The sequence below is a fragment of the Microcebus murinus genome, chromosome 12, assembly GCF_040939455.1.
Source record: "Microcebus murinus isolate Inina chromosome 12, M.murinus_Inina_mat1.0, whole genome shotgun sequence".
NCBI lineage: Eukaryota > Metazoa > Chordata > Mammalia > Primates > Cheirogaleidae > Microcebus > Microcebus murinus.
Window position 1 is genome coordinate 61,285,760 of NC_134115.1, and position 288,358 is coordinate 61,574,117.

A 288,358-nucleotide genomic window follows, 5' to 3' on the forward strand; every position below is an offset into this window, starting at 1 on the left:
CTGGAGTGGCTTCTTATTGCCCATGGAGTCCAGACCTAAGACCCAGGCCTTCAAAAATCCCCCTAGCCAATCACGTTATCCACCCCTCCCTGCCTCACTGGACCTTTGTCTGGTCACTGAATCCCATACATGTTCATCTAGGACTACTAACATTCTAAAGCAAGCCTTGCTCCTAAACCTCGCTTATCTACTCTCTCAGCTTGCAGCTCATTCTCCCCACCATCACCATTTTTGCTGGTCAGTATCCTACCTGACCTCCCAGGCTGACCCTGAAGCCTTCCCTGGTGCCCCTTTCTACTTCACCGTACTTTGATTATGCCTCTCTTGGTGCTCATACCTTAGTTGTGCTTTGTAGTATATAACTAGTTGTCTGTGCACCAATCACCCCAGCTAAATTGTGGGCCCCTTGAGGGAGGTATAGGTCTCAGTCATCTCTTTATCCAGTGATGTACTGGTAAGTGTTTGACAGCTGGTTCTGTTGGGTGGGGAGGTGAGCCTTGATTTGTAGTATTTGACAATTCCCATGTCATCAAAAGTCTCACCAATGTTGATTTCCAGCTGCATATGTGACATCACTGAATTTGGAGTTGGGAAAAAATGCACCTAAGCAGCTCTTGAAACCCATATGACGGACTCTAGCACACCACTGTCCATAGCATCCACAACAGGAAACAGGCACAATGACATCTTGCACATGTCAGGCACTCATTGTGTGCTTTCTAATTGGTGAGTAGAGGGTTGGCACATGGATCAGTTGCAGGCTTTACCAGTCATCCAGAGATGAGGTGGGGAGACCCTGGACTAAAAGTGGAGCAATAGCAATGAAGAAAAAACTTTTCGAAGTTTTTCATTAAAATCATTAGGACATACAGCTTAAATACATAAGATAGGGAAAAGAGTGAAGCCAATCTTAAGATTTGAGAGCCTAGGATGGTGAACCTTACTCAGTGTGAGTGGGAAGCTTAAAAATTTGATCTTGAATAATTTGAGCTAACAGGTAGACTTCTATGTGTAGATATGCATAAACTATCGGAAATACGGAGTGGAGTTCAAGAGAGAAAACAAGGGTGGAGATAAAAATTGTTGAATCATTTCCTTGTTTTTATTTGAGAAAATCTAGGAAAAGTAAGAATAGAAAGAGGATGGTAAAAAACCAGATGTTTTAAGTTTTTCATTTTAAACATATCAAAATTATCTCTCTAGCTTTTTAAAACTCATATTTAATATTTACAACTAAAGTGATTCAAAGTTCAGGAATACTGAATGCCAGTGATTGATCACTTAGGATGAAGTAAAAATATCCCAACATGTAAGTGCTTAACTGAAATAAAGTAGCATAAATGTTTTTTATAATGGTTTATTTCCCTAAAAGAAAAAAAAGCAAAAATCCTCAAATTGTCTACAAGTAAGGGAGAGGTGGTTTCTATTTCACTGACTTTAGAAATGTTTCTATTACTTTTTAAAATAAAACAATGTATTGTGTTTGTTGATGTAACAGAAAAATTAATAATAGTGTTGGGACAGCGTGACAAACAAATGAAACATGACCCCAACTTTGTACCATATTCCAAAGTCTCTTCCAGGTGGATTGAAAACCTACACATGAAAGGCTAAGGTAGGAAGGTAACATAGGAAGATACCTTTATGACTCAGGAACAGGAAAGAGTTCTTAAATAGGACACAGAAAGTGCCACCAATAAAGGAAAAGATTAATAGACAGTGAAAACTTAAAACACCTGTTCATCAAAAGACATTAATAAGGTAAAAAGGCAAAGCACAAAATAATATAGTTGAGGAATGCACACACACAGACTATTGAATATATTCAATAAACAGAAGACTCTCCAGAAGACAAATGGACAATAAATTTGAACAATCACTCCAGAAAAGAAGATATCCAACTGGCCAATCAACATGAAAAGGAGCTCAACCCATGAGCACATAAGGAATTTGGGAGTTCAAACCTCAATGAGATAAAAAAAATTACATACCACAAGGGTTCCAATGTTTCAATTTTTGTTAAATCCAAGTGTCATTGAAAATGTGAAACTGCTATGTAAAATGGTACTATGACCCAGCACTTCCCATAGCGGTGTGTGCACTTGGACCGGAGGATTCTGGCATAGAATGTTTGCAGCAGCATGTTTATGATAGCTGAAACAATCTAAACGTCCATTTAGTAAAATTGATTTTTTAAAGACTGTGGTATAGTCATAGAATGGAAAACTCTATAGCAATGAGAGAGAACTAGGGCTGCATGAAACACCACAGATTAATCTCAAAACACAGAATTGAGAAAATGAAGACAAACTACAGAGGGTTGAAGAAAGTAAGGATGTGATTACCATAAAGGACAAGAAAGTGAACATCTTTGGGAGGGAGTTGTGACCCAGGAGGGGCAGGTGGGTTTCTGGGCAGCTGTCAGTGTTTCCTGACTGAGTGGTGGTGGCACAGGTATTCACACTATAAAAAGTTGTGAAGCTGCATGTTTATGTTGTATGTACATATGACATACAATGTACGTTGTATGTTCTTATAGGTTGGATTCACAACAAAAATGTTTTAAAATAATTTGAAATATTAAACCATTGCTTATTTTGAAATATATGGCACATACCCCTTGAAAAGCGCATTCTCTTACAGTTGTGAGGGTTTTATAGCAATACATTTTCTTGAAAAACAAGATTTTTTAAATGAGTGTTTCTCATTAGTAATCTATACACCAGGAATAAAGAATTGATTTTATTAGAGTTTACCCCACCAAAAACCTCCCCATGATAATCTAAAATGAGACATTTCCCTATGTCGATATAAATTCCTTTAAACCATTTGGGTTTAAGTGGTTGGTTCTGGGAAAACACAGCCTTTTAAGAAGGTGAAACTTTTTGTTGTTATTTTAAGTCGTTATATTAGACACTCTACTCTCTTTTAGTGAGAATGCCTTTGACTCTGTTGGAACAACGTGTTGACAAAACGATTGTTATTAAAGCTGCAGACCTAGCCGGCTGTGGGAGGCTGAGACAGATCTTTGCTTCAGTGGAAGGAGGTAAAGGTGCAGGAGCTGCTCAGCTGGCTTCGTTTCACCACTTTTGAGTACTTCTGATTCTCAGAGGCTTAAATTCTAGACCCCTCAGGAATGCAAGCCTGCCCACCTTCCCCAGATAACTCTACCGTCGCATACACTCTCCCTGGAACCAGTGGGAAAACCGAGACCCGGACGGAGGGCGCCCCGCGCTCACTTGGCTGCGGAGCCAGACTCCCCGTGCTCCCCTCCGCAGGTGTCGCTCCCGGCCCGGGTCGGTGCGCTGCGCCCCGGCGCCCCCGAGCGGAGGGGGAGGGAGGGAGGGGAAGGCGGGGGCGGGGCGGGGCGCGGTGACAGCACGAAGCCGGGCCCGCCCCTGGCTCCCACCCCCGGAGCCCACAGCGCCCGCCCGCCCGCGGCCGTCCGGGAGCTTGTCCAGCCCCGCGCTTCGCTCGTCCGCCCTCCGCCGCCCGAGCACCGCGGCCGCCGCCCGCGCTCGCCCCGCCGCCCGCGCCCGCGCCGCCCCGCCGCTCTGCGTGCCGGTAAGCCCCCCATCCCGCCTGGGGTCCCCCTCGCGCTCGCGGGGCTCCCTGCCCCCGCGCCGGGGCCTCAGCCATATCTGGGCAAAATATTCAGCTGTCGCCGCCGCCGCCAACAGGGACTGAGCGTGGCTCCCTCTATAAATAGCTGCCGCCTCGGGTTGCCTCCGGGGCTGGGGAGCCCGGGTCTCGGGGTCCAGAGCCCGGCGCTCTCATCCCCGCCGCCCCGCGCGCGCGGTCCTAGCCCGGGCGCCCTCTGCTCTGGACCTTCGCGCCAGGTCTGTAAACGCTCGAAGGAGCCGGGCTCTGGAGGGGACGCGCCGAGGGCCGGGGTCCTGGCAGAGCGGGCGCCCCCGCCGGACTCGGGCGCCGCCCGGCTCCACGCCCGCGGGGCGCTCCGCTGGGTGCAGGTGCCCGCGCGGGCCGGGCCGGGGCGCAGCCTCTGCTCCGCCTGTAAGAGTCTGGGGGTGGGAGTGGGGGCGGAAGGGCTCCGGTGGATGTGGAGCAGCGTTCGCGCTTCGCTGGGTTGGGGCAGGAAAAGTTTCCCAAACTGCAGGCGACAAGGTTTAAAGCGCCACGACACGCGTTATGCGGCCAGATAGAGCTACAAGGAGCCTGGAGGCAGGAGTCCCCTGGTTGTCGCCAGGTCAGGGGATGGCCTTGGCAAGCTCCCTCCCTTCTCTGGACCTCAGGTTCCCTGTTGGAAGGCGGGAGGTCTGGTTCCCGCGATGGAGGTAGGAGCTCGAGCCATGAGAGCAGCGGGGCGCGCCCCCCACCTGTTCACAGGCTCGAGGCCAGGGACGCCTGGGGCACAGGCGCGCACATCCAGAGGGGCCGCGGAAATCGGAGACTGGCTGCCCCTGGACTCGAGACGTTTCTCAGGACCCACTAGGGACCTCGGAGTAGCCTGGGCCGTGCACCCCCAGGAAGTGCACCCGTGGAGTGCTTATGGGCACTTCTCTGCTGCGTAGACGGCATTGCCTTGGCAAAGCAGCATGTGACCCAGACAGCTTTAAAACCAATGAAATGTGCAGGGCTGGGGGTTCCAGTCCAGGCGCTCCTAGGCCACAGTTTCCCCGCCCACACTTTGGCTCGACGTCCCCTCCAAGCCGCTCAGCGCTGCCCCCACCGCACACCTCACCCACAGCTACTAAAACGACCCTGTATGCGGCGCTCGCCCTTCGCCCTCTGAGACTCTTGGAGATGACCTGGCTTAAGCTCTTCCGTGTCCAAATCGTAGAACCAGACCCTGAACCCAGGTTCTGAGCCCTCAGCGGGACCCCGAAGGGCCCGTCTTTCATCCCAGAGGTGACTGCCATTTTGTCCTCCATGAAGGGCTGTGGAGCCCCCTGCTCAAGGTCACACACTGCTGGACAAGCCGGGAGGTCTGCACTCTCCGCCAGCCTTTCCCTTCTCTTCTCCGACCCTTCCCCGCTGCTCAGGCAGGTCTTGGAGCTCTGGGCACCCCGTCTGTGCCCCCGTCTTCGTCTTTCCGTCTGCCGCTGCCCAGGACTTTCCCGTGCCCGGACAACAGCGCCCTCATCCTGAAGTTCCATTTTTGTTTCTACTTTACTTTTTATTATTATGTTCTCTCTAATAAAGCCATCTCAAAGCCTTACAGATAAAAGAAGGAGAAATGGAGCCAAATGGTAAAAGTTCCTATCAACTTGAGCCACACAGAGAGTGAAAACAAAACACTGTCACTCTGGTGTATTATCTTTAACGAACTAGTCTTACAGATCAACGTTTTAGAAAGTCATTGGCCCTTGAGCTCCTCCCAGCCTAAGTGGAAAACCAGTGTACTCTAAAAATAGCATCCTCCCCACCTTATCAGGGTCTCACACCTTCTCCCTCCTCCCGGGTAGGGCTGTAGCTCCGCAAGAACAGAAAACACAGAGGTAGTGGCAGCTCTGAGCAGTGGGAGGTGGACTGGCCTGGAGGTTAGGACACCTGTCTCCAGCCCCAGCTCTGCCACCACTCAGGGTGACCTTGAGCAATGAGGGGCTGGACAAGAGGGTCTCTAGTGGACCTGGAATCAAGATGGCTTGGAGTTTCTCTTGGAGGACTTTCTAGCAAGACCCACCCTGTGGAAAGGAATTGGGGAAGGAGTGGGAGGAAGTGGCTTCCCAAGAGCCAAGGGAGGAGAGAGGTGGGCAGCTCTCCCAAGTTGCTGCTGAGAGACAGAGACAGGTGAGGACTAGGAAGGGACCATTAAAATTGGCATGGGCCATGGGTGACTTTGCAGAGGGTTCAAAAATGGGATATGCCAGTGATCTGGCCTGGCTGTGCCCCAGTTTCCTCCCTCGATGGAGTTTCCTCCCTTACTATTGATGGAGACAATAGTACCCATTTCATATGGGCTGCCATGGGAACAGGTGAGACGATGGAAGGAACGTCGTACCCCCACAGCCCCCACCACCCTGCCAAGAGCCTGTACCTTGCAGTAATATTATTAGTGTTAGTGAGGGACAGAGGTAGGAGCTCATGGGAGCTGAACAAGAGGAGAGAGAGCCTACAACTCCTTCTAAAGCTTGGATGAGAAAGGAAGGGAGAGAGAGGGTAGTAGGAGCTGGGGACAGGACAGGTGCTCCTGGGATAGTGTGATAAGAGGAGAAGGAGGGGGTGGGGGAAGGGTTAAAAGAGAATCTAAGGATGTGCCCATGGCTAGCCCTGAGGGCTTAAAATAATGACCTGCTGAACATCAAAGTCTCGCCTGAAACCACACTGAGCAAAAGAAAGCCAATGAAGTGGGTCCTGGCTCAGACCCTGTGTCACCTGCAGACTTCAGTATTTGCAAAAAAGGATGGTGACTGGCCATGAAGGGTGTTTTGACCCTGCCCATGGGCCTTGTGACCTTGGCTTGCTTATTTCTGAAATGACGTCATCTATCGATGACTCCTGCTGAGCCCAGTCATAATGGCCTTTTCCAGTCAATGTTTTGATTTTTCAGTCTTACTAATGGACCAGCCAGGCTGCCAACATTTCTAAAGAGGCCAGTTCACTTTTTGCTTAAAGCCAGAACACTAGAGGGATCGATTGTTGGGCTGCTAGGAGCCATTATCAGTTTAAAACCATAAGCCTGTTTCTATGGAAAAACATGAATCAGAATAGCACAATTCTGGGGCCATTTCCTCTCTCTTATTTTGTTTTGTAAAATCATCTTTTGGTTAATTATGCTAGGACCAGACTGTCTTTGCTCTTAATGATAATGAGAGAATGAGCTCATTGGAGTCAACCTAGGACGCAGTCTGGAAGGTTTTCTTTTGTATTAGAAGGTGCTGGGTCCTTGTCTGATCTGGAAAACTAAACAAACTCAAGCATTTCTTTTGTTTCTCCTGTTACCTTCTTTTGGTTTTCTCTTGGGGAAAAAACAGATTTGTGAAAAGGCTGGACATTACCATGTGAGAGGAGGGAAGAGGGAGGGAGGGGAGACAAGCCCTACCCTGTGTCCCTGTTTCAGTCATCATCTTGGGGCCCCCAACCCAGCCCCCACTCACTCTGGGCTTCAAGGGTGCAGACCCCAGGGTGGTTCCTAAAGCTGATTCTGGTAGGTGATGAGCTGTGGCCACCAAGGCATTTGCTCTCCGTGCCCAATGGAACCATGGGAAGCAGAACTGCCTCCTGGCCTCCCGCAACTTCCTTCATGGACTCATTGCTTCTGCCCATCCCTTAAATGTGCCACTCTTAACCCTAATCTCTTTCCACTCTATGCCCTCTCACAACCTCATTCACTCCCATGGCTCTAATCACCCCCAGTTCCCAAATTCCTGTGTCCAGCGGGGCCACTCTCCTCAGCTGTAGGCATCCGTGACTGCCACCTCCCTTCTCTTCGCCACCCCATTCATTTGTTCACAGAGTCCTGTCAATGCCGCCTCCCTTAATTTTTTTTACATCCACTACCCCCACTGAGGACTTGGCTATCTCTCTCCCAAGCTATTGTCAGAGCCTCTTAAAAGTCTCTCTGTCTCAAGTCATTTCTTCTTCCATGCTGCTGTTAAAAGGTCTTCTAGAGAGCAGCTGTCATGGTGTCAATTCTCTTCCTTTAGGGATTCTATTTCCTATAAGATAAAGAAAGAATTCCTTAGTTTCTAAGATCTGGCCCCAAGCTACGTCTCCACAATTATCTCTAGGCACTCCTCCAAATTCTCCTTGCCTTCTGTCACAGAGCAAGTGTGCCGGGCCTCCATGCTTCCATGCGGTTGCCCCTGCCATTCCTTCTGCCTTTCTCAGCCCAGCAAACTTGTCATCCTCTTTTAAAGCAAAGCTCCTCGTTGCCTTACCTGTGTTCCCATGGCCCCCTGCACTGACCTCAGAGCACCAGCCACAGTGTGTTCTAAATGGAATCGTTGGCTCATGTGTCTTTATATCTGGCTAGACTAAAAGCTCCTTGAATGTGGGGTTTCGGCTTCCCCAGTGTCCAGCTCACAGCTCTGTGCTTGACATAGTGCAGGTATTTACGTTTTAATAAATGGCCGACCACTGAATGAGTGAATGAATGAGCAAAAGAATAAGCAAATGAAAGCCCTGTGATAACCATGACAGTCACGCAGCACCAACTAGCATTTGCAACATGTGTCCCCACCCTGCCAGACCATCAGCTCCGTGAGGGCAGACACTGCCCCTGACATGCTACCCACCCGCTCCCCAGCCACATTCAGCCCCGTCGCAAGGAGTAGCTAGGGAATGAATCCATGATCTCATTTGAAACTCACACTTACGTTGTGAGGGAGGATCGGCAGGTATTGTTACCTCCTTTTTGTAATAGGACAGTGAACCCCAGTAGGAATTGTTCCAGATCATCCAACCGGGGTGTGTATTCCAGACAACTGAAGTGCTCTCCAGGGTTTGATAAACTTGAGAAACGGAAGTCCTTGTGTTCTACATCAGTGCTTCTCTAACATTAATGTGCGTGTGAATCACTTGGACTCTTTTTAAAAATGCGGATTCTGGTTCAGTAGGTATGGGATGGGGCTTGAGACTCTGAATTTTTAATAAGCTCCTTGTTTTTAATAAGCACAAATGGGTTTATTAGGTAATAAGCTTAATAATTCCTAATAATCTCTAATAAACATCTAATAAGGTGGTGTTGATTCTGTACCTGCAAACCACCACATTTGGAACATCAAGGTGAGTGCTAGTTATCACAAAGTTTCCTCCTGGCCATTGCAGTAACATAGTGGTTTTTTTTTTTTTTCAAATCTACAAATGAATTCATTTGAGCCCTGGCTCAAAATCAAGGGGTCCTTCTGGTCAGCACACTGCTTACAAGTTTGATATCTATGAGCACAGGATGGGTGTCTGGCCAGTACTGGGGTGGAAACCTGAGACAGCTGAGGCCCCCAGACATCAAAACTACTCAAAAGTGTAACTTTGGAGGTAAGGGAGAGGGAGACATGAAGACAGACTTCCTCCAGGCAAACCCAGGAAGATTTAAAAGTTCAGACGCAGCATGGCATGCATTTGCTTATGGGTTTTATATAGTATTATATAATTTATATAGTTTATTATTATTATTAATATTATTATATATAAATAAATATGTATATTTATTTCTATATAAATATATATTTCTACATAAATATATATTATTATATAATTTATATAGGTTTTTATATAGTTTTATATAATTCCACTTACACCATTAAAAAGCTTTGAGATGGCTTAAAATAAACCTACGCAGGCAACTAAACTGGTAAAAACAACATTTCAAAAAGACATGGCAGAAATCTTGAAGATTGAGAATCATGAAACTCTTGGAGAATCTGATTAGAGCTATGGACCATTGCTCCAGAAAAATGAATGCATCCATATATGCAACAGTTTGTATATCATTTCACTGGGTATGTGGATCCCCCCTAAAGCCCATTCAAAAGCCAGGTTAAGAACACTCAACACAGGGAATAAAGACAGAAAATTATGCCAGTGTCCTGGCTGAAGATGGTAACTGTATTTGGATGCTCAAATTGGCTCTGAGATGAATCCTGGCAGCCTCAGGGAAAAGGGAGACAAGATGAATGGGAGGACTCATCATGTCTGGTAATAAAAGGAAGAACACCAGTCTTTCAGGAGGGAGAAATATTTTCTTGGCCCTAATTCTCAGTATATTGTCAGGATAGGATGCTAGATGAAACGGAGTTTAGCGTAGTGATTAAGAACGTGGACTCTAAATCAGTCTGCACAATCCCAGGGAGCCCAAGAGCAACCAAGGGCAGGCTCAAGGGAAGGCCCCGCCAAATCCTTTTGGGAGGCCTTGAATGGCAACTGATAGATCATAATCTATTTTGCTGATTCACAAAACAAAAGAAAAAAACAAACATGGACTCTGTCTGGAGACCACCTTACTGTGTTCAAATCTAAGGTCTGCCAGTTGCTGGCTCTGTAATCTAAGGTGACTTTTATCCTTCTGTGCCTAATTTCCCCATCTATAAAGTGGGGTTGTTGCGGGGATTGAATTAGTTATTATATGTAAAATGGCTAGGACAGTGCCTGGGACAGTGCTAGCTTTATGTAAATGTGAGCTATTGTGCTAGAGAAGAAAGCACGGAGTAGTGATGATGAGTACAGCCTGCCTAGATTCCGATCCTGGCTCCACCACTGTTCAATGGTCTGGGACCTTGGTCAATGTACTGGGTTAAATAGTGGCCCCTGCAAAAGTCATGTCTACCTGGAACTTCAGAATGTGCCCTTATTTGGAAATAGGGTTTTTACAGATGTAATTAGTTAAGTTAAAAGGAGGTCACACTGGATTAGGGTGGGTCCTAAATCCAACGACTGGTGTCCTTCTAAGAAGAAGAGTGGACGCACACAGGAAAGAAGGCCACTTGTGATGGAATCAGAGATGGAAGCAACACAGCCATAAACCAAGGGCTGTCGGGGAGTTGCTAACAGTGGCCAGATGTAGGAGAGAACCGTGGAGCGGAGCCTGCAGAGGGAACCAACCATGCCGACACCTTGATTTCGGATTTCTGGTCGTCTGAACAAATTTCTATTGTTTTAGGCCATCCAGTTTGTTGTTTGTTATGGAAGCCCTACACAACTAAAATAGATTACTTCCCTTCTCTGCACTTCAGTTATTTCATCTGTGAAATGGGGATAATGAAAGTACTCACTTCACAGAGTTATTTATTAATATATTGCATGAAATAATCCATGTTAGCACTGTGCCTCACAGGCAGCGAGTACGAAGCAGTGCTTGCTGTCATAAGGCACAGTGACATTCTGGGCAACAGTAGCCTCACGGATGGTGTTAACAGTGTGGCATTGTGTATCTATACCCTAATTTAGTTACCCGGTGCCCTGTTGATGAACTTTTATGTGGTTTCCAGTGTTTTTATTTATTTATTTATTTTGCTGAAACAGATTATAACCAAATAATTTACACATATGTGTTTGTACAATTCTATGGGTAAACTAACAGTAAATTCCTAGAAGTGGAATTGCTGAGTCAAAGGGTGTGTGCATTTTGATAGATACGGCTTAACTTGCCCTGAAGGAGGGTTTACCAAGGTAACTTCTGTTCCGAGTGAGGATCCTGGTCTCCCTGCATCTTGTGAACACCGGGAATTCTTAGACTTTTTAACCTTTGTCAATCTGATTAGAGGAAAACTGATATCTCATTTCCCAATTTGCTTTTCTATAAATGAGTGAGTTTCATTATCTATTAATATGTTGATAAGCCATTAGTATTTCTTTTTATGTGGATTTATTGCCTATTCCTTTCCTATTCCCACACTTTACTGGGCTGTTCTTTTTCTTTTTCATTGTCTATGAAACAACTTAACCTTTTGTTCAATGTGCAGCAAATATATTTTTGCCCAATTTGCCGTTTATCTTTTGGTATTGTTCATCCTAATTTTCATATTGGTTTTCTAGGAAAGATAAAAATGTGCTTCATAAAGGTCTGCCCTACGTTAACACCTGCTATGAGGCAAGGTGATAAAGTTCATGTTTGTAAAGTGGAGAATGGGAAAAGGAGTGAGCTCTGCAAGCTTTTCTACAATTAACTTTTATTCTGCCAGCGTTTTTGACTTAGGGCTTTGAAAGCCAATAATAATGCTAGGCATTCATTCACTCATTCATTCAACACACAAATTAATATATTCAGCACCTGAGAGGTACAGGACTTTGTGTAGGACCATGGGAGACAGAGATGCTGGCTCTCAAGTAGATTTCAGACTTGTGGGCATGGGGAATGCCCTAAGACGATGCCACAGAACTCTGGTGGCCTTGCCTGTTTGTATTATGATGTCTGGCGTCCTAGAACCCTCTTCATTTGCTGTGGAGGACGACAAAATGAAAGGGGCAGAGCCTGGGGAGAGCTCAGGGTAGCCTGAACTAGGAAAGTGGCAGAGAAGTGGGGGGAAGGAGCTGCAGAGTGGAGTGTAGCATGGTGTGAGGGCAGGTGGGTAGCCCAGCTGGTACAGGAAGATGATTTCAGAGTCTTTTCCTGAACCCTATTGCTTACGATGCTCTGTGCAGTGACTCAGACACTGTAATGACCCCAAGAGATGCAAAATGCAAACATGCACACACATTCACACACACATGGGCCTTTCTAATTTAAACCACTTGACAAATTTAACTGACGTTCAGACCTCCGAGGCTCAGTGTGTTCTGGGATGGGCTTGTAGCAACTGCAGAAAGTGACGGAGTCAAACGCTATGTTTAGTGTCCATGTTTTTATAGAAGGTGCTTTCCCATATGACTAAGAGAATGAAATCAGCCAGGGAAAATAAAGGCAAACGAGCCAGAAAATAAGACTTCTAATGATAGCTGCTCTCAAAGTCCCCATCCTCCTCCATTCAGTGGCTCCAAACACGTCTTTCATGATAGAACTAGGCCTCAAAGGGCCTTAAATCTCATCTCCTCCACTCCCAAACTGCCACCAATAATTGAGACATCAAATCTCTCTGGAAAATATCATCTAGGGCTCTGACTTCTCTGCTCTGACTTCGCTTCTCTGCAGCGACGGTGCTCACTATTCCTGGCTTAGTCCAGTGCATCGTTGGGCAGTTTTTATCCTTAGAAAGTTCCTTGCACTGATCAGAAATCTGCATCCTGGTAATCTTGGTAAATCTATGTCTTCTGCCTTCTGGGAGCCACAGACCTCTCCTGTTTCCTCTTCCCCGGGTCATTCCATTAGAGGTTTGCAGATTGTGATCCTGTTCCTCCGGGTCCTTCAACTGTTCCTCGTATTACACCCTGTTCGCCTTCTCTGGACTCATTCAGCACCGCTCAGAATGGATTAAAATCACTATGACATGAAGAAAGTGACCACGAGAGAAAGGAGAAACTTTATATTTTGCTACCTATAATGGCACTTTTTTCCTGCCATTTGAACGAAGGTCCCCACTGTTTCATGCTGCACTGGGCCCAGCACACTAGGTAGCCGGTCCTGCCTGGGAGACTCTTTCAGCAAGGCAGGGGGAGAGGCTGAGGCCGTCTCTTGCAGGGGCTCCTTAGCGGTGGCAGACAGTGCGGGCCCTAGACCCTGGTGGCTGGGAGAGCTTGGTCTTCTCAGTTCAGCACTCTCCCGCTCCCTGTTTCTCCTCCTCTCCTCTCTTCTATCTGGAGCCCATCACAGGTGACAACATGCGCCCAGGAACATGAAACTGCAGGAATAAAAGTGGTTATTTTTTTATATGCTGCCAAGGTCTCTGCACATCAGAGAAGTGGTTATTGGCATAATTATTGCATCACATTTTATGACCTGGATCTCAATCCTAAAAATTGAGGACATTAAGGCCCCCCGAAAGTTCCATCGACTAACGCTTCTACACCCCACCCCACCCCTGCCCCGCCCAGTCGAGTGCTGGTTGACTTTCTTCCCCCAGCTCCCAGCACTCTGCGTCCCTGACTGACAGCCCCATTCCACCTGCAGTGACCACGCCTTCCCTCTGAGCCAGGCCAGGGCTGGGTGCTGAGGTGTGGAGATGTTGGTGTGATCGTGGCCCTCACCCTGCCCAGCCTAGGGGTACAGAGAGGTGTGGGGGCCCCCCTCTCCCCCGCCAGGCAGGGGCAGCACTGCCTCTGTAGGGTGCCCACAGAGGCTGTGGGAGGAGAGGCACCATGTCCTAGTAAGGAGGGCTGGGGACTGGGTGTGGGGACGGTGCCTTGAGGACATGCTCTCTCTCTGGCATGATGGGAAGTGGTGGGAGTCATTTTCAGCTCAGGAGCAGCATGAAGACTGCTTTTCACAAAGATCCTCTGGAGCTGAGTTGAATGAGGACAGGAAGGTGGGAGAACTGAGGCAGGGGACAGGTGGGAGACTGCTCTAATAACACAGATCACAAAAGGCAGCGCCAAGAGAAGGGAGAGGAGAGACAGATGCGAAGATGTTAAAGAGGTTCCAGGCACAAAGAGGCAACACCGCGTGACTCCACTCCTTTGAGGCAGCTAGAGGAGGCAAATTCACAGGGACAGAAAGCAATGGTGGCTGCCAGGGCTGAGGGAGGGGAACGGGAGCTAGTGTGCAGGGGGTGCAGAGTTTCGGTTGGGGCAGGCAGAAGAATTCTGGAGATGGATGGGGTGGTGGTTGCACAACAAGAGAATGTACTTAATGCCATAGAGCTGTGCACCTGACAGTGGTTAAAATGGTAAATTTTAGATTATGTGTATTTTACCACAATTAGGAAAGTAACTATAGCAATGAAAAGAGAGGCTTGTCGGCAGGGAGGGTGTCTGGGCTGGGGCGTGGGGCTGGGGCGTGGAGGGGAGGTGCACTCAGGCAGGATGTGGGGCCCGAGGGGCTCCAGTCGGAGGTGCCCAGCAGGGAGCCGGGCCTCAGGGAGGGGCCCAGGCTGGACACAGACAATCTGAGGGTCATCAGCTTATCATGGTAACAGAACCCTCGTGGGAAGAGATGACAGCCAGCCAGGGAGGGTGTGAGAGGTGAGGAGGGAGAAGAGCAGGGGAATAGGTGAGCCGAGAATAGAGAATAACATGTCATCAGGGAGCCTAAGGAGGAGTCAGAAAAGGAAGAGGGAGACCGAGAGAGCTGGAGCTGTCATTCCTGCTTGGCTGCAAGGGGGGGGACTCTTTCAAGGCCCCTCAGTACAGTGAGGGGGTGTGGGGAGAGAGGTGGGCTTTGTAAGGGTCATGGGAAGATAGGGGTCTGTGGGGAGCCAACCTGAGCCATGGTGACCCTGGCCTGAGGGAACGGGGCCCTGGGCACCTGTGGGGACTCGGAGTTCTCCGTCTCTCAGGTTGCACGGGCTCTCCCTCTCAGAGGACTCTCGCTCTCTAACCACCTCTCGTCCCTCCCTCGTGGCCTCGGTTTCCACAGGCTTGTCATGGCACCCCGGCTTCCCTTCACCCCAGCTGCCCTGGCACCTCTATACTGTTACAGGTTGGATTGTGTCCCCCGAAAAGCTGCACCTGTGAAAGTGACCTGTGGGCACGATAAGGTTATTAGGGAAGCCCCAGTCCAGGATGACTGGCGTCCTTATCCTAAGGGGAAATCTGGACACAGACACGTACAGAGGGCACAGGGAGAAGGTATCTGCAAGCCAAGGAACACCTGTGGCCACCAGAAATAGAACCGGGCTGGGAACGTAACACCCCCTGAGCCCTCAGAAGGGCTGCCAACTGCCAACTCCTTGATATCTGACTTCTAGCCTCCAAAATAGAGCGCCAACATGTTTCTGTTGTTTGAGCCACTCAGTTCATGTTGCTTTGTTAGGGCCCCACAGAACACTAACACAAATGCCAAGAAATGAAGGAGCCCATTTGCCCAGCTCCTCTTTGTTGTTGTTTTGTGTCATTTGTCCTATGCCACCGCAGGACATTGTCACTGACCAGCCGGTCAATTGGCTGCCCTGGAGCCAGGCACCCACTCTGTCCAATCAGCTGAGCGTGGACCGGGTAACATGACACAAAGCATGGCTGCCTGCCAGGTGCCCCTTGAAAGAGGAAGAGGGTGGCAGGCAGCTCTCTCAGGAGGGACAGGGGACATTGCAGATGCTCTTGTGTCCCTGAAGCCCAGGGAAGAGAGAGGTTCCGGAGAGTGAGTAAATGGCATTGTCCTGGGATGCAGGCTTTAGTGATGAGGGACCGTGGCGTAAAATCCCTTTAGCCAAAGTATCTTCCAAAAGAGAGGGACAAATATACACGGAGTTGGAGTAGGAAGGATCAACTTTGTTTGTAAATCAAACCTTCTTTGCCCATCCTCAAGAAGTTCACTGTGGCTGAAATAAGAAGATGGTATAACTGGAAAATATTCATTCGGACTCGTGACTCAGCTCTTTGGGAGCTCAGGGGGGTGCAGTCCATAAATCAAGATGATGCCACTCACGCGCCTCCTCGCCAGCGCTCCCACCCGGCGGGCAACGCTGGAGGTGCCGTCAGCAGAAGAGCCTGGACCTGCTGCCTATGAAAGATTTAAGAGAGCCTTTCATGGTCCAGAGCTGCCCTTCTCGGAGCTTCCATGTCCGAAGCTTTCCTGACGGATGGCCTCGGTCCTTGACCCTCTGATTTTTACCGTCCAACCTGCCAGGTTTTACTTCCCAGCACAGCTTGTAAATTCTGTTTTTCATATTTAGCGGAAGCTTAAGGCTTCTGCCGTGGAGTAGCAGGGTGGCTAGATGTGCCGTAAGTGTAAAATAGACACCAGCTTTGGAAGATTTGTGTGTGTGAGGGTGTTTTAAATTTATCAACCTGCCCTTTGGTTTGTCTCACCAACTCTTACTTAGGGTAGTAACAGAGGAGCCGTTCCATCCCAGGTGGGCCACGTTGGGAACCCGGTGGCTTCATCACCCCTTCCTGCCTGTCCCTCCCCTCTAGGGTCCCCAGCTGTCCCAGACCTGGCCCAATCTTTCCATGGAAACGATAGGGAAACAGAGCAGCCAAGAAGAGAAGGGGCTCGCCCGGGGTTCCAAGAACCCCAGACTAGAACGGAGGTGTGCAAATCCTCTGTCCCCAAATGGCACCTCTGGGCTCAGCACAGGGCTAGGCCCTGGGGACATGAAGACAAGTGGGACATCAGTCCTCTCCCGAGGGCTGTTACAATCTGGTGACAGTGTGTGGAGGAGGTGTAGCAGGGGGGAAGGCTCCAGCAGCAGCAGCCTCACAGTGATGGCTCACGTCTGGTGAATCCCGTTCACTGCACACCAGCCCCTGGTGGCACCCTCATCTGCTTGTTGTCACTTAATCCCCACAATACCCTGTCGGGGTGAGTTCTGTTAGCCCTTCACTATACGGACCAAGAAACCTAGTCCAATGAGTTTCACTTTTTCATTCGAGCAGCAGAATCCTTTCTTCAAGGGAAATCTTACATGGAACCCCAAATAAACACACCAGGTAAAATCAGGGGTGAGCCCCTCACTTGGCCTTAACCCCCTGCAGGGCCCTAGAGGCACTTTCTCAGAGCCAGAGACTTCCTCTTGGCACAATTTAGAAACCACTCTGGCCGTCCAATTTAGTCATTTTGCACATGAGCAAACAGAGCCCCAGAGGAGGGAAGGAACTTAGCGAGGGTCACCCAGGCAGTCGCCGTCACCATTAGCACTCCAACCGAAGTCCTGTTGAGTCTCAGGCCTGCGTTTCGTCCCTGACACCTCTTTTATTAGGAGATGGAGGCATTTTATGAACAGTTATAAAATGCAGTCTCTTCCGAGCCGTATTTCGAGGCCACGCTGCAGTAGCTCTGTGGCCGCCCTGGTCTCACCTCCCTCCCACCACCTCTCTCCCACCTCCCGTTCCCCACCTCCCTGGCCACAGGAGGAGAATCCTGCTTAACGCTCCGGCCCTGTGAGCCAAGTGGATGAGTGTGGCTGAAGCCGACAGCTTCATAGTTTACCTTAGAGCTCTCGGTTCCTCTCAGCTTATTTAATGTAATGCCTCACCACTCAGTAATATTCACGGGACACTTGACGTTAGAAAGGGCTTCTGAAATCCTATGATACGGGATTTTTGAATTCAACAGCACCTTGGGATGCATGAGTGGTACATTAAATTTCCTGCGTGCAATAAGAGGAAATTTAACTATTGCACCTTGGGGTGGCATCTCTGGAGGAGGCCTGAGGACCCACCCTTAGTTGCCACCTCTGTCTCTCCCCTGGCTCTTTCCCCAAGCTGGCTTTGATCGTGGGTTCCTTCCTCCCCGGCTCCCTCATCTTGGCTCATCCATTCTCTGGGGTCTGCCCATGACTCTATTTCTAAGGGTTTTACCACAGACCATCTAGAAAGTGAGTCAGCTGGGAAAGATAACAGGCATGGGAGCTCCCACAGTTCAAGACCTGCCTGACTTTCCCCAGAAGTGTGTCCCAGCTAGTCCTGTCCCTGTGCCCCTTCCTGCTGGGAGGTTCTGAGTGGCTCCCTTATGTGGCCCAGAGGTGAGTCTAAGACTGTGTTTTCCAAACTTTGTTTCATGGGATTCCAATTCTGGGAGAATCAAAAGGATTGGGAAATTATGCTCGCAGCCCATTCCTCTTGGAGATGCCATTGCATAGTAGCATACCAATTATTTGGGAAGTCCTACTGTCCAGAGTCCTACAGAACTTCGTATAACTCAAAACTTGTTTGAGCACCAAAACCTTTTGTTCTGCAGCCCAAGAGATCCTAGTTTGGAGACAGTTCTGGACATCCCTGTGCATTGGTTCTGGAAGCTTCTGCACCCTTTGTTAGGGTCTCAGAGTAGAGATCATAGCTCCTCTCCCTGTCCTGCCTTCACTTAGGAAAAGCCAAATTAGGTTGTTCTCAGAGGACCTTCAGGAAGGTTTTTTTCATCTATACCAGAGCATTGTCAGCTGGTTGTACTTTCTTTGGAAGTAAAATAGAAATGGATCAAGGAGGGGGCCCATTTATGGTCTGAACATTGCATTCTTGGGGTCTGGTCAAAGGAAGACGTCAGGCCAAGCCGAACCATTCTTAGAGAAAAGCATGGTATTGGGGTTTCTGTATTTGGGAAGCAAGTCCCTCTTATCAAGCCAGCTGTCATATCCTTGGATTCTCCTACAAATATGCCCACACATGCACAGACTTACTCTGACAAAGTGTGCTCTCTGTTTGCTGAAATGGAGACTCTTCCTGTTAGCTTAGGGAACGTGGTTTTAGTTTATTTTTGATGACTTTAATTCTTTTTAGCTAACAACTAACCCAAGCTTTTTGATTGATTGGTTGGTTGTCCTTTCCTAGTTTTCATTTTTCTCTACTCTGGAAAATTCCATCAGTCATTTCACAGAAGAGTCACAGGTTTTGTTTATTTGTTTGTCTTTTTGGCATGGGGGTTTAAAAATATAAACTGCTTTGTAGAGGGTGATACTGATTATATAAGTTTGCCAGAGCTGCTGTAACAAAGTACCACAGACTGAGTGGCTTAGACAATGGACACTTATTGCCTGACCATTCTGGAGGCCAGAAGTCTGACACCAAAGTGTCAGCAGGGCTAGTTTCTTTTGAAGGCTGTGAAGAAGAATCCATTCAAGGTTTCTCCCCTAGGTTCTGCTGGCAATCTGTGGCATTCCTTGGCTTGTAGAAACATCACCCCATCTCTGCCTTCATCATCACATGGTGGTATTCTGGTGTGTGTGCCTGTGTCCAAATTTCTCCTTTTTTTTTTTTTTTTTTGAGACAGAGTCTTGCTTTGTTGCCCAGACTAGAGTGAGTGCCGTGGCATCAGCCTAGCTCACAGCAACCTCAAATTCCTGGGCTTAAGCAATCCTGCTGCCTAAGCCTCTCGAGTAGCTGGGACTATAGGCATGTGCCACCATGCCCAGCTAATTTTTTCTATATATATTAGTTGCCCAATTAATTTCTTTGTATTTATAGTAGAGACGGGGTCTCACTCTTGCCCGGGCTGGTTTCGAACTCCTGACCTTGAGCAATCCTCCCGCCTAGGCCTCCCAGAGTGATAGGATTACAGGCCTGAACCACTGTGCCCGGCCTAAATTTCTCCTTTTTATAAGGACACCAGTCATATTGGATTAGGTGCCCATACTACTCCAGTGTGATCTCACCTAAACTTAACTAATGACATCTGCAATGACCCAATTTCCAGTAAGGTGACATTCTTACCTGTAACGTGGTACTAGGTGACCGAGGGGCACTGGGGGTTAGAACTTCAACATATGGATTTCAAGGGACACAGCTCAATCCATCACACTGATTCCACATGCAGTACTACATTCTACTGTGCAGAATTTAAGGAAGTCCTGAGCTGCTGCCTTGCCTGCCAGCCCGATGGCTTCAGAAAGGAAGGCTGGTGGCTCAGCTCAGGAAGATTAAAGGACAGGAGGGGACAGGCACATACACAGAGATAATAGCAGCGTCTGCAGAGAGCTAACATTTCCCAGGAGAAGAGCCCAGGGCTGCCTGATCGACCACCAAAGGCAGGTAGAGAACTGGAATGGGTTCCTTTCAGGGAGAAACTTCCTGCTGTATGCCTGGTCCCAGGCTGGGCCCTGGGAGAGGGGGATGGAGGGAACCCAGACCCTGCCCATGAGGAAGCCCTGTGCGAGACAGACGCACGGGCTGCAGAGAGAAGTGTGGCCCCGTGCGATGGGCCATGGTGAACTTTGCCAAGTGAGGGGACGCCAAGACTTCGCTGGCCTGTGGTGTTACCAGGCAGCTTTAGCTGAGCTGGAGGACAGAAGGATCAAGGCCCCCTTGTCCCTCCCAGCGTAGGCAAGAGGCAGTAGGGTATAGTGGAGAGCATCCTAGGCCATTGATAAAATGGTTTTAATTAGAAGTCCTAACTTACAGTGTGTGTCTTGAGGCTCAGATGAGTCAACAGGTCTGAAAATGTCATGGCTATGGGAAGTAGCAGAGACAGGATCCAAACACAGGCATTAGGCGTCCTCTGTGAGATGGGCAATGAACGGTAGCCTTCTCGAGCAAGAGCAGCAGCCTGGGAATCAGCAGACGTGGACGTTGCTCTCCCTGGTCCCTCTGGATCTCCCAGGCAAACCACTTCTTCCCTCCAATCCAGCTTTCTTGCAAGTAAAACGGGGGGACTAGGCAGTCTCCTTCTGCCATGACATTGGTGATTCTATGAAAAATGTGCCGTGACGCAACGGCCAGAGCAATGCAGGCTGGGACGGCCAACAGACCTGAGCTCAAATGTGGATTCGCCACTTCCCAGTGGCGTGATTTGGGTAAGTCGCCTAACCTCTCTAAGCTCAGTGTCCTCATTTGTAAAATGTGTATAAGAGTAAATACTTACCTCATAGGTTAAACTAGAAAATGCTCGGCCAGTGTTTAACACACAGCTTGGTGTAGGGTAGTAAGAGTTAGCTGTTACTAGAGGCTTCCTTTTGTGATCATTGAATGAGATGGAACAGGTGAGGGCCTGTATGCAGTAGGTGCTCAATTAACCATTGTATACCCTCCCTCTTTTAAAATCAGCTTTGACAGCATTTATGTCATTCATGATTCCCACTGGGGTGTGGGGTGAAGGGTGGAGGGTTATGTAGAAAAGTATTTGAACTACTTGAAGAATAAAATTGTTTTGAGGCACTCATAAGCCATTTACAATCACCCATTTACTTGTAATTAATGTCCATGCCAATTACAACCAATTACCACTCATTAAATCACATGCCCTCAGGACTTTTACCTTGCTCGTTATGTTAGCGAATTAGTCAAACTCAGTGCAGTGTTCCACTGTAGTAATTAGTATCCTGGCGGTTCACAAAACATGCCCCGGCCACCATGTGAATGAAGAGCATCTGTTTGCTTTGGGACAGCAAATCAGAGCAGGTTTTTCTAAGATTTTCTCTTTCTGGTCAGTTATAGATCAGCACAGAAACTCAGGAGACAAAGACAAGTTCTTCCACAATGTCATACAGACGAGAACTAGAGAAATACCGTGACCTGGATGAAGATGAAATCCTTGGAGCCCTAACAGAAGAAGAGCTCAGGACCCTGGAAAACGAGCTGGATGAGCTGGACCCTGATGTGAGTAGGTGCTAAAGGGGACCACATCACTACAGGTGCCAGGAGTGTAATGTTACCACCTGGGGAGGGACAGGCATATACTTCCTAAAGCTACCACTTCCTTTTTTTCCTTCTGTGAGAATGACATTAGAATAACTTTGACTTTGCAGGGTTTTAAAAAGTGCATTATGTCAGGGTTCTCCAGAGAAAGAGAACCAACAGGATATGTATTTACACATATACATATATGAAAATAGATTTATGAGAAATTAGCTCACATGGTTATGGAGGCTGGCAAGTCCCAAGATCTGCGGTCGGCAAGCTGGAGACCTAGAGAGCCAATGATACAGTTCCAGCCCAAATGCAGGCAGGCCGAAGACCCAGTAAGAGCCAATGCAAGTGTTCAACTCCAAAGGCAGGAAAAATAATGTCCCAGCTGAAGGCAGTCAGGCAGGAGGAAATTCCCTCCTACTTGTGGGAGGGTCAGCTTTTTTGTTCTATTCAGGCCTTCAACTGATTGGATGGGGCCCACCCACATTGGGGAGCATAATCTGCTTCCTCTGTCTACTGATTCGAATGTTAACCTCATGCAGACACACTCTCACAGTCACACCCAGAGTAACGTTTGACCAAATGTCTGGGCACCTCATGGCCAAGCCAAGTTGACCCACAGAATTAACCATCCCAAGTCCACCCCGTGTCAACTTGGCATGCATGCACATCACTTTAAACCATACTGAACCTCTGAATAAAAACAATAAGATGGTCATAATTCTGCCTAACAGAATGCAACTCTCCTGTGTACAACAGAAAATACACTATCCCCTTCCCCAGAAGGTGTAAAGTCCTTGAGTGAGGTTTACTCTTCTCCCCTTATGTCCTATAATTTAAATGCAATGATGTAAAATTAACCACATTTAAACACTATGATGTAAAGTCAATGCATCTATGTTGCATGATAAGGGAACAAGAGGGGAAAGAACCCAAAGGTATTTGCTATACACATATACTAACATGTTCATAAAATAAGGAGAAAATATTCACAACAATTACAGTCCTCATTTCTGTAACTGGTCTAGGGGCTGTAGCCAATGTTTCTAGCTACCTTCTCCCATCACCCATCCTGTATCCCCTCTGCCTTCGGCAAGCACTTCAACTCGCTGTGGTTCTTTAGCTGGTGAGTGACCCTAACCTTCATTTCTGTCTGGATCTTTGAATGTGGCCTTTTGACTGAATCCAAATTTTACAGAACAAGCCTTTTAATCAAGGGATTTGTTCTGTAAAGTTTGGATTCAGTCAAGGGGCGCACTTGGGGTCTGGAGGGCCACATGTGGCCTTGAGGCCGCAGGTTCCCCACCCCTGGCTGGGCCATTAGTAGTCCTGCCTGGATTGGGTTGTAGATTTCCACTGACCTTAATCACTGGGCATGGTAATACTAAAGAACGCCCTAAGGGATCTCCTGTGTTCCAGACACAAGCTTCCTTACCTCCCGTGTGCAGTAGCTATCCAATTTCCCCTCGGTAGTCCGGGCCAGTGACCCCAGGCAGCACAGTAACTCCCTTCTCTGCCTGTGGATTCAGAGGCAAGAGGAGCCCAAAGTAGTCGGGTGGCAGTTTTGGAGTTTTGTTTGTTTTTTAGAGATAGAGTCTTGCTGTGTCTCCCAGCCTGAAGTGCAGTAGTGTGATCATAGCTCACTGCAACCTCTGGCTCCTGGGCTCAAGAGATCCTCCTGCCTCAGCCTCCCAAGTAGTTGGGACTACAGGCATGTGCCACCATGTCCTGCTAATTTTTTAACTTTTATTTTTGTGGAAATGGGGTTCTTGTTATGTTGCCCAGGCTGGTCTCAAACTCCTGGCCTCAAGTGGTCCTCCTGCCTCAGCCTCAGTGCTGGGATTACAGGTGTGAGCCACTGCAGCTGGCCTGAGTGTTGTTTACCTGATGGATCACTGATAAACCAGGGTTGAGCAATGACTGGTTAAAAAAGAAAAAGGTGTGAAACATTCAATTTTTAATTAAAAATACATAAAATGGAAAATTCACTGAATTCATTAACATTCATTATACCTGGGCATTGGCCTGGGTGCCTGGGATATGATTATGGGATGAAGAGACCCATTTAGTAGGCCACCTAGCAATCGCTCTCTTGGCCCTTGCTCACAGCTCCGGCGTGGCGTGCTAAGCCACATGCACAACACATGCCTCTTGATGCTGTGTACCCTGCCTGCAGAGGCAAATTCTGAGTACGAAACAAACTTCTTAAATGTGCCAACTGTGAAATGCAATGATAAAACTCCAAACAAGTGAGGGGAATCTTCTAGTCCTTTATTTCTCAGCGAATTCATTCCATGACAGATGCTCTCCACTGTCCTGAAGCGGTTGGCTTGATAGAACGGGGAAATTGCCTTTTGAAGACAGTGATGGCACCAGCTAGGATGGGAGCAGGGCTGGGCAAATGTTCTAGAAGGCTGCATATGCTCTGAATCGGCAGGCACTCTGTGGAGCGATTTCTCCCACAGCCAGGATTCATAGTTCCAGGAATCAAGGTTGGAAATGGGAGTGGCACCACTTACCATTACTCCTAGTGACCCACTAGCAAAATTCTTGCTTCCTCTTCCTACGACCTCACGCTCTGCTGGCCTAGAAGTCTTAGTTTCAAAGGGAGGACTGTTTCCAACCCAGCCCTGTCTCTTTCACTCCATGTGGCCTTAGGCTAGTGGCTATCCTTATGCCTCAGCGTTCGCATCCGTGAAATGACGGAGTTGGTTGGTCCTTTTCAGGGCTAAGCTTCCATGACTTATAACCTGGTCTTATCTCCAGTTTGACTAAGTGGCTTCTTTCTAGATAACCCAGATTCCTGAGTCCCAGGCCCCCTAGAATGACAAATCCCTCTGCAGCGTCTCTGCGTCGTCCTGGTGTTCACCGCTTTCCCTGCCGGGTCACCAGAAGGTGGTCTCCTAAGGCGGCTGCTCAAGCTGAGTAGAAGTGGGCTTGGTGGGGACAGCCTTGGGTCCTTCCTCCCTCCCTCGAGTCACCTCTGCCCATTGGCTTGGGTTTCAGTAAAAACAGACGCTGTAGGCCAAGAACAATCAAGCTGTAAAATATTCTGTTCTAATTCTATCCTCGATCACTGTCGCCTAGAATTACAGGGACAAACAGCTTTTTTAAAGGGAGAACAAAAGGGAGATGTGGCCACTTCTGGTTCACTCAGTGAGTGCGACCCAGTTACTTGCCGGCACCAGGCCTGTGCTGGGCACCCCAGGCGGCCTGGCGGGGACTGTGCCCTGGGGCTCAGGCTGACTCGATGTGCTCATAATAAACTGCATCCTGCGTGGGAGCGGACTGGGAGCTCGGACGGAGGATTAATGCCTGCTGGTGAGAGGCTTCACGGAGCAGGTGATATTGGAACTGGGCCCTGGGTTTGTCTAATTCCAGGCCGAGTGAAGGCCACGGGCAAAGGCTCCTGTGGGGAGGTAACTGGGGATGGGGAGCCTCAGTGTGGTTTCTGTGGAGGGTCAGATGTGAGCAGAAAGGGGTTGGGGCTAGATAATGGGGGGAGCAAAGCAGACCGTAGAGCCTGGACTTTTCTCAGTAGGCCCGGGGAGTCCTTGAGGGTCAGTGACTCAGTGGGCGTGGCGGTTTCGGGAGCTGAGGCTGGCACACATGGACCTGGGGGTGCCGGGGACACCAGTGAGAGGTGGGAGGGTGCCGCAGGGGAATCTCTGCCATTCCCAGGGAGGAGCAGCGTGGACCCCGAGGGCCCCACAGGCCTGCTGTCTCTGGCATCCCCTGAGCTGCTGGAGGGGGACGAGGGGAGATGGGGCTGTGGCTGCGAGTAGAGCAGGCGACTGCAAGGTCAGAGCCCGATATCAGGCCTGGGCATGGGGGGCAGAGGGAGGACCCCCCACAGAATGGAGGTGCAGCCCTGAGGACTGCACTGAGGCCCCAGCTGCGAGCTCCCTTTCACCCCACCCCACGTATCAGAGTGTCTGGCCTCAGCAGCAACCCCAGGACCTCTTTGCCTCTGGCACAGCCAGCTCTCCTGCCCAGGTGACTGACAGGACAGAGTCCCCTCCCTGTGCCACTGGAGAGATGGGGCACCTGAGGCTCAGCTTGCTGCCCAACTCACCTGGGGTCACACGACCAGGGCGTGGGGACTTGGATTTCAAACGGGCTCCCAAGTGTGGGCACCTCCCGCTCTGGCAGGAAAAGAGTAACTGAGCATATGGATTTGGGAGTGGGCCCGCGCCATCTGAAACCTGTGGTGCTCATACTACTGTGGTTTCACAGGTGACATTTTTCAAAGACTCCTTTCTCTCTCAGTTCAGGGAAAAGAAAAGCGAAACCAGAGAGCGGGTGGGAGATAACGGAGGCCAGTGGGTTTGGGTCCCAGTCACACAATTGGCCCCTTTGCTGAGATCATCTCTGTTACCTGATTTGCAAGACAGTGTGTGAGTTTTGAAAAGGCCTAGCGGGCCTCCCTTCTTTCAGAGTGCACAAACATTCCAGCTCAAGTCTCGCCATCCCTTGGCCCAGGCTCTGAAATCCTAGCTCAGGGCGAGGCCAAAGGTATGCAGCCCATGAGAAGCTCCTGGCCTGCCACAGGTGACCAGCCCCCCAACCCGTCAGCTTACAGAGCCTGAGCTGAGCCCAGAGAGGGGAAGGAACTTGCACTAGGTCACACATTCACACAGAACCAGATCAGAACCCAGATCCCGTGGTGCCTGGGCCACCATCCTCTCCGTTACATCCATATTCCTCCTGTTTTTATTTTTAACGAGTGCTCATCTGACCTATGGGCAGGTGCTGTTCTGCATGTCCTAAGCACTTTGAAAATATTAACTCATTTAACCATCATCATGATTCTATGAGGCAGGCAGTGTTATCATCCCCATTTTATAGATGAGGAAACTGAGAGGTAAAGTAACTTGTCCAAAGCCCCACAACTAGGCAGTTAGAGGCTAGAGCCATGGTATGGATCTAGCATCCATGTCTTACCCATGTTTCTCTAAGGCTTCATGGGAGGCTTCAGGAAGGTAGTTTGGGCTGCAGATGTGCTCTGGTTTTGTGGTTTGAGAGGCTGCTGTATGCAAAGTCATCCGTCTTTCTTCCTGGAAAGAGCCTGATATGCAGGACTAGCCTCTAGTCCTAACTCTGCTATGGATTTAGGTACATGATTTTCCCTCTTTGATTCTCAGTTTCCCCATCTGTAAAATGGACGCAGTTGGCCTAGATGGCCTCGGACCCCCTCTCCAGCTGTAACCACATATGATTTCTCCAGTCACTCCTGCCTGTCTTAGTACCTGAATAGGGCAAATACTTCAAGGGGTGACGTTTGGGGTTATGCAATTTATAAGCCCCAGTGTCATGTGACAGAATAGAGTACGAGGAGTTGGAAAGCAGCTCTGTTTGCAGGAGAGGATTCCAAACTTGTGCATATTTAAAAAAAAAAGAAAGAAAGAAAAAGAAAAAGTCCCCGAAACTTTCTATCTCCACTCTGGAAAAACTCGAGCTTATCATGAGATTGTTGCACTTGGACTCCCTCAGGAAAGGAATGCTTCATGTGCTAAAAGTATCCGCTGTTGACTGATTCCCCAGAGGATCTGCCCTTTCTCGTCTCTCCGGAGTTAAGTGGATGCTGCTCTGAAGCTGAGCCAACTCCTCAGTTCAGATTGCCTTTGTACCAGGCAGCGGGGGCAATGCAGAGAACTTGGAGGATGATAAGTCACTGGGACTCGCGCAGGGAACAGTGTACAGTTCTCATATGATCAGTAGATACCCAGTGTTTACTGGATGTGCCAAGGGTAAGGCCTTCCGTGGATTATTATCTCATTTAGTCCTTGGAGAAGGTTCAGTCATTAGCCCCATTTTAAAGACCGGGAAACTGAGTCTTGGAGAGATGAAGTTAGCTGCTCAGGATGCAGCCTGAGTGGTGCTGGGATTCCAACCTAGACAGTCCTGGCCCTGTAACCTGTGCTATTAACCACCACCCCCTTGGAGCACCTGTGGGACCAGCCCAGAAGGGAACTTGGAGAACAGATTGGAGAACTACCAGCAACATTGTTTTTTTCAATTTGATTTCTTTTGAAGTTGTTATGTTCTCTTCACCATAAATATTACTCTTAAAAAAAAAAAGAAATTGCGAATCCACCAACACAACGAATTTAACTATAAATACTGCTTGTTAATGAGGCTTTGGGGAAAAGGCAGAATATTTTTAAAACTGTCTCAGTTAAAGGATCAAAATATTTGCAGGAGAGAAGAAAGTAGAGATCATTTCAACCTTATAAAGAAATTGGGACCTAAGAGTTGATTTTTAAGTCAGCTGTTAGGAATCTGGGACACAATATAACCACAGAAACAATAATAAAAAACAAAAGATCTCCTGCAAAGCCTTAAATAATAATCAAAATAATAAACTATCGTTTTCTATTGAGGTGTTCTTACATGCCAGGTGCTACGCTAAGCATTTTATGAGCATCATCTCATGAAATCTCCACAAGGATCCTATGAGATTGATCCTCAGAAGTTGGGAATAATACCATCCTATAGATAAACAAATGCATGGCCAGAATCACACTGCTATTGAATGATAGATGAATTCAAACAGACCCTGCCTTCCTTGGCCTATAATGTGTCAAGAGTTCTGAGAAGAAAGGGCCATGAGTTGCAGGAAGAGATGATGGAAGACCTATAACTGTAGAATCCCAGAGCTCCAAGGACACTTAGCAACCATCTAACACCACCTCACCTGCCCACCTCTGGCATCTACATACACCGTGCAGGTAGAGAAACCTTAATTTATGGGGTCTATCCTGGACGTGAGTCATTCACTTGGTGCTCTATGTATTTCATGGAACACTCATACCAATCCTATGGGGTAAGTGTTACTATTACCATTTTAGTGATGAAATATCAAAATAACAACAAAACCCTGAAGTCGAAAGAGGGGAAAGGACTTGTTCAAGGCCTCACAGTAAAGTCAGCGGCACAGCCAGGACGAGAACCTGGGACTTCTGTCACTCCCTGTGGCTTCCCATCATCCTCCACCCAGTTGTAAGGCCCTCCCTACCTGTACCCCAGGTCGCATCCTGTAAGGTGGAGGGCACTCCCGGCCATCCAGGAAGCAGCCAAGTTTGGTCCACAGGGACGCGGTTCTCCTTTGTAACACAAACCAGCAGAATCGCAAGCCCTGGACAGAAGTAAACAGTTGAAATGGAAAGAAATAAATCTCCCCTCTAAAAATAGGCACACATCCTTAGAAACACTGCCGGTTGTGCGCAGGGAGCCTGGTGGGGTAAGGGTGAGTCAGGCCAGGCGTTGGTGTGTCCCCACCCTCCCTCTGCCTTCTGGCCCCGTGACCACCTCCCCCACGCCACACCACCTCCCCTGGCTGGGGGACCTCTTGAGCCTCGAGCCGTTCACTTCCTCCCCTTTTTTAAGCCTTGACCTCCCACCCCTCCCTTGGCAAGCCTTCTTTATCCTTCTATCTGCAAACCCCCAGCACGGCACCTGCCCCACATTGAGGACACTGAGCACTTTCCTTTTGATTTCAACATTTTCAATAGGAAGCATTTTAAACATGTAAGAGAATACAGAATATACCTTTGTTTCTATCATACAAATTCAACACATGTTACAGTTTTGCTTTATTTAGTTCAGATCATCCTTAAAAAGAGATCACTATAGATAAAGTTTAAACTCTGCCTGTCTTCCCCACCTCCCACCCCCAGTTTGTTCCCCATCTCTCCCACTCTGCTGAACACTTTCTACCGAGAGGCAGAGAACCAAGGATCCATAATATCACATAAGTAATATAAAGGAAGGAAGGAAGTGGTCCTGTTTTCTTGACCATGTGATCATAGTGGTTCATCCTTTACTTTTCCACTCATGAAAGAGATGTGTATATAAGAAAACTTTCACTTGCCATTTAAACTTTCAGGTAGAAAAGCAATAGCAGGCCGGGCGTGGTGGCTCACGCCTGTAATCCTAGCACTTTGGGAGGCCGAGGCGGGCGGATTGCTCAAGGTCAGGAGTTCGAAACCAGCCTGAGCGAGACCCCGCCTCTACCAAAAATAGAAAGAAATTAATTGACCAACTAAAAATATATATACAAAAAATTAGCCGGGCATGGTGGCGCATGCCTGTAGTCCCAGCTACACAGGAGGCTGAGGCAGTAGGATTGCTGAGCCCTGGAGATTGAGGTTGCTGTGAGCCAGGCTGATACCACGGCATTCACTCTAGCCTGGGCAACAAAGTGAGACTCTGTCTCAAAAAAAAAAAGAAAAGAAAAGCAACAGCAGAACCAATGATACGTAGTAACTGATGGTGGCCACTGTGTCAGAGACAATAGGGAGTGGTGGAGACTGTGGTAAATGGGAGTTTGTCTAAAGAGCATGTGCTTTTCAGCTCCACCAATTGTTGCCAGTGTGAGAATACAGGCCCAGTATTGCCAGGTCACCTAATTTTTCAAGAGGTGCTAGAAATATGGGTTTTTATGGAAATTCTGACAGCTCATTCAAGTGCATAGACCAAACAAATGCAACCAAGTTTCTGCATTTAATTGGACTACAGTCCTCCCAGTTTGCAACTCTGGTTCTACTTCACATGGCAGATGTTTGTTTTGCTTAAAAATATATACATGCATAGAAAACTAAGTACATGTATATATGTAAATATCATCAGATAAAAAGTACCTAGCCCAGTTAGTGACACATAGTAAATAAATGTTGAATCTGAATGTATGATTTGTCTGCTAGAATCTAAGCCTTCTAAGACCTGGAGCCACATTGTACCACCATAGGTAACAGTGCAGCCAGGGATGGCTGTGCAAGTTGTGCCCTGTGTAACTCCAGGAGTCACTGTTCATGTAGACTAGAGAGTTAATAATGCCCTTGGATTAGTGCAGTGCACAACTTGCACAACCAGATGCAGCTGCTCTGACAGAGTACCACTATAATGCAGCGTGTGTTCAGTTGAATAGAAATGAACAATTATGCTCTGTGGTGGTAAAACTGATTGGCAGTAAACTGCTTTCATAAGGGTGTTCAAACCTTTATTGTGAGGTTCAAAATGAAAGAGCTTTTTAAAAAAAATTTTTTTAGAGACAGGGTCTAGCTTTGTTGCCCAGCCTGGAGTGCCATGGCACAATCATAGCTCACAGCAGCCTCAAACTCCTGGGCTCAAGCAATCGTCCTGCCTCAGCCTTCTGAGTAGCTAGGACTACAGGCATGCACCACCACACCTGGCTAATTTTTAACATTTCTTTTTTGTAGAGACAGAGTCATTATATTACTCATGTTGGTCTTGAACTCTAAGCAATCCTCCTGCCTCAGCCTCCCAAAGTGCTAGGATCATAGGTGTGAGCCACCACGCCTGATCCAAAAGGGCTTTTGATCCTCATTTTACAGATGGGGGATCCAAAGCCAGAAAGCACCAGTGTATTGTTTGTGGTCCCACAGCCCTGGGAGGAGAACCCAGGGTGTCAGGTAGGGTGCAACTTGGCTTAAGTAATAGAGACTCAAAATAACATGATTTGTGCAGTGGTTTATTCATCCCTCAAGTAAAAGTCCACAGGTGAATAGTCTAGGGCTGGTGTGGAGCTCAGTGTCCCGAACTTCCCAGAGTCCCAGACTGTCCAGCTCGCTCTTCTGCCATTCCTGGAGTGCAGCCTCGTCCCCATGGGATGTGGGAGCCATAATAGCCGAGTTCCAGGCATCGGAAGAGAGAAAAAGGTCAGGGGGTGGGGAATAAAAGAAAAGGAGGAAAGCAGTGATTCAAGTGCTTTTTAAGGAAAGTTACTGGAAATTGCCACCAGACATTTCTCATATTATTGATCAGAGTTTAATTACATAGCTCAACCTAGTGCAAGAGATCATGGGAAATGTAGTCTTTAGTCTGAGTGGCCAAGTGCTTGGTTAAAGAGTAGGAGTGCTTTTATTACTAAAGAAGGGGAGGCCTGACATTAGGGACAATTTGGAGTCTGTGACTGTGCATTTTCCAGTTTGATGGACTCATGTTCTGCTCTGCCGAAAGCCCTCAGGTGGAGTGAAAGGTGTTGGCAGGAATTTAGCCAAATCCAGGCCCCTAAAGAAGACACTCCAAAGGTCTCACTCTCTAGCTTGGCATTTTCCAAAACACCCATCAGATGCCCTGGTCCCATCGTGGGCATCCCCTACCCTGGCACCCTTTATAATGTGTCCCACTCCCCCAAACACACTTGGGGGCAGCAGCTGGGTGGCCCAGAAAACAGCTTGGGGCAGCAGGTGTGATGGGGGGCTGTGAGGTGTCCAAGTAATACCGTCCTTTTCCCAGCTGGAGCATCGGTGTGTAGGACTGTGGACAATTCAGACCAGTGCTGGGTGCTAGGGTTCAGAGAAGATTGAGATCTACCCCAGCGGGCCCTTGAGAGGCACCCAGTCTTCCTAGGGAGAGAGGTACAGCATAGATGTGCTCCTAGACAGAGTAGGATGAGCATTATATAAGAACTGGCGAGATGCCTGTGCGAACTTGGAAGAATTGCCAGGCCGTGCAGGGAGCACTGGAAAGGCTGGACAGGGTGACCGAGGGGAGGGCTTTGAAGGATGAGTGCAGGGGAGCCGCAGCCAGGGGATTCCAGGCGGAGGGCACAGCCTGGGCATGGCAGCGGGAGAGTGCAGGGCGCAGCTGTGGAATGTGGAGCAGCCTGGAGTGGCTGGAATAGGGACCACTTGAAAAGGGAGCAGTAGGGAGTATGTTGGGATCAAATCATGAAGCCTCTCTGTGCCTGGCTGAAGAATTTGGTCGTGATTCTATAGGTCAGTGAGGCAGCCGAGCATCTGTATGTTGAGGTACATCTGTATGTTGGGGTGACATGGTCAGGTGCACGTGCTGGTGGGTCTGTCTAGCTGCTGGGGGGGAAGGCAGTGGAGGTCAGGAGGCTGGAGGCAGGGAGACCAGCCAGGAGGGCTGCTCTGCTGGGCCTGGCCAGAGGCACAAGCACTTGAACAAGGGTGGTGCCCACAGAACAAAGACATTTAAGAACACCGTGGCCTCAGACTCCTTGCCCTGGCAAGCCACGCTCCCGCATCTGCAGGGCTCCGCCTGTGCTGCGCTTTCTCCCACCCTGCAACACCCTCCCCTTCCTCTTCACCTGGATGTCTCCTCTCTGCTCTGCTGGGACTCAGCTCAGGACCACCTCCTCCAGGAAGCTCAGGGCTGAGTAAGGTGACCACACTGGGACATTGTCTCCTCTGGCTGTGAGCCCCCCTGGGGCAGGGATCACACAGCTGTCGTCTCAGGATGGCCAGTGCCCTGTGCAGCAGGAACATGGATCGTTTTCCCTGTGCATGAGGCAGGAAAGGAGGATTAGGAGACAGCGGGAAAGGAAGTGTCCCCACTTTGTGCCGTGAACACCAGAGAGAGAGAGAGTGTGTGTGTGTGTCTGTGCTGTTGTGACCAATAGGTCTCACACAAACAATTCCCAGGCTTGGGCCACAGGGGTGACTTTGGAGGTCAGCACCGATGCCCCACAAAGTTGACTGGTGGCGGTGGCCGCTGCTGCGTTTCGCCAGCCCTGCGGCAAGGTTGGGGTGGCCATGCCAAAGGCCTCGCTCTTTCCAGAGAGAACGCGAAGAGGGGAAGAGGCCCAGAGTGTGTGTCAGGGTCAGGGGATATGTCTCGAGAGAGAGGGGCACGCAGAAGTCTGGACCCTGCTTGTCCCCTTAGGACGTGCCATCGAGCTCTCAGGCTCAGGTGTGTGAGAAGAATGCCCCACTGAGTGATTTCTAGTAGGATCTGGAAGCTGCTGGCCAGTAATGCCGGGGCAGGGCTCTGTCTATCTGGATGGGGCCTAAGGGACTAGCGGCCTCATTTTACATAAAGAGAACCAGACCTGGCAGATAACTGGAAGATGAAAGTCCTCAAGGCCAGTTTAAAAGATAGTTTTTTCCAGTCAGATGCTTTATAAAAGGCAATTGGGGGGGGGCAGCTGGCCTATAGAATGTCTCGCCTGATATGGTGGGATGGAGAGTGGCGGGGCAGGTATCTAGGGCATGCTTAGGTCAAACTGTTTGAAGTAGGAGGAAGGGAGGCAGTCAGCGGGAATTTTGAGAACTTAAGCTGCCTTGGTTTCTGTGACCTGGTGACAGTAACTCCATGCCTCTGGGCCTCAGTTTCTCCATGTGTAAACTGAGACTAGCTTGATAAGGAGGGGAGCTCTAGCTTCCCAACACCTGGAGAGGACACCTGGCTCTCACATGGGCCCCATGGGGCTCCCGGGATCTATTCCTAGAGGAAGGCAGCGGGTGGCATGGAAAGTTTTCTACGGGATGGAAGTCAAGAGTCCTGGGCTGTGTCCAGCGTGTAACCCAGGCGAGGCCCCGCCCCTCCCTGGCCCTTGGCTTCTCCCAATTTCTAATAAAGAGTTTTACCAACTGGTCCGTCGTCTTCTAAGCAGTTATGTGTGGTTCAGTCACAGAATTGGAACCCAGGACTCCAGGAGCCCAGACCAACAGGGGCATGTTTTACATTCCCTCGTTCTTACACGTAGCTGATTTATTTGGGAAAAGTAATAAAATCTCTTGTTTTTTTGTCACTATGAAGGACTGGGTTAAGGAACGTTTTATGTATGGTTAGCTACCAGTCTGAAGACAGTCATACAAATCGTTGCCATGCTAATATAGAAAATGCTAATTATATACAGGGTTATTCATATGTAAACTCAGCCTTCCTGGCCATGTGGCTAACAAGCTGTGTGACTTTGGACAAGCGACTTCAGTTTTCTATGCCTCAGTTTCCCCATCTGAAAAATGAAAAAATTGGCCCGGGGTGTCTCTTAGGGCTTTGCAGCTCTGAGCTGCTAAAAGTCTATATATTCCTTTTAATACATTGTGTGTGTGTGTGTGAGTGTGAGTGTGTGAATATGTGTTGCCTGTGTGTGCACATGCGAGCAAGCCCACAAGGTTCTAGCCAGAATGGCTTCTCACGTAGTCCTCACTATCTATAGCAATGATAATTGTGAGGATACTTGATATTCAGCATGACCGGCACCTGTTTGCAGGGTGTTAGCGCTCCTAACAGCACAGTTATGGATCTGTCAAAAGTTTCCATTGTCCTTGGGACAACTGGACTCAAGAGTGTGGGTGTGAAAATTAGACTAAGATGTTAACCTGTCAAGCTGTACATTTGAGTTTTAATTTTACAACATTTAAAAGGAAGTCACCATTTAGAAAACCAGGAGTAAGAAGCTCCTTCTCATTTTTCCCCTACAATTATTTCCAAGAACAAATTAAACTTTGCACTTTTAAAATTTAAAAAACTCTAAAAACCCATGTATATTCCTCTTTCTTCCTCTAACTCAGTGCCTGCTATGAGCGGATACTCATTACCTATTTGTGCAATAAATGTTGATATTTTAAAATCAAGAGATTTCACATAAAAATGAGCAGATCTAGTAACACCGTCCATATTCCTACATGTCAGCAATTTGCTGGGCCTGGGTGGTGTGGGCATGAATGCTCCCTCCTCACCATCCCAGGCAGCTGGCAGCTATAATTTTAGGCTAAGATCAGAGAACACCTAGAAATTCCTCCTCCTTAAAACCCACACTAAATTTCCTGTCAGGTTATGATAAGGAGATCACCCAGCCATTAGTCACTGCCCTTCTAACAGGAGTAAATTTCCAACTCTAAGAAAGTACATGAAGACTTACTTGCTCAGAGTCCTATGTACAAAGCTCTTTCCCAAAGCAAATTCACCCCTACCCAACCTATCTTTGGGATAAGGATAAGTGCATGTGAATTCTGATTCCCCATGGCAGAATTGGTGACTTTTCTGATAGAATCAGGCTTGTTTTGTTTTTTTTTTTAAACCAATTATGAGGAAAGCGTTTGCCCAGTAAATATACCCTCGGCACGTTTTCAGATTAAGAGAGTGAGATTTAAATTCCTTAAGGGATAAATGATTCCCGTTTCCCACGGGCACCATGAAAGTATACCTTTACAGGTAATGTCCAGGCTGTTGTGGATTATTCTTTGCTATTCAGGAAAGGAGACCTCCCTTTAGGATCTTGATTACCACGTGTTTAGTGAATAACCACGTGAAATTGAGTCTTTTCTCTAATTTTACTCCAGCTCCCCCATTTACCTCCCATCTCTCCGGTTACTACAAGTTAAAGAGCTTTTTTGTGGGGTCATAGCCCCACCTCTTAGCACACTGCGTGGAGACACAATACTTGTTTGGTGGATGTTTGTTGAATGAATACAAAATAAAGGAGTGAGAGATGCATTTCTACACATACGGATCACCAGATACTCTCCTGGTCAGAGCCAACAACAGAATGGTTGTGGGGACTCTTTTCCTCACCTATTAGATAGGCTGAGTCGGACAGTCCTGACAGCCATGGAGAGCCAAGGCAAGATTTTCATTCTCATACCCACTTAACTCCTCCCACCTCTAATTTACATAATAAAGCACATCGCATTGTAAAACAGGGCTCCATTTTAGATTTGGCCAGCTCTCACCTGGCCAATCTCAGCATCTTTGTTGGCCACTGGCACATGAGGAGGCTTCTGTCCTCAGCATCTCATGGCCATTTAGTTTAGTTAGTGAATTAACCATGTTTATAATTCTCCCCTAGATAACATGTGCCATTTAAAAAATACAGCTTTTTTGGGATATAATTTGAAATATAAATACAGCTTTTTTGAGATATAATTTGAGATATAAAAAACAGCTTTTGGGATATATAATTCATATACCATACAGTTCATCCATTTAAACTGTACAATTCAATGGGTTGTGTTTTTTTTGCATATTCACAGAGTTGTACAACTGTCACTATAATTTTAGAACATTTTCATCACCTCGAAAAGAAACCTTCTACCCATCAGTTGTCACTTCCCATTTTCCCCCAATCTTCCCATCTGTATTAGTCTGTTCAGGCTGCCATAACAAACAACAGAAACTTCTTTTCTTATAGTTCTGAGGCTGGGAAGTCCCAGATCAGGGCCCAGCAGGATCAGTTTCTGGTGGAGCCTCTCTTCCTGGTCACCTTCTCTCTGTGTCCTCTCATGGCGGCTGGTTGGGGCAGTGGGGGTGTGCAGCAAGCTGTCTGGTGTCTCTGCTTGTGAGGACACTAATGCTATCAGATCAGGGCTCCACCTTTATGACCTCATTTAAACTTAATTACCCCCTCAAGGTCCTAGTTCCAAATACAGTCACATTGGGGATTAGGGCTTCAACCTATGAATTTGAAGGGACATGGTTCAGTCCACAGCATCAGCCCTAGGCAACCACTAATCTACTTTCCATCTCTATTGATTTGACTCTTCTGGACATGTCATGTCAGTAGAATGGCCTTTTGTATCTGGCTTCTTTCACTTGGCATAATGTTTTCTAGGCTCATTTGTGTTGTAGTACTTCATTCCTTTTCAGGGCTGGATAATATTCAGTTGTACGGATATATCATATTTTGTTTATCCATTCACCAGTTGATGAACATTAGACTCATTTGTACTTTTGGCTATTATGAATTATGCTGTTATGAGCATTCATATACAAGTTTTTTTGGTAAACATACATTTTTAATTCTTTTCCACCTACGAGTGTAATTTCTGGGTCATATGGGAACTCTATGTTTAACTTTTTGAGAAACTGCCAGACTGTTTTCCAAAAGGGCTGAACTACTTCTACGAGCAGTGCACGAGAGTTCCAGTTTCTCCACATTCTCACCAACACTTGTTATTATCTGTGTTTTTGATTATTGCCATCCTAATGGCCATGAAATGGAATCTCATTCTCGCTTTGATTTGCATTTCCCAGATGGCTAATGATGTTGAGTATTGTTTCATGTGCTTATTGGCCATGTGTATGTCTTCTTTGGAAAAATGTCTATTCAGATCATTTACCTATTTTTAAATTGAGTTATTGTCTTATTGAGTTGTAAGAGATCTTTACTTATGCTGGATACAAGGCTCTTATTAGATGTATGATTCATAAATATTTTCTCCCAATCTGCAGGTTGTCTTTTCACTTGTATCCTTTGCAGAACAAATGTTTTTAACTTTGATGAAGTCCAGTTTATTTTTTCTTTTTTTGCTTATTGTTTTGATATCCTATCTAAGAAACCATTACCTAATCCAGAGTCACAAAGATTTATGCCCATGTTTTTTTCCAAGGGTTTTATAGTTTAGCTCTTACATTTAGGTTTTTGATTCATTTTGAGTTGATTTTTATACACAGTGTGAGATCACATGCTGTTTTTAAAAGCAAGATAAAGTGATAAATAATCAGGAGTTTAAAAACTATGGAACAGCCTTTGGTTTTAAATGAAAAATGTGATATTTTGCTAAACATAACATTTAATGGAAAGAAAACAAACTTTAACTCCTAACGAGGCTGAAATTTTCAATATTTACTTAAAAATGTGATAAGGTAAGAATTATTAGAAAAGGCTTTTGACATTTTTGTTTTTAAAAAATCAGCTGCTTTAAATAAAGATTTTTTAAAAGTTATTGCTGAGTTTATTACTTTCAGGAAGCTCTATTTTTAATGTACATGTCAGAGCTAGTTTTTAATTTATCTGAAGTGGTTTGTAATTATTGGTAATGCTGATAATAAAATCTATATTGTTTGGATCAGTAAAAAAATTACTATAGACTCAACCTTTGATGAAATGCAATTTGGACTCTAAAATATACTTCCTGGCACTCCCCATATTGTTGGCATGATGGTGTCTGCCCTCCTTTCAACCCACCTCTTTCTAAACACTGATTATTTGCTGTGAGCTGAATGGTGAGAGGATTTCAGCACGACTCTCCAGGTCTCTGTTTAGAGATCTGAAAGGCAGCAGGAATAAGTTAACTTTGGCATGGGAAAGAACTTTCCAGTAGTCGGGCTATCTAGAAGGCTATGAAAATTAGAGAAAGACACTTCTCTGCACACACCTTTTTCTTGGTTAGGAGAAAATTAAAAATAACTGTCTATTTGACAATAATGTATATTAGATAAGCTAATGGTGGAAGGTTTATGGGGAAATATGAACATTCTATGTTTTAAAAATACATTATTATAGGAGAAAGATGAATAAAGTAAAACAAAGGTTTCAGCAGATTTGTCTGACTCTGGAGGCTTTGGAGCACAGTGAAATATTGTGAGTTCTTGGACTGGACATATTTTAGTCAATATGCTGGCTGCGGGATCCTGGGGCTGGCAACACCGTCTGGCACAGTCAGTAGAGGCCAGTTGGTGCACAGTGTCCGGTACATGAATACACACTGGGCCACATTATGCTTACCAGTCTCTTGGAATATTAAAATTTTATAACTGAACCACAAAGTCTCATACTCTATATTGATAATTCACAATTATCAATGACATGCAATTTTCCTATGTTTTTAGAGTTCTTTTTAACAGATTTTTCAATAAAGATTTAAATAAATGATTCCATATTTTCATGTTATATAAGTAATATTTTTGAAATACATTAAAAACATCTTTGTTCCCTTATTATAATCATATGGCCTTTAGTTGAAGGTAGTAGTTCTCAATCAGGGCGATTTTGCCCTTCAGAGGAAATTTGGCAGTGTCTGGAGACATTTTTGGTTGTCACAAGTTGGGGGACTGTGCTACTGGCATCTGTGACACAGAGACCAGAGAGGCTCTGCAGTGCACAGGACAGCCTCACTACAAGGCAGTGTCCAGCCCAAAACGTCGACTGTGTTGAGGTTGAGAAGCGTTGCTTTAACTAAATGATCGGCCTCTATCAGAGAGATTCGAAAACAGATGTGAGTTTGCAAACGCTTTTCCCCTCAGTTGCAATCTGTTTCATTCCTCCCATCATGATACTGAGCCTCTCTCAGGCCAGAATGTGCCCAGTAACTTACTGCCATCAAAATCTTTTATGGTGATAAAAATCTATAGGCTTTCCCGTGGGGATTGGAGATCCATGGGAAAGCATGAGCACTTGCTCTCAGTGCTTAATTCATTTTATGTGTTTGTGTTTTAGTTTTTTGAATTTTAAGATATGTTTGTATAATACATTCCTTGTTAAATATATATGTATATATTTGGGCAAGCAATTTCCTATTAAAATGTATTTTATCTGATTATAGAACAACAACAATAATAAAGTAATAAAAAAAAACAACACAATTTTTAAAAAGATAATAAGGAATCAGTTTTGAGTGTTCACTAGGTCAGCATTGTGCAAAGCACTCTTCCTGCATTATCTAGTTTAATTTTCTCAACAACTCTATGAGACAGCTACTATCATTATTCACATTTTACAGCCATAGGAACTAAGGCACAATGAGATTAGGGGACTTGCCCAAGATCGTATAGTTAGATCATCATTATTCCAAGTCAGGCTTAAAGCTGATGTGCGGTCAACTGCGAGGTGCAGGCATGTCACAAAGAATTTAGTTCACTCATTATGAATACTCACACACTGACATTCGCAGGGCAGTGAGGTGTTCTCTCACTCGCTAGTGCCACAGTAAGTGCCCTGCCATGGGAGACAGGAAGTGGGCAAACACGGGGAGCATTCCAGTGGCTCACCTGGGAGCACCACCTGTCCTGCCTGTCGTGGTGGACAGTATCTGAGAACTGCAGCTTAAGGAAAACCAGGATGTGGGCAGCATCACTTCAGTGCCTGATACTCACCCTAAATGAGCCAAGGCTTGATTTTCTACATGCTGGTTGTTCTGTCATAAAATGTGCCAGTTCTCAATGTCTTTCCAGACCGTGGCCTAAATGCATTTGCATGTACACCACCGTCACCACCGCCTGCCGAGGCCCTTATCTGTCCTGGCACTCTGCTGGGTGGGCCGGGCTCACCTACAGCCTTCCCAGAGGCAGGGAGGGGCACACCCTGATCCTCGATCTTGCAGCCACTGCTCTTATCAAAACAGCACTGTGGTATTAACCAGTAGTACAACATCTTCTATAAAAATACACATTTGTTAAACAGTAGTATTTCCTCCCAAGCTTTATCCTTCTATGTGCTAGGTGTCTAGCTATCTTCATAAGCCTGATAACCATTCCCTCACAGAGGGGGCTTTCAGAAAAGGATTTGGAGTGTGAGTGACCAAAGAGATGCATTTTGACAGTGAAAAGATTTGAGGTGGAATGGTTCCTTAATTTAGACAGTTCATGGGATGCATCAAGAGGTTGGGTGAGGTTCTGCCCACACCTGTCCCCAGTATCCTCCACTGGCTCTCAGAAAGAACGGAGGCAGGGAGCACAAAATGATTAGAAATGAAGTTTGCTCTTCTCCCCAAATCTGAAGAACAACCCTAGTTTTTGTTCTAGATCTGTCCCTAAAACTCCTTGGGCAAGTCTTTTCTTGCTCTGGGCCTCAGTTTCCCCTTGAATGGTGGTGTATGCACCAGGTGATCTCTAAGCATTCTTGCAGCTATGAACTTCTTTGACTCCCTAAGGTACTGGAGGCTGAGTTAACATGAAAGTCCATTAGGGTGATTCAAATCCACCCTAATTAGGAATCTGCGGTAGTAGTAAGCCCACACCTAGAAGCCTGCCCATGTTTGAAGAAGAGAATGCAACAGTTGGTTGATACTATCTTTCTTGAGAGACCCATCTCCAGGGGCGACGTTCAAAATATTTAACAACCAGCGTGTCATGAGCACAGACCCGGCAGGAGGCTAGAAGGCAGCTAGAAGGCAGCGAGTAGAGCTGGTGGGATGTGGGGCTTGAGAGCGTGCCTCGCCCACCTCGCACTTCCGCGGAGCCCCGCCCACCTCACAGTGCAGCTGAGCCCCGCCCACCCAGAAGCTCCGCGGAGCCCCGCCCACCCCTCTGCTCTGATGGCCTTTCTCCAGCTTGTATCTGGGTTCCCCCTCTTCCTGCCTGTTCTGCATCCAGGACCCTAACTCAAACTCCTTTTGCCTTCTTCTTTCTCCAACCTCTTGATACCCAACTGCTGTAAGTATCTTCGTGCATCCAAACACCAGCTTAATCATTCATCACTCAACAGGTGCTCTTTGAGCGCCCTCTGTGCTCAGTGATGAGTCAGCTGCCCTGACCCCTCTCCCTTGCCTTCGAAAAAGTTGGAGGCAGGGACAGGCTGGAGAGACCTGAATCCCAGCCTCTCTGCTCCTTATCTGAGGTGGGACCTTGGGCCTGTCCCTGTCCCTCCTGGGGTTTCAGATCCCTTACGTGTAACACGAGGGGCTAGGATGGATTCCGTGAGCCCTGAGTTCCCTGCTGTTCAATGATGAGTTACTGGGGCAATGCAAGTCTTCAGCAGCTGACCACTCTCTTTCTCTCTCTCTTTCTCTCTTGCTCCCCCACAATCTCCACTGTAGAATGCACTGCTGCCTGCAGGCCTGAGGCAGAAGGATCAGACCACCAAGGCGCCCACAGGCCCCTTTAAAAGAGAGGAGCTCTTGGATCACTTGGAAAAGCAAGCAAAGGAGTTTAAGGACCGAGAAGATCTGGTCCCCTACACAGGGGAGAAACGAGGTACTGAACAATGTTGCTGTAATGACTATGTCACTCCCCATGCATCATTGAGTGCCAACTGTATGCCAGGCCGTGTGTTGGGTCAATTGTGACTGGGCCTCCTTGTCCTCATCCCCACCTGGCCAAAAAACAAACCCAACTCCAAAAGCATTGGTGCATGATGTAGATTTAGTGAAATTTTTGAGTAGACTGAGAAAAGAGTCAGATCCACCCAGACTAGCAAAACTGTTCCCTAAATCCCCTTTAACTGGGGTGTTCTGATTATTTTTCATACAAATCTAGATACTTTTGAGAGTAAAAGAGAGAACTATTGATAATGATGTCAGACATGAGGCCTAAACAAGGACTGACCTGGGCAAACCAGGAACAAGAGATACCCTCTCTCTCTGCCCCAACTGTCTCTGCTCTTTCTCCCAAGTTCACCTCTCTGGCAGCTGCAGCATCCCTTCCTTCTGTTCCTCCCAGACTCTGCTCTGGTCAAAGGCAAGCCATCCAGAAGGCCCTGGAGAACAGAGAGGCCCTCCCCGATCATTCCCCCTTTCTGAGCTCCCATTCCCCTCGTTTTATCCCAGCCTCACCTTTGCTCGTCACCCTGCTGCCCCACAGGCCTCCTTCTGTTCCTCAAACTGTCCAAGCCCCTTTCCACCTCAGGACCTTTGCACATATTCCCCATGCCTGGAATACTTGTCCTGCTTCCCAGCTCCATGCTATGTTCATGGCCAGCTCTTCCTGCCCTGTAAGAGGTACAATGGGTAGAAACAGCCTGCAGCTAGATCTGCATCAGTTGCAATCCTGACACTACCCCTTACTGTGTGTGTGTAAGTAAATGTTTTAACCTGCTGTGCCCCCCTTTCCTCCTTCATAAAATGGGAATGGTGAAAGTGATATTACCAGCCTCATGAGGTTGTTATGAGGATTAAGTGAGTTAAGATATCTATAAACCACTTAGAGCAGCATCTGGCATGCAGGGAGTGCTATGCAAGTGTTAGGTATTATTATCCTTTAGGTCTCAACCGTACTGTCTTCTGTTTCAGGGAAGCTGTCCCTGCCTACTCAGTTTAGGACATGCAGTCCTCCTTCAGCCCCCCCCCCCTTGGTTATTTTCCATCTCAGGAGCCTGTGTGTGCCCTTTATAGCAATTCACATTTTATCAGTACCTCTTATTTATCATTAGTCTTTTTCGCCAGCCTTTTAGCCCTCTGAGGGCAATGACTTAGGCTGTTTTTGCTCCTGTGGTTCCCATAGCACCCGGCCAGCACAAGGCCTGGAGTATAGTAGGGTTGAGTAGGGAGCTGTTGAATAAATGAATGAATGAGTTAAAATTAAACAAATGTTTAATGAACCTTGTGTGCAACTTCCTTAGAATATAAGCTCCATGAGTGCAAGGACCATGTTCATCCTTATATCCCCAGCACCTAATAAATCCCTAATATATAGAAGGCCTCTAATAAATATTTACTGAATGAAGGCATTCATTCTAATTAATTCTTTGCATAATTAATTATTTCTTTTCAGCCTCTTCCATTCTCCCCCTGCCCAAGAATGTAAGCAGGATTAGCCAAGGGTCCCTGCCTATGGCTGGCATCTGTGTATCCGTGTTGCACTAGCACAATGCCATGCACAGAGTAGCTGCTTAATAAATAATAAAATGAGAAAGCACATAGAAGTAGACATTGTGGGGAGGACTTAGAGTCAGTCCAAATCCTGAAATTGGAGCTCCGTCCAGATTTCACTGAAATCTGGAAGGTCAGGGAGGCCCAAGGGGCATCAGGATTATAGAACGTCAGGATTGTGTGATCTGAGGCATCCTGGAGTGGGTGTTAGAAGAATGGGTGGGGATGAGGATGAGGGGTGGGGTGTGCAGCAGATCTGGGTGAACAGTCATTGCTAGCATCCACTTCCTCAGGTACCCACACCTGTCTCGGGGGAGGACCTGGAGGATGGTATGGAGAGGATGGGGACAGGAGTCTGGGCAGTGCACAGACCAATCCTGCTGTCCTTCTGCAGAAGGCTGGTCTGGCAGAGCCAGGAAAAGCTCTCCAGCCTCCTAGAGCCTGACAGCTTCCATGAAAAGCCAGGCTGACCCAAGGGGAGTAGCTAGGATTCATTCTGTTTCCATATAGCAGCAAGCCTAAAAGGTTCATCATTATCAAGAATTTAAATGATGGTCATTAGAGTTCTTATGGATAGACTAAGTAGGCGTCTCAGAGATAGTGGGGCACGAGACCCACCAGTTATTACTGGCAGGCTCAGGGCCGTTTAGCCCAGCCCCGACTGAGCACTTCCCCTACCCCGGGCCTAGAGCCGGCCTGGGCTGGGGAAACAGCCCCACACACAAGACCTGGCCAGGCGTGGGAAGAGCCATAAACCAGTGCAAAGTCCTGAGGAATTTAGGATGGGAGGCGTTCTCATTCAAGTGGGAGGAGATCAGAATAAGGCTCTGCAGGATATTTTCATTAGAATTACATCTGGCTGCATGTGCTAGGGGCAGGGGGAGTTAAAATAACAGAGACTTAATCAAGAAGGTTCATATTCTTAAGCATTCTGGGGCTGGAAGGCATATTCCTCTGTGTCAGGGATCAAGACCCTTTCCAGCTTTTCATTCTGCCATCCCTGCCACATGTCTTTGTCTTCATGGTTTGCATAGCTGCTGAAGCTCCAGTCATCACATTCACATTCCAACTAGCAAGATGTAGGGAAGAAATCCAGGTCCCTCTTACAGTGTCTTAGAGTCACCAATTCGCTAGAGATACCTGTTACAGATGTAAAATAACCATGAGTCTTAAATATTTATTGAATGTTCATCTTGGTTATCACATCAGTCCTTTTCATATTTGAGTTCCTTTTTAGGCATTTTCTTTTCTTTTCTCTTCTCTTCTCTTCTCTTCTCTTCTCTTCTCTTCTCTTCTTTCTTTCTTTCTTTCTTTCTTTCTTTCTTTCTTTCTTTCTTTCTTTCTTTCTTTCTTTCTTTCTTTCTTTCTTTCTTTCTTTCTTTTTTTTTTTTTTTTTTTTTTTTTGACAGAGTCTCGCTTTGTTGCCCAGGCTAGAGTGAGTGCCGTGGCGTCAGCCTGGCTCACAGCAACCTCAAACTCCTGGGCTCAAGCGATCCTTCTGTCTCAGCCTCCCAAGTAGCTGGGACTACAGGCATGAGCCACCATGCCCGGCTAATTTTTTCTATATATATTAGTTGGCCAATTAGTTTCTTTCTATTTATAGTAGAGATGGGGTCTCGCTCTTGCTCAGGCTGGTTTCGAACTCCCGACCTCGAGCAATCCGCCCGCCTCGGCCTCCCAGAGAGCTAGGATTGCAGGCGTGAGCCACCGCGCCCGGCCTTTTTTTTCTTATTAGCAGTTTATTTTTTAGGAATTTTTTTCCTTGTGTGTTTCCCCTTTTCTGGACCCCTGGAATCTGATATGAAAATGGAAGTTATGGTACATTTTTCCCCAGATGATTTATTGTGTGCCTTGCTGGTCAAATAATAAAACAAAGTAATTGCCTCCATTGAAAATAAGCCCTGATCCCATGTTAGTGAAGACCTATCTGGACATTTCTCAGTGCACTTCCTGCTCCCTCCCCACCTCCATCCTACGACCCTAGTCCAAGCCACCCATTTCACTAGTTGGACTGTGATTGTGATGACTGCATGATTGTACCAGTGTCCTAGCCAGGACCCTCCTTCTACCCTCGACCCTCCAGGCTATTCTCCATCCACAGCTAAAGTGAGCAGGGCTTTTTTTTTTTTTTTTTTTTTTCTTTTTTAAGGTAAAAGGCACATAACATAAAATTAACCATTTTAAGGTGAATGATCCCCACAGTATTGTGCAACCACCACCCTTTTCCAGATCCAAGGGTAGAGACCCTGTAAACACCCTACTTTGTTGCTGGGACTCTGAAAAGCTGCACCTGAGGAGTAAGGGGGACCTGGGAGTAACAGCTCTTGCACAGACTGTAGCTTGGCTTTGAGTCGCCTTGATGGTCTAAAAAAATCTCAAAACCTGAACTTGAATTAAGGTGCTTCCAGGTAGCTAGAGTGTGAGATAAGGGTCCAACTTCATCCTTTTACATGTGGATATCTAGTTGTCCTGGCACCACTTGTTAAAGAGACAATTCTTTCCTCATTGAATGGACTTGACATCCTTATTGAAAATCAGTTTGCCTTAGATGTTTGGGTTTGTTTCTGGACTCTAAATTCCATTCCATTGTCTGTATGTCTATCCTCATACCAGTACTACATCGCTTAGCTTTTTAGTAAGCTTTTTTGTTTGTTTGTTTGTTTCTTTTTTTTTATTTCAGCATATTATAGGGTTTAGTAAGTTTTGAAATCAGTGAGTCCTCAAAGTTTATTCTTTTTCAAGTTTGGGTACTTGTGGTCTCTCGCAATTCCACATGAATTTGAGGATTGGCTTTCCATTTCTACGAAAAAGGCCACTGGAATTTTTATAGGGATTACATTGAATCTATAGATTGTTTTGGGTAGCACTGCCATCTTCATAATATTAAGTCTTCCAATCCATGAACTCAGGATGTTTTCCCATTTATCTAGGTCTTCTTTAATTTCTTTCAGTGATGTTTTGTAGTCTTCAGTGTCTTATACCTCCTTGGTTAAATTCATTCCCAAATATTTTACTATTTTACTATATTGTAAATTAAATTGTTTTCTCAATTTCCTTTTCAGATTGTTCATTGCTGGTGTACAAAAATGCTACTTATATTTGTATGTTGATTTTGTACCCTGCCATGTTCCTGAATTTGTTTATTAGTTCTAATGGGTTTTTTTTGGGGGGGAGGGGTGGAAATTTAGTGTTTTTTACATATGAGATCGTATCATCTGTGAATAGAAATAATTTCACTTCTTCCTTTCTAGTTTGGATTTCACTTATTTCTTTTTCTTGTCTGTTTAGTTTGACTAGAACTTCCGGCACAATATTGAATAGCAGTAGTAAATATGGGCACCCTTCTCTTGTTCCTGATTGTGGGGGCTCATTTCCTCACTTCTGCGGGGTCCCAGGTCATAGCCATCATCTCGATGAGGCCTTCCCCGACCACCCTTCCCAAAAGAGCAGTGCCCACCTCACTCACCCCCAGCCTGGCATCTCCTAGGCCCTTGTCCTGTCCCATCTCCCTCCATAATGCTTAAGACTGTCTGATTCCTTTATGTGTCTAGTATCCGTCTCCTTTCACTGAATTGGCAGCTCTTCCAGGTTCTTATCGCTGCTATTCCCCAGCCCCTAGAAGGGTGCCTAGTGCATAGGAAGCACTCAATAAGTTTCTGTTACACAAACAAACACATAAATGCATAATTTCTCATAGATGGAATTCAATTGTTCATGCAACTTTGTAAACTTGCTTTTTCACACAACATTTGTCTTAGGCACTCTCCTCCTTTGTGAGTAGCGATCTCCATCGTCCTTTCCAGTAACTGCTGGGATTCCATCAGAGGGAGGCCCCGTAATCTCTTCCCCAGTCCCTGCTGTGGGCACAGCAGTGACAGCCTTGTGCATGCCTCTTTACTCTTTCATTCTGTGATGTCCGATGCTTTAAAAACATAATGTCCCATGAGGCAAGGATGCATTTTTGTTCCCTTTTCATTTTTTAATAATCTGAGTGTATTTTATTTAGAAATGTTTATAAATTTTTCTCTCATATCAAAATCCTTGGTTAGGATATCCCAGGCTCTGTCATCCTATTATATTTTTCTTTGGTATTTTTTCCCCCTAGTTACAGATTGTTTAATTGTGACCAGTGCTTTCAAAAGAGAGTATTTTGACCAAGTAATAAAGTCATTCTTTTCAAGCGTGAGGGGTGTGGTGGCGGGTATCCCTGATCCCGGTTCTTTGGGGAAGTTGGTCCCCAGAGGGAGAAGACTTAAGGCACTGTCAGCAAGGAGGGATCCACGGGGCTCTGTGATGGTCCACCCAGGACCACGGCAGCCACCACCGCCCCCATAACAGGCACCCCATGTGTTTGCAGGAAAGGTCTGGGTCCCCAAGCAGAAGCCAATGGATCCAGTACTGGAAAGTGTGACGCTGGAGCCAGAGCTGGAGGAGGCCTTGGCAAACGCTTCGGACGCAGAGCTCTGTGACATCGCAGGTAAGGAGCATTCCAGAAGCTTCCCCATGTCCTCCAGAAGGGTTTCACCCACATATGCAGGGAGCTTTGTAGGGTTCATTTCAACATGTACACCCTCCTTGTTTCTGCTGAGAACTGGAGGAGACCAAGAGTGTTAAAATAAAAATCCTTTGTCACAATCCAAAATGAGGCTGGGTGCAGTGGCTCATGCCTGTAATCCTAGCATTTTGGGAGGCCGAGATGGGAGGATCACTTGAGGCCAGGAGTTCGAGACCAACCTCAGCAAGAGCGAGATCCCATCCCTACAAAAAGTAGAAAAATTAGCCAGGCGTGGTGGTGCATGCCTTTAGTCCCAGCTTCTTGGGAGGCTGAGGCAGGAGGATCACTTGAACCCAGTAGTCTGAGGTTGCAGTGAGATATGATGATGCCACTGTACTATAGCCCAGATGACAGAGTGAGACCCTGTTTCAAAAAAAAAAAAAAGAAGAAGAAGAAAAACAAAACAAAACAAGCACCCAAACCCATCATACAACAGAGCCATCTGTTGTTGCTATGGGACCCCATCCCAGAGGGACGTGGATGTAGCCCAGGGAGGGCCAGCGTGGGCCTTTCCCAGCCATTTGCATTGAATCCTACCCAAGACACCTGGGAGGAGAGAACAGAGGGAAACAGAAGTCCTGGGCATCTCTGGTTTGGGAGACTCACAAAGTGCTCAGAGCAAAGTCACCTGACTTTACAACTTTGTGCTTTTGCCTGTGGTCAGCTCAGAGAGCTGGCTATGGGAGGATCTTCCCGTATATCTCATAGTTGCCCCATACCCTCCATCTTCACCTGAAAACTCAAGGAGGTGGCCTGATATTCAGCGGCCTTTGCCCCCTCCCTTCTATCCCTGCCCCTTGAGGGTCAGGCGCTGGCCTCATCTGACACCCCATGCTCCCCGTCGCACTGTGCTCCCTGGCTCGGTGAGGGGGTGGTTTTCATTCTGCAGATTTGGGGGCTACTGATCATCACCCAGGTGATGGCAAGAGGTGGGTGGATGGGGACAGAACCAAGGCATGTGGGCAGGGCAGAGGAAAGAAGGGGCTGTGGGAGGTGGGTAGAGGAAGGAGCAAGGAGGGCCGGCCCCAGGGACTGGTGGGTGCTGGTGCTGTTGGTGATACAAGGGGAAGTTGTCGGGGGGCGGATGGGGGGACACCCAGCTCAGTTTAGGGACTGTGGCGTTTGACGTGGCTGTGGGGTATCCAGGTGGGGATTGCTGTACAGGAAGGTCTGGGGTGCTACAAGGGGTCTCCATTTGGCTAGAGATTTGAGCATCATTAGTGCTGTCAAGCTCCAGACAGAGCACACGGTGCACTGGGGCCGGGGGCTCTGGGAGGGCAAGTGCCAGGCCCAGGAGGAGCCTTTGGGTGTTGACTGGTGGAGATGGGGCAGAGCTGGCATGGAGACCAGTTAGCCACACATGGGCTGGGAAGCAAAGGCTGAATCAAGATGGGCAGACCAGATATGAGAGCCACAGAGACAGAGTGAGGGCTCAGGTCTGGCCAGAAGACTCACAGGTGCGTGAGGCCAGAGGCCAGGTGGGGCTGCCAGCACCTGGGACTTGGCCAGCCGCAGCTGTCTTCTGCCTCATCACATCCAACGGGTTCCTTTGGGTGCGATTCCTGATGGCATCCATGGGCATGAAGTGCTGGGAGGTGGCGTCTATCCGCAGTGGGGCCATGGGGGCAGAGGCAGTGAAAGACTCAACTAAGTGCAAGGGTGACCTGGTGGAAGCCAGGTTGCAAGGACCCGAGGAGTGAATGGGGAGAGCCAGTGTGTGACCCTGAGTCCAGACAGCCCCCTCTTCAGGAGACAGAATTTGAGGAAGGACAAAGGGTGTCAGGGCTGCAGAGAAGGCTTTTCATTCGCCCTGTATAGTGCAGAAGTAGCGAGCACGTCAACCTGACAGGGACAGAAGGCTTCACTCAGGAACCCGGTTTGCTAGGTTGGGGATTTGTTTTGTCAGAAGCCACACAGGTCATGTCAGATCCTATGCCGTGTCCATGTGTTTTAACCGAACCACCCCTGATGGGGGAATGACTTCTGGCCCGTCCGTGCAGCAGGGACGCGCTGATGCCTTTGTCCCGCATCTCCATATTGGCCGACCCTGGAGCTGTTTTTATCCTGGACTTTCTCCTCCGATCGCCCTCCATGACATCACTGCCCTCATGAGGCAGCTCAGAGGGGTTATCAAATGTCTCTGCTGTCACAACCAAGGGCTCCTGCCGGATCCTGAGCCAAAACTGAACTGCAGCAGTGCGGGAAGTTTCTGTGTGGCTTTCTCGAAACTGGTTCTCTTTATTTTTGTTGGCACGGCTATTTGTTATCCGCCCGTGACTCCATACCCTTTGCATGTCCGGGAAGGACAGGGGAGCTGTAAGTCTGCACTGGTGTTAACTGGCTAACCTTGGACGGCCGTCGTTTTATACTTGGCATTGGAAAGGGGCAGTGTCTCTGAGGAAGGAGGGACTGAACATTTGTTGACCACCAGCCATGCTCCAGGTGCTGTGTGAGTTGCTCTCAATGCTTGGTGCATTTATTGACCACAACAATACTAGGAAGTAAATTCTATTGTTGTCCCCATTTTATAGGTGGGGAAAGTGGGCAAGGTGAGGTTAAATGCCTTGCCCAAGGGGCTCAAACCAGGCACCCTCATTCTAGGGCCCATTCGTAGCATCACCACCCAGGGTGACCTCTCCTCACCTCACCTCTCCTCTGGCTCTTCTCCAGGCAGGGGGGACACAGAGAACAGAGAAGGTGGGCGAGAGAGGATGAGCTGCCAACACAAGAAGTCAGCTGGGGATGGGGTGGCGCCACATTAGGAAAGCCTCTGGGTGTCCCACCAAGGAGATAATACCTGGGACTAAGGGCATCAGGGAGAGGCAGACAAAGGCAGGGGTTCGGGCTGAGAGGAGGAGGTGTTCTGGAGCGGTGGGCGTAGAGACCAGCCTCGGTGAGGCCGAGGGCCGAGGCAGAGCCGTGAGACTGAATCTGAGATGTGGCTTCGAGATGGGACCAGCTGCTCTTCCCAGTGCTGGCTCGGAGGCCGGGGCTGAGATGACGCCAGGCTTTCTGGCCCGAGGCACCAGGAAACAGGCTGGGCGGCTGAAGGGGTGTGCTCTGCCTTGAGCCGGTTTCAGAGACGCTGCATGAAACTTGATGTTGGAGGCGCTGGGTGGAGCTGGCCCACCAGAGAGCTGGGAGTGCGGGGTTGGAGCCTTTCTTAAGCAGGGGCTGGCTGGGGCCAGGAGTGTGGGAGAGTCATTAGAGGGAGAAGAGCAGGGAGAGGACCTGGGGTCTCCAGGTCACTTGTAGTCCGATGGCCTGACTCCCAGGCAGAACATTTCCCTCCTCTAGGCCTTAGCTTGTTCGCTCGGCAAAGAGTCAGGCTGTCTATCCAGTGCCTTCTGCCTGCCATGTGCCAGGCTCTGGACTAGGCCCTGGTGGAAGAATCATAAGAAACAGCCTGATTCCTGCCCTCACAGAGCCAACGTTAAATAAGCTCTAGGCAAATAGGAAGTGACAGATGAGACGAGTGTCATAACGGTAAAAGGACAGTGTGTGGGAGCGGCAGTGGGTTTAGGTGATAGGGCCAGGGGCGATGAGGGCAGAGATATGGAGGCTGAGCCTGCGGGGAAGAGTAGGCTAGACTAGAGAAAGGAGGGGGAGAAGGGGCCAGGGCACGGGACGGCAGGAGCGGAGCCTTGGAGCTGGGGAGGCCGGGCCCTCAGCAGGTGCGGTGTGGCAGGTTCTGTATCTAGTGAAGGTAAGAGCCTGCAGGAGGGGGACAGCGAGCCTGCCACACTGACTCAGATGTGACAAGGTAAGGTGCATCACTCATGCACTCACCCGTTCACTCACTGAACCAGTGCACATTACTGAACTCCTGCTGTACACTAGGGTGAACCAGAGCCAGTCCTTGCCTTGGGGGGCCCAGGAGATGATGAGAAGGACAAACAAGAAACATGTAGGTTTCATCATTAGAAGCGCCCCACTGGGTGATGAGCAGGGTGCACAGGACCCTGACAGTGCCAAGGCATGCGGCCTTGGGCTGTAGCTCGGAGTCAGCTGCAAGCGCTTGGGATTGTCAATTCCTCCCATGCCCACTCAGGGAGGTGGCCCTGACTGCCATTTAGGGACCCTCCAGGTGGGGCAGGCCTCAGGAAGGGAGTAGGCTAGGAGACTCACCCTTCAGATGGGGCACCAAGGGCAGGTGGCCACCCCTGGCTCCTGTGGCTATCAGAGTCTTAACCTGACCAGCCCCTGGCCTCTGCCTACTTCCCTGTGCCCAGACACCTGGCCTCTTGCTATTCTACCAGTGTCACGGTGTGGCTTATCCAGGAGCGGTTCACCTGAACCCGAGTCCTGGGCTGGAGCCAGTTTCTCCCACCTGTCCCTAGGATGCAGGAAAACACCGTCCAGCGTCTGCCCAGAGCCAGCCCGAGCAGTTGGCAGCTGGAGAAGCCGAGACGTGTGCTTTTATCTCTTTGCGTCCTGAGTGGAATTACCAAATGAGTGAGCCCTGCCAAGACAGAGAGAGGAAAGAGAACTCAATGTTCTTTTTCAGAGTTCAAAAATAGCCCTTTTTGAGTTTTAAGGAAGATCTAGACTTAAAAAAAAAAAAAAATCAAGTTCCCCAGCGCTAAATCCAGCCTTGCCAATATCTACAAAGAATGAAGCAGCAGGCAATGTTGATGAGCTGTTTTCTCCCTTTACTCTCTCCTGGTGACTGTGAGCAAACCCAAGCGAGGGAGAAAGTCATGACTGTGTGCCATGGGCTGGCCGGAGGGAACACTAGCTCCAGAACCACCAGGAATTCTGCACCTCAGTGGAAATTTAGCTTGGCCCCTACTCTCCTTGTTCCTTCCTTCCTGCCTGCCTGCCTGCCAGGCGCCTGCAATTTCCTCTGAGCTACAAAATTTTATTTCTTCTTAGGCCTGCTATTAACATATATTACCTTTAGAATATATGATATCTGCCCTTAGAATTGCAATGTCAAGGGGGTAGTGTAAACCTCAAACAGGATCAAAACCTGAGAAATCGTGATGTGGCTGTAAAGTCCCACGGGAAGGTAAGAGATCAGCATTCAAACATTTCATTTTACAGGTGAGAAAACTGAGGCCCCCCAAAGGAGAAGTGACCTGTGCAGGTGACCTGTGCAGGCACTGGTCTCGTCTCACTCCCTCACTGGGCAGAGGAGGCTGGTGCCCAGAGACGGGAGGGGGCCTGCCCAAGGTCACACTGACATCAGGGGCATAGTCAGGGCTGGAACTTTGCTGTCCTGACTCTTCATTAAGAGGTCGCATGTTGTCTCTCTAACTAGAAACCACATTTAACGAAATGGCTTGGGAATTTAAAAAAATTATCACCAAATATTTACCAAATACGTTACCAAGAATATAAGTACGGAGCCCTAGACTGAAACCCAGGTCTCCTTCCTCTGGCAGTTCCTTGTAACTTCCCTGCCCCTGCCCCCCTTTCTAGAGCACCACAGGAAGCTGGCATCCAGGCACCAAATGCACCTTCCATTTTCCACCTCTATACTCTCTAAGCAAGACCAGCCGGCCATATGAGGTTACATCTTTCACGGGAGTCCCTACAGCCTTTACAAACCCGAAACCCCGGCACATCCTAGAAGCACCCCGGCTGCCGCGTGGGAGCTGCGGAGCCTGCTCCAGATGGGGCCGCGTGGTGATCTGATTCACCTGCTGCTGACTCAGGCTCAGCTCCCGCCGCACACACGGACACAGCCTAAATTAAATCCCCGAGAGCTCAAAAGAGTGCAGATGCCTCTCTCCCTACCGGTTCTCCTTAGTGATGAACAGGCAAGTCTAATTTTAGCAGAGACTTTCAGAATGTGAGAAACAGAAGGGACTTTGAGATCATCTCATCTTGTGGTTTTCAGTTTCCACTGAGCACCAAAATCACCCAAGGAGATTAAGAAAAATATCCCCGGAGATTGAGATTAGTTGGTCCAGGGTGGAGCTAGGCATTGACACTGTCTTTAAGCTCTCTGGGTGACCTGTATGTGCAGCCATGATGACAAGCACTGGTCTCGTCTCACTCCTTCACTGGGCAGAGGAGGCTGGTGCCCAGAGACGGGAGGGGACCTGCCCAAGGTCACACTGACATCAGGGGCATAGTCAGGGCTGGAACTTTGCTGTCCTGACTCTTCATTAAGGGCTCTCATGTTGTCTCTCTAACTAGAAACCGCATCTAATGAAAGGGCTTGGGGATTTTAAAAAATCATCACCAAATTTTTACCAAATACCTACTATATTCTGGGAGAGAGGTGGAACAGAGAGAGAGAATAGTCTTCCCTGACTTCCAGAAGCCTACAGTCCAGTAGGGGAGCACAGGTATCCAGACATCTCTAACACCAGGTAGACTCTGTGGTATAAGAAGACCACTCTGTGGTCACCAGGTGCTGTGGGAGAACTGGAGAGGGACAGGGAGGAATCCAAGAAGACTCCCTGGAGGAGGAAGGGTTACTCCAAGTCTTGAAGGGTGGGGTGGTAGAGTTGTTAGATAAAATACAGGATGTCCAGTTGAATTTGAATCTCAGATAAATAATGAATAACTTTTTAATATATGTCCCCAATATTATTAATATATACTTACACTAAAAAACTAAGATTCGTGGCTCATCAGAAATCCCTGTGGAGGTGGCTATAGAGAATCACCTGCAAAAGGGACAGCACTGGCAGGAGCAGGGGCATCTACCGAGCAGGGATCGTGTGTGTAGCTAGAACATAGAGAATGTGTGTGTGTGGGGTGGGGGGACAAGGCTGTTGAGGCAGGGCCAGCCCAGGGAGGGCCTGTGAAGCCAGGCTCCAGGGCGTGGACTTGGCCGTACAAGCCACTGTCCTCCCATCTGTCCACCCACACACAGTTGGGTCAGGTCAGAACGTCTCATTCTTGCTCCCCAGGCCGTACCTAGGAAAAGACACTTGAACTCAAAACTCAACCCAAAAAGACCCTATGGCATCCGACCTTGCCTAGGTGAATACGATCTACTGCAGAGGGTCGGCAGCTTCAGGGGGTAGTGTCAGGCAATGGTACTCAACCTTGGCTGCCCATTGAAACCACCTGGGGAGCTTCAAAAATGCAGATGCCTGGGCCCCACCCCCAGAGATTTTGAGTTAATTGCTCTGGGGCAGGCCTAAGCACCAGGAATTTCAAAAAATGTGCAACCAAATTGAGAGTCACCATAGAAAGCATCTTCCCTGGCCCCGAGCACGCGCTCAGTGAGGGGGGTGGCGCTGTCCTTCTCCTTATTGCCACCACGTGTCCAGCTTCATCTTAGTCTTTCTGTTCACCGCCCTCCTCCCTCACTGTCCTGCCACTCCCTGAGCTCAGGGCTTTCCCACCACCATCCCCTCTGCCTGGAATGTTCTGTCTCCCTTCTTTTAAGTTGGCCAACACTTGTTGATCCTTCTCATCCCAAGTCCCTCTTTTATGTTCTCCCGAAAGACACTGAACTTTTCCTTTACAACACCGATCGTGCTGTGCTCGTCGTACTTTAGTTGTGTGGGTACGTGCCTAGCGCCTCTCTCCCCAGCACCACCAGTCACACGAGCAGGGTCTCTCTCGTTCTCCACTGGCACCCCCAGAGCTGGGCGCTTGATGACTGTGGAATAAATGAATGGGTGAAAGAATGGCTGAGCACGGGAGAGATGTGGTCAGATCGGCACTTCCAGAAGGCTCTTTCTGGCTGCTGTGTGCTGAACATTGGAAGGTGGAGGGTAGGCAGAGGCCAAGGCCAGGGCACTGGTGATTACACAGCTGTGATAATACAGCCAAGAAACGACCCGGCCTCAACCAGGACAGAGGTGCTGGAATGGGGGAGGGACCATCTGAGAGACACTGGGGCCGTCACACAGACATGGGGGCGAGGGTGCCGCGTGACTGAGGTTTCACCCTGAGGGACACGCAGGCCGCCAAGGTGGAGCCAAAGAAAGAGGCCATTGCTTGGAAAGAGTCATTCTGCTTTGGCCAAGTTGGGTGGGACATGCCGGTGGGACATCGGGAGAGACCTAGGAATCTGAGGCCAGGGCCTGGAGGAGTCTGGGCTGGGGATGGAGGTTTGAGAATCACATAGAGATGAGAGTAAAAATCCAATGAAAAAGGTAGTTTTCCTGCAAGTGTTTCTTGCCATTTATGCGAGCCAGAGTTCCAGGTGTGGAACATCAGTCCCCAGGGGGTCTTCTGCCTGGGAGAGGCGAGTCACGGGCCCTTCCCCTGTCCCTGCAGCGATCCTGGGCATGCACACGCTCATGAGCAACCAGCAGTACTACCAGGCCCTGGGCAGCAGCTCCATCGTGAACAAGGAGGGCCTCAACAGTGAGTACTCGCCCCGCTGCCCGGCTCGGCCCCCGGCCCTGGCCCCCGCCCTGACCCCACACCCCGGCCCCGACCCCAGACAAGAGAGCTGCCCTGGGCTTCTTGCTTCCCCTGTTCACCCGTGCTCGCTAGCTCTTTGCAGAAGTTTTAAAGTTTATTAGCTGAATCTGTCTGTCTTTTCCTTTGAGTCTCCTGGGATTTGTATCTAGCTTACAAAGGCCTTCTCCATCCCAGTATCATAAAGATATTCTATATTTTCTTCTAAACGTTTTAGGGGTTTACTTCTTATGTTTAGCCTCTTAATCCACCTGGAGTTCCTGTTTGTGTGTGCTGTGGGATGAGCTCAAACCATCATTTTTTTAATGGATAGCCAATTGTCCCAATATCATTCTTTGCAAAATTTACCCTTTCACCACTGGTTTGGGCCTCCCCCTTTATCATAAATGCCCACGCCTCCACATGGTTCTGTTTCTAGGTGCCTCTTCTGTTCCACAAGGCCCTTTGTCCTTTCCTGTGCCAATGTTGCATTGTCTTAATGACTCCACCTCGTTGTTCCAAGCTGGCATTTTGGCCCCAAAGAGCAGTGAAGGTGCCCATAGAATAATTACCGCCCCCGCTGGAAGACTGATGTGTTTCCCTCCCAGCCAGGCTTCGTCTTAGCCACACAAGAGCCCACTGATCAGGGTAATGAGCACGGTAGAGTGACTAGCCCTGCTTCACAGATGAGACTGTACCCCAGGTTCAGAGAGCTTCGGTCATTTACCCAGTTCTTGCAGGACGTCAGAGGCGGAGTGCGAACACAGCCCCAGCCTGCTGGCTCCCTTGCAGGCTTCTTCCCACGTGGGGCCCCCGCCCCAGCCCCTGTCCCTGAGCTCTGCCCGTGCTTCCCTTCAGAGTGTCTTTGTGCTGTTGAGAGAAAGTGATCCCCTGGTTTCCGTGAGCCACCTCCCTGTTGTCGGTCACTCTAGGCGTGATTAAACCCACACAATACAAGCCTGTGCCCGACGAGGAACCGAACTCAACAGACGTAGAGGAAACGCTGGAGCAGATAAAGAACAACGACCCGAAACTTGAAGAGGTTAACCTCAATAACATCCGGGTAAGGCCCTTTATTTCACTTCTCCTCTGTGATGGGGGAGGGGCCGTGTCCCACGTCACCCAGGTGCAAACGGGCCGGGCCTGGCTGTGCAGAGTGCACAGGGTCCTGTTTGGGCTTGGGTGTTTCCGAATCAGGAGTAGGGGCAAACGCTTTGCACATAGTTTAGAGGGGTGGACAGAGTAAACCAGTGCACCCCATGGTCCTGGGTTCTTTCTGAGGACATCAGGCCCAGATACTCACCGGGGGCCAACCCAGCTTCAACCTGGACACCTGCCGTGTTATTCGAACACTGAGAGATTCTCTGAGATAAAACCGTGAGTCAGAGACACACTGCCGTACGGGATCTCAGGGCTGTAGCCGTCCAGGGCCCACCTGGCTCGGGGGTAACCCAAGCCCTGGGTGGCTCCTACCCCTGGACTATCGCTGCCAGGATATCACGTTCGTGCTCAACAGCATTTTACAGCCAGGGAAGGGAGCTGCTGGGCCAAGTGTCCAAAGACCAAGCACTCTGCCCAAGTCTCTGTGGATGTTTCCCTGTGTGACCACCAGGGCAAAGGAGGGACATGGGGACAGGCAGCCCCACCCAGGACAGGCCGCGCCACGGGAGGGGTTCAGAAGCGGGCACAGCCCGGAGGTCCTCAGATTAGCTCTGGAAGGCAGGGGCCAGACAACTAGCTCCTGCTCCACTCTCTGTCCTTCTCCGCTTTCTTGTAAGTGGCTGCCAGCCCCATGGCACCATCAGATGGGAAACCTGTGTCCTAGTGTTCTCTCCACCTGCCCCCCGTGCTCTGCTCCCATGGGAGCTAACGTGACCCTGAAATGAGAGGCTGGTACAAACACAGCCACACCCTCAGGTGCCTTGGTTGTCGGCCGTGTGCCCCGTGGGAGACCTGGCGCAATTCAGAATCAAGACTTGGGCAGTGAATACCACCTCAGAGCTGCGTGAGGGTGTGGAACCCGCTCTGAGGCCTCAGCCCCCTCTGTGCCTCAGTTTCCCCTTTGTACCAAGAGGCAGTTGGGCCAGGTCAGTGGTTTTCACCTGAGAATATTGAAAAATATACATCAATGCCCAGGTCCTCCCCCAGAGCGTCTGATTCTTTTGGTCTAGGACAGACCTGAGCATCACGACTTTGTAAAAGTCCCTGGGAAACTCTGACGTGTCACAGCAGAGACCCTCTGGGGCAGACTTCTCTCAGGGAGCACCTAGTACAGCACCCGCACACTTTGCTTTCTAGGAACAGGCCCAGAGAGGGAACGTGGCTTCCCCAGAGTCACGCAGCAAGTGTGCCGGTCGCTGGGGTGCAGGCCAAGCTCCAGCCGCCCCCACACCCCAGTCCTGAGCACTTGGTACAATGCTCCTCCTGTCCCTACACCTTGAGTTTTGCCTCTTCCCTGTCCTCCCTGTGCACAGAGAGAGAGTTGCAGATCTTATATGAAGCTTTCCAGGTGGATTTTCCCCATTTGTTTACCATAAAGTTCTCTCCAAATCTCAGCCATCTGGGACAAAGCTGGAACCCTTTGCCCATTTGGCTTTTTGGCCAGAAATTTGCTTGGGGTCAGTGAGGAACCGGGCTGCGACGTGAGAGAGTTGCTGCCCCGTCTGCCTGCGTGGGCCCGGCCTGCTGGGCCGCTGGTCACTCCGCTGCCTTTCTCTCTGCAGAACATCCCCATACCCACCCTCAAGGCCTATGCGGAAGCCCTGAAGGAGAACACGTACGTGAAGAAGTTCAGCATCGTGGGGACCCGGAGCAACGACCCCGTGGCCTATGTATGTGCTTTCCTGCCCCGCCACATGGAGGGTAACGCAGGAGGGTTGATGCGGGTGGCCTCAGGACGGGTCGCACCCACGTGAGAGCCCGGTGTGGTGCAGAGGAAGGTGCCAGACAAGGGCAGGGGGTGGAGCGGCCATCGCCAGCCCCACCTGCACCTCAGCCCAGCCAGTCTCACACCACGCTGGTCTCAGACAGGCAGGCTCCCCACCCTGCCTGGGCCGCACTTGGGGTTCAGAGAGGCCAGGCAACTCACTTTGTCCAAAGTCACACAGCAAGCGAGGGGTGGACCCGTGAGTCCAATGTGGTCACGTGACCACTCCACACATCCATTTGGACAAAGGTCCGCCCCTCCCTGTGCCTCAGTTTCTCCATCTCTAAAATCAGCATCTTCATCAGTGGGTCCCAGTGACCAACTTTATTTGTTTTTTCTCATGTCTCAAAAGATATTGCCAATCAAATAAGTTGTACTTACAATAAAGTAACCATCAATGGTTTTTTAGAAAAGCATTCAGTACATATTGATGGAGAGTCCGTGCCCAGCACTGAATTAGGCTCTGGGAGTACAACTGTCACCCAACAGTCTCAGCTCCCACTGGTCCACCTGGCCAAGCAGACGACCGAAGGGTAGCAATACATGTGATTACTGCAATACAATAGCAGGTAAAGAGTACAGGAATTAGACTTCCAGAGCTAGCAATTAACTAGTTAGTAGCAATCAGTTCTTTTCTGATTTTTAAAATCGGATAGGGCAATATTCTTCAATATATTTGCAATAATAGAAATAGCTCACAGTCTCCCATTGCTGCCAGTGGGGAACCGCTGGATCAATGACCTCTGACCTCAGAAGGGCTCCAGTGGATCCTGAGTTTGCCCACTGCATCACAGCTGGCAAAGCCACACACCCTGTACACTGACTGCTATGTCATGGATCAGAAACTGAGCACCAGTCCACTAATGTGTTTGGGGCATGGGCTCCGTGCCAGACCAGCAGCTGATGTCAGCCCGTGCCTACCAGTATGCCCTTGTCAACTACCAAAATGCTCTTGGGCCAGTTGGCAAATTCAGCTGCCAGAGCTCTGCAACTGCCCCATTGCCTGCCCTAGCTCTTCGCCTGGGCCCTCGTTTCTCCACTGTGATCCAGCACACAAGGGGTTAACACCTGGCTTGACAGGGCCTCCAGGACCTGCTCAGCCACCAGCATGTCCAGCTGGATCAGCATGGCGAATTGCCTACTGGTTGTTATTTAGATTATTTTTGATGATTAGGCCAGGCTAGACCTTTCCTGGGAGCAGGGGTTGCTGTGGAGGGCACAGAGCGGACACTGACTGGGGACTGGACCCCTCCCCTCTGGCAGGCAGCCTACTCAGAGAGACCGACATGGTCACAGAGGAAGCCAACACGCCACCCCAGGGGCACACTGAAGTGGGGGCTGGAGAAGCGGGTGAAGATCTCAACACAGAGGGCTTTCTGGGAGCCGAGCTTCTCCAAGGGTGTCAGCAAGGCAGGTGCCATGGGGCAGGCATTCCTGGCTCAGAGTGTCATTTCAGACAGCAGGGCCCACCAATCAGTATGTCCTGGGCCTATCAGCTGCCGGTGTCTTCTTTCCTCCATGACACATCGTTTCCACCAGCTGCTAATTACCTCATTTCCTTCAGAGTCTCTGATTGTCATCGACACTCCCTGGCCGAGGGCCTCTGAAACGTGCTGGGGGCCACCTAAGCTCCTCTCCTCCAGTGTGCCCTGGTCACTTGCCCAGTGGGGTGGCTTCCCAGGCTTCCCTGTTCTGCTCTCTGGTGCTCAGATGAACAAAACGATGTCTCCATGGAATTTTAAGAGGGCAACAGAAGAGACACGTGGGGCATATATAGGAGGGGTTGAGACTCCAATGGCCACTCAGGGAATACTGCCTGAGGACCTACTATGTCCTGGGCATTGTGTGGGCCCTGTGGGTGACATGGGATGAGCAGGGTGCATTTCAGCCCACCGCGAGTATACAGTCTAGTGGCAGACACCAGAATGAAAACGACGCGGAACAGAGGAACACAAGGCCCCTGAGCGAGGTATGGATAGATTCGATGTGGGTTCAAGAGAGCAGGCCACAGGGAGCTGAGGATGTCAGCAAAAGCCCTTGGAGAAAGGGGCATTGAGAATGGCCTTGAAGGATGAGCAAGGTTTGGATGAGGAAAGGGCATTCCAGGTGGCAGGGGTGGAATGGGCAGAGGCAAAGTGGAGGGAGTCACTGAGTATGCACAGGGAGCTGAGAGTGGCCCCTGAAAGGGAGCAGCGGGTATGGACACTGGACAGGCCATAGAAGCTTGAGATGCAGGCTAAGCAGTGCCGAAGTCTCCAGTAGGGGTTTGGGAGCCATGGCAGGTTGGAGGGGAGGGGGACACAGTCAGAGTTGGGCTTGGTGAAGGAAGGGGTGGAGATCGTCTTTCTATTCCCCCTGGTGTCTTAGGATCCACCCAAGAGGGCCTCCAGCCTTGCTCAGGGTGACTCATGGCTACCCCTGCTTTTCTCCCATGGTTTAAGGCCCTTGCTGAGATGCTCAAGGTGAACAAGACTTTGAAGACACTGAACGTGGAATCCAACTTCATTTCTGGGGCTGGCATCCTGCGCCTGGTGGAAGCCCTCCCATACAACACTTCCCTGGTGGAACTGAAAATTGATAACCAGGTGAGATGGCCAGGGGTCTCTTTGGGCCCTTGCTAAGTGCAGCTCGCCTGTCCACATGTTCCAGCAGGCTGCCAGGCAAAGCAGGTGATGATGCTGCTTATGGAAGCTCAGAGCCCAGGCTTGAGGGACCTTGCAGGTTGTCTAATCCATACCCTCCACCATGCTCCCCTTCCTTCTTACACTGTGTGCTCTCCCAGTTCTGCTTGTATCCCCCTTGTGATGGGGGGCTCACTCCCTACCTACATCATCCCTTCCATTCTTAGGCAGTGAGAATATCCTTCCTTCTATCCAGTAGAAATCAGCTCCCTATCAGTCCCGCTTGTTGGGCTTAGTTCTATTCTCTGCTGCCCCCAGGACATCTGGTGCACACATCTCAGAAACCGCTGGACTCTTCCTCCCTAAGCTAAATATCCCCGCTTTCTCCTATCACCCCCCATTCAGTGGGGCTTTTGAGTCTTCTCACCATTCGGGTTACTCTTTAGGCAAATTCGAGTTTGTATCTTTAGGGAATTATTGTTTCTCTGTGACTTCTGTGATTCGATCATTTATCTGCATGGCAACTCTTTCAGTTCCGACTTTCTAAGAGGATGCTAATAACAACATCTTGTGTGTTACACGTGTTGAGGGTCTACTGTGGGCCAGACTCTGTGCCACACACCCGACACCCATCATCTCTGATCTTCACAACAACCCTGCAAGATGTGCTATCATGAGTCTCAGTTTGTAGAAAACAGCTCAGACAGGCTAACGACAAGCAACTTTTTCAGGGTTACAGAGTCAGCACTTAGGAAGCAGGATTTGAATCCAGGTCTCCCGACACCAAAACTCACATTTGTTCCACTGCAGCACGTTGCTTTTGATACTAAAAAGTTTTCTTCTTTATGGATGGGGGAACCCAGTTCTTCTATTCCCCCTACATGAAAATTTTTGCTGAATGGTTGTATAAATGTGTACATAGGAAAAAGATAGGAAGGAAATATTATAAAATTGTAAACAGTGGTTATACTTGAGTGAGATTATTGGTACTTATAAATGTTTTTATTGTAAAATGGGGAAAGCATACAGAAAAATGTGTAAAACTTAAATAAATGTATAGCTTAACAAATCATAACAGGCACGTTATCCTATCCAGGTCAAAAACTAAAATATTACCAGCCTCCAAAAGACTTTGTCCCTCTGAGTCACAAGCACTCACTCTCATGCCTCCATGCCCTTCCCTCCTCCTGCAGTTGTCATCCCCAGTCCCTACCCACTCCTCTGCTTTCTGGGTTCAGGTGAAACTTCTCCTTTCTCCAGTGGTGTTCTAGAGCTAGCTTGAACCAGCTTGCAGAGCTAATTGTGCACATCTCTTCCCGACTCCATTGATGGCACATTGTTACCTTGAAATTGCCCATGGTAGGTGGGAGTATTTACACTATGGAAATTGGCAAACCCCAAATCAGGGCTTTTTTGTTTGTTTGTTTTTTGAGAGCCAGGGTACCACTGCCTTCCCCCATCAGCCTGCTGTAGGTCCTCCAAGCCTCCACCCAGAAGAGTTAGGTTATCCTTCCTCTGGGTCCCCCTAGTACCGCAGCTTCCCTGGGAGCTTCCCAGAAGCTGGTACTTTGTCTGAGTCATCTCCATATCCCAGTGCCCAGCTCAGGACCTGGCCCTGCAGGGATGCTGGGTAAGCAAGGTTGCCCTGGATGGTTGTGCATATTGTTCACTGCACAATGAGGTGGCAGAGAGCAAAATTTATCCCACAGTCCTCTCTCCAACCTGTGTGCATCAGTATGGGGCTTTGTTCACCCAGAGAGGACCCTTTTTTCTAATTCATGTAAAGTAGTCACATGAGCTAGCAGCAGCCCTGTCGTGTGCATTTGCTGTGTGGGACTCCTTGCATCTCCAGCAGCCAGTGGCCTTGCTGCTGCACTAGTCATTCCCAGCCCCTCCCCACCCCTGTGCTTTCTGCCCCCTCCCTGGGCCATTGCTGACTCTGCTCCACTGGAGGCAGGAGGGGCAGAGCACAAAGGCATGCAACAGGCTTGGCAGCAGCCCTGGGCCAGGCTCTGGGATCGGCTACTCATGTGACTCCAGGCCTGGTCAGGCAGGGAGTCAGGGTCTACCCAGAGTCAGCTGAAACCTGACTCCCAGGGCAGCATGGTAGCCAAAGAGGACCAAGAGCGCCAGCCTCAGGTCACTGTGGTGGCAGGTGCCAGGGAGCTGCCCCCTTCCCTCTCTCTCATTGCCATCCCCCAGAGCCCAAGACAGAGCCAGTGCTAACCAGTGCCCACACCCCGACTGAGTGCTCTGGTGCAGGAACATCCACTTCCCTGAGCCTCAGTTTTCCCTTTGTAAATTGGGGATAATAAGAATCTCTACTTCTAAGGAGATAATGTAAACTCTGAGTTGGTGGCCTTTAGAATTACTCTGACGGTGATCCAGGGAGTTCACACGTTATTCTAAAGGTTAATTCACTGAGCAGGTGCCATGAGCCAGGAACCACACTGGGTGCTCTGTATCCATTATCTCATTTAATGCTCACAAAGACTCTGTAAGTGGGTATTACAACCTGCCCCCATGTTATAGGTGGGGAAACTGAGTGCGAGGCAGCTTATGAAACCTACCCAAGGTCACACAGGAGGTAAGGGAGGGCTTCTTGGGGGAGGTGGAATTTGAGATAAACCTGTAGGGTAGAAAGTATCTCAGAAGGTGAAATGGAGGCTGGGGCACCCCAGGTGCAGAGAACCACACCAACAAAGAGAAGTAGGGAAAGCTGTGGTCCCTGCCCAAATGTGTGAGCCTTGTGGCTCCCCCAGAGGAAGGCCAGAAAGGGAGCTGGGGGTCGCAGAGCTGTGAATGGGTAGGTTTAGGGAAAGGGGGCTGTGGCCGCGCTCCGGGAGGATGGTTCTGGCTGGACAGGAGAGGACTAGGGGTGAGGAGAGGGCATCCGGGCCTGGGGCAGGAGGCCCGGAGGGGCAGAGCACAAAGGCATGCAGCAGGCTTAGCCCTGGGCCAGGGGCTGTGGCCAACAGGATGAGGGGCCTGTGGGGACAGCGCCTGCCTAACTGGGGACGAGCCTGGTGGGGAAAGGGCTGGAGGCAGGTCTCCAGGAGGAGGCGCCGCTGACCCGGGCTCAGGGGAAAGCCACCCTCGCCTCTCACCACGCGGCCCAGGAGGCCTGGGCAGAGCAAGCTGCTTCCCCTCAGGTGTCCAGCCCCAAGGGGAGTGTGACACAGAGGAGGTGTGAGTGGCATTTGATTTACTCCTCATTCTTGGTTAGTCACAGAGATCCTTGGCGGCCAAAGCTTTTTCCTCAATCCTTGTACTTGTAACCTGTCTGTGAGCCTCGGCCCTCCTTTCTCCTTATAAGGCTAAAGAGAGGGACTTGGGGAGTTCTACTAGGGTGACGCGGAGCTGCTCAGGCGGGCTCGAGACACAACTTGGGAACCAGGGCTCTTTGTTTGCTCAACCAGTCTCCTTATCTCCAAGCAATGTTCTGTTGCCCCCGAAGGTGCAGACCGCAGTGAGGGCGGGAAGTGGCAGAGGGCCCTGACCTGGAGCTGAAGGGCGCAGAGGAAATGTCCAGCCCAGCCCTGCTTTTACAGGTGGGGAAACTGAGGATCAGAGAAAGGACAGGATCTGCCCAAGGTCACGGGTTAGGTTAGTGGCAGAGTGGGGCTGGAACAGAGGTATCCCGGCTACATTTAAGGATGGGCAGGAGAGACCCTGTCAGCCCCGAGGGAGCCTGTAGGCCCGACCGGACCACCACGTCCAAATGGGAATTCTACTCCCCTCTGATTCACCTCCTAACCGCTGACAGAGCTGCCTGCAGACCCTTCCCAGGGCTCTCAGGACACAGAGGAACAGAACAGACAAGACGCAAACACATGACCCCCTCAAATGAAGATATGCACAATGTCTGGGGGCTGCTGGCCAGACTCCCCCAGTTTCATTCCAATATTTGACAGTGAAGATGTGTCTGGCTTTTTTCACTCAACATTGTCTGTGAGCGTATCAGTTATCTATAGCTGTATAACAAATTGTCCCCAAACTTAGCAACTTAAACAGGCTCCATGTCCTGGCATAAAACAGCAATAAGCATGTATTAGCTCTCTGTTTCCAAGGGCCAGAGCGAGTGGCCAAGGCAGAGGAACTGCTTCCAAGCTGGCCTCACATGGTGTTGGAAGGAGGCCTCAGCATCTTGCTGTGTGGCCTCATCCAATGGACAAAGTGAGCTTCTTGAGGTTCATGGTACCTCGGGCCAGAATGAGGGTCTCAGAGCCACCAGCTCCAGGTCACAGCTCAGGTCACAACACTTAAGGCGTTGGTTGCTTGTTTTGTCCTTGCACCTCTGTGGTAAAGCTGTGAGGTCACACACTGCCAAAAGACATGCCCACCAGCGTTTGCATCCTTTTGGCAGGGTGGTCACAGTTTTGATTCAAATGAGTCTATCTTTCCACCCAGCAAATACACATCTCCATAGCAGCCTACAGGATGCTCCCTCTCTCCCCTGCCAAGTCCTCTGCCTATCTATGCTAGGGCATCTCATGAAGCTGTCAAAAGGATTGAGGTTGTTCTCTATGCACCCACTTAGAAAGATCTCCGTAAAATATTAAATAAAAAAGGCAAGTTGCAAAACAATAAGTATAGTATGAATCCATTTAAAGGAAAAAAAATGTCACAAAACAAAACAAACCCCTGTACATTTCTGTCCTATATTTCGAGGATAGAAACAGCCCCCATTGGCCATGGTGATTCCTTCTATAGAAAGGGGGTGGGATTATGAATAAAGGGGTGAAGGGAGAGGCTTTATTTGACTCAATCTGTTTAGTATCATTTGAATGTATAATAATGAGGTTATATTTATTCACAAGTGATTTATTTAATTCTCAAGCAAATCTGTGGGGGTGGGGGAAAAAGAGTTCTTCCCCAACCACCCTCTCCCTGGCTCTGCTGCCCAGAGACTGCTGTTGCCAGTTCTGTCATCATCGGTCCCTTGATATCTGCCCTGGGGGCTTCTGTCACAGTTGCCCTCCTGATCTGTTTAGGCCGTCCAAGCAAGCTGTTATTCATAGGCTCTCAGAAGACCTTAAAAGTCATGGAGCCTAAGCTTTTCCCATTCATGGTGATATAGGGAGACCCTTAGGAGAGGTGGTCTGCACTCTATGTACATACCTCCAGGGACAGGCAGTTCACTACCTTCCCAGTTCTGTCTGATGGCCAGATCACAGCCATGCGCGCTGAGCCAAACACCGTCTGCCTGTAGTTCTCTCTTGTCAGTCCTCCTTCTGCCTTCTGAGCTTTCTCAGAGGCACTCAAGTGAGGTGGCAACTCACACAGGCTCCAGAGAAAACTGCCTGTGTTCAAATCTTGGTTCTGCAACTGACCAGTTCTGTGCTTCATTTTCCTTGCCTGGAAAATAAAAATTATGATAATAGTGCATGTTGCATAGGTTGATAGTGGGGAAAAGATGAGTGAGCTTTTGTAAAATGCTTATGATATTGCTTGGCACACAGTAATCACTAACTAATAAGTAACCTGAAAAACAAGAAAGAGACTGATTTTTAGTGCTAACTCCCAGCCACTGCCTCTTCTCTTGTCTGTGATGTGAATGAGACCTTGTAGTCTCAGAGTCCCTGGAGTTGGAGAAGGAAGCAAGGACGAAGCTTGCTTGAGGTTTAAGATGCGTGCACGTTTTCTATTTTACTGCTTAATGGAAAAATAATGGTTGGCTGCAAAATGAGCACTCCAGGAAGACTGGCTGTGGTTATCTCATGGAATCCTGCACACTCTCACACACACCCAGACACGTCCACGGGCATCCCATGGGTATGGGACACTGCTTTGAGAACTGGGGCCTGGAGGAGCCTCTGCAGTCCTTCCAGCCCCAGGTCAAGGCAAGCCTGGGCTCTGTCATGAGGAAGCTGAGGGAGCACAGTCCAGCTTCCTTCTATACGTGGACTCAGTTTACTCATCTTGCAGATGGAGATGCTGGTTCCTGCCTGCTCACCTCCCAGGGCTGTAGGCGGGTTGAATGGAAACAGTTCGTGACAAGGGGCTTTGTACTCTGGACTGAGCCTCGAGAAGTGTCAGCCTCACAGAGGCAGCTCTCAAAGTCCCCAGTAGCCCCCTCACTCAGGGGAGAGCAGCGCCCTGAGACTAGCCCATCCTGAGCTCTAGCAGGGCTTCTCCGGCAAGTGACCTCAAGGGGAGGCCAGGCTTCCTGCTAACTGGGGCGGTGGAGGGAGCTGCCAGTTCCTTCTTGGGGCCTCAGATGGTGGCCGCACGGTCTGCCAGGCCAGGCTGGCCAGCGCCCAGGGCCGTGCTGAGTCCTCCAAGGACAGGCCTGAGCTCTTCTCAGCATTCTCGGGAGTCTTGCTAGATGGGCTAGTGGAATTTCACCAGCGTCCCTCTGCCTGCCGCGGTTGGCTTTCCTGGCCCCGTCTGAACCCAGATGAGCTCTGGTGAACTCAAAATACCTGGGAGGAGTTATCAGTGCTGAGTCTCAACTGCGGTTCACACTTGTCTGTTTGGGTGCTGGGCTGATGTATGCACCATGCCCCCCATGTTGCTGTGCACCAAGTGTGTTCCTGTTTCCTCCATTCAATTCAATTCCACAAACCTTGACCAAGAGACGCTGTGTACCACGTGCTATCCAGGAGCGCAGAGTCTAGAGCAGCACTGTCCAACAGAACTTTCTGGGCTGACGAAAATGTTCTCTATCCCGACCAATATGATAGCCACTAGCCAGTGGCTATTGAGCACTTGAAATGTAGTTAATGAAACTGAGGAACTGAACTTTAAATTTTATTTTATTTTAATGATTTAGATTTAAAGAGCCACATGGGGCTAGTATCTACTGTACTAGACAACACAGGTCTGGTTGGAAGGACAGATATGGAGGCAGGTGACCCAAGTGAGGCACAGGCACTGAGCCAGGTGTGGAGAGGGACAGCCAGTGTGCCACTTGAGTGTGGGATGAGGAGAGATCATGTCCTGGGATTGGCATCAGGAAAGGCCTTGTGGTAATTTGCAATGGGTTTAAAGCACTAGGGCTACAGACAGGTGAACGTTAGAGGTGAGCACATTCCGCACGGAGGGAGGAGAGCACAGAGCTTTCAGGAGTAGCTCTCTGCCTGCGCCAGGTGCATGGGCCAGACCAGAGGCAACAGGCTGAGTAAGGAATGAGAGAGAAAGGGGAGCAAGGACTCCACTGTGCAGGGCCTTGACTGCCAGGGACTGCCAGGCCGAGGTGGGTGTTCACCCTGCTGGGTTATCGAGGGAATGAACTGAGATCATGCAAGCTGGGCATGAGGCTGGGCTGGAGCACAGTGAGCTCTCAGTAAACAGCACCAGTGACTGGCCGTGGGAGCCATTGGCGCTGGTCGTGTGTTTCCGTTTGCTTTCTACATCTGTGTTTCTAATTAAACTTTTTTGTTTTGAGACAAGTGTAGATTAGTATGCAGTTGTAAGAAATAATACAAAGAGATCCTTTATACTCTTTACCCAGTTTCCCTCAATGGGAACTGTAGTTTTGTGTCACAGCCAGGACAGTAACATTGGTACAGTCAAGATACAGACGTTTCCATGGTCACAAGGATCCCTCACGCTGTCCTTTTATAACCACACTCACCTGTCTCCCCCACCTCCTTTACCCCAGGCAACCTCTAACCTGTTTCCCATTTTAATATTTTTGTCATTTCAAAATGTTATGTGAATGAAATAATATTCTATATAACCATTTTGGACTTATTTTTTTCACTCAACATAATTCTCCAGAGATTCATCCATGTTGTTGCAAGTAGCAACAGTTTTCTCCTTTTAACTGTTGAGTAGTATTCCACGGCATGGGTGACCACTCACTCAGCTGTAAGGACATCTCGGTCGTTTCTGGGTTTGTCTATTACAAACGAAGCTGCTATAAACATTCATGTATAGGTTTTATGTAAACACGCATTTTTATTTCTCTGGGATAAATACCTAGGAGTCTAATCGCTGTGTCCTATGATAGTTGCATGTTTAGATTTTTAAGAAGCTGACCAACTATTGTCCTAGTGACTGTGCCATTTTCCATCCTCGCTAGTAGTGAGTGATGAACCAGCTTCTCCACATGCTCACCAGCATTTGGTGGCATCTCTGTGTTTTATTGTAGCGATTTTGGTAGGTGTGTGGGGATACCACATTGTGACTTTGGTTTGCATTTCTGTGATGGGTAATGATGTTGACCATCTTGTCATGTGATTGTGTGCAATGTGTACATCCTCTTCAGAGAAATGTCTGTTCGTATCTTTTTCCCATTTTCTAATGGGTTATCTGTTTGTTACTATTGAGTTTCTTTGACATATAGTTTATATACCACACAATTCATCCTTTTAAAGGATACTATTTAGTGTTTTTAAATATATTCACAAGGTTCTGTAACCATCACCACTATCTAATTCTAGAACATTCTTATCACTCAAAAAAAGAAACTCCATACCCATTAGTTCTCATGCCACATTTTCCCCTATCCCATCCCCTGGTGACCACGAACCTCTTTTCTATCTTTGTGGATTTTCCTGATCCGAATGGTTTATATGACTGGAATCCTACAATATATGGCCTATGTGTCTGGCCTCTATCATTTAGCATAATGTTTTCAACGGTCATGCATGTTGTAGCACATATCAGAACTTCATTCCTTTTATGGCTGAGTAACACTCTACTGTATGGATCTACCACATTTTGTTTATCCACTCATCAGTGAAAGGACATTTGGGTTGTTTCCACTTTTGGCTATTGTGAATAATGCTGTTATGGGCATTCATGTACAAGTTTTTGTGTGGACATATGTTTTCATTTCTTTTCCTCCTAGGAGTGAAATTGCTGGGTCGTATAGTACCTCTGTGTCTACCTTTTCCAAACTGTTTTCCAGAGCAGTTGCACCATTTTATTAACATAGTCCCACCAGCAATGTTATTGCCAACACTTGTTATTGTCTGTCTTTTTGATTATAGCCATCTCAGTGTGGGAAGTGGAATCTCATTATGGTTTTGGTTTGCATTTCCTCGATTATTAATGGTAATGAGCACCTTTTCTTGTACTTATTAGCCATTTGTGTATCTTGTTTAGAGAAATTTCTACCAATTCAAATCCTTTGCCCATTTTTAAATTGTTATTTGTGTTTTCATTGTTGAGCTCTAATAGTTCCTTATATATTCATATTTAAATCATATATCTACCAGATATTTTTACAAATATCAATACAAAATATTTTTCCCATTCTTTGTGTTGTCTTTTCACTTTCTTGATAGTGCCCTTTGAAGCACAAAAGTTTTAAATTTTGATGAAGTCCAATTTATCTCTTTTTTCTTTTCTTATTTGTATTTTAGGTATCATATCTAAAAAGACATTGCCAAGGTCATGAAAATTTATACCTAGGTTTTCTTCTAAGAGTTTCATAGTTTTAGCTCTTACATTAGGTCTTCGATCTATTTTCAGTTAATTTTTATATATGGTGTGAGGTAAGGATTTAAATTTATTCTTTTGCATGTGAATATCCAGTTATCTTTTCACCATTTCATGAAAAGACCATTCTTTCCCCCACTAAATTGTCTTGGTGCTCTTTTTGAAAAGCAATTATTTATATATAGATGTGTAGGTTTATTTCTAGACTCTTAATTCTATTCCATTCATCTATATGCCTACTTTCTGCCAGTACCACAAAGTCTTAATTACTGTAGCTTTGTAGTAATTTTGAAATCAGGAAGTATGAGTCCTCTAATTTTGTTCCTCTTTTTAAAGATTGTTTCGGCTATTCTGGGTCCCTTGCATTTTCATGTCCATTTTAGGACCAGCTTCTCTATTTCTGCTGGAAAAAAGGCAACTGGAATTCTGATAAGTAGTACACTGATTCTGTAGATCAATTTGGCAGTATTGCCATATTAACAATATTAAGCCTTCTGATCCATGACTATGGGATGTTTTTATGTTTATTTAGGTCCTCTTTAATGTCTTTCAATGCTGTTTTGTAGTTTTCAGTATACAAGTCTTTTCTTCTTTTGTTACATTTATTCCTAAGTATTTTATTATTTTTGACATTATTGTAAATTGAATTATTTCTTAACTAATAATTTGAATTTTCAAATTGCTTATCACTAGTGTATAGAATATACTAATTTTTATATTAATATATTAACCTTATATCCCACAATCTTGCTGAACTCAATTTGTGTGTGTGTATGTGTGTGTGTGCATTCCTTAGGATTTTCTAGATATGACATCATATCACCTGCAAATAAAGATAGTTTTAGTTCCTTCTTTCTAGTCCGAATGCTTTTTATTTCTTTTTCTTGCTTAATTGTCTGGGCTAGCACCTGGGTATAATGTTGATAAAAGCAAACATTTGTGTTTTGTTGCTAATCTTGGGGGAAATTTTTCAGTCTTTAACCACTTCACATAATGTTAGTGTTCTATGTCTTTTAAAACCTATTTAGATTTTGTTTATGTTTTATTATTTTATTATACATGGTAATAAAAAATTCAAACAATATGATATGATACAAGAAGAAAACAAAAACTCACCCAAATTCCACTACCATCAACATACTTCAAAGTTTCTTTATGCATTACATATATATATATATATATATAACTTTACATAAAGATGACCTATTTTGTGACCAGGGCTTTTTTTCCCCTCCACTCAATATTATTTCATGGTCATCTTTCCATGTCTGTGACCACAGATTCACGCCATCATTTTATAGCTGCCCATGTTCTATTTTAAGGGTGAACTATCATTTATTTGAGCAACTCCCTCTTGATGAATGCTTGTTTCCCTTTCCCTCCCACTGTTATAAACAAGACTGTGATGAACGTCCTTGTCATCTTCTTCCCAACACTGTGTATTGCCAGGTCTTTCTGTTTCTGGGCTTAGTTTTCTTTTTTTCATCTTTGCCAGATGATCACTATAGGTTGTGGGACAGGGAACTAATCCAATCACAATGGGGCTTTAGAAAGCCACCTCTGGCATTCATTCCCAACTTATTATGTGGTGTTGGGCGAATCCTGTTCCTTCTCTGGGCCTCAATGTCTTCAAGTGAAGAGATTCATCTAAATTACTAATTATCAAACTTGGCACATATTGAAGTCATCTGGGGAGTTATAAAAAACACAGATGCTAGAGTCCTACCTCAGGAGATTCTAATTTAATTAGTGTAGGGTATAGCCCAGGGAACAGGATTTTAAAAATCTCCTTGAGGCTAGATGATTTGAAGGTCCTTCTTTCAAATATTCTTCTGTAGTGGATCTCTTACCTGGATACCCTCTCAGAGAGGCGGGAAGATGGAGCAGTGGAACAGTCTAGTCTTGGCATCCAGCAGACCTGGGTTTCAATCTCAGCTCATTGGCTCCTGGCTGCGTGCCCCTTCAACTCTTATAGATTCCATTTCCCTGCTCTTGGAGAGAGGCTAAAGTCCCCTTCCACCACTCTACATCTCTGCATGTAGAGGTGGTGTAGATACTGCATACATGGGAAGAGTGGTGACTATTGTTTTTTTTTTTTTTTTTCTTGACTAAAGAGCCAGCCCCTGGGCAACAAAGTGGAAATGGAGATCGTGAGCATGTTGGAAAAAAACACAACGCTTCTCAAATTTGGCTACCACTTTACCCAGCAGGGGCCCCGGCTCCGGGCATCCAACGCAATGATGAACAACAACGACCTTGGTGAGTGGAAAAGTGCCTCCTGCCCTGCCCACCTGCCTGTCATTCCCTCCCCCTGTGCTGGGATGTCAGGGAAAATTCCACTGATACTCTCTCCGAGTCGTCTTCCCAAGCCTAACTCTTGATTTTCACGTGGATCACATGTTCCTTGTTTTCTGTGGGTGTGCCTTGTCTCCTCCCTGGACGCTGAGCTCCCTAACTTCGGGAGCGAAGAGTCCTCTCCTTGAGCACAGCTCAGTTCTGTGTGCCAGAGCACACACAGCAGTGTGTTAGCGGAAGGAAGTGGAATTTGGGAAGGCACAAGGCTCCCTGTGGGTCTTTTCCTCTTCTGATACCCTTCTCTGAACTCTTAGGGTCCTCTCCAGATCATGCAGTCTGATTCTAGCCCCAAATCCCAAAGCCACCTACCAACACTACTACCAAAACCCCAAGCCTAGGAGACGTCACATTGATTTTAAGGTAAAAGTTAAGAATGTCAACTTCATAGTAAAGTAAAAGCAGGTTGTATGAAATTAATCTCAGTTGAAGGCATAGTTTGATTTTTTTCTAAAAAGAAAAATAAGTGTCAGTCTTTCTTGATGGTGACCATACATCAAATAGGTATACAAGCCAGCCAAATGAAGTTAGATCAGTCATTAACTTACCACCAGGTGCCAATTGTTCACAAGCTCCGTGTAGCTATTAATTATGTGTATTCCTGCTGGCTGTTAAAAAAGAGCTTGATACAGTGTACAATAAAGCAAGTATGACTGACAAGAGAGAAAAACAAGACAAGCAGTAGGTTTACATTGCTAACATGAATGATGATTATATTTAGCCCTGAGTTTCCTAGAACCAAGGCAGGGGGAAGACAAGCCAAGTTATATTATTCTTATCACAGAGGAGAAGGAAGCATAATGAGTTACAAAAAGAAAAGCTTCTTTCTGGGATTAAATTATGCAATAAATGTGTGTTTCAAAGGAAAATGTCTTCATTGACTTTTTCATCAGATTCAAACCTGCTCTACACAAAGGCTCTTTCTTAGTTTCCAGCCCTCAATAAAATGCACAGAGCCTAATACTGAAGCTCAGTGTTCAGGAATGTCACTTCCTGGTGATGCATCTGAGCCTAGGTTCATACATGGAAGGCCTCAAAGAATGGAGATGTAGGAGTGTTTGCACAAGGCAGGTGCACAGACCCTGTATGATAGATAACAGGTAGATAACCACAGAGCTACACACACTCACACTCACACTCATACTCTTTAGGTTGAATTACTCAATTCCACAAACATTTACAAAAGTCCTATAAAGCACTGCGTGTTGAAGATACAGGTTCCTGCTCTTAAAGATATCACAGCCCAGAGGCTATTTATTCACTACTCACTCCAGATGCCACTTTTTTCAAAAGCCTCAGGTCTAGAAAAGCCCATTAAAAAAAATGCATCTAGCCAGGTGTGGTGGCTCATACCTGTAACCCCAACACTTTGGGAGGCCTAGGCAGAAGGATTATTTGAGGCCAGGAGTTCACGATCAGCCTGGGCAACATAGCAAGAGCCCATCTCTACAAAAAAATTTTTTGAAAAATTAGCTGAGCCTGGTGGCAGGTGACTGTAGTCCTGGCTACTCAGGAGGCTGAGGCAAGAGAATTACTTTGCTCGAACCCAGGAGTTTGAAGCTGCAGTGAGCTATGATAATGCCACTGTGCCCCAGCTTGGGTGACAGAGTGAGACCCTGTCTCAAAAAAAAAACCCAAAAAAACTGTGCACGGTGACTTGGTTTATTGGAAGTGTCCTTATTTGAAGTAAAATAAGAACAAGCATTAAGAATCATAACTATCATTATCATATCACAGAGGTGATAGCTAGACTGAGCTGTTGAAGAAAGCCAGCAGCCGCCAACTCTGTTGGCCTGGCTGTGATCTGGCTGCAGAACCAGCACTTAAAAGCCTTGAGTTTTGTTCTGATATGCAATAATCTCACTTTTTTTCCTCCCAGCTTAGATTGAGCTTCTTATGTGCCCTTCGGGCCTTTCTATGGGCTAACCCAGCTTTTGTCTTCTGATGGCATGATGGTCTAGTGGTCTTTTTCCAGTTCCAAATGACCAGAGATCAGGGTGGGGGGCGGCTGGAATACCAGAATCATCTAGGGCTTGGATGAAATGGCCTTTGAGAACTCTCCCAGTCCTGAGAGTCTGGGATTCCAAAATTCAGGCCTGAATGTCATCACCCAGGACTCTCAGAGGCCACGGCAGGAGTCTAGATTGCTAGAGCCCATTCCTTCAGTTCCTTATGGAGAAACTGAAGCCCTGAGGGTGGAGGGGGGTCTAGACAATGGCTCAGTCAGGTCACACCAGTTGTTAGTACAGCAAACATTTTCTGAGCAACTTTTGTGTGCCCAGGACTGTGCTAGGTGATATAAGAGGTAGCAGAAAGTCTAGTTCTCTGACTCAAGAAGCTTTCAATCTTTTAGGGGCAAAAAAAGACTCAAAGACATGCCTAAAAATTTGAAAATGCCTATAAACTCTATCCAAACAGAGTGAGGAAGGGATTGATGAGGACAGAAGCCAGTTAGGCAAAGCACCCCGGTTGGGGATGGGTTTTAGCCATTCTTGGAAGGAAGAGCAGGTTGTGGAGGAGGCCGAGAAGCCTTCCTACAGGAGCTCTAGGAAGGGGCAGGAAGGGTGCTGGGGTACAAGGGCAAGGCAATAGGACAGGGCAGGAGAGGCAGCAAGATCTAACGGGATTGGAGGAACTGTTGCAGGGAGTTAGACTTAGAAGGAAAAATCATTCACAGAGAGAGGGAAGGGCGTTCCAAGCAGAGGGAACAGCATGAGCAAAGAGGACGGTCAGCAATATTCACAAGGAACGGGGCTGGCCAGGTTTTGGGAGGCTGGACCCAGGGCCTTTAAATGCCAAGCTGGGGGGTGTGGCAATGGAAGCAGATGGGAGCTGGGAACTGTGGCAGTTTTCTGGACAGGGATACCAGGTGGAAAACATGGGCCTCTGGTTTACCTCGTAGGAGAACTGTGTGCAGCTGCTCCCCAAGGGTTTCTCACAGAGGGAATTAGAACAGAATTGTGTCAGTAACCACAGGTGCATTCAGAGTGCTAGCTGGTGATAATGGGATTTAAAATCAAATTTGTGCCCATCTCCTAATTTTCATAAGAGAGACGTTTCTGATTCTGGTGCGTTGGCTTCCTCCAGACTCTCTTTCCAATAGTGATTTTCATGCTGCTTGCAATGCTGCTGTGAAGCGGACGGGCTTCCATGTTTTCCAGCTGCATGTTTGTGTCATAAAAGCCTCCTGCCGCTCCTCCTAGGGACTGAGGTGGTTAGCAGCAGCAGGGAGCACGGATGGAGAAGGGAACAGGGAACGGGCCTCTGTGCTGGCTCTGGGCCCCGTGGCTGGGGCCTCCTCTGCAGTGCTTGGGCTTTGCCTGCCCAGAGGTGGGTGGGGTCCTCCTTGGGGCACATTCAGTCCCCAAGGCCACTGAGCCAGCCTTTGCCTCTGCAGACAGGCGGCCTGCCTGGGGCCCATACCGACTGGTGGTGCGTCTTTTGTCCTCCCACGCTGTGCACTGAGCTCTTAGCAGAGGCTGCATGAGTGCAAGGCGCCAGGGTGGGGGGTGGCAGGGAGGAGCCAGCCACGGATCCCTATCTGCCATTTCCCGCAGCAATACCTCCGATGACTCCTACTGCCACACTATTTATAGCTAAGAGCTGGGCCAAGCATGGCTCTCAGGTCCTCTAAATCTGCCGCTGAAGCTCTCTCCACTTAACAAAGCCTGAGTTGTAGCCTCCGAGTTAAGACGGTTGTGTGGGGGGAGGTGGGGGCGGAGGGGGAGTAACATGATTAAATGCGGCAAACATCCCTTCCTGGGAAGTCGCTCTTTTACAGTATTCTCAGGGAAGACCTTTCTAACAAGCACCCCAGACACGGCACACCCCAGAGCAATTTCTTTTAAAATTTTATTGTAAGTTGACAATTTATAATTGTATATATTTATGGGGTGCAGAGTGATGTTATGGTTTATGAATACAATGTGGAATAATTAAATGGAGCTAATTAACATATTACCTCAAATACCATTTTTTGTGGAGAGGACATTTGACTTTTCATCTCATAGCAGTTTTTTTTTAAATTTACTTATTTAAAACTTTATCTCGTATCAGTTTTGAAAGGTACAATACACTATTGTTAAGTATATTCACCGTGTTGTGCAGTAGATCTCCCAAAATGCCTTATTCCTCTTGTCCAAATGAGATTTCGAGTCCTTTGACCATCATCTCCCTGTCCTCTACCCCTCAGCCTCTGTGATAGCCATTCTGCTCCCTGCTCTAGAGTTTAATTGCTTTAGATTTCACATATGATTTGTCTTTCTGTGCCTGGCTTATTTCACTTAGCATAATTTTCTCCAATTCTATTTATGTTATTGCAAGTGACTGGATTTCTTTTGTTTTTAAGGCTGGATGGTATTCCCTTGTGTATATATACCCAGTTTCTTTATCTGTCGACGGACATTTCGGTTGAGTCCTTGACTATTGGGAAGAAGGCTGCAATGAATGTGGAAGTGAAACACCTTCATGACAGACTGATTTCAAATCTTTTGGGCAAATACCCAGAAGTGGGAATGCTGGACCCCAAATCAGTTTTATCATATCCCCCTAAAATCATGACAGGAAAGGGCCCTCCTTTCCTTAGCCAGAAATCTGGGCCTGTCCTAATGTTGCCCCCACCCCAGCCGGCTGGTCACCTCTTCACTAGTCCCAGTGCCTATCTCATGTCACACCCTCATCACATTCACCTGGCCTCCCGCACTCTTCCCAAGTCTCGTCCCAAAGCTTGCCTTGGTCCTCCTCTGCTTGGACCCACTGCTCTCAGGGAGACCCTTGAAGTGGCTCCCAGGTCCCTTAATGATGGTAGCTGATTCTTACATGGCCCTTGTGTGTCAGGGGCTGTTCCAAACCCTTCCCATCTTACGAATTCATGTAATCCTTCCCACAACCAGGTGAGACAGGTGCTATTGCCATCACATTTTACAGTAAGGAAACAAGTCTGAAGAAGTAGGTAATTACCTCGTCAGTGGGCAGAACTGGGATTTGAACCACAGCCTGTGCTCTCTACTTCATCAAGAGATGGTCCTACCAGGAGGTCGTCTCTTGACACTCCTCACAAGCCATCCATCCTCTTGCCATGTTAGTACCATTCCAGGTAGCTCGAGGGCCCCCAGTAACCCAGGGAAAAGCTTACATTTTGAGAGCTGTTACTCCTAACGTCCCCTCTACCTTCTCATCCTTTCGTTAGGTAAGATTCCACTGACCTCTTGCCTGCCCATCCCGGGTAGGGGCTCAGGCACAGGTTTAACTGTGGCCCCCACACTGTGCAGCCTGTGTGCCTCTGAGAACTTCCCCACAAACTCCCAGCCACAACTTGAGTGACACACCTCCCTGTGTGTCTGCTTTATATGCTCGGTGTCATGCACAAGCTGATTCTTGTTGCAGCTCATATGCATCGATCCGGTGGCCGCAGGTCTATCATCTCAGCTCAGGAACCTGAAGACATCTAAGTATAGACACTTTTTTCCCTCGGCAATAGCTTCCTGTCTCTGCCACACTAGCAGGCCCCTTGACTGCCACCTACTGGCTCTACAGACTTCTTTGCCCTTTCTCTATGGCTGATCTAGCTTTCTACTTGGTTTTCATCAGCAGACACTAATGCATTTCAAAACACTGTCCTTAGTTAAAACACAGGGACCATCCTCCCGTCCCTCCTCTTCTTCAGTTGTCCTCTAAGCCTGCAAGCTCCCTAGTGCTTTCCTCTTTATGGCATTTCATTCTATGTCATGTGAACAGTGTCTAAGCATAAATTGTCTTGCCCCTGGGAAAACAGCAAGGTTAAACATAAGGGGACACAGATACTGTAGGGTAATCTTCAGGGTGGAAACTACTGTTTACACAAGCAGGAGGCAGGCCAGGTGCTCCCGGAGCTAGGGAAAATGCTTCCACTAGGTTAAGACCCTACTCTCATTAAGATCAACTGAACTTTTAACTCTTATCTGAACCACAGGAAAGATCTTCAACTCTGGGTCTACTGTAGGCAAAGGAAGAACAGTGGAGTTGGGTAAAGTAGGACTGTGTGGTCAACCATTTAGAAGGAATTTATGGATGAAGCTACACTACCAGACCCTCACCAGTGAACACCGACTAACAGGAGGGCTGTTAAGCAATTCACATATAACTGTCCTTTCAAAACGACAGACTGCAGACTCTGCTAACAAAAAAGTTAGCAAGAGGCTTCAGGATGCTTTCTCAGAGCAACAGTGGTAGCTCCTGGTCTACAGGGACAAATGGCTTATGTCTTATCTCCATTCCTTTGCAGTGAGGAAAAGGAGGCTCGCAGACCTGACTGGGCCCATCATTCCCAAGTGCCGGAGTGGCGTCTAAGTGTGGAGGTGAAGACCATGCCTTTGAACTGGACATGTTCTACCGACAACCTGTGCTCTGCAGTGGAAACCAGAAGGCAAAATGCCGGCACAAAACCCTTTTGTGGTTCAGTTCTTTATGCACTAAGGTTTTAGGTTAACTAGTGGTTGTAGTTGACAATTTTATAAAATATGGTTAATGTGAAGTTTTTCTTTAGTCACAGAAGTTCAGTCTGGTTATTATTTAAAAATTTTAAAGCCCTCAAACTGGCAGATCTTACTGAAGATGATGTAGTAGCAATGACTTAACCCCAGGAGCCCAGTTTCCATGGCCTTGCTGTGTAGTGTTTCAGGTCCATTTAAAATGTGTGACACATAAACAAAGAGCACACTCTTCCACATGACTTAGAAGTATTATAAAATACTTTATTACAGATTTGATCTTAGCTATTTAGCAAACAGAACAAATTATCATTCTTTATTAACCCTCCTTTAAAATTTTAAAAAATTCAAAATTAAAGTTGCCAAACTTATTATTACTAGATCAAGAACACAATTTTACCCTCAAGAATGACAGACAGACTGAAGCCACAGAGCTCTGCCAGGAATCAAAGAACATGTCCTTTTGCCGGATATGAGGAAATGACAGAAAAGGCCAATGGTGAAATTTCAAGTTTCAGAAACCATCCTTTCCTTACCAATCCCAGGCAACAAATATGTCCCTGAGTGTTCTTTAGGAACATGTATTTATTTACAATTTAACACTGGAGTCAGAATGTTTTTCCTTATTGAATGCCAGCCTTACAATGGATGTGAAAACCTATGGCCAAATACTTGAAAACCCCTTTCCACGGTGCACAGTGGGCACACGGCACATGTGAGGTCAACAGCAAGAGACAGATTCCAGTCCATCGTCACTATGGAACTTAGGATGATCAAGCATGCAGACTTCAGCCACCTGTCTCGTCACTTATTAGATAAATCACCATTGATCTTATGCCTGTAAATTAAGCGTCTGCAGGACAATGGTGAAGAAGATCCAGGTATTAAAGAATTAGGAACTCCTGGCCAAAGCGCCCCAAGATGATTATTCTGAAAGTATAATTTTGATATTTCTGCTGGATCCCTTTCTAACAACATATGCATCTCTTGGGATCCAGCAAAAAAGCCACATTGCCCTTGTGCCTTTTAATATACCACAGTGCCAGTTAAACCAGTATTTCTGTCTGTTGCTTTGAGGAGTTGTTTTCAATAGTGGTTCAGCAAATCTTGTGATAAAGGACAAGGCCGCAGAGCTGCAGAGCACTGGGCAGAGAGGCTTCTGATGGAAAAGGAAAAGTCCTGCACACTGAACTGCGATGACGTGGGCAGTACAGGGGAACGAGGGGTGGAGCCAGGGCCTCACCACTGTGGGAGAGTATCTACTGAGGCTGCAAATGGGCCCAGGAGTGGCACTGCTGCAGGGACGACCATCCCCCCTCGGCTTCTCATTGAAACACAACTGCAGCTGCATTCTGCATCACTGGAAACTGCAATGTAATATTAAATCTGTTGGTCTATGTATGGCAGTGGTATGTGTTTCTTGGGACCTGTGTGACAGGGACATGTGCCTGGCACACTGGCCAGAAGGCTGGGCAGCCACCACCACAGTACTGAGTGACCTGACTGAAAACGTGTCTTGTATCCCAGGTGCTGGTCTAAAAACTGCTGTTCAAATGTCAGCGTCATTGAGCTTATCTGAATCCGACAAAGAGAATGCTTAAAAGCTAAGAGAGTGAGTGCTGGGGGAGCAGGGGGATTAGGGGAAATCTCTCACAGAAACCAGATCAACAAAAAATGAAGAGGGGCCACATCTTTAAGGCCATCCCCAACAGATAAGCTGTTGATCCAGAGCAGGGGTTGGCAAACTTTCCTGTAAAGGGCCAGACAGTAACTACTTCAGATTTTGCAGGCCACAAGGTCTCTGTTACAACTACTCAATTCTGCCATAGATCCTATGTAAAGGAATGGGTATGGCTGTTCCAATAACTGTACAGCTGACCCTGGAACAACAAAGGTTTGAACTGTGTGGGTCCACTTAGATGCTGATTTTTTTTAAACCAAATATGGATTGAAAATACAGTATTCACAGGATGCGAAACTTGCGTATATGGATGGCTAACTTTTTGCACACACAAGTTCTGCAGGGCCTACTGTGGGACTTGAGGGTGCACGGATTTTGGTGTATTTGGGTGTCCTAGAACCATCCCCCATGTATAACAAGGGATGACTCAATCTATAAAGGCAGGAGATGGGCCAAATGCCACAGCTGGCAGAGCCCTTCAGGCTAGGCAGATGACCTAAGTGACCTGACTTTCAAATTCTCTCCAGGGCCACAGCTTTCCCATGTTTGCCATCAGGAAAGACAGGTTTGCTGACAAGGACTACTTACAGTCCTGCTGCATGGCAGAGAAAGAGTATGTCCTGATCACCAGGCTCAAGGCTCTCTTCCTCGGTATCTCTGTGGTCCCATATAGCTTATCATTTTTCTGTGCTCTAGCATCTTCTTAATCAGAATGTTGCAGGTAAGTGGTCAACATTCAACTCCCTGTCTCTTCCCCCTGTGAAGTGCAGATGGCCAATACAGTGACCAGTATGTCACAGTGGCATGGGCCAGCACAAAAGTTCTGAATTTCTCTGTTTCTGCAGCCTTGACATTCGTCTACATGTAGTTACTCCAAACCTACTTTTACCAAAGGCTCGGGGAACGTTGAATGTGCTGCTCACACAAGCCACGGCCCATCCTCACCCACAGCAGGCCCTGGCTCTGGGCTCCCAGGGAGGTACAGCTGCTGTGAGAGCTCCCTTGGTATGCGCGGCCGCCGGGCTGTACATTCACATTCCTCTTTAAAGCTGTCCTGAGTAGAGCCTGAAGCCTTCCTGCTCCCTTTGTCTTGACATGTGACACAACAGGCTGTGAATCCTTGTCCTTGACAGGCAGGGCAGGTCAAAACGAGCTGGCGGCACTGGGGAGTTGAGCAGAGTTTATACTGGTCCCACTGGGATCCACAGTATGAACATTCTGCGGAAGAAAGAAAGCTCTTGTTATAAACACATACACACACACACAGGCATTTCTCCAGTGCCTAAATATAACTCTTAGCTGACCAGAATCTAATATATCCTGTTGGGCCTGGGGAAAGTTTCTAAATAGTAAGCTTCCTGTAGTTGAACAGAAACCTTGCCCACCCCTTTTCCCCAAGCACCAGTTTATTTTGGGGGTGGGTGGGGCTGCTTTGGGGAATTATCTATCTGATTCCAGTATCCACTGACCCATTTTTCTTTTTCCCATCTAGAAAACAGGTAGTAATATTTCTCTTTCATTAGCTATTCTGAAGCTTGCCACCACCCCCACTCCCACCCCCTTGTTAAATGGTCTTTTCCCCTTAGATCACTCCCTTTTTCAGCGGGGACAACACAGACAGATAATGCCACATGTACACTGAACTTCTGCAGTCCACACCCTTCTCCTCCATGCCTGAGTCTCTCCTGCTGTTGCTAGGACATGAGATCACCTAATTCCTAAAACTCACACTATCATCTTTCTCTACCTATTTTTCCCTGCTCACTTCCTGTTACCATTGCTCACATCCTTCTTCCTCAAGCCTCCTTACTTTGCTTACCTAAGCTACCTCTGGCTCTCCTCTCTCCTCTTCACACTCACAGGCAGGTACCCGTCAAGTCCTGCCAATATTTCCTTGGTAAAATCTCTCAAATCCACGTTATCTGCTTATTTAAAATGTGTACTCCATCTAGCTCCAAAACAGAACTACTTATTGAAGTAGTTTTCAATAAGAGACAAATACAAGACCACTGAAAAGAATAAAAAGATCAAGAAGAAAGGGGAGGCCAGGTGTGGTGGCTCATGCCTGTAATCCCAGACTTTGGGAGGCCAAGGCAGGAGGATTTCTTAAGGCCAGGAATTCAAGACCAGCCTGGGCAATATGGCAAGACCCTGTTTCTATAAACAAATTTTTTTTAATTTTAATTTTTATTTCAAAATATTAAGGGGGTACAAAAGTTTTTGTTACATGGATACACTCCATAATGCTGAAGTCACGGCTTTCAGTGTGCTCACCACGAGGACAGTGTAAGTTTTTATCCCTTACTCCCCTTGCACCCTCCCCCTTTCTTAGTTTCCAATGTCCTTCACATCTTTTTGTGTCCAGGCGCACCAACTGTTTAGCTCCCACTTATCAGTGAGAAAATGTGGTAACTGTGTTTCCATTCCTGATATATTTCACTTAGGATAATAGTCTCCAGTTTCATCCAAGTTGTAGTGAATGACATTATTTCATTCTTTCTTTCCTTCTTAGGCTAAGTAGTACTCCATAGTACGTATACACCACATTTTCACAAAAAAATTTTCAAAAATTAGCTGGTCATGGTGGCAATGCCTGTAGTCCTAGCTATCCGGGAGGCTGAGGCAGGAGGATTGCTTGAACCCAGGAGTTCAGGGCTGCAGTGAGCTATGATCGTGCCACTGAACTCTAGCCTGAGTGACAGAGCAAGATCATGTCTCAAAAAACAAACAAACAAACAAAAACAAAAAAGGAAAGAGGACAGTCAAACTCAAATCTTGCCCATTATCTGAGAAGTAATTCTACCTCAGTCCTTGATTACAGGAGTTCTAGAAAACTGCAGCAGCCACCAAGGTTGTCTGCCTATGACCTATTCCATTCCAAAATGTGGCATCCAGGGGCAGAAGCCATCTTTCTGAAGGATTATTTGGAGCTTTCCTTTATCTTCATCTGGTATCACACTCAGTGTGGGCTCAACACTACTGTCACACCACAGGCTTCCCATGGCCACCCTGCCTCCAGCTCTGGCCCTAGGTTCAGCTTTACCTTGTAGTGCCCCATCCACCATTCAAACGTGAATGCCCCATGTGACCACAGACCAGCTAAACTAGGAATTTTTACTCTTATTTTGTGCCAGGGATATTACTTAGCAGTCTGGTGAAGACTATGGACCCTGTCTTAGAAAAATATTTTCAAATAAAATAAAATATACAGGATTACAAAAGAAACCAATCATATAGAAATATAAAATACAAAAATATTTTTCAAAATCTGTGATATATAACATATGTGCTACTTATTAACATATTAAATAACTATGGTGGGCCTAATAATTATTTTCATTTTAAAGCAGTGATGAGTATAAATGCTATTTTGAGATATCTGCTGCAACTGTAACATGATATGAAAATATTAGGGATTCTATTGAAGACAAAGTCACAGATACATCTAATAACTGGTTTGTTGCCAACATTCATAATTGAAGGAACTGCTACATTTTAGTGGGGAGTTATAGAAAGCAAAGATAACATTATTTTCCCATCCAAATTCACAGAACCCCTGGATTCCATACACTGATTCCAGGTTAACACCCCCCAATTCAGCCTATTAGCCCTCCCCCCCCCCCCCATTTTAAAGAACTTATCCAGCTAGCAAATGGTGAAGCCAGCATCCCAACACAGGCCTCCTGACTCCTGGTCTAAAGACTAAAGACTCCTGGGTCTGCTCTACTGCTGCATCTCCAACTGTTGGGAAAATGGTGGTACAACACACTTCTCCCTGTTCATTCTACAGGTTATTAGTACTGGCCTGCCTTCCCTGTATACAGTTTTTCAAGACCAGTTAACTAATAATGTGACTGACTTCAGCTGGGCTTGGACCTGTGCTGACCTACCTGACACCACATCACTGTTGTAGGCCAGGGCGTAACGCTCATCAAAAACAAACAACTTCCCTTTGTAAAAGCCATCAGGAAATTCTTCCAGATACTTGTGGATGCCACCCTTGAGCTGGAACACTTCCTTGCACACTCCCTAGGTGTGGAAAAACAATAGGAAATCTGAAAAGCCACGCAGAGACCTGTTAAGAGGCTCCACAGAGGAGCGGCACCTGGCAAGGAGTACCCAAATGGACTCCCTGTCTGCAGTCAGTCAGGGGCTCCTACCCCCCCCCCCCCGCAGGGCACTGAGCAACTGCTGACCAACTGGTCAGACCTTGTCTCCTAGGGAGATGAGTGATGACAGCAGTCAGGGCCTCTACCCTCTAGATCCTGGGAAGCCCAACTATTTTGGGGCTAAATATAGGAAGACACCTGTTGTGATATGTAATGTTACTGAATTTGCTCTTCTCAGGATCAAGCAAAAGGATTAGAAAAAGGGAGACGTTAACTAATCTTTCCCTTTTATACTCGATGAGTCTCTAAGGCTGTTAAGTGTTTTTTACATATTGAGATTAAAGAACCTCCCATTTTGTACTTACAAATGCTATGCTGGAGCCATAAAAGGGGAAAATAAATCCTTTGGCTGGCTGGGGTAGGGGCACTAATGGGGGAGAGAATACAATGCTCCACACAGGCTGTTGGTGGCGCCTTCGTCACCTCCATGCCCGCAGTGCCCCAACAGTGGTGGCTCACCTTGGCTTTGAGGTAGGCTGAACCCCGCTCACAACGGATGCCCCCAGTGCAATACATCAGCACCCTCTTCTCTCTGAAAAGTTCTAGATTTTTGTCAACGTAGCTGGGGAAGTAACTGAATTTCCTGATGTCTGGGGCTAAGCAGCCCTGGAATCGTCCCTACAATATAGGAGCAGTGGAGAGAAAAATGATCACAAAAACATACCTGGTAGAAACAAAGGTCCAGGTTTTGAGTCAAACAACCCCCACCTTCACAAAGAAGCACAGAAGCACTTGCTAGTCACTGTTCTCATCCCTTTCAACTACATGTCTGATCTGTCAACTTCAAGATCTGGAACTTAAAACCAAGGCTGGTGGGCTGGGAGTTACCTTCCCAGAGTCCTCTGGGGAACTGGAGAGGCTGCCCAAAGCTAAATTCTATGAGATCCTTGACACATGTCAAGGGCAGGTTCATAGGAGTCAAAAAGTACATAATGTGGCAAGATAGCTTTCATTCATATTTTCTTAGAATTTCTCACCAGATCTGGAGTTCAAGGGCTTGGGTTTTCTCTGAAGCTGCTAGTACTGGCTGGGCACACACAGCATCCTCTGGGGAAACAGACCATGCTGCAGGAAGTGGGAGATCTACCAATTCACCCAACTCCATTCTGGCTCTTACTTACTATTTTGCTTTCATAGAAGTTTCTGCAATCCAGAAGGATAGTATCTCTTTGTTCTTGATTTGCCTGCGATAAAAACTTTTCTACTTCTTTATGAAATTCACCTGGGGATAAATGAATTCCTAAAACCAAACCAAAACATTATGTTAAAACAAAAATAAAAACCCCAAAACTTTACCACAACTGACCTAGCCTGACTTACATGTTGTTCCACCCAAACCTCTTCTCTTCACAATTACAATTGTCTGAGAATAACCTTACATACTGATTATGATGAAATAATTTGGTAATTCCAGGTATCCTATTATCTCCGTCCCCTTAAGATGAGGAGTATAGAGACCTGACAGTTTAGAAATACTTACTCAAAGAATTTTGCATCCTCATACTCGGCCAAACCCCAGTGATACAAACCAGATAATTAGGATCTAAGTTGCCATGTGGGTTTGCTAGTCATTGTATGGTCACTAGCAGGTCAGGAAACAGCCACTGATCAAATGTCACTATACATGGAGGAGCTCAGCATGTATGTGCTTGGCTACAGGCTTTGTAAACTGTCTTATACTGAGGCTGAGCCCAAGTTCAAGGCTAAGAACCCTAGCGTGGGCAGGTGTAAGCATACAGTTGTGGAATAAAGTTGGAATGTATTTTTTAAAAATGTAAAAGGGTAAGAAGAATGTATCTAAGTATATGTGTGTAAGTGAAACAGAAAAGGGCTAGAGAGGTGGACAACAGGAATAACATATGAAAAAGAAAGGTGAGGGAGAGAAAAGAACAGAAGAGATAGAAGATGAAAGAGTGAAGCATTAACACACAAGAGGACTAAAAGGAAAGAACCTCAGCCTAGTGGGGCCCTTTGCCCCATGACTCTCCAGGATATGCCTCTACCTTTGGGAGTTCAGACTTCTCAGTAGATTGTGAGGAACTTTTGGTGAAATTGTATTGTGGTGTAACCACACCTCACACAGGTGGGGGCCCTGGTGACTCATTCACACACCACTCATGATAGAGCTTTACAGCACCAAAGAGCCACAATCTCCTCAGGGATGGCCCCAACAGCCACCTGAAACTGCCCCACGTCAAAGAGAGACATGACCCCAGAGATCAGCCTAGGAATTTGGTTTTCTACCTGCCTAACCTAGGGATATGGGGAGCATATAAATAACAAGGCCACATTCTATATAAGGTATTATCATCTATGAATACCAAAGCAGTGGGGTGAAAGGGAGGATAAAAAATGCGATGAGAAGCATGGAATCTGCTAAGACTTCTGCTTGCAGGGAGCCATAGGGAAACAAACCTGCTCCACTGCTGCTATTACTACTTTTGTTCTACTGACCCTGAGAAGGCCTGTTTGGACAGTGACCTGCTGGATGTGTTTTTTTTTTTTTTTTTTGAGACAGAGTCTCGCTTTGTTGTCCAGGCTAGAGTGAGTGCCGTGGCGTCAGCCTAGCTCACAGCAACCTCAAACTCCTGGGCTCGAGCGATCCTTCTGCCTCAGCCTCCCGAGTAGCTGGGACTACAGGCATGCGCCACCATGCCCGGCTAATTTTTTATATATATATCAGTTGGCCAATTAATTTCTTTCTATTTATAGTAGAGACGGGGTCTCGCTCTTGCTCAGGCTGGTTTTGAACTCCTGACCTTGAGCAATCCGCCCGCCTCGGCCTCCCAAGAGCTAGGATTACAGGCGTGAGCCACCTCGCCCGGCCTGGATGTGTTTTAAAAGGTCTCTTTAAACAACTCAGTTCAAATGAAAGCACAATAGCACTCACTGCCTGGAGCTTACTCTCCCTTAAACTCCTGAGCAATGTCCCATGGTGCCCAGGAAGAGCTGTTTATAGTCACATTGCCTGCACTAAGAGGGGCTCACTAAGCAGACACAGCTCTTTTTGGCCCTCATCTCCCCATACATGAGTCTCTTTTCCCAGATGCTGATTACTCCCATCTCCCTCTGGCTTAACTCTTAACCTTCTTCTACATATTTACATTTTAAAAAATGAACACCACATAGTCAACTAGAGCTTTGTGCTTCCTGATGAAAGAAGACAATACTAGCTATGAAGTAGTCTTGGGGGTAAAAAAAGGGAAAGAAAGAACAAAAGAAATCAAAACTGAATCTGATAGAGTCTGTAGTCCTGAGCTGTCTAATATGGTAGCCAATAGCCATTGCAGCCAACAAGCACTTGAAATGTGGTTTGGGATGTGCTATAAATAAGAAGGGTAACATACATACTGGACTTCAAGGACTTAGTATGAAAAAAAAGGTAAACTATCTCACTAATAATTTTTTATACTGCTCGCATGTTGAAATATTTTGGACACACCACATTAAGTAAAGCATATTATTTAAATTAATTCCAATTATTTCTTTTTACTTTTTAAAACTGGCTATTAGAAAATATAAAATTATATTCTATGGTTCATATTATATATTTCTATTAGACAGCCTTACTCTATCAATTTTATAGGAAATAAAGAGGACAGAGAAATACAGCATGGGGATATAATTAGTATTATCCAGATTATGGGAAATTCCACAGGCCAAATGTCCCAGTTCCTTCAAAAAATAAACTGTAAGAGGGGAAAAAAAAAGATGGAGGCAAATCTATAGAATAAAAGACACTTAAAGAGACATTGATGAATCACAATAAATGGACCTTACTTGAATCCTAACAGGAACAAAAGTTAAAAAATTATGAGACAGCTGGGAATTGATTGACAAGACTAGGTATGTGATACTATATTAATATTAAGGAATTACTGTTAAAATGTTTTAGATGTGATAATAGTTTTACAGCTTTTTTTAAAAAAAAATCTGCATCTTTTAGAAATATTTACTAACGTATTTATGAATGAGATGACCTGACATTGGGATTTCCTTCAAAATAATCCAAGACGGGAGAAGGGGATGGGCATAGAGGAAAGTTAGCCATGAATTAGTTAACTTATGAAGCTATGCAATAAGTACATGGAAGTTGTCTGTACTATTTTCCCTATTTTTTTAATGTTTACCAATTTTCAGAGTAAAAAGTAAAAACAAAACAATCCTGCCAAAAAAACACAAATGTCTTTCAACCTTTTACCATGGACAAGAGTGGGAGAGAACATTCTAGAGCACAGTGTAAACTGCTTTGGTACCGAAAGCCACTTGCTTCCTGTAGCAAAGGCCCATGTGTTCTATTCTGCTGATGATGAGCTATTTACAAGTACTAATTACACTCTCCCCAAATTATTGTCTTTGGAAAGACAAAACAACTTCTTGCCAATCACCAAGAAAAATAAAACAGGCCACTTTAAGGGGGTGAGAATTCAATTACCACAGCACCACAGAGCAGCAGTCCCCAACCTTTTTGGCACCAGTTTCATGGAAGACAATTTTTCCAAGGGTTAGGGACCATAGCCATACAGAACCAAGTTAAGCACAGGATGCACCCAAGTGTTAGCCACCCCACATCTATTTAAAAGAGCGGATTCATGAGGAGTCTTGCTGATCACAGTGCCTAACTTTCTTATTTGTCTCTCTATTAGGCTTTGTCCCTATGAAGAAAAGCATAATCTTCTTCTAAAAGCAAGCATACCAGGCTTCTTGTAGGAGATCTTACTGGGGCTGATCCCCATGGGCACGATTTCTTCAAATACACCAACACGCAATTCTGGAAAACAGTGAGCTCCTCCTTTGCTGGTCTAGCCAATGAGAAACAAAACACAATACAGTCTTCCTTTCCCATCTCCAGGTATAAGATAAGTGCCACATAAAAGAATGAGATTCTGTTTTGTAATAATGACAACTGAAGTCTTAAGGAACCTCAAATTAGGGAGAAAAAAATTAGGAAACCTTAATGGGAAAAAGAGGGCCCAAGCCATACAGGATAATTCAACATTAATAAATATTTATTGTGTACCTACCATGTGCAGGAGTGTTAAGTTTAAGTGATGTTTCTTTGGCTCTAAGTATTTAATTAGTTAAACTGAACACACTGAGCAATTCTAACATGTGATCACACCCAGCTTTTGTTTCAGAGAATGACCTTTCTTTTCCTATCATCACCACTATGAACACTAGCAAGGTGTTTCCCATCACCTTATCACTTCCTAAGATAAAGCATGAAGTCAATCAAACAAAGCAGCTCAGCTGTGAGAGCAACGGCTTTATTCCCTCATATGGTGTGAAGTACTAATCCTATAATTATAGGTTTACTAAAAACACAGTGATCTGCTGGAACAGCCAGGTGGTCTCTCAAGTGAGTAAACAAATCCAGGTTTTGAGTCCTAAATTGTAATACCCTTATTTTATAGGAAGGGAGACTGAGGTCTAATGAGGGCACCAACTTGTCTGAAATTGCATGGTGACTCAAGGGAAAAACGGGGACAAGCATGCTTCCTCCACCGCACTGCCTCGTAACCTAAAGGGTAAAGGGTATGTTTCTGGCACTGCTTATTTCTCTATGTTGACCTCTTCAATAACCTGCATTGTGGCAGATGGCTCTAAATCCATTTTATTTTCATTTTCTTTTACCTTAAAATCATCCTTACACAGATAATCCTTAAACAGTGGGCAAGAAAGCATGACTTCCATGTAGAGTCTGCTAGCCAGTTTGCTTCCACCAACTGTTCCGTTGATTCCTTCTGTAGCAACTCGAACCTGAGACAGATACAAGATGGTAAGAAAAAGGGACTACAGCCTGTTCTTAGCTTAGTTATCTTTCCAGAGCAGAACAACAGGCTCACGCAAGTCAACAAGTTTAAAAGGAAAAGCAGAGGCACTGCTGTGGACACCAAAGTATTACTAGACAAAGATACCTACATTTTTCTAAAATGGCACAGCCTACAGTTCAGTCTATGGCAGGTATGATAAAGCAGCACACACGTCTACATAACTCTCTTTGGATAGGCTAGTGGATTCTTTCCTAATTTATTGTAATTTCAGAACCCAAATAGAAGACAAGCATACCTACTCCCTACATAACTAGGGCACAGCAATCTCTAAACTTATGCATTACACTTTCAATCCCTAGGACTCTCTAACAGATATCCTTCAAAGAAGCTACTTGGTGATGAAGGCCTTGTATCTAAGAAATTGAGAAAAGCAATAGTTAGCATTTATTCAGCAATTCTAAGAGATAGAAGCTTTACATTATAATCCTGAAAGTTAGATATCATAATCCCCATTTTATAGAAAAGGAAACAGAAGCTAAGAGAAACCAAGTAACTTGCCACGTTGGTAGATCTAGGATTCAAAACTAGATCTTAGTGGCTCCAACTCTTGTAATTTTTCTTTTCCAAAGTCTCCAATGTGTCCTCTCAAATTTCTTGAGGCAATAAGGACTATATAGTAATAGGGATAGAAGCTTATTTCCACAATTCTAGAATGTTCAGGCTCTCCTCTTTCCCTATCTAAGCACCAATATTCTGCCAAATCTTCTACCGGCATAAAACTGTCTCAGTAACTGGCCATGTATCCTTGAATCCTAGGAATCTGGACTGAAGATCAGGCACGTGCTGCCACCTTGTGGGGGGAATCCCTCACTGCTAGTTCAGCACTTGGGCTAGGCCAAGAATAAAAATCTGCCTCTAAACCAAGAAAAAGAGATTGATTTCATATTTTACATATTCAGGTTTGCTGTAAGAGTTCTATCTTTCAAGATTGGAAGTTCTATGTCTAGAAATGGTGATAATAAAAATGTTGATAAATGTATACATTCCATAAATATTTACTTATTTTTTTTTCACTATGTACCAGGAATTGTGCTAAGAATTAAGGATATAGTGGTTGAAAAAATATATAGTTTTTCCCCTCTTGGAGCTTACGGGCTAAGGGAGGTCACAGATATTAAAAGTTACTAATGGACATGTTCTATGAAAAATAGCTAAAAGATGCCATGAAAGTGCACTGGGAAAAATAAATTTAGACTGAAGGTCAGGAAAGGTCTCTTTGAGGAAGTGTCATGAAAATTGAGAACTGAAGCTTGAGTAAAAATTAGATCGGAGAAACAGAGTGGGTGTAGGAGAGTTTCTTGAAGAGAGTTTACTTGTAAAAAGGCCTAAAGACAGAAAAAAACTTGTTGGGTTCCAAGAAACTAAAAGACCACATTGCTGGAGAGTCATGAGTAAAGAACAGCATTAGACAAGAGGAAAAGGCAGGGGGGGCCAACTCACACAGGAACCCAGTGCATGTTAGGGATTTGGGGTTTATGCCACATGAAAGATTTTAAGGAGAGTGATATGATTTCATTACCCTTTAACCATTCTGGCTGCTGTGTGGAGAAGGGATTAAATGGCAGGCAGGGATGATAGACTGGAGAGTAGTTTGGAAGCTGCTGCATGGACAAGACAAGAGAGGATGTGGCTAGGTCCACAGTGGTGGAAGAGGAAGAGAGAAGTGAAAAGAGTCAAGAGATATTTTAGAGGTAGAAATAGCAGGACTTGGTGATGAACTGAACAAGGTAAATGAAATCAGTATCTGTCAGAAAACATGAATATGGAAGGTATCATCAACTGATCAACTTATTAGTTTAGGAAATTAAAACCTGGGACATATATGGGAAAGATCAGTCATAAGATGGTACAGTGTCATAACCAGGGGGATCTCAGAGGGAACCTAGTTCACTTCCTTTTGATTTAGATTTTGAAAATTATATAAAATTCATACACATATGCATGTGTGTATACATGTAATCATAGACATTCTAAAACTATCCATAACCCTATCATGCACAGATAATCTTTACTAACATTTTGGTATGTACTACCTTCCATCTTCACATATGCACTTCTGGTTTTGTCATGAACACACATTCATTCCTTTATTCAACATTCTTCAAATATTTACTGAGTGTCTACTATATGCTAACCTCTGTTCTAGCACTGAGAATATATCAGTTAATTAAGACAAAGTTTCTGTTCTCATGAAACTTACATTCTGTCAGGAAGGTAGACTATAAAGAAATAAATGAAGATTATATTTTCAGGGTAGTAATAAATTTGAAAAGCAAAAAGAGATAGTTAGACAGTAAATAGATAATCTACTTCAGATTAGAGTTCTAAGGAGACAACATTTGAGCAGAGATCTAAAGTGGGGCATGAGCCATTTGAAGGTGTAGGGAAGAGCATTCTAGAGGGAGAGGAAAAAGCAAATGACAATATCCTAAGATGGTAAAAGACCCTGGCACATTCTAGGAAAATTATGAAGTAACTTGAGATCACGCCTATATGTACAGCTCTATAAAATGTTTTTCCATTTAATATATCACAAACATTTCCCTACACCAGGAATCAGCAAATTATCCCTGCTTTTGCACATAGTTTTATCTGAACACAGCCATACCTATACTTTTACATTATTGTCTGTGATTGCTTTCATGCCACAACATTGAGTAGTTTTTTTTGTTCAAAGCCAAAATATTTACTAACTGGCTCTTGAAGAAAAAGTTTGCTGATCCCTGGTCTATGCGTTAAATATTCTTATAAAACACCATGTTAATAGCTGTTTAATATTCTACTTAAATGCCCAGCAGGATTTCCCTAACTTCTAAGAACCCAACAGTGAACCTTTTAACAATGAGCACAGCCTCTGCAATGCAAGGTTGGCAGGCAAGACGAGCCCAGTGAAGGAGGGGGCGTGGGAGAAGATGTTACCTTGCCTGTGAGGTGCAGGTGCTGACACAGAGCTGTCTGCCAGGCACACATCCACTGGGGATCCTCCAGGTCACAATAGCAGTAATACAGTAGCACCTCCCCTTCATCACTGCCCTGGCCACTACAAAGTCGGATGGAAAGAATATTTGATCATTTCTGAAGGACAGCATTGCAAAAAAAAACCCAAGACCAACCAAACAAAAAAAGCATCTGAGTCACTGACGTAACAAAGCCACAATTCCAAGCATACCCAGGTAGTATCAGAGGGAAGGCTAAAATGGAGACATTTGACTGCCTTTTCTCCTACTATTGTCCTAAAATGAGAACTCCTTTTTATATTTTCTGCATAGAAGACAGTGTCTGTGCTGACCTTACTTTACAAAAATGAGTTTACTTTGATCTCATTTAATACACCTAAAAGACAGGTATTAATAACTCTATTTTAAAAAACAGCTGGAAATTGGAATGCATTCTGGCTTACCCTCTATCACAAGATAGTAACCTGTTTTGAATCTCTCATAATACAAAAAAGTTTCACTTCCATTTTCTCATAAAAGCCTCTTACTTCCGATGCAGTTTATTATTATTCCCATTTTGCAACTGAGTAAACTGTGGCTGACTCCTCCCAGGTGAGACAGCTACAAAGTGATAGTCAGGACTTGAATGTCAGTCTTCTGACAGTAGAATCTACCATTTTTCTACTGCACTGTGCTTATACTAATTAGTTGTGGGACCTAGGTAGATTTTTATAATTTCTGAGCCTTGGTTTCTTTATCTGTAAAATCAGAGAACTGAAATAATGGCTTTTCCCAAAATATGCACTGAAGCTATTCTATGAAATCACTCTGAGAAACTCTGCAGACAGTATCTCCCACTTTGAGATTCACAGCAAAAGCCCCTGAGTTTACTGAAGGCTCTGAGCGGTCCTATAATAAACATTTTAAGCTAGTGCCTCCCAAATTTGTCTTAGTGTCCTTTTTCAATACCTTCTTAGCATCCTCTAGAACAAGTGTTCCACAGAACATTTTCTAGGAAATGCTACAGTAGATGGTAATTACAGTCCTATCTAGCTCTGGAATCTATGACTCTCTCATCAATAGCCTCATCATATTTCAGGGCCTAAACTCCACCATGAAACCTTGTCTATCCTAGATCCTATTTTCCTTTCTCTGAACTTCAGTAACAAAATCAGTACCATACAACTGATAATTATATAGCCTGGCCTTATATTATCTGCTGTTTCAAGTGTCCGTTTGTTTCTCTAACTAGAAAGCACATTCTCTGATGTGTGGGGCCACACTGAAATGAAAGGGCCACATTTATATAACACTTTATAGTTCACAAGTGCTCATACCATCACCATCCTATATAATTCATATTGCAGTACTGGGAGGTAGGCAGGGCAGGCATTATTATTCTAATTTTAGAGGTGAGGAAATGAAGGGACAGAAAGTTTTAGTGATTAGCTCAAGTCTGACTCCTAGTTCAATTCTCTTTCTCTTCTTTCTGATAAGCAAGGGGAATTCGACACTGAGTACTAATGAAAATGTATCAATTTGGACTACAGCTGACCCTCAAACAACATGGGTTTGAATTGTGTGAGTCACCTTATGTATGAATTTCTTTCTCCTCTGCCACCCTGAGACAACTCCTCCCTTCCTCCTCCTCCTCCTCTGCCTACTCAATGTGAAGATGAAAGGATGAAGACCTTTATGATGATCCATTTCCATTTAATGAATAATAAATATATTCTCATGATTTTCTTACAACATTTTTCTCCAGCTTACTTTTTTGTAAGAATACAGTATATAATACTAATATACGTTAATCTACTATTTATGTTATCAATAAGGCTTCTAGTCAACAATAGGCTATTAGTAAGTAGTTAAGTTTTGGGGGAATCAAAAGTTACACATGAGTTTTCAACTGCTCAGGGGATCAGCACCCCAACCCCTACACTGTTCAAGGGTCAACTGTATTTCTATTCACCAAATAGAAAAGAGTATAAAACAGTTTGAAAGACTCCACTTTAAAAAAAAAGGTTAAAGTTTAGACGCTTTAAAAGGTTAAGCTACATTTAACTGCTTTCTGAAAAACTAAAAAATTAATGATGTATATTCCCCAATAAATCCTAATAAATGATGCATTTGTCTAAGTACATATATCTGAAATCATCTGACAAGGGCCTTTTTTTCCCCATAGTTTTTACCTACCCTATTCATTTAAAAATGTAAATGTAAATTATCACGGTGTAATTTACAAGTGAAGCATTCAGATCTTAGGTTATACAGTTTGATCATTTTTTTTTTTTTGAGACACATTCTCACACTGTTGCCCTGGCTAGAGTGCCATGGCGTTAGCCTAGCTCACAGCAACCTCAAACTCTTGGGCTCAAGCAATCCTTCTGCCTTAGCCTTCCGAGTAGCTGGGATTACAGGCATGCCACCATGCCCGGCTAATTTTTTTCTATATATTTGTAGTTGGCCAATAAATTCCTTTCTATTTTTAGTAGAGACGGGGTCTCACTCTTGCTAAGGCTGGTTTTGAACTCCTGACCTTGAGCGATCCACCAGCCTTGGCCTTCCAGAGTGCTAGGATTACAGGTGTGAACCACCATGCCTGGACTCAGTTTGATCATTTTTGACACGTCAAAATTATTTGTATCATCCACACCCCGACATTTTCAGAACCTTGAAAAGTCACCTTTTGTGTATTCCCAGTAAAAACCCACTGCCAGAAGCAACCTATCACAAGTTCATTGGTCCCTCAAGTACATAAAATCAAAAAACATGTACTCCTTTTTCTGGCTATTTTCACTCAGGATGAGGTTTCTGCAATTCACCCAAACATATTCCTGCATATCAGCACTCCATATCTGTTTATTGTTGTGTAATATTCTTATGTGGTTATTCAGTTTCTTCATTTTCCCATTGATAGTCATGTGTAGTTGTTACCAGGTTCTTGTTACTATGAATAAAACTGCTATGAAGATTCTTGTACAAGGCTTTTTATGGACATATGTTTTCATTTCTGTTGGTTTTATACTCAGGAGGGGGTTACAGGGAGGATATTTAATTTTAAAAAGAAATTGCCAAACACTTTTCCGAAGTGGTTGTGTCACTTTACATTCCCAGCAGCAATGACTGGTTGTTGTTCCACATTCTCATCCACATTTGGTGGAGTTGGTCTTTCTCATTTTAGCAAGGAGGTTGCAGAATCTCATTGTGGTTGGAAAAATATTAAAATCAAACCAAAATGCAGAATGAAAATCCTACCTTATCAGCTCATCAGGGCTAAAGCAGCTTATATCGGGGAGCCAAGCAGACATTTCATGGCTATGCATAAGGCACTCTTTCCCGGGGTTCTTTTGGTCTACAGACATAAGACTCTTTGAGGTGCTCAATGCTGCACCCAGCTGCTTTAAAATAGAAGCAGTCTGTTCATAAATTTCATCAGCATGTTGTGTTGCCACATGTCTATGGATGCTGGTCTGGTCTGTGAATGATTGCTGACAGCATTTCCACCATTTTTCTTTACATTCAAAATTCCTTTTTGCTGGAACTTCTTTGGTTTTGACGAAAAGGGCAAAGGCCTGCAATTACATTTCACATGTTAACACTGTTAAATAACCTTAGGTTTAAAGCTAATGGAGGTCTCAGTGAAATCTCTTATATTCTCTTTCCACAGGGATTTCCAATTTTACATCCTATTATTGTATAGAAAAACTGCCTGAGAAGTAACAGTTCTCTTATTAGTAAGCTTTAGAAGAGATTAGAGAATCTAAATCTGCGCATTATGGAGGTTAAATAATCCTTAATACCACAATTTTATTCTCAGGATATAAGACTCTAAGTCATACTGGAATATATTTTTATATAAATATTACAGTTTGGCCTTGTATTGCTTTCAGCAGCCCACACACTAAAACTGGAATAATATGGTATGGCACATCCCAGCCTTCCACTGCTGGCCCCTCTCCCAACTTCTCCTATCTTCCCCATCCACACATGGCTGACACATGGCCAAACCTGGACGCCTTGCTGTTACTATCACACCTTCCTGGCTTTGCTCATGCTATCCCCAGTAGGCAAGTATATGCTACTCTAGCCTCTTCTCCAGGATTGCTTTTAAACTTTCAGAGTCCATCTGGAGGCTACCTCAATATGAAACATCCTATAGTCCTCCTACTAAATGCTATTTCTTCATCTTTTGAATCTCTGTAAAACTTTCTATTTTTATTTTTCCACTTAAAGAGGGTCTAAAGTTGTAAATACTGGTTCTGCCATTTACTATTTGCATCTTTGAGAAAAGACACAAATCTTTTGAGGAAGTTACTCAACCTTTAGGTGCTGAGTCATTATCTGGAAAATATAAGCCATAAAGGATTATGTAAATGTTAATCAACATAATTAGAACTTTTTTTTGAGATGGTCTCATTCTGTCGTCCAGGCCAGAGTGCAGTGGTGGTGTCATAGCTCATTGCAACCTCAAGCTCCTGGGCTCAAGCAATCCTCCCACCTCAGCCTCCTGAGTAGCTAAGATTACAGGCATACACCACCACACCTAGCTAATTTTCTTATTCTTTGTAGAGACAAGGTCTCGCTCTTGCCCAGAATGGTCTTGAACTCCTGGGCTCAAGTGACCCTCCCGCCTCAGCCTCCCCAGAGTACTAGGATTTATAGGCGTGAGCCACCACACCTGGCCCAATTAGAATTATTTATGTCCTTGCCTGGTACAGAATGTAGACAAACTGCTAAAAGGAGGTGATTTCAGTCAATGGCTTCTGAAAAAAAGATAAGTGGCACAGAAGAGTAGTAGCAATACCTCCTCCACTATAGCCCAATCCCAGCTGTATTCAGTAAGCTTACAGCATTCTGGGATGCTTCATCCCTTCACCAAACCATAGAAGGCCAGTCAACTGGGCCAGATCAGAAATCTTACCTAAGTCAGCAGGGTTCAGTAGTAGTCTCAAGTTTATCAGCCTCTCTAGATGACAGCTACCCTACTGCCTATCTGTTCTTATGAATAGGTTTCCTGGGTTCCTTGGATTTCTCCCACAATCTTAGGTGTGGAAGAAAATCTAACTCATGGATCTACCCTTCCTCAAGTACTATTCCAGGGCCACACCTCACCTGTGATTCTTCTTTGCATAGAGCTGATTAACATCACTGGTTGAAGTCCCTGAGTAGACCTTATCCTGAGCTGGAGGGCAACATTGATAAGCTACTTCTAAATGTACCTACATTAACTATATGTACATGAACATGAAACATCAATAGCAATTTTACCTTTTTCTTTGCAAATGAGTATTTCTTCTTTGTACTGCCATTTAACTCTGCTTTGAGACAGCTGCTGGGATTAATAAGACTTGTATTTTTTAAATCCAGGTCAGAAAATCTTAAAACACAGGCCTCCAGGTCATCTCCTTGGTCTGGTGAAGTAGAAGAAGGCATCTGGTTTGGTCACAGGAGTAGGGCAGAGATTCCTTTCCGTTAAGTACCTCCTAGAATATAAGCAAGGGAGAAACAGCAATGCCACTCTTTGATTACTTCTTGAAGTAAACATGAAGCTAATCAATCATGCATATCAGCATGGGCCCAGCAGCCCAAGCTAGCCATTCATTCACTTGCTCATGGAATAGTATTTTATTTATCTTACAACTACTTTTAAGTCTAACACTGCTCTACATGCTGGGGATACAGCAGTGAATGAAAAAGTTTGTTTTCTTAGAGTTTATATTTCTGTGGGGTGAAGTGAACAAATACATAAAATGATCTTAAAAAAAAGGTCAGATGGTGAAAATATTATGAAGATGAATAAGCAGGTTAAGGAGCGCAGAGTGATAGAGGGGCCCTTTCAACACAGAGGGTAGGAAATGCCTTTGCTGGGCATGGTGGCTCACACCTGTAATCTCAGCTACTCAGGAGGCTGGGGCAGAAAGATAGCTTGAGCCCAGGAATTTGAGGTTATAGTGAGCTATGGTTGGGCCACTGCACTCCAGCCTGGGCAACAGAGTGAGACCTTGTCAAAAGGAAGGAAAGAAAGGAAGAAAACAAAGAAAAACTTTCCTGAGGCTGCGGCATTTGAGCAGAAACCTGAATTAGGGGGCAAGCCATGCAGACATTCAAGGTAAATGATACCAGAAAAGCACTTCATACAACCAAAATCAACCAAGCTGTGTGCTAGTAACTTCAATTATGAATACTTTGTTCTTTTTATCCCCTAAGTTCTGAGTTTTGCAAATTTCCTTCTTTAGAAGAAATAGCTGGGGAGAGACCTCCATTGTAATGAGCCAGAAGAAATACTGAAATTGCTACTGTGGCCAAATCTTGTCAAAAATGACACACTACAACCAACATACTACATTAGTTCTTTTGTAAAGACAATGTTACAGGTGACAAGGCAACATGAAGCACTGAGAAAAGCACCGCCTTTGCTTTGTGGCATAGCAAATATGTATACCTAGGAAAGCTATTTAACTTCAAGTTCTAATTCCCTACTTTGGAAATTGGGGATGATAGTGTCTACCTTGAAGGTCAACTGTAGTGAGGACTGGAAAGAAATATATAAAGTATCTGGCACATAACAGGGTTCAGTGACTGATATTTCAATTTAATTTAATGCTGTATTTTAAAATTTAACATTAAAATTTGATTTCTCTAAAAGTTATCTGTGGTAAGTGGTATTTTCCAAAAATGGCTGTAGCAGTATTTCCAGTCTGTTTCTCCAGAAATATAAGCAGGCTTGTAACACTCCCATCATCTATCCTACTCTGGCCACACTGACTGTGCCTAGTTCCACAAACAAGTCATGCTCTCTCCTGCCCTAGGGTGTCCACACATGCCTTTCTCATCACTCCAAAATGATCTCCCCTCACTCTAAATCTTTCAGTCTCATCTTAGTTTATTTATATATTCTGAACTATTATTTCTGGTGCCTCTGCTATATGCATGGCACAGAGAACAGCACTGTGGATGAGCTCTGAAGGTAACAGTTTAAGTCCCTGCTCTCTTTGAGCTTATATTCTAGTAAGGAGATACACTAAGTAAACAAATAAAAAAACAAACAAACAAAAATTCCAGATAGTGACAAGAGCCACTGCTTCTCAGTTTCCTTTAGCTGGATCTTCTTTATCATTCCAGCCTCTAAATGTTGAACCACTCTATCCATACTCATACTCTAGGTGACCTCATCTATTCATAAGACTTAATAATTGGGGAAGGGGAGGTAATATAGGTGAAACCAGATTGACCATGAGTTGATAATTACTGAAGCTGGTGATGAGTACATGGAGGTTCAATCTATGATTTTCCCTACTCCTGTAAATATTTGACACCTCCATGAAAAAAGGAAAATTTATGTTTAGGATGCTATACACTAATAAATACTAAATTTCTATCTCCAGCCTGGGTATCTCTTTTGAACTACAAATTGACACAACCTAACTGACCGAACAATCTATCTATATGGCTGGCTAGCTGCAATTTCAGTTTCAAACAACTGTTCAAAACAAAACTCTGCTCTTCCCCAGTCTTATGTCAATAAAAGGCAATTTTATTCTTCCTGTTACTGAGATAAAAAAAAAAAAAACAACTCTGGGATGAGTCTCTCTCTTTTTTTCTCACTCTGTCACCCAGGCTGCAGTGCACAATTATAACTCACTGCAACCTTGTAACTACCCAGCCTCCTGCATAGCTAGAACTATAGGCATGCACCGCCTGGCCAATTTTATTATTATTATTATTTTTTTTTTTTTGTAGAAAGGAGATCTCCTTATGTTGCCCAGGCAAGTCTAGAACTGCTGGCCTTCCAAAGTGCTAGGATTACAGGCATGAGCTACTGCACCCAGCTGGGATTATTCTTGATGCCTGATTTTCTCATATTAACATCTAATTGCTCAGAAAATTCTATCACTTTTGCTTTTGGAATACAATCAGATCAGACCACTTTGCAACACCTTCACTACCACCCCAGTTCAAGTTACTATCATTTTTTGCCTGAATTATTGCAATAGCCTAACTACCTTCCTTCTTTAAAACAGGTAACTATTAAAAAATAAGTCAGATCTTCCTCCAAGGACTTCTCAACTTACTCAAATAATGTCCAAAGTCCTTATAAAGTCCCTTCCCCCATCCCTCTGATCTCATCTTCTACTACTCTCCCTTTGCTCACCATGGCTGATTGCATTACTTATGCCCATTCCTGAATGGGCCATTACAATACCACTCCAAGAGAGCAGAAATTTTCCTTTGTTACCTCTGCATCCTCAACATGTAGCACACTGCCTGGCACAGAGGAGGTGCTAAATGTTAATGAATACAATACTCTCAATGAAATAAAACAGCAATTGGGTAGCCAGGGAAGTCCTCACTAAAGACCTGACTGACGTTTGAGCTAAGACCTAAATGACCAGAAGGCAGCCATTCAGATTCAGGAATAGATTTCCTTCAGATTACAGGCAATAGTGAGTATAAATTCTTAAAATAGGAACACGCTTCACTTACTGGAGTAGTAAGAGGAAAATGAGAGTGGCCGCAGCACAGCGATGAGCGCGTAGAACCCCACAGGCCATGGTATGGAATTTTCAATGGAAAATCACTTAAGAGTTTTAAGCAGAGGAGTAACACAGACTGATTCTGGATTTGTTTTGAAAGCAGAGCCGGCAGGGTTTACAAATAAATTGTTAAGTAGAAAGCGAAGGAAAACGACCTAAGAATGACTCTTCCCTAAATGTTTGGATTAAACAACCGATGGATGGGTAAGACTGGGACTGAAATGGATAAGACTGAAGGTTAGGCCCGGAGAGTGAAATTTCAGATGACCATGGGCAGGGCAGTTAGATTAAACCAGTGTGGTGCTCATCAAGGATGTTAGGGCAGGGAACGTTCATACACCTACATGTATACAGTCTCCCACAGCCACTGCAAACAGATTGCTAAAGCATTTGTTCCTACTTAAACAAACAACTCAGGGAAATGAGAGGTAAGCCGACGTCCAGCGGGTAAGCCCGGAGCATCAGGCTCGAGCTGGACCAGTCTTTCGGTCCCAGGGGGCGGCACCACGGCGCCGCCTCCCGCCCAGGCCCGACCCCGCGTGCCGGGCCGGCCCAACCTCTCCACGCAGCCTTCCCGAGGCGGCAAAAGCCAGAAAGTGGGAGTAAGATGAGCACGTACCCGCCAGTCCTGATCCTTTCCTAGGTCTTTCTTCCCTGAGCTGTCTCCGCCTAGCAATTGTCACTCCTCTCAGCCCTCCGGCCTACAACCCCGCCGCGTGTTTGCGTGGGAAGAACTCTCGCGACGTCACCGCGCTCCGGAAGTCTCCGAGGCCGTAAGCGCAGGGGCCGCCGGGAAAGCCCTCTGGTCCCAAGGGCGGGCCTAAGAGGGGGCGGGGACTGGAGCGGCCTCCTGCACCTCCCGCATTCGGGCGTACGCCTCTCGCGGCTGGCGGGCCGTGGCTGGCTGAAGCGGCGGTACTTTCTGCGTGGCCCCGGAAGAACATAGAGCGGAAGGCGGGAGAAGGAAGCTGCCGGCAGGGTAGGCGGCCCGAGGGGGCGGTTGCATGCGGATCGGACGTCCATAGCCCAGTGAGCTTCCACACGCCGGCTCTCTAGGACCCGAGCCCACCGCACCGCCTGTCTTTGCGCTAAGGGACGCCGTCTGCGCTAGTGCGCCTGCGCACCGGCCGGCCAGTGCGCCTCGCCGCTGTCCTCGCGCAGGCCGCCTGCCCGGCGGTTCCCGCCCGGCCTCTCCGCTCGGCAGTGCATCGGCGGGCAGCATGTCCCGGCGACGACACAGCGATGAGAACGATGGTGAGTGACCTAGATCCGGCCGCGGAGGCCGTCCCGGGTGGGAGCTGAGGTTTGGTTTATTTGGGTCTTCAGCTCTCCTGGGAACAGACGGGAAGCCCTCTCCCCGGGAGCTTCGGGGAACCGCGGAGGGAAGGTGGGTGGTACAGTGTGGGTGTGGCCGGGCGACTTCTGGAAAGCGACTGCTCCACCCACCCCCCACCACCTACCGCTCCCCAGTTCCTTCAGTCGTGGACCCATCGTGGGGAAAGGAGGCCTGGTGAAATCCCATGGATAGACCCCAGGTCTCTAAGGACCCTTCAGAATTTGGTTTTCAGCACCGCCGAGGAGGGAAGTACACCTGTGTCTGTGCTGACTCTTAGGGTCGGTGACAGGACCTACTGGTCCATGTATCTCGTTTTAACATTCAAAGCTGCACCTGAGAAGGGCTCTCGGAAGACTTTGCTGTAAGAAAAGGAACAAAGCCATGACTGAGAGATCCGATGAATTGCAGTCTGAACTCTCTCTGCTGATCATCCGCTGTTTTTCCTTCTTTCAAGCTACAGGGAAAGAATTCTGCCTCTTATACACACTCAAGGAGGTCGCTAATAAACAGACACATGTTGTTTCTTTAGATTTTGAACTGGCTGTGAGTATTTTCCTAGCGCAAGGAAGAGTGCTAGAAAGCTAACTGGAGAGCACTGAGAGATTTAGACCGGGATCTCCTATCTCCATTTGAATAGTTGTGCTCATGGTGATCATGGTATTTCCATCACAAAACTAAGAATGATTTTGCTAGTTTAAACGAGAAAAAGATGCTTATATTACACGAAAGCATTACAATCAGTCAAGAACATATATCCACACACGAAAAAGTGAAACAGTAATTCTGTTAATATTAGTGTATTTTTCCTTGATGAGAGTGTGTAATAGTGGTTACAATCCAAGACTTTGGAACCAGAGGGTTTAAGTTCAAAACCAAACCCTACTATTTGTTTTGTGATCTTGCTCAGGTTATACAACCCTCTTAAACCTTAATCTGTAATATAGAAGTAATGATATTTACCTATTCTGGTTTTCGTGAGAGTTAAATGAGATAAGACATGTAACCAGTGGCTCATGATGTTTTATTTTATCATCCATTAATGCTTAAAAGGTGATACACATTGTCAGATACCAACAATGTAAGAAATAACAAAACAAAAGTTGTAATTGAGTAAGCTTTCTCTACTAACATTTTTCTCTCCTTGAATGTTGGGGCAGTTAGGAATGGGAGCAGAATCCCAAGTATTTAGTTCTAGCAGTGGAACACCAGATTTCTGCTAGGGCATGGCTTGAGAGGAGAGTCTAGTACAGCCTTTTCATCTGGCACCTAAGGAGGAGTTTAAAGACTGAGTATAATTACCACGGAGACATAGCTTTCAGTGCCCAGACACCAATAAGAGCAAGTTCAGGGCTTGCTTAGCTACATAGGTGTGACTACATCGCATGCTTTGACTTTTAACACAGGAGGCTTCTTGTATAACCCCTGTATAGTGTATGGAAAATACAATTTTTGTATGCTTTGTAATTGACTAATCAAAAACTATGCTTGGAGTCATCACTTGGGGTTTTAGAGAATATGAGTCTTTTTGTTCTTCCCATTTTCTTTGCTCTTCGTATGTTTTCTTTCTTCCTTCTAGGCATCCCTTAAAGGGAAGAGAACACCAGAAGTGGAATGCAAATATCTAGAAAAATAACTTTTGTTTGGTTATTGAGAGGTTAGGCTTAGCTTTCTTAGATTTGGCTTCTTTTTAATACCTGCTGGCAGCTAAATCACTGTCCATTTGAGTCTTGCTGCAGGAACCTCAGTAAATAAGACAGAAGTAAAATATGGCATTCGTTAAGCAAAATTTTTTATGGTGGATAATTTAGTAAGAGAGAAGCAGATCTAATTGCTCTTCAGTAATACACTAGGCCTGGAACTTTGGTAAATTTCCACACTTTGGGTAATGATCAGATCTGAATCAGATATTTTTGATGCTTTGTATTTAGCTAAGCATCTACTACTTTTTTAAAAGGAAGAGATATTTGAAGTTTAAATGTTAGAGAAAGCTACTTTAAAGTAGGCTAGGAATTATTACAGTAAAAAAATAAATACATCAATCTGAGCATTTCTGGATTATTGTGAGCTCCTGTCAGTCACTAACCATATGCTTTCCATATGCTCGAGCTCCTGTCAGTCACTAACCATATGCTTTCCATATGCTCGACTAGATATCATTTGTTCAATAAATATATAACAATGCCAACCTGCATCCCAACTACTTGCAGTACAGTAGTAGACAGTGTAAAGATGGAGTCTCCCTTCTAGAATGGAGAGGGGGAAAACAAGCAAGTAACCAATAGTGTATCATGGTGACAAGTGCTATGGAGAAACATAATGTTGGATAAAGGGGTAGAGAATAATGTGAAGGAGAAGTTACTATTTTATGTAGTTGGTCAAGGAAAAGCTCAGTAAGAATGGCATCTGTTCAAAGGCCTGCAGGAGATAAGGTAGCAAGCCATGTGGCTGTATAGGGAAAAGCAGTGGTCCAAACAAAGGGAACTATGAGTACAAAGGCCTGAAGGCTGGAGCATTCCTATCATGTTCACAGAACAGCAAGGAAGACCAGTGTTACTGGAATAGAACGGACTATTCAGGGAGATGGGGTAGGAGACTAAACCAATGAGGTTCATGTACTAGTCAACTTATAGACAAGGAAAGGGAAATCATAAATGAAAAGTAATATGTATGAATACTAGTCCAGTGCTTACTCTAATTCATTGCTTGAAATCTCTTTAAAAATGTCTCTGAAGCTTTCTTGCTTTCTTTCACTCTTTCTTTCTTTTGAGATAGGGTCTCTGTTGCCAGGGGTAGAGTACAGTGGCCTAATAGTTCACTGCCTCAGCCTCCCACGTAGCTGGGCCTGCAGGCACGCACCACCATGCCTAGCTAATTTTTCTATTTTTTGTAGAAATAAGGTCTTGCCATGTTGCTCAAGCTGGTCTTGAACTCCTGGCCTCAAGCATTCCTCTGGCCTCTGCCTCCCAAAGGGCTAGGATTACAACAGGCATGAGCCATCATACCCAGCTCTCTGAAACTTCTTAGTTACTATAGGATATGCATATAGTAGGTGTTCAAAGAAAGGATTTAGATTGTTCAAAATCTTAACCAAGAAAACCATAGTAGCTCCATTTAAGCTACTTAGAGTTAAGTCCTTCTCTTTTAGACTGCGACTGATCTTACACTTAAGTAGAGAAAAAAATAAACAGAAGTGAAGGGGGTTGTTATTCTGAAAGAGTATAGTTTGTTTCAGAGGTGATGGTTACCTGTTTCAAATCTGTAGGATCAAGTTACATTACTTTTCCTCTTTGACTTTGTTGGGATTTGTTACTTTACTTTTTTCTTTTTATGGGGTTGTTTTTTGTTTTCTATGTTGCTGGTCTAAAATTTCTTACAGTACATCTAGTTCTAATAAGGATATAAGTTGTACAGTTTACCCATATAAATTTAAGATCTTCTTGCAGGGAAAATTTTATTTTGTATGTTAAGACCCTTTCAGATAGGTTTTAATAAAGACTTGCATCTCTCTTCTGTACTAGCCAACCTGTCAGAGTCGTGTGGCAGTATATAACTTTAATTTACATAGTGGCAATATAAAAGTTACGTAGTTACATTTTAATACAAAATCTCTTCTCACTTTGGGAACTACCATAAGTATGTTTTCTTCAGCGCATGAAAATATTCAGCTAATTCCCCACATTTTATTCTTAATTAAGGTATTTATCCACTTCCTTATGCTCTGACCCAGGTTCTTGTCTGAATTCTATACCTTGCTAGTGTCCTTGAGTTCATATTGTATCTGTAGTTTTCCCCTCCCCTTCATATTCTCTCAAATATCAGGTGAGAGTAGGGCATCTCTTCCTTAATACTTTCTTCCTCCTCCCATTTACCAAACAAACCTTGTCCTTCGGTGTAGCTGTAATGAAGTGAGAGTTTGCAGTTCAGAGATGTGAATGACTTATGTATGTGTATTTTCTAGTTTTTCCTCAGAAATCATATCTTCTCTCCTGCAGCATTGTTTCTCCCTTAAAGCTTACAGGAGGCCTGGGAGGGTGGCTTTAGAGACTGGGGTATGATTCCAAAGTGGAATGAGCCAGCTGGATGGTTAAGTTATGAAGGCTACAGAGGTGGGATAAAGGGTTGGCAAAGTAGATGGGCCAGAAAGAAAGGTACTGTGTGGTTAAAGTTTTTAAAATAACAAAAATACAACTTTCACTGAGCTAGTTTTTCAATGTTTGCCTTCTCCCAACCTCGCCAAAATCTGGTTCTTAGGAACACTATGAGTATGTTCTGCTTTCTAAAATAGGTTTTCTTAACATCAGCGCTATTGACATTTTGGACCAGATTATTCTTTGTGTTGTTGGGAGATGTCCTATGCAATGTGGGATATTTAGCAGCATCCCTGGCCTCTACCCACTAGATGCTGGTTGCACTCCCCCAGTCATGTCAACAAAAAATGTCTCCAGAGATTGCCAGATGGCCACTGGGGGCAAAATCTGTACCCAGTTGCAAACCACTGCTCTAGAAGGCTATTTTAATGTCCTGGCTGACAGCTTATATAAACATTATATCAAATGTGCGTTGTTTCTTCAAGAAATGACTCCTGGAAATAAAAGACCTTTGTGAGAAAGTTGGCTCTTCTCGTGGTGGAACCTTAATAGATCCCGTGACTTGGGTTTGTTGTATATTTAAGAATTAAGGTCACTGATCTCTGTGTGCCACATATGTCTACAACTTTACACAGGCAATATCCGCAGGAGTACACCTCAGCTGTCAAAGTTACACTTTTTGTGGCATTATCCCTTCAAAATTATATTCAATGATGATTTAGCCAGATTATGGTATTTAAGGGATTGGGAAGTGAAAGAACCAAGTGCTTTACCCAGTAACTTTTTATAATACCTCCTTCTTGTCCTATCTGGATAATAACAAATTGGTTTTATTCAACTTAAGTTCATGTGGTATCTGAAGATCATTTCAGTCATTGGAGAGCCTTAACAACCCAAGCTTAGAAAAGCCAGGTGCTGTGTTTTATGAGAATCACCATACATTTCAAGCCAAATATTCCAGAGGCAAGTAAGTGATTGTGAACAATGTAAAGGTAGTCCCATTCCTTGTTTTTCTGGAGTTGTCTAAAAGAAGAAAAAAGAAAAAAAATAGTTCAATTCTGTGGCTGTTCAGGTCTGAAGGTTGAAATCATATATAACTTGCTAGTCTGTAACCCTATATCCAGCTGCAGATTTTCATTATTAATATAGATTCCCCAAATAATTGTAGACTCTTTCTCCCTTGCCCATATGCTGTCCTAATAATCCAATTGATGGAAGTGGAAAGTTGAATGGTATTAGACTAGCCAAAATTGTTTAGCAATAGCATCAGGTTCCATACTTAACACTATTAAGTTTTAAAACCTTATGTTATTTCACAAAAGGATTTAAGTTGGATGTGTTAAAGTTTTAAACAAAATGGTAAGAGACCATCAACAGCAAGGGTCTGAACAATAGTCTGGTGTTTGAGGTTAATTCATAGCACAGCTTCATTCAACTTGAATTCTTTAGCAATCAAAAGGACAGACAGTTCAGGAACATCAAAACGCAAAAAAAAAACACGCAAAAACAAAAAAAAAGGACAGACAGATGATTGGTCATGATTTTAGAATGGTAGATCTCTTTAGTATATTAAGATTTTTTGAATGAGACAGCTTTTGAATGTATCAGTAATTATTCAGTTTATAAGAGCCATTTCAAGCAAGGAATCATAAAACTTGTAGTGCTTTCTTCTTGAATTTTTGGCCTCAGGCGATCTTCCCACCTCCACCTTGCCCCAGTAGCTGGGCTTGCAGGCACAAGCAATCGTACCTGCCTAAAGGTACTTTTATCTATCAATTATTTGATATAGTGCTCAACACTTTTCTTTGAATATGTTTATGCTGACTATAGTTCCTATTGTTTGGAATATAGTTCCTATACTCTGTCACAGTGTGGTCTGCAGAACTGAAATTGTTGAAGAGTTGAGTTAAGACCTTAGAAACTTGTAAAGCAAGTGAGAAATCCTAATGTTTTATGTTTCCTCTTCCTATCTTTTGAAGTTTTCCTTTTCATACCTAATACAACTTTTTTTCCCTCTAATTAAGTCTTTCTAAAGCATTTGACTTGGTTTTGCATCCTTATTTCATCATTTACATAATAATTAAGTTACTTTAGTATATTAATGACTAGTACTGGCACTAACAGGTTTAGGAACAAGCAACTGAGAATCAGTAAACAACTCAAGTTAAAAGAATGGGAGTAGCACTACATGAGTATTGTACTAACTGCTAACATATTTAGCATGTTTTTGGCAGCATCCCAGTCTGTCTACAGAAATGAACATGGCTGCTGTATTGGGAAGCTCCATGGGAAGTATTCACACAAAATTTAATATAAATAATACCACCTGGAGTTATTTTATTAATATATAGTAGGGAATGGAGACTGTTGGTTAATTGAGCTTAGTCTGAACAAGTGAAGAAAGCTCCTACTCTGTGAAAAGGTAGGGCCTGGTAGAAAATAGATTATAGCCTAAAAAGGTTAAATAAACTTTGTGATATCAGATTTACAACGTAATGTTAATTTTTTTGTGTTGCTGAAATAGGTGGACAGCCTCACAAAAGGAGAAAGACCTCTGATGCAAATGAAACTGAAGACCATTTGGAATCTTTAATATGCAAAGTAGGAGAAAAGGTATGCAGTGCATTAGGCACAGATTGTGATGGTTTAGGGTTGTGGTTGACTGGGTTTTGAGTAATTTCTGCAGCGGAAAACTTGATGATCTAAGTTTTAGGCAAAGCTTGTGTTACCAGGCATTTGTATCCCAAAGTAAATGCACATTGAAACCCCTGGGAGGCAGATAATTGACATTTTTTAGTAATTAGTAATTTTCATAGATGAGCCTTAGAAGGGACCTAGGGAATAGTCCTCTCAATTTGTAAATGAATTAAAGCAGATCTGGATACTGGAGGTAATTTGCCCAGAGTCAGACATTGAATTAGTTAAGAGAGATGGAATAGAACCCATGGTGTCCTCCCATTTCTGATATTGTGGAATCTTTGACTGCTTACTTTTTTTTTTTTTTTTTTCAGACAGAGTCTCACTTTGTTGCCCAGGCTAGAGTGAGTGCCGTGGCGTCAGCCTAGCTCACAGCAACCTCAAACTCCTGGGCTTGAGTGATCCTTCTGCCTCAGCCTCCCGAGTAGCTGGGACTACAGGCATGCGCCACCATGCCAGGCTAATTTTTTTATATATATATTAGTTGGCCAATTAATTTCTTTCTATTTATAGTAGAGACGGGGTCTCGCTCTTGCTCAGGCTGGTTTCGAACTCCTGACCTTGAGCAATCCGCCCGCCTCAGCCTCCCAGAGTGCTAGGATTACAGGCGTGAGCCACCGCGCCCGGCTTGACTGCTTACTTTTTGAATTCCATTCATTGTCTTTTCATGGATTTCTAAAGAACAGTAGCTGTCTGAATTGATTTGTATTAAACCTGTCATAGCTCCTTATACATATGTAAGGCTTCAACTTCTTTATGATTGTCTAGACAATTTTATTTCATTTAGTTCACTAATTGCCGAGTACTTGACAGATATTTAATTTGATGTCCTACAGAGTGCCTGCTCTTTGGAGAGCAACCTAGAAGGCTTGGCTGGTGTTTTAGAAGCCGATCTTCCTAACTACAAGAGCAAGATCTTAAGGCTTCTTTGTACAGTGTATGTATGCAAAAGATTTATGAATCCAGGTGATAATGTATTATCTACTCTTAAATGCTTTGGGAAATGTTCCATATGTCATTGCCTTTCCTTCTATTGAGGAGTCTGTACAAATGAAATGAGCTTTGGCCCTTTGGTGAACTCTTTTTCTTGGGGATAAATAGGACTAAAATTGAGCATTTTCCTTATATTGTTTGTTAGAACCTTAGAATCATTTGAGTTGACCTTTTAAATGAGGAAGTAGACACTTTTTCATTCAGAGATTTGTTTCTTTAAAGCATGTACATTAAAATGTATAAAATAGAGTTTAACTTATATTTTTAAAGTGGTAGTGAGTACCAAACAAATTTGAAAACTGAGAACTCAAGTAATAGCTCTTCTTGGAAGACTGAAATACGTTCAAAACTGTTTGATAGGCATACTTTTGCAGTTAAGTGAGCTAGAACAGGGAACAGCATTTAATTTGTGAGGGAATTAAAGTGTGAAAGTGTCTCATAAAATCATGAAACAACCTTTCCTAGTGGTGGAAATAGCAATCTAGACTTTGTTGTTTCTCACATAGACATGGATCACTCTGAATTGTTTGCTTTGCAAATTTATGGATAAACAGGGGTCTTTGTAATTTACATGAAATTAAATCTATGAAGTATTTTTAAATTATGAAGATGACTTTTAAGTTATTTTAGTTATTTTAAAATAATTTTTTGATGCTTGCAGCTCATTTTTGAAATTTAACAATGTGCACACAAACTGAAACTATCAGTAGATATAATTGGAACCTCTCGTAGTTAAAGTGCAGTTAGTTTGCTGTATAATTTTTTAAAGGAATCCAAATAATATTTTGGAAGACAGATCCTTAGACTAAGAAACTACCAAGAAAAATAGTTTTGCTATAGTTATGATATCCGTAAGATACGTTTTGTTTTGAAACCATTTATTATAAGACAGTGGAGTGGCATTTATACTTAAGCTTTGCTAAAAACCATGTTTGTTTGTTTAAGGCTGCACTAGTATTGCTTGACAGTGTTCTCTTCTAATTTTTGGTTTTAAGAGGGCTTCAGGGAACATGGTTACTATCAACACAAGTATTTTTTTGAAGACCTAAATTATCCTTAATGTTCTGCTAGGTACCTTAGGAAAACATTAAAAGAAAAGAGACTCCCTTCCCTACTTACCATGAATTCTTATTTGCTTTTCTTTTTGAGCTAATTTCTAAAGGCTGCCTTAATTAGGAAGCAACATTTTTTTTTTTTTTTTTTTTTTTGAGACTGAGTCTCGCTCTGTTGCCTGGGCTAGAGTGCAATGACATCAGCTTAACTCACAGCAACTTCAAACTCCTGGGATAAAACAATCCTGCCTCACCCTCCCAAGTAGCTGGGACTACAGACATGCACCACCATGCCTGGCTAATTTTTTTCTTTATATTTTTAGTTGTCCAGCTAACTTCTTTTTCTTTTTAGTAGAGACGGGGTCTCGCTCTTGCTCAGGCTGGTCTTGAATTCCTGAGCTCAAACCATCCTCCTGCCTTGGCCTCCCAGAGTGCTAGGATTACAGGCATGAGCCACCGTGCCCAGCTGAACATTTTCTTTTTCTAAAGGTTTCTTACTGTAATCTTACCTATTTTTCAAGTAACTTTAATGAAATCAACATCCTTGGAATAAGCAACTGTGATGTAAACAAAGCTTAACTATATCAGAGTACCATGTTAAAAATTGAATAACTGGTAGGGACTGAGTTGAAACTGGTTTTAATTCTGCATCTTTTCTAAGCAACTAGAATAGTATTTCTCAAAGTAGAATTCTGATTCCATGACATTTGGTTAGCTAAGTTTAGAAACTCTGAATGTGTCTCCCAGCCACCACCCCTTAATGATTCTACATTAAAGAAGCTTGTTTCACCTAGCATTTCTGAAATGTTTTACCATGGAAACCATTTTCTGTGGAACTGCTATTTAGTTCCACTAAACAAACTTGAAGAAAAACTGGTCTAGCATAAGTTATATTTATTTCAGTTTAGATAATTTCACAATTAAACTTTCTTAAAAAGATTTAAAAAAAGAAACTTTCTTAACTCTTGGATTCACTAACTAGAATTAAAATGAAAAATTATATCATGATGGAGACTCAGACTTTTGGGGGGAGGGGGGGAAATGGGCATTTATTGAAACCTTAAAATCTGTATCCCCATAATATGCCAAAATAAAAAAAAATTAAAAAAAAAAATTAAAAATTATGGGGGCCACTGTCCACAGCTCTTCTTAATGACAGTGCCTTTTCTGAAGTAGTTTTAAAGACATAGCTAAAAGTAATCTGTTCCAAAGTTAATGGAATGATAAACATTTTACATAAAATTCAGCAACTTAACATAATGCCATTGTTTTGGGATTTTCTTGTACTGGGTTCTCAAATCAGTGCACGTCTGTTACCTGAGAAGTTGACAATTTATACAACATTAGTTGGACTACTGAATGCCAGGAATTATAACTTCGGCGGAGAATTTGTAGAAGCTATGATTCGTCAACTTAAAGAATCATTGAAAGCAAACAATTATAATGAAGCTGTATATTTGGTAAGTTTTTTGTTTGTTTGTTTAGAGTGCTTTTTGTGATATGACTTAACTTTGGGATGGAGGAAAGAGATGAGCTGTAACCAAATAATTTAAAGACTCTTTCCTGAAGCATTCTCATTCATTTTTATAGCTTCATAACCCACCTTTATTTTGATGATGCTGCCAAATCTATAACTGTATCTTCAACTTCAGCCTTTCTTTCCCCTGAGCGCCAGACATAGCCCTAAGGTATCTTACCTGGAAGTTCCTAAATTAATACATTATTCATACCTCCTTCCCTTCTGTGCTCTCCTCAGGGGCCACTGTATACTGGATTACCCATTTAGAAACCTGAACATTAATTTTTATCTTTCCTTTGTCCCCTTGTATCACAAGCATCCCCAAGCCCTATCATTCTACCTCCTAAATTTTTCTCAAATCTGTCCCTCTGTCTCCAGGGCCTCTAGCATAGTTCATGCCTTCTTTCTCATGTCTTTAATAGCTTCTTAACTGATCTTTTTGCAGCTAGATTCTCTGTCTTTTACTTCATGATCTACAGTGGCACCAAAGTAGTCTTTCTATAACTAGACTCTGTTCATGTTCATTACTGCTTAAAAACCTTAGTTCCTTCTCTTTGTCTCTGGTAGGTGATCTTAAAAGTCTGATATGCAAGATGATTCCTTGGTTTGCAGGAAGTGAATATTGAAACTCTATCTTAAATGGAAATGAAATGAAGCCTTACTAATACTTAATACTTGGATTGATAGTGTGATCCAATATATTTCATAAATAAATATACATGTGTTGGAGATATGTGATCAGATTCTTTTTTACTGTGTACACAAAAATGTTTGGACACCCATCAGGCTATAGGATTACTTTGCACTCGCTTGCTTTTTTTCTCTTACTGCTACTGATGCTAACCATGTCAAGTCACACTCAACATCTGAGTGCAAAGGGTTAAAGTTCAGACTCTCATCTGACCCTTTATGGTTGCCCATCTGTTTCTCTATCCTTGCCTTCCATACACCCTCCAGCTGTATCAAAATTCCTTGCAGATCCCTAACTACATTTTGTTTTCAAACCTTTCTGCCTAGAATGCCCTCCTTGCTCGTGACTTGTGGATTACTTTGCTCATTCTTTATGACCTAGCCCTATTGTTACCTCCTTTATGATACTTTCCCCTATACCCTTTGTCACTGATCCTAGAGAACATTTTATTTACCTTTTAGTATAGGAGTCATCTCTTTATGTTGAGATTATGCTTGTCACACTAGACTATGAGTCCCCTGTGGCAGTGACTTTAATAATGCTTAGCAGTGACACCAAATAATTATCTGTTCCATAATTTCCATTTCTATAGGTCAGTGAAAATTATTCATAGCCAAATAGAAAAGGAGATTATAGGTTCAAGGAGCTAGAATATTTTAGGGTCTGGGTTCTTAATATAGTATAACATGGAAACCTATAAACTCACAGATTCCTGTAACACAGTCTGTCACAACTCCTCAACTCTGCCGTTCTAGCACAAAAGCAGCCATAGAAAATATGTAACTCAATGAGCATGGCTGTTCAATAAAAGTTTACTTAAGGACACCAAAATTTGAATTCCGTATAATTTGGATGTTCATAAAATGTTCTTTTGATTTTTTTTTTTTTGGCAGGCATTTAAAATCTAAAAATTGTTCTTAGTTCACAGGCTATACAAAAAACAGAAAGTGGGATAGTTTTTCAGACCCGTAGTTTAGACCGTACAAGATTATTTATTTTGTAGTTATTATAAAGAACATGATTTAAAAGCAGAAATTGTTTGCCCTACAGGTCCGTTTTTTATCTGATCTTGTGAATTGTCATGTGATCGCTGCCCCATCAATGGTAGCTATGTTTGAAAATTTTGTAAATGTAACTCAGGAAGAAGATGTGCCTCAGGTAAGAGAACCCCTTATGCTGAATCTTCCCATATAGAACCAGGGATTTTTTATTGGCAACCCTTTACCAATAAACAAAAGATAATAACAGGTAATCATACTATAACTTCTTAACATCTAAAAGTTAACTGGCATACTGGTGAGTTCTCATGACATATGCATGTTAATTCAAATGATTCTGTCTAGTAAGACTAGAATTAATATATCTGGAAATGCTCTGAATGAGCCAGATGTCTTTTTAAAACCCTATAGCTTCCATAGGATTTCATTCAAGAATAAAATATGAAAAATTAACTGGCACATATTTTAAACTTACCTTTTTAAAAATCCTTTAGGTGCGACGGGATTGGTATGTGTATGCATTTCTGTCATCTTTGCCCTGGGTTGGAAAGGAGTTGTACGAAAAGAAAGATGCAGAGATGGACCGCATCTTTGCCAACACTGAAAGCTATCTTAAGTAAGGGCATAGCTCATAGTACTCTTTGTTGTTTAGATAAAGAATATCTTACTGATATAATGTGTTATACATTTTATCTGTTAGTGATACTATGTGAGTTTCTCAAAAATAAGCTGTAGAGTTCCTGAAGGTATTCTCTGGGTACTCTCATTCTCCTATTGTTGTAACTTACTGAAACTTTTATGTGTGCTTACTTTGCCCATGCAAGGGAGTTGGTAACATAGCTTCTTTTAAAACACCCTCGTGCAATAGAATATTTTCTCAAGTATTTGTATGATTAAGAATTACCTGTGGTGCTTAAAGTGCTCAGATCCCAATCCCTAGACCTAGTGAATCACACTATTTGAGAGGGAGAGCTGGACATCTATATTATGAATATATTCCACAGGTGAACTGCTGCCCTAGTACATACAGTATATTTACTTCATGTAAGTTAATCCTACCACGCTCTTGAAACAATGGTCCTTAACCTTTTACCTAGCTTATACATCTTACATACTGTGATACATTTCAATTAAAATAGTCCTGTATCTTCCCATTATCCATGCCCCAAGCCAGTGTAAAAGCTTGGTTTATCTTGTTAGATAGTTAATACTAATAATAGACCTCATTAGTAAACTTAACGCTTGATTATCCAGCGACACGGTAATGATTATGTGTCCCTTAAGTTTTTGCAGATTGGTTTTTCTGTAAGTTTCATTTTTTATTAAATAAGTACTTCTTTGGATAACTGTTAATATCTGCTTAGTTTATAAATAAAGCTAGAAGAAGTCTAATAATCTTATACATGTGTATATATACATATCCCTCCTCTTTTTATGCAAATGATAGTCCAGGGTACCCACTGTTCTTCACTTGCTTTTTTTCTTACTGTGACTTGAATTTATTACATAAAAGTATATAGCTGTGCCTCATTCTTTTTAACACTTATATGGTATTCCACTGTTTTAATGTTCCATGATTTCTTTAACTGGTCCCCTGTTGGTGGACATTCAGGTTATTTCTAGTCTCCTGCTATTATAAATGTTTCAGTGATTATCTTTGTTTATATGTCTTTGTGTATGTGTGCAATTATATTTATGGGGAATGTGAATTCTTAGAAATGGCATTTCTGGGTTGAAGGTTCTGAACGATTTTAATTTTGATAGATTTAGTCAAATTGCCTTCCAAAAAGATTATACCAATTAACCTCTGTGCCAACAATGTTTGAGACTGAATCTTTAGCTACACCTTGACGATGCAGAGTACATTATCAAAACAGTTGATATCTGCCAATCCAATAGGTAAAAATTCTTTCATTGCTCTAATTTGCATTTTATTCATTATGAAAGTGACTGAGCATGCTTTTATGTTTTTAAAAGCCTAAATGTAGACTTTCATTTTTATCTTTAGAAGACGCCAAAAGACTCATGTGCCCATGTTACAGGTATGGACTGCTGATAAACCACATCCACAAGAAGAGGTAAATTGCTTTCATTCTCTTGTGATACATACAGTCAGCTCTTAAGCAGATTCTTATCTCTGTAACATATGCAAACCATTCCATTTGTACACCGTAGCTACATTTCCACATTTCATGTCAGAGATCCAACTCCTCATAGCCCTAGACTTACATTGTATTTTCAGTAAATGTTTGAATGTAATTGAAACATTCCCTTGTTCTGTAGGATACCAGCTATCAGAGTTGACATATTTTTTATTTACATGTCCAGTTTGCAAAATATAAAAGGAAACAGCTCCAAGCAGATAGATTTTATAAAATAAGTAATTAAAATAAACTGTGGATAGATAGGAGGAATAAGTTCTGGTGTTCTGTACCACACCGTAAGATGACTATAGTTAACAAAAATATATTGTTTCAGCCAGGCGCAATGGCTCAGTCTATAATCCCAGCACTTTGGGAGGCTGAAGTGAGAGGATCGCTTGAGGCCAGTAGTTCAAGACCTATCTGGACAACATAGCAAGACCTCATCTTTAAAAAAAAAATACATATATATGTAGTTTCAAATAACTAAAACAAGGATATTGAATGTTCCCAACACAAAGAAATGATAAATGTGTGAGATGTTAGATTGAAACATCACTATGTACCCCACAAATATGTATAATTACTATTTGTCAATTAAAAAAAGACATAATTAAATAAATAAAAACAAAAATAATTTAGCACCCTTCTTTTGTACCATTTTTAATTGCACGTGAGCTTACTTTTGTATCCCATATTTTAGAAGGTAATGAATTTTTATTTTGTCTAGTCAAAATGTTATTATATTAATTCTTAAAAATTAATCTGTCTTTAGTATTTAGATTGCCTGTGGGCCCAGATTCAGAAATTGAAAAAGGATCGCTGGCAGGAACGGCACATCCTAAGACCTTATCTTGCCTTTGACAGCATCCTGTGTGAAGCACTACAGCACAATCTGCCTCCTTTTACACCACCTCCTCACACTGAAGATTCAGTATACCCGATGCCAAGGGTCATCTTCAGAATGTTTGATTACACAGATGATCCCGAGGTATGTGACCAACTAAAAGTTCCTAGATACAGCCTGTGTTGCGTCATACTTGTGGTTTAATCTTGCTTGAATTATGCCTGTGATACATTTTAATTTTTTATCTAAGAAGGCCAATGTCAATGAAGTTAACTTTTTAATTCAGTGAATGATATCACCTCATTATGCAATAAATTATATTTGGTGTGTGTAAACAGATGAGAGAGACATGCACAATGTGCGGGTTAAGGGTGTAGGTTTGAGAAACCAATTGGTTTGTGTTTTAATCCTGGCTTAGCCAAATACTAACTGTGATTTGGGGTGAGTTATTTACTTCTCCAAGCCTTAGTTTCCTAAAGGAATAATAATAGTATGTATCTTGTAATCTTATTATGAAGATTAAATTATAATACCTGTGAACTGCATAGAACATGATGAATGCCCAATAATTTTAGCTGTTGTTTTTAATAAGGTTATTTTTCAAGAAAAATATCTAGTTTTAGAGATTGTCCATCTCTCTCTAGACAACACAGCTTAAGTTACTCATATTGTCTTATTATTTAAAAGCAAATATTAGGCCGGGCGCAGTGGCTCACGCCTGTAATCCTAGCACTCTGGGAGGCCGAGGCGGGCAGATTGCTCGAGGTCGGGAGTTCGAAACCAGCCTGAGCGAGACCCCGTCTCTACTAAAAATAGAAAGAAATTAATTGACCAACTAAAAGTATATATACAAAAAATTAGCCGGGCATGGTGGTGCATGCCTATAGTCCCAGCTACTTGGGAGGCTGAGGCAGGAGGATCGCTTGAGCCCAGGAGTTTGAGGTTGCTGTGAGCTAGGCTGACACCACAGCACTCACTCTAGCCAGGGCAACAAAAGTGAGACTCTGTCTCAAAAAAAATAAATAAATAAATAAAAGCAAATATTAAAAAATACTTTACATTAAACTCTAAAGATTAGTATAAGCTGACTTTATCATTTTTAAATATATGTGCTTTTTATTAATGAAGTCAAGTTACTAGCAGCCTTTATACTTTAACAATTAAGAAAATGTATAATTTTTATATTATTAGGCACAAAATTTATATTATAAATATGCATTCATTATTTTATATCTCTGCACTTATATGATTATCTTACATCCAGGCAGCATGCACAGTGATTACTAGATTGTTTCTGAGTAGAAACTTCCCTGGCTAAAGTACAATACCTTTTGCTTAGTATATCCCAGTCAACACAGAGCAGGGTTTATCATCCTCCTAGCACACAAGTGACATTTTGGGGTGGATAATTTCTCATTGCAGGGGTCTGTCCTATGTATTGTGAGATGCTTAGCATGGCTTCTACCCTCTAGATTCCAGTAGTGCTCCCCCTGCCTCAGTTGTGATAACCAAAAATGTCTCCAGAGATTGCCAAATGTCCCCTTTGGGACAAAATTGCTCCTAGTTAAGAACTCCTGGCATAAGAACCAATATTACCACCTGAAGTCAAATTTGAGTTTCTTTCTCCTATCTTTTCTGTCCTATGGTAAAGTATTTATGACCAGTAGGAATGTAGTATGGTTTAGCCATATACTAACTGTGTTATCTATTTCAGGATAAAAAGTTATAATCAGTTACATATGCAAAATTATCAACTTGCTGCCCACTTTGCTATATTTCATATATAATAAAATGCTTTTAGTCAACATTATATAATGGTCTACAGAGATATATCTAACTGAAAATCTGGTTTACATTTAAGACTGGTAAAGTCTTTGTGATTAAGTATTCATTTATACAAGGGAAGCTAGAATAAGACCTCAAAATTTGTTTCTTTGGTACTATTTATATTTAATTGGTGTTGCCTCTGTGATGTGCCTATCCATCCTTTGCCAGAAAGTATAAATATATAAGATACTTATTACCCTCAAAATGAAGAGGATTTGGTTTTTTTCTTTGTTCTGGCCTTTACAAAAAATGTTTTTAAAAAATGTAGAAATTATAAAAAAGATTAAAGTAAAATCATCCCAAAGGCATTATGGGTCTAATGTATGCTCTTTGAAAATATTTGCTATGAATTAGTTAAGAAAAAATTAATATCATACAGATAATATTTCGTAACCTTTTTTTAATGTTTATGGACATCTTTCAGTGCATACATGAATTTTTAGATCTATATGGTATTTGAATAGAATTTTCTCTCCATGTTTATTAATGGAAGTAATTCATTCTTCTGGTTTAAAAAGTAAGTCATATAAGGCTTGTAACATACAAAAATTAATTAGTTTGTTTCATATAAGAACTGATATATACAGTGGGCAGAAGAAACACGACTGCTGACACTCTGATTTTATTGTAGGTAAGTGAACACAACAATGAAATTTGCTAAAATACAGAACTTTTTTAACACTTTCGAACTTTTATCCCCTAACTTCTGCCACCTAATAATAGTGCCTGGAACATAAAAGTCTCTGAAATACTTATGAAAGAAATCTATTTTCTAGGTCTGTATGTATTTATATTTGGTTTTCTTTCCAGGGTCCTGTTATGCCAGGAAGTCATTCAGTGGAAAGATTTGTAATAGAAGAGAATCTTCACTGCATCATTAAATCCCACTGGAAGGAAAGGAAGACTTGGTAAGATTCTTTTTATGGTCCTTTTAGAGGAGAGAAAAAGCGATTTTGGTGAGTCAGTAAGACCAAAATATATGTTCAGAGTGTAAGAAAATCTTTCTATCCTCCTGTTCCCCTGTCTTACTAAAACCAATTTCTAGAAGTACTTGCTTTACTTTCTTGAGGCTCTTTACCCTCAAATAGTACTTTTCTGGATACTTTATAGTAATGTGCATATAATGCTGGGGTTTTATGTGCTGGGGTGGATATTTGGTTTTAATGCTGGGGTGGATATTCGGCATATGCTCTGGAGAACTTGAATGGCAAGCTATTTTGGTTTGGATATATGGGAATAAACGAATATTAATGGTTTTGCTCCATTATCTAAGAATTTAGATACCTAAGCTTTGGAAGAGTTTAATAAAATTTTCTTAAACCTTGGAAGGTTTAGGCTTATATTTTAAGGTGGAAAGAAATACAGTAGTATTTTGCGAGTGCCCCCCCCCCTTATTAAAACTTGTAAGTTAGTAGGTCTGAATATGCTTATTTAGTAGTATTATTTAGGTACCTTTTGATCTTTCAAGAAATCTTGGATACATTAGAGATTTTGCTTGTGGTAGACAAAATAATTTATGCTGTCATTAAGTGAAATAACTGAATTCTAGAACATTTCAGAAAAGATTTTTCTTGTATCTGAACATACTGCTTTTGAAACTGCTTGTTTTATTTTTCATATGTTTGCATACTTATTAAACTTAAATCACACTTTTTACAGTGCTGCACAGCTAGTGAGCTATCCAGGGAAGAACAAGATCCCCCTGAACTACCACATAGTTGAGGTATGCATTCCATGTGGAGCTTGTGTCTAAATTTCAGAATCTTTCTGTTGACTTTAAGGTATAATCTACTCTTAACTTATTTTTTTTTCTTGCTACTTGTCAGGGACTGAAAATTAACACAGGTGCGAGGAAATTGCTGTCAGTTTTGATGCTCTGTTAGCCATGTTAGTAAAGAGAAGAAAGGAATTTTGAGTTCCTTATAAATTATTGATTAAGGTTATTAAGTATGAAATGTCCAATTTCCTTAAGGACTAAGTTTGACAGTTGATATCTCTGACATTTCACTTTGACGCTTCCTATTTTATGTTTATTGTGAAGGTCCATCCTCAGTCTTTCAAGTGCACATTTTGGACTGTGATTATCTTTCAGATTTTTTTAGAGCAATTTTTGTGAAACCATGGATAAGTCAAAACTTTGTGTTATCTTCAAATATGAGTTGTGTTGTGGAACCAATGCAGCACAGACAGCTCAAAATATCAACAAAGTGCTTGGGAAGGATGTAACTGATGAACACATAGTATGTCCATAATTTGAGAAGTTCCATTCTGGTGATTTTAATCTTGATAATGAGCCACATGGGTGACCTGAGACCAAAGTGGATAATGATGAGCTGAAAGCTGTGGAAGCGAATCCATCTCAACCTACATGTGAATTAGCAAGGTTTGACATTATTATCCCAACAATATTGGACCGTTTGAAATAAATCAGGAAGGCAAAGAAGTTGGACATACGGGTTCTGCATGAATTAAATGAACGTCAAAAGAGAAATCATCTCGAAGCTTGCCTTTCTTTGCTGTCATGACATAGGATGAACTATTTCTACACCATATTGTTATGTGTGATGAAAAATGGATTCTTTTTGACAATTACAAGCATTTGGTACAATGGTTGGATAAAAATGAAGTGCTGAAACACAGTCTAAAATCGAATATTCATCCAAAAAAGCTAGTGGTGTCTGTTTGGTGGTCCAGCGCTAATATTATCCACTACAGCTTCATGAAACCTGGCAAATTGATTACAGCGGATGTCTACTATAAAACAATTAGATGAAATGATGAGGGTGCTTGTGATTAAACCCAGAGACTGATGATAGAGACAGGTCAATCTTTCTGCTCCACTACATGTCTCACAATGCTGCTCAAACTAAAGGCTAGACTTGGAAACTCTGTGTCATCCACTGTATTCACCAGACCTTGTACCAACTACCACTTTTTCCAGGCTTTGGACCACTTCTTGCAAGAAAAAATATTGAATTCTTAGCAAGCTGTGGAGAAATGTCTTTTGTGATTTCATTGCCACTCTCTCTCCAGGCTTCTTTGCTGCTGGCATAAACAAGCTACTGTTAAGATGGCAAAACTGTGTCAGTAGTTTAAAGAGCATATACTTTGATTAATTGTACTGATTCTAACTTTTGATTTGAAATTGGATATTTCATATATAATGAAATATGTATGCATTCATTCTTAGATAGTTATCATGAATAATGTACCTCTAGCTCTGTCAGTACATTGTCCACTTATTAAACATATAAGTGGCTTACGTACTTTAAAAAATATTGTATTACTTTAGGCAGATAACATATCTTTGGCTGTGTTTATCTGACCTCTTACTAGTAGCATACACCTGACTAGTATTATATTTCCTGTCACATGAGGTTGAGATGAATATTTATTCTTAGAGATCAAAAAAGCCAAGCAGGGTAGAAGTAGAAAGAATAGAAATGCTTTTGACCCCATATTAACTCATACAAAAGGATAATGTTAAGTACAGTTCAATACCTTGTAGAGATTTATGTCCCCAAAAAAGTATTTGCACTTTATTATTCCTTTATGTTACAGTATTCATAAAAGAGAGAGCATACTTATGATGTATTATTTAAGATTCACATTTTATTCATATTACACTTCTCTGCTTTTTCAAAATACTTTTTTAGAGTATTGTACATGTCTTATCTTTACAAAACTTGAGAGTGTGCTTAATGCTGTGAACTTGGCTCATTGCCATGTCAGTTGACATGCAAAATATAACTCATATTTTTAAATCTAAACAATGTGTAGAAATTCATCAGATTGAAATATAGGAGTGTGAGAGATTAGGGAAAGAGTAAAGACCAGGGCTTTAGATTTCTAGCCAGGTGGTCCACCACTCATACAGAGAGGGTGGAAAGCAGAAGTTTTTTAACAAGAAGCATGGCAAAGAAGTCTTAGACTGTCCAAAAGAGCTAGGCATCTATTTCGCGTAGCAGTGTATTTCCCATCCTCAGAATCTATTACTTATAGGGATGAAACTGTAACAGATTTGTTGAGCCCCTCAGAAAGCTATACCTTTCTAAATCAGCTTTGATACTTCCAAAGTTGGAATTTAATTGCACAGTTCTCTGAGAGGAGTTTGGGTCAAATAAGCATTGATCTTGTATACTTTCATTTGAATGACTTATAGAAAGAAGAAATTTTCATTATGATATTCAATTTTAGATCTCTGTGTTTGAAAGAACATAACTTTAAAGATTAAAAAGTAATTCTTTTTTCATTATGAATGTCATGGAGTTATAGTTTAGGTTTAGAATGTTAAGGTCTTTCTGATGGTAGATAGAAGTACAAGATAACAGTTGATTGAGTCTGACTCATGATTCTCTTGTAGGTGATCTTTGCAGAGCTATTTCAACTTCCAGCACCCCCTCACATTGATGTGATGTATGCAACACTTCTCATTGAACTCTGCAAACTTCAGCCTGGGTCTCTACCCCAAGTTGTATCCTTTTTTTCTTTTGTTTTTAAATATACTCTTTTTGGCCTTGCTTTAAAAGATTATTAAATATTTGTGTTTATGGGCTTAAATTCTGTAAGTTAAAAATATAGCTTTTTAAATGTGTGTATGTCACATGTGTACTTCTATGTATAAATATATATGTATCTAAAAATAAATAGATATATACTTTACTATTTGGGTCAAGAAGTTCAAGAAAATACTATAAAAGAAGAAAGGTTGGCATTTTCAATTTTTAAGGAAAGAAACAAAATTTTAATTCTCCTGAACTAACATACAGTCTCTCTTTCTTAGATCCCTAGGAGATTAGATGTTCATTTGACTGGAGGACAAGGACAAATAATCCTTAGCCTAATGCCCTACCACTAATAAAAAAATAAATGACTCTCCATTCCAAGATTGAAAATAGTACTAATAACTTAATGAGCTAAATTTTCTCAGCTTCAGTTTTATTCCACTAAGGTTTAAGTTTTAGGGACAGTAGGTCTGATTTGCTTTTGTTTCGATGGTGAAGTATAATATTTGAATAAGAGTGAGGGACTGAAATGCACATTATAAAATTAACACATAACACCCCCCCCATATGAAATAGAATATACCGTCATACCATAAAATTTCCCCTTGAGTCTAAGGATTGCTAGATTCTTTGACACCTGAACAAGTTTGGGAGGTCTTGCGTTAATTTAACATGTTTTTACGAATTAAAGATGCTATGTTTCCTTAATGCCTATGATTTAAATTAAAGTATAGTGAAAGGATATTCTCATCAATTTTGGGTTTTTAATTAATTTGCTTTAGGTTTTTTAAAAAATGAAATTTTGTGGCCAGCCACAGTGGCTCATCCCTGTAACCTGTAATCCTAGCACTGTGGGAGGCTGAGGCAGAGGCAGGGAATAGAGTATTTATCTTGACTTCATGGGTGTATAACAGGTTAAATTTATTGTACGTCATTGAACTTAAAAGTTGTTTTTGAAAACTCAAAAATAGATCAGTTATATAAAAATATACTCAACATTATTAGTCATTATAAAGACTTACCAGAAATGTTTTGATTTTTTTCTGTTACAATTTGTTTTGGGTGAGAGTGGAGAATTGTTTTCCTTATCCTCAAATTCACAGCTTGCCCAGGCAACTGAAATGTTATACATGCGTTTGGACACAATGAATACTACATGCGTAGACAGGTATAGTAATTGCCTTATTTCTGTACTGTCAGTAGCTTCTGCTCCTTGTACTTTATAAAGGAACTTGACCAAGATATTTGCCGTTTTTAGAATCTCCATGTTGAGTTTTCTTCCTTGCCTCCCCAAAATATACTTTGTATATTAACAAGACTTGTACTTGTTGTAGTGTAATGTTACATTTTTGATGCCCATGCTGCAGTTTAAATTTCATTCATCGTTTATGTGTTTGGTACTTGGTACAGTTTTACTTTTTCCCTCTAATTGCATATGTACGCTTTAAAAATACATTTTATGCTAAACCCTATGTAGAAGGGGAATCTAATCTGTACATTATATATAAATGTTAACAATATATATTTTTTGTTTATAATAAATAATGTATATTTTTTGTTTATAGGTAGTATCTGCTTCTAAACTCTCTAGCTTTTACATAGAAGTTTTTTCAAACCGACAGCTTCAAGACTCTTAGTTTATATAAAAGATCATATTATAGAATTTTCACAGCTGTGGTAATTGCATGGTCACTATTTTCTTTTGGGTGACGTCTGTGTGGTCGCCTTTATTAGCTGGTATTCTTTCTTATCTCTGTCAGTTTTCCAAATCAAATAAGGACAGGTATTGAACAATTATGCAGTTTCTATGATCTTTCATGTCCATTGTTCAAATTCCATATTTGAAAATTATCATTAAGGGCTATCCTGTGTCATTGGCCTTTTTACCTTGAGTAATTTTAGTGATTGAAGTTATAGATACATGAAGGACATGCTTTACGAGAGTATTTTCTCTGATTTTTTTTTCCCATTCTAGTTAATAAAATAGCAGTCATGTTAGGCATCTCCATTTTGCCATTCATTCAGCAATATTTATTGGACTCTTATGCCATTCATTCAGCAGTATTTATTGGACTCTTTGCCATTCATTCAGCAATATTTATTGGACTCCACAGCATTATATATAATAATAAGATGTTCCCTATCTAATTAGAGATCAGGAATATTTTTAGGGGAAAAGGGGGCTTCAATGACATGATCTGTGTGTAGTGAAAAGGGCATGGTGTGATAAGAGACTATACTACTTTGTAATCTTTTTTTTCCCTCAGTTTCACTATCAGTTACTGGTAATATATAACCTCAGAAGTTGTGAGAATTAAATTATATGAAAATATAAGGTACCTGCACAAAACAGGTGCTAGAATCATATATCTTAATCACCTAAAAAAGATAAAAGATAGCACTATTGGAAGTGACATAGGGGACTATTAAAAAATGAGTTATAAGATTTGCAAAGTAAAGAATTAGTGGCAGGAGAACATACAGCTGCAGGTAGAGGAATGTGCTTTTCATTAACTCTGTAAAATAGGGTTTTATCTGTTTTGGAGGATTTTATAAATTTCTGTTCTAAATTACAACCATTCTTCCTATTTCTGTCCCCACCTTCCCTTTTCTATATAGGTTTATTAATTGGTTTTCTCATCATCTAAGTAACTTCCAGTTCCGTTGGAGCTGGGAAGATTGGTAAGTGATGATGTGTTTTATCCTTCCTTTTCCTAGTCAAAAAACTGTTATTGTTTAAAACTGTAACATAAAAACAACCTTTACTGTCTGAATTATTTCCTTTCTTTGATGTTTATTTACTATGCATAAATGAAATAGCAGGTAGAAGGAAACTATTTGTAGTTAAGTACAAATAGTTATAAGTGCACTTATAAATTAACAAAACCTGTAAGTTGTAATTGTGTATAAGAACTTATAAAACCATGTTTCCCTCATTAGGTCAGATTGTCTTAGTCAAGATCCTGAAAGTCCCAAACCAAAGTTTGTAAGAGAAGTTCTAGAAAAATGTATGAGGTAAGTTTTTTGTGTGTTCTCCTTATTTTAAGGTCTCCTAATTTCTGTGGGGGGATTTTTTTTCTCATCTATGCATCTGTGATGTTTGTTCAGAATACCATTTTTGAAATCCAAGTACTTGCCCATCTTAAATCTCACTTTTTAATCAAGATTGAAGCTGAAAAAAGTAGGCAACCATGCCATTTAGAATCTATGTGAATTAAGCCAGTAAGTTCGGTTAAAAATGTTATTGTGTGAAATGATTTCAGATTTATAGAAAAGTTGTCAAAATAGTACAGAGAACTCTGTCTCCTGTTCACCTGGATCCCCCCCCCCCCCCAGTTGTTAACATTTGATCATGTTTGCTCTCATGCTCACTGCTTTTTTCCCTCTTCAGATACCCATTATATTGGTCTTCAAATAAACTGTAGACATGACAGCCCCTCCTCTTTCAACATCCACTACCTATTTCCCCAAAACAAAGCCACTCTCCTACATAGCCAGCATAGAACCCTCCAAATCAGGAGATCAGCTCTGGTACAATACTACCATGCAATCCACATGCTGCTGAAATTTTGCTAGCCATCCCAAGAACATCACTTTTTTCCTTTCTGGTCCAGAATCCTACCAGGAACATGTATAGCATTGAGTTGTCATTCTCTTCAGATTCCTTCAGTCTTGAACACTTACTCTTTCTGTCTTTTGTGTCTTTGTGAGTTTTAAACAGTTTAGACGTTTATTGGATTGCTCTGATATTTCCTCATGAGCAGACTCAGGTCTTGCATTATTGGTGCTCTCAGTGTGTCCTGTCTAAAGGCACATGAATCCTACCTCTTGATGTTACTCTTGATCATGTCAGTGTCTGCCGGGTTTCTCCCCCTTAACCCTACCATTTTTCCCTTGTAATTTATTAGTGTTTTATGGGAGATATTCTTAGGTTACACTCTTATGCTATTCTTTATCAAACCTCTACTCTCCACTGAAAACTCAAAACTTAGCCATGACTAAGGTGATTGCCAAATGATGGTTTTCTTTTTCCATTATTTTTTCTACATTTATTAGCTGGCATTCTACTGTAAGAAAGAGCTGTTTTTCTGTTTATTTATTTCTTTATTTATATATTGGTAGGGACTAATGAATTTGTTTCATTCAATGGATTATAATCTGTGACTGTCATTATTTTTTGTCCAAATTGTCCCTGATTTGTCCACAGGAATCCCCAGTAAGGCCTGTGTCTTTTTTTATAAATGTCCTCTACCATTCATTGAGCATTTTCTTATTTTCTGGCACAAGATGTTCTATGCTCATCTTATGTTTCCTTGCCCCTCTGCTGGTATCATCTGTTTATTCAAAGAGCCTTAGTGTCTAGTAGTGGAGTGTAATATTTAGGAACCAAGATCTGGGTACTTGATGTGCTTGTTGCCATTGGGATGTCATTGCTTTTAGTCCCTCTTGGTGGACAAACGTACATATATCTATAGTTTTTTATATCTACTTGTGTGTATGCATGTACCTATTCCTCCAATTGCAATCCAACATCTCGTTTCCTCCCTTCTTCTCTGCCATGATTTGTAAATACTTTCTCAGGCAGTAAAAACTTGGCTTTCGTTATCCTCAGTATTTATTTATTTGGTACAATATAACCATCTTCCAACCATACAGACTGTAACCTCCACCACACCCCACCCCACCATTGCCACACATTCTTGACTACCAGGCTTGTGGGCCCACTAGTCTACATCTGAGTGCACACCAGTAAGTTTTGAAGTAGGCCTGAGATTTGGGATACTGGCTTAGGCAATAGCCTAAAGGACTTTTTTTTTCCCTTTCATTTCTTGGTTGTTAGCTGAGTTCAGGGTGTTGGACATTGTGACTTTTCAGGTAAGTTGGGTGTTACCAAAGAATGGAACTGATGAAAGACATTTTCTGAGGCTGTTATTTGTATTGTAGGTTGTCTTACCATCAGCGTATATTAGATATTGTTCCTCCTACCTTCTCAGCTCTATGTCCTGCAAACCCAACCTGCATTTACAAGTATGGAGATGAAAGTAGCAGTAAGTAATAAAATAAAATAAATCCCTTTGTCTAAAAGTACCAATGCAAGTATATCTGAAGTCACTTATTTAAGGTGGAGAAATTGAACTTTTCCTTTTCTTGGGGTTTATATTTTCTCTATTTGAAAGGTGGTCTATCACTAGCCACTATTGTTTTATTTGCCTTGTCATCATTTTGAGGATTTTCTTATGTTCTAGTTAGTTATAACTGGCTTACAATTTTTTCTCTTTTGATACTGTTTATGGTGTTATGCCCATGGTATTATTTTAAATACAGTGCTAAGTATAGCAAGATGAATTTATAGCCAGAACTTACTAAACTGAAAATGTGTCGTTGTCCTGATGATGGAGATTACTTGAATTAATTACCATCTTATAACAGTTCGGGTGTAGTATTCGGAACATAGGTACACACAGTCTGTGGCAACATGCCTCTAGAAGTAAATTTTTAAATATGATTTTCTTACCTTTTTTGGTTACATCATCTCTGAGATTGCACCATAAATCAGAGGGACTATAATTTGATATGCCATTTTTCACTTTGCATAGTATTTATGTGTAATGAAGGGAAAGTGTTATATATTGATGATTGCTGGTAGAGAGTTAAGTGTAGAGTTTTTCCAAGTGATTTTCAGAATGCACTGAACACACAGCCCCTCCATGAGCCTTCCATTTCATGTCATGTAGAGGTTCTTCACATCTGGAAACACTCTACTCTTGTTTTTCATATTCTACCCCCTAGTTCTCCACCTATGTCTCTGACAACACCTGTTTTCCTTGAAATAAACTTTGTTGGTCTTGATGCTAAGTACATTTCCTATGTTATGCCAACTCTGAGAAGTAGGTATGATTATACCAATATTACAATGGAGAAATGGCTCCAAGAGGTCAAGCCAGAATGAGATCACTTCTGAGTGGTGGAGCCCAGATTCAAGTCTACATGCACTAACTGAGCAGCCTTGTTCTTAGCCACTGTGCTTTCTGGGAGATGAAATGTTCATGTAGCACTTAGAAGTTCTAGATTTAGACTTTTGTCTTGTACTAGCTCAGAGAATCACAAGGTACAGTCTTTGCTATCACCTGAGACTTTTGATGAAGATAGAGCTTTCTTTTTTTACCATAGGAATAACTCAACCTAACATTCAAGGCTTTTGTAACAGTTGTTCCTACTTTATTATTTTTCATTTCCCCCCAAATGGACCTCTACTTCTGCCAGGCCTACATCCTTTTTAATTTTTTCTATACTTCTTGTTCTTGGTTTTGCCTTTGTATCATTATCCCAACCTGTTTCTCTCTCTAATTCTTGTTCTCTTTCTAGGGTCTGGCCCAAGCCCCACACCTGTAAATATTTTTTAACTTAGCAAGCCAGTTTTATATTGCTTTCTGGCTACATCTAATAGAAATATCTTGGTTCCCCGGCTAGAATGTAGATTCCTTGGTGATAGGGGATTCTGTTTTTCTTCACTTTCTTATTTCCAGGGAAAAGCTCATAGCAGGTATAACATGACTATCCTCACATGACCTGTTGTAAGTGACTTTATTCATTCCAGGTGCTTAGTAACTCACACTCTTATGACAGGATTGCCTTTTGTGTCACTTTTTTGCCTCCCTTACATTAAAAGCAGATTTCTGTTGCTCTGATGATGCCTTAAGTATATACCTGCACACATTTTATACAGTAAGGATTTAACTGATATTAACCAATAGTAAACAAGGAATCACATCCACATGAGCATCTGGCTTAAATAGATTCAAGCTTGTAGACTCAGCAAAGGGGAAAGGCAAAAAAGAAAAAAAAAACCTCGTAAGTTGGCAGCATTTCCTTGCTCAAACTCAAAACTTAGTTTTCACTATCCCAGGGGAAAGAGGGAGGAAAGGGATATTGGCACAATGAAAGAGAAGTAGATTGATTCTTGGCTTCTGAGCCCAGGAGAATTCAAGGCATTAAAAGAAAGCTGTAACTATATATAGTTTTCTCCTCATCACGCATCTTGAGGAAGATCAGCCTCCCTTGTACTCTGGATTTCAATTAGCTAAGTGTTCTTAAGGAAGTGTTGAAAGGAGAATTGTCTCTCTCTCTTTTTTTTTTTTTTTAGGTGAAAAACCATTAATCTATTAAAGGAAACTTTCATATGTGGTATCTTTATACAGATTAAGTACTGATCTTGGGATAGAGTATTCTATTTTGAAAGGAAAGAGGTTTTTTTAAATTCTTTATAATTTAACTATTCGTAAGTCTTTGAACCTAATCTTTCTTCTTCATTCTGTTTAGATTCTCTTCCTGGACATTCTGTTGCCCTCTGTTTAGCAGTTGCTTTTAAAAGTAAGGCAACCAATGATGAAATCTTCAGCATCTTGAAAGATGTACCAAATCCTAACCAGGATGATGATGATGGTAAGGGAATTTAATGTTTCTTGAATGGAACTATGTATAGGCCAAGTTAAAGCTGAAACATTACTCTGGCAACATGAGTCCCTTTTAAGCCCCAGTGGATGCCCATAAAGTTTGGCCTGTTTCATGTAAGTTGTTCGTAGGACCCCAGTATTTTCCCACTTATATAAAAAGAGATCCTAACATCTCTGAAGTGGCTTACATTAAGAATATAAACTTGGCTGGGCGCCGTGGCTCACGCCTGTAATCCTAGCACTCTGGGAGGCCAGGCAGGCAGATCGTTTGAGCTCAGGAGTTTGAGACCAGCCTGAGCAAGAGTGAGACCCCTTCTCTACCAAAAATAGAAAAAATTAGCCGGGCATGGTGGTGCGTGCCTATAGTCCAGTGACTCGGGAGGCTGAGGCAGGAGGATCACTTGAGCCCAGGAGTTTGAGGTTGCTATGAGCTAGGCTGACGCCACAGCACTCTAGCCAGGGCAACAGAGTGAGACTCTGTCTCAAAAAATATATATATATAAACTTAATCCTAAATAAAAAATAAAATATACTGTTACCATTCAAGGATTTTTAAACATTCTCTGCTTTCACCATAGATTCCTAACTAGGAAGACTGGGTGTGTTATAAAGTTGGATATGTTCTCCAAATTAAGCTATTATAATAATAATGTTTAACATTTACTGATTTATAAGTTTACCTGAAATCAATAAATAAGAAAAAAATCCTAGCACTTTGGGAGGCTGAGGCGGGTGGATTGCTCAAGGTCAGGAGTTCAAAACCAGCCTGAGCGAGACCCCGTCTCTACCAAAAATAGAAATAAATTAATTGACCAACTAAAAATATATATACAAAAAAAAAAATTAGCCGGGCATGGTGGCGCATGCCTGTAGTCCCAGCTACTCGGGAGGCTGAGGCAGTAGGATCGCTGAGTCCCGGAGATTGAGGTTGCTGTGAGCCAGGCTGACGCCACGGCACTCACTGTAGCCTGGGCAACAAAGTGAGACTCTGTCTCAAAAAAAAAAAAAAAGAAAAAAAAGAAAAAAAATGACTTGCCTTATCAAATACTAAAAAACATATTATGAAAACTACAATAACTAAAACAGTGTGGCACTGGCACAAAAAGAGACAAATCAGTAGAACAGATGACAGGTCTACTAGGACAACTGTGTAACTATTTGGGGGGGGTACTTTTTGATAGATCTGTATATAAGGACATGCATATAAAAAACAACCAAAATAAACAGTGGTCATTGGGTTTTTATTACTGGAATTTTGTTTGGATTTTTCTAAGAAACTTGTATTATGATATTAGAGGAAATGTATTTAGAAAGCATATATTGAAATGATAATATTACATACAGGCATCAGACTTCTTTTTTTTTTTTTTTTTTTTTTTGAGTCAGAGTCTCACTCTGTTGCCTGGGCTAGAGTGCCATGGCATCAGCCTCGCTCACAGCAACCTCAAACTCCTGGGCTCAAGCGATCCTACTGCCTCAGCCTCTCGAGTAGCTGGGACTACAGGTAGGTGCCACTATGCCCACCTAATTTTTTCTATATATTTTTTTTTTGCCAATTAATTTCTTTCTATTTTTAGTAGAGATGGGGTCTCACTCTTGCTCAGGCTGGTTTTGAACTCCTGACCTTGAGCGATTCACCCACCTCGGCCTCCCAGAGTGCTAGGATTATAGGCATGAGCCATTGTTTCTGGCCTAGACATCTTAAGAGTTAAGGATTTACTGTATTTTTTTGTATTAAATATATTACCTTGCCATCATATTAGAGAGACTTGAATAAGGAAATCAAGTTTTTAAAGAAATGGATCATACAGAAAAATTAGGAAAAATTAGTTCTTAAAATTAAGAATTAAGAAAACAGTTCTTAAAATTCTTAAAATTAAGAATTAAGATTATGTTTAAAGCCGGGCACAGTGGCTCAAGCCTGTAATCCTAGCACTCTGGGAGGCCGAGATGGGTGGGTCGTTTGAGCTCAAGAGTTGAGACCAGCCTGAGCAAGAGCGAGATCTCATCTCTGCTAAAAATAGAAAGAAATTACTTGGACAGCTAAAAATATATATATAAAAATTAGGCGGGCATGGTGGTGCATGCTTGTAGTCCCAGCTACTTGGGAGGCTGAGGCAGAAGGATTGCTTGAGCCCAGGAGTTTGAGGTTGCTGTGAGCAAGGCTGACACGCCACGGCACTCTAGCTGGGACAACAAAGTGAGACTCTTGTCTCAAAAAAAAAAAAGATTTTGCTTAGTTTTATACTTTGAGTATTTGGATCAGTGATAGTCTTTTATTTATTAGTACTTAAAGACATTACACAAATGTCTGACTTAGTGTTTGGATGTGAACTTGCCATCTGTTTAGCATTTGAGGTGAGACACCAAGGAATTGCTATACTTTAAATTTTTGTGTCTTATTGTGAAATATTTTTCAGATGAAGGATTCAGTTTTAACCCATTGAAAATAGAGGTCTTTGTACAGACTCTGCTACATTTGGCAGCCAAATCAATCAGCCACTCCTTCAGTGCTCTTGCAAAGTAAGTACGATAAGAGCACACAACCTTTCTTTGAGGGTTTGGCACTTTGCTTGGTGAACATCGATGGTATAGTAATTTTTACCTAAAATTGTTGAATCTGAACATGTTAATAGTATTATTTAGTTTGATACAGTGGGTTTTGGGTTTTGGTAGCTAAAATCCCTATCCCATGGCTTTTGTCAGTCTGTATGTATAGCTTGCATATGTACAGAGAAAGTGCATTTTTTCATGTAGACAATTAGAGAAGCTAGTGAAAACCTAGGTCATAGGGACAGTCATATATACAGTCAGAAGCTCCCACCCTGTTTAAGCATTTTCCCTAAAGGAAGTTAAGAAGAAATGAGAACCAACTAACATTGTTGGGAGCCATTCAAATATTGGCATCTAAAGACAGAGTTCTCTAACCTGTCAAGAGTCCAAAAGAAGAAAGAGCACATAGATTTTCCTTTGGCCAAACAGAGAAACCTGACATCGCACCCCATCTCAGCTTCCAGGGCTCTGTATTACTTACAGGGTGCCTACAAAAGATGCAGTCAGAATATTTCAATACAGTAGAACAGCAGTCCCCAACCTTTTTGGCAGCAGGGACCGGTTTCATGGAAGACAATTTTTCCATAGACTAAGGGTAGAGGGGTGGTTTTGGTATGATTCAAGCACATTACATTGATTGTGCAGTCAAACCTCTCTGCTAACGATCATCTGTGTTTGCATCCGCTCCCCAGCACTAGCATCACTGCCTCAGCTCCACCTCAGATCATCAGGCATTAGATTCTCATAAGGAGCGCACAACCTAGACCCCTCGCATGTGCAGTTTACAGTAGGGTTCATGCTCCTATGAGAATCTAATGCTACCACTCATCTGACAGGAGGTGGAGCTCATGGGGAACAGCTGTAAATATAGATGAAGCTTCAGTCACTGGCTCACCCACCGCTTACCACCTGCTGTGAGGCCTGGTTCCTAACAGGCCATGGACTGGTACCAGTCCACAGCCTGGGGAATAGGGAGCACAGTGTTAAAGACAGTTCCTTAGCCCTTACCTATGCTTAAATACATGGTAAACTCTAATCCTGGCCTAGATATATTATAGCTATAGTATATTGTAAATATCTTAAGATTTTGTGACAGCTTCCATAGAAACTATGAGTCTCTAATCATATCTTTTACATCCTTAATGGTTAATATTTGGTTATTTTGTATTTACTTATTGCATTGTAAATTGAATAACATTGAAAAGGTTTTGAAAACATTAAAATGCTTATATATGGTATTTTCCCCTCATTTATCAAAAGGTTTCATGAAGTCTTCAAAACCCTAGCTGAAAGTGATGAAGGAAAGTTACATGTGCTAAGAGTTATGTTTGAGGTCTGGAGAAACCATCCACAGGTAAAAACTATTTAGTTAGACATGTTGTGGTTTGGATTGTATAAGTATAAAAATAAGGGAGTTAATTTCCATTGTTTTAGTTTGAAAAATATGAAATTTGCCTCTGCCCATAGAATGCTTTTAAAATCTATAATTTTTTTTTAGTGCTATGGGAGTAATGATGTTTGATTCATTCTTTAAAGAGTGTTACCGTTTGTGTTTGGAATATAATATTGCAACACATTTTAAATACTTTGTAGGAATGCTTGTTGCTTGGAAGATTCTACTACCAGGGTAGCAAATGGTTATCTAGTCTAGCCAATTTTTATAAGCAAGGTCCAGATTTCTCAAATCTCAATATATTGTTTTTATACTGTGTATTATAAAAAGGCCCTGAGACATGTTTTTTATGATTCAATTGAAATTATATATATTTTTTTGTATGGATATTATCTAATTTTTTTTATTTAAATATTACCGTTCAAGAGTTTTTCTTTTTTGTTCAGTCAATCCTTATTGGTATTATAGTATCTTGTACAGTATTAGAGCCAATCAAAGGGCAGCATAACTCTTAAGACGTAATGGTCAAATGGATCAATTCTAAAGCCACTAAATGAATTTTATAGTCGTCTTATTTTACTTTTATAGCAGCAGTATTATTTTGGCCTCCATACTTGTGTGTAATTTACTGAAATAATTCTTACATTGTAGATGATTGCTGTACTAGTGGATAAGATGATTCGTACACAGATTGTTGACTGTGCTGCAGTAGCAAATTGGATCTTCTCCTCAGAGCTATCTCGTGACTTTACTAGGTAATATGAATTATATTACAAAGTTTGTGTTCTCATGTGGTTTCTTATTACATGAGCTCCAAATTCTGATCTAAACCAAGTTGATACTAATACACTAATGGTCCAATCTAATAATATCAGACATAGCAAAAATTACCAGACCATGGAAATCTACACAGCCAGGTATGTTGCAGTGTTTCTTAGGGACACACTTGTAAGTCAAGTCAGGATTAAAGCAGCCAGGTAGAAATGCTGTTCAAGGGTCTAGAGTGCTAAGAAAGAAAACCAGCAAGAGCTGGCTATGTATCAGGGACTCAGATAGGAGTCAGGAAGGGTTCCAGCTTCAGTGGGGATGGGACCTGAAATGTACACCAGGAACTACAAGAAACCAAAGCTATAGTAGATTAAATACATGTGGAGGGATCCAGAGCAAGCCTGATGGGTAGGGTACCAAGATACCTGGGGGTGGGGGTGGGGTTCTCACCATAGTCATAAAATCCTAGATTTTAATGCAGAAGATTCATTCTGTACTCATTTTCCCTAAAGGAAAGAAATTTTTCACTAAGTTTTGTTCTTATTCGTGAAGTTTCACGGGCTTTATGATTGATCAGAATTGGGACAACCAGAGTTGACACAAAACAGGAAACAAAAGTGAATTACTTGGAAAGACATAAAAATCCATCACAACCTTTAACTTCTCCGCTATATCTGTTATTGCCAGAGGACACTAGTCTGAAATATACTGAGTCTTTAGGGTGATAGGATGTGATCTAAAGTTATGCCAGCCAAGTTGGCCTTCACAAAGAAAGACAACAGAAAGGCATTCTCAGATCTGTAAACTCTCAGAAAACTGACCACCCAAGTATGTTTTACCTATTATCCTTAGTGATTTACATTTTCAACTCATTTTATCCTTACACCACCACCACAAAGGAAGTTTCATTATTGTCCACACTTTACAGAATAGGAAGGTGTCGCAGAGTGCTTCAGTAGCTTGCCCAAAGTCACACAACTGAGTACAGAGCCTTCCTCTTTCAGAGTTAAAGTGCTTTAATTATCTTTCAATTAAACTATTATATCATCCAGGTCAAAATGTATAGAAGAAAGTACAGTTGACCGTTGAACAATGTGGGGGCTATGGCCACTGACCCCCCCCAATGGAGTAAAAAATCTGCATGTAACCTTTGACTCCCCAAAAACTTAACTGCTAGTAGCCTACTGTTGACTGGAGACCTTACCTATAACATAAATAATTGATTAATATTTATTATATACTGTATTCTTACACTAAAGTAAGCTAGAGAAAAAAATACTAAGAAAATCATAAAGAAAATATATTTACTATCTATTAAGTGGAAGTGGATCATTGTAAAGGTCTTCATGCTTGTCGTTTTCACATTGAGTAGATTGAGCAGGAAGAAGAGGGATTAGTCTACTATCTGAGGAGTAGCAGAGGTGGAAGAAAATCCATGTATAAGTGGACTTGCACAGTTCACACCCATGTTGTTAAAGAGTCAACTATACTATTCTGTGCTGTATCCTGGCATAGGAAACAGTTTATAGACAGAAAAGTAGGTAAGAAATTACTTTAAAAAAGTAAATCATTTCTTTAACAAACACTGTAAAGCACCTACAAAGGTGATCCTGGCATTTGAGCTATTTGCTGATAAGATAGCTGACATACAAATATTTATCTCATTCTTAGAGCCCAGCAATTGATAGCTATTGTCAACTAACAAGTTTTGTAAATGTTCTAAGAGAATTGGCTGGGTGTGTGCTAGTTAAATAGTATAAAGCATGTCAAATATGCCTCAGATTACATCACCATTTTGAGAAATTCCAATGTGTATTATTTACATTTAGAAGAGAAAAAATGTATTTCTGTTCCTAATGTTTTTTAGTTTGCCATTTCAATCCAGTAAATATATACATGCACCTTCTACGTACATGTAGTAGGAGACAGAAACAAGAAAAATGACAAGGACACAGCACTGCACTCAGGGAGCTCACCTGAGTCTAATGGGTGGAGTGACATATTTGTACAATTTACAATAAAAAGCAAATCATAAGTGTTGCTGGAGAAATATGACTAATTTTCCCTTTCCAAAAGGTATATAGCCTTTCCAAAGGATGGAAGGCCATATCAGCCCTTAAGAATGAATAGGTTATAAAAGTTGGGGTTTTGTTATCTATAAGCATAGTTTAACGTACAGTAATCAAATGCCATATTACTTTAAGATTGTTTGTTTGGGAAATCTTGCACTCTACAATTCGTAAGATGAGCAAACATGTTCTGAAAATCCAGAAAGAGCTAGAAGAAGCTAAAGAGAAACTCGCAAGACAACACAAACGAGTAAGTCTTTTTTCAATTCATAAATGGTTAGAAGGTATACTGGAAACTCTGGAGAGTATTCAGAGTCTATTCCCTTGATGGTGATTTATTTTTTTCTGAGTCCAAATTATGCAGAGCAGACGAGGGGGAAAGAACAGGTGGTCTGTTGTGCATTGTTTACTGCACAGTGAACCTCTTTAGGAAGCTACAAACTTTACTTTCCATATTTCACCGTCTCTGGGTCAGCTTCGTGTTTGCACTTTCCAGAAGGGAAAAGGACACTTAATATATCTGTAAGAGTCTCTGATGCAAGAGGGAAAGAGGGAGAAGATTGTAGATAACTTACCATTTTCCTGGTCCTGTGGGGAGGGATGGGACAGTCATTCACAAGTTTATAAAATACTTCTCACAGTAATAAGAAGTTTAGTATTTTAGCCATTTTGGAGGTAAGCAGTGAGCTGGCTGCATTCTGTAACTTAACATGGTACTATTGACAGTATTCAGTACTCAGGACAGTATTTTCCAGTGTTATGCATATTTACCAGAGTAGAATGTGGAAAAAAAATGTTCTTATTCCAACCTATAGCAAATTTGAGTGCCAGACTCCAGATAGACATACATATATACATATATGGATATAAACACACTGATAGACCTAAAACACTACAAGGTAAATGGTGTCATCCCATTTTATAGATATATAAATAGGGGCTCAGAGAAGTTAAGTAACTTGCTAAAGGTTACATAGCTTGTAAATGACAGCTAGTTCTGACCCAGGTCTGTTGGACTCCAGAGACTTTTCCTCATGCCACACCGTTCCAGAAATGTGCTATCCAGTACAGTAGCCACTATCCACATGTGACTATTTTAATTTAAATTAAATACAATTTAAAATTCAGTTCCTTGGTCACACAGCCACATTTCAAATGTCTAGTAATAACTTGTGGCTCATGGGCTACTATAACAGGCAGCACAGATTTATGTAACATTTCTCTCTTTCTAGGAAGGTCTATTAGGTGATAGGGCTCTAGAACTTTACCTTAGAGTGGTGTTAGGAAAAGATAATTATGCACCTAGGTGCCTAGATCATAAAATAGACCTCATAACAGGTGCTGCATTAGCGATAAAAAGCCAAATTCTATAAAATCAGAGAAGGGTTCTGATAATTTTGCTGAAAGCCTGGAGGAGGCAAAATCATAGATGGGACCTTAGCATTAGAGTATTATCTAGAAGGATTACTAGGCTTTCTAGGTGCAGTGATGCCACCTTCTTGCTGAAAGGACCTTGGTGTGTATTATATGACACCTAGAACCAGGTTCTGGCTCTGCCACTTTCTGGCTAGGTAATACTGAGACTGTTATCTAACCTCTCAGCCTGTTCCCTTCTCTGTAAAGTGGCGATAAACCATGCCTTATTTTTCTTCTGCCTTTTTTAAAACCTAAAGCAAATGATATAAACTCTTCATGGCAAGCTGGGAGGGAATTATTAAAGGTCTGCAGGGATTTATTGAGCCTATCATTGCCAGCAGAAATGGATTTGTTTTGGGTTTTTTTGTTTGTTTGTTTTGAGACAAGGTCTTGCTCTGTTGCTTGGGCTGCAGTGGTGGGCATCATCATAGCTCAAATAGCTGGGACTACAGGTACACACCACTACCACCATGATTGGGTAATTTTTCTAGTTTTTATGGAGGTGGGTATCGCTATGTTCCCCAAGCTGTTCTCAAACTCCTGGCTTCAAGCAGTCCTCCCACCTTGGCCTCCCAAAGTGCTGAGATTACAGGTGTGAGCCACCATGCCCAGCCTCCAGCAGAGGTTCTTGGGCAGTTCACTTTGAATTATGCCGTGTCAGTTGTAGCAATTTCTAAATTATGTCAAGGACGAGCAGCCTATGGCTCATGAGCCACAAAAGGGCCTACCCAGCTTTTCCATATGGCCTATTATTAGAGGAAAGATTAGCAAGCTGCCTCCCTGCAGTTACTGCTCAGATCATCAAATAGTGATATTTTGTAGCCAAGACCCCCACAGCTGTTACCAAGAGAAGTGCCACTTAATTTCCCTAGCCTAGATAAGTACCCATGGAACCTCTGAGCTTGAAAAGACTGTGTCTGTGAACCACAGCTGGACTTTGGCGGGTGTGTGTGTTGTTTGGCGTGGGGGTATTTTCACTATCCTATACATCTTTAAATACCATTTGACCAGACAAAATAAAACCCTTCCCCTTATTTGATAATATTTAGAACACTGGAATTCTAAATGATATTTTCCTTTGTTCTTGTGCCTTCTGTAGCGAAGTGATGATGATGACAGAAGCAGTGACAGGAAAGATGGGGCTCTTGAGGAGCAAATAGAAAGACTGCAGGAAAAAGTGGAATCTGCTCAGAGTGAACAGAAGAACCTCTTCCTTGTCATATTTCAGGTATCTTCGCTTGGGACATTGATACATATGATAAAAGGAATGAATGTATTTCTTTAATTTTAAAAAATGTTATTTTTAATCATAAAAGGAATACATGCACATTTATATAAGAGTTTAAAAATACAAAAATTTACAAAGGATATAAAAGTTCACCACTTGGAGGCAACCATGTACACCTGAGTTGTGCTGTTTTATTTAGCATTCTTGCATGAACATTTCTCCATGCTTTAAAAAAAATTGTGGGTTGCTTTTGCTAAATACATTTCTCATAGTGAATTATTACCCGTTTTTGATCATTTGGGTAATTGCTTTCCTTCCATGAACATTTTTGTGCATAGATCCCTATTAACATTTCTGATGATTTCATTAGAATAGATGCAAAGAAGTAATACTACTAGGATAAGTACAACATTAAAGATCTTTGTGTATTGCCAGAAAGGATGTACCAAGTCACACTACTATCAGTCTCCTTTCTATATTGAGAGTACTTAATTAGGAAAGTTAAGAGCGCATACCACAGAGACAGGGTGGAACAAGTAATACTTTGAGGCCTTTCATGAGTTTGTTTCCGAAGTAAAAAATTCTACTCCTTCTTTAACTTTGTTCCTTCTTTCCAGCGTTTTATCATGATCTTGACTGAGCACTTAGTACGATGTGAAACTGATGGGACCAGTGTTTTAACACCATGGTATAAGAACTGTATAGAGAGGCTCCAGCAGATCTTCCTGCAGGTTTGTGGGGAACTTTAATTAGATAATAAACACCACTGTTCTCAGCCACAAAGATTTTCCATTAAAAAAAATCCTTGTCAAATTTGCCAGGAGGTTATGTGGTACCTGTAGGCACTTTACTTCGTGTCCATTTGCTGCTACTATTGTTCATCAGACAGAATACCTAGACTTAACCCAGGATAATCTCTACTTTTAAAAAAAAGTCTCTAGGCTTAAATTGGTTCTATATCACTTAGATTCCTGATTGTCATTTTCTGTGTTAGGAAGCTGAGCTATGATATAAAATGTAGAGAAAAAAAAATGCTAAGGGAACAGTAATTGGACTTATAAAAGTCCTTAAAAATCTAATGTTGAGAGGATTAACAGAGCCCACAGAAGCAAAGTAAGCTCCCTGGGGTCTCTCTGCAAAAGCAAAATGCCAGCACCTACTCTCAGCTAAATTTAAGTTAAAGATATGTAGGAAGAATGGAGCTAATTCTTTGTATCTTTAGATACTAACCCCCAAAATCCTCATTTATATGTTCTAGAAAAAAGTGATGAATGCGGAAATCTTTTTTAAATTAAAAATCTTTAAATCTCCAAATAGGAATTCCCTCTAGTTTTTATAGTTACTACCAGTTAAAAATCTTTAACAGTACCTAGTCCTATAGCAATTTCCAAGTATATTCAAATCTGTCTAGAAACACATAGAAGGGAGTGTTTCATTTTCTGGCACTTTTTTTTATCTTCTAGGTCAGTCCCTGTCTGGGCTATTTTTTGTAAAAGTCATGTCCTAATTAGAGGAGAGACCCAGCTGAAGCTAGTCTGTATTAGTAGTAGTAACAGCAAGCAGATGCTGCTGCCACTTCCTGAATCATTAATTGTATTTTTAAAAAAGTTCTTGAACATCCATTATTCTCACTTCTCTTACATTTTCTTAATGTCAGGGCTTTTCAGGGGCCTGTTATTCCTATCAGCACTATTTTTTTCCTACCTTATCCCTCAGTACAGGTGGGCTGCTGAGGAAAATGTTCTACAGAATTGCTTACATGCTTTTTCTGACTGAACACCCCCTTTTCTGTGTCCACAGCATCACCAGATAATCCAGCAGTACATGGTGACCCTGGAGAACCTTCTCTTCACTGCGGAGCTAGACCCTCACATCCTGGCTGTGTTCCAGCAGTTCTGTGCCCTGCAGGCCTAAGGGTCATTTCCCCCCCCCTCATGTCAAGATTTTTTAAAAACATCTTAAAATAATTTGTCTTTTTTTTTTTTTTTTGATGGTTTGAATGCTTGCTTTCTTGTAGTGTCCTTTCACTTTTTAAAGGAAACAAAAGAGGGGAGCATGATGGTGAAGAATATGGCTTTACTTTTAATTGCCCCTAAAAAGTAAATATTTCCTAATGACAATAATGTGACAATGACCATCATGTATTATATATGTGACAGATATAACTTTTCTGTATTCAATTTGATATTTTTTCTCCTTAAGGCACAAAATAACTGATTTGAGGTATGTGATACATTAGAGGTCAAGCTTACATAGTATGTAGAACTGATGGGTTTATTACCAAGTAGCAGTAGCTTTTAACAGCTTGTGGATAACTTAACAAGGCTTAAATAAAACTAAAAGTATGTTTTTTAAACTTTGGCATTTCATGATTTATCATTTCAGTCTACTTTAAAATTGGTGGTTTCTTACTGGAGGTATATTCCATTGGAAATTTTCTCTTTAAAATGTTAATTTCTTAAGTAGTATCTTAAGACACTGTAGTATATAAAAGTGTTACTGTTTATGCTGACAGTTCCCAAATTTGTCTTAACATAAATCACCTGGTAATCTTTCACATTATTTTGGAATTTAAACCACCATCTTTGGGAGTAGAACACAGACATCATCAGTAGGACTTAAAGCTCCCCAGGTGATTCCAAGTCTGCGACCATTATCTTAGAGCATCTGGTTACGTTTTGGAGCCTCTGAGAGGGATTTGTCAAAGGTCATACAGTGAGTTACATACAAGATGGAATGAGAAGTAGTCAAAGTGGCTAAAACTATACTTGGAGTTAGATGTGGGTTTAGAGTTTTGCTATGGAACCTGGTCCAAATAACTACTAATTCCTGAGCCTGTTTCCTATATGGTGTTGAGATTTGAGAGAGTTTTATAAAATAACGTACAAGTATAAGGAATCACCTGACATTCCAAATATCTAGGATTTTTACTTTTTCTATTAAACCTTAGAAAAAATTTACCAATAATCCTAAAACTATTGGTACTTACTTTTGTGCGTTTGCACAACATAGATGTCTTTTTACTTATTACATCATAAGTTTATGAGGCATTGTTTTCCATGTTTTGACGTATTTTTTTCTTTGGTTTATCATACCTCTTAGTGGCTATAGAATATAGTCTATTCAATAGATAGGAATTCTCAGGATTTTTAAATACCATACCATTTATGACAAGAAATAATTATTTTTATCCATGGTTGTGTGGCCAGTTACTAGCAGAAAGAGGACTAAAATCCAGGTTCTTGGCTAAAAAATATTGTTTATACTGTTCCTCCCCATAGCTTAAGCACAGCATACACTATGTAACTACAGTTGACCCTTGAACAACACGGGTTTGAACTGCATAGGTCCACTTATATGTGGGTTTTCTGCCAGCCCTGAGACAGCAAGACCATCCCCTCCTCAGCCTACTCAACGTGATGACAAGCATGAAGACCTTCATGATGCTCCACTTCTACTCAGTAGTAAATGTATTTTCTCTTTCTTACAATTTTCTTAACATTTTTTTCTCTAGCTTACTTTATTATAAGAATACAGTATATACTACACATAACATAAATTATGTGTCCATCAACTCTTTGTTATCAGTAAGGCTTCTGGTCAGCAGTAGGCTATCAGTAGTTAAGTTCTGGGGAGACATAATTTATATGTGAACTTTTGACTGTGCAGGAGGTCGGCACCCCTAACCTCTGTCTTGTTCCAGGGTCAACTGGAGTTTGAAATGACTCCTGTCCTCAAGAAGCCAAAGGATAATCTTTAAGGCGTTGGGAACTTTTTTTGATCCAAACTGCTTTGTAATCCTTTCACAATATACTGCAAAGTTTGGCTAGTTATACTTGATCTACATTCTAGAGAAATGTGCAGGTTTTCATTTCCTTTTACTTGAGCCTCTCTTCATGTATAATGGTTGCTTCTAACAACTGTTCATTGATGTGACTCTGCTCTGTCCGGTCCAGCAGCTTAGGTATATGGAAAATCTGAACTAGGGATTGAATGTTGAAGAAATAAAGGTTCAAGAACAAACATTCAACATTCGCTTTCCCCACTAATGAAGCTCACACAGACAAAAGGGTAGCATGTCATTGTCCGTCAGACCTCGCAATAAATCAATATACTGTTAAATTGTATTAATGCAATTTAACATGCTTTTGTCAAAGTGAACATATGCTATTTTCCTAATCTATACCTAAAAATGCAAGATGAGGAAAGCCAACCTGGGTAGAATAGTATTGGCTGTCAGTGATGTCTGGGTACTAGATTGTCTTAAATTGATGAGGGTAAAAGTAAATAGAAGCATACCTCAACTGGACAAATCTATAACTGTAATGGCTCTGGTAAAATACGTGCTCATTAACTAGTGGTTATATGTCAGGTGCTGTCAATTCACCCTATTAAGGCCTTAAAACTGTCCTTTGGGAGATTATGCCCTCTTTACAGATGAAAACAGGCTCATGGAGTAACTTGCCCAAGGTCCACAGCTAGTAAGTGCAATTTGAACCTAGATTCTCTGGCTCAAGAGCTCCTCATCCCCGACAATGCAGGCTATTGTCAGTAGCCTAGTCAGTCTGTGGTAATCAAGATGGAAGCTTTTGTTCCCAGGGAGATTTTGCTACCCATGCAGAATCAATTTTTACTGAGCTATAATTATTATAGTACATATTAAAAAGACTTGAAAAATACATTAAACATTTCTGTGTTGAATGTGGAGAACATTTACTAATTATATCTCAATCCTAATTATTTGGGCTTGTTTTGACTTTGCCTTTCCCTAAGCATTATCTCCACCAGCTGGTCTAGAGAGAAAAACAGAAATGTATAAACTTCTTACTTCTGTTTGTACCGTAGGATAAAAAGTCATGTCAAACAATTTGAAAATACCCAGTTTACCTTAAGGTGTATTTATTTTTGTCAAAAAAAAAAAAAAATACCTTGTAGTCAAGCTATTTTGTAATGTTTCTGTAAGACGCAGGAAAATCTGACTAGCTAAACTTGATCCAGATACTGCCTGGGGTGTCCTGAGGTTGTAGGTTGTCACTTCCTACCCTTATTTAGCCAAGCATGGAAGCTGTCCTCTCTTTCAGGACTAAAAGATAACCATAAGGCACTTACCATGGTGTGTGCCTGGCTCCTGGTAAATGTTAACAGTACTTAGGATAAATATATTAGCACCTTCTTTGATGAACAGATATTTAACCTTGAAGATAACGTTTTCATTTTTAAAAACCTGACTTGGAGTCTAGTGTTTGCCTTGGTTTCTTGTTCCCCAATTTGTAGTTTTGAACTTCCTCTACCACTCAGCTCCTATCCTGCTATAAAAAAGCAATCACAGACCTGACATTCTACACACTGCCAGGCCATAACATATGATTATTACTGAAGCATTAGTTATACAAGTGTTTAATTCATCTATGAAGACATTATGTCTTGGGGAATTTTGAACAGGGACAATTTATTATAAATTTCCTTTATTTAAATATAAAATTTTATAAAATGGATCACTGAACTAATAATCACATTTTTTCATATGTCAGTTCATGGCCACACGTAGTACAGGTCTTCCGGTACATGTCATCGTCTACGTTTTCTTCTGGTCCATATTCATGTTGATGAGCAATCGTTTCCCTTTTCCACAAACTGCTTCTTACTGCTCGCCGCAATTCTGACAAAAAAATACAGCTTTTCAGTGGTGCTTTTTAGCTGAATCCAAAAATAAATTGATCAGGCTTTCAGTGTATGTGTATTTAAATTTATAACCTCAGTTTTATAACAAATCAAAGTTGATCATACAAACTTGACAGGCTTACTTTCTTACCTGACCACCTTGGCCAGTGAAATCATTGAAGTCATTGTTGGAGTAGTATGAAATGAGATTCTGAAATGGGTATATGGTTAAGAGAACCAAATTCGGAAATGAGGGGAGTAACAGAACCGGGTACATTGAGACACGTTTGACTTCAGGTAACATGATGCCATAATAGTAATGGGGAGTCAGTTGAGATTAACTAAGAAAAGTAGTATTTCTAACTTCTGTGTCTGTAAGGCAGGAGCTACCTTCTATAAGAGGTAAGTCAAGCTTTGCTCGCAAGAAAATTAGAAAGCCAAGAACTCTACTGCTATGCTAATGTGTTTTCATGTTAGAAAATGTGCTCATGCAAGTGATCTCAAGTCTGTTAAAGTTCTTTATATTATAAATGACAGCATTATTTTAGGAGAGAGGTTGCTTACTGCAAAGTACAACCTAAAAATAAGAATCAAGGAATATTAAGAGCTGGAAAGAACCATGGAGTTTTTATTTTACTTCATTTTATTTTGTAGGTAGGGAAACTGAGCAAAGACAGCATGTGAACCAAGGCCATCCTAGCCCAACATTAGGAGCTTTTTCTGCTATCTCAGGTTAAAGTCATTTTATAGAGAAAATTATCTGAAAGCAACTAAGTCAATCATATTTTAAAAGTTCACCTTCCATATTACCTTAAGATACACACCAAAACTTTGTGCTGATGGAAATTAACAAGCTGGTAACTTCTCAGTTCCTAGTTTAATGAATAAAAAGCAACACTAATTGTTTACATTTCTATTCTCACCAGTGATCCACCAGCTCACCACTGTCTTGGACAGTAAACACCACCCAAGAGATTATGATAGTATCTTGATCTCAACTATAAATGCCAGCTAACACCAAGTAATCACATTTTTTCTAATCCATTTAAGATCTATGATAAGTAGTATCAGAATCTTTGTATTTTCAGCTTTTATTATATCATGAGAGGTAAAAGCAAACACATAGGGCTATGTATCAGGCCCTATTCTAAGCACTTTAAATGTATTTAATCTTCACAACCCTTTGAGGTAAGTAGAACTATCATCCCAGTTGTACAGATGAGAAAGCGAAGGCACAAAGAAGTTGTAAGTTGCCCAAGGTCAAAGAGCCAGTTGATGACAAAGGTACAGTCTAGCTCAGATCCATGTTCTTAACCACTAAGCTGTGCTGCTTTTTTCACTCCAGATTAAAAGCACTTTCTTTGAAATTAGTTTTCAGCTTCAATGCTGGAAAAACACCTGTAGATAGTTTCCAGCCTGGGGGAGAAATCATGTTCACCCAAACTCTAACCTTCTGTCAGTCTCCTCTCATTCTGAACAACCCTGGTATTTCTAGATATATCTGAAATGCTCTACCTCCTTTTATTAATTTTGCTTAAGACATTTTTAAAATAAAAATAAATGAAATGATATGCTGACCAGAACTACACAGATTCCTCCTAATTTCATATAATAGTAGAAATATGTTTGCTGTTTGAGTTCCACTACCTGCTTTTCAACCCTGTTCTGATGTAAGGTATCCTACCCACATTACTACCCCACTGAGAAAATACCTCAAAATTTGACTGCAGATCAATGGAAGGATGGGAGGGGAGGGAAGAAGAAAGGAAAATTATTTTTTATTTATTTATTTTTTTGAGACAGAGTCTCACTCTGTTGCCCAGGCTAGAGTGCTGTGGTGTCAGCCTAGCTCACAGCAACCTCAAACTCCTGGGCTCAAGCGATCTTCCTGCCTCAGCCTCCCGAGTAGGTGGGACTACAGGCATGTGCCACCATGCCTGGCTAATATGTTCTATCTTTGGTAGAGACGGGGTCTCGCTTTTGCTCAGGCTGGTCTCGAACTGAGCTCAAACGATTGCCCGCCTCAGCCTCCCAGAGTGCTAGGATTACAGGCATGAGCCACTGTGCCCGGCCAATTTTCTTAACATTAAAAAAATACAGCAAAAATAATCTAGCTTTCTAGCCATAATTGAACCTAAGGTTTTATACTGACTTTGACTTTTTCTTCCCATTCTTCAGCTAGTCTATCAAGCCATGTAAATAAGAATAAAGCCCTATCTTCCATATTTACTACACAGTCTTGGAAAAACTTGTGCCAGAAAGTATTTAAAAACTGATAAGTTTGTCTTTTTCTTGCCCTTCTTTCCCTTTCTAAACAATCTAGTCCTAAAGCCATTAAGTGGAGCAGGTAAAGTGGGCATCCCTAGTAGGGTGGAGAGAGCCCAGGAGAGGTAAGGAGAGCTCTCCCAAAAGAGGGAGCAGCAAGTGATGGTAAATTAATCACATATAGGGGCTTTGATCAAGTCGCTATATTGAAGATAATGGGAGCCAAAGTTCTCATTGCCAGAGAAGGGAGTTATAATAAGGAAGAAAACTAAAATGCACCCTGAAATTTTGGATTAGAACTGGATGTATCAGTGTAAACTCAAGGTTTTTGATATATATACATGTGTGCGTGTGTATATATACAGACAGAAATACACATGTGCTTTTTGCTAGAAGAAGTGCACCAAAAATGATGACATGTCAAAAGGACATAAGAGATAGTCATTGGGCCAAATCGGAGACTATCTGAACACCAAAATAATTAGGACAGAAACGTGCCAAAAGCTAATAAAAAAATAAAAATGAGTCCACCCGAATAATAAACAAACGGGAAAGGATGCTGCAGAATGCTGACTGCCGGCTGGTTGAGCACAGGAGGAGTACTGGAATTAGAAAACAAGTCTTGCAACGCTCACACTAAAGACTGGTTTCAGCAAGAAGCATCAATAGATGGATGTTAAACGTAGGGAGGAAGCATTAAGAACAGATCAGAAGTTAAAATTATCTCCACTGAGGGCTGTTAAGACACCACATGCCTCCAGATGTGAGGACCTGAAACAGGCACATCACTTATGTACTCTCCCCGGCCTGAGATGCACACCCTGCAGAAAACACCAGAAACACTAGAAACGCCCCAAGTGAGAAACATTTTCAAAAAGGCAGGGCAGAGGAAGCAAGCACACTCTTCCTCAAAAACGTCAATGTCATAAAAGACAAAGGCTGTGGAAATATCCCAGCATATAAGGGTTTAGAAAGGTACCTAAAGCCAATACCCAATCCCAGACTGGATCCTATTCTAGAAGAGACTCAACTACAAGGAACATTATTGGTTCTACTAACAAAAGTAGAATACAGATGGCAGATTAGATAAAAATAATATATCAATGTTAAATTTACTCATTAATGATACTTTGGTTATGTAAGAAAATATCCCTATTAGGAAAGATGCACTGTACTATTTAGGGGTAAAGGGTGGTGAATGTATGCAACTTACTCTTAAATGGTTCAGAAAAGATAAATATTCTGTGTGTGCAAATGAAAGAAGCATGCAAATGATGATGCACATGGCACGAAATGTTAATAATAGGTAAGCCTGAGTAAAGGATATATATGGGTGGTCCTTTGAACTATTATTATACTTGTATTTTTTTAATGTAAATTTGAAATTATTTCCAAATTAAAAAGTTAAAAAAGACAGCTATCTTGAAGGGAACTCCATTGGCCAACTGTGGGACAATTTGAGCATCAAAATGAATAATGACAGGAATGGACCATAATACATTGATTCCAGGATAAGAATCCATGAGTCCAACTGATGTTAAAAAAAAAAAAATCAATTTTTAATAGAGGAGGAAAGGCTACACTTTCCAAAAGAAGCCAAGTAACAATTGCAGAAGGAATGACAAAAGTAGAAAAATCAACATTTATATCCATCCACCCTAATAACAGACTCAGGTAAGACTCATCCCTGTGTGCTAAAACCACTGAGTGAAGTGTAAGGAATGAGATATTCACATGGCATCAGATTTCTTACTAATTACAAAGAGAAAATGGTACCTTTACAATGGAGAAATCTGGCAGACACCACCTTAACCAAGTAGTCAAACTACAAGTCCCTTCAAGGGGAACTGGTACCATGTATCCCCTGATGTGCTCTTGGACATATCACCTAGGAATATTCCTACCAAAAATATTCAAATCATGAGGAAACAAGCTGCTAACAAATCCACAGGGACATGCTGCATAACAGCTGCCATGGACACTTTAAAAATGTCAATGTGGCCAGGTGCACTGGCTCACACCTGTGATCCTAGCAACTTAGGAGGATGCCAAGGCGGGAAATTTGCTCAAGGCCAGGAGGTCAAGAGCAGCCTAAAAAACATAGACCCTGTCTCTACATAAAATTAGCTGGGTGTGCAGGAGAACGGTGCTGACTCAGAGGCTGAGAGACACAGACACAGCTTAGGCTCCCTGTGGGTGAATTGGGACCGGAACTCCTCTCCCTGGTGGGGATACAGTTTGAACTCTGGGACCCAGAGGTCGGACCTGCAGACCAGATCCCCTGCACCGAGGTCTAGCATTGCCCGGGGCACAGAAGGGATATTTGTGAACAGCCTGCGGAGGTGTGTGTGCCTCCAGGGGCAGATCAGCGTCCTAGAGGGCAACCCTCCCACCAAAGGGAGGCCGTGCGCCCAGCCCAGGCAGTGTTTCTGCGCAGGGAACCTCCCCGCCGGCATCACAATCTGGGGAGGCCTGGTGGCATGTGGTCTGGCCTGCTGGCAGAGGCCCAGGAGTAGCTGCAGAGTTGGGGAGGGTGGAAAGAAGTGAGGCCTGCTCCAGACTGCGGGTCTCAGACAGCCCCACCCCCACAAGCAGACTTTCTGGCTGAGCGGGACCATTCCAGCCCCGCCCTGACAGCTTTTCCTGGAAGCAGTGAACAGAACTTTGACCCCTGCTAATGGCATTGGTGGTGCCTGAGGGCAGGCTTACTCAACCTGGGTAAGCTGGCTCCGCCCAGAACAAGAGCTGATAACAGGACACAAAAACAACAGCATAGCCTGTTCCTCCAAGCAAACGCCACCTACTGACAGGGACGGCATCTTGCACAGCCTTATCACGGCACCCACTGACTCAATATACAGGGAGTGGTCCAATCTCACCCACAGACACCACCTAACAGCTCAGAAACTAAACAAGGTGTGTGAATACCCAAACAAAAACCTAAAGGAAAGAAACAACAACTGATCAAAATGGGAAGAAATCAGTGAAGGAACTCAGGAAATATGAAGAACCAAACGGAAAACACACCCCCAAAGAGGAGCACCAGCCCCCTAGAAACGGACACCAACCCAAATCAGGCAACCAAAATGACAGAAGAGGAATTCTGTATGTGGATCATAAGAACACTCACCAAGCTGCAACAACAACTCAATAACCAACACAAAGAAACCACAAAAAGCCTCCAGGATCTGGAAAAAGAAATGGACACAATGAAGAAAAGTTTAATCGAACTCCTGGAAATGAAGAATCAATTCAGGGAACTACAAAATACAGTGGAAAGTCTCAAGAACAGGGTAGATCAAACAGAAGAAAGAATCTCAGAGCTTGAAGATAACACCCTCCAACTAAATAAAACCATCACAGAGATAGAGCAGAGAAACAAGAGAAAAGAGCAAAGCCTACAAGAGATGTGGGATTATGTGAAGAAACCTAATGTGAGGGTCATAGGGTTACCAGAAGGGGAAGAAGACAACACCCAAGGGTTGGACAAGCTATTTGAAGATATAATAGAGGAAAATTTCCCAGGCCTTGCTCAAAATCTCGATATACAAGTTCAAGAAGCTCAGAGGACCCCTGGGAGATTCAATGCAAACAGGAAGATGTCACGACATGCAGTCATCAGACTGACCAAAATATCAACTAAAGAGGCCCTTCTAAGAGCTGTAAGACGAAAGAAGCAAGTGACATACAAGGGAAAACCAATTCGAATAACACCAGACTTCTCTAATGAGACTTTACAAGCAAGGAGAGACTGGGGCCCCATTCTCACTCTTCTGAAACAAAACAATGCCCAGCCTAGAATCTTCTTCCCTGCAAAACTAAGCTTCATATATGAAGGAGAAATAAAGACATTCTCAGACAAGCAAAGTCTCAGAGAATTCACCAAGACAAGACTAGCCCTACAAGAAGTACTCAAAACAGTGCTACGCACGGAACACCATAATAAAAACTCACGAATATAAAAACAACCAAAACCCAAAGATTAAAGGCCAGATAATACAATGGCTCAAGAGAGAAATCAAAGCAACAACATCCAACCCAACAGAATGAACAGTAATCTACCTTACCTATCAGTTCTCTCAATAAATGTGAATGGCTTAAACTCTCCACTCAAGAGACATAGGCTGGCGGAATGGATAAGAAAATACAGGCCAAGTCTATGCTATCTTCAGGAAACACACCTAACCTGCAAGGATGCATATAGACTAAAAGTAAAAGGGTGGAGATCAGTATTCCAGGCAAGTGGAAGCCAAAAGAAGGCTGGCGTGGCAGTTCTAATTTCAGACGATTTAGTTTTTAAACCAACAAAAGAAAGAAAAAGAGGGTCATTATATAATGGTGAAGGGCATACTTCAACAAGAAGAGATAACAATTTTAAATATATATGCACCCAACTTAGGTGCACCCAGTTTCATAAAGCAAACCTTACTGGATCTAAGCAAAAGGATTAATAGCAACTCCATAATCACCGGAGATTTCAACACCCTACTGACGGCACAAGACAGATCCTCCAAACAGAAAATTAATAAAGAAATAATGGACTTAAACAAAACCCTGGAACAACTGGGTCTGACTGACATCTACAGGACATTCTACCCAAAATACACTGAATATACGTTCTTCTCATCAGCTCACGGGACATTCTCTAAGATTGACCATATCCTAGAGATTTACACAAAGTAAATCTCAAGAAATTTAAAAAAATAGAAATCATACCATGTACCTTCTCAGATCTTAGTGGAATAAAAGTAGAAATCAACCCTAACAGAAATTCACATTTCTACACAAAAACGTGGAAATTAAACAACCTCCTACCAAATGATTACTTCATAAATGAAGAAATCAAGATGGAAATAAAAAAATTCTATACTCCTACACTGCTGGGGGGACTTCAAATTAGTTCAACCTCTGTGGAAAGCAATATGGAGATACCTTAAAGCGATACAAGTGGATCTACCATTTGATCCAGCAATCCCATTGCTGGGCATCTACCCAAAAGATCCAATGACACTCTACAAAAAAGACATCTGCACTCGAATGTTTATAGCAGCACAATTCATAATTGCAAGGCTGTGGAAACAGCCCAAGTGCCCATCAATCCAAGAATGGATTAATAAAATGTGGTATATGTATACCATGGAGTACTATTCAGCTCTAAGAAACAATGGTGATATAGCACATCTTATATTTTCCTGGCTAGAGCTGGAACCCATACTACTAAGTGAAGTTTCCCAAGAATGGAAAAACAAGCACCACATATACTCACCAGCAAATTGGTATTAACTGAACAGCACCTAAGTGGTCACATAGGTACTGCAGTAATAGGGTATTGGGCAGGGGGGAGGGGGGCGGGTATATACATACATAATGAGTGAGATGTGCACCATCTGGGGGATGGTCATGCTGGAGACTCAGACTTGTGGGGGGAGGGGGGGAATGGGCATTTTTTTGAAACCTTAAAATCTGTACCCCCATAATATACCGAAATAAAAAAAAAAAAAATTAGCTGGGTGTGGTGGTGTGCACGCCTGTAGTTCCAGCTGCTTCGGAGGCTGAGGCAGGAGGATCACTTGAGTCCAGGAGTTTGAGGTTGCAGTGAGCTTCGAGGATACCACTGCACTCTAGCCTGAACAACATAGTGAAACCTTGTCTCAAAAAAACAGTCAATGTCATGATAGATAAAAAGGCTGAGCGCCTAGCTTGAAAGTAACTATCAATATGTCTTATCCTTGAATGGCACATGGATCCAACAAATAAAAAGCTATAAAGGACACTGAAACAACTGGGGAACATTAAACAGATTATATACTAGATAATAGCATTATATTAATGTTAAATTTCTTGAGTGTGATCATTGTTCTTTAGTTATATAGAATGCCACTGTTTTTAGGAGAAACATGCTGACACATTTATAAGAACCATAATATCTGCATTAACTCTTAAGTGATTCAGTAAACTATGTATGTATGAAAGAGAGAAAAAGTAAATATGGCAAATGTGAACATCTGTTAAATCAAAAATTTTAAAATAAAGTTTAATAATTTTTTTACATTACTTCATTTAACAACAACGTAAAACTCAGGAAAGTGGAAATCAACTGTCTACTGCTAGGAATGAGAAGACAGGTGTCAAAAGGTAAGACTTCAGAAAAGTGAGAATAGTCCGGGCGCAGTGGCTCACACCTGTAATCCTAACACTCTGAGAGGCCGAGGTGGGAGGATAGCTTGAGCTCAGGAGTTCGAGACCAGCCTGAGCAAGAGTGAGACCCTGTCTCTATTTAAAAAAAAAGAAAAAAGAAAAAAAAAAAAAAAAGAGTGATAATAGATCTGAAATAGACCTTGAGGATGCTAAGGACACCTCGGATGCCGAGTCGGGGAGGGGTGGGGGGACACATCCTATGTAGCACTGAAAGCCTAATGGAGGCTAGAGGACAAAACAGTGGTTTACCATGTTACAGCCCCCTGGTGCCATTGGCCTAGAAAGAGGTAACACAGAGAGCTGTTACCTAAGGACTGCCTCTCCTGGAGATCTATAAATATGTTCATGATAACCAGTTTTGCTACTGATATCTTTAGGGACTGCTCATACATTTTACCTAAAAAAGATTTCCCCTAAATCCTTGTTTCAATGAAAAACTTATTTTATACCACTCTAAAACTTGTATTCAGTTTAATATCTTAATTTTGCAAGAAGCAGTGTGTATGTATTCAAAGAAACTCAGTGCTGCTTATGAGGTAAACTTATAAGAGAAATAGCTGAGGGAAGACCAGATACTTCTAAATACTTGATGGGAGGGCAGGAAGATTTGACCTGGGGCACCCCTTGTTTGCTGGAGATAAATAATTATAAGGAAAAGACACAATAATATATGATGCTTTGATCTTATTTTCTCCTTTATAAACTAAAACAGAGTAACAGGGAATTGTGTCCCCAAACTCTCCTGAGAGAAGCCCCAAAACAGTCATAAATACAACTACAGGCCCAGGATGTAAAATGTCCACAAATTTAGAAGGGTCTACCAGATGGGATTTTCTTACCTACCTCTTTTAGGAAGTACATAGTAACAAATAATGAAGATTAACTTATTTTCCTTTTTTTGGAATGGTAACCTCTACTAGTACTAAATAAGAGAAAGCTGAGTATAACTAAAGAAAAGCCTTCTCTCCAAGGCATGCAAACCCAAACCGTTCTGTATATTTGAAACATTTGAAAGTTCTCATCCCAAATCAAGGCCAATGCATACTGGAATTTTGAAATCCAGTTAAACTGAGCAGCAGTAATGGCATCATCTCTACCTCTGTCTTTTTGGATCTAAGAAATCTGTAACAATTTGAATTCACTGACAAGAAAACTCTTATCTTTCACCTTGTCTATTTATATATACTTTATACTATTTATACTTTAATTTTTTTTGTAAGATGAATTTTAGAAATTGCTAAAATAGGACATCATATTCTAAAAGCAGGCATATGTAATCTCTTACCTTTCCATAAAGAAGTAAACTTTGAGTCAGCTTCTTTGTGGATCAAAATCAGAAGGCCAAGAGGAACCAGGTTCCAATTTCTTTTCAACTAAAAAACTTTTAGACTTGCTTTTATTCCTCTCTGTTCTGAGCCAACTGCACAGTAAGCTCCTTGTTTCTAATCTCTACAGTGTCTACTCCACTCAGCCCTTTGTGGCCTAGACAGGAGGACGGGAACATATCCACCAATCTCTAAAGTAAATCTGAAGTAAAGTAGAGAAGAAGCCATGATTACAGACGGCATCAGTCACACTGACCTCTCTGCACATTCGACACCAGAAAACAACGGCTTAATGTTTATAGAACTGACAGAATTCAGATATTCACATGCAAAAAACCAAAAACATTCTAACTTGTAGAGACTTAGAAAATGTACCGCTCATGTAACCACTTGGAAAAATTTCCTCAAAAGACATGCTTCGTTCAAACAAGAGATGAACAGTCCTAAGAGGTCTAACTCTGAAAAACTTCAGAGCAAATTTGAACGGTTCAAGGATGAGGAAAATCCATAGTAGCATGTCTGGTGATTAATGACAGCAATTTAACATAGTAAGGAAAAAAACCAATATATTTAAGTTTATATATTTTTTCTTTCTTTCTTTCTTTCTTTTTTTTTTTTTTTTTTTGAGACAGAGTCTCACTTTGTTGTCCAGGCTAGAGTGAGTGCCGTGGCTCCAGCCTAGCTCACAGCAACCTCAAACTCCTGGGCTCAAGCAATCCTGCTGCCTCAGCCTCCCGAGTAGCTGGGACTACAGGCATGTGCCACCATGCCCAGCTAATTTTTTCTGTATATGTTAGTTGGCCAATTAATTTCTTTGTATTTATAGTAGAGACGGGGTCTCGCTCTTGCTCAGGGTGGTTTCGAACTCCTGACCTTGAGCAATCTGCCCGCCTCGGCCTCCCAAAGTGCTAGGATTACAGGCGTGAGCCACCGCGTCCGGCCAAGTTCATATTTCTTTAAAAAATACTAATGAAAATTATGAAAATATTTTTAAAAGTTTTGTTCATACTAATACTTAATATGCTTATCTTAATAGAATTTTTATAGAAAAAAGCATGAGATGAAACAAATGCTATAATCTTTTATTCTCTTAGTCAAATTATAGGAATTTATTTATTAATACCATTAGATGACATCATGACCAAACTACAGAATTAGTATCTAAGAAAAAATTATATAGTTCTCCTTTTTAAAAAATATTTCATCACTATGCAGGTATAAGTTTCTAATTAATACTTTTTCTTTTATCTCATATATTATCTGTGCCAAAATACCATCTGGAAAGTTGTTTAAAGCAGCAGAGAGAAGAGCTGAGGTGATTTCAGGTAGCTGGGGTTCAAAAAAACCCTAGACTAGTACACATTAAATCTGTAACTATGCCCTGCTCTTTCATATCTCTTAGGATGCCTTTTTGTTACTTTCTTTATCCTTCAAGGCTCTCCTTGCTATAGGAAGAGAAAAAGGGCTGGTGTGGGACACTGAAAAGATTAAAGAAAAGGGCTAAATTCAATAGAAGTTTTTTCAAATCCTCTCAATCAGTCCTTGCAGCTATCCTTGAATACTGGATACAGCAGTGGCTAATTTGAGGAAGATTTTTCAGTAAAATGCTCTTATATGGCACAGTTTGCTATGGGAAACCTCCTATGAAGCCACACTAGTGTGCTTACCATATGATTCAGTAATTGATGAGTAACTATAATTTATATAAAGATGTATATAAGGATGTTTTTCATGGGGTTGTCTTGACAAACTTCATAAATATCCAAAAGTGCTTTTTATACAAGAACTTTTAAAAGGGTCTATGCATAAAAAAGAAGTGGAAGAACATACATTGAAAGTAGTATTCTAACTTTTCTGCACTGTGCTTGAATTATACTTGTAATGAAAAGGGGGGGAAATTCCTCACAATGAGAAGAAACATGGAAGGCTTGCATTCAATTTTTGGTTTTGCTTTTTCATTTGTTTTTGAGACATCTGAGTCATCCCATTCACTCTCCAAAACCTCTTCTAAAACCTAAAAACATATGTGGCCAGGACATTCATTTTAAATGACTTTAGTTCAGGTCTAACCCGGTATACACAGAAAATATGTGCTGTCTGTACACACTTTACACCACGATGGGACTTTACATAATTACTACATGAAGAACATTTATGTTTACTTTTGTAAGATTCTTTTTTAGAGATTCTATGGTACAGCAGAAAGTGCCCATCGTGTCCTGCAGCATCCTATGTTCATTGCTCCACTACACCTATCACACTCCAGTATGGTTTTAAGTTTCTCTCCTGACAAACTGTGACTCTAGCATTTATGTTAGCACAGTGCCTGGCACATAGCTGACACTTAGTAAATATGGATGCACTGATGGATGGATGTATACATACACAGATGGATGCATGGACAAATGAGTGCAGAGACAGACGGACAAGGAGACAGATGGCTGCGTGCAGAGACAGATGCATGGATGGAGGAATGACTGTACTTCATGAAGACTTTCAGTCAAGAAAGCCTGGTTTCAGTCCCAACTCTGCCAATAACTATCTATATAATAAGTCTCTCCACTTTTCTGGGTCTTTTAGTCATATACAAAATAAAAGTGATTAGACTAGCTAACATCAGAAATTTCCTTCTAGCTGCTGAATTAAGTGACTTAGACTTAGGGCATGTTTTTTTCATTTTAAGCAGTTAGAGGGGTTTGTTGGTAGGTGTCTGTTTTTTATAACATTGTTGATCGTGTTTAAGATTTAACTGATGCCAAATCCTTGGTCAGGGACATTATCCCTGATCCTAATGTCCCTATATAAAAACTTGATTCACTTTAAGCTTACGTGCTTTTTAAAAATGCAGTATTGTGAGGTTTGGATTGAGGGCCTCAAACACCAACATTCTGAAGGCAAACTTTAATTCATTTTTTTTCAACCTATAAAAAAAAAAATCTACTGGTGATATTATATATTTGATGTATTTAAATGGAAGGAATCCAGCTAAAGGCTTTTTGCAAAGTGGTAAAACACGATCCTTCATAATAAAAAATATAGCCTCTTACCTTTTACTTTTTTATCAAACTTCTTCTGTTTCATTTTTTCTCGGTTTTCCTGTCGAACTTCCTTTGCTTCTTGTAATGCTTCCTGACTACCCCAAACTTCAAGAGACCTCTTCACAATCTACAACACAAATCTATATTTAGATTAGTTGTGATTCAGAGTTGTAAAATATTATAAAGTTATAATTATCAAACCTGCAGTTACCAGAGAATGATTTAACTTGAGTACAAATTTATAGTTATTTGAAATTTAAAAGGTTTTAAATATTAATAAGAAACATTGCTAATAAAACATCTAAACCTATGAAACTCTTAGTAAATGTATGCTGAATTAGATTATAAATAGAAAAGTTGTCCTCTGACTATATTGTTGTCACAGGAATCAACAGAAATACATGTGCATAGGAGGTTTGATGATTTTTAGCAGGTTCACCTAAGAAACAGTTTGTTGACGGTGTATCTGTCACCAGATGCATTGAATATGAGGTTATGTCCAACTACAGGAAATCAGCAATTACCACACCTCATCTCCTTCTGGATCAATAAGCATTTCCATCTACTTGACTAACTTCTGATCTGTAGAACATGAATGTTTTTTAAAACTTTGGGCAGGAGCTAAACTATGGCTATAAAAGGCCACACAGAGTGGTATAATGGACACTGGAGACTCAAAAAAGGGAAGGGAGGCTAAGGGTTGAGAAATTATTACATATGGGGTACAATGTACATGATTTAGGTGATGAGTACACTAAAGCCCACACTCCACTACTATATAATATATGCATGTAATGGAATTCAATTTGTACCCCCAAATCTATTAAAATTTTTTAAAAAGAAAAAAAAATGCAAAGCTAATAAAAATTATTGGCAAAACACACACACACACAACCCTTTGGTGTCTAAATGACCTAAAAAGTCTTCATTCTGGTTTTAAAACTTTGGATTACATATATATCTTTACTTTTTATAATATTTATTTAGATTTTAAGAGAATAATTTACACACTAAGAATTATGCTCAGGATACCTCTCACAGTATGTTAAAGGGACCAAAATTCAATGATCGTACCCAAATTCAGATTTCTGCTTAACATAATGAAGTGATGTAACTGTATTTCATAAATTCTAAGACATTGCATTTTCTACAATTTAACATCCCTGAAAATACCGTTTCACCAATGTGCTCACTGGTACTTTGACAACTTTGAGTCAAAATGTGGTTCAGAAGAATTAAACTCTGAATGTAAAGAAGTTTAAGAATATCTTCATAAATCTTTTACATTTGCATTTTCCCTTTTATGTATGTACAAGGGTGATATATGGCAAAAAACTACAATAAAGTCTAACGAGCACTAGTTAATTAAGTATAAAATAAAAGCATCAAGTGATAAAAAAGCACTAGTTGGTTTTTAATTAGCAGCATTTTTAAATTTTTAATGTACATAAAATAATGGTGAATCTTCTAACCAATAGTCTTATATTTAATGAAATTCAGTACATGTTTTATTTCATGAGGTGGCTTCTTAATTTTATTTGAAGATATGCGATTTTTTAAGTATATTGCAATTCAAATTGTGCTCTAAAGCAATGCCTCCCAATATTTTAATACAATGATGCAAAAAGATTATTACACTATTTGTACTATTCTGGGGTAGATACAGGATGCTTGTGACTCAAGGCAACTGGCCTGTGCACTAGCAGCCCCAGCCTTAAGTGGATAACACTTGGCACACCTGTCACCCGTCTGCAACAAGTGGAGTTGAGAAGATCTGCTCTAAGAGATACTAGAGTTACATGGACATCTGATAGCATACCACATATGTATTTCTCAAATAGAGTTAGATTTTAGGTATTTTCATAATTCCTGAAATTTTTACTTTTTTTTAAGATTTCTTTTTTTAAAGGGCAGGTAGGGATGAAGGGGGCAGGGGAACAGGGTCTGACTCCTATTCTGAATTTCTTCAGTTTCCAAATTGTACTCCTAACATCACTCAATAGCAACATATTTGTTCCAAAGTACCAGAGCAAAAAGCAAAATATGAAAACATTACGATATTAAATGTCATGACTCTGACTCATGCAAAACAAGGGAAAGAATCTTTTTCACTCTCTGTAAGAAAAAAACTAAACTAATTATTAATATAACTAGTTCTTATTAAAACTTTGCCTGAACCATTCATTAAAATTAATGAATAAATCTTATTAGAGACCTGCAGTTTTAAGTAGAGTTTCATATCACCCCATTGTGCATGATGAGGATTCTTCTTCACAATAAATTTAAGAGCTGGTTCTCTTTTTTCTAAATCACAGTCCTTCAGAAGGTATTCCTCTTTTGCTTCTGTTTTGGTTATAAGCTTGTGTTTATCATCAGCATCTCTGAAAAGAGATTAAGTCTGTTACATAAATTCATTATTTTAAATAAACTAAGTTTTCAAATAGGCCAGCAACCAAGAGGCATGCACACCAAAAGGGACATATAAAATACTTTTTTCCTGCAACTCTCATGGTTAAATTAGCAGCATAAAAATTGTAACAGAAAAGTGCTTCATCTATTCCTTATTCTCAGAAGTTGTATTACATTAGCAGCAGATCCATGCCATTTAACAACTTAAAAATGTCTTTAAAGTCCCTGTTATTCCAGAAAGGATTTGAAATGACTTATAAAAATAGAGCAAATATAAGTGAGAACAAAGACTCAATGAGAAAGAAAACATAAATTGAAGGATAAAGTCAAGATGTCAATAAATAAGATAAATATGTAAGGTTCAACCACCCCAACACAGCTGAGTTTCCAGTTGGCTTTAAGCTTTTTCAAAACCAAGGTAAAAATGGAGACAAAGTCCATCACACAGTTCTTCTCATCTACATGCCAGGAACTGTTCAAGGCACTAGGAATACAGCAGAGAATAAATAAGTCTTGTTTTAACGAAGCTCACCTTCTAGTTAGGGGAAGACAGTCAATTAAGAAATTGAATGATGACCGGTAGAAGTGCTATAAATCATAGAAATTTTCAGATAGTCTGGGTGATCAGAGAAGGACACCAATGAGGGGACATTTGAGCAGAACCCTTAAGAAGTCTGAACAGCTACAGAAAGAATATTCCCAGCAAAGGGAACAGCAAGCGCAAAGGCTCTAGGGCAGGAGTGCAACTGGAGCTCCCAGCAAGAGGGCCAGTATAACTAGAACACTTACAGTAAGTGATGGTGAGCATTGGTGGGAGAGACAGGCAGGGCCTTGTAAGCAATGGTGATGACCGTTTTGTTCTAAATGGGATTAGAATGTTTTGAGCAAAATGCTATATGAAGAGGAGACTCCAGGGGTGCAAAACGGGGGTGGACAGAGACCAGTTAGAACACTACTACTGCAGTGGTCCAGGCAAGAGCTGATGGTGGCCTACACTGAGGCAGCCGTGGGAGGGAGGATGAGAAGTAGATGGATTCTGGATAGGGTCTGAACATAGAGCCACATGAATATGGAATTATACATGGGGTAGCAGAGGCATAGCCAATGAATGAAGCTGGCCTTTACCGAAATGGTAAACACTAAAGAGCAGGTGCAGGTCAAGGAAGGGAGAAATCCAAGGTTCTGTCAGAGAATTATATCACAGAACCAAAGGACTTAAAAGCCCCGAGTTCACCTGAGTTACATTCACAATGTAATATATCAGTGTAACAAAATTATACTTGTACCCCATATATTTATACAAATTTTAAAAATTTTTAAAAAAAGAAAGCTAAATAATTTGGAAGTATAAACTAAGGAAGAAGACATGCAGACTACACTTTAAAATTATAATCTTCAAAGATGTTGAAAGGAAACAGAATAAAGGGCTGTGTGCCTCATTATGTTTAAACACAAAAGCATATTGTTTCTAGACTACTACACAACTTCTTTGAACTGATACAACGGGTGCTTCCATTTTCTCATGCAAATAGAATTATATGCTATGCTTCAGTTCCCCGAAGTTCTGTAGACTTTTAAGGAGAGTGATAACACTGTGGACCTTAACCACTATGTCAATGGGAAATGAGTTTATAATTCCAACTGGGGTGCCAGAACATTCCCAGCCATGTGTCTGATCATGAGACCAGAGACATCTCCCATTCTATCTACTGAGGATTCCACTCAGCAATAAGCCAGTGATGACAGCTCTCAATGTCTGCAGCAGGGACTTTGAAAAGGTGGGTCCTCTAGGCAGTTGAGGAGCTCATCTAGGGCTACAGGTACAAAACAGGAACAGAGAGCAGGTAAGAGGGCCAAATAAGATTCCAAGATAGGGCCTTCAATGTGCGGAAGACACTAACACAGGATTCAGCTAGGTAAACAGCAATGGGAGAACCATGTAGAGTGAGAAAGATTATGCCGGGGTGATATGAAAAGAGGAGAAACTCTAAGAGAAGAAGAAAAAGAATAACAGAAAAATGTGATTTTTTTTCCTCATCTGTTCTCTTTATGAGGGTAGCAAAAGATGAATAGAAAAAGGTGTTCTACGTTTCCCTCCTCTCATTAAAGGCCCCAGTGCTCTGACCAAGGTATCAACACACACTGCAATAAGTAAGAAACAGAGGGATCCTCAGGGCTGGGTGAAGAGACGGGTTAGAAACTTGCTACTGAGAGATGGTTAAAAAAAAAAAACCCAGGCCAGCAGAAAGGAAAATGAAATTTCTATGGCAGAGCCAGGGGCATCTTCCTATTTTATGGGGCATATTGTAAACTTTGAAAAGCACAGGCTTCCTATATTTCTTTGGCAAAAGGAACACCATAGAAATTTTAGGAGACTCTCAAAATAAAAATCATAATTACTAAAAAAGAAAATCAAATCCAAACAGATATAACTACTGTTTTGCCCTACACCTACATGCAAACCATTAGTAACTAAGAATACTATCTGAAGTAAAATAAGTACCTGCAGTTATCACAAGTTGCCAAATCAAAGTGGTTCATAAGATAAGAATCCATAAATTCTTTCCCACATTCTTCACATATTGTATAATCAAATTCCATAACAGGTGCTAAAGAAGGAAAATGAATTATTTAAGTTTCCTTTTTCATGACTAAAATATTTTTCTCTATTTCATTAGCTTAGCATCATGTATTTTGTGCCTGACATGAATATATTTAAGTAAAAGACAAGATAAAACATTGATTAAGTTATCTTCTGTTTACCTAAGAAATTCTTTTTTTTTTTGAGACAGTCTCATTCTGTTGCCTGGACTAGAGTGCCATGGCATCAGCTTAGCTCATAGCAACCTCAAATTCTTGGGCTCAAGCAATCCTTCTGCCTCAGCCTCCCAAGTAGCTAGGACTACAGGCATGCGCCACCATACCCGGCTAATTTTTTCTATATATTTTTAGTTGCCCAATTAATTTCTTTCTTTTTATAGTAGAGACGGGTTCTCACTCTTGCTCAGGCTGGTTTCGAACTCCTGACCTTCAGTGATCCGCCCACCTCAGCCTCCCAGAAATTCTTAAAGAGGGAAAAAAGTAACATAAAGAAAAAAACCTAGTAATTCAACTAGTATTTCTGAACCCCAACTGTGTACAAGGTATTTGTACTAATGTTACAATGCAGCTGTAAGAAATTACCACAAATTGAGTAGCTAAAACACAAATTTGTTATCATACAGATCTGTAGTTTAGTCTGACATGGGTCTCAGTGGGCTAAAATCAAGGTGTTGGCAGGACTGCATTCCTTTCTGAGGGTTTAGAGGCTGCCTGCACCCCTGACTCATGACCCCTTCCCTCCATCTTCAAAACCAGCAATGGTGGCTTCTCACATTGCACCAATCACTTTTCCCAAAATCACATGTCCCCCCGACTCTCTTATGCTGTTTCTTCCACTTTTAAGGAGACTCATAATTACTGGGCCCATCATGATAATCCAGGATAATCTCCCCATCTCAAGGTCTTTAACCTTAATCATATCTGCAAAGTCCCTTTTGCTATGGTAAGGGAATATATTCACAGTTTCCAGGGCGATTAGGACATGGACATCTTTAGGGACCATGTTCTGCCTACCACAGTACTGTTCAAAGTACAAAAGAAATTAGTCCCAGATGGGGGGACAGGAGGGATCTATTCACAGACAGGGGAGACAAGGCACCCACAAACAACATGGTAAAGAGCAATAAAGAGCAAGGCAGCAGTGGACAAGGCAATACAGAATTCACTTCCAAATGGGAAAATTTTTTTCTCCCTCCATTCTACATGCTACCAACAAAGCAAGTAGCTTCCTCTTTATCTGTCTCAATTGCTGGATTATAAACTCCTTGAGGGGAGCGATTGTATTTAGCCATGCATCCTCTACACCCAGCACAGAAACCACTTTAGATAGGGTAAAGCTAGATTTTTTTAAAGACTTCAAATGCCTAGCTAAGGATCTTAATCCTGTAAGAACTGGTTCTCCCAGTAAGTCTCTAAGTTTTACTAATAAGTCTTTGGGTTGAATGCTACTGCCCTAACCCTGAGAACTGCCACAATGTAGTTGCATTCCCCTATGGATCTAAAGCACATAATGAAGTTAATCTTCTAGACCAAAGTTCTTGAAGTGTGATCCCTGGGGCGGCAGCAGCAGCATCACCTTGGAACTTAGAAACAAATTCTCAGGCTCTACTTCAGCCCTACTAAATCAAAAGAAATTCTAGTGATAGGGCTCAGTAATCTGTGTTTAAAAAAAAAACCTTCCTGGTGATTCTGATGAACCACCATCAGAATCCTGGACCCAAAAAGTATTTGGTAGGCTTTGCTTTATATGCAACAAAGCTTAATGATCTAAATAAATTATTTTGACTTTTCTCATTTATGCTGAAGAAATAGACTGTTTCTTAAAATTAACCAAGAAAAAGTGATAGAAAATGTTAACCACTCCTGTTTTCTTCTACCTATGTAGGTCAGCCACAGAAAGCTGTAGAAGTATGCCCCTTATGCAAAAGCATCTGGCCAAGGGAGCAAACAGGCTATAACTACATGCTAAGCCATGATCCCTGACCCAAGCTATATCAACCCAAAGGGGGCCTTTTTCTAATTTGTCACCCAAAGGGAATAGTTTTTCTAATTTGCACAAGTTCACTACCAGAGTTTATGTGCAAGCAGCAGCACATCAATGCATGAATAACAATAACACCTGCCACATGCACACCTTAGTCAAGGGTCAAGGCACTACAGTAGGTTCTCAACAAATATTTGTTGAATGACCTGTTAAATAAAAGCATAGGCTTTACAGCCCATGATAGATTTAGGAATCCATAAAAAATATAGTTACAATGAGTCTTCATAGCCTAAAATCATATGGACTTTAAAGAGCATTGCATTAAATGTGTTTCCTCCTAATGCGGGGCTTCTTCTCCACAACATTGTGGTCCGGTAGTCATCTTCCAATCTCTGAACTCCTCCAATGCTTTGCTAGTTACAGGCAATAATCCAGATGGTTAAGAAATTTCTCTATTTTACAGAGTCACTGTGAGGCTCACCTGTTATATGTCAACATTCTAAGTGCCAAGTGCTAAATATGCTTAAGGTACACCTTTATTATTCTGGGCTGAAATCTCCCTCCCTGTAATGGCCATCCATTGCTCCAAGTTCTGCCCTCTAAAGCAAATCACCGTTAAGTATGATCTCTCCATCATGAAAGAGTACCTCTTGCATTTGCAGGCAGCTGGAAGTATTCTCCAAGTTAAACCTAACCAGTTTTGACAACTGTTCTTCATATGTCAATTTCAAGACTTCTATTTTGGCCACCCTTTTCTTTGGACACTATATACTTGCCTATAACCCTCTTAAAATACAACACGTGAAATAAAAACAAGTATTTTAATCCTTCAAGTCTCAACTTCTGAAAACATTTAGACGCACACAGACTAGAATAGGGCTATTATCTATTAATACCTTGATGAATACACAACACTTTTGTTGCTGCAGCTAATGCCTGAAATAGGTTTTCCAAGTTGTCATATTACACTATTGCCTGTCAAACTTATGATCAAATAAAGTATTTTTATCTTTTTCAAAGAGGGTGAAAGTACCCTTGCTCTGAGGATACGTGTATATGCCGGGAGTTAGCAACTCTCCCAGCAAAACAGGTCCCAGGCAGGATCACCACAAGAGATTTGGAAATAATAGAGCCAGAGACAAAGTGTAGTTTAAAGTGATGGGGAAGTCAGGGGTCCTCCAGCATTCCTGTGAGCCAGGAGGCACATACTGAAATCTCACATCAGTATTTACTGGTACAGCAATTAGTTGTTAGTGATTATAGATTTATGTGTACAAATCATTTGTTTAGGTTTCAAGGCTCCCCAAAGGTTTTATGGGATCCCTTAATTAATTCTATCTACGTGAGCAAACAGTTATAAAATTTTTCTAATATAAACTTCTTAAGTTCTAAGTAATGAGTAGACCTACCTGAGTATACAAGTTAAAGATAGACTTGTCAATTAGCAGTAAAGCTAAAACAGAAACACAGAGACCATATATTTCTTTATCTAGTTTCTCATTAGCTGACACGTGATCAAGAGTGAAGCAGGAACAGTCCTTGAGGCTAACTGGTTTTAGCTGCAGATGTTTGCTGGGCTGACATCCTTTGATCAGTTTCTTAACCTGTGGCCCATGCCAAGCTCTGCCTTGGACAAGCTCCAGGCACTGGCCTGCAGGCCTTGAAATCAGCGCTGCCTTGTAGTTGCCCCTGATTGGTGGAATGCCCCCCCTGTTGCTAAGCAGCTTCTGGTCTGTGGACTAACATGCCCACAGATTCCTTCAAGGCAAAGCCCTGCAAAACTCCTGAAACTTTCCAGGCCACTTAGCCCTATTTCCCAACATGTATATATAAATGATTCATCTAAGTGTTAACCTTAGAAAATAATTATATTCTTTTTCTGCCAGGTCTCCCTATTTTATCTTTTGTAAACTGCTTTGTTTCTCCAAACATAAATAACAGAATGTCCTAAATTTTATCTCTTAGGTTCTGGCCTCTCATTTCAGCCTATCAAGAAATTTTGAATATTTATTGTATTAGTCAATATATTGGCTGTTCCTAACTATTATAAAGTAACAGAGAGCATTAACCCCTAAATACACCAATAAGTTAAACAATCATTTCCATATGTATAGGAGTTTCTTTGACTTTTTTTAATCTATTAGCAAAACTGTCAAACTTTATTACTCTTATAAAGTTAATCTGCTCACAGGTTAAAGTAAGTGTGGTATTATTTAGCATCAGTTTGCAAAGAATTATTCATATTACACAAAATAACCAATCTAGATTATTTTTAAATTTCAGAATATTACAGGGGTTTAAATGTTTTGATTACATAAATTGCTTTTGTACTGTTTGAGTCAAAGTTATAAGTGTGCTAGATATTTATTTTCTGAAAAACTCATTTTACCTGGTTGATGAACAACTTTTCCAATTTTGTGTTCTTCTTCTTCCTCTTCCAAAATGAAACCTCCTCCAGTGTCAATTATCTTTGGGGCTGCTTTTATATTACTCATGCCTACAAAAAGTAAGCAAAAATGGTCAACAATCAAACTTGGTAAGCACATATGTTCTCTTGTGCACAAACAGGAAACTTCTTTAAATTCAATATACAGGCGGTCCCCAGGTTACAGACAAGATACATTCCTGAGAGTGTCTTTAGGTCAGATTTGTATGTAACTCAGATCCCTGATGAACAAAGCATATATGGTAATAATAATAATAATGATAATGCTATAATGGCTCTTGTGGTAATGATAATACAGTGTAATACTGTAATAAATAATAATCATAATGATATACCTGTACTGTAATAAGTTATGGGAACTATTGTGCTTTTTCTTTTAATTCAAACAAACAGAACATAAAAAGAAACTCATATAAAAAGTTTAGATAGGAATTAGGAGAAATTTCAAAAAAGAATATTAAAGATTAACATTTACCTAATGTTGCATTAGGGCTAGGCTAATAGGAATGTTATGCTTAATTTGATCTTCTAACCAAATCAATAATGACCTTTCAATCTCAATAATGAATCCACCACACTGCTTAGTAAATTGATGCTTTTGCCAAGTGCAGTGACTCACACCTGTAATCCTAGCACTCTGGGAGGCCAGAGCAAGAGGATTGTTTGAGCTCAGGAGTTCCAGACCAGCCTGATCAAAAGCAAGACCCCATATCCACCAAAAATAGAAAAATTAGCCAGGCACAGTGGCACACACCTGTAGTCCCAGCTACTTGGGAGGAGGAGGCAGGAGGATTGCTTGAACCTAGGAGTCACAGGTTGCAGTGAGCTATGATGCCACTGCACTCTAGCCAAGGTGACAGAGTGAGATTCTGTCTCAAAAAAATAAAAAATAAATAGTAATTGATGCTTGCATTGGAGCACTGCCTTTCATATGTTCTGTTATTCTCACTTTATCCTTTCTAATTGATAATTGTTCTGACATTTGAGTAACTGAAGCCTAATGCTTTCCCAGCGAATGATGGCATCTGGCCTTTCTCTGAAGGCTTATTTCTACTTTCATTTCCATTGTAATCACCTTTCTCTTTGCTACAGGCCTCATCTGGACTTGTAGGGGACTTTCACGTTGGAGGCATGGTCATAAGTCATACACACAGACTCACAAAATTGAATAAGAAATGTAAGATGAAAGTGATGCTGTGTGTAAACAACTGTTTAGACAATGCCATAACTTGGGGTCACCCATCACCCAGGTAATGCCTGTATATCGAATAAAGTGATCATGTCTATGATCACCATTTCTCTTCAATATCATACTGAAGGTCCCAAGCTACTATAATACAGCAAGAAAACCAAAAAAGCATAAAGGTTGGGGAAAAAAAAAGAAGTAAAAAGTATTTTTTCACAGATGATGTGATTATGTATGCAAAATAGCCACAAGAATCTACAATTAGAATTTAAAAATAACATACTACACAATATACCCATTTAACAAAAACCACTTGTACCCACTAAATCTACTGAAATAAAGAGAAAACAATTAAGAAATAACAATAACCTACGAAGAAAAGTGTAAAACCTCTACACTGAAAACTACAAAACACTAAGAGAAATTATATACCTAAATTAATGGAAAAATATACCATGTATAGATTTTAAGCCTTAATATTGTAAACATATCAGGTATCCCAAAATTTATCTAAAGATCCAATGTGATCTCAGTTAAAGCCCAAGCAGTGGGGTGTGGGCAGGGTGAGGGAGTCCTGACAACCTGTTTCTAATATTTATATGTAAAGAGAAAGAGGATTTACACTATTATATTTAAAAACCTACTATAAAGCTTTAGTAGGTTTTTAAACCTACTATAAAGCTTTAGTAGGTAATTAAGACACTGAGGTATTGACACAGAGACAAAGAGACAATGGAACAGAAGAGAGAGTCTTTGAAATATACCTACATATAGTTGGTCATTTAACTTAGCGACAAAGGCTCCACGGCAATTCCGTAGGAAAGGATAATTTTTTCAATAAATGGTGCTGAGATTTATGACAAAGGATCCACTACAATACGGGTAGGAAAAGATGGTCTTTTCAATAAATAAACTTTGACCCTACCGTATATAATACACACACATACACACAAACACACACACGTAAACTTCAAACAGATCACTGTCTTACATGGACCAATGGAACAGAATAGAGAATCCAGAAATAAAATCATACAGCTATGACCAATTGATTTTTGACAAAGCAGACGAAAACGTACACTGAGGAAAGGATGCCCTATTCAATAAATTGGGCTTGGAAAACTGGATAGCCACATGCAGAAGAATGAAATCAGATCCCTACCTCACACTATACATAAAAATTAACCCAAGATGGATTAAAGATTTAAATGTAAGACCTGAAACCATGAAAATTCTAGAAGAAAACATAGGAAAAACTCTTCTAGACATTGGCCTAGGCAACGAGTTTATTTGTAAGATCCCAAAAGCAGATACAGCAACAACAAAAATAAAAAATGGATCTTAATTAAACTAAAAAGTTTCTGCACAGCAAAGGAAATAATCAACAGAGTAAATAGACAACCTACAGAATGGGAGAAAATATTTGCAAACTATACATCCAATGAACGGTTAATACCTAGAATCTACAAAGAACTGAAACATATCAGCAAGAAAAAAAACAATCCCATAAAAAAGTGGGCAAAAGACATGACGATTCTTCTCAAAAGAAGACAGACAAAATGGCCAGCAAACATATGAAAAAATGCTCAACATCACTAATTATCAGGGAAACGCAAATTAAATCCACAATGAGATATCACCTTAGCCACATCAGAACTGCCATTATTAAAAAGTCAAAATACAATAGATGTTGGTGAGGTTGTGGTAAAAAGGGAAAGCTTATATACTGTTAGCGGGAATATAAACTTGTACAACCACTGTGGAAAGCAGTATGGAGATTCCTCAAGGAACTAAAGAAGCAGACTTACCACTCAATCAAGCAATTCCACTACTAGGTATCTACTAAAAAAAAAAAAAAAAAAAAAAAAAAAGTCATTTTATCAAATAGATACCTGTACCAGAATGTTTATCCCAGACAATTCACCATTGCAAAAATATGAAATCAACCTAAATGCCCATCAACCAATAAGTGGATAAAGAAAATGTGGTATATATATATACCATGCAGTACTGCTCAGCCATAAAAAGGAATGAAATAATGTCTTTTGCAGCAACTTGGATGGAACTAGAGACCATTACCCTAAGTGAAGTATTTCAGGAATGGAAACACAGATACCACATGTTTTCACTTATAAGTGGGAGCTAAACGAAGGATATATATGGTCATAAAGATTTGTAATGAATATTGGAAACTAAGAAGGGGGAAGAGTGGGAAGGGGTGAGGGATAAAAATCTACCTGTTGAGTACAATGTAGGCTATTATGGTGATGGGTATACTGAAAGCCCTGACTTCAGCATGATACAATTTATTCACATAACAAACAATTGTACCCCCTAAATTCTTTGAAATTAAAAAAAAATCATTGTCTTCAATGTAAAAAGTAAAACAATAAAACTTCTAGAAGAAAACAAAGGAGAATAATTTCATGAATTTGGAGTAACCCAAATTTCTTAAACAGTACACAAAAAATGCTAACCATAAGAGAAAAATGCTAAACTGGGCTTGATTAAGAACTTCCATTCATCAATATACCACTATGTGAACGAAAAGACAAAACACAAACTGTGAGAAGATATTTGAAATACAGTAGTCACCCCTTATCTGCAGGGGATTTCCAAGACCCTCAGTGGATGCCTGAAACCTCTGATAATATCAAGCCTTATATATACTACGTTTTTCAATCTGATAAATTAGATGGGATATGCTGGATGAGGAGAAGATTCACATCCAGGCAGGAATGGAGCAGGACACCTTGATATTTTATCATGATACTCAGAACAGTGCTCAATTTAAAACGGATGAATCATTTGTTTCTGGAATTTTCCAGTTAATATTTTGAACCATGGTTGACCATAGATAAGTGAAACTGCAGATAAGGGGGGACTAATGTATGTACATCTGACAAAGGAGTCATATCCTGAATATGTAAAAAAATTCTATAAATAAGTAAAAGACAACCCCAAAAACCTAAAAATCCTAAAAAACCTAAAAAAAATTCAAAAGTCCTAATAGGCACTTCACAAATGAGGATATCCAAATGGCCAATAAGCACATGAAAAGGTTCTCATCATCATTAATCACTGGGAAAATACAAATTAAAACCATGATGAAATATCACTATACTCTCCCAAGAATGTCTAAAATGAAACAGACCAGCAAAACCAAATAGTGAAGATATAGAACAACCAGTACTGTCATACATTGCTGGTGAGACTGTAAACTGAGTCAGTTTGGCAATGTCTACTAAAGCTTAACATATACCTCCCCAATGACCCAGCAATTCCATCTCTAGGCATATACACAACAGAAATAAGTGTGTATGTCTATCAAAAGACATATACAAGAATGCTAACAGAGGTTTTATTCATAATAGCCCCAAACTGGAAATAACCCAAATACCCATTAAAAGGCAAATGGAAAAATTGCAAAATACAAAAGAATACTATGTAACATAGAAATGAACAAACTACGAACACATGCAACAAAGTGCATGAACCTCTCAGATACTATGTTGCACAAAAAGCCAAAGGCTGTGTGTGATTCCATTTATATTAAGCTCAAAAACAGATAATATTAAACAAATGTGTAGAGTAGTAGTTACTTCTGAGGGGGAGTGGTGTGCACATTGACTAGGAAGTAGCAACAGGAAAACTTCCAAAGTTCTGGAAATGTCTGTATCTTGATCACTATGGTGTTTACATGAGCATTTACACAAGCATAGTTTAGATCAGTACATTTTACATATTAATGTATGTTATACAACAATCTTAAAAAAGACAAATTTAGTATGTATTATTTTGCTTAAGTCATTCCCATTCTCTGGCTTCAATTTCTTCCTCTATTAAATGAAAGGATTAGATTATAACCCTTGTTTCCATTGTTAATGGCAATTCTCATCCTATGCTATATTGCCTGTTTATCTTTCTACATCCCTTCATTAGATTGAGCATCTTTATCTCTGTAACTCTGACAAATAATAAGCAGTCCATGAGTTTCTACTGGATGGACAGAAATGGATGAACATACAAGAACATATGATTTTGACTTCATGAAATAGTAGTGTAGAAAATGAAAGAAATCACCATAAGTGCAATGAGAATTAAGAAGAGGGAAAGCTGGAGTAGTCAATGCCGTGACTTGAGTTGGATCCTGAACAATGCTAGTGAATCGTGCCCAAAACAAAGCCCAATTTCTCTCTGCTGCTATCTCTTGCTGCTTCCTCAGGACTTTAGCATCACTCTTAGCACCACATGCTAAAAAGTGTTTTCAGTCTTTTTCAAGGCATATGCCATCACACACAAAGAAAACGAAAAGTGTACATACCGTACATTGAAATAAAAGTACAGCAAAGATAAAAATCCCAGCACTTATATAACTCTTGAAACATGGTGGATTGTAGCCAATGCTACAACACAGTTCAGATCTTGGGTAACTGCATACGAAATCTTACAGAATATCAATTCTACCTTGCTTTCCATAATCAGAGGTTTAATTTAATATCAGCTTTTGCTGTCTTTCACTTTCTGTTCCACAGCCGCGGAGTACTTATCTAGAAACCTTTATGGAATCATGAATATAAATTAATCAGTGCAAATGAACAACTTTTTGTCCTGACTCTAGAATGCCTCAAGCTGAGAAAGGAACAAAAGAAAGCCACTAGAAAGCGGAAAGGATGAGATCGGAACCATTAAAAGTGGCTGGAATTTGCAGTTCAGCTGTCAGCATGAATATCAAGACATGCAGCCAGCCCCAGACTCTTCTCACTCTTCCTACCTCTGGCTGATGAAAAAGGGTAGCAGATAATACAGCTCTGAACTGTGCTCATTCATTCATACAGTATAGGACAGACTGGGAACACAAGTACTTCATGGTAGAGGTAGTCCTGAAGAACCGCCCGTCAACCAAACTATACTTTAGGTACCCAAGGAAATATTATTACTTGACCCCAGTGATGAATTCTTCTGTAGGAGAACAATTTGCAATGAGCGATCAGCCCTTAATTTCCTTCAATCAATAAATATGTTTTGAGTATCTACTTTTTGCCAAGAAATCGTAGCATGTCACATATCCAAGAGCATAGACTCGTGGAATCTATGGATTAGAAGGAATCTTAAAGGTTTACTTCCAGTCCCTTCATCTGATATTTGAATGTCGTTTATTCCACGCCAGTAAAGACACTTCAGTCTCCATCCGAGCACTTCCAGTCACGGGAAGCTCGCTAGGACTAGAAGTAAACCCTGCCACTTTTGGCAACTCCACCTGTTGAAAGTTCTTCCTTGACAAACACTGAACTCCGCCCCTTTCATCATCTAGTCCTAGATACGCAGGCCAGAGCCAGGGGCTGGCCCAATTCCTCTCCCTGGGAGCGCCGAGGCGCGGACCGGCGCGGGCCGGCACCCCCGAGCGCACACCCGACTCCGGGCGGCCGCGCCGCGCCCCCGAGCGCACACCCGACTCCGGGCGGCCGGCACCCCCGAGCGCACACCCGACTCCGGGCGGCCGCGCCCCCCCCCCGAGCGCACACCCGACTCCGGGCGGCCGCGCCCCCGAGCGCACACCCGACTCCGGGCGGCCGCGCCCCCCCCCCGAGCGCACACCCGACTCCGGGCGGCCGCGCCCCCCCCCCGAGCGCACACCCGACTCCGGGCGGCCGGCACCCCCGAGCGCACACCCGACTCCGGGCGGCCGCGCCCCCCCCCCGAGCGCACACCCGACTCCGGGCGGCCGCGCCCCCCCCCCGAGCGCACACCCGACTCCGGGCGGCCGCGCCCCCGAGCGCACACCCGACTCCGGGCGGCCGCGCCCCCGAGCGCACACCCGACTCCGGGCGGCCGCGCCCCCGAGCGCACACCCGACTCCGGGCGGCCCAGGCGCAGGCAGCGGAGCCCGGGGCCGGGAGTCAGGAGGCCGGGTCCTGCCGCAGAATGTCTCTGCGGTCGCGGACAGGATTCCTCCACGAGGCCGGCCGGGCGGACTCCCTCCGGGAGCCGGGACTCAGCCCGCGCAAGCCGGTCTGGACCAGGGAGAGCGGGAGAGGGAAGGGCAGGCGCCGCCGGGCCCAAACCTCCAGTAGCCGCAGCCGCCGTCGCCGGGTAGGGCCGGGCAGCCAGCCGGGCCTGGCGCAGCATCAGCGCCCGCTGCCGCTTCCGCTCGATGCTCGCGCGCACCGAGGCGGGCAGCTCCGCGGGTTGCTCTGGAGCCGCTGGCTCGGGCGAGGGCCCCTCGGCAGCAGCCATCTCCGACCCTCTTGAAGGACCGCAGCCCTTTGCTCCGCGCACGCGCACTGCGCGCCGAAGCCTGTCCCGGGCTGGGTCGCGCCGCCAGCACTGGAGTGAGCGCGCCTGCGCAGCAAAAGGGGCGGGGTGAAAGGGAGGGGGCGGTGTCTGAGCATGCGCAGAAGCCAGGGCCAGCTACCTGTCATCTCCTTTTCAATCTGGGAGGAGTGTGGATGCCGAGGTCATTTTTCAGAACTCGGTCATCTTTAAAATGTTTCGCTTGGTAGTTCAGGATATGGGCTTTAGAGTCAGACACGGGTTAAGTTCCTACCTCTGACACAATCTATGTGACCCTGGGCAAGTTACTTGCCTTGAGTTCAGTTTCTTCAGTGGTAAAATGAGAATAATCATGGAGCCACTTCTTGAGTCATTGGGAAGATGAGATGTGCCAGCACAATGTCTGGAACATAAAAAGCTTCAAAAAAATGAGAGCAGCTAGTAGTAATAGTGCCAATCACAGAGACCAGTAAATATTGATCTGATTTTATTTTGGACACATGGTCTAGATTTGAAATGAGAAGACATGTGTTTAGCATGTTAACTGCCCTGTGAGTTGTATTTAACTGATGCTAGTTTTGAGCCTGGGGCCTCGTGAAGCATATGTAACTCACGTCTCTTCACCTTGGGAGCCATGTGAACTATTTTTCAAGTTGCATGTAACTCATACACAGAAAACAATTTAAAAATAACAAATTCTTCATTAAATTAGAAATGATCGTTTTGTTTTTAAAGTTTTTATTCTATTTTCGTAATAAAACACGATGGCCCCCCAAAAAAATTTTTTTCTAGTGTGGCAGTCAATGTATTAAACTCTTATTCACATGCTGCATGACCTCAGGCAAATGCAGCACATGGTCCTGAAGCTGGTATGCATGAAGTTGGCTATTTTTTCCATGGAATATTCCCTCAGCATGGGTGAGTTGCTGCCAGGTAGACAGCAGGTTTGGATTTGGGCCAAATATCCTGACTTCCCAAAAGTGTGGCAAGTAAAACAAAAGAAGTATCACATCCTTTTCCAAAAATGTATGCTTTTGCTTTATTACAAATAAAACTTAATTGAAACCAGAAAACATTAAATTCTAATTGCTACATATACCATTTAGGACTAGTTTTTAGAAAGGCCAATCTGACACACTGAAGTTTCCCACTAATATTCAATAGTTAAAGTTTGAGAAGCACAATCCAGTAGTTCTAATCTGTTGGTCATATGTGCATAAAACTGCAGAACCTTGTATAAAGCAGATACATGTTGCCATCTTCTGGTTGAACTGGAGATAGAAACCTCGTGTCATCCCCACCTAACCTTCCCCCTCAGATCTCTCTTTCTCCCTGTCCATCGCTCTTGTCTAGGTGAAAATATCTCAAATCCCATGACACTGAAAGCACAGACAACAAAATAAAAAATATATAAATTGGGCTTCATTAAAATTAAAAACTTTTGTGCATCAAAGAGCAGTATCAAGAAAGTGAAAAATCCCACAGAATGGGAGAAAATATTTACCAATTATCTGATGAGTCAGTATCCACAAGATACAATGAACACTTTCAATTTAACAACAAAAAGACAAGCAACCTAATTTTAAAATGACCAAAGGACTTAGAAAATTTTTCAAAGAAGATATGTGCCAACAAGCACATGAAAAGATATTCATCATTAGTCATTAGGGAAATGCAAATCAAAGGCACAGTGAGATACCACCTCCCACCCACTGGATAGCTAGAATTTAAAAAGAAGAAAAGTGTAAAATAATAAGTGTTGGTGAGAACTGGAGGAATTGGAACCTTCATATTAATACATCATTGGTGGGAATGTAAACTAGTGCATCTGCTATGGAAAACAGATTGTTCCTCAAAAAGTTAAACGTAGGATTACCATATGAGTCAGCAATTCCAATCATGGGTATATTCCCCAAAGAACTGGAAACAGGTGTTTAAACAAAAACTTGCACATGAATGTTAACAGCAGCACTATTCACAATAACCAAAAGCTGGAAACAATCCAAATGTCCATCAACTGATGAATAGATAAACAAAATACAGTATAACCCTACAAAGGAATATTATTCAGCCATAAAAAAGAATGTACTGATACATGCTGCAACATGAATGAACCTTGAAAACATTACACTAAATGGAAGAAGCCAAGCACGAAAGGCCACATATTGTATAATTCCATTTATAAGAAACATTCAGACTAAGCAAACCCAGGAAGATTCCCAGATTAATGGTTGCCAGGGGCTGAGTGGAGGGGAAAATGGGGAGTGACTGCTTTATAGGTAGGGGATTTCCTTTTGAGATGATGAAAATGTTCTGGAACTAAGTGGTGGTGATGATTGCACAACATCGTGAGTATATTACATGTCACTAATGGTAAATTTTATTTTATGTGTATTTTATCACAACTTTAAAAAACCTTCAAGTTCCAACTAGGCTCAGGTATGGCAGTGAATGAACCTAGCCAAGTGTAGAACTGAGACAAACTGGAGCCTGGAGGTTCCTCTTCAAGGGAGCAGCTACTACACAACTCCAGCTTGTAGTTTCAGAAAGAGAATTTGGCCTGTTGTTGCCAAATTTTCCAATCTTTCAAGAACAGTAAAAATCGAATTTTAATACACATACAAGTCTCTCGCTGATCTTGTTAAAATGCATATTCTGATTCAGCAGGTACATGGTAAGACCCAAGAATGTGCATTTCTAACCCGCCCCCTGGTGGTACTGCAGCACTACAAACCATGCTTTGAATAGTAAGGGTCAGATCCCAAGTTCCCAAACTTAGCTGAGTATTGGAAGCACCTGAAGAGTTGAAAAATACTGGCACTTGGGCCCCACGCCCAGAGAGTCTGATGTCCTGGGTCAGAGTTGGGATCTGAGTGTTAAGATTCTGTAAAGCGCTCCCTCCGTCCCTCCAGTTATTCCAGTGGGCAGCAAACTTTGAGAGCACACTGGATGACTTCTACAGACTCCAGCTCTGAGCCTCTGAGACTGTAAAGTATTTCTGGAGGAAAAGGTAACAGTTTCCCCCAAGGTGACCTTTTAAGAATAATTAGTCCCCAGATCCGCCTCCCCAACAAAGCATTCCAAGCCTGAATGCTGGAGGATGTGGCCCCTCGCTCAGATGCTGTTCAGGCCCTGGTGTTTTGTAACTCTTGGCAACTTGTGGTCTTCTTTTGCCAGTAACTCCCTCTTCTTTGGCGTACTGACCTTTGTTAGCAAGTTTCGTGTACCTGGGTCTGAATTGTTAGCTGACGCCTCAACCAAGCTAAAATGAGACTCCTTGCTTAGAGAAAGGAAGAGTGCATGCCCTGATCCGCACGTCCCACGGAGTGACAGAGGCTTAGGGCTTGCCCAAAGCAAAGCACATGAGTCATTTTGGTGGGGGCACAAAAGAAAAATAGGCAAGGAAAATAGACCAGTGAATGTGTTCTAGCCTCTCCCAAGTCACAGTCTCGGAGCAAACCTGTGACTACATCTGTCTTCTTGCATGGTACCTCTCGCATCTCCCAGACCAACTGTGATCCTGGCTAAAAGACAGTTACTTAACAAAGCATAGAAAGAATTGAAAGCCCTAACCGAAGACTAAAAAGGAGCAGACAGATAAGAATAGAAGGGGAATAAGAAACTTGGCGGGGTTTCCAACAGGGCCTCCTCTCTAAGTGCATTACTGGGGTTACTCATGCTCATGACAGGGTGTGAACACATTTGTCTTTATCTAGTAAATAGTACCTGTGTGTGGCTTTCTTTTTTATTTTTACCCTGATTCCCTGGGGCTTTACCCCCTTAATGTGGTCACTTTGAACATCACTGGCATCAGTTCACAATAGGGGAACATCTGTGGGAAGAAACATGCCAAGGGGGGAGTCTTTCGGGGGAGAAGGAGGAGCAACACAGAAATTATGCCCGGTCCTGTTGCCTTAGGCTGTATTGGTTTAGTAATCCAGGAAATGTGGTCTCTTTTTGCTATGATTGACCAAGCAAAACCTACTTCTGGAGAAACTTAGATTTCAGCCTCCCTGAACCAAAGGATAAAGGGATTGAGGCAAAAACATCATAGTGGAGCTTCGATCCACAAAATGTGTGCTCTGAGAGATTTAGGGAACATTCCGAGTACTCACAGGAATTGTGTTTCCAAAAGCAGTAGGGAGCGGGAGGGTCCCAATGAGTCAATTAAGGACAGGGCCTAGGAAAAAGAATGACCATCAGTTCTGGAAGTCTAAATCCTTCATCACTCACAGAGCAGACAGGGCAGGTCTTCCCCTGCATCCCCCAGATTCTGCATATGGCCAGAGCACCTTGGTTTTCATTGCCTCTTCCAGGAAGTCTGTCCTGACTCTCTCTCTGGCTGCCTCTGAACTTCCTATGTGTTGTTGGTGTTGTGGACAAGGAAGTGACAGCTCCCGCCATCCTCATGGATTATCAGGTCCTGGAGAGCTAAGAGTCTGATTGATCCCAGTATCTCCAGGGCTTAGCCTAGTATCTGTCACAGAGTAGCTGCTCAGAAAATGTTTGTGGAATTAAATAAATCGAATGAATAATACTGAATAAAACCAGTTGCATGTCTCTCCAGCACCGAAAGTCAAGGTCCAAAGCTGAACCCTACAATGACATCTCCGCTTATGCACCTGGGGTGACAGGGAACACTCTACTTTAGAACAGCCTATTCCAGTGTTGTCTAGCTTTGGCCACTATTTATTAATAATAGTAATCATAATAACAAATATTTATATGGTGCTTACTCTATACTAGGTGGTTTTTAAGCATTTAAAATGTATTAATTAATCTAATCTTCATAACTTCAGTGAGTATATTCACTAGCTTCAGTTTATAGGTGAGACCACTAAAGCACAGAGATTGGAAGTCACTTGTTCAAGGTCATACAGGTAATAAGTGCTAGAGCTGGGTTCAAGCACACACAGCCCAGCCCCAGTGTCAATACTCTCAAGCACCAAATGATAAGTCTCTAAATTACAAGTAAGAGTGGAAGTCTCTTACTTCCACTACTAGTGCTGGTCCTGCATAGGTTAGTGCAGAGCTGGGATCAGAAACCAGGTTCTTGCCAACACCCCACGTGGCTAACTAACAGAGAAGGCTGTCTCTGCCTAGAGCCTGGTCCTGGAGTTATTGTTGCCCATCTTGTTGGGGGTGGGGGGAACCAAGGGAGCATGAATGTGGTCCAGGGCTCACCCATTATGTGGATAAACTCCAGTCCACACAGTGGGTTATGCACTTGTGGTTTCCAGTTCTCTTATTGCCCCTGATTGGGGTTTTCCTTTCCATTGCCTTCATACCAAGTGTGGTTCTAGCTTCAAACCACAAACCACTTATATTTTATTGGCAAGTGCACCCTCTAATAGCTATAGCTCTGTTGAATAAGTAAAATATTTATAACCAGAAGCACTTATTTTTATAGTTTTTATAATGTCTGGAAAGTGGCTCTATGTCTCTGGCCTCAATCTCTTCTTTGGACTCACTGGCACTGGCCAAGTTCGGCCCCCACCAATTCTTACCTGAACAGCCTCTAACCTGGGCTCCCAGACTCCAGGCTGATGCCTCTAATCCATCTTCTGCATGAGCACACAGCTTCATGCTTCTAAAGTACAGCTTTGGCCCTGCCATTCCTCTGCTAAAAATCTGATGTATTGATTCCCAGTTGTAGGTAATTCTAAGTTTTCATCACCTGGGTCTAGCAGCCCTTTGGGGGACTTTCCCTCCATGAATCTTCATCATGAACTTCATGCTTTAGCCAAACTGGACAAATTTTCTAGACCTGTGATGCACCCCTCTGCTTCTGTGGTTGGCTCATGCTGTTTTTCTCCCTATAATTCCTTTGTTCATACCTTTACTCGTTCTTTCATTTGTATCTTCACTCATCATTCAGCAAACTTTACTACACACTTGCTCCAAGCCAGGTCCTATGCCGAGGACCAGGAATACAATGAACTAGTCATGGTCCTCCTCTCGAGGAGCTTAAAATTTAACCTGTACTCCTTCTGGTCACATCCATGGCCACCTGTCACAATCTTACCTGATGGGATAAAATATCCCTCTCCTTGAAGCCTTTGTCCAATGTTATAGCTGGAAGCGATCTCTTCCCTCCTCTGAGACCTATCACTCACTACTCACCCCCATCTTCTAAACACCCCCATCTCCAACCTCCCCTCCTGTATTATAATTATGTCGATGCCTATTTTTTAAATTTTTATTTATTTATTTTTAGAGATAGGGTCTCACTCTGTTGCCTGGGCTAGAGTGCAGCAGCACAATCATAGCTCACTGTAACCTTGAACTCCTGGCCTTAAGCCATCTTCCTGCCTCAGCCTCCTGAGTACTGGGACCATAGGCAGGTGCCACCAAGCCCAGTCCCCTTTTCCCCTGGATGATATAAGATGCTTTATATCCAGGGACTAGCAGAGGAGCTGCTCAGATTGTACCCACATCCTGCCAATACTGGTGATTGAAACTGCATCCACCATTAGTCAGTGAGAACACAACACAGAGCACTCATGAAAGGTAGTGTCTCCCAGCTTTGTTGAGATATAATTCATGTACCGTACAACGTGCTCATTTTAAAGTGCACAATTCAGTCATTTTCATTATATTCACAGAATTGTGCAACCATCATCATAATCAATTTTGAAACATGGTTATCCCCCCAGAAACAAACACTATACCCTTAGAAGTCACTCCTCCACGTCCCCTCAAACTTTCTCAGCCCTGGGCAACCATGATCTGCTTTTTGTTTCTATAGATTTGACTATTCTGGACTTTTCGTATCAATTGCATCATACAATACATACCCTTTTGTGTGTGGCTTCTTTCACTGAGCATGATGTTTTCAAGGTGGATATGTGTTATTGTACCATGGTCTCCAACTCCTGGGCCTTGGATGGGTGCTGGTCCATGGCCTGTTAGGAACAGTGCCACACATCAACCAAGAGGTGAGTGGAGGACAAGTGAGCGAAGCTTCCCCTGTATTTACAGCCGCTCCCCATCACTGACATCACCACCTGAGCTCCACCTCCTCCCTGCACTGCACCCCCATCTGTGTTGAGTGGCAGGTGAGCGGTCTGTGGAAAATTGTCTTCCATGAAATCAGTCCCTGGTCAAAAAGGTTTGGAGGCCACTGTTGTAGTATATATTGATATTTCATTTTCTTTACTGACAATAACATTTCATTGTATGGGTATACCTCATTTTATTTATCCATTCATCTATTGATGGACCTTAAGTTGTTTTCACTTTTTGGCTATTATGAATAATGCTGCTATAAATGTTCATGTGTTAAGTAGATAGTTAGGATCCTTGGCTCTTCTCAGGACAGGGGTTCCCTGTTTTGGTGCTGTTTGGAGCAACTGCTCTACCTGGGAAGAAGGGTAAGGCAGGCACTCCATCTTTTGTGATGTCCCACCCTTAATCCTATCCCAAGCATCTGCTACAACTGGGGAAGGAGGGAATGTTTTATCAATCTAGGAATCCCCAGCCCAGGCACAAGATCTAGAACATGACCTAGAGTAACCTAAGGGTAATTAATATGCCATTAGCTTGAATCTGCATTGCTGTTCACCCCCACCCCAGGAGGGCTTTCTTAGAGAGAGCTCATATAATCAGATGGAATTTTGAGGACATCTATTGATCATTTGATAACATCCTACACCTCCTGATAGCCCTCCTCCAGACTGGGCTAATAAAAGGAAATAATACGAGAAGTCAGAAAGTGTGGGTCAGTGAGTGAATAGGTCTGTCTCTCTCGACTCAATGGAGACAGACCTGTTTTATTCTACAATAAAGAGCTGCTCTAGTGAAATTGCTCCCTGCCTGAGGTTATTCCATCTATTGGCCTTGCCAGTTTTTCCAAGACAAGAGTCAGAGGACTGGGATAATAGTCTGGACTTGACACTGTGGTATGTCTGGTCATTTTTTTGGCCAAAAGCATACCAAGAACCGAGGGCAGGCTTCCAGGCTGACATGGTGCCGAAACCTGGAATTCTGACACATGTACAAGTATTTGTGTGGATGAATATTATCATTGTAATTGGGCATAGAACTAGGAGTGAAATTTCTGGGGCATATGGTAATTCTATATGTAATATTCTGAGGAACCACCAGACTGTTTTTTCAAAGTGACTGCACTATTTTGCATTTCTACCAGCAGTGTATGAGGGTTCCAATTTCTCCACATCCTTGTCAACACTCTTATCTTCTTTTTGATTATAGCCATTCCATGGGTAAGAAGTGGTATCTCATTGTGGTTTTGATTTGCAATTCCCTAATGGTTACGATGTGTATTTTTCGTGTGTATATTGACCATTGTTATATCTTCTTTGAAGACATGTCTATTAAAGTCTCTTGTCCATTTTTAAATTGGGTTGTCATTTTATTATTGAATTTTAAGTGCTCTTTATATATTCTAGATATCTCAGGGATTTTTTAAATTTAATTTTATTTTTTATTTCGGCATATTATGGGGGTACAGATTTTAAGGTTTCAATAAATGCCCATTTCCCCCCCTCCCCCCACAAGTCTGAGTCTCCAGCATGACCATCCCCCAGATGGTGCACATCTCACTCATTATATATGTATATACCCGCCCTCTCAGGGATTTTAATTGCTTTCTTTGTGTACTCTGCATTTTCTAAATTTTCTACACTGATTATGAGTTACCTTGGTAAACAGAATGCATAACCAGTATGTAATACCAATATATACGAAAATATAGTATTGTCCTAATCAAATTTATGAATGACATAAAACTGGAAAGGATTATTAATGTGTCTTTTGATTAAAATCAAGATCCATTCTTGCATGAATGGAACAATGAGTCAAATATAAAACTCCTCTATTTGATTCAAAAATTCTGTAAGGGTATTTGATGAAAGGGTCACCTTCTGCATGTGTGGGAGGCTGTCTTCGATGACCTCCAGGACCAGGTTCAACCTTCAATGTCTATGATTTTCAGCTTAGGTAGGGGCAGACCTCTCTTGAGAAGGGCTCATGGCATAATCTGAAGGCCATAAAATGAGCGGTAGCCACGGTGTGACGTAACTGCTAAAAAGAGGTGATATAATCGGAGGTGACGAGAACAAAAGCAGCGCCCCACTGTTTGGGGCTGCTCAGACCACATCTGGAGCTCGTGTCCAGTTCTGGACACTGCCCAGGGAATCAGAGAGCCATCCATACGGCCAGGATGGGGAGGGAGGAGCTGTTGTGGGTTGTGCTACAATGAACACAGGAGTGCAGACGTCTCTCTGATACACTTCTCAGAGCTGGGGGGACAATAAGGAGGTGAGGGGCAGCGATGACTGGCAGCAGCAGGCCCACCAGGCCAAGTCTTCTCCTCTGTCAAAGAGGAGCTAGAAATCTGGCTTTTTATGTGAAATCTTCCAATTTCTAAATGTTGATGTCAATGTTTAAAAAACATACACAGGCTTGAAACCCCTTTGCCACAACTCCACTGTGGTCTCAACTCCACTTGCACATCCCTGGGATGTGGCGCTCACTCCCATGGGAGCAGCCTTCTCTATCTGTGACTAATAGAAATGGGTTCCTCAGTTTAAATGGAAACCATGCTCTTTATAGGATGCCTGCCCAGCCACCCCTGACCTGCACAGCTCTGCAGGAGTCCTCACCTTAGTCTCTGAGCCACTTGTTCATTCGTCAATTCACTCATTCATTCACCCCCGGGGCTCAGTTGCACAGCATCTGTTGAATCCATGGATATGAGTTCCTCAGGAGTAGAAAATGTGTTTTCTTTCTCTCTGAGTCCCTTGGAGCCTCCTTCTCACCCATGGCTGGGACAGAGAGGGAGCGTCCCTCTCACCTACAGCTGGGAACAGAGAGGGGCACAGAGATATCCTGGGAACCCTGATTGGGAACACTGCAACTTCCTGATTCCTCTTTGGGATGAAAGCTGCCCCAGGGAAGGAGTTCCCTTGTGGACTTCGCATGTGGCTCTCCCTCTGGGCAGCAGCCTGGCACTGTGAACAGCTAGCACATAGCTCACTGGACTTGTGGCCCTGATCGGGTCACTGTTGTCCCAGCCTGGGCCTCTCTGTGTGTCCAGTAGGGGTGTTAAGACCCACTGCACGGCATCGTGACGTGCACGATTGACACAGAGGAGTGGAACGGGGTGTCCCACAGGACTGAGTTTGAATCCAGGCTTGGTCAATTTGGGCAGATTATTTAATATCTATGAGATTCTATTTCCTCATCTATAAAAATCTATAAAATGGGGATAAAACTGCCTACTCTCCAAGCCTGTTCTTTGGATCCAACACAGAAATAATGATGCAGACTGAATGTCCTTCTTACTCGGTAGATGTTCTGGAAAAGGTAGTGAGTGTTGTTGTCACTTACAGCCAGTAGAGGGCACCAAACTATTCTATAAATGAAACCGGCGTCGGGTGTCCAGGCCACAAACGCGCCCTTTACGCAGACTGCAGGAGGTCCACGGAGTATGCAGGTTCTCTCCCTTTCCCTCTCCCTCTTCCTCTCTCCCCCTCTCTCTCCCTCTCTCCCTCCTCTCTCTCTTCTCTCACTCCTTTTCTTATTGGAAAGTTAGAAATTGCACTTTACATTGTTCTACAGGGGTCATTTATTTTTAGAAGCAGCTTGGAGTAGTGGAAAGAGTACCCCCAAAGAGGAGGAAGGTCTGCAGAACGTGGGTTCTCGTCCTTGCCCTAGTCCTTGTGCTGTGTGACCTTGGGCAAGTCACAGCCTGTGTCTGGACCCCCTCTTGTAGCCCGAGAGGGATGGGCCAGGAGATCTCTAAGGGACCCTCCAGCTGCCTATAAGCTCCTGGGACAAATAGGTGCCATGAAGCACGCAGGTGGTGCAGCTCGGGGGTGGGGGCACGGACTAAACGACCTCTGGATGCCCTCGCTGGGGCTGGGATTTATGATTTAAACACAGTCGAGGGAAGCCTCGTACAGGCTAATCCTGGCCTTACAAAGGAGTGCGGTTAGAGTTGTTGGGTGGTGGCGATGTTTTCCTGCAAGTGCACACGATGCTTATCATCTTTTGTGCAGGTTGACGCTGAAGCCACGGAGACCACCCAGCCTGACAAAGAAAGGAATTCTTGTCTGCCGTTGACAGCCCTCAGGTTGACGGCTCTCCATTTGCCCCCGAGGCTGTCACTCGCAGAACAATGGCAACGAGCAGGGTGGCTCTCACCTGAGACCGGCGCTGCCGCCAGAGGAGGAGGCAGGCCAGGATGGGGCGGGGGTGCTGTCTCTCCTCCCAGGATATGAGGGTTGTAAGATCACTCCCGCCTACGGCGGACGCGCTGGGAGAGACAGCGGAGGATTACTTTCTGTGCGGATGGTGATCAGAAAGCAGACACTTAAGACGTTACTCTTCATTTAAAAGAAGTTAAAATGAACTACTGATACACAAAAACATAAATCTCAAAAGCACTATATTGAGTAAAAGAGGCCAGACATAAAAAGAGTACATACTGTATAATTTTCATTTCTTTGCGGTTCATGAGCAGATGAAACTAAGCTATGGAAATAAAAATTAGGTCTTAGGCAAGGTTGACTACAAAGGGCTGCAAAGGAACTCTCTAGGGGATGCAAACATTCTAGGTCTGGATTGATTGGGTGATGACATGGATGAACACACCTTGGTAAAACTCATTGAACTGTGCACTTAAAACTCAGTGCATTTTACTGTATGCAAATTACACCACAATAACACTGATCAAAAAATTGAATTGCAAAAAAAGTTATAATGACTTTTCTCATTCTCAAAAGAAATACATGTCCACCCTAGAAGACTGAAAAAGTATCGATTTTTTTAAAAGGTAATAAAAAGCATCCATAATCCCATTACCTGGAGGTAAACATGATTATCATGTTTATATAATTTTATCATGTTATATCATTTTATGTGTTTATATCATTTTATAAATTTATAACATTTATCATGTTTATATCATTTATATCATGTTTATATCATTTTTATATTGATAGAATAACAGTCCTTTATTGTCACAAAAATGAGATCGTACAGTTTTGTAATCTGTATATAATAAATAAATTTTTGTAATAAATAACATTTTGTAATAAATACAGACTTCTTTATTGAATTGGCAATATATATACGCAGTTAAAACTTCAAAAGATACAAAAAGGCATAAAGTAAAAAACAAATATATCTCCCAGTCTCACTCTCCAGAAGCAATCACTTCCATCAGTTGCTTAGATATCCTCCTAAACTTGTCATGCATTTAAAAGTGTATATGTATGATGATCCTTAAGGGAAAAAAGTGGAAGTATACTACAGACACAGTTTGTACCAAGTACCCTGTATTTTTGACATAACATGACAACATGAAATATCTTTCCATGTCATTAAAATGCTTCTACAACATCATTTTTAAGCAGGCTTTTGATCAAAGTAGAACATTACAAACAGAAACCTGCAAAAATCCGAAGTGTAAAGCTCAAAGTGTTTTCCAAAATTGACTCTACTTCTATGTCCATCACCAATATAAAATAGGAGAACATCACTTGCATCCCACAAAATCTTTTGGATCCTCTCTGTCATCTCTCCCCTCAAAAGTAACGTGATCCTGATTTCTAATTTCTAAAATTGGTTTTGCCTGATTTTTGAACTTTCTATGGTAGAATTATACAGTATTTATTTTCATGCCCATATTCTTTCAATCAACAGTGCATGAATGAGATTCATTCATGTTGTTGCATATAGCAACAGTTCATTCACTCTTATTGCCATATATGTTATAGTATTTCTTTGTATAAATATATCACAATTTATTTATTCATTCTACTGTTGATGAACATGTGGGTTGTTTCCAAGTTTTGGCTATTTTAGCTACTATGAACATTGTTTAGATGTCTTTTGGTGAACATATGTATGCATTTCTGTTGCTTACGTGCTTAGGAGTGCAACTGCTGGGTCACAGGATATGCATATGTTCAGCTGTAGGAGAAAATGCCAATAGTCTCCAAAATGGTTGCGCCAATTTACATTCTCACCTGCAGCATATGAGAGTTGCAGTTGCTCTACATCCTTACCTACAACATCAATGTTAATGGCTACACAGCATGTCATTCTATAGATGCCATACTTCGTTTTACCAGATGCTTGTAGTTCAGGGATTCTTTGCCATGCATGCACCTCTGGTCCTCTCATAAAGCCTGTGGACCCTGTCTCAGAATATGAGCTTTATTATTAACACACTAAAAAATCGCCATCTAGGAACAGGTCTAATAGCCTAGTAAATTCAAAATTTCAAAAGGAGCATAATAATAAAAATAAGCTTTTGTGGTTTTGGCCTTTTGTACTGCTTCTCTTATGAATGCATATTTTTGGCTTTTGCCAGGTTTTTAATGGCTTATTTATTTCCAGTTTTTACATAAGAACTCCTTATGTATTATGGATGTTAACCATTTCTGAAATATTACCTTTTTTTTCATTTGTCATTAGCTTTGCCATTTTGTGGTCTTTAGAATGGCTGGAAGCCCTGCGTTTGGTGAGATGACAAAGATTGACTTAATAAGTGATACAGGAAGTAGGGGGGGCTGTTTTATCCTTATAAGGATCCCGGGAGGTTAGACAGGTCCCAGGGCTCATTAGCTCCATTTTACAGATGAAAAAAACAGAGTCCCTAGAGGGTAAATGCTGAAATCCTAAGCCTAGGACATGTTAGAGTTGCATCTTAACAATCTCTCCTGACACAAAGCCTCGAAAAACCCCATTTACCAGAGAAAGGGAGTCAAAGGTCCAGGGTGTGTACACAGACAGCCCTCGAAAGGAATGTGGGGTTTTGTGGTTTGGGTTTTTCCTCGCCTTTCTAAGCACGCTCCGCATGCCAGCAAAGGGTGTGCGTTTGTGTGTTGGGGGGCAGGGGGGAGGTGCAGGGTTGCATGTCAGTCCTAAGCCTTTTTATAAAGGAGGTCAAAACATGGAACCTGTGATGAAGCTCGAAAGTCCTTTCTGGTTTTCTAGTGTCTCACTTGAATGAGACTCAACCCCAAATTGGAAACTGGGCTTTGGTTCCACATAATAGGACTTAGTAAATGGTTTATTGTGATCTGAACATAGGCTTCAAATTCACAAAATACTACTTTTGTGACAGTAGAGAGAAAAAAAATCTCTCCTTCATGGCCTCAAAACTAAAATTGAAAAGATTAAAAATAAAAAAGTCTTTACATGCCTATGGCACTGCATATCCCAATGTGAAATCTCCTTTGTGGAAGATTAAAAATATATATATTTTCTGGTCAAATGCTTCAGGCAAATGCTAAATATTGCACATCCCTTTTGGAGATTCACAATGAAAATTAGTATATTTGAGACTCCAAGAAGTCATGCAAGGATGAGCCAGTTGATATCTTAATCTAGGGTTTAATGTCTCCAACCACTGAAGCCTTTCTCGGGTAACAGCCAAGATCTCTTACCAAATGCCAGTCCCAAGGAACTTAATTTTGGTTAATGCTGCTATGGAACATATATTTCAATTACATATGTTTATTAGGAACAATTGCAACATTTAAAAACATTAACATATTCCTCCAGTAATTCCAGTTTATAACTTTGAACAATGTTTTTGAACTTAAATAGATGCAGGTTAAATTCTATTACAACAAACCCAAGAGGCTTTCCAAATTCTTTTACATGTGTGCTGTGCTTTCAAATCTATCAAATATTCCTTATTTTGAGTATACTATTTTCAGAAACTGAATACTTTTTTGCTCATCCACATATTTTTAGTGTGTAAGAAATTTGTCATAATATACTTTCACTGTATTGTGCTTTTGAGTGACTCAGATTTGGTATCTGTCTTTATTAATATTCATAAAATACCTTATTTTCAGATTTTTAAGTATTACTAATATCATCAATAATTTTATTGAAGCTGTATATGTAATTCTCATAAAACATATACAGATTGTCCCTTTGGGGCATTCAAATATTTCTGAATAGAATCTTTTTTTCATTATTGGAGTAATTGACTAGTCCTTTTAAGTTTTCAGAAATTATACAAAAGCAAAAAAAAAAGTCCATTATGTATTCTGTGAAATACGATCACTATTAACATTTTCATCGAGTCTTTTCTTCTATGCGTATACAGTTTTTACATAGTTGAGATCCCATTTTGTAATTTTGTCTTAGTTTATTGACTTAACATTTTAGCAAGAGTATTACAATTTGTTTTTATATTCAATAAATGTATAAGCAAAGAAAACAATTGAAGATAAGACTCTCTGCCTTCCAAGAGATCTTGGTGGTTTCAAATATCTGGGGTCCAGAGGAGTAGTTAAGGTGTTCCTCATAGAACACAGAGAGGTCCAGGTATCTCAGATGATGGCCCTGAGTGTCAGTGGGGTGGCCTCCTGTCCCCAGCAGCATCCCCACCCCACAGTTAAGTCCACTTGGGTCCCCCTGCAAGTTCTTCCCATGCCAAGTGCTGGGACTGACCCCTCCCTTAGTCAGATATAAGTCAAAGGACAGAAGTTAGGAGGGACGGGTGATTTCGACCTTCATGTGATGGAGAAAATCCAGATAAACGGCCTCCCCTCAACCACTAAGTTTTGCTTTTCCTTTTCTCCCAAGTTGGCAATAACAGGAAAAATTGCACATTACCTTATAGCCTGAACGCACGGTCAAATACATAATCTAATGTGGTCCTGATGAGATCCTTTCACAGATGGGGTAGTTGAGGCTCAGGGGGCTTCTATGATTTGGCCAAAGTCCCTTTCGGCTGGTACGTGACCACTCTGGAATCCAGACCCTGGACTTTGGAGTCCAAATCTCTGGCCCTTTCCCTTTCTGTGCAGACCTGCACCTCTGCTTCCAGGCAGCATAAAATGCCGTGTAAAATTTCAAACCACAGTTCAGCTAGCCTTTGCTCTGTAGTGTTGGAAGATACTGCAATGCAACAGAATTAATAGGTTTATTATAAAATCCTTCTAATTCCTCAGTCAACTCATCTGAGCCCTAGTTCTGGGCCCTCCACTGCTGGGCTTTCACCTGCGGCCGACAGGTGTGCACATTCGGAGCAGAAGGCACGCAGGGCTGGGAAGGGGCTCAGTTTGCATAATGCCACAGGTGTTCTGCTCTGCCTCTCAGCTTCACCCTTTTACACCCTGCCAGACAACACAGACATGATGACGGAGACTGGTTTGCCTTTCTGAGTTTTTACATGACTGGCAGGGTTTGCTAGATAAGGCACCTTGCATTTTTCTGCCTGTGTTTCCCATGCTAAAGTGGGACTCTCAAAGACAGCTCCAAAACTATGAATTGGAATGGTTGTTCTGGCTTAAAGCTGAGTAAGGAAAGGTTTAAAATATACATATGTATTAAAGTGAAATTAAAAGAGCATTCTAACCAAGCCAAGTATGAGGTGAGAGTTGGAATTTGCTGGTAACAGCTAGAGCATAGTGAGAAAGAAACCAGATTGTATATGTCTCTTTAAAATGAACAAATTTCACCGTGTAATACATGCCCTTTGCCATCTGCCATCATTACAAATGAACAGAGTCCCAAGCCAGAGGCTAAGGGGGCTCCAAATTGAGGCTCTCAGTCTTCTCTTCTAATCCCCTCAAAGGCCGGACCAGAGAATATGTCCTCTCCCAGCCTGGGTCTCAGTTTCCTCAGCTATAAAATGAGGGATTTTGAACACACGACCACTGAGGATCCTTCTAGTAGAGTTTCTATTACTTCTGCATTAATTCAACTTAAAAAACAGCTCTGAACACTCATCTTCTGGCAGCGTGTAAGATTTTATTTCCTTTTTATTTATTTCCTTCCTACGAGAGCCCGCGGTTCACAGGGGCAGGCCCAGCACAAGGCGCAGGGCGTGCAGGGGGCCAAGGGGGTCATGCAAGTAGAGATTCTGTCCAGAGGAAAAGATGCCACGGAGGAGGTGGCCCTCAATTGGGCCTTCACAGAGGAGAAGGGTGTCAACACGTGTTGAGGAGGAGGACAAGGGATTCCAGGTGGGGCAAGAGTGTGAGCAAGGCAGGGGAGCAGGGAAGAGCAAGGCAAGTCCACATTGCCATGAGATGAACGTGCCTGGGACATAGAGCCTGAGCAGGGGCACTGTGGAAGCTCAGGAGGCCTTGAATGCCAAGGCAAGAGGTGCGTAGTTCATTTGGTGGGTACTGAGAGCCACTAAAATTCTGAAAGGAGAATGTGGTGTCCTCAGAACAGTGCTTTAGGGAAGTCAGTCTTGCAAAATGGGCAGACTTTTCAAAGGCCCTTAGGTGGCGAACAAAGGAGCTGATATTAGAAACCCCATCAGGCTGACTCCCAAATTTGTGCACATAACTCTTCAAGAAGGCCATAGAAACACCATAGATAAGGTTCAAACCTGCAATTCAAAACCTGTTTTTAGACACAAGTGTCCTATCCAAAGGGATACACTCAGGGAAAAAATTAACATCTGGCAGGGAAGGAGTGGAGATTCACCTGCTAATTTCTAGTGCGGTGGCCCCCAAAAGGTATGTCCACATCCTAATCCCTGCTACCTGGGACTATGACCTCACTGGCAAAAGGTGTCATTAAAGCAAGGGTCTTGAGTGGAGGTGCTTCTCCAGGATTATGTGGGTAGGTCTTATCCGTAGTCACATGCACCCTCACAAAATAGACACCCAGAGAAGAGGAGGAAGAAGCAATGTGACCACAGAGGTTGGAGTGATGTGGCCACAAGCCAAGGAATGTGTGAGGCCACCAGGAGCTGGAAGAGGCTCGGAATAGATTGTCTCCTAGAGCCTCAGGGGGGAGTGCAGCCCTCCTGACACCTCGATTTCAGACTTCGGGCCTCCGGAGCTGTGAAAGAATAAATTTCTGTTGGTTTAAACCATCAAGGCTGTGCTAATTTGTTGTAGCAGCCATGGGAAACTAATATGCTAGACTACCTTTTGCTAAATTTAATTAATTCATTGGAAGAGATAATACATGCATGAAGTTCAAAAGTTTTAGAGCGAGAAAGATCCATGCTGAAAGGAAATCTCCTTCCTTCCCATACCCTTGAGCCACTCAGTTTTCCTCCCCAGAGGTGTCTACTATTAGTGGTTCAAGATGATCATTTAATCCTCTTTTTTATGTGACTACAGAATTTTACAAATTATCCCCAAATCATCTGGAAGGTAGCATGTGGTCATGGGGTAATGGAAAGAGACCTTGTCCTCGCACACAGACAGACCTGGGTTCAAATCCCATCCCAGTTTCGGCACACAGACAGGGACTCTCTGGGCAAGCTCCCAAGCTCAGGGCCTTGGTTTCCTCCTCTGTAATATGGGGAATGATGATGTTTCCCACCTGTGTAGATGCTGTGAGGATTACTGAGACGAAAGGGGTGACACTCACAGCGGGGTGACTGGTATGTGGCTGTACAGGAAGTTCCCATCTTTTGAACCCATGCATGTCACTGCCGCTCACCTGGCCTGCTGGGGTGCTGCTCTGCTCAGCTGTTTCTCTGTTCGGACTCAGCATGTCCTTTGTTGACATGTATAAGAGAGATGGCTGCATTCTGTCATTCCAGGGTTAGTTCTGTCTGTCTGTGGTATGGTCTTTAGGTGTTGATGGAAATCAAGTTTACATAACATCAGTAAGCCAGCTTTTTAAACCCCTAAACAGAAAGGAGTGAGCATTACGGGGAAGCATCTGTGCCTGGGCTGCAGAGACAAGCTTCGGGGCCTTTGCCCGTGGTGTCCTTTCACCTGCAATGCCTTTTGTCTCAAGTACAAAAATTCCGACAGCAACCATGCAATGGGGTCTGCGATGTAATAGAAAGAATACAGGAACTAGGGAATTCAAACCCGCTTATTTGCACTGCAACTTTGACCAAGATTCTTCTCCTCAGTGAGCCTCAGTTTTCTTTATCCGTAAAATGGGGACAATGCCTTTTCCCCTACCCATCTCAGAGTTGTCATGTGGGTTACAAAGGAAGGATCAGAGACCAATTTAAACATTACCTACTCCAGTCCTATTTTACAAAAGAAGAAATTAGTATCCAGAGAAGGTAAGGTACCTGCCCAGGACTGCCCAGCAAGTTAGTACCTGGGCTGGGGCTGCAACTCAACCTTCAGAAGAGACACTTTTCTTTTTAGCAGGCTGGTAAGATGTATGTGATAAACCATAACATTCTATGTAAAAGTCATTTGAAGTCACCTGTCTTAAAGATGGCTAGATGTCAATCTACCTGTTTCTTTTTCTAAAGCTCTGTCCAAAATGGATGAAGCCCCAAGCCTCTGCTTTTCAGCCTTTGAATGAAGGGTTCGGGGTATTTGAATTACCACTGTGACTGTGGTCCTCTGGACCTAATCCCCTCCTGGCCACCGGCTGCTCCTGACAGCAGTGACTTTGCATGCCCCTCTGTGCCCCTTGATTAGGAATGCAGGGAATTAGCCCAGTGCATGAGGCCACTTGACCTTCTGCAGGGTGACATGGTGATGGGGACAGGCGGGGGAACCTTTTAGTGGCAAATGATTCTTCCCTGGATTGGGTAAACATTCTTTAAACCTACACATCATTCTCAAATATTTGTCTCCCTGACTTGTACTTTATTCTTTCCAAGTTGTATGAAACTAGAAAACAACTTGGGAGGTTTCCCATCAATGTTTACCACAATCCAAAATGAAAAGTCTTTTTTCTTTTTTCATATCATTAAAAATAAAGCAACAGAATATCCCATCGTAAGGAACAAGGCCATTTTCGTTGTGTGGGGGAAAGTAGTGTTATTAATAGAAATAGCAGGAACAGGCAGAAAGGAGGTTGGGTCACCTTGCTGTAAACCAGCTAAAGACACCCAGTGTTCTATTTCCCTTCTCTCATACCGAGAGACACCAAAAAATTCATTTAAAAATAATAAAACTCAGTAGTATTTGAAGGATCAGCTTTTACTTAAAGCAAATTAGACGGTCTAGGATGAAATGGTAATTACAGAGAGGTCTCCGGGACCCTCGAAGGTGCTGTCCAAATGTTTGAGACAGGTGTTATTATCATCAAGCTACAGCGCACCCCAGAACGGACAATGGAGTCTTGATGCATGTTGCAACCCAAACCAGCATCTTCAGTACAATATTTAACAAGGACAGCCTGGTTTGGTTAAAGCAGAAGTCCCTCGGTGCTTTTTAGGTTTTGATAGCAGTTGAAGCTTAAATACATGTAAGTAGCTGCAGTTACTGGGAAACATGAAGTCTTTAGTCAAGATTTTTGATCCATGAGACAAATTCTGCCATTTCAGTTTGAATTCTTTCAGCAACAGTCATCGAGGACTTTGTCTGCACAGTGCGCTCTGCCAGGGTGGAGGGATGAGATTTCATTCTCTCCCTTCTGAAGTGCCCTGCAAGAGGGGAATACAGACGCATTGATGCTTAATTCAAAAACAAGGTACAATGAGGTAGGTGCCACACAGAGGTGCAGGTAATGCAGTAAAGGTGACATAAAACAGAAGCGCGGAATGATTCTGATTGGAGGGAAATAATCGAGAAGGTATCATGCAGGAGACAGGAGTTGGGTCAAGAAGGACTCTGACAGGCAGAGAATGGGGCATTTCAGTTTGAGGAAACAGAAAAAGCATGAACATTGGGGAGTATATGGAGGAGGAAATGAGAAAAGACATTTGGATCCATTCACGCCCTGGAGAGTTTTGGATGCCAGCATTTGGAGTATGAATTATATCCTCTAACTGCTGAGGATCTTTCATGGTATTTAAGCAGGGAGCGACATCCTTAGAGAGGAATGACATCATCAGAGGGGAGTGATGTCATTAGAAAAGAGTGACATAATAAAGAAGAGCTTTAGGACAATAATTCTGGTAGCTGTGTGGAAGGTGAATTGGAGGTGGAGTGGAGGTGGATACAAAGAGACCTGCTAGAAAGGTTCTAGATGGGGCAGAGTGGGGTTTAGAGAGAAGAGGAGCAAGAATAAGGAGGTACAGGGGGAAGATAACTCAGCTCTCCCCAAATGGGCCCTTCACTGGGCTTTCACAGAGCTCTCCATGGGACAGCAGCACTCAGCCCAGCAGAAAGATGTTAGGATTTGGGCTAAAACTGTTGGGGCAAGAGCATCTCAGCTTCCAAGTTCAACCAGTCTAGTTGTGGTTTTAATCCAGTGCTTACTACATACACATCTTCCGGAAAGACATTTCACTTCCTGAGGCTCTATTTCCTCATAGATAAAATGGGGTAGCAATGATAACATATGGGGCCTTTGAGAGGCAAAATGAAAAAGCGTGTGTCATTGAGGTAAAGCATGCAAAGTGCTTAGCTTGGTGCCAACACGGGGTAGGTGTTCAGTAAATCTAGCTGATGTTATTACTGTAACCAAGACATGATCTGACGGGGACGAATGGCTCCATCTCCTTAGACCTGGGGGAGGGGTGACCTGACTCCAGGAAGGGGACGGGGTCCACCTGTTGGTTTCCTTTATGAGAAGCTGCTCCCCTCCCGCCCATCTGCAGACTCAGCCACCTTCTGTGCTCTTTGCTTTCCCCATTTGATTGACAGGATCATGACGGCATGAAAAATGAAATGCTCTTGATCACTGGAAAACACTAACTCCTCTCTATGTGAAGGGGAATAACAAGTATCTGCAATTTTAACAGCATCAACGTGGTCTTCTTTCCAAGCCTGTTGAACTTGCAAACCCAGGCTGTACACACGTTCCCTGGGAAGACGGTTGCAAGAGTGAGGCTGTTTCCCACTTTAGAGGCCCAGGGGTGCCTCTGAAACAGCTTCTTCTGAATCTAAAAAGCCAGTTATCCAAGTTTTCCACGTAGTGAAGTGTGATCATCTGGAACTTTAGTTACACATAAGTTCCATATCTTCTTTTGCTTATGTTGAATTTATGTACAAAATTTAACTTTTTATTTAGAAATAATTTTAGGCTTACAGGAAATGTATAAAATTAGGATAAAGGACTCTCTCATACCCTTTACCCAAATTCACCAATTGTTGCCATTTGAGCTTTTTTTTTTTTTTTGCCATTCTCTCTAAGCCATGTTATTTTTTTCTAAACAATTTGAGAGTAAGTTGCATATATCATACCTTTAACACCTAAATACTTAGTGCATTTCCTAACAACAAGGACATTTTAAAAAATAACTACAATATAGTGACCAAGCTCAAGAAAAGTAACACTGATAAAATAATTTTAACCAATCTATTATCTTTATTCTAATTGTTATAAATTTTCCTAATAATGTACTTTCTTGCCATTTCTGCCTGCCAATTATGAATTCAATTTTATATTACATTGCATGTTTCTTTAGTCTCCTTTGATCTAGAATAGCTCCCTCAGACATTTTTGGTCTTTCACTGACATTGAGATTTTTTTTTTATTATTATTATTGAGACAGAGTCTCACTCTGTTGCCCAGGCTGGAGTGCTGTGGCATCAGCCCAGCTCACAGCAACCGCAAACTTCTGGGCTCAAGTGATCTTCCTGCCTCAGTCTCCTGAGTAGCAGAGACTATAGGCATGCACCACCATGCCCAGCTAATTTTTTCTATATATTTTTAGTTGTCCAGCTAATTTCTTTCTATTTTTAGTAGAAACAAAGTCTCGCTCTTGCTCAGGCAGGTCTCGAACTCCTGACCTCAAGTGATCCTCTGACCTCGGCCTCCCAGAGTGCTAGGATTATAGGCTTGAGCCACCACGCCCAGCCTAACATTGAGATTTGGGGACAATATGGACGTTTTTGTTGTTTAATAGAATGCTCTTCATTTTTAGTTTGTCTGATGTTCCCTCATCAAGTTAGATTCAGGTTATGCATTCCAGGCTGAACTCGTACGTAGGTGATGCTGTGTCTTTCCCAAGGTACCCTGATGTCCATCTGCAGGTACACGATGTCCATCTGCCCCCCCCCCAATCAAGGATGTGAACTTTCATCACTTGGTAAAGGTGAGGTCTGGTTTCTCCATTACATAGTTAACCTTTTTACCCCTTGCAACTAATAAATAATCTGTGAAAAGATACTTTAAGATCATACTAATATTCTGTTTCACATCAGAATTTAGTCTAGCCATGGGGAAAATGTTAGAAAATCTAAATTGGAGGGTATTCTAGAAAATACTCGACCAGCACTCCTCAAAATTATCAAGGTCATGAAAAACAAGGAAAGACAAGAACTGTCACAAACAAGAGGAGTCTAAGGAGACAAGACAACTAAATGCAACGTGGTGTCCTGGATCAGATCCTAGACCAGAAATAGGGTATTAGTGTAAAAATTTTTGAATCTAAAGCAAAGCCTGGAGTTTAATGTACCAATATTTGTTCTTTGTGTTGACAAGTGTACCATGATAATGTAAGATGTCAACATTAGGGAGTACTGAGGGAGGCATATGGGAATTTTCTGCATTACCTTTGTAACTTTCCTATAAATAAAAAATTATTCCAAAATAAAAATATGATTTTTAAAAATGTATCCCTAAGATACATGTCACACATTTTGAAGATTCCTACTCAAATCAATTTTTACTATGATAGTTGCAAATGATGACCTTCCAACTCTAGCACTCTCTTCACATCTATTGGTTGGCATTTTACTATAAGCAGGAGCCCTTTCCTCTTCCCTATTGTTCATCCATTTATCATTGATCTATTTATCACCAGCACAGACTCATAGATTCCTGTTTTGCAGTGGTTTATTGTACTTTATTTTCTTAATTATGTTGGCACTCAAATTGTCCCAGATTTGACTGGTAGAAGCTGATTCTCTTGTCCTTTTGACAAGCCCCTGTCACTTTTTTGAGCTCTGTCTTACTTTCCAGCACAAGATAATTAAAGCTCATTTTGTAAGGAAGAGTGTAAGATTAGAAAAAAGAAAGGGGCCCTCACACATCAATAAAGATGATTGTGTACTGGCAATTATGTTAATAGGTATAAATTTTTAAATGTATAAATTAAATTATTCTGAGTATATAACATATGACGGAATAACTATGCACAGAAAAAAGAAAGGACTAGAAGAAAATATTAGAAGACTGACTAGAAGAAACTCTGTTGGAATTATGAAACTTTTTTTTTGAGAAAGAGTCTCACTCTGTCACCCCAGGTAGAGTGCAGAGGTATCATCATAGCTCACAGCAACCTCCAACTCCTGGTCTCAAGGGATCCTCCTGCCTCAGCCTCCCAAGTAGCTGGGACTACAAGCATGTGCCACCACACCCAGCTGATTTTTTCTATTTTTGGTAGAGACAAGATAGTGCTCTTGCTCAGGCAAGAGCTAAATTGGAGGGTAGTCTAGAAAATACTCTAAAGAGCCTAAAAGAGACTTTTCTTTTATATTGCTCTTTTTTCTATATATTCCAAATTTTATGTAATGAGAACATATTACTTTTATAATGGATGAACCAGGGTTGGAAAACTTGAGTCCTTATACCTGGTCCTGCCAGGTACCTCTTGGGTAACTTTAATCTAATCACTCCATCAATTTGGCCTCAACTTTCTCTCCTGAAAAAGGGGATTATAATTTCTTCCTATATCAGCCATGTAATGAGGCCCAAGCAAAACCACATATATGAAAACTCATTTAAGATGTGACATAGGTCAATGGTTTTCTAAAAGGGCTTTTAAAAAAAATGGTTGATTAATGCTTTACTAAAAGGTTAACTTCCTAGAGTTTCTTTTTTAAAAGAGCAGCCAACTGGGAGAACTCATGAATTTGGGCAGAGAAGCAAGCACGGCGGGAGCCTGAGCACACTGGCTTGGTCCTGCCTGACAGCCTCTCGTGCCTGCGTCTGCCGGCAGGCTCCCCAGAAGCAACCCTGGAGAAGGAGTCATGTGCAAGTGAGGCATCAGGAAGTTCTCCCAGAAAAGCAGGTAAGGCAGTGGGACGTAGAAGCAGAAAGGAAGGAAAGCCCAGCCAGGATATCTCATCAAACAAGGCACTCAGGGGAGAGCTTTGGCTCAATCCCACCAGGGAACTCTGGTGAGAGTCACGACCCAGAGCTGTCCTGCTCAGGAGAAAGGGCAGTGGGAGATTTGTGCCTCGGCACCCATCTGTTGTTGGAAAAGAGGTGGGGTGGGCAGTCTCCCAGGTACTTCCCGCTCTCCTGTGTGCAGGCAAAGCAGATGCAAGCAGCCCCGAGCTCTGTCCTGCGACGAAGGGATGCAGATGCTGGCCGCAGGTAGGGCCCGAATGGTAAAGGGACCTGAGTGGATGTGTGCTGACAGCACCAGCCCAAAGAGGGGACTCATTCCTTTAAGGCTGGACATTGAGAACAAAAGACATAAAGCAAGAACCAGTGTCACACACAGGACAGGTCTTTGGGAGGCACCACGGTTAGGAGACTGGCCCCAGAGAGGTTGAGTGACCTACCCAGGGTAACACAGGTGGCAGAGTCGGGATTCCAGCCCTGGTCTGTCTGACTCCAAAGCTCGCGTGCCCTTTCCATGCCATGCTGTCCCACTACACTGGGGCTAATGCCTTGTCTATGGAGGCCTATCCATAGGGAGTCCTTCACATACCACAAAATCCTACACACGCCCTCCGTCCCCACCCTCAGAAATTCCAGAGTCCCTGTGGGTGTCCTCAGGGTGGCCTTAGTGACCCCTTCTCCATGGTCACCCTTGTCCTCTTAAATCTGCCCAACACAAGGCACCGAGGTGGATTGTGTTATGACCTTATAAACCCCAGGGAGAACGCCTATGTCTCAGACACAGGGTGGCCCATCTGCTGGCTGCAAAGACAGTAGTCGTGATTTGGGGAGAGTCAGCTAGATAAACAAGTACCATCCCAAACAAAAACCCTTGTGAGCTCATTGGCTTGCTTTCCTTTATTGTACTTAAAGGCAATTTCCCCACATCCTGCGTTTGGAACATGAGCAAACATGTGAAGGAGCCAGACGCACGGGAGCTCCAGTCACGCAGACCTCACATCTAGCCAGGGAGCAACCGTCCAGCGTCCCAGCACAGTGGCCGGCCCCCCACAGACTAGATGAGAGGTCTTGGGTAAGACGTGCAATCTCTTCTGGTCTGAGCAACCTCATGCATAAACTAGGAAAGCCATACCTACCCCCTAATGTGACGGTGAGGATCAATGCCATATGTAAAGGGCTTCACAAAATATGAAGCTCGATGCACGCTCGTAAAGGTATTGTGATCCACATTTGTTCTGCCAGCATGATTTTTATAAACCAAATGTGGTCACTCCTCTTTTGGGGGGATCATTAGTCCTCAGACACACAGACTCCAGCCAAGAGTTAGGCTGTAAACTTGTCCTTAAAAGATAACATGAACCCGTGTACCTTTCTTATGATGAAGCTGCCAGGCTCTAATACTCAGTGAGTGTGTTTTCTTCTAGGAAATTCTATCAAGCTTAGTTATCATGTCTGGTTTCTTAGAGTGGAAGCAGACAAAGAGTCAAGAAGTTGGCCCAATGACCCCAGCAAAAACACTATTTACCAGCCTGACAGGAGAAATGCCCCAAAGAGTATAAATAGCAGCTGTATTCACTGGAAATCACAGTCGGGGGTTGAAAGCCTACACATTCCAGGAGCCCCTGGCATTGGCAACGCCTCAACACGCTAAGGCTCCAGCTGCTTTGTGATGTCAGCTCTCTGTTTAAGAGGGCACGGACAGCTAGCAGAGAAACTGACAGGAAAACGTCCGATAGCACTAGTCATTAAAACAAAAATCACATAAAAGAACAATAAAGTCTATGATTAGTATTTTCGGAAATGAAAACACTCCCTGCTGGTGGTAATGGGGTAAAACTGGTTCTGGAAAACTGAAAATTATATAAATGTCTCAAAGGAAAGGTAAAGTGAATTTTGATTACATGAAATATGACATCTTCTACATCTACTAATAGTGGAAAATTTGAAGACAATACAGGAACATGGAAATTGCTTATGATACGTTGTGTGAGAAGCCACAAGATGCTAAATTGCATGTACAGACCAAATACCATCACCCATTATTATATGCTTAAGAAAAAGAGACTAGAAAAAATAAAAATGTGTTTTCCTTCTTTCTATTCCTTCCTTCTTTAGCACTTTACAGATGGGGAAACTGAGGCTAAATGGCTGCCCCTTTTGTTGAGAACTTGTCCCTGCAGCTTCCATGTGGTCCAAGGGGTACCTGAAGGGGCAGAGTGGAGAAGCTGGTGACCGTGCACCAAGAGGATCAGGTCATGGGAGACACATGGGTGGCGTGGGGAGGGCTGGTTCAATGCATGGCTTCGGCACACACCTGCTGAGCAGTGGCACCTGCTGCACAGCGAGCACATCAAAGAGGAAGTGGCACTTGGATCTCAAAGCAGGATGAGGACATGTAGCGTGTTGTAGCCAGTGTGTGCCAGCTTTTGAAAGCTGACTGCTAAATTTTCAGGAATCTCACATGCCGGTGCTTAGACATAGACAGTATTAAAAATAAACTTGATAAATTTACAATTTTATAACTAATATTTGAAATAAAGGCAGTACTCTAAACTCACCATATTTGAATTATTTTACTACATTTTGCTTTATCTACTCTCTTGAGATTGTTTATGTTTATTGTATTTGCATAGTGGAAATACTTTATAATGATGTGCCACTGCCCACGTTTTCCTAACTCCGGATTTGGTGACATCATGTTGGTTGCTTGAAACAGGCCATGATGGGAATAGTTACACTGTGGAAATGGAAAAATGCTACACATCAGGACTCGATTTAATATTGTGTTGATGTAAGGTGTTGACAAAAGAATGAGGAAATTCTTCTAGTTTTTGAAACTGTTATCTGATTCTGCCAAAAAGTTACCCATGTCATTGATGAATGAGTGAAGTTCCATTATGTCTTCATGATTTCATTTTTATCTTATTTGTTAGCATAAATGAAAATGTCAATCAACATTCATGAATGAACTACATTCCATGACATGAGTGATTTCTTTGCTGAATCCTATAGCAACCAAGCATTTGTTCAGAGTTTGATTTTGCAACACTATTGCTGGTGATAGAACTACAAAAACTGATAGTGGATTTTACGAGGAATAGCAGCACTGAAGTTAAAGGTATATGGCATTGACAATAAAGTATATTGCATATTATTTTTTGCAAACTTTGGTCTACATATTCTTTATTTCAGGAAAATTTATATCAACATATATACAGATATATATGCATACATCTTTTTGTGGGGTGAGCCATTGTTAAACGTTTTCAACACACCACTGGTAAGGAGTCAGGCAGGAAGAGACAGGGCTGGCATGGGTAGAGGAGAGCAGAGGAGGGATTATAAATGGGTTCTATAGCAGAGTGACATTGCAGGACATAAGGTGGCTGCTGTCTCCTAGGGGCCAGCATCCTCACTGCCCTAGGTTCCTCTGGCCCTGGCCCCTGTCCCAAACAGCTTTCAGGAGGAAGGAGGAGGCCTTGGGTGGGGCCGCTGCTTTCCCGACCTCCCACGGAGTGAGGCCGACTGGAGGCTGTGCTGAGGTGGACCACCCCAGAGCAACTGCCTTGGGGCCACTGGAGAGAGGGGACCCTGTACAATCAAAGCGTCCTTGTGGTGGAGACAGCCAGAGGTGGGAGGGCCAGAAGATCCCTTGACATATTGCTAGCCCTCTCTAGGTCAAAGCCCAAGAAGGGGAGATGGGGCAGAGAGGGGAGGTCTGGGAGGCTGGGCTGACTCCAGGGGTCCCTGCATGCCCAGGGGGAGCCTGTGCTTCTGCCCTTCAAGGACACACACTGCAGCCTGGTCCTGCCATTGCCTTGAACCCTAGCGAGACAGGAAATTCTGAGAAGCTCCTCTTCACTGTACGTGCCTGTCCTGTTCCTTTCACTGTGGCTTCCTCACTACTTACTTTTCTTCTGTGGTTTTAAATCTCCTCTGTGTCTGTGGTCAGCTTTCTCTTCCAACTCCTGCCCTTATTTTTGTTCTTGATATTATTTATGTCATTTTTCCCCTTAATTTTCATTCTAAGACTGGTCTATTTTATCAGTTTTTTTAAGAACTGGCTTTTTGTTTCGTTGATCATCTGTACTGGGTTTTTTGTTTGAGTTGGTTGTTTCTCTGTTGATAGTTCTACTTTTAACCTCATCTGTTCCTTCCTTCTACTTCCTCTAAGTTTATTTTATTCTCTTTTAGCGTCTTGGATTGAAAGTTTAGTCGGTCCCACTTTTTATTCTTAAATTTCTCTCTTTTAAGGGTGAGGACAGTTAAAGCTATACATTTCTGAGAACTGCTTTGGCAACGCCCCATAGATCCGATATCCATTCATTCAGCACATATTTTTTTCCAGCTTTATTGAGATATGATTGACAATAAAAGATGCATGTATCTAGAGTATGTAACATGATGTTTTGATATATGTATACATTGACAAATGACTACCACAATCACACTAATTAACATATTCATCAGCTTGCATAGTGCCCTTTTGTGTATGTGTGTATGATAAGAGCACTTGAGGGCAACTCTCTCAGCAAATTTCAAGTATACATTATTATTAATTATAATCACCATGCTATAAATTAGGTCTCCAGTACTTATTCATCTTATATCTGAAGATTTGTAATCTTTGACCAATACCTCCTTCTTCTCCCACCCTGTAGCCCCTGGAACCACCATTCTACTCCGTTATTATGAGTTCAACTTTTTTTTAGATTCCACATATAAGTGATCATGCAGTTCAGCAAATATTTACTAAGTAGCTGCCATGTACCAGGATCTCAGAAATGGTGCTCTCATTGTCATTCAGTTCTAAATAGTGCAATTTCCATTTGGATTTCTCTTTATCCCAAGAGTCATTTACAAGTGTATTTTTGTTTCTGGGTGTGTGGATTTCCAAAGGGAAGCTATCCTTCAATAACTGAATTCTAATTACTTACTAGAATTCATTTCTAATTAATTCTGGTCAGTGAATATGGTTTCTTTGATGGTAGTGTTTGAAATTTACTGAGAGTTCCACTACTTACTATCTTTTTTCTTAACATTTTTAAAAGTTGAAGTATAATACACACTCAGTAAAGAGCACACATGTTAAGTGTACAGATTGATGAATTTTCACATACATCTGAGCCCATGTCCCTGCCATGTGGATCAACATGTAGAACATTCCCAGCACCACAGGTGACTTCTCACCCCCTCCCAGTCAATACCCCTTAGAGATGCCATCATGATTAATTTTTCAATTTGTAAGTTTTTTGACATTCTTATAAATGGAATCATACAATATGTATTATTCTGTGTCTAGTTTTTTCCACTGTACATTGTGTCTATCAGAGTCACCAATGCTTTTGCATGTAGCAATGGCTTATTTCATTTTCACTGAGGCACGATAGTCCATTATATAAATATATTACAATTTATCCATCCTACTGTTGAAAGATACTTAGGGGGTTACCAATTTGTGACTATTATGAACAGTGCTGTTATGAACATTCTTATAAATATCTTTTAATACACATGTGCATTTCTGTTAGGTATATAGCTGGGAGTCCTGATTAACTTAATTTGGGGAATCAGAGTATATTTTCTTTTTCCTATACCACTTCATAGGGGAATCTTACTTGGCTGAAGCTAGGACATACACTATCTTATTGTGTGCCTATGTCAAATGAGTCAGGGGCTTTAACTCACAGCAGCATTGCCCCCACCTCAGCTCTCCTGGCCCCTTAGTGCTGGGACTTAGAAGAACCCTAGACCCCAGATCTGCTAAACTTCTGCCACAGAATCATCTGGAGTGCTTGTTAAAAAGGAGCAATCCTGTTGCTGCCTCACACCTGTGGCCTTCATCCCTTCTGGAGCAGGACCCAGGAACCTGCATTTTAGCAAGTATCCCCAGGTGATTTTGCTACTCTGCCGGCTGGGGAAAGCTGCCTGGCTTCCGTGTTTCCATGGACTATGGACCAGTGAGGAAAACTATCGCCATCCCAGGCAGCCTGAGTGCCTCCCTGTCCTCTTCTGAGGACAGCAGTCAAATTGGGTCTTCCCTTGACCCATCTCTTGCTGTCTTTGCTCCTAAAAGCCAAAGCAAACAAAAAAGTGGATGGTTTTATCAGAAGCACCAATAAATTTGAGTGCATTTGGTCCCTTTCCTCTTGTATTCATGGGAAAACCGAGGTAGAGGGATGAGGGAGAGACTATGAGGGGTCAGGGCCAGGGAAGGACTCTACCCTCACTACTTCTATCCTCTACACTGAGAAAAAAGTCCTGCAGAGAGCAGTGCTTTGGTCCCAAGTCTCCTGAGAGTGTCAGTGCTCTGAAAGAGCCGTATGTTATAATATTAGGGAACAAGCATGGGCTTGGGAATCACACAACTGGGCTCACATCCTAGCTCATCTCCTTGCAAACAAATAACTGGAGGTCTCTCTGAACCTTGAGACCTGCATCTTGAAAATAGGATTAGGATTGGTGTTGGGATTAGAGCTAATACATGTGAAGTGCAGGGCTCGTGGTATGTGCTCAGTACATGGCTGTGAGCATCATGAGGGGAGTCTAGGTCACCCACCAAGTCCGATCACATGACCTGAGATATTACACAGGCTGGTGGCAGAGGTGGAATGACGGGGAAATACTGACTTTCCCAATGCTTTACCTGCTGTCTTTAAGTTCCTTCTTCCTCTGTGACCTGTGTGCCTTAACTTCAGGTTCCCCTGGGAGCCATTCCACTGGACACACATGTCCGAACAGCTACTCTGGGCTGGGTCCTGTAAGGGGAACTGGGGTTCGGGCCTTGCCATTGAGGAGCATCCTACCTGACAGGTGGGCACCCACGTGAGAGCCACAGTCCAGAGGGCAGAGTGGGAGTCTGGGTGAGGAAGCCATGTTTGGGGCAAGGAGGACTTCGGAGGCAGACACAGGCAGGAGAAAATGCTCCAGATGAGTGCACACCTGGCCACTTACAGGTGGGCAAGCAGACAGCAGGGACTGGGGCAAACCCTCCCCGTGGCCCTGACAACCCGGCTCCCCTGGCTCCCAGGGCTCCATCTCTCTGTTTTACAGTTTATCTTTAGGGAAAGCTGAGTTGATACAGTGTCAATAAAGAGGCCGCCAGATATGCAAGAGCTTAGTATGAATTTGTGGGCATAAAGTACATCCAATATGTTACGCAAACTGAGAGTCATAACATCCTTTGTATGCCTATCTGAGCTAATATTTCCCAAAGAAGAAAGACACCCCCATGGCACAGTGCGTGTGGATTTGTATTAATAAGTGGTGTTTACAAAGTATTTTGGTTTCAAAAATGACATCCACATGGAAGTTCAAGTACAAGAGCAAGAACTCGCTTTTGACAGCACCCTGCTCTTTTCAGGGCTTGAGGTTGGGGCGTGGATCCCGGGTGTCAGCAGGTCTGTGTTCTAGTCAATCTGGGTCTGACTTGCTCTGGGATCTGGGCAATTCCCTGTCGCTCTCTGGGCCTCAGCATCCCTGTCTGAAGTGAAAGCATTAGGCTCGCTGTCTCCCAGGGCTCTTTCAGACCCAGAGTTCTCCAATCCTGCCATCTTTTGTTGCATACCTGCAACACCCCTGGGAGACAGACGTCATCATTCCCCTTTTACCGATGGTAAGTCAAGGCTCAGGGGAGGGAAGAGTCAAAAGTCACCAAAGAGTCAGAGGCTGAGCCAGATCAGAACCCAGACCCCACACAGCCTAGAAAGTCACGTGTGTATACATATGTGCGTGTGTGTGGAGGTACATGTTTCCACGTGTGCCCCAGAGCTGCCCTGCGCTGATTCCCCAGATGCTGCATGTGCAGACTCGTTGGCTGGGCCAGGCCTGTTCCAGGCAGTTCCACCCCGTGGGAGGGGGAGAAGAGAGACAAGGGGGAGCGAGGAGGGAGCTACACCTACATTTTTGTGCTGCCCACTGATTTCAGCTGGCGAAACGCAGGCTCCTGGCTGCTGTGTACTTAGCTAAGTCTGAGTGACTCCATACACAGGCAGTGGGCTGGAACGCTCCCCTCCAAGCATCAGAACTGACAGCTCCTCTCACAACTGAGACCCAGGCTTGCAGGAGCATTCACGGCCCTTCCTGCACCAGAAACACACATACACACATGCACCCACACGCACATGCACACAGAGCAAAATCTTCCCTTCTCTGGCCTCAGTTTCCTCATTAGTAAAATGGAAGACAATTATCTTTGCCTTGCCAGAAGATCCTCAGAGTTCAAAGACATAAAAGTTTGCTTTGCAAACTGCAAAGCACTGAGAAAACCCTGCTGAAATAATGCTCATCCAATCTGCCCACAAAAAAATGGTAGGGAATGCAACTTTTTGCCTTTTCTTTAAATAGTAACATAAGCCCCATGGGCTGCCTCTAAATGGATATCAGATAAATTTACTCTAATAAATAGATAATACTCTATTGTCTTAGTACAAAGTTGGTGATTTCCTCAGAAGCATGCTGTCTGGGGTACCCTTCCCCCACCAAATCTGGAATAGTTTGATTGTCAGAGAAAACCCTGATTCACAATTCACAAAGGAAGATGACGTAGTGAAGCGGTTAACAGAATGGACTCTGGAACCAGAGTGCCTGGTTCAAATCCCAGTTCTGCCACATGCTAGTTGTGTTGCATTGCCTTGGGCATGTCATTAAATTGTTTTGTGTCTTAGGTCCATCATCTGTCATGAGGGGTGACTACAGTACCTACTCCGTCAGGCAGTTGTGAATGTCTGCGCGTACAAACTGCTCCATAAGAGCGGTTGTTGTTATTTATTGTTTTCTTGGAGAAAGAGTAGGTGCTGATGATGGCGGTGGTGACGTACATCAAGGTCACTCAGTGATTCATTGCCAGTGCCAAGGCGAGCCCTGAGCTCTCCCATGCCCCCTCCAGCCTACACTGGCTTTGGGAGAACCTGTGCTTTGGGAGGGAAGATCAGGTATTCTACCCCAACTTCCTACCCTTGTCCACAGCTCTCACCAGGAGGTTTTAATGAGGAAAGCCCGAGCACTCGCTGGTTAAAAGCAAAAAATGGGGTTCTGAACACAGAGGTCTTGTGGCAGAGGGTTTGGAATGCTGAGGGCTATAAGGATTCAGAAACTTATCAGAAAAAATGACTAGACTAAATGAGGAATTGGGCTCCATTTTCTATTCTGCCCCTGACAAGCTGGGTGACCCTAGGCAAGTCACTTCACCTCTCTCAGCCTTTGAAGACAACAACGTTGGTTGTAGTTCTTAAGGCCAGGATTTGATTGGATCGTAAATGTCTCATTTTCCAACGTGAATGTCAATAAAAAGTATTTGTTTAGCTTGGTGAAGGTATGAGATGAGATCAAGCATGGAGACTTTGATTCTAGCCTGCTAAGCTACTAAGAGCCATCGTAAAAGCTCCTTATTGAAAAATTATTTATGGGAGTAATTTTATGTGAAATTCAAATGCAGCACAAGAAGCCAATACACAAAAGTTCAAGTCCCAGAAGGTGGATCTGTTCTGAAGGTGGCCATCCCACAGAGTGAGTATTGAAGAAGCTTCAAGGCATAGTGTGAATGAGCACTATGGCAAAAGAGTTGGGGACATTAGTTTATAGTTAGGCTGACCTGGTTCGAATCCCTGCTTGACCACATACTAGCAGCTGGGTGGCCTTAGTTTCTCCCTTAGCCCTCACATCTCAGCTTCCTTGTCTATAAAATGGGCATATAGCTCATGTGGCTGTGTGCAAGATTATATAAAACGATACAGCGAAAAGCTTCCAGCACATAGTGAGCTCAAAACATGGAGGATGTTGGTCTCATTTAGGACTCTCTTGGTTTGGGGTGACAGAATTCAAACTCACATCAGCTTAGGTAAAGAAAGCATTTTGCTGTTTTAAGTAACCAAGGGCAGGGATGGAGCTGGCCTCAAGGAGGTCTGGGACCAGGTCCTCAGACACCAGTAAGACTCTCCCTTCTCTGCTTCTCTTCTCTGTTGGCTTCATTCTATCCTGCCAGAGAGGTTTCCTGTGGGGTGAGGACATGGCTTCCGAAAGCTCTCGGTTCATAATCCTATGACCCATCAGGAGAGAATTCTTTCCCACCAGTTTAAAAAAAAAAAAAAAAAACACTTTTAAGATAGGACCCTAATTTGCCTGGCTTGTGTCACATGACCAGCCCTGGACCCATCTCAGCAGCCAGGAGGATGGAGTCCTCTGATTGGCCCAGCCTGAGTCACGTGCCTCTCCCTGGGTCAAGGGATGTGTTCCCGGAAGGAGCAGAAGGGGCTGCTCCGTGACATTCTCCTCAGAGAGGCTAAATGCGAGTGGATTTGGAGAACAGGTCTCTGCACTAGGTGCTGAGGGTGGCATGAAGCCACTTCTTACAAGTGCTGTATCATCTTAGCATGGCTTTGGTACCATGTTTATCCTAAAATGTACTCTTTGTAGAAACAGCTTGACTTAATACAGCTTAATGCTGGCCAAATCCACCACCACAGCTGCTGTTTGCAGAGCTTACGCGGCGCTCACGGAGGGTGAAGCCCAGGTGCTGTGGCAGTCCCACCGGAGGGCCCAGCGTGGAGGGGTCCGTACTCCAACCCATCGTCCCCAGCCTCAGCATGGCCCCTGCAGAGCTCAAGGAGATGGGAGAAGGGGCACTGTGCTTGCGGCAAGAAATGACAGTGCTGGAAGGAACCTCAAGAACAACCACCTAAAGCCAAGAGAGGGCAGGGGGCCTGCCTGCCCAAGGCCACGGAGCTCCCTCGGGATTGTGTCTCCTTCATTAAGCACCCTTAGCCCCTGGCATATAGTAGGTCCTCAAAAAATATTGGATGAATGTATGAATGAACTGAGATTTGAGTCCAGGCCTCCTGATTTCCAGGCCCATATTACTTCTGCTGTGTCATTCTACTTCCCCTTGAAGCTAAACATCTTAATTTCTAGACCTGAAATCAGTTCCCACTCTAAGAGAGAGGCTCCCTGACCAGGTTGGGCAGGAGGAGCACGCAGGCGTGGAGACAACCTCAGTGCTCACAGCCCTAGCTGAAGCGAATGAGAACTCGCAGTGTGCAGTACCAGGGCTGGCCGCTGGCAGGGAACGGATTGGAGAGGGGTGAGTGTGTACTCTTCACCCTCTCATAACTTACGACGGTCCCATGTGTGGTAGGCAGGGCAGTGTGCCAGTCCCATCTGATGGATGAGGAAGTTCCATCAAAGCTTCTCTGAAGCTCAAAGACAGCAAATGACCTGCTGACACCCTCACCTAGCAATTTGTGGACTAGCTTAGACCCCTCACCAGGTGTTCCAGCTTCTGGCTCACTAAGCCCCTCACCCACATGCCGTTAGCACCTGCCACTCTGCCTGGGGTGGTTCCCAGCACAGGCCAGCCCCTCCATGGGAGTCCTCAGTGGTTCCATGTTCCAGCTGCCTTGCCCCTTGATGGAGTAGCTCAGAGGCTATGTGCACTTGCCATGCTGGCTTCCAGAGTCCCCAGCAGGACCAAGCTCCAGTTGCCCACAGTGGTTACTTGTGTGATGACACACTATTCATTGTCCTTTCCGTCCTGCTTTGCCCCCACACTCCCTGGCAGCATTTGCTGGGATTCCCTCCCCAAATAAACTACTTGTATTTGACTTTTTGCATTAGAGTCTGCTTCTGAGGTAACCCAAATGAAGAATACCCTCTTTTTTTTTAAGGGGGTGGGTGGACCCTTGGCTAAATAATAAGAAACATAGCTTACATATGCAGCTTACATAAAGTCATTCCAAGTCAAGTCTATAGTGCCTCGATGCCTTCTTACCACCTGCCTGCTCCCTTCCTGGCCCCACCCTCACCAGTCTTGCAAGTTTCTCCACCACCCATTAAAGAGATGGACACCTGTGAGGGTGTCGCACGTCATGCCACCAAGAATCAGCACCATGCAGAGCCTGACTCTATCCATGAGCCCTGGGTGACAGTTTCCCATAGCTGTAACAAGGTGCCAGGGGTGGATTGGCACATGCCCTCCCTTCTAAGGCTGTTGCTTTATCCTGGTGTCTGTCACACATGAGCCCAGCCTTATGTCACTCAGCTCCTGAACTGACTCTCCAGGATAACTTATGCCTCGAGCAGTACAAGCTCCAATCCCCTGGGTCTGGGGACCAGAGTCATGGAGTCCTGGGATGCTGGGGCAGGAGAGACCTATAGGAAGTGGGCAACTTATCTAACCCTCCCATGGTGGCAGGTGGAGGGGAAGGACTTAGACCTGGGGGTACAGGGTCTTATCCAAGGTCACACAGCGCATCAGGAGTGGAATGGGGGCATGAATAACGTTTTTTCTTTTATTTCCAGTTCAGAGTTTTTGCCTCTTATTAACAGATGGTATGGGAAGAGGAGAGGGGAGCATAGCAGAAAAGCAAGGGCACAGAATTTAAATCCAGGCAGACCTTGGTTGGAAATTCAGTTTTGCTCACTGTCATCTGTGTAACCTTAGGCAAGTTACTCAGGTCCATGTGCCTCAGTTTCCACAATTGTAAAGTTGAGGTTCTATTACCCATCCGACAGGGTTGTTGGAGGCTTAGCAGAGATAATTGAGGTGGAAAGTACCTGGTGTAACAGATGCTCAATAAACATTGGGTGACTCTGAACCTAAAAAGAGATCCCTCCCATTTTACAGGTCTGCACACGGTGACGCTCCATGGAGGTTAAACAGAAATGTCCTCGTCATCTACATAATCACTTCTGGAAAGTTTACAACACAATCTAGTGCAGAATTTCCAGATTGTGTGCTTCAGAGTACTGCTTCGCTGTGAGAAAGGGTGCCAAGTGAAGAAAGAAGGGCTGTACCAAACACATTTGGGAAGGGTTGCATTAACGTCAGCCAAGTTGACACACTGTGGGACTTCTCAGAGCCTTTGCTTCTTGGTGTGTTTTGTGCGTGCGCAGCATCTCTCTGTGCATCTAAACACATAACATTTTCGGTCTGGATCACTAAATATCTCCCAATAATTGAGTGCACTCCAGGGAACAGGGTTTGGGAGACTGTTGTTGATCTACTGGAAAGACCACCAGATTGAAGTCAGGAGCTTTTGACTCTGTATTTTATGTCTGCCAATTTACTCACTGTGTGACCTTAGACATGTCCCTGCCCATAGAAGCCTCAGTTTCCTCATTTGTAAAATGGGGGGGATGGAATCCTTAGGGTGCTTCCTGTTCTGATGTGCTGGGATCTTGAAGCTCTTCTCCACCATGAGCTCCTTGCTTGCAGCCTTAGCACGCCCAGCCCGGGGACAGTCCTGGAGAAGGGTGGAGGGTCCCAAGAGGGCACCTGCCTGCAAGGGATCCCATCGCTGGTCCCCAGGCTTGCCCTTGAAAGGTAGGCGGAACTGAGAGAGGCAGGGGCCCCACCTGCCTCCTGCCTGGGAAGGAGACTGGCAGCTGCGATCCTCCCCGCCCTCCTCCTGCGCTCCCTGCCAGGACAGTCAGCCGCTGGGGGATTAAGAGCGGCCCGGCGCCCATTCACGCCATTCAGCAAGACAGGAAGCCAAGCGCGCTCCTGCCCGCCCGCCCGCCCGCCTCTGCTGGGCAGGTCTGCGGGATTACACGCATTGTGCTGGGGACTCGCACAAAGGGAGGCCCAGCCCACTGGGAAAGGCCGCGTCCCGGCGGCAATCCAGCGCCCGGTGGCTGGGGCGGTCTGCCCGGCTGCAGCGCTAATCCCGCCTGTCTGCCCAGCCCGAGGCAGAGCCCCCACAGGGCAGCCTCCACAGTGCCCCAAGCTGCCCTTTATCTGCCCGCAGTGGGTGGCCCCAGCTCCCCTAGGGGCACGACGGGTGCCTCCCACGACAAGGTCCCCGCCATCTGCACGCGGAGTTTCAGCCTGCGTGCAGGCGTCTTTCTTCAAGACAATGCAGAGATCTGCACAAAAGGCAGGCAGGCGGGTGAGGACAAGTTCATCTTCGTGAGCCAGAGGCTCCCAAAGGCCTCCGAAGAATGGGCATGTTCCTTTTCTCTGCCTCATTAGAGCCCCGCCATCTAATCCTCCACTTGGACAAGCTGGATCTGGCTCGGGAGCCTCCTCTAACACAGAGTTGTCCTTGTCAGTTCCCAAAGGCTGATGGGCCAAATCTAACCCATGGTGAGAGTCTGCAGCAGTTCGGTCACACCCAGGCCACTTAAAGAGATGGGCTTTCACCAGCTGGCATCCTGTTGAGATTTGCGCCTTGGCTACTGCAGAGTGTGTGGCACTTCACTCACTCCTAAGTTCTGCCACGTCTCTGCACCAGCCGTGTAGGCCAGTTCTCTGGGTGGCCTTGCACTGACCCAGTTCTCCCCTCTTTCTCGCTTGTATTTCTCCAGAATAACAGTAGAATATGCTGGGAAGGCAACCTTGTAAGATAGGGAGGAGCTGGCCAGAACAGCCAGGCTCTGTTCCAGTCCTCCCGAGAACATGATGTCCTTCCACGATTTAGCCCAGCGACTCCTGTTTCCCTGGGGCATAAAACCCGGGACAGGCTGCTTTCCCAGGTACCTTCAGCTGTGGGGCAGTGGGGTATGCACAGTCAAGACTCCCTTTGCCCTGGGCAGCCTTCCTGAGCCTGGGGGACCAGCTCGAAGTGAATCCTAGGCTTCCGTTGTCCTTTACGGCCTCTGTAAGTAGTAAACCCACTTTATGTAACGCGTGTGTGTCAACAGACTCAGACAAGGGGGTAACCAGTGCACAGTGACCCGATTTACAACTTGTACTATCACTCATTTAATATTTTTCTTTGTATCAACTTGCTTACTAAATTGAAATTTTAGTCTTTTACTAAGCAATATCTGTGAAATCGTGGGTTTTATGAGCTAGTGGTTCCTAATACGATAAAAATGATTTGTCCCTAAATAACCTAAAATCACCTCAAGACTCATCAGTGGTAAGTGAAGTAGAGAGATGGGATTAGATAGTCTCTAAGCTCGCTTCAAATCTTGGGAGCTAAGTTTATAAGATACAAAGACTCCACAATGCTGTTGATTCCGACATTCTCCACAGTCACCTAAGCCAGACCTTGAAGGAGTCATGTCAGACTCCTCCTCCTTCCTCACTACCCCATTTGGCCTCCTGCCTCCGGACACCGCTCCCATCTGTTCCCTCCTCTCCCACTGCAGTGGCCATGGATTTCATCTGCTCTCACCTGAGTCCGTGCAATGGCCTCACTGGTCTGCCCATCCACCTCTGCCCACCTCCAATCCACTCTCCACTCGGCAACCAGAGTAATATTTTGGCCATGCATATCTCAAGTGGCTGGAACATGGTAAACACCCCGTTAATGCTAGCTTTGAATGTTTGAAGATAGACATCTAATCATGTCTCTTCCTTGCTTAAAAGCTTTCTATGGTTTCCCCCATAGACCTCAGGATGAATTAAAACTCTTTAACCTGGCATGGAGCTCTCTGTGATCTAGCCCCTACCCACTCCTTTAGCTGTATTTTCCATCACTCCTCAATTCTATCCCTGTGCGCCAATGAAACCACAACACCAGGGTGTCCTGCTGTGCCATGCTGTCTTGTGACTCTCTGCCTCCTCTGATTCTGTCTCTTCTGTCAGGAATGCCCTACCCCACCCCCACCTGATCACCACTCTTGCTCAAGTGCCTTGCTAATTCAGGACCTTACTAAACTGCACCATCCTCTCTGTACCAAAGAGGATGTATTTGCTGCATAACCAACCACCCCAAAACATAGTGGCTTGAACACAACAACACTGATTGTTTCTCACAATTCTGTGGGCTGGTTGGGTGGTTCTTCTGGTCTAGGCTGGCTCAGTTAGGGCCACCTAGTCTGGAGTGGCCTCACTCACATGTGTGGAGCCTCAGTTGAGACATCTAGAATGGCTGGGACAGCTGAGTCTCTCTTGGCATGATCCTATGCTCCAGGAGGCTAGCTTGGACTTCTTTATGTGGTGGACTCAGGTTCCCAACAGCAGCAGAGAGGGCAAGTCCCAGTGTATAAGTGTTTACCAAACCTCTGCTTATATCATATTTGCAAAAGTCCACTGGCCAAAGCAAATCACATGACCAAGCCCAAATTCAAAGGAGGGGATTGGAAGAGCAGCAAAGTCACATTGCAAAAGGAGTGCATATTTGGATGGGAGGTAATCATGGCTATTTGGCAAGGTTACCATTATTTTTGAAATTTTTTATGGTAACAAATTGTTATTTTCTTTTCCTGATACATATTTCCCCCCTTAATCTGGTAACATCTCCCCTTTTTCTTCTGAAGAACTATTCTCTCCTCACTTCAACCAAAATCCCTCCCCTAGCCACAGGCATGAGTAAGCTGGGTCAATCACAGCATCATATCTCCTGGGCCATAGTGATTGGCCCACAAGTCAGGCATCTGATCCAATACAGGCCAATCAGAGTTCTTCCTTGGGATCTTTAAATTAGACCTGGAAGTAAGGAATGCTCTCTTCTGTTGACAAAGCTGTAAAGATGGACTGACAGCATATCCTGTCCATCTCATGGCTGGCATACATGAACCATTAATGCCCTCTGTTTGCCTAACTTGATTAGAATTTCTATTACTTGTACCCAAAAGAATCCCAACCAGCTCACCTTCCCTGGTCCCTGGCAGAAGTGACCGTACCGCTTTTGTCCCACACTGTGCCTGACCTTCAGCTCAATTATGGAGTGTCGACTATGTGACATCAGTCAAGACATGGTAAAGCAGCCAAACATGACCTGTAGCAGCAGGAAGGACAGTCAACAGTGTTGCATGGGAGATGTCACCTTTTCCATGTTTCTATTCCCCAAAGGAAAATTCTTTTTCAGCGTGGATGCCAACCAGGAAATCATTCCAACCAAAGGAAACAGATTATAACTCTCCCCATTGTTACATCACTACAGGAAACAGAGAGATTCAGAGCAGGCTGCTCATATTAGAGAAGAAAAACCATCCCCAGATGGACACAGAAGGGAAGGTACTGAGATCTTAAAGACTGAACAGAGAAAGCAGATCTCTTTAGGAATAAGTTGACAAAGGCATGCACTTGTCACAAACTTGGAGTGATGCCATAAGACCATTCTAAAGATATGCTTCAAATATTACTAAAGACCTTCAGACAAGAAAGTATCAGCCCCCTGCAGGTAGCACAGGGAAGGAGTCCAGAGGAAGATGTATGGACCTGGGAGAAGACAGACCCAGACTGGACCTGAACAGAAGCCCTTCCTTGGTAGAGTGGTCCTTGATTTTGGGGGTCTGGGACACATTATCAAATACTAGAGTTTCTAGAGACATGGCTGAAGGGATTATACTGTACTCCCAGGTGTGCAGGACTTACCTGCCTATGCCTCAGCAATGTGACATTGTTGACCAGAACTGATGCCTGCTCTGGCTGTATTCCCTATCTATATCCCCAAAGAGCAGAGTTCTCACATGCAGCCCTTAGTAAGATGACCCTTTGCTATTTACTGGTGTCTCTTATTTCTCACAGTGAGTTGTATGCCAGCTGCCCTCAATCACACAGTCTTCTGACCACAAAAGGAATGACTGTATCTGAAATTGAGTTTATGCTTTTATGGAACTCCAGTGCACACTGGTTGGGAATTACTGCCTTAGCCATACAACTAAGCCAGTGAGACCCTCTGACAAGGAGCTGGGTGTTTGTGTCAGAGCCCTTCCATTCTAGCATGTTGTATATACACTTGCGCATAAATAAATGCTTAATAAACATCATCATTCTTGTTTAATAATATGCTTCATTATTTTTAACTGGTATCATTTATCTTATTTTTTAAATTGAGGTGCTACATGCATACAGTAAAGTGCTGGCAATGTTCTGTGTCTTGATCTTGGTGTGTGTATATATATCCCTTTATGTCTGGATTTTTTTGCTCAGCATAATATCTGTGAGAGTCATCCATTTTATGGTGTATATTGGAAGTTTGCTCTTTTTAATTGCTGAGAAGCATTCCGTTGTGTGACTATACCACAATTTGCTTATGGACATTGTGTTGTTTCCAGCTTAGGGATACTATGAATAATGCTTTTATGAATGTTCTTGTACTTTCAGTGAAGTACATTTCCCTTTGGTATATACTCAAGAGTGAAATTGCTGGATCCAGAATGGGTGTCTATTTAGCTCTAATATGTAATTTTAAAGCATGAGGATTTTTTCTTCATAAAGTCCCTGCAGGTACCGTTCTATGCAGAGTCCCAGACCAGTTGGATACCACCTGACCTTCACCCTGTATTCAGGGACACTAGCTGGGCCCCTTTGCAGAACACTGTCTTAACAAAGCACTGTTCTATCTGGTCTGTGCTACACCTTACACTGGCACTGTCTCATACCCTACTGCAAACATTGTTTTCCATTTTATTTTATTGTTTTGACACAGACAGAAGAGAAATAGACACACAAAAGAGAAGGTGATATGGAGACAGAGGCAGATATTGTAGTGATGAGGACACAAGCAAAGGAATGCTGGCAGCAACCAGAATCGAGAGGAGGCAAGGAACAGATTATCCCCCCTGAGCCTCTGGGGGAAATAGAGCCCTGCCGACACTTTGGTTTGGGACTTCTGTCCTCCAGAACTGTGAGAGAATACATTGCCGTAGCTTTGAGCCACCAAGTTTGTGGAATGTGTTACCGCACTCACCGGAAACTAATACCGATGGTGGAGTATATTCTACCTCCCTGTTCATCGGTGTTACTCTTGGCCGGTTCTGGGTTTTCTAGCAAGGTTCCTGTCTTTGCATTATCTTAGCACCAACTCACTCTCAAACAGCAGTAGAAAAAATTAAATCAGGTAAAAGGGAAAGGAAGAAATTTATATGATAACCACCTATAATTTTTTTTCTTTTTTCCCTGAATGTGAGCAGAAATATATATTGTTACTATTGAGCTTAAGTTTTACTCTGAACCTCCTGATAGCTGGGGCAAAACAAGAATTAGGGTGGATTATATAATTTTCATTTTTTCATAAAAAGGAATCAATCTTGTTCTTCAAGAAACACGCACCTTTTCCTCATATTGTATTCTAAGAATAACTGAGCAAGTATGTCCTCACACAGTGGACGTTGAACAAGGCAAGCGATGGATACTCAACGGTGACTCAGAGGTCTAGGACCACCCTCATGTGAAGGCTTCTTGGGGCATCTGTCCATAAACACTACAGCCCAACAAGGAAACACAGTCCAACCTCCTGACTGCCCAGGCTGGCACCCTAATTCTTGTTTTGCCTCAGCTATCAGGAGGTTCAGAGTAAACTTAAGCTCAATAATAACAATATATATTTCTGCTCGCACGGACACAGTGCACCAGTGTTCACAAAGCGCTTTCACATCCTTCGTCCTACGTGTGCTCAAACAGCCCCTGAGAGCCAGGCAGGGCAGACAGTGTAATCTGCGCCTTACAGATGTAGAAACTGAGGGTCATAGAGGGGAAGAGACTGTTCCAAGGTGATATAGCTGGTGAGTGGCAGGGCTGGGGTTCCCTGAGTCCCCAAGAACAGGTCTCCCTGCCATGCTGGCTCTCTTTGATCCTAATGCTTAACATTGTCCTACAGGAATTTCATATGCATCCATCTTATCTGTCCAAGCACGCTGAGCCTTTGCAGGAAGAGTTCTCTCTCACACTTTTTAGGATGTCTGGAGTGCCTGCCCAGGGCTGGCTGGCGAAAAATGTTCTGCCATGTGTCTGGCCCTGCCCAGGAGAAACCTGGCCTCACGCACCACCCTCTGCCTGTTCCCTTAGGTCAGGTCCCAAACTAGTTGAGAACAGTGGCCCAGAGGAGAGGAGCTGAGCATTGGAGGTTGGGGGCAGACCGAGCACTCCACAGTAAAATACAGGAAGTGAGGGCCACATTCCCACCAGCCCAGGACATGGCCAGGGCGCTGTCCGCCCTGCAGTGCTGACCAGTCTCCGTGGCTGGGAAAAGACAGACCTCCAGGGACAGGGGTTTGGCCTTCCCACTTCCCACCCTTTCCCTACCAGCAGCTGAAAGATTGGGAAGAGAGAGAAAAAGGAGAACTGGCTGCTTCTGCTCCCCCAACTTTCTCCCCACTCTATGCTGTTTGGTGCCTCTGTCTCCCTAACTCATCCTTCTCCTCTTCTCTAGCCCCCCTCCAGCCTCCCTCCACTCCTCTGGAGTCACTGGCTTCCACCTCCCTCTATCCCTATCTCCTTTCTCTGTTTCTTCCATCGTATCTCTTTCTTCTTCACCCACTAACTGTGCAACCACTTGCAAGCTTCTTAGCCTCTCTGAGTGAAAGTCCTGACCTCACAGGGTGGCTGTAAGCTCAGTGGTCAGCTTAGAAAAGGCACCCAACCTGAGTGCATTTCATTCACCATGCCCATTTCTCCGGGATGGGAAGGCCAGGTGGGGACAGCACATTAGCTTCCTTTACCTCCACAGCAGAGCCTTGGCATGCTGAATGCCCACCAGTCACTGGAGAGAGCTTAGGGGCATGACTTGGCCTCCTCCTCCACCTGTGGAGAGAGACCCTAGCCCAGGGCATTGGGCTACATCCAGCAGGGCTATTGGGTAACAGATGATGATTGGTGAAGATCTCTAAGAGGGGGAAGGAGCTGAGCATTTTACATGCATTGTCATACATGGTCTTCATGAGAGCCCTAAAAGTTGGTACCATTATTAATATTAATATCCTCATTTAATAGATGAGTAAAGAGGTTCAGAGAGATGAAGTGACTTTCCCTGGGTTGCACAGAAATTAAGTGGTAAAGACAGGACAGTCTGACTCTAAATGACATGCTCTTTACATTTACATTTAAACTGTGGGATTTACATTTAAACTGTGGGAAAATTAAAACAGAAGAGTAGCCAGGTGCAATGGCTCATGCCTGCAACCCCAGCTCTTTGGGAGGCTGAGGAGGGAAGATCACTTGAGGAGCTTGAGGCCAGCCTGGGCTTTATGACAAGACCCTGTCTCAAAGAAAACCAAAAAATTTAGTCCGGTTGTGGTGGCATGTCCCTGTAGTTCCAGTTACTCAGGAGGCTGAGGCGGGAGAGTCACTTGAGCCCAGGAGTCCGAGGTTATGGTGAGCTGTGATTGTGCCACTGGACTCCAAGGGTATAATGAACCTCCATGCCCCTGTCATCTCCACGAAGCTTCACTGATCAACTGTTGGCCAATTTCATTTCATTCCTATTTACACCTTTTTCTTATTTTAAAGTATATCTCAGACATCATATAGTTTTGTCCATAAATATTTCAGTTTGTGTTTTTAAGAGATAAAGCAAATTCTAAAAAACATAACCAAAATACCATTACTATAACTTAAAAATTTACAATATAGGCCGGGCGCGGTAGCTCACGCCTGTAATCCTAGCACTTTGGAAGGCCGAGGCGGGCGGATCGCTCAAGGTCAGGAGTTCGAAACCAGCCTGAGCGAGACCCCGTCTCTACCAAAAATAGAAAGAAATTAATTGACCAACTAAAAATATATATACAAAAAATTAGCCGGGCATGGTGGCGCATGCCTGTAGTCCCAGCTACTCGGGAGGCTGAGGCAGGAGGATCGCTGAGCCCAGGAGATTGAGGTTGCTGTGAGCTAGGCTGACGCCACGGCACTCACTCTAGCCTGGGCAACAAAGTGAGACTCTGTCTCAAAAAAAAAAAAAAAAATTTACAATAATTGAAGATTATCAAATAACAAGGCAGCATATCTGAGTCACACTTCAGTCATTGCCATGCTCTTCTGCTCTCCCTGCTGCCTCTTCAATAAAGATAATGATACCCCTTCCACTGCAAAGCCCTTCTACACAGTCTTATTTAATGCTCACCCCTGCCCTTGGCAGTACATGGGGCAGCACTGTCCTCATTCTGGAAATGTAAGAAAGTCTCTCTGGAAAGGCTTACAGAGGTGGGTGACTCACTCAAAGTCACCCACCAGGTTGGGGTTACCCCAGCCCTCGCCTCTCCCCGCCCCAGGGGGCTCACAATGAGAAGTTGCAACTGTCAAGCACAGGGGTGGGGGCAGTGTGCAGGAGGAGCAGGCTGAGACACTCTCCTCCCTGGTGGCAGGCTGGATAGTGTACTAGCGTATGTTCCCAGCTGGGGAGCTACAGCCAAGCTACCCCTTTCTCTTGGTAACAACAGGACTAATTCCCTGGCACAGGGAATGTTTGTGTGCAGTAGCTCCCCAAAGCCCAGGCAGCAGCGGGGGCTTACCGCCTGGCCTCCTGAGGGGCATGCCTTAAGCCCCCTGCACTACGGCAGATTGGATACTGAAGCCCAAAGGACAGGCACAATAGCTGGATCACTCAGGCGGCCCTCTCCTAATTCTGTTTTTCACCTAAGTGCAGGGGGAGGGCAAAGGTTGCTCTGTTTTTCTTCTGGAAACCTCCTTGCCTATCCAGCCCTGCACATGCAGAGAATGCCAGGGATTCCATTCTAAATCCCCTGGCTTTTGTGACTAATTCTTCCATTAGTCTGCAAACTACAGAGCAAACCCCTCAGCCTGGCATTCAAGGCCTATACTCTGCCCGACACCTCTAATGTCACCTGTCATAGACACCAAGGAGGCCATGGCGCAATTTCAGGGGAAACAAAAATGCTTTATACTAGCTAACTCCTGGAGTTCTCCAGTTAGAGCTTCCCTTCTTTAGCTTCAGACTGTATTTTCTCTTTAAATGTGAGCATTCTCCCTACCAAGTATCCATTAAGTCTTCTGCCACACTGCAAATTAATGTCCCAATAATACCACTTGCTACCCATTTGCCCACATAGACCATGGCATTTCATTTCTCAGTGACTTTGTTCATGCTGTTTCCTCTGCCTGGAAACTTATTCCTTCCTTCTTCATCCACTAAATACCAGGTGCACCTCAGGACTCAACTGAGGCATCACCCCCTCCAGGGAAACTTCCTAAATGCCCCCTGTCCCTCATCAGCCTTCTCATCCCCCGTGCTGGGGAAAGGGCCCTTTCATGGGCTTAACTTGACCATGGCACGTACACCCCGCAGACTGTGAGCCCCTCAAGGGCGGGCATTGCGTGTTGTTCAATTCAGTCTTCCTTAGGCCTAAACACAGGGTCTGGCACGTAGTAGGATCTCAACTGAATGTTCTCGTCGAAATACTTTGTCTACCTGAACCCTCACCCAGCCCTGTGGGTTAGGTTGCTCGGGAATCAGGATTCTTCCCATTTCATGGACGTGGAGGCTGGGACATGGAGAGGGAGAGAAACGTGTCCCAGGCTCCCAGTGCCGCGTGGGAAGCCAGCCTCTCACGCACCTGTCTCCTGGTCCAGCTGCTGTCCCCTGCCCCAGACCAGCCCTGATGTCCAGGTCAGAGGAGCTATGACAAGGTGGAGCAGGAGGCCGTGCCTCTGGCACCCTGGAGCTGGCAGCCGTGCTCAGATACCCCCAGCACAGCTCCCTGTCACCCAGATTCCTCCCCCTGGCATCAGGGCCTCCCACTGCTTTCCACGGGCCATCTCTCCAGCTGCAGCCTTTAAACTCCTTCTCAGGTGCCGCTGCTGAGCCACACCTTCCCACTCAGCCTTCTCTGGGCTCACCTGAGTTTTCAGAACCCTGTACTTGGTGCCCAAACTCTGTCCCCCTTGCGTCCTGGGTCTGCATGATCAGGGCAACTGGTTGAAGAGGTGGGGCAGATGTTCACAGGAGTCTCCAACATCAGGGTGACAAAAACAGTGACATACTCAGAACATGCAGATGGATCAGCAATTCCCAAACAGTGTTAGTGAAATACTGCAATCCCAGGACATGCTTACAGCTATTCCTCCACAAAAGAACCTCACAGGCAACATAATAATAACACCGGCTGTGCATCAAGGCACCGTGTAGAGTGTCTTACATGCAACATGTATTCCATCCCCACAGTAACCCAAAAAGGCCTCTTCCATTTTTTTCCCTGAATTATTAATGAAAGAAACTGCAGCTCAGAGAGGCTGGTGACCCTCCCCATGTTCACACAGCTAGAAAGCAGTGGAACTGGGTTTCAAAACCCAGCCTGTGCTTTTGACCACTTTGCAAGTCTACCTTTCTGTCTACTGCATTGTCCCTGGAGGAAATTCAAGATGTAATTAGCGTGTTAAACATCCTGAGGATTCTTGTTTAACTAAGCATCTCCGTCGCTTATTTGTGGCTGAAACACCTCCCTCCTCACCACGGCCTTTTGTTTGCTGAATCTCGTTCCTGTCCCACAGAACATGAACGTTTCACAGAACAGTTTGTGAAACGTTGCACTGGGGGACATCAGCTCTTGCCCTAACCCCCTGAGAGCACAGGGCGGAGGAGGCGGAGGAAGCCCGTAGACCTCTGCGCAGAGCCTCTTTGCTGCATATAAGGGGTTCTGCGGCCCAGAGAGGGGAAGGTGTTCTCTGGTCGAACAGCCAAGGAGTGGAGGAAGCAGGAGCCTGACCCCTCCCCAGGGCCAAGAAAGAAAGGCCTTTCCTCCACGCAGGCTGGTGGGGCTGGCAGTTTGGAAACCTGGCAGCAGGTGCAATTCACACGCCTTCCTGTAGAGGCCGCACAGGCTTCAGGAGATGGAAACTGCTGGAAGGTGCACCATCTTATTGAAAAGAATCATTAAGATCCAAGGACCAGAAAGCTGGATGGTTTCACAGATCACATCAAATCTAACTCCCTCAACACAGAGGCCCAGAGAGGGGGAGGATTTGTCTAAAGCCACACAGCAAGTTCAAAGCACACCTGGAACTGGAATCCAAGCCTCCTGCCTTCAGCTCCAAGGCTCTGCCTGGCCTCCCCTGCAGTTGTGATACAAGTGTCTGTCTCCTCAGCCTGGCAGAGGCCCTCTGAGAGCCAGGAGAGTGTCCAGCTCATGCCTGGCTCCTGGCATTTAGGGCTAAAGATATATTGATTAATGAATGAATAAATAAAACACTTTATTTTTACCAAATACTCTACTTCTCAGTTTGATTAACTTTTGACTGATTTAAAAAATTACTGTGCCTTCAAAGGATAAACATTTGCTACCAAAGAATAACAGCAACACCGTATATGTGCATGAACACACACACACACACACACACACACACACACACACACGCACGCACACACACACACCAGACCTTGGTGTGAGGATATGGCATAAGCACAGCACACACTGTCCCTACTGTCCCAGCCTTCATAGAACTTACATTCTGGGAAGACAGATCCTCCTTAAACTATTGATTTCACAATTAATTGACTAATTTAAAGGATAGTAATTTTTACAAAAGAGAGGTAGAGAGAGCTGCATGGTGCTTAGCTTGATTGGAGTAAACGTTCTTTCAAAAACAATGTTTTGAAAGCTGTCATTAACACAAACTTTTCAATAGCTCCATACAGCAGTTATGAAAAGAGAGCAGGGAGAAAGAAGTTCTTGTGTATCTGAAGGAAATCAACATGTATTCCTGCAAAACAAGTCTCCCTAAGAGCATGTTCAAGAGATACTCAACAAGAGTATTTTCTGAGCCCCTCCTACATGCTGGAACTCTGTGGAGGCTTTCCCAGCAAGGCCATTAAGTTGGAGTTATCATCTCCACTTAAAGAGGAGAAGCCAAAGGGTCAGAGAGGTTACCCAGTCCTTCAAAGTGCAGCCACACAGCCACCGCGTAGGATCAGGACTCAAGCCCAGGATGCTGTGATAGCAACACTCAGACTCTTTCCGTGCACCACACTGTATGTTCTAATCTTAAAAGCTGATCAGCCAAGAGTTGAAACTCTGGACTCTGACATCATAGGCATGCAAAGTCTTCCTGTCAATACCATCTCCTCTCCAAGAGGCCCTGAAGAAGAAACACTGCATTTTCTGAGAACCAAGAAGTTCAGAATGAGAAGATCATGTATGATGCCAACCACACTTCTGGGGGAAATTGTTAATTACTGGAATGATTGCATTCCTTTCCCCTGAGATATAGGTTTCTTCAACAGAAAGCTTTAATATTTTATTTATGCCAATGGAGAAACTACTCTCTCTCTCAGATAAGGTGCCCAAGTGGGGTCTTTTCTCTGCCCCTCTGAGACTTAAGCAAACATTTTCCTTGTCTAAGGCAATTCCACCTACGTGCATCCAAACCTTGCCCAGAGCTCCTGGTCCTAAATTCATGAGCAAAACCACTTCTTACTAATCCAGTTTTCTCATAGTTTATAAGGGAAAATTATTCTTTTGAAGGGAAAAGGTCTCATCTTTTCTGGATTCATCCTCTGGCCTGTGGAATAGTCTTTATTTGATCACCCACATGGGCCTGACCCCACAAATGCCTTTTTCCACCAACAAGAAGCACTTTGGAGCATTTTCCAACATCCAGAATGACTTTAACTTTGCAATAGAGAAGTGTAGACCATGCTTTGGCCAATGTGCCTTCTGGAAGCCCGCTTTTGGAAGCCCACTGCCCCTACCACCCCAAACCCGTCCCACCATGGGGGTCTGGGAACCTGAGTGCCCACTGCACTGCTGCTCTAGAAGCAGACATTCTGCCTTCTTGGGAGTGAGCAGGGAAGAGGGCACCCGGACAGGCATGTACAAACAGCCCTCCCTCCTAAGGAGCCTGCCTTTCAGGTTTCCTAAGAGCCGATGGATGTGCCTGTGGATTCTATAATGAGAAGGGATTTGTTTGTTGAAGGATCTTTTCAGCTTTATTGCTTAACTCAAAGGTGAGAAGGGGGTGGGGGCCTGATGAGAAGCACTCTCCTTTGCTTCCCAGATTGTTCAAATTTAAGCTTTGTCTGCAGCTGTCCTGAAACAGCAGCCAAGATAGTCTTAAGGATAGGGAACCAGGAGTTCCAGTCCTAGGTTGGTTCCTTAGCCTGCTACATAACCAGGGGCAAACTCTCCCCTCTCTCAGGGCCCAAGTCTCCCCATCTGTTCAGTAAGAATATGGAGTACTATGATTTGTGCCTCATCTGTGTAATGGGCATTGCAGAAAATATCTGACTTTACCTTCCTGGTTAATAAATCAACATGGAGTAGTGTCAACTAGATCAGAGAACTGTAGGTCTTCTTTTGACAGTGGATGTGTTAGAACTATAAATTAGGGGCAGATTCTCATCGGCTTTGATATTTCCTTGGTAGTGTCTATCTATAATCTATTCGTGCAACAAATATAATTTATTTTCTTTTAACTTTTCACTTTGAAAAACTTTTTAATTTGTAGAAGGGTTGCAAAAGATTGAACACAGAGTTTCCATATATTCCTTACCCAGCTTCCCCTGATGTTAACATCTTACATAACCATAGAACAATTATCAAACTAAAAAATTAACATTGGTACAATATTAATAACCAAACTACAACTGTACTCAGATTTCACCAATTTTTCCACTAATATACTTTTTTTGTTGCTGTTCCAAAATCCAGCACAAGGTACCACATTACCTTTAGTTGTCATGTCACCCACCCTCCTCCAATCTGACAGTTTCTCAGTCTTTCCTTTTTGTTCCTGACCTGACCTTTGTGAAGAGTACTGCTCAGGCATTTTTTAGAATGACCTCAACCTCGGTCTGCCTAATGTTTTCTCATGACTTGACAGAGCTAATGCATTTTGGGGAAGAATATCACAGAGACTAAGCTTCATTCTTAGTGCATTATTATCAGTGGCATGATAATAATATTGTTAATATTATTAATATTACTGATGATGTTAAATTTGATTAACCACTTGGTTAAAGTGGTGTCCGCCAGATTTCTCCACTGTCAAGTACTGTTTTACCCTTTCCTGACTCTACTCAGAGAAGACAGTCACGGATTCAGCCTACACTACACTCTGAGTTCGAGGAGTGGGAAACTCTACTCCACCTCCTGAGGGAGGAATATCAAAGAGTTTGTGGACATACGTTAAAACCACCACAGTGATTCATAAACATTTTGGAGGAGATCCTTGAGGCTATACAAATATCCTGTTTCTCCTTAAGTTTTGCCTACCAATTCATGATCAGTGGGTCTTGTCATTATTATTGTGGTATTCAGTGGTGAGTTGCTATTTTCTTCATGTCTTCTTTATTTTCTATTGGAATTCTTCTGTAAGGAAGACTTGTCTCTTCTTCCCATATTTAATTGTTTATTTATTTATATCAAGATGGGCTCATGGTTGTTTTATTTGGGGGGTTATAATCCAATACTACATTTATTGACTTTTTGCTCAATGTGAGCCTCTGGGAGCTCTTTCAGGTTGACCCTTATGTCCTTTGGACATGTCTCATCTCTATTTTTGAAAAATACTTCTTTACTTTCTGTCACTCTTTTAAGCTTCAGAATCATCTTGTATCTTGTATTTTCCTTGACTCAGTCCTAAAACCAGCTATTTCCCAAGGAGGCCTTATTGTTTTTATTGGAGAATGGCATTTAGAGACCAAGACCTGGGTGCTGAGTGTGCTCCTTGCTGTTGGAGAGTCACTGCTTTTAGGCCTGCTCAGCAGGCAGAGCCAGGACATATATGTAAATACATATGTGTGCTAGCCCATGAATACGCACTTATCTATATTTATTTCTGTACCTATCTGCGTATACATATGAAGGTAAACATGAATTTGTACTGATGCTTCCAACTCTAATCTAGCCCCACAGGGTCCATTCTAGTCTTTCCTCCATGCTCCTTTGTCATTTTTTCCTCTGACAGTGAGAAACCCGGCTTCCATTATCCACCACTTATTTATTTGTTTAACCCTCATGTACATGTAAGACAGCTTCAGAATGCTAACTTGCATCCCTATGAGAAGCACTGTTACCAACTAAAGTATAGCGTTTATAAATAGCTCTTTTTGTCTTTCACCAAATATAATTTTTAATATTTAAAAGAAGGCCTGAATTCAAACCCCCTACTCTGCTACTCATTGGCTGTGTTGATAATGTAAGGCACATGCTTAACCTCTCTTGCATTTCAGTTTACTCATCTATAAAATGAGAACGATAAACTATGTCTTGCCAGCTTCATAGCCCTGGTGGGAAGGGAAGAATTAGAGGAGATATAAAGGGGTTCAGAAAAATCTCCTAGCACACCTCACATGCCTAATGTCATAACATCATAGTCCGTGAGCTCCAGGTTTGGTCCTTGTGGACAGTAGCTCTGGTCCCCTGAGTCTTGTCCTGCTCTAAGGCACAGACAAGGGACACAAGTGTCCACTCCTTTCTGCATCCAACTCAGTGAGTCTGATCCAGCCACGCTGGGAGGGAGCCTGGTCTCTGGCTAAATCAACACAGACGCTAAGAGCATCTGGGCTCTTGGAGGCTCTCACGACCTACCGGAGCATTGCAGCCCAACCAGCCCAGCCAGAGCCGAAGCTCACCACTGGCCTTTGCCCTCCGCTGCCTCTTCTTCCACAAGCAGCAGGCCTTCCGGGGGGCCTGCCCCTTCCCTGGCATGGGGAGCTTTTCTCTCACTCTGTGTTGCAGACTGGCAGGACCTTTCCCTTCTCTGGTCCTCAGTTTCCCTATCTGTAAAATAAGGGAGCTGGATTAGATCCGAAGTCATACACTGGTCGCTGGATCTAGCAGGCATGTGTTCCACTTGGCCCACAGAGCATTTTCAGGATGTTTTTTTTCAAATCAATAGACTTTATATTTTAGAGCAGTTTTAGGCTCACAGAAATATTGAGCAGAAAGTATAGAGTTCCCCTGTCCCCACCCACACACCATCAGTCATCTTATCAACGCCTTGCATTAGTATGGTACATTTCAGAATTAACATTAAGGTTCAATCTTTGCGTCGTACAGATCTGTGGGTAGTGATAGATACATATGTCACATATTCACCTTGACAATAGCACACAGAATCCTTTCACTGCCCTAAACATTCCCTGTGTTTCACCTATTCATACCCACCCCCTTCCTCTCTACCTCCTGGAAAGCACTGATCTTTTCACTGTCTCTATAGTTTTGTCTTTTCCAGATGTTATACATGTGGAATCATACAGTACACAGCCTTTCCAGATTGGCTTCTTTCACTTAGCAATGTGCATTTAAGGTTCATGGCTTGATACTTCATTCCTGTTTATTGCTGAATAATATTCCACTGTATAGATATGCCACAGTTTATCCATTCACCAATATAATTCTGAGTTGGATTTATTTGCTGGTGGTCAAGAATGAAAGGCATTACATTGAAATCCAAAATTTCAGCTTCTCCTAAAAACACGGGAAGATTGGGAAACACTGGGTCTATCATCCCAGATGGCAATGATAGGTGGGAATTGAATAGCGGTTGCCCTCTTTGGATAGGGCACGAGGGATCCTTTCACGGCAGTTCCCTCCCGTCTTCCTTAGGTAACCTGCCAGGTCCTGGTAAGCACGTAGACAAGGCTTTGCATCTTGCGAGAGAGTGACTCCAGGCAAGTGTGCCGATGGTCTTCCATGCGTACCACTTCCTAGCCCCCATCCCACCTTGTCCCTTTTCTGCCCTGCTCTGTGTCCTGAGAGACTGAGGCTGCAGACCGTGTCTCCCAGACCCTCTCGATGGCTGGCTTGCGGGCGGGTTTGGCAGTAGAAGGCATCGGCAGGAGATGGGAGGGTAAGAGGAGAGAGGGACCACTGTGTACTGCACTGTGCTCCCTCCCTGCGTGGGCACCTCCTGTCGGGCAGTGGTTGCAGCTCTCCAGGCCCATGCTCTGCTGGGCAGCTGTCCCCAACAGTCCCCAGTCCCTGCTGGGCTCTGGTGACTCCACACCTCCCTCGGCTCCTCCCCACTGTGGCTAGCCTCCGGGTCTCTCAGCACCTCTCGTTTACTCCCCTAACCCCCTTACTCCTCTGTAAGTAGTCCTTTCACTAAAGTCTCTTTATTTGAACCATCTGGATGGATTCTGTTTCCTCTTGAGGCTGACACACCAAGTTGCTTATTTTCTGTGTGCCTCAGCTTCAGATGGGAACACGTCCATGCCCGCACAGGGATGACAGGGCAATTAGATGAGAAAACCCCTATATATGATGTCTCGCTCGATGCCTGGGGTATACAAGTGCTCAATGAATGTTCATCGATACCATGATCATCATTACTAGAATGTATGACCCCGGGCTGCATGATCTCTATAGGTCTCTTACAGTGTGGACAGAATAGGAACAGCTGATTCGCTACACACAGATTGCTGCCAATAATTGCCGGGAGATTATTTTAATCTTTTTTATCTCAAAGTAGAGTTGGGGCTTACGTGATGGAAACTGTAATTATTGCTCACCATTTATAAGCAAGAGGACTGTGACTTTCACAGAAAGCTTTTGTACCCTTTCCTCACGTGACATCAGCCATGTGGAGCTTTCCTGCCCTCTGACAGACGACAGCTGGCATTAGTGGGCACTTCCCTGTGCCGGATAATCGAGTGTTTATGTGTGGAATAGCGTGACCCCACACATTACTGCCTCTACGGATGAGACGAACGAGGGTCGGAGAGACAAGGTGACTTGTCCAAGTTCACACTCACTCAATACGTTTTTGAACTGGGATTAAACCCAGGTCTGCTGGCTCCGAGTCCCGTACCTGTCCCGTTCCACACCCGCCCCTCATGGGCAGGGACTCCGCCACACCAACGCCCACTGAGTTTCCTCACCACAAGAATCTTCCCGCTTCTGAATAGAAGCATCACTCAGCCTTACAAACTCCCTAATTAAGTTAGCAAGGATCTTGAGAACTGTAAAGTGATATCATTGAGGGTGAGGTACAAGTCTGCCTCGACCACCCCTTTTTCCTTGCCGGGCCGGAAAGCGGCCTCTGCTCTGTCACTTCCTGATGCCGACCAGTTTCGCTGAGCCCACGCCCAGCGCGATCCCCTCTGACGTGTCTCCCAGGGACAGGGCCAAGGCCGAGCCGGCCACAGGAGCCCAGCGAGGAGGAAGCAGAAAATGAGGCTCAGGCAAAAAAATCGAATCCCTCCACTCGAAGAGTGAGACATATTTGTGGATAATGGAAAGGGGAGATGAATACAGCCACGAAGCCACCAAAACGTCCCGACTACGGGGCCTGAGCCCGCCTCCCCTGCGGGGCCTCAGTGTCCTGGCTGTGGAATGGGCTGCTGCCGCCTGTCTTCGGGGAGTGGTCTGGGGGCTGGAGGAGGACACGTGTACCCAGCACGCGACACACAGGAGGCTCTCGGTGATGCCCCACCCTCTGTCCTGCGCCGTGGTTCACATCCTCCCTACACACCCTGTGACTTCTCTCGGACCCCAGGAAACACACTCCAGCTTGGGGCCTCCTGGGTGGTTACAGCAATGGCATCTGAGAAGAAGGGTATTTGGGGTTTGTAAAAAGCAAAAGGCCCAGCAGCCTAAAGTTCTGACTCCTTGGACACATAACTGTGTGTCTCAGCATTTAGTGCGGTGACATGACCATGGTAGGGGCTTAAGAAATATTAGTCGATTTAATGGCTTAAAGGGTAGATGGCTGAGGTTCGGATCATGGCCACCTCCTCGTACTCTTCGTAAGCACTCTTACCAGGTGCTGGGGCATTTACGAAATCATCAGAGCCCCCAACGGCCTGGAAGGTGGTTGAGAAAGTCTATATTATCCCCATTTTATGGATGGAAAAACCAAGTCTCTATGCAGTTACGCGACTTGTCAAAGGTCGCAGAAATCTCCTGATTCAGAATCCAGTGGTCTTTGTGTTCTAATGGGCCGTGTGTTTCTCTTTGACTAGAAAGGAAGGTGGCATCTCCGTGCCTGCCTCCCAATAATGTTTCTCTTAACCTCAGCAGAGGTTCTCCCACTGAGGAGAGGCACCTGGCCCAGGGTACAACATGATGGGAACCGAATTGGGACAAAAATCTGGGTTCTTCAATTCTTTCCACCAAGCTCTTCTCGTTCTGCTCTGCGCCTTAGATTCAAAAGGAAACAGATGTAAGGCAGGGGTACTTGGGACTAACAAAATAAGAGAAATATTTCATGTCCTCACACCCCTGGTAAATCAAATTCCCCAGTGAGTGACTAGGAGAAGGGCTTCCAGGCCCCGTGCTCTGCCTGCCCGGGGGACCTGAGGCTGGGTGTCTCCCAGGAGCCTGGGCCTGGCTGCCCGAGAGGCTCGGAGATGCGCGGGATCCCAGGTGCTGGGACGCCGCAGTGCTCGCTCCAGCACTGCTCCGACCTGGCTGTCACAGGTGAGTGGATCCCCAAGCAGGGGCTGGGAAGGAGAGGTGGCCAGGCTGCTGAGAGGGGCCGGGGCTCCAGGGCACACTTGACTCGTCTCTCAGTGGAGCCGGGGACACGCTCCAGTGACACCCATGGCTGCTTCCTTGTAGGGTACCCTGCCTCCTGGGAGCCTGCCTTGGACCCTGCCAAACAGGGGCCAGCGGGAAGCAGTCGGGGGGTCCTGCTCTGACCTGAGCAGCCAGCGGGAGCTGAGTGCGCTGAGAGAGCCGTGGACAAACTCTTGTACGGATTCGCTCAACTCAGCAAGCACTCATCGATGGGCTGCTCTCTGTCAGACTCTGCACGGAACTGGGCATTCTGTAGTGAACCGGGCACTCTGCCCTTTACAATCCAGTGAGATGTGGGCTCTTACTAGACTGCAAAGCAGAAGTGGCAGGGCCCTAGAAGAGGGACCCCAGAATCCTGCCCCTGGCCCAGGCACAGCTTAGCCCTGCGACACTAGGTGGCCTTGGCCAAATTGCTCAATCTCTACTCTCAGTTCCCACACCTACCCTTCCTTCCTCAAAGAGCTGCTCTGTAAAGGAAATCCGACAATGGGCTGGGACATACTTTGCAGACAGAAACTGAATGGGGAGAGATGAGTACCAGTGTTTCATAATGCCATCATTGGCGTGCGTGCCGTTTATGCAGCTCCTTTCCAAGCACCTAGTATTTGATCAGTATCGCATGTCATTACTCCTACACCCCTGGCACAGCTGTGTTACCATTTATATTTTAGGGATGAGAAATGGAGGCTCAGAGAGGGGAGACAACTTACCCATGGTCACACAGCCTCTGAGTGGCAGAGCTGGGATTGCAACCAGGTCATTCAGATTCCACAATCTATTTTTCTCCCTCCCTCCCTCCCTACCTACCTCCCTTCCTCCCTTCCTCCCTTCCTCCCTGCAGGACTGTGAACTTTGTCTGGGAATTGAGCAAGGCCCTCTAGAGACAGTGACATTTGAGATAAAGCTGAAGGCTGGCTAGGAGTCAGCCAGACCAGAAGTCAGGGAGGAGGGAACAGCATGGCGTCTGGAGTCCAAAGTGCTCAAAGAACAGAGCAGACACACCACTGGAGGGACAGACAGACCAGGGGTGCAGGATGCAGGAGGGAGTGGCACAGGGAATGGTGGCAGAGGGAGGCAGTAGTCTTGTGACACATGTCAAGGAGTCTGGACTTGGTCCTAAGGGCCCTTGAGAGTGGGATTCGCATCCTGATTTTGTGTCCTTATGGCCTCCTCATCTGCCCTCCGACAGGCAGAGCCGGCAGCTGAGGAGTGAGGGGGAACAGGAGTCCGAGGAGCTGACAGTGACAGCAAGCTGCAGGCAGCACAGAGCTGTGACAGGACAGAAGGGATTAGGCAGGGGCCAGGGCAGGGCAGCACCCGGGACAGCTCTCGACAGCACTTGAGACTCAAGGGCAGTGAGAGACCATTCACTCGTTCATTCTACAGCTATTTATTGAGCACCTGCTATGTTCTGGGCACCTTTCTGGATGCTGGGGGAGACCTCAGAAAGCCAAACAGATAAAATCATGTTACCTTTTAGTGGAGAGAGACTGAAAATAAACGTAACAAATAGGACAATGATGCATCGTATTAGAAGGAGACAAATGATGGGAAGAATAAATAGGAGGGGGTGCAGAGTGCCAGCAAGAGGTGGGCAGTCATGACTTCATGCAGGACGGTCAGAGCAGGCCTACTGGGAAGGTGCAGCTGGAGAGCACATGACGGAGGGGAGGAGAGAGTCAGGGGCATCGTGGGGAAGAGTGTTTGAGGCAGAAGGAACAGCAGGTGCGAGGTCCCTGAGGCAGGAGGATGGAGGCCCTGTGAGGGCTGGGGAGGGAGAGCAGGAGCGCAGGACCTCAGAGGGGACAGCTGGGAGTCAGGGCGTCAAGGGTCCTTGCAAAGACTTGGCTTTTCCTCTGGGTGAGGTGCGGAGCCTCTGCAGAGAGGTGACAGGACGTGACTTCTGTTTTCACAGGCTCCCTCCCGCTGCGGGGTGGATATAAGATTGCTGGGGCAGGAACAGAGATGGAGACAGCAGTTTCGAGTCTATCGCAGCAGTTCAGACAAGATAAATTGGAAGTGGGAAAGTTGAGTTCAGCACAGAAAGGGTTAACAATACCAGCAAAGGAGCAACCAAGGCTGTGACTGGGGGCCAAGGTGGGGCCAGAGAGAGAGGGACACAGAGAGGCCACATTCCTGGCTCCCACCTATGGGAGTCTGGGAAAGAAGTCCAGGCCCTTGGGTTGGAGGCCCCCTTTCGGGCCCTCCCCATCCCGCCTTCCAAAATCTGCATTTTCTAGGCCCTTCTTCCCTGGCCCCTGACTGTTGCATGGATCTCCTGCATGAGTCTCCAACCCATCCTCCACGCTGCCCCCAGAGTGCTTTCTGAAATGCACCTTTGACACTACCATACCCTTGCACAAACACCTTCGGTGGCTCCCTTTGTCTTCAGGGCAAAGCCAGACCTCCAGTTCCCTCCTGATCTGGCACCACCCTCACCTCCCGGCCCCATCTCTCGCCATGTTCCATCACACGCTCAATGTTCAACCCCCTGCCCTTTCCCACGCAGGCCTCAAGATGTCCCTGCCTTTACTCAGCAGTGTTTACTGCGGCTGCCATGCCCTCACCATCGCGGTCCTCCAGCAAGCCCTCTCAGACCTACATCCCCTCCCCAAGCTGATGAGATCACAGAGAATTTGCACAGCCCGTGGGCCAGTGACCTCATTTCCATCAGGGGCCCGGAGAGGGGGAGGGGAAGAGGAAGGTGCTGGTGGCACTCAGGGGCAGGACAGCCAGCCCATGAGTCCTGAGACTTCCACCCCGGGAAGGAAGAGCAGGGGCCAAATCCCAGGCTGCCCTGGGGCATATTTGGCCTGTGACCCTTAGAGGCAGAATGTGGAGGGAGCTCCTACCAATTAGTATATTCTTGAGCAAACCACTCTCCTAGGAAGGGAAGGAGGGGACACCCCCTATTAGTAAGCAACGACCATGTGCCAGGCACGTCACCTACATTGCATCCACTCCGCAACACTGGGAGGTGGGAACTATTGTCTCCACTTTTCAGACAAGGAAAAGGAAGCTTAGGGAGATTAAGCTACGGGTCTGCAGTCACGCAGTTAATAGCAGTGAAGCTGAAATTTCAACCGAGAGCTCTCTATGGCTTCCAACCATGCTCTGGCAAGGCTTTGTGGCATAGGCATGTGCCCTGGGCTTTAGAAGCCAGACGGACTTGGGACATGTAGAGGTAAGGGTGGGATGGGGAATGGAGCAAAGGGTATTTCAGGCAGAGGGAATAAAATAGGGGGTGAAGGGAGGAGGTAACTGTGGATCCCTGGATTTAAAAAATAGAGATGCCTTTGTCTGTCTGTCCGTTTGTTTGTTTGCTTGCTTGCTTGTTTGTTTTAAATAGAATATGTGCCGTGAAGTAGCTGGAGTTAAGTCTAAGAAGGCCAATTAGGACCAGTTCCTGAAAAAAAAAAAAGCCTTGAATGCCAGGTTAAAGCAGGCAGGGAGTTAAGGAGCAGCTCCCCCCCTTGCACCCAGAGAGCTTCCGAGCTGCTGGCCTTGGCGGAAGGGTGGTGCAGAACCCAAAGACACAAGAGAAAGTGGCTGCTCCAGTCATACCTAACCAAGCCATTTTAGCAGCCTTTTGGAGGAAAAAAAACAAAGCATAGCAAAACCTGCCAGGCTTTGCTCGCTGGTGTCTGCAAGGGAGTTTTGGAAACAGGCAGGCTTCTGGATCAAAATATAATGCTCACCACTTAAATAGCTTTATTTCCCAACAGCTGCACTAAGTCCCTAAGCCTGCCAGCACCAGGGAGGAGGCAATAGCATCACTGCTCTTTGCAGAGGACAGACTCCCAGGTCTGCAAGCCTCATCTGGGCCCCAGCTCAGACCCCACAGGGGAAGTGGGCCCCATCCCCAGCGGTGGCTTTGGAAGGGCCCAAGAGGGCATAGGGGCTGCTGAGTGGGGAGTGCATCTTCCTAGATGTTGGGCCCATCCTCATCACGTCCCACCCTAACCCTGACATTGGGGCCCCAATGGGAAATATTTGGAGCCCTCTTAGGGACTGAGGGATGGATCTCAAAGTGTCTCAATTGCCCGCCACTCCCAAATCCATGCTGGGCTGCCACTTGCTTTGCTGTGGTCCTCTGCCGTATGACAAGGCTGCAGGGCCTCATTGTGCAGGACCTGGCGAAAAGCCCACCCTCGGTCCCCAGCCCATCCTCAACATCCCACAGCCCACCTGCCAGGCTACATATTAATAGGTCTATCAGCCTCTGCTGAAGGTCAGAGGGCACAATAGGCAGTTGCAGCCATAAAACTGGATTCCAAATATGACTCTTCCAAGAGCCAAACACAAAGAACTATCAACCCTCCATCAGTGGTCTTCTTCTGTTTCTTGTCTTGAAGACCACTATCCATTTCCTTCTCTGAGCGAGAAATCCTTCTGTTAGTCCCTCACCACGGGAACCCCGGCCAATCAGGAACAACTCAACCCTGATCCGCAGGAACGGCACTAACCCAAAGTCAGTGTCAGTCCATGGTACACAATAGCCTTCCGGTAGCGTGTTTCCCAAAGTACGAGTCTAGAACAGTCACACAGGGACCCAGAAGAACAACATGAGGCAGGCTTGGGCCCTCAGAGGACAGTCCCCTTCAATGTGTCTCCACCAAAATGGAATAAAAATGCCCTCTCCTTCTTCCCACCACCTCCCAAATGGTAATATTTGGAACACATACACATACAAGAGAATGGTGATCAGCAAGACATCCACACATCTTGTCCAGAACAACCTTCAGGTGTTGCTGTCTGCCCTTCTAGTCACTTTGGGACTACTGCCGCGGGGCTGGACTGGAGGGAGGCGGGGCTGGAGGCAGGAACACCAGCCAGGAAGTCAGTCCGGCTGTCAGCCCAGGGCCACCAAACCCAGGAGACGGCCCAGCCCAGGAACTCTGAGGCATGAGTCACAGTGAGTTTTCGGTGGGAAGTCTGAGGACAAGAAGGGTGTGCTCTCAGAGGGGGAGCTCTCAGGGACTCTGTCAAAAGAGGACGTCAAGGCCCTGAGCCCTTCCATGGGGACAAGGGGGGACACAAGACCCTGTGAGTCAGGGGCAGAGGAAGGAGGCCCCTAAAGCCTCCCCTCCCCTCGTCTTGGTGGTGCCAGGCAGGTTGGGTGGACGGGACCCACGCCAGGACTGCCCCTGGTGCTGTCCACCCCCTGCTCACCAGGAAGGCCTTGGTGATGGGGACCGGGAACCTGGGATGTGAGTCCTGCTGGTGGCTGTCCCTCATCCTCACCCCACCCTGCATTCTCCCAGCATGCTCTGCTCTGTCTTGCCTTCACACGTCTGCCTCTGCTGCTTTCCCATCAGGAAGGCTCTTGCCCACCCAGGATGCCCAACGTCATCCTTCACAGGCAGCCACTGGAGCCCGACTGAGTGAGTGGCTTCCTCCTTTCCCTGCCACACAGCGCGGGGGCTGTGTGCCTCCCCTGGGGTTGTGATCCCGGCCACGTGCTCGTCTGCCTGTCTCGCAGAGTGAGCTGTGGGCTGCTCAGGAGCTGGGGCCGTGTTGTATTCATCTTGGTGACATCCGCAGTGCCCGGCACAGTGCAAGGCCACAACACCTGCTGAGGAAGCAAGGCTAGGAAAGGTGGGAAGAAGGGAGGTTCCTGTCACTTCCTCTAGAGCTGAGTTGTCCACTATGGTAGCCACTAGCCACATGTGGCTATTTACATCTAGACTAATTAAATAAAGTGTAAAATCCAGTTCCTCAGTTACACTAGCCATATTTCAAGGGCTCAATAGCCACATGTAGCGAGAGGCTACTAATCAAACAACTCAAATATAGAGCATTTCCATTGTGGTAGGAAGTTCTGTTCTACAGACTCAGACTATTGCTGCAGGCTCTAAGAGGGGCAGACCGTCTGTGGCAAGCTCCTTTCTTTTCCAACCCAGCACCCAGAGCAAGGCCAGACATCCTACTTCCTCCTCTCTCTCCTTCCTTTCACCCATCATTCTCCACGCCGTTCTCCAGGAGCCATCATAATCCTGGAAGACACAATCTTGATCACCAAATATTGAAATATTGAAATACCAAATATTGAATATTATACCAAATGTTGAAATCCCCCCAAAAATCAAAGTCCCAAAATGTAATTCTAGGAAAAATAATTTTAAAATTCTTTAAAAGATATTTACTTACTTTTTTAAAAGGAGATTTATTTGAGAAACATATAAAACCACAACAGGATACTTCATAGACCACTTTGCCCATAAAATATGCAATAATAGCATACATATTTTTGCAAGCATAACCACACAGGTATACTAATGACACTTGCTCGGGTTTAACAGTTATGAGCAGATGAACTGCATTCATGAAGAAGTAGGTCAAAAAGGGAAATGTCTAAATGCACGTCGCTATGACTGGTAATTGTGGGCACCCAGATGCATAACTGTGGTCCCCTGAAATGCCAGGACAAATAACCTAAGTCCTTTGACAAGATTAATCGAAAACCATAATGGGTGGCCACCAAATATGCAGTCACTCAGAGACCCGAGATCTCAAGAAATGTTATCTGTCACAAATGTGGATGTACACAAGGGACATCTCTTCATTTATGGAGGAAGTGTCAGTGTTTTTACGCACAAGCACACTGCTGACACTCAAAGCCAACGTTGTGATAATGCACTCTGAAAGTCTCTACACAAATTATGCCTCCAGTATCAGATATGATGCAAAAATGAAATACATGGCAGAGTGATTTGTAAAAAATAATGCTGACAATTTAAAATAATGAAAAAGAATCAAAAAAGAAAAAGAAAAACTAAAGAGAAAAATTGGCATGTGAAAAAGCATGCTACAGGGAGATTATGGGCAATTGCAGGAGGATGGCCTGTAAGAGCTGGCCAATTTTCACAATCACTGACTGTATTTTGAAGTCTTGCATCATGGTGGCTAGCTGCTTTTTTTCGTTTAGGGCATGGCTTTCCTCAGAGAATATGTTCACATTCATTTTCTATGTGGTGCTGCTCTATTTGTAATTTTTCTATGATTCAATATAGGCTGACATGAGCATCCCCTATTAAATTTTCACATCTTCTGTGGCATGGTTCTATATTGTTTTGGGTATGTGAAAATCCATTCCACATGTACTCTTACAGACAACAGATTTTTGTGGAAACAACGCTGCTAACCGAACAGCAACCCTACTGGGCAAACGTCTTCTTATCTCGCCACGCACATAATTATTTTTGAACCAGCCAGTACCGTCACTGGCTTCTTCAGTGGCTTTAATTCATTAAAAGCTCCTAGAATGGCATCAGCTGGAAGGAATGCCAATGCAGGCATTTTTAAACTGACGTTTTCATCATTGCCATATCATGTTCTGAATTTTTCACCAAATGCAAATAAAGACAATAGCAAGGTAATAGTCACACCTAACATGATGCAACTAACATGATGTAATTCTCCTGTGTACAACCCAAAATCCACTAATCCTTTCTCCAGAACTCAGCTTTCGGGATTTCAACATTCAGGATTATGCACTCAGGATTGTCTTTTGGGATCATGATCCAAACCCCGCTCTCCCTATCCCCCCACAGGATCAGGTGAATAATTCACAGTGGCTTCAGAGTTCACAAAGCGTTTTAATAGTTGGAGTATCTCTACCCTTCACTCCAATCCCGGATGGTAAGGAGGGTAGGGATTATAATTTTCACTTTAAAAATAAGGAAACCAGAGCTCAGAGAGGTGAAGACACTTGCCCAGGGTCACCCAGCAGGAAACTGTTGGAGCTTGGATCAGATCTCAGTCATGGGCCCTTTCTTTTTCTCTAGTACCACGTCACCTCTCACTAAGGCGTCATCTAACCCAACCTGCTGTCTGATACACTAGTGCCTTCAACAACATCCCTGTCACGTGATTATCCAGCTTTTGCCTAAATACTCCCCCAGATGCAAGCCTCACTACAATTTCCCGAAGCAGTGAGATTTATCTTTAGATAGCCCTGCCAGAAAACACTAGCTTATGCTGCATCAAAATCAGCCTCCTTGTAACAACAACCCTGTGTGTGCAGATGCCCTCAGCCCGCTGACGCCAGCCGGCTTCCAGCCTCTGCTCCTACGCCTCCGGCTTGGGCAAGTTCAACACCACTCAGAGCAACACTTTCCTTCTTTGAGCATTTAACAATCAGCCTCCCTCCTGCCTCCTGTCTTTGTCCTCTGGAATCCTCCCCACACTCTACCTGCTTCTCCCTCTACCCCGGGGCAGCCCCTCCAAGACAATGACTGTACCCCTAAGTTTAATTTGTCCTGGCTACAGCCTTAACAGGTCACCAAGGACAGGATACTCTGTCCTAATAGCACTTGATCTTTTCTGGCTTTCCTTTCCTACAAGCACATGACCCCTTTATTCCATGGACCCCACAGGAGGCCAAGGTCATGTCCATAAAAACTACTGCCATGTATTGGGTGTTCACCATGTGCGAGGCACCTTGATAGTGCTCTGCTTCTATTTTATCTTCAAAAACCCTGCAAGGTGGTCATTATTATTCCCATCTCACAGACAAATGAACTGCCTGTATACACGGCTGTCACCCTGGGTTAGGGGACATTTGCAGAAATCTGAAGGATGGATATGATCAGGGACAATCCAGGTTTGGGCCTTGGTCAGTCCCAGGACCCCAGGCTCCAAGGAAAAAGGAGCAGTTGAGAGATATATGGAACTGGTTATGTATAGGCCTTAGGAGCAAAAGACTTGGGTTTAAATTGCAGCCACCTGACCAGCTATGTGACCTTGGGCAAGTCACTTCACTTCAATGAGCGCCCAATTCTTCATGTGCAGAATGGAGCCAGTAGCATGGAGCCAGCAGTATGGCAGTCAGGAGACAGCGAATGCTTAGCTCTGTGCGTGGCACTGAGCGAGTGCGCAGCAAAGGCAGCTAATACTAATATTATCATCAATGTCATTATAGAGAGACCACACCCAGGGCTGAGGCAGGTGCACTCCATAGTCTCGCCCTCCCGCTCGCAGCCTGATCAGATCTGATGGCTGCCTGCACCTCCACGTGGCTCCCACGTGGCCTGAAACCTGAGCCGAGTCCAAATGTGCTCATGGGGGAGGGGCGTGGGGAACCTGAGGGGCCACGGGCTGTCCCTCTGGGGAGCTTGGCACCTCCCACACTTCTCTACAGAAAAGAGAGAGGGGAAGGGGCAATAAATAAAGGCCAGAGGGAGCGAGGAGACGGAAAGGATAAAGACAGACAGAAAATGAGATCATCTCACTCCTGAAGAAAGCATGGCTTTGGGCAAGTTATTTTGCCCTCTGAGCCTCCACGTGCAACTCTGTCAAATGGAGCAGTAGTAACATTGGGGTGAAGACAAGTGAGGTGCTGAACGTGGAAGACCCCAGCCAGGGTGCAGCCCACAGGAGCCCCTGGGGAACGTCTGCTCCTAAAACATTGAGAGCCTTGGCCAGCACAGCAGTCCGGAAAAACAACAACATAATAATAATAACACAATGCCTGCTGTTTCCCGAATACCTGCACTGGGCCAATCCTCACGACAATCTTTGAGAAAGATGTCATTATGCCATCTACAGGTGAACAAACTGACAGTGACGCAGGGAGCAGGGTGACATGTCCAATGTCACCCAGTAAGCCAAGATGCCAGAACTGGCACCCAGGTCTGGCTAATGCCAAATTTTGTTCCCTGGAAACCAAACTGTGGATCCCCTGTGAGCCAGGCCCTGTGTGCGGGAGCCATTTAGAACATCTTGCATCCTAGCACAAGGACCACCTACATAGCCCTGGACCACTTGCCACTGGGGTAGGGGAGGAGCGCTGGACAGAAATCCAGAGGCCTGAGTTCTGGTCCCTTCTCTGCTATGAGAGGCTGCACAGCCCCAAGTTATTCCTTCCCCCTCCTTAGTCCTCAGTTTCTCCATCTGTATAATGAGGTTACTGGAAGATAGGACTCTAAGGGTTTTCTGACTCTCATACGCTGAGATTGTGTAGACAGCAGCAGGAAATCAGAAGAGGGCAATTGTCTTAAATGGCAACAGAATTCTGTGTTCCTCCATCCCTTAATAACCACTAATTAGTTAATCCCTGTAGCAGCCGGGTGAGATATCAGGTATTATTAGCCCCAATTTACAAGCAGGAGGTTGAAGGAAAGAGGAATTGAGAGAGGGATTGGCCCCAGGCTCAAGGCAGAGATGGGATCAGTGAAAACCCAGCAGACACTACAAATTGCTTCAGGATTGGAGGGCGGGGACAGCAGAGGGGCAGGGAACCACCCAGGAATGTGTTTCTGATCCCCAGGGAGCCGAAGGCCCTCCAGGGACATCTGAGCCAGCTCTGCATACAAAGAAGGGTGGACCGAGGCCCAGAGAGCAGGAGAGACTGGCCCCAGGTCACACAGCCAGAATTGCAGACCAGGAGTTCATAGTTCCATAGTTCCATGGTTCACAGCTGAGGCTGCTCTGATGGGGGTTGGGGGGATGGCTCTAAGAGCTGAGCTTCCTCTGTGGCCCTCCCTGAATTCCGAGAGAAAGCAGCCAGCTGTAAGCCCCCAGGGATTATGTGTGTACTAATGGCCTGTGACAAAGGCAGCAGGATAAGCTCCCTGCTCTGCAGACTAAACAAGGCGCAAGAAGCCAAGTCAAACAAAAGCTGAGGTTTTGTGTTGGCCCAGCTGGTGGGCTAGAAGCCGCCCAGCCTCTTGGGAGGCCAGGCCCTGAGCCACCTCCTGGAATCTCCTCTGGTGGCCTTTCTCCCTTCTGCCACTGAGTGCTGGACAGAAGCTTGGGCAACACTCATGTCCTCCCTTCATGACCACCCCTGCTTTGTAGTACAGAATGTCTCCAGGATGGGGAAACTGAGATTCAGAGAGGGGAAGGAAGACACTTGGCCCAAGTCACAGGCAAGTCAGGCAGGAGACTGAGACCCAAGACCTCCTGACTTCCACTCCACCAAGCCCCCCAAATTCTTCCTTAAATTAGTGCCAAGTGCCATATGAACACAGAACAGAGAGAAGTGCAGTACTCCAGTTTCTATCCACAGTACTGTCCTACCTGGCATCTCACTGGAGTCCAGGAGCTCACGCTCTGGCAGCAGATAGATCTGAGTTCAAGTCCTGCTCCTGCCTTTCGCCAGCCCCTTGGCTTTGGCAACGCATTTCAGGGCTCTGATCCTCAGTTTGCTTATCTGTAAAACAGGAGACATAACAGTACCCCTCTCATAGAGTTGCTGGGATGATTAAGGGTGTTAATGGATACAGATATTTAGTCCCATGCCTAGCATATAGTAAGCGCCCAATTACCACCATTGCTGTTAGCAACTGCAGCACTAGCCTGCCCTAGACAAGGCCCTCAACTGTACTAACACTTCTTCTTTCTCAAATGAGATGTCACTGAGATTCATTCTAACTCTAGAGCTCTGTGGTCTCCACCACCCAACCCAAACAAAACTATGGACCCCAGAGTCGGGGGGGCGGGGCAGTAGGGGGACCAGTATCACCTCCCTGTTTCCCTTTCTAGCCAGGCTGCTTGCCCTGCCCCCAGGCTCCACGTGCTGTGGCAGAATGTTCTGGGTGTGAGTCCACACAGCAGCCAGTCTGGTCATTTCCAGAGCTGCTTGGCTGAGTCACTCCTGGTGCTATTCAAAAGGTTTGCATGTGACTGCAGATTCTGAGACCTGCGACCTTGAAGAGCTGGGGAGAACTTGATTAGGGCCAAGGATGAAGGTTAGGGACACTTGTGGGTGAAAAGGAGAACATCATACCCCACTTCTTTGGCAGTGCTGTCCCTAAGGGTGTAGGGAGACAAATCCCCCTGCCCTGTTCCAGGTACAAACAGCTGGAGACACAGGCATCCCCTACCTCCAGAGGACTTAGAGTCTCCATCAACTCCCTGGGTCACGTGTCAAAGGCGTTTGCACCAGTCCTAATTGTGCAGGAATTATCCAGGGCATTTCTGAACGCAGCTCTCTTTCTATATTGTAGAGCTCACTTCTGAAAAATGAGAATGATTTTGTTTCAGGCCTGGTGCCATCTCTCACTTCTTGCCTCCTGGTTACCAACAGGAGCAAGAAGAGATCTGCCTCGTGGGGATTAAGGCGACACTGTTCACCAGCTAGGGAGGTGCAACAGGACGTGTAAGGAGATTACTCGCCAGTCCTTGCTTACCTGTCTCTGTGTCAAGTTTAAGCCCCTGGAGGGTTATGTGTAATACTGCTTAGGAATCTTAAAAAATAGAGACCCTATTGCTGGGATTATAGGGTGTGGAGACATTCTCGCCTTTCACACTGAGGCTTCGGATGGCTGCCAACCCTGCTCAGTCTTGCCAGCTGCTGAGCCCTACTTTGCACAGAAGTGATTTATTCCAGCGTATTTAGAATAACTAACATCCCAGAGGCCCCTTATCTTTAGTACATTCTGCAGTTGACCAGTGTGAAGCCCAAGGGATGTTTCAGACATAAGGATAGCAGGAGAAATGTTGGGTCAGTGTTAAAAGGCTTCACTCCTCCAGGTGCTTGCTGTGTGACCTTAGACAGGTCATATTCCCTCTCTGGGCTTATATTTCCTGATCTGTTATCAAAACATAATACCCTCCAGCCACGGTCTATTGTTTGTGGGTAGGTGAACTTCTGAAATGTATATTGTGGCACAAATTCAAGGGCTTATCATTGTCTTCTGAAAAAGAAAAGAAAGAAACATGCTTAGAGAAATGGCCTCCAAACATCAGTCCACAGTGGAAATGTTGGTGTAAGATTATGAGGCCATTGTTATTGGGAAGGACAGATTGGCCTTTACTCTAAGTTTATGTCTTTCCTAATTCATTTCTTTTTTGGTTGTTAAAATATCTTTCTTTTGTGAAGTGATGGTAGACCTTACTTTTTGACGGTTTGTAAATTTCTTTGTTTGTCCTGATTTGGAAAACAAAAAATTAGGTATTCCGTGCAAAATTTCCCCACTTTTACTTCAAATTTTGGCCAATCCAAAAGTCTGAGAACCACTGGCTTAGAAGACCAAGCTTATGCTGATTAAACTGGTTTTATTGCCCATGAAATGGTTAAGCAGTAACATCCCAGAATGGCTATGATCACGGGGTGATTGTTACTCCTTCCACTCAGAAGCTAATCAGAAAGTGCCTCCCAAAAGTGAGTTTTCAGAAGATGTACAGAGGCAACATAGTGTGGTGGTTAAGAGCATGGACTCTGGAGTCTTGCCATCTGGGTTCAAAGTCTAATTCTGCAATTTACTAGCTATTAACCTCTCTGGACCTTAGTTTTCTCATCTGGAAGATGAGTATACTAATGGCACCTACCTCATGGAGTTGTTTTGAGAATTAAATACACTAAGGCATGTGAAACACATAGAACATGGTTGGCACATAGTAAGTATTCAGTAATACTATATAGGCAATTGCATTTTAATCAAATAAGAAGCTTATCTCCAAGTCTAGCTAAATTCCATCTTGATGTGTGAAAGGCAATTATAACTGCAATATCAAAAGTACTCCCTGTAATCCCTGAGGCCAACTCACATAGAAAAGGACAAGTAGCAAAAATATGGGTGGCAGTAAATGTTTTGATTTTTAAAACAACCAAAGAAGGTGGATCTGCAAAATTGCACTGATCCTCTTATCAACAAGGCAATCTTTCAGAAAATAGAATAAAATGACAGATAAAAATAATGGAGAAAATGTAAGAAAATTCCAGACAGAGAAAAAAACAAAAGATGGAAAATTATTTTAAAAGGATAAAAAGATTGATTTATTCCCCCAGAACTGAAGGACATAAGTCTCTAGAATGAAAGAACTCCTGAGACTCAAGGCCATGAAAAACAAAAACAAAAACAAAAAAACATCAGGCAATAATCTTTGCAGAGTTTGAGAATACTGGTCAAAAAGTACTGGTCAAACCTATAAGGTTCCAGAGAGGAAAACCAGGTCATATACAAATGGCAAGCAATTAGAATGACTGAAGACTCCTAAAAAAGTAACACTGGAAGTCAGAGGGCGATGGAACACTGCCTTCAACATTCCGAAGGGAAATTATTTCTTATCCAGCTAGGTATAAAAATAGAATAAAGACATTTTCCTATAAACAAATTTTCAAAATATTTACTTTCTATTAGGGCTGTCCTGAGTCATACTGGAGGCTGAGGCAAAAGTAAAAATCAATAATACTGCGCTGACCTTTGTTTAAAATTTTGATGTTTTGTTCATCATGGATATTTTGCATTAATTTTGATTTTTAAAAAATACTGCATTAAAAATATTATTTATCTTGATTACTGAGATTTTTGGTGCTCCCTTAAATTTTGCACCTGAAGCGAGTGCCTCAGCTGCCCCTCTAGCCCCATCCTTAATTCCCATGCCCTTTCTTGGGAAGTTACTAAAGTATGTGCTTCTCCCCCAAAAAGGGACAAAACCATGAAAGAGGAAGGCATGCAGCACAAGAGGAAGAGTGAGGGAATCCTAAGAATGTCTGTGCAGTGTGATCCCAGGGGCATGGCCCTGTCCAGGGCACAGAGGCCAAGACAGAAGGCAGGAAGTGGAAACTGACACATTCGTATGAAAACACTGAGAGGAGGGTGTTTAGCATTGAGTTAGTGGTAAGTGAATTTTTTTAAAGCTTGTCAAATGAAAACACAGGTGATTACCATGTTTCCCCAAAAATAAGACCTACCCATAAAATAAGCCCTAGTAGGATTTCTAAGCATTTGGGCAATATAAGCCCTACCCCAAAAATAAGACCTAGTGATGGACGTGGCTACGCAGCGTATCTGCACAACCCAGGCATTTTGTCGCGGAGCAGTAAAGAAGATGAGCAGCCCTTTTTTTCATCTGCCCCATCATGACAGCTAGTACCCCAGAGGTGACTGGAAAGGTGCCGGCAGCCCCACCAACAAGGTCAGCTCCCCTAGTCAGATCCCAGACATCCTGTGTATGCTACAAGCTGAGGCTTTGAGGGGAAAATAACACATACCCTGAAAATAAGCCCTAGGCAGGGGTCCTCAAACTTTTTAAACAGGGGGCCAGTTCACTGTCCCTCAGACCGTTGGAGGGTCAGACTATAGTTTAATAAAAATAGTATGAACAAATTCCTATGCACACTGCACATATCGTATTTTGAAGTAAAAAAAAAAAATGAGCAAAAACACCCACATGTGGCCTGCGAGCCGTAGTTTGAGGATGCCTGCCCTAGGATGTCTTCTTGAGGAAAAATAAATATAAGACCCTGTCTTATTTTCGGGGAAACATGGTATTGCCTTCACATAAAACCAAAAGAAAAGTCCAAAAATGGAAACAAGTAATAGTCTATTGGTTCAGCTGTGAAAAGCATTTACATAGTCATAATACTGTAAACATTGACTATTGATCTCGTTAACACCATGATGTGACTATATTGGGATGTGTACACACAGTGGAGGTGGGTGTAAAAGAAAGCTAAATCCTCACCTTCATAATGGTAAGTCTTAAATCTGAAAAATCAATCATAGCTGACACCAAAAACACAAGGCAACATAAAAGCAAAAATAAGCAAGTGGGACTACATTAAACTAACAAGTTTCTGCACACCAAAGAAAACAATCAACAAAATTAAAAAGCAGCCTATGGAATGGGAGAATATGTTTGGAAACCATATATCTGATAAGGGGTTAATACCCAAAATACATAAGAAACTCATACAACTCAAAAGGGAAAACAAACAAACAACTCAATTAAAAAAGGATCAAAGGACCTAACATAGACATTTTTTCAAAGAAGATATGCCAACAGTCAACAAGTGTATGGAAAGAACCTCAACATCAGTAAGCCACAGGGAAATACAAATGAAACCACAAAGAGATATTACTTCACACCTGTTAGGCTGGCTGTTATAAAAAAGTCAAAAGATAGCAGGTGTTGGTGAGGATGTGGGGAAAAGGGAACCTTGTACACTCTCAGTTAGAATTTAAATTGGTACAGCCATTACAGAAAATAGTATGGAGTCTCCTCCAAAAGTTAAAATTAGAACTACCATAAGATCTAGAAATCTCACTTCTGGGTCTATATGGAAGGGAAATGAAATCAGTACATGGAAAAGATACCTGCACTCCCATGTTCATTGCAGCATTATTCATAATACCCAAGATATGGAATCAACCTAAGTGTCCTCAGCAGATTAATGGATAAAGGAAATGTAATACACACACACACACACACACACACACACACACACACACACACAGAGGACTATTATTCAACCTTAAAAGAGAAGGAAATTTTGCCACTTGCAACAATTTAGATGAACCTGGAGGACATTAGGCTAAGTGAAACAAACCAGACACAGAAAAAAAAAAAATACTGCATGATCTCATTCATATGTGGAATCTTTTAAAAACCCAAACTCATAGTAACAGAATAGAATGTTGGTTACTAGGGGTTCATAGGTGGGTAATAAGGAGAGATTTTGGTGAAAGAGTACAAACTTTCAGTTATAACATGAATAAGTTCTGGGGACCTAAAATATAGCATGGTGACTACAGTTAATAATACTGTATTGTATTAAATACTTGAAAATTACTAAGAGAGTACATCTCAAGTGTTCTCACCACACACATAAAATATAACTATATGAGGTGAAGGATGTGTTAATTAGCTTGATAGTGGTAATCATTTCACAATGTATACTTAAATCAAAACATCATGTTGTATACCTTAAATATACAATCATATGTCCATTATATCTCAATTTTTAAAAATCAAGTAGTAGCAATTTAATTGTGTTATATAGAGATATGGGGGAAAAACTCAAAAAAATCAAAGGAGTTGAGGAAAAATGCTTTTGGGGTAGGGAAATGGGAAAAGGCACAGCAAAAGGACTGTTCTCTCTCTCTCATTTCTTTTTTTGGCATCAAATCTTATAGAGTTATTTGACTCTTCAAACTATGTACAACGTTGAAAAAATAAAAAGTTTTACAAAATGATATATTGATAGGTATTTTACAGTTTAGTTGAAACATTTGGGAAGAATTAGAGAAAAGTACACTGAAGACTCATCAAAGCAATTATTAACTCCAGGAAAAACAAAAAGAAGCAAAAAAGAGGGACATGGTACTTCACTGGGCTTAGCTTTGAACAATGTTTACATAGTCATGTTAATGTCAACACTGAATGCTGATAAACCCCCAAACTGTGATAGTGTAGTCAGAGGGTGAAGGAAGGAAAAGGTTAGCTAAGCGGGCTAAACCCTCTTCTATAAAAATGGGAAATCGATAGATAATGTTAAAATTGATAAATCAAGAAATAACATTTAGAAATAATATCATTTAGAAATGCAGATATAAGTGTCAGAAGAAACAGCTAAAAGAATAGAAAATGGTATCTGGAGAAGGCAGCCCTGTAGAGCGAAAAAAAGTGAGGAGGAGAGTTATTTTTAATAATAAATAATACTTTGAGTGTTATTTGATTTTTCACACTTTGTGAATGTATTTCTTGAGTTAAAATGAAAATTAATTTAAGAAAGTAAAACTAGAAGCAGGCGACAGCTACAAGGAAGCTAACTGAGGTTCCAGATAGGGAAGAACTGTTTAACAATCTAGATCTACCCAACAGTGGAGCTGGCTGTCCCTACAAAGAGTGAGTTCTCTCACTATCTAACAGAAATATTTAAACAGAAACTATATGTCCAACCTATCAGAAGTAAGGTAGAGGGTTCTAGCTTTGTTAGGGAAGTTAGAAAAAATGAACTTTCATATTCTTTTTAACTCTAAGACTCCTTTCAATTTTATGCACTGTGGAAGCTGGGATGTGACCATCATCTTCTAAGTAATTTATGTGTACATTTCATAAGCATTTGTTTAGCACCTGTTTTGTTTCTGGTGCTGTACCAGGTCCTGGGTTGGGGTGGGGGAGCTGAGATAGAAAGACATGGTATTTGCCTACAAGAAGGCAGCACTGCAAAGCCCCTCCAAGGCTGTCTGATCCAACCCTTTATTGTATACAGAAGGAAACTGAGGCCACCGGAGGGGCAGACACTTGCACAATGTCACACAACATTAGTGGCAGAGTCAAGATCACATCCAGACCTGTGGATTCCTGCACCCATCCTCTTTTCCTCACAACGCCTCTCCTGAAGAGCACTTTTTAACAAACAGCTCTAACAAAAAAAATGAAGCTGCTTCTTCATGGTATTTTACTTGCAGATATCATTGTGCAGTGAATCTTATATTTTAATTGCAGCAAGGTTTGACTTCCTGGATATCTGCTCCAGATGGCATGTGGTGAGACACCCAGTGAAATTTCGCTGAACTCAAACCTCCAAGACATTCACCAGAAAGATCTAAAATAACAGAAATACGCTTTCTCTCACCATCTCGTGCGGTGCGTGAGAATTCTTAGGTAGAGAGTTACCGCCTGTGTCGTGGGTAAAATCCCAAATCCTGTTGTGGAGTTTGTTATTGTTACAACAGCTATCAAGGAGCCAACACCTGCATGTACCAACATCTCTTTTTAGTATCGCTTCCTGGATCCTTCTTTGCTTGATTTGGTAGTCCTGTCTTTACCACCATGAAAAAACATCGCACCATCTCGCTTAACTTCGGTTTTCCCATTTGTTTGTCTACATAAGAGAAACCAAGGGTGTGGGACTATACCAGTGGTTCTCAACTAGAGGCAATTTTGCTCTCATCCCTAAGGGACATTTGGCAATGTCTGGAGACATTTGTCATCATCACAATTTTGGTGGGGGTGGGTGCACTGGCACCTAGAGGGGTAGAGGCCATGGCTGCTGCTAAACATGCCACAGGGCACAGAGCAGCCCACCCCAACACAGAATTGTCTGGTTCAAAATGTCCTAGGCTACTGTTGAGAAAACCCAGGCTAGATTCTTTGGCTTCAAGTGACAGAAACCCAATTCCAACTTGCTTAAGGAAAAAAAAAAGAAGGAGAATTGGGTGGTTATTAGAAGGATATTATCATGGCTTTATTAATATTTTTTTTTAAGTTAAGGTAATGGAACTTGATTTTCGAAAGAGAATATATATATATATACATATATATATATATATATATATATATATACACATACATATATATATGCAATTTAAAAAAATATAAGATAAGAGCTGAGCTGGAAAAAAACCTCAGGGTAATTCACCCTCCATCTGCCTCTCCTCTCTCTCTCTGTCTTCCTTCTGTTCTCATTCTTTTCACATGGTACAAGACTGGCAGCCCTAGCTCTAGGCACATATTCTCCTAACTCCACAGCCAGAGAGGAAAAGGTCCTTTTCTTTCCCAGATCCACTATCACAAATCCTAGGGAAGGATTCTGATTGGAGAAGCTTGGGTCACATGCTTATCCTTTATATAACAAGGTATTACCCCTTCTTGTGAATTCCTGCAGGTGCAGAATCCAAGGAGAACAATGCTACTGCTGCTTATCTCTGAGAAGATTTAGAAGTTAAATTTTTTCATTAAAAATGGTTAAGGGAAGCTTTGATACAAATTGTACTAGAGGCACTAGGGGAAACGACCTAACTTTCACTTAAGCAACCAACACCAAATTGATCCAAAGCAAACAAAGTAAGCCTTTATACTATTGGTGTAAGAGGAAAGAACTGACAACTTAGAACAGAATAGAGAAACAAACAAACAAAAGAAATCCAAAGCAAATATAAGTTTAGTTTTACACCTATGGAATTAGCAAAAACATTTAAAAATGATAACTTTCAATGCTGTTAAGGGTATAGAAACATCAGTATACACACACACTGCTGTTGGAATATAAATTGCTCACCTCTTTGGGAAAGCAATTTGGTAATATACATCAAGATCCAAACATCAATTCTGCACTTGAAAATCAATATTACAGGAAGAACTCAATAGCATAAAAAGGCATGGTACACAAAAATAGACAATATTACTTGCAAATAATCAAAAAGTCCAAACAACTACAACGTAGGGAAATGATTTGGCCAAGCATGCTGCATCGACTGGATGAAATATCTTACAGCCATTAAAAGCAGTCATTATGGGTGCATGGCTGTGGCGCTCTTAGTCCCATTCACAAACCTCCCTGTGAGTCCCATGGGTTGCTTCTTCATGGTCAGGGAGGAGCTACACTCTCAGAATAGATCCTTGCTCAAGTGTTTAAGCAGGTCAAGGCCAAGTTCTCTGAGGTGTTTCCAAGGAAGTGTTCAGCCTAAGCCAGAGCATGTGAGATACTATGTGACAGTGGGTCAGCAGGAGTTGGCAATGGGCACCCCAACATTGCAGAAGCTTGATAACTTACTGTTAACCCTTCTCACAATGGGGCTGTCCACATTCTGCTGAAGTGTGACTGTGTCTTCTACAGCCAGCTCCCAGCCAAAATTAAGAGGGTAGCCAGACCCCTTGGGAGGAGAAGGAGCCAAGTGGCTGAGGGGGGGCTCTATGTAACTATAAGAGGGTCCTAATGAACTATGACTCCAGCATCATGTGCTTGTACACTACCTTTTCTTGAACTTTGACTGGTCCAGAGTCTCACTTGTAACCAATAGAATATGGCAGAAGTGCTGCTGTATGACTTCCAAGGTTAGGTCAGAAGAAGCGTTGCTGCTTCTACTTGGGTCCCTTGGAACATTCTCTGGGAGCCCTGAGCTCCCATGTAAGAAGTCTGCCGCGCAGAGGAGGCCACATGTAGGCATCTGTTGACAATCCCAGCAAAGCTCAGACTTCCAGCCATTCCCACAAAGGCGTCACAGATAGGAGAGAAGCTGTCTTGGATCCTCCAGACCAGCCCGTTCACAAGCTGAAAGCATCCAAGTGACCTCAGGTGACGCCACACGGAACAGAAGAATCTCTCAGCTGATTCTGGCCCAAATCCCTGACGCACATGATTACAAGATATGATAAAGTGGTTGTTGTTTCCAGCCACTAAGTTTGGGGGTGACTAATATGCGCAATATATAGCCAGCATATCACCTCTGGAGGATGCTTGAGAATAAACTTGTTTCTCCAAAGATAGGTAAATAAAGGTAAAAAATCAAATGATTATCTAGCCTTTACAACTGAACTTCAGGGTCACCAAATAGGTGATGAGATAAAATTCTTTGTAGAAGAATCACAGCTAATAAAGGAAGAACAACTATCAGAACTAGAATATCATCTGAAATCTCTAATGAAATAATAGCGTTGGGCAATGATCATCAATGACTGCTAAAATCACTGGGCACAAGGCCAGCGAGGAACATCATAGTGGAGGGATCCGGCTATAAGCACATGTGCCCACTGGTCAATATCTTCTTAGTGAAGATATCACTTCTAGAATTCACTCCCAGGGACGAGAGAAACATATTAAATGATCCCCTGCAGATGCAATCAGTAAAATCCAGAACATGGAAAACTCTGCAGGTCCACCAAATTTCTTCAAAATATAAATTTCTATAAAGTAGAGGAAGAAGGAGAACCTATTAATTAAGAGACAAGAGATATGTCAGCCAAATTCAGTGTGTAGGCTATCTCTGGATTCTGTGTTCAAATATACATCCCTTCTTGGGAGGAGGGGGTGATATTAGACCAGGCCCTTGAAGAATAGGAAAGATTTAAGGGGAAAAACATTGGGAAAAGGCTGTGTGCATGTGTGTGCGCGCGTGTGTGTGTGCGCGTGTGTGTGTTTATTTATTTGAACACTGACTAGATATTTGATGATATTAAGAAATTATTTTTAATTTTAAGTGTGATGTGATAATGTGGGTAATTTTTTAAAGCTAAACAATTTATTTAGAGATAAAAGATGTGTATCCCAGATACATCTGGGATTGTCTTCAAAATAATCCGACGGTAAGAGAGCAGGATGGGATGGTGTGTAATGAAGCAAGATTGGCCGTATGTTGACACAGTTGAACTGAAGTGATATGGGTTTAGAAGTTTAATATACTAATATCTCTACTTTGTATATTCAATATATACTTTAAATTTTCATTAAAAATAAATAGTTTCATTAAAAAACAAATAGTTCTAACCAAAAAATGATAAATAAAAAGATTGGGGGTCGGGGGGCATTTCCAGTGAAGCATCGCTGAGTGACTGAGCACAATAAGAACATTCTTCACTTCTCCCCGCTCGCCAAATCCTCTTGCACTTACAAGACTGGAAACCTAAAGAGGCATCTGAAGTCACATTTTAAGGATGCATAATGGAGGGGAGTCTGGAAAGGGAACACAATTATTAAGGAGGATTATACCGTCACCACTCGACACAATGGGGATTGCTGCTTTTAACTGCCTTAAACAAGTCTTGCTTCATACCAGAGCTGCGACTCAAGGAGGCGTCGCCACACGGGAAGTGGGTCCTGCCCAGGAGATCAAATCTTTCTTCCTGGCTGGGTCTTTGAGTGCAGGCTTTCTGCCTGTACAACAAGAGAATGGATGTGGCTCTTAGAATGCACTTGACATTCTTTTTCCTCTGCATGGTGTCTCTGTGGCCAGGTGTCTTGGAAGGCCCAGGAATGAAGGCGCCCCTGGATAAAGTGGCCATCCTGCCTCTGAGAGGCTCGGGGACGCAGGCAAGTTACTGCCTTTCTGTGACTCTCTGTTTCCTCCAGATGCAGAGAGAAGCAGTAGAGCAGAGGGCTTGCCAGTGGGCTTTAGAGACACCTGGTCCTGCAACTCACAGCTGTGCAACCTTGGTCAGGTTAAATGACCTCTCTGTGCCTCATTACGTATTGATAAAGTATAGACGATAATTTCCACTTCACATTGTTGTTGAAAGGGTAAAATTAGCTAATGTATATAAAGTGCTCAGCATGGTACCCAGCACAGAGTCCACTGTCAATAAATATTACAGTTATAATATTACTATTATTTATTTCTCCATAAAATGCATATTGCATCTAATGATCATTAAGAGTCCTCTAATTCTAATATTTGAAGATGCATTTATTTATATGACAATCTCTACCCCATGTGCTGGTACTAAGGTGAAGCCATAGGAGTTAGGGGCTAAAGTCAGCATATTAGGCAAAAACTCAGCATTTACGCTTGAAAAATCCTTCCACCATCAGCGGACCGCACAATCATTTGCTCCCCCATTCAGAGGTGCTGCTGGGCGTGTGGAGCCTGCATGCTCCGGCAACAGAGTGATGGTGCTGAGGGATCTTTCAGGATGTCGCCTCTTGTGTCCTTGCAGGACCTGGGCTGTGAAAGCCGTAGACCCTCCTCCATTGGGAGCAAAGCTGTGCTCCCTCCATTGCCTCTGAGCCCCCACCCCCAGTTCTGGATGAGAACATGAGGCAGGAGAGATGGGCCGCACCTGAGTCATGCCAGGTAGCTCGTATGGTCAGTTGAAGGGTGAAGTAAGGCTGGAGAGGACAATGGGGCCAGGTGGCAAAAGGCCCTAAGGTCAGGCCAAGGAGAATGATCTCGATTGCGCAGGCCGCAGAGAGCGGAAGGACCAAGCTGGGTTTGGGAAGAGACCCCCAACCCTGCCCCTCCCCCATTGCACTGCAGCCTCCCGGACTTGGAAAGCCCCAGCTATAAATCTGTCAGTCCCAGGATCACTCCTTTCTAGAGTGGCTTCAGCAGCAACTATAGGGTCCTGAGAGGCAACCCTTTAGGTTTCTCAACACATTTGCCCTTCACTCTGCAGAAACCACACTAGGATGGAACAGGAGTGGTGGAGAAAGTTCCTGCTGCGAAACACACAGAAATGCTGGATAAAAAAAAAAAAAAAAAAAAAAATTAGATCATTTTAAATGTGTAGTTGAACTTACAGGAAAGTGAGGGCATTTTCAAGGTCAAAACAAAGAGAGCTGAAGACAGGAGCTGGTAGAAGGCTGCAGCCGCCTTGCAGAGTTTGAAGCAGGAGATGTCAGGGTAGCAGTGGAACTGGGAGGTTGCCCTCCAAGCAGGAGGGAAGCCTGGGGAGGATGTGCTAGAAGGCCCCCAGAGTCTTCTTCTGTGAGGGTTCCCGAGTCCCTGGCTGCCCTCTGCACGCAGTGCTTGGAAAAGCTGCCGGCATTGTGTCTAGGGAAGTGACTGGTACGGTGGGAGAGCCCCTGACCTGGCACTGCCTCTGCCTTCCCACATTACTTCTTCCCCTCTCTAAGTTTCAATTTTATCATCTTTTAACTCAAAATGATGTCACCAGAACTGACCTCACAGGGTTGCTGGGAGAACTCATTGGTGCATTCAACAAAGACATATTGAGCAGGGAGTGTGGCGAGGGCTGGGATATGGAGTTGAACAGGATAAAAATCCCTGCCTGCAAGGAGCTCACTCTCCAGTGCTCGAACAGATACCACATAAAACAATATGGACGTGAAGTTGCAGAGATAAGCACCAAGCAGTGAGGCGGGAGCCCCACGGCCCCAGCCTTGACCAGGAGGGTTGGCAGGCTCTAGGGGGAGGTGGTGTCTGGGCTGAGTCATTAGGGATGAGTAGGAGTTGCTCACAGACGGTGGGGAGGGCATTCCAGGAATGAACTAGAAGGCTTGTGTCTAAGCAGCGTGGCATATATGGGGAGCTACCTATGGCACAGTGACACTGGGTGATAAAATGCAGGTAGGGTGCGGTGAGAGAAAAGGGCCAACCAGGACACAGCTCATGTGCTTGGAAGATGAGGCCTTGGATAGGCTCCAATAAAACTTATGCAAATTTCAGAGAAACTCCTTTCTCCTGCGGGCATTCACGGTCCTAGTCCCCACCACCATGACACCCAGGGGTATCATTAGAGTAAGAGTTAGAGCAAGAGTCAGGCCACCGCTGTGACTTAACCTGGGTTCCCCAGAACGCAGAGCCTGAGGCAGAGGCCTTGACACAATCGCTGACTTTCCATGGTTTGCCTTAGTATTTTTAGACTTTACGATGGTGCAAGAAGAATGATACACATTCAGTAGAAACCATACTTCAAGTACCCATACAACCATACAACTGTTTTTTACTTTCAGTCCAATAATCAATAAATTACACATTTAACAGAATAGCCTTTGTGTTAGATAATTTTGCCAAGTGCGGGCCAATGGAAGTGTTCTGAGCACATTTAAGGTAAGCTAGGCTGAGCCTGATGCAGTAGCTCACGCCTGTAATCCCAGCCTACTCAGGAGGCTGAGGCAGGAGGATTTCTTGAGCCCAGGAGTTTGAGACCAGCCTGGGCAACATAGTGAGACCCTGTCTCAGAAACAAAAAACATTAGCCAGGTATGGTTGCACGCCCCCATAGTCGCAGCTACTCGGGAGACTGAGGCAGGAGGATCGCTTGAGCCCAGGAGTTCAAGGCTGCAGTGAGCTATGATCATGCCACCACACTCTAGCGTGAGTGACAGAGTGAAACCATGTCTCTAAAGAAAAAAAGGTAGGCAGGCTAAGCTTTTTGTTCTAGTCAAGTGTTAACTGATTGGATGAGACCCACCCACATTAGGGAGGGCAATCTGCTTTACTTAGCCTATTAATTTAAACGTTAATATCATCCAAAACCACCCTCTGCAGAAACATGCAGATAATATTTGACTAACTATTTGGGTACCCCATGACTCAGTCAAGTTGACACATCAAATTAACCGTTACACTGGTCATGTTTGCACTGCTTATGGTGGAATTGGGATCAAGCAGTAGTACTTTAATTGTAACAGTTAATGAGAAAAGGGAGGCAGACCTAATCTCAAGGTGTGATACAGTCATGTTAAGTAAAGACAAAACAGTATTACAGCCCTGTAAGAAGCAAGCTTTCTCAGAAGTTCAAAAATAAAGAGAGGCTGTAGGAGAACTGAGTTATCCACACACACAGTACTATAGCCACGACAAATTCAAAAGAACCTGCCCCTTAAAAGCTCAGCCCCGTAGTAATGTTGCAGATAGCCATTTAGTGTTAGCAAGAAAAACAAATCCATCGCATTAAATGTACTGGTTTGGATTTTAATGGTTTTTGTAGTACTATATTTAATTTGTAAATTTGTTTTGGTTTTATTGTTTATAAGAAGGTTATATCTAGTTTTATATCTGTATATACTTAAATAATGTTAAGCTAAAACACATTTAATTCAATACTGAGGAGTCCATAAGATTTTTGTCCTTTTAAATGGGTCCATTAGTTTGTTATTCTTTTTTTTTTTTAAATTTCCAACAAAGCCTCCAGATATAGTTTGTTATTCTTAGTTTGAGAAACATTTATAATAATATAATAATGTAAAAGTTTTATGACTTTGTAAAGGAGATTTGTGGTTTTAGAGCATTTCATTTGCAGAATTCATTGAACTAGATATTATTATAGGGTTTTTAAATAACAAATTGAAAAAAGAGTGTACTGAGTACTACCTTGGATTTGGAAAATGTTGCACATCGAATCTCCTCTCAGATATACACAGAGTATTTTAGTGAATAAAAAAGACTCAGAGAAATCCAACAGAAAAAGATGTCAAATATTGTTTCATTCACTGTCTCACAAGTGGATTTGAGCAAAGAACACCTCTACAGCAGCAACTATCAATATCCTAAGGAATAGCTTTCTTTGAAAAATCAGTTTGGAAAACACTCATCTATAACACTACCTAGAATGGGAATATTCTAGTCAACATTTTTGTGCCAAGGACCCCTCTAGCAGTCTAGTGATGCCTGTGGACACCGTCTTAGAATAATGTTTCAAAATGCTGTAAAAAATATACAGGAATACATGGGAAATAAATTATACTCGAATACAATTTTCAAAATAACTTTAAAACAAATGGAAGTACCTGAAAGAGAGGAGAAGGAGGAAAGGACAGAAAAAATATTTAAAGAAATAATAGCCAATGACCATATATTATATGATTTATTTATGTAAAATACCTAGAACAGGCAAGTCTGTAGAGACAGAAAGTAGATTAGTGGTTGCCTGGGGTGGGGAGTGGTGAGAAGGGTTGGGAGGTAGTGGCTAAAATGAAAATGTCCTAAAATTGATTGTAGTGATGATGTACATCATCCACACATATTATGACATACATTTAACTGTATACTTTAAATGGGTGAATTGTATGGTAGGTAATTAAATATCTCAATAAATCTATCTAAACTAATTTTCAACCAAATATGCTGAAAAGTATAAATGCAAAGATCCAAGAAGCCTAATGAATCCCAAAAAGAAGTGATATGTAGAAAGTGACACCAAGGCACATCATAATCCAATAGCTCAAAACAAATGATAAAGTGAAAATCTAAAAGAGCAGTCAGAAAAACAGACATTATATACAGTGAGGAAAAAGATAAACATGACAGCAGATTTGTTATTGGGAGCAATGTACGCTAGAAGACAATAGGGCAAAATCTTTAACATGAGAAAGAAAAATGTCAACCTAGAATTCTACACACAGTAACATTATCTTTCAAAAACAAAGGCAACATGATGAGATATCTCTTTACATCTATTAGAATGGCTATTATACGAAAATTAGAAAATAACAAGGGTTGGCAGGAATATGAAGAAATTATAACACTTGTGCCTTACTGGGAATGTAAAATGATGCAGTCACTGTGGAAGACAGTTTGATGATTCCTCCAAAAGTTAAACATAAAATTACCATATGATCCAGCAATTCTATTCCTAGGTATCTACCCAAAACAACTGAAAACAAGAGTACAAACAAAAGCCTAAACATGAATGTTCATAGCAGCACTCTTCACTATAGCCAAAAGGAAGAAACAAGCCAAATGACCACCAAATGATGAATGGATAAAGAAAATGTAGTATATACACACAACAAAATATTATCCAGACACAAAACAAAATGAAGTACCGATACATATGACAATATAGATGAGCCTTGAAAACATTATGCTAAGTGAAAGAAGCCAGTCTACATATTTTATGATTATATTTATTCCATATTCCATTATGAAATATCCAGAAGAAGTAAATCCACAAGACAGAAAGCAGATTAGTGGTTGCCAGGGGCTGGATGAGGGGGAAACAGAGTGACTTCTTAATGGGTATGAGGTTTCCTTTTGGGGTGATAAGAATATTCTGGTACTATAGTGGTGATGGTTGCACAATATTGCAAATATACTAAATATTGCTCAATTGCATACTTTTCAGCGGTTAAAATCGTGAATTTTATGCTTTGTGTATTTCATCACAAATTTTTAAACCATGATGAGATATACTGCACATCTATTAAAATGGTTAAAATTAAAAAGACTAAAAAACTGACCATACCATGTGTTGGCAAGGATGTAGAGGAACTAGAACTCTCCATCATACATCACTGATGGGAATGTATGTTACAATCACGTTGCAAAACAGTTTGGTGGTTTCTTTAAAAATTAAACATGCACCACCTACCACAGGATCCAGCCACTCCCCTCCATTTCTCCCGAGAGAAATGAAAACACATGTCAATACAACACCTTGTACATGAACGTTTATAACAACTTTACTAAAATAGCCAAAAACTAGAAACAACCAAAGTCTGGGGAATGGATAGACAAGTTGTGGTATATCCATACGATGGAATACTACTCAGCAATATAAAAATAATGAGCTGTGGACGCATCAACAATCTGGTTCACTCTCAGAAGAATTATGTTGAATGAGAAGAAGCCAGACAAAAATGAGTACACACTGTGTGACTCCACTTATATAAAATTTTAGAAAAGGCAAACTAAGCCATGGTGATGAAAGCAGATCAGAGGGTACCTGGTGACTAAGTGAGGTGGCTGGCAGGGGACAGGAGAGAAGGATTTCTAAGGGACACAAGGAAACTTTTGTAGGTAACGGATATATTCATTATCATGATTGTGAGTAATGGTTTCACACCTGTGTACACAATACCAAAATTTATCAAATTGCATACTTTAAAAGTGCAGAGTTTATTGCATGTCAATTATATCTCAGTGAAGCTCTTAAACACATTTTTAAAGTATATGTAAATTGTCGCGCCCGCCTCGCCAGCAAGGAAGACGCGGCAACTGGAGTTCTTCTGACAGTGCTTTAATGGGGTTCCCTTTAGACTTACATGATGCGGAAGACCCTGAGCACAAGCTCTCACACACTTATATACTCTAAGGAAGGAGGGAAGTGATGGGGATAGGTTAAAAGCGCGCGAGGGTTATTACTGATAGGCCAAGCTAAGATCCTTCATATGCATACTTATAGAACAGGCCAGGACTTACTCTGCGCATGCGCTGAACTTGTTTACTACAGGCGGGCCACCGGAAATCGGCGCCATCTTGTAATGGCGTTGTCACCGCGCCCCACAGTAAATAAGAGATGTTTAGGGAAGACAATGTATTAATAAATCAAACATGTTTTCCACTAGATTGTGCAATTATAATTTTTTCCTTTATCTTTAAAAATTTTACATCTTGTTCCAAAAGGTGAAGTACATTTAAAAAACTGAGTGACTAAGCACTCAATGAATTGTGTTCATTACCATGTTGGTCAGAAAAGGCTAGATTAAACTACAGTAACAAGCATGCCACATCCATGTGGCTTATTACCACTAAGGTTTATTTCTCACTCTCTCTGTTCATCCACAACAGTCGCCAGGGGTTTCTGTTCATGATAGCCTCCCTGAGACCCAGGCCAACAGAGCTTGAACATCCTGGAACATGTGGCCTCTTTGGTCAATGCAGCTGAAGAAGAGAGAACTAAAAAATCCAGCATCAGCAATTCAATGCTCCAGCCCGCAAATAACAAACACCAGTTCTAATCACATTTATTGGCCAAAAATAATCATAAGACCATGCTTGACTTTCAAGGGGACACAGGAGCCTCCATGTACCCAGAAGTAGAAAAGAACTGGATATTGGTGACCACTAATAATCTACCACAATTTCCCATGACACTAAAAATTATTTCCACACCAACAATTGCAAAGAGATTGAAACAGAACGTACGCAACGAATGCGAACTCTCCCACGAAGCAGGGGCTCTACTCAGGAAAGGTGGGAGCACTGCCACTCCAGCCACACACAGACGTCCTCTGCTCTTTCAGTACATTCAATGTATTGTGTTAGCTGCCTGGAAATCAGCTCTTTTGCACTTGCCATGCATACTGTCTGCTACCTCCACTGCTCACTCACTCAATATCCCTACCCGTGCCCAGCTATTGAAGAAATCTGTCAGGTAGGGCCCACAACTCACGGAGTCTAAACAAAGTGCTACAGGAACACTTTGAAGAGGAAGCAAGGAATTTGTTTTAAATGTTCTTAAACTCTGACCCAGTCACTTTTTTTTTTCTGCTTTTGTGATACAAATCCTGCTCCCCACCTTGCCAACTCTGCAGCTTAGCGGCTCTGTGGCCATCAGCAAATCCCTTCACCTTCCCGAGGCTCAGTTTCCTCACCTGTGAAATGGGAATAATAAAGCCTGCCTCCCAGGACTGTTGTGAGAACAGCAATGAGATAATGTCTATGGGAATGCTTTGAAAATTGCAAAGTTTTGTGGCAGTCCAAGTTATCAAGCCCATCAGCAGCATCATGGCTGTCTTGTGCTGTCTAGAAGGGGCGCCCCAGGGCTGGAGAAGGCCCAGAGGAGAGAGGGGCTCCAGCCCGACCCTCCGACTCTGCTGCAGTCAGGGCCTCTCTCTAATTAACTCTTCCTGGCAGAAGTTTCTTGCTGGACATGTTTGCCTACCAGTGAAAAGCCAGGTGAGGCTTCCAGGGGCCGCCCACCGGCCCTGACAAACCGGGGAGGAATGATGATTCACCAGCCTCTAACAGCCTTGCTGACAGGCATCTTGGCCCAGCCCAGGCTGAGGCTGCAGAGGGCCCGGGTGCACAGGGGCCATTGGGTTTTTAAGGGGAGAGAGAGACAGAGACAGAGAAAGAGAGAGAGAGGGAGACAGACAGACAGACAGACAGACACAGAGAGAGACAGAGAGATGGCAAAGGAAAGAAAGAAGGAGGGGAAGAAAAAGGAGAAAGGCACAAAAGGGAAAAGGAAGAAGTGAAGAAACAGAAAGTGGAATGGCAGTTGCCAGGGGATGGGGAGTTATTTAATGAGTATAGAGTTAGAGTTTGTTTTGCAAGATGAAAAAGTTCTAGAGATCTGTTGCACAACAATGTGAACACAGTTAACACTACTGAACTGGACACTTAAAAATGATTAAGATGGTAGATTTTTCTATATCTTTTTCACCACGTTTAAAAATATTAAAAATTTATTTGTAAAAGAAATGAAAAACGGGAGGAGTGTAGGAAGAAAGAAAGGGGAGGAAAAAGGAGGGAAAGGAGGAAGAAAGGAAGGACGGAGAAGGGAAGGAAGAAGGGAAGGAGGAGGAGAAAAGAGGAAGGGAGAAAAGGAAGGAGGGAAAGAATGAGGAAGAGAAAATGCAAGGAAAGGCGATGGGAGGAGGAGGGATAAAATGGGAAGACTGAAAGGGAAAAGAGAAGGGAAGAAAAGGAAGAACAAGCGAGGACCAGAAGAAAAAGAAGGCGGGAAGGCACGCGTTCCGGCAGGTGGAACAGCACCGCTGCCTGCCCCGGGTCCCGCCCAGGGCGCAGGGGGCGGGGCCTCTGCGTGTGACGTCACCGCGGCGGTGGTCCCGCCCCCCGCCCGCGTCCGGGCCTTGCGCAATGGCGCGCTGCGCCTGCGGCCGCCCGGCCGGCGGCAACCGCTCTCCCTGGGTGGCTGCGAGTCCCCTGGCCTCTGGCCCTGTGCCCGGCTCGCCCCGGCGGCGGGAGGGCGATAATTGCCGAGAGACGCAGCGTTTATCTGCGCCGGTTGTGCAAGGCGCGCGGGAGGGCCGGCCCCCGGCGGCGGCTCTCACGCCTCAGCGGCCAGGCATGCGCGCGGGGGCGAGGGGCGGGCCGGGGTCGCGGGCGCCGCCGGCTGTTCCCGCCCGGACGCCGCCTCGCTGCGAGGGAAAGGGCCGCCGCCTGACTGCGCGTCGCTGCTGCGGCTGGGGAGGCCGAGTTCTCCGCCGGCCCTGCCACCTGCTAGGGGGCGTGATGTCGCACCAGTGCCGCACTTGCCCCTGAGCCCCGGCTCCTCTGGGCACTGGGAGTCAGGTCGCCACCTCTTGTGGTGTTTGGGACGCTTAGAAATAATGCCGGCGAGGCCTCGAACAGTGCCGGGCGCACATAGGTGCGGGAGTGGTGGCCATGCTAAAGTTCTATGCGCCTGGCTCGTCCGCCTGGTCCACGCTCTGCTAGTCAAAACCAGGGGTTACAGCTGAGTGCGGCAGCTCATGCCTGGAATCCTAGCACTCTAGGAGTCCCAGGCAGGTGAATCGCTTGAGGCCATGAGTTGGAGACCATCCTGAGCAAGAGTGAGACCTGGTCTCTACTAAAAATAGAAAAATTAGCCAGGTGTGGTGGCATGCACCTGTAGTCTCAGCTACTCGGGAGGCTAAGGCAGGAGGATCACTTGATCCCAGGAGTTTGAGGTTGCAGCTAGCTATGATGACGCCACTGCACTCTAGCCCAGGGACAGAGCAAGCAAAAAAACGAAACAAAACCCCAGCATTCTTGTTGTGGCTACCACTGACTTGCTGGATAACTTTGGAGAAGACTTTGCATCCTTTCTCTGGTCTTCAGTTTCCTCTTCAGAAATTGAAGAATGCTGCTCACCATCATGTTGGACCAAGATGATGGCCCTGTACCAGCTGTCCTCAAGGAAGGCTGAGCATCTAGATATGGCAGGAGGCTTGGACATGCACACTACACAACACGTGTACACATGCATATGCACAACATACACATACACACTATACACTGCACACACAACCCATGTGGGTCTCAGGAGTTGTAGTCACCTGGCACCTTCTGTGAGCCTTTGAGGCAAGTCCTCCCAACAGTTCTAAGCTGGTGTTTCTGTCCCACCTGACAGATGATGAAACTGAGGCTCAAGTGGGTTAGGTGAGCTGCCCAGGGTCCTGTGGCAACTGAATGACAGCCTGAGTTCCACCTCAGTGGGTGTTGGGCCTGTACAGGGGGACTGTGGAGACAGACATGGATATAGGGCCAGGCTCAGGGTGAAATTAAAACATTAACAGTCCAGAGAGTAAAAGGGCCCACCAGAAAGGACATGGCCAGACACCCAGAGGCCAACAGGGAGCAGACTGGGGCCACGTCAGTGTGCACCACCTGGAGCCCAGCCCTGCCCTATGGGAAGCCACCCCAGCACACACACACATAGGCATGTGTAGGACTTAAGACCCCCTGGACCTTCAAGAATGCACACTAATTGCCTCTCCACCCTCTGATCCTTACAGCCAGGAGTACCCTCAGCTGAAATGGGACTTTCAGCTCCCCTCTGCCTCACCTTCAGGGCCCCAAGGAGCTCCACCTTAGTCTCTACAACTGCTGTGTGTCAGAGTGTCAGGAAGGAAAGTTTCTCCCTCTGCCAAGCTGTCTGCAGTGGATCCTCCTAGAACACAAGAGCCTCACTGGCATCCTGCACATGCATGCTGACTCTAGCCTGGCCCCATTCGGCTCTGGGGGCAGCTGCAGAGCAGTGGGGCCTCATTCTGCACTGACACTTTGAGCTCTTAGTGCTCACTGCTGCCATAGTTCAGGGGCTGCGGGAAGGAAGCAGAGCTGATCACCTGTTCAGACTCACATCTGCGGTGACCAAAGATGGTTTCCATAGTAGAGCCACTCCTTGGATCTGTCCCAAGAGCCCTTACTTTCCTTCTTGCCTTATAGTTTTGAAAATAAAATTATGAAGAACAAAACAGAACAAAGAATAATATAAAAATAATAAATACCCATCATTCAAAATGAAAAAAATAAATAGAAAAAAGAAATTTGAAGTATGATGGTCTCCACTTCACCAAGTTGTAGGGAGGATTAAATGAGGGGACCCTTGAGAAAGTATGGGACATACCTGCATCAGACTCTGCCAACCACTGTCCTCCTTGGAAAATTCCTTTCTCTTGACTTCCATGACAAAAGGCACTCCTAGTTTACTTCCTACTTCTGTGGCGACTCCTTCCCAGTCTTTTTGCAAGTTCGTTCTCCTATACACATCCCTGAAGAGTTGGTGTGCCTTGGAGCTCTCTCTTAGGCATCCATCTCTTCCTCCGTGAGGGGCGACTTGGTGAATCTCCAAGACTTCAGGTCCCAGTGGCCACGTGCAGACTAGATCTCTCTTCTGTGTATGAAAATAGTTACAGGTTATCTCCACTCAGAGGGGTCCCACAGGAACCACACATTCATCATGTCCCAAGCTGAACACATCATCTTCCCATCCCAAAACCATAGGGCGACTTCTAGGTTCTACATCCTCCCCACGTCAGAGAGAAACCTGAGAGCCATCCTTAAGGCTTCCCTCTATCCATCCTCCTACTATCCAAACAATCACTATGGTCTGTCCTTTCTACATCTTTAGTGTCTCTTCAGTCTCTTTTCTATTTCCACTGTCACTGCCCCAGTCTTGGCCACTGCCATATTGCTCACTTGAGGGACTGCAATAGCCTCCTAACTTGTCACTCCATCTCCAGTCTTGCCCCTCCGATCCATTTGCTACACCAAAGCCTGAGTAATCTTTCTAAAATACAAATCTTGTCATGTCACTCTGCTTTGATCTGAATGTTTGTGTCCTCCCAAAATTCATGTGTTGAAATCCTAACCCCTGAAAGTGATGGCATTAGGAGGTGGGGCCTTTTGGAAGGTGATTAGTACCCTTATGAAATAGGCTCAAGGGAGTTTATTAGCCTCTTCCATCACGTGAGGACACAGCGAGAAGGTGCTGTCTATGAACCAGGAAACGATCCCTCACCAGACACTCAATCTGCTAGTGCCTTGCTCTTGGACTCCCCAGTCTCCAGAAATGTTAGGAACAAATTTCCATTGTTTATAAGCCACCAAGTTTATGATGTTTTGTTATAGCAGAACACATGAACTAATACATACTACACGTTTATCTCCTACTCATCTCTCCAATTCCTTTCCAACTCTAGCCATACAGAAGTTGTTTCTGTTGTTAGAGTGCCGTGCCTCTGGGCCTTCTCACATGCTGTTCCCTCCCTCTGTATAGAATGCTTCCATTCCCTCTTTTTCTGGCTGACTCCTATTTGTCCTACAAATTCTCCACCTAGACACTTCCTTCACATAGCTCTCTCTGACCTCCCCGACCCCTGACTAACTTAGGCACCCCTCCTGTTTGCTCTCAAAGTAGGGTACATGAGCTCATGCTCATGGTGATCTTTTTAATACAAACTTTCTAGAGAGCAAAAGGAAATGTGTATCAAAATCCTTTAATATGTCTGTATCCTTCATCCAGCAATTCCTCTTTTGAGACATTTAAGAAAATCCTAAAGATATACTCAAATAGTTAAGAACACCAATATTTTTGGCAGAGATGGGATGATTGGGGGAAAAAAAAGAACACCAATATTCACCAGAGTGAAAAATGGAAACAACCAAAAGGTCAAACATGAGATTGGTTAAATAAATTATATTATATCCATACAATGGAATACTTTGCAGCCATTAAAAATGTAAGAAATTATGTAATATAAAGGAAAATCATCCACAATATAATGTTAGGTGGGGAAAGCAAGTTGCAAAATCTTAGGTGTGTACTAGGTATGGATCTATTTTTTCATTAAAATGTATATAGAGGTATCTGGAAGGATATATGCCAACATTTTAATAGTGACCATCTCTGGGTGATGGGATTATAGGAGATTTTAATTTTGGTCATCTGTATCTTCTGTGTTTGCTGTCTAATTTTGTGATTTTAAAAAAATAAAATAAATGCTTGTTGACATTGGATATTTTTATCCCCAGGCCTGAGGCAACACGGCTGGGTTAGCTGGGCCTCTTGGAACAACCTACCAGCTTCAGGGGGAGGAACGTAGAGGCCAGGACAAAAGTACCTCTCACCTGTACCTGTCTCAAATACGTGGCAATGTCAACAGGGAGAAAAAACAATTTCACCTTTGGTAGAAATGGCAACTGGAGGAATTTTCATTCACTGAAGAACTTGGCTTGCAGATTTCTGGACTGGTAGTGTTCATCAAGGCCTTGGAGTTCTTCAAATTCCAACCCCATCTTGGGATTGGGGAACTGGAAACCCAAAGATGACTGATGACTTGCCAAGCCTGTCAGGGAGCACAGGAAGGCAATGGCTGAGCTGGAACTTGAACACGTTTCCTCACTCCCTGGTCCTTGCTCATTCTTTTTTTTTTTTTTTTTGAGACAGAGTCTCACTTTGTTGCCCAGGCTAGAGTGAGTGCCATGGCGTCAGCCTAGCTCACAGCAACCTCAAACTCCTGGGCTCAAGCAATCCTGCTGCCTCAGCCTCCCGAGTAGCTGGGACTACAGGCATGCGCCACCATGCCCAGCTAATTTTTTCTATATATATTAGTTAGCCAATTAATTTCTTTCTATTTATAGTAGAAACGGGTCTCGCTCTTGCTCAGGGTGGTTTCGAACTCCTGACCTCAAGCAATCCGCCCGCCTCGGCCTCCCAGAGTGCTAGGATTACAGGCGTGAGCCACCGCGCCCGGCCGCTCATTCTGATATATGTGCCTACCCATTCCAGCAACGGACCCCACAACTCCACTCGTGCACACACGCACACTACTCAAACAGGCAGCCTGCTCGTTTTCTGTCCAAATTCTCCACATCCTAAAAGCAGATCAAGCTTGGATTCACTTGATTTCTCATGTGGGGGTCTCTCCTACTAATCCTTGAGAGAAGTAGACCAGTGTAAATCCCCCACCAAACTCTGTTCTGAAGGGGAATATTCAACTCTGTACCAGTTACATTCCAAACGCCATTGTTTTCTGTAAAGAGCTTCCCCTGTGCTAACCATTTTTCCCATAAGTTATTCTCTTTTATTTTTATATTTTTATTTTATTCTCCCAACAACTCTACAATGTAGGTATTAGTGTCCTTTTGCCCTGTGAGGAAACTGAGATTCAAGGAGGTTAAATAACTTTCTCAAAGTCACAGCAATAAGTGACAGAGCCAGGGTTCACACTTCCATTCTCAGGAGACCCCACCCCGCACCAGTGTCCCCTGGTCCACACTGCATGACAGAGAAGATGTCCTTTTTTATAGTCTGCAGAGAGGCATTCAAGACTCACAGAAAATGGGAGCTAAAGTGACCTTGGAGGTCCTCATTCCACATTTGTTCCATTCTTCAGACAAAGCATGTTGTATGGAATGGCGTAAACCATGAACTCTGGACAGAGGACCTGAATTTAAAGCCTGGCTTCACCACTTACTAACTGTACAACTTTGAGTAAGTTACTTAACATCTCTGTGCCTTAGATTCCTTATCTATAGGGTGTGGATAATAATAGCATTTAAGTCATAGAGAGGTTAGGAGGATGAAATGAGTTACAACATGAAAGTGCATAAGACAGTGCTTGACATATAGTAAGCTCTCCATAAATAGAGAACTTTTACCATCATCATCATCATCATCATTGTTCCTACACTATTATTACTACTACTAAGAGTTTAAGATACACCAGGTCTTGAGATAGGCAATGGGAAGACAAAGATGACATGGACACTGTCCTCCCCTCAAGGAACTCATCCAATGGAAAGAGGGTACAGAAACCATATATAATTGCAATTTAATAATGTGGTAAATGCAATAGAGGAGATGTGTGTGGACATTCCAGACAGTGGACATGACTCATATAAGGGAGCAGCAAGGTTAGAACTTCAGCCCCCCTACCTTGCACCTCTGTCTGTTCCACCTGGTCAATTGGGAATTTGCCTGTGGACTGCCAGTGTAGGTGTGACCCAGAGTGTTTCCAGGGGGCACCAAAAAAGAGGTTTCTAATTCTATGGCTGCCCCAGCTGCCCCTACACTTTACTATAGTGTAGAGACAATCGGTGAAAATTTGCTAAATGAGCCAATGAATCAAAGGCACGGGGGAGGAGTCGGCCAACTTTCTCCCCGCTCCGACTTCCCCAGCACGTAGGCGCGAGGCAGTGGCAGGGCAAACCAGTCCTACGTGATCCCTGGCGCGCAGCTGGTTCCCTCTCTTCATCCTCAAAAAGGTGGTTCACCGGGGCACCACCATCCTCTAGCTCCTCCTGTGCCACAGCTGTTTCTGATGCCCTCCAGGGAAATTTTTAGCTCCCTCAATTCCATCACTTCCACAATTACATGATTTGTATGCGCCCTACTCTGTAGAGAGGAAAGTGAATCAACCACAATCCTTGCCCTCAGGGAGCTCAAATTCCAGCTGAATGAAAAGACAAATTACTATCCTGCAAGGTAGAAATTGATCAGGGCCCAAAGGGAGGGACAGACCAAAGCCAACTGGAACCCGGACAATGAGAACTCCCACAGATGGTGTGGGAGGCTGAGTAACGGCACCAAAGACACCCATGTCTTAATCCCTGGAAGCTAAAATTATTATTTTATATGACAAAAGAGTTTTTGCAGGTGTGATTAAATCAAGAATCCTAATGTAGGGAGAATATCCTGGGTTATCCAAGTTGGCCCTAAATGGGATCATTTGTTTCAGCAGCCGCGCATCCAGTACAGAGAGATTGCTGATGGTGTACTAGTTCTCACCATGAACTCTGGAGCCAGACCACCTGGATTCAAATCCTGGCCCACCACTTTCCTTCTGTGTGGCTTGAGTCAACTCACCTCTGTGGGCTTCAGATTCCCTCATTTATAGAAGAGAAATAATATTTAGCACCCTCCTCCCCCATAGGAATGACGTAAGGAATGATGTGTGGGAGATACTCTAAATTCTCGCCGTTATTTGGTTCTCCCTCCCTTCCTGGGCACTTAGGAGTCTACACTTCCTGCTCCCTTGCAATAAGGCAGCACCCTGTGGCTAGTTCTGGCCAGTGAAATTTGAGCATTGAAAAGCCCCAGTGGGACCTGGGCCACGGGACCACTGACTCCCACATGCCTGTGGGCACATCATGAGCTCTTTCAGGCTCCGTGACATAATGGACTTCTTCATTGTCCCTTTCAACACCTGTCAGGACTCTGAGCTTCATGTGACCACATAGACAGTAAACAAGAGAGGAGCAGATTTAAAAGGGTTCCTGGGGACAGTGTGAGCGTGCAGGGCGTGTACGGTGCGGGTTCCCGGAGCTGTACTCGTACTGCCAAAGGGAGAGTAGGTAGCACCAGGATGAACTTCGTTGTTATAATAGCTAATTCATATAATTAATTATGGCTGGCAAATGATACTGAGTTTCCATCTGAAGTTTCTTTGTAGAATAAGTGTATGTTTTTCAAAAGTGAATAGATCTAAAGAAAAAATATTGATTAGTCTCATAGGTGGTTTGTGATTATGGCAAAAATTGTCAAGGAGGAATCAAAAACCTAAAATTACGGAGAACTTCCCTGCAATAATGAAAGGAACATGGGTTTTGGAGTCAGGCCAGGGTTTGAATCCAGTTTCTCCACTTGCTAGCAGTGTGACCTTGTTATTCACGCTCTCTGAGATTGCTTCCTCATTACTTCTTAATGGAGATCATTATCCAGACCTCATACGGTGGGAGGGAGGGCCTTACATTCTTTTTCCTTCTTGTTGCCTGTGGATCTTGACCCAGTTTGTAAATTGAGGACCACTCCAGCTCACATTCCCAGAACCCCTAGCCAGGCTCTGGGGGACAGAGCCCAGTCGGAGCAGTTTCTAGTCTTTTGGGAGCTCTCAACCAAGTGGGGCAACTGACACAGACTCTGAGCTCTACAGCCAAAGTGCCACACAGGCAGATGTGGTGGCACAGAGGCCCCGAGGTGGTTCTGAGCAGGGCTTTGGGTGCCAGCGGTGCATCTAGAGCGGCGAGTGAGATTTCCGCTGGCAGCTGAGAGCAGGGAATGCATACTGGGTTGCCTCAGTTTCCTCTTTGCCGAAATGTAATTAACATGACCTTCCTCTCCCTGAGGATTAAGTGGGATAAGGCATGGCAGCACACACACACATACACACACACACACACACACACACCCGTGCCAGGTGCATGTGCAGCCTGCATTAATGGAGGCAATTACTTTCCTATTATGCAGGATCATAAAGCCCCGGTGGGTGGCCCCTTCCCGGTGACTCACCTCCAGGGATTGCCCAGGGGCAAAGACGTACTGGGCTCCTCGGCAGTGGGAACCATCAAGCTTCCTGGAGAAAGGCTCCCAAAAGTGGGAACATAAGCTTTCCTGGGTCAGAGCTGGACCTCAGGTCCAGATTCCTACCATGGAAGGAGAGGAAGGCTGTGCCTCTGAGTCGGCCCAGCCCGCCCAGGCTCCACTGCGGAGCCTGCAGTGTAGAAGCCCAGAGAGACCACCTCTTGGGAAGAAGCAGGAGACCAGGGTTTCAGTCTACCCTTCTGCTGCCTCACTGGCACCATGTGGCTAGTTCTTGGTGTCCTAGGGCTGGGTAGAAGTGCACTGACCAAAACCCACCTGGATAGCACAGACCAGAGCAGCCCCTGGCAGGGTCCTGTTGGCCTCCTTCTGGGCTATGTGTTAATCCTTTGCTTACTGGGGTTGAGGTTGGCCGGGGGTCCTGGGACAACAGGAGGAGGCCACGTAGGGAGATGGAGGTAGCAATCCTCAGCCCTGCTCACACCATCCCTCACAGGCAGTTCTCCCCTGGGTCCTCTCGCCATGCAGAGAGAACTGTGACAGGTAGCCCAGCCTCATCGTCTCTCGTCCATGCTGAGAGCGCTCAGGTCTTGCCCACAGTCACACAGGTGAGACAGCCACTCGGGCTCCTGACCCAGGGCATCCTTTCCTCCTGGTGCTAACTGCAGGGCCGGAGGCAAAGCGTTCCATCACAGGCAGGTGGTGAACACGACCAACGTGGGAAGAGAGTGAAGAGCACTTGTGGTGGAGCTGCAGAACGTGCAGCGGGGGCAGTGCGTGTCGCCAACAGTGGAAATGGGCCTCCCCTTCCACCCACCACCCCATAGGACTGGCACTGAGTCTGGCACATGCTGGCTCCACCTCAAGGTCAAATGTGCTTCCTCTAAGTCCTTCTCTCTGAGGAAGGTCTACATTCCCAGAGAAGAGGCAGGGACCTCATGAATTCGTTTTAAAGTTTTGGTGAAGTATAGTTTACATACGATGAAATTCACCCAGCTCAGTGCACGACGCTACGATGTTTAGTAAATTTACAGAGTTGTGCACCCATCATCACAGTGCAGTTTTAGAGTTCTTTCCATCATCCATAAAGATTCCTCATGTCCATTTGCAGTCAATCCCTATTCCCATTTCCAACTCCAGGCAAACCACTGATCTGCTTTCTGTTTCTACAGATGTGCTTTTTCTGACACTTCACATAAACAGAATCATGCAATATGGGGTCTTTCGTGTCTGCCTTCTTACACTTAGCATAATTTTTTTGAAGTTTATCCATGTTGCAGCGTCCATGCATCCATGTATAGTACTTCATTCCTTACCTCATTCATTTTGTATCCCTGGCACCCAGCCAGAGCCTGGCACATAGTAGGTGCTCAGCAAGGGGCTGAGGCATCTCACACAGAGACCAGATGCCCTTCCACACGAGGGCAGCTATCCACTAAAAAATTCTAGTCACCCCAAGATGCTATGGACTGGGCGCTAATTCTCAGGCCTGCTGCCAGTGGTATGAATATAGTCATTTGTTTGTAAACCTTTGATTATACAGCAGTGAACTGTCATGTCCCCCATCTCAGAGGACTGCTGCAGCTTCCCATCCACTTGTTTTGAATTTGTCCTTCTTCCCCCTCACCTTGCTCTGACAACCACAATGATTCACTGTTCCAAGATTAACTCTCCTTCTTCAGGCTGGATTGCCTGAACTAGTTGGAGAAGAACACCCCAAATACAATCAGAGCTCCTTGAGAGGAAAATAGCTCCGTGGGAGGAGATACTTACTCTGAATTGGCAAGGGCCACTCCCAGTCTCAGAAAGATAAGAAATCTTTTTCTCTCTTGCCTTGGCACCAGATACATTGGTAGATCTAGGAAGGAAAAAGGTTGACAATGGCTTGGACGGTCAATATAAAAATATTTTTATAGAAAACATAAGCATTAAACATTTTCTGCATAGGCTCTTGGACTCCCAGCTTCAGTGCTACCTCAATTCAAATATCTACTGAGTTTCTATTATTATGTCCAGCACTGTGCTGACCAAGGGAGGGGCAGGGGGCAGAGACATATGCGTTATTGCCTTGTTTATTATGGCAAACTATATAGAACATAAAATGTGCCATTTTAACCATGTTTAAGTGTGCAATTCAGTGGCATTAATTACATTTACAACATTGTGCAACCATCACCACTATATAGTCCCAAAATTTTTTCATCATCTCCAAACAGAAACTGTGTAGCTATTAAACAGTAACTTCCATTCCCCCAGTCTCCCATTCCTGGTAAGCTCTAATCTACTCTCTGTCTGTATGAATTTGCCTATTCTAGATATTTTATAGATGTGGCATAATTCAATATTTATCCTTTTGTGTCTGGCCTATTTCACTTAGTATAATGTTTTCAATGTTCATCCATGTTGTAGCATGTATCAGAATTTCATTCCTTTATTATGGCTGAATAACATTCATTCCATCGTGTATATATTAATATATGTGCCACATTTTGTTTATCTACTCATCTGTTGCTGGACACTAGGGTGTTTTCACCTTTTAGCTATTTTTGAATAGTGTTACTATGAACATTCTTGTACAAGCGTTTGTTTGAATTCTGTTTTCAGTGATTTGGGGTATATATCTAGGAGTGGAATTGTGGCAACTGTATGCTTAACTTTTTGAGGAATTGCCAAACTGTTTTCAACAGTAGCAGCACCATTTCATCAATGTATTCTCACCAGTGGTGCATGAGGTTTCCAACTTCTCCCACCATCCCCAACACTCATATTTTATTCATACCTTTCTGAGTAGGTATGAAATGGTCTTTCATTGTGGTTTTTGTTTGCATTTCCAGAATGATTAATGAGATTGAACTTCTTTTCATGTGCTTTCATGTGCTTACTGGCCATTGGTATACCTTTGTTGGAGGATGTCTATTGAAGCCCTTTATCCATTTTTCATTGGGTTGTTTGGGTTTTGTTTTTGTCATTGTTCAGTTGTAAGAGTTCCTCATATATTCTGGATGTTAAATCCTTATCAGATATATAACTTGAAAATATTTTCTCCCATTCTGTGGACTGTCTTTTTATTTTCTTGATAGAGTCCTTTGATGACAAAATTTTTTAATTTTGAGAAAATCCAATTTATCTATTTTTATTGTTGCCTATGTTTTTGATGTCAAAAAAAATGTTCTTAAGAAACTATTATCAAATCCAAGGTCATGATGATTTGCCCCTTTGTTTTCTTCTAAGATTTTTATAGTTTTAACTCTTACATTTAGGTCTTTGATCAATTTTGAATTAATTTTTGCATATTATTAAGGTATAGTAAAGGTCCAACCTCATTCTTTCACATGTGGACTTCCAGTTTTTCCAGGACTATTTATTGAAGAGCTGTTCTTTCCCCATTGAATGGCTATGGGACCCTTGTCAAAATTCAATTGACAATAGATGTGAGGGTTTATTTCTGGGTTCTTAATACTATTCCATTGGTCTATATGCCTATTGGCTTATTCCATTGGTCTGCAGGCCAGTACTGTATTATTTTGATTACTGTAGCTTTGCAGTAAGTTTTGCAGTTAAGAAGAGTGAATACTCCAACTTTGTTCTTTTTCAAGATTGTCTTGGCTATTCTGGATCCTTTGAAATTCCATACAAATTTTAGGTTGAGTTTTTCCATTTCTGCAAAAGAAACTAATGGGATTTTAATGGGGATCACATTGAATCTGCAGGTCGCTTTGGGTAGTCTTGTCATCTTATCAATATTAAGTCTTCCAACCCATAAACACAAGATGTCTTTTCATTTATCTAAATAAATGAAATGTCTTTCACTTCTTACAGCAATATTTTGTAGCTTTCAATGTGTGTCTTGCACCTCCTTGGTTAAATTTATTCCTGAATATTTTATTATTTTGATGCTATTATAAATTGAAACATTTTCTTAATTTCTTTTTTGAATTATTCATTATTAGTGTACAGAAATACAACTGAATTTTGTATGTTGATCTTGTGTCCTACAACTTTTCCAAATTCATTTATTAGCTCTAATGGTTTTTGTGTGTGTATGTAGATTCTTTAGGATTTTCTACATATATGATCATGTCATCTGCAAATAGCAATAGTTTTACTTTTTCCTTTCCAGTCTGGATGCCTTCTATTTCCTTTTCTTGCCTACTCCCCTTGGCCAGAACATCCAGTACCTTATTGAACAGAAGTGTAAAGCCATCTGGCCCTGGGTTTTTCTTTGTTGGGAGGTTTTTGCTTACTGATTTAATCTTGTACGTGTTAAGGCTTCTCTCTACACAAGACTGTAAGCAACCTGAAGTAAGGGACCAGGTCTGAATCATTTTGTACCTAGAGTATTTGCTACAAGATTTTATACAGGTTTGAAACAAAAACATGTGGGATTAAATTTGTTTCGCTATTTTAAAAAATACTTTATGTTCCAAAATATTAATCACAGCATTATTTATACTAGAGAAAATCTGGAAATCGCCTAAATATTTAACAATAAGGAAATTACTAAGTTAATTATCATGAAGCCTGATGAAACATTCTGTGGCCATTCAAAATAATGAACATGTTCAAAATAATGAACATGAACAATGAGTAACAAAATTAAAAATTTTATGAAATGAAGTTAAGCAGAGAAATGGGGTCACAGAAATGTGTATATTCTCTAACAACAGCTATAATTATAAACATGTATTGAATGCTAAGCACTTTATAAACATGATCCCATCTTATTCTTACACCTCTTCGAGTTAAGTATTACTATTCCACTTTTATAGATTAAAAAATGGCGATTTGTAGAGATTAAGTAACATGCTCAAGGTGTCACCTTGGTAAGATATATAGGCATGATTCAAACCCAGGTGGTTCATCCTGACCCCAAAGTTCAAGATTTTAAACATTTTGTCATACTTCCTTCCAGCAAAATCAACTCTATAAGCGTAGTAGTATTCATGCAGAAATGAAAGCTGAAAGCTCAGGTAGTAGGGTAATGGGTACAATATTAACAATATCATTCAAGATTATTTAAATAGTAATTTTTGAGTATTTTTAAGGATTAAAAACAGGATGCCAATGATAGGATTTCTTAAGGGCAGCAGTGTGGGAGACTATCTGGAGACGGAGTATGCAGCTGAAACAGCATCACTAAGACCTTGCTGAATTGACAGGAAAACTCCTTTACCAGGCAGGGGAGTATGACTTGTTCAGCTCAGTGAGTCGAGGGCAAGCAAACGCTTGGTAAATGCTTGGTGAATGAATGAATGAATGAATGAATGAATGAATGAATGAATGAATGGATGCATGGGTGAGTGACCCTGGAGAGCTACATAGGAAGCCGCTGATGCTAACTATTGGGAGAAGTGATGGGCTGGCTTTTGGGACAGTGTCTGAGTCCCAGGAGTGTGTATATGTGTGCATGTGCATATGTAGGTGGGACTTGGAAGGCAGGAAGAGGAGACTAGAGCCTTCAAGAGGTTGATGAGGGAAGGGTGAGGGGAAAAGCATGGAGAAAGGGGAGGTCAGAGAAGAAGGGGTTGGCTGAGGACTCGAGCCCTCACTGGCATCATCCGGGCAGCTTGGACTTGGCCATCCTCTCAGCTCTGACCCCTCTCAGATAACACTGTGTGGGTCTCTGCTGGAGATCACCAGAAGGCCTGCCGCATTCGGCCATCCATCCTGGCTGTTCTTGGGGCTGCAGCTCATCCTCGCCACGCTAGCCTCAGGGCTGTCTTCCCTCCCTTTGCCTGACGGGTTCAGGCTTCCCACAGATCACTCAAGTCTTGCTAGTGCTTTCCCCCTGCTATCTCATGTTATTTCATGCCCCCAGCAACCCTGCAAGAGGGTTCTGCGATGATTCCCATTTTGCAAGTGAGGACCCTGAGACTTGGAGAAGGAAAGTAAATTGTCCACAGTCACATTCCTAGCAAGGGACAAGGGAGGGGTCTGCTGGACTGGGTTCGAGTTCTAAGTTCAGGATTAACTCCTTCACCTTCCACATACATAAAGTGGGATTAGGGTCCCTGCTCTCCTCCCTTGAAGAGTGGCTTCAGGGAGACATTGAAATGACAGAATAGGAACCACTTTGTAAACTGGGGCAGACAAGAACTGGAGTGTGAAAAGATCCAACCTGGTTCAAATCCCAGCTTCATTGCTCATTTCCTGAGTGACTACCATAAGTTAACTATGAACTTGTTTCTTCCCCTACAGAATGAGGGTAATAGCACTGACCAGGAGTTAATTAGGTATTGGATACTGGGCTCTTGGCACACTCCCTGACACAGGACGCTCTGCTAAACAGAAGCTCTTAACAACAGCAGGACGTTAAATCCAGGACCCAGGAGCTTACTAATCACAGTCATTTTTTTAACCAAAGGACAGGAAGACATAGAGTCACTTCCAGATTGATATCAGGGAATGTGATTTACATGGAAATAAGAAGATTCTGAATAAACAAAACTGGGCAAGCCAGGTGTGAAGAATGAGATCCTGAGGCACTGGTATTTTTAGCAGCCATTTTGCCTGTCATTCTTGTTTCATTTCCCTAACTCTCTGTGGGGAAGGGTTTTTAAATAATTTGACTGCTGATCTTCAAGCAAAATCTCATTCAAGGAAATCAACAAATGCCCTCCATTCACTTTCCTTCCATTCAAGTATTTGTCCATTTAGCAGATGTTTACTCTGCAGCTGCTTTGGGCTAAGCACTGTGGTAAGTGCTAGGGACCCAGTGGCCACCCAGACCCATCCCTGGCATCAGCAGCCTCTAGACTAGTCCAGAAAGCAGACAAACCCATTCCCAGTTACAGCTTCCCGGCAGAGGTGGAACCTGGGGAATCATCCGGGGAAGGTGGAGGGGGTGGACAGGGCAGGACCAGATAAGAGTGAAGCAAGAGAGATGTTTTGGGGATGCACAGCAAGGAGCGGGGAAGGTGGTGGAGGATCCCAGAGAGAGGGGAAGAGCCCTGATCATGAAGGGAGGTCCTGGAGCTGTGTAGCAGGTTGAACATCTGCTTGAGCTATAAAGATTAAGCAAAGACTAGGAGTAGGAATCCCAGAAGGTTTTTGTGTGCCTCTTTATTTAGCTTTGTTTTTAGTCCTAGGGTCTCAAAGCAACTGTATTCTGAACCCAGCTCCAGATTTAACCTGTTGTTTGATCTTGACACATTACTGCCTTTCTCTAAGCCCCATTTTCATCAACTCTAACCAAGGCTCAGCGAGGAAGGGGGATGAATCTGAGCTTATAAACCTTGAGTCCAGGGTCCTGGCTCAACACACTTTCCAATATATCTAACAGATCTGTTCATCTGTGATGCCAGGGGGCACAGTGCTTATCAAATTGAGGATCTTTCAAAGGACCTTGGATAAATTGAGTAAATAAAATAAATAGTGTGAACATAGTAAGGCTGTGGCTAAGGTTAATGTCTGTGGCAGGAAGTCATAGAGTCTACAAATTAACAAATTCAAAATAAGGATAGATTCATTTGAATAAGATTGATATATGAGGATAACCTTAACAAAATCATACACAGCCAGCATTTAACTACCCACACACACACACACAGAAATGCTGCCCTGCTCGTATCCTTTAAGATTATAAAGATACGGCTGTCTTAGTCCGTTTTCTGCTGTTGTAACAGAATATCACAGTCTGGGTAATATATAAAAAAAAGAAATTTATTTCTCATGGTTCTGGAGACTGAGAAGTCCAAGAGCATGGCATCAGCATCTGACGAGGGTCATCCCACAGCAGAAGGGTGGAGAACAGAAGCAAGCATGCAGGACACACAGAGGAAATCAGGCAAATCCATCCTTTTATCAGGCTCCCACTGCCACTTCCACAACAATGGTATTAATCTATTCATGAGGGTGGAGCCCTCTTGACTTAATCACCTCTTAGAGGTCTTGCTTCAGCATGAGTTTTGGTGAGGACATTCAAATAATAGCAACAAGCAAGCATGAAAAATGAAGCAGCTATCAAAACTGGTCTCTTTCAGAGAGATCAGCTATAGACAGCTACCTAATTACTGTCTAAAACCTAGCTGAAAGCTGGCAGTATCTACTACAGATTTAAAATATTTATACCCTATGACCTAGTAATTGTTCTTCTGGGAATCTATCTTAAAAATTTTTTAGTGAAAGTTACAGAGACTCTTATACAAATATATTCATCACCACATTATTTATAATAATAAGAATTAGAAACAAATGTCTGTTTTAAGCTGGATTTCCCCAGAAGACCCTGAGGCAAGGATATGAATTCAAATAGTTTATTTTAGCTATGGCCCTAGGCAGCACCAGTAGGGTCACAAGGAAGCGGGTCAGGGAAGGAAGCAAGCTGTAAGGGGTGAGTGATCAAACAGGTCTCACCAAGGGTGACTGGGGCTCAATCCCGGGGGGACGGTCAGTGACAGTGTAGACCATACCTCAGAGTTATCCCACCCAGCGAGTGAGGAAGCTGGGGCATTTTACCCAACAACTCTGTACCTGTCATGATTGCATGTGGCTTCTGGAGGTGTTAAGTTCCTGGAACTCTTATTTCAGGCCACATGCAAGCTAAGCCTACTCTCATAAACAGCAAAAAGTCCACAGGAATGTCATAGGTGTTCCCAGCCTGCAGTGTGCAGAGCTAAGTGCCTATCCAATACAGGCATGGCACTGACGGTGTTCAACAATAGAGGAATGATGGATTATTACGAGCCATCAAAAATTGCCTTTTAATGCTGCAGACAGTTGAATCTAGTGAAAGGCAAAATGATAGAAGTAGAGGAAAAACATGCATAAAGCCAATATTTACTTAACTGGTATTCCTTAAGAGATTAGAATAAAGGAAGCAACTGATAATAAAAGCTATAAAAGAGAACTTTCCAGGGTTGGGAAAAAATGGCCTATGTGGGAATTGAAAGGTTTACTTATTTCCTGAGCAAAAGCAATAAAAGAGTCTCCATCTAAATATATTCTGAAAAACATTTATAGCCAAGAATAATAAAAAAAGGAAAAAAATTCACACAGACAGGAAAAAAAAAACAGTTACCACAAAAGAACAAAACTCAATGTGACTTCAAATTTGTCTTCTGCAGAAATAGTGTGAAAGACAGCAAAATAACATGTGCAGAGTTTTGAAGAGTGAGAAATGTTATATACTAATAACTTAATGTAAGGACAAATTGGCTTTTATATAGAAAAAAATCAGAGAAACTTGAGAGAGTAGTTCTACTTATTAAAAGAAAGGAAGAGAATATAAAGCCTAAATAATTTCCAAAAATAAAGTTCTATTAAAAATGAATATCTCACAGTCAGAAATGTAGCACACAAGAAAACAAGATGGCAGATCAGAACTGCAAAAACTGTAAAGACCTAAGCTATTAGAATTACCAGAATAATTTTAAAAACTGTATTTAATATGTATAAAGATATAAAAGAGTCTTGAAAATATGAACACAAGACTATGAAGATAACTAAGTATTTATGGATTACTTAACAATAGCAGAACACATATTCTTCTCAAGCTCAAATGGAACATTCACCAAGACTGACCACCTTCTGGGCCATAAAACACACCTTAAAAAATTTAAAAGAAGAAAAATCATACCATTAATACTATCAGACCATAATAGAATTAAATTAGAAACCAATAACAGGAAGTGCCAGCTAATGAAATAAGGTAAGAAAAGGAAATAAAAGGTATACAGATTGGGAAGGAAGAAATAAAACTGTCTTTGTTCGCAGATGATATGATTTTCTATGTAGAAAAATCCCAAAAAATTAACAAACAAACAAAAAAAACCACTCTTCTGGAACTAATAATTAATCATAGCAAGGTTGTAGGATACAAGGTTATTATATAAAAATTAATTGCTATCCTATATGCCACCAAATGAACAAGTGGAATTTGAAATTAAAAATACAATGCTATTTACACTAGACCAAAAAAGGAGATAATTAGGTATAAATGTAACAAAATATGTACCATATCTATATGAGGAAAACTACAAAACTCTGACAAAAGAAATCAAAGAACTGAAAATAAATGGAGAATTATAATCATGTTCATGGTTAGGAAGACCGAAATGTTACTAAGATATAAGTTCTTCCCAACTTATAGATTCAATGCAATCTCAATCAAAATTCAAGCAAATTATTTTGTGGACATTGACAAACTTATTCTAAAGTTAGTATGGGGAGGCAAAAGACCTAGAACTGCCAACCCAATATCAGAGGAGAGCATAGTTAGAGATCTGACACTGTTCAACTTCAAGATTTACTATAAAGCTATAGTAATCAAGATGACAGTGTGATATTGGCAAAAGAATAGAAAAATAGATCAATGAAACACAATAGAGAGCACAAAAATAGACCAATAAAAATACAGTCAACTGATCTTTATAAGAGCGATTCAATGGAGGAAGAACAATCTTTTCAAAAAGGGTAATGGAACAACTGGACATTCACATGCAAAAACACACACACACACACACAAATGTACACACAGACCTCACACCCTTCTCAAATATTAACTCAAGAGAGAACATAGAACAAATTATCAAATGCAAAACAATAAAACTCCTAGAAGATAACATAGGAGAAAATCTAGACGACCTTGGGTTTGGCAATGATTTTTTAGCTACAACATCAAAGGCATGATCTATGAAAGATAAAAATTGGTAAGTTAGAATGTATTAAAATTTAAAATTTCTCCTCTGTGAAAGACACTGTCAAGAGAATGAGAAGACAAGCCATAGATTGAGAAAAAATGTTTTCAAAAGATACATCTGATAAAGAACAGTTATCTAAAATATACAAACAACTCTTAAAATTCAACGATAAGAAAACAGTGCAATTTTTAAAGTGGGTAAAAGATCAGAAAAAATACCTTGCTAAGAAAAGATATACAGGTGACAAATGATATCACACATCATTAGGGAATTGCAAATTAAAACAGCAATGAGATATCACTACATATCTATGGATGAATGGCAAAAATCAAAAATACTGACACCACCAAATGCTGGCAAGGCTATGGAACATAAGAAACTCTCATTCATTGATGGTGGAAATGTAAAATGGTACAGCCACTTTGGAAGATAATTTGGCAATTTCTTTTAAAAGGAAAAATACTCTTACCATATGATCCAGTAATTGTGCCTCTTGGTATTTACTGCAATGAGTTGAAAACCTCCTGTGTCTACACAAAAGCCTGCACACAAGTGTTTATAGGAGCTTTCCTCATAAGTACTGCTATGGTTTGAATGTTTTTATCCCCTCCAAAATTCATGTTGAAACTTAATTTCCAATGCAGCAGTATAATTAAGAGGTGTGGCATTTAGAAGATTAGGTGCCCTTGTAAGTGTGCTTGATGGTGGGAGTTTGCCCCTTGCTGCCCATCGGTCCCTTCCACCCTGAGAGGACACAGGTCCCTCCCCTCTGGAGGACGCGGTAACAAGGCACCATCTTAGAAACAGAGAGAATAATCCTCATCAGACACCAAACCTGCCTCTGCCTTGATCGTGGACTTCCTAGCCTTCAGAACTATGAGAAATAAATTTCTATTCCTTAAAAATTAGCCAGTCTGTGGTAATTGGTTATAGCAGCACAAATGGAGTCAGCTAGTTGCCAAAATGTGGAGACAACCAAGATGTCCTTCAGTAGCTGAGTAGATAAGTAAGCTGGCACATCCATGCAGTAGAATGTCAGTCAGCCATAAAAAGAAGTAAACTATCAAGCCATGAAAAGACACAGAGGAACCCTAAATGCATATTACTAAGTGAAAGAAACCAGTCTGAAGGCTACATGCTGTGCGATTCCAAATATGTGACATTCTGGAAGTAGTACAAAGATCAGTGGTTGCCCGGTTGGGGAGAGGCAGGAATGAATAAGTGGAGCCCATGAGATTTTTAAGGCAGTGAAACTATTCTGTATTACACTATGATGATGGGTACATGTTATTATACATTTTTCAAAACCCATACACTGTAAATAAAAAGAGTGAACCCTAACAAACTGTGGACGTCAGTTGATAGTGATGTGTCAGTGTGGGTTTATCAATTGTAACAAATGCACCACACTAGTTGGGGGGGGGGGTTGATGGTTGTGGGTGTGGCTGTGGTATGTGGAAGCTCTCTCTACTTTATGCTCAATTTTGCTGTGAATCTAAATTGCTCTAAAAAAATAAAGTCTATTAATTTTTTAAAACTGACTTAAGAAGAAATATAAGACCTAGTTGTCCTACAGTCATTACACACATTGAATTAAGTGTTAAAAATATTTCCACAAAGG

The 288,358-nt window shown here is 43.5% G+C and overlaps 4 protein-coding genes across 9 annotated transcripts; 2 read left to right on the plus strand and 2 right to left on the minus strand.

Moving 5' to 3' along the window:
- The first annotated feature begins 3,450 nt into the window (after positions 1-3,450).
- Positions 3,451-81,536, plus strand: TMOD1 (tropomodulin 1). 2 transcript variants are annotated; one of them, XM_012769050.2, is made up of 10 exons: positions 3,451-3,564; positions 21,286-21,453; positions 41,733-41,889; positions 47,860-47,979; positions 56,251-56,340; positions 57,309-57,439; positions 59,100-59,207; positions 61,744-61,887; positions 73,431-73,575; positions 79,931-81,536. In XM_012769050.2, exons 2-10 carry the CDS (start codon positions 21,334-21,336, stop codon positions 79,993-79,995), a joined length of 1,080 nt encoding a protein of 359 aa, XP_012624504.2. In that variant the 5' UTR covers positions 3,451-3,564; positions 21,286-21,333; the 3' UTR covers positions 79,996-81,536. The 2 variants fall into 2 exon arrangements, with proteins under 2 accessions (XP_012624504.2, XP_012624505.2); XM_012769051.3 differs by lacking the exon at positions 3,451-3,564 and adding an exon at positions 19,373-20,651.
- TSTD2 (thiosulfate sulfurtransferase like domain containing 2) lies at positions 80,379-104,070 on the minus strand. 2 transcript variants are annotated; one of them, XM_012769049.3, is made up of 10 exons: positions 103,912-104,070; positions 100,027-100,241; positions 98,014-98,330; positions 94,739-94,859; positions 91,620-91,745; positions 90,682-90,787; positions 87,107-87,225; positions 86,445-86,603; positions 85,707-85,845; positions 80,379-83,034 (listed from the first exon to the last, which is right to left on the minus strand). In XM_012769049.3, exons 2-10 carry the CDS (start codon positions 100,189-100,191, stop codon positions 82,736-82,738), a joined length of 1,551 nt encoding a protein of 516 aa, XP_012624503.1. In that variant the 5' UTR covers positions 100,192-100,241; positions 103,912-104,070; the 3' UTR covers positions 80,379-82,735. The 2 variants fall into 2 exon arrangements, with proteins under 2 accessions (XP_012624503.1, XP_075864973.1); XM_076008858.1 differs by lacking the exons at positions 98,014-98,330; positions 103,912-104,070 and having other exon boundaries at positions 100,027-100,197.
- Positions 104,071-104,125: 55 nt separating this feature from the next.
- Positions 104,126-145,223, plus strand: NCBP1 (nuclear cap binding protein subunit 1). 2 transcript variants are annotated; one of them, XM_012769047.3, is made up of 23 exons: positions 104,126-104,546; positions 111,241-111,329; positions 112,250-112,350; positions 114,762-114,918; positions 116,719-116,826; positions 117,161-117,282; positions 118,675-118,744; positions 119,583-119,798; positions 122,292-122,389; positions 123,141-123,204; positions 125,845-125,955; positions 127,090-127,154; positions 128,606-128,668; positions 128,927-129,001; positions 130,931-131,034; positions 133,307-133,429; positions 135,861-135,963; positions 137,254-137,347; positions 138,038-138,141; positions 140,359-140,473; positions 142,739-142,867; positions 143,485-143,598; positions 144,668-145,223. In XM_012769047.3, the coding sequence occupies exons 1-23, from the start codon at positions 104,513-104,515 to the stop codon at positions 144,779-144,781; spliced, it is 2,373 nt and encodes a 790-aa protein (XP_012624501.1). In that variant the 5' UTR covers positions 104,126-104,512; the 3' UTR covers positions 144,782-145,223. The 2 variants fall into 2 exon arrangements, with proteins under 2 accessions (XP_012624501.1, XP_012624502.1); XM_012769048.3 differs by lacking the exons at positions 104,126-104,546; positions 111,241-111,329 and having other exon boundaries at positions 112,248-112,379.
- On the minus strand, positions 109,645-178,310 carry XPA (XPA, DNA damage recognition and repair factor). 3 transcript variants are annotated; one of them, XR_001155250.3, is made up of 7 exons: positions 178,046-178,309; positions 170,738-170,845; positions 166,267-166,372; positions 163,570-163,735; positions 161,364-161,481; positions 158,277-158,518; positions 148,316-148,526 (listed from the first exon to the last, which is right to left on the minus strand). XR_001155250.3 is itself a non-coding variant. In XM_076008859.1 (6 exons), the coding sequence occupies exons 1-6, from the start codon at positions 178,215-178,217 to the stop codon at positions 109,660-109,662; spliced, it is 750 nt and encodes a 249-aa protein (XP_075864974.1). In that variant the 5' UTR covers positions 178,218-178,310; the 3' UTR covers positions 109,645-109,659. The 3 variants fall into 3 exon arrangements, 2 of the variants coding, with proteins under 2 accessions (XP_075864974.1, XP_012624506.2); XM_076008859.1 differs by lacking the exons at positions 148,316-148,526; positions 158,277-158,518 and adding an exon at positions 109,645-109,739 and having other exon boundaries at positions 178,046-178,310; XM_012769052.2 differs by lacking the exon at positions 158,277-158,518.
- Between the last annotated feature and the right edge of the window lie 110,048 nt (positions 178,311-288,358).

Excerpts from the sequence above, each read along its gene's own strand:
- NCBP1 (XM_012769047.3), top strand. The coding sequence starts at position 104,513 with ATGTCCCGGCGACGACACAGCGATGAGAACGATG. Across the intron at positions 131,035-133,306 it reads GTATGGAGATGAAAGTAGCA|ATTCTCTTCCTGGACATTCT; the intron begins GTAAGTAATAAA and ends CATTCTGTTTAG. Across the intron at positions 143,599-144,667 it reads TCCAGCAGATCTTCCTGCAG|CATCACCAGATAATCCAGCA; the intron begins GTTTGTGGGGAA and ends CTGTGTCCACAG.
- TMOD1 (XM_012769050.2), top strand. The coding sequence starts at position 21,334 with ATGTCATACAGACGAGAACTAGAGAAATACCGTGACCTGGATGAAGAT. Across the intron at positions 47,980-56,250 it reads AGAGCTCTGTGACATCGCAG|CGATCCTGGGCATGCACACG; the intron begins GTAAGGAGCATT and ends CTGTCCCTGCAG. Across the intron at positions 57,440-59,099 it reads TTAACCTCAATAACATCCGG|AACATCCCCATACCCACCCT; the intron begins GTAAGGCCCTTT and ends TTCTCTCTGCAG.
- XPA (XM_012769052.2), bottom strand. The coding sequence starts at position 178,217 with ATGGCTGCTGCCGAGGGGCCCTCGCCCGAGCCAGCGGCTCCAGAGCAA. Across the intron at positions 170,846-178,045 it reads GGCGGCTGCGGCTACTGGAG|GCATGAGTAATATAAAAGCA; the intron begins GTTTGGGCCCGG and ends TACTTTTTGTAG. Across the intron at positions 166,373-170,737 it reads AAAAGTTGTTCATCAACCAG|CACCTGTTATGGAATTTGAT; the intron begins GTAAAATGAGTT and ends TTCCTTCTTTAG.
- TSTD2 (XM_012769049.3), bottom strand. The coding sequence starts at position 100,191 with ATGCCTTCTTCTACTTCACCAGACCAAGGAGATGACCTGGAGGCCTGT. Across the intron at positions 91,746-94,738 it reads ACCTGCACCTCACAGGCAAG|GTTCGAGTTGCTACAGAAGG; the intron begins GTAACATCTTCT and ends TATCTGTCTCAG. Across the intron at positions 83,035-85,706 it reads CAACAGTGATGTGGTGTCAG|AATGTTCATACTGTGGATCC; the intron begins GTAGGTCAGCAC and ends TTTCTTCCGCAG.